Below are 288358 nucleotides of genomic sequence, written 5' to 3'. Positions count from 1 at the left end.
AAAAGATATGGATACATTGAAGCAAACAAGAGAAGACCTTTCCTCGAGTTCTGCGAGCAAAACTGAAGGGAAGCCGCCATCTAAAATTCGTTTTCATAACTATGTCTCCAGAAGATTGAAAATTGCTTAACAGCATGAGCGAGTAAATTGTTTTTATCTATTGCCTGGGCTACTGGGGGAGGTTGAGGCCTTAATAAAAACAGGAATGGATTACAGTAATAAAATGATGGAAGAAATACGATCAGAAAATAAGATATTGAAAACTACCGTGGACTCCCTAAATGACACTACAGAGAGGCTACGGTATGTGTCACGCCCTGACATTAGAGAGCTTTTTATGTATCTATTTTGGTTTGGTCAGGGTGTGATTTGGGTGTCCATTCTATGTTCTTTTTTCTATGTTTTTGTATTTCTTTGTTTTGTGCGGGTATGGTTCTCAATCAGGGACAGCTGTCTATCGTTGTCTCTGATTGGGAACCATACTTAGGTAGCTGTTTCCCACATATGTTTTGTGGGTAGTTGTTTTTCGTTTATTCACTTTGTCATTTTTGTTTCAGTGTTCTGTTTAATAAAAAGTCATGAACACTTACCACGCTGCGCTTTGGTCCGATTCCTCCTCTTCAGAAGACGACTCCCGTGACAGTATGATAATAAAACAATGAAATCCGAACTACTTGATCTAAAGTGCAGAAGTATGAAAAATAATGTGGTTATAATGGGAATAAAGGAGGATGATAATGATCAGTCAACGGAGGAAAATGTCAAGGTGTTCATGAAATGTAATCTCAAAATGACGGACGAACAGGTGAAAACAATTGATTTTCAAAGGGCTCACCGTTTTGGTGGCAGAGCAGAGGGAAGGCTCCGTCCGATCGTAGCTATGCTAACACACTACAAAATGAAAATTGCCTTGTTACAACAGGGTAGGGAATTGAAGAACACCCCATTCTCTATTAATGGACAATTTCCTCATGAAATAGTGGAGTGATGATGTGCCCTGTACCTCACTTTCAAAAGGATCCAAGCAGAGAAGTAGAATCTTCATCTAGTGGTTGATAAATTATATGTAAACAACCAAATGTTCAATGACTCGAAGATTACAACGTGGCTTTGAGTGATAGCTACCCCCTGTTGAAGTCGTCCCCAATACATATTTACATTGCATTACACAGTACAAATATGGATTCATTTGTTTTTTTACAAAAACTTTTTTTACGATTAACAACTTTTTTTTATTCATGCAGTATGGAACAGTGGACAATGTGGACCTAAAAAAGGTTGGACTTATGATAATGCAGAATGGGTATGATGAACTTATTTTTCTATTTAGGCAATATGGAACTTCGGACTATATGGACATAATATCAGGTTTTGATTTAGGGGAAGGTGAAGATGGGTAAGGCTGCCCTTTCTTCTTTAAGATTTTTATTTATTTAATTTGAATATTGTACATTATTCAAAAGGCACTCGCACATCTGAGCAATCTTATTTGCAGATGCATGGCAACAACTGAACAAGATGGAGGAAAAAGGAAACCGCACACTGCTCTTGATAGTATCACCCATATTTAATAAGCTTACGTATCGACCACAAGGCCTTCGTCAGAGCTTTTGTGATTTAAAAAATTTGCACCCTTGTGTAGACCTGGCCCCACCCACATCCATTCTACACATCGAAGGGGGTTGGAGGCAAAGGAAAAACAAAAAAGTGCTACCAAATATAACAATATGCATTTCATAAATATTACAAAAGTGTATAAATAAGGCGTATTGAACACGCCTGTAAAATCTCAATAAGGACATAGTAAGTTTTCATTAGTCACTGGGTACATTGTTTGAAAAACGTCAGAATAATCTACAAGAGACACATACTTCATGTTCAAATTCACAACATAACATATATAGGCATCTTTGGTTATAAAACCTGCAGACAAGGGGGGTGCTGTAGTTGTTTTAGACTATGAAAAATATAAAGAAGAAATTCAGAGACAACTCAGCAATGAACGTTTCTACAGAAAACTGAGTGTTGATCCCACACAGGTGTTCCTAAGGGAAATATGCTCTATTCTGGAGCAGGCCCTATTAAACAACCTTATCTCAAAACCTGAATATGAATATCTTTGTTGCAAATGTGCCATATGTCCATGCTTATATATTTGGCACATTTATTTTGAGTTTCCCATGATGTCAAGCAAAGAGGCACTAAGTTTGAAGGTGGGCCTTGAAATACATCCACAGGTACACCTCCAATTGACTCAAATGATGTCAATTAGCCTATCAGAAGCTTATAAAGCCATGACATGATTTTCTGGAATTTTCCAAGCTGTTTAAAGGCACAGTCAACTTAGTGTATGTAAACTTCTGACCCACTGGAATTGTGATACAGTAAATTATATGTGAAATAATCTGTCTGTAAACAATATATAGTTGGAAAAAGGACTCGTGTCATGCACAAAGTAGATGTCTTAACCAACTTGCTTAACAAAACAATTGTGGAGTGGTTGAAAAATAAGTTTTAATGACTCCAACTTAAGTGTATGTAAACTTCCGACTTCAACTGTAGATGGCAATGGAAACTGTGCTATAGAGGCACAAAATAGGTTAGAAGAAAAACAAAAAGAAATGAGGGTACTTATTCAAGAAAGATCAAGCAAACGAAGCAAATTGAATGGAAAATGGTCAAATGCACAACATTTTTCTTGAATCTTCAACATAGAAATTCTACCAAGAAGAATTTACAGAAACTCCTTACAAATTCACCAAATTATATTTTGAAAGAGGAAGCTAAATATTTTAACCTCTTACATCTATGGGGGCGCTATTTCATTTTTGGATGAAAAACGTTCCCGTTTTAAACAAGATATTTTGTCACAAAAAGATGCTCGACTATGCATATAATTGATAGCTTTCGAAAGAAAACACTCTGACGTGTCCAGAAATACCAAGATATTCTCTGTGCGTGCCCTAGAACGTGAGCTTCAGGCAAAACCAAGATGAGATGGCATCCAGGAAATGACAAGGATTTTTGAGGCTCTGTTTTCCATTGTCTCCTTATATGGCTGTGAATGCGAGAGGAATGAGCCTGCCCTTTCTGTCGTTTCCCCAAGGTGTCTGCAGCATTGTGACGTATTTGTAGGCAGATCATTGGAAGATTGACCATAAGAGACCACATTTACCAGGTGTCCGCCCGGTGTCCTGCGCCGAAATTGGTGCGCAAAAAGTCACCTGCCAGTATTTTTCCATGCGATACAGAGAGGAAAGCAAGCTTCCACGAACTGCATATCAATGAAGAGATATGTGAAAAAACACCTTGAGGATTGATTCCAAACAACGTTTGCCATGTTTCGGTCGATATTATGTAGTTAATCCGGAAAAAGTTTTACGTTGTAGGTGACTGAATTTTCGGTTCGTTTCGGTAGCCAGACGCAATGTAGAAAACGGAACGATTTCTCCTACACACAGACGCTTTCAGGAAAAACTGCGCATTTGGTATGTAACTGAGAGTCTCCTCATTGAAAACATCAGAAGCTCTTCAAAGGTAAATGATTTTATTTATTTGGTTATCTGGTTTTTGTGAAAATGTTGCGTGCTAAATGCTACTCAAAATGCTATGCTAGCTTTGCATACTCTTACACAAATTAGTCAATTTCTATGGTTCAAAAGCATATTTTAAAATCTGAGATGACAGTGTTGTTAAGAAAAGGCTAAGCTTGAGAGCAGACGCATTATTTTCATTTTATTTGCGATTTTCAGAAATCGTTAACGTTGCGTTATGCTAATGAGCCTTAGGCTTTAGTCACAAACCCGGATCCGGGATGGGGAGTTTCAAGAAGTTAAGCATATGTTTTATTTTCAGTCTCCTCCTGTCACGACCTGACCTTAGTTTCTTTTTTATGTCTCTATTTTGGTTTGGTCAGGGCATGAGTTGGGTGGGCATTCTATGTTTTTCATTCTATGTTTTGTTCTGTGTGTTGTATTTCTATGTTTGGCCTGGCATGGTTCCCAATCAGAAGCAGCTGTCAATCATTGTCTCTGATTGAGAAACATACTTATGTAGCCTGTTCCCATCTGTGTTTGTGGGTAGTTGTTTTCTGTTATTGTATTCTGTACCAGACAAAACTGTTTCGGTCATTCTCTTTTGTTGTTTTTCCATTCAGTGTTCAATTCATAATAGAAGATGAACACCTACCACGCTTCAACTTGGTCCTCACCTTCTTCAACCCACAACAACCGTTACACCTCCATTTCCACTGAATTATGTTAACTGTAAGGATTTCTTTCCTAATAATAATAATGTTAAATTAAAAAATTTACAGAAAGACCTGTGTGAAGGCCAATTTACAGAAGAGGAACTTTTTGAGACAATAAAAACTTTTCAGTCTGGAAAAACACCAGGGCTTAATAGCATACCAGTAGAGGTATATCAGACTTTTTTTTAATTGCTCAAAGATCCATTATTAGCATGTTTTAATTACTCTTATACAAATGGTAGACTTTCAGGTACTTAACAAGGTCTGATTTCATTACTACTTAAACAGGACACAGGTGGTAAGTATAAAGATCCAGTCCATTTAAAAAACTGGAGGCCTCTAACAGTTCAATGTTGTGATGCAAAAATCCTGACGAAATGCATTGCAAATAGAATAAAAAAGGTTTTACCAGATATTGTTCATCCCGATCAAACCCATTTTTTTACATGGACGATATATTGGAGATAATATACGACAATTACTTGAAACAATTGAACATTATGAAACATCGAAGATATCAGGCCTGGTCTTCATAGCAGATTTTGAAAAGGCTTTGATAAAGTATTACTAGAATTTATATATAAATGCCTGGATTACTTTAATGTTGTTCAATCTCTTATACAATGGGTTAAAGTTATGTACAGCAACCCCAGATGTTAAATAGTAAATAATGGTTACTTCTCAGAAGGTATTGAGCTTTTAAGAGTAAAACAAGGCTGTCCGTTGTCTCCATATCTATTTATTATGGCCATTGAAATGCTAGCTATTAAAATTAGATCCAACAAGAACAGTAAGGGGTTAGAAACCCTGGGGATAAAAAAGTGTCAATGTATGCCCATTTCAGTAAGTCCGCAATCTGGATCCCTGCACAGTATCATTGAAGAGAGCCTCTCTGGATTATGACAAGTGTCCACTTAAAATGGGCAGATGGTGAAGGAGACATACTGTATTTGGTATTCAAATCTCAAACAATATAAATTAACTTACCATAATTAATTTCAATAGAAAGTTATCAAAAATAGATAAGATTCTGCAACCATGAAGAGGTAAATACTTGTAAATTTACGAAAAAATCCCATTGATTAACTATTTGGTCCTATCACAGTTTACTTACTGACTAATGGCACTGCCTACTCCAGATGACTCGTTTTTTTAAATATATGAGCAAAAAATATTTATTTTGGAATGCTAAAGCAGACAAAATTAAACGTGCCTATTTAAATAATTAATATGAGTTTGGGGGGGCTAAAATTATTCAATATTAAAGATTTAAAACTCTCACTAAAAGCTTCACTCATACATAAGTTATTGTCATGGCTGTCCAAGGTGCAGCGGGTTTTAAGTTCCACATATTTAATACAAAGAGAAACTTAAACAAAATAAAAAATATCAATAAACGAACAACTAATCGTGACTATGTGGTGCACATTCACAAACAATATCCCACAAACACAGGTGGGAAAAATAGCTACTTAAATATGATCCCCAATTAGAGAAAACGATTACCATCTGCCTCTTATTGGGAATCATGCAAAACACCAACATAGAAAATATAAACTACAACACAACATAAACTAGAATAGCCCCTAGTCACGCCCTGACCTACTACACCATAGAGAAAAAAGGGCTCTCTATGGTCAGGGCATGACAGTACCCCCCCAAACGTGCGGACTCCGGCCGCAAAACCTGAAACAAAATGGGGGGTTAGGGGGGTGACTGGTGTCGGTGGCGGCTCTGGTGCGGGTCATAGCCCTCCCCCAGACCCCGGATCCGACCATGGAGCTGGGCTGAACACCGTGCCTAGACTGGGCACCGGCACAGAGGACGTCCCCGGCCCTGGAACTGGGTTGGACGCCGTGCCTGTACTGGGCGTTGGCACAGAAGAAGGCTCCAGCCATGGAGCTGGGCTGGACGCCTTTCCTGGAAGCTCAGGACTGTTGACCCTCCCTGGACGTACCGGACTGGGAAGGCGCACTGGAGTCCAGATGTGTGGAGCCGGTACAGGTTTCACCAGACTGCTAACCGGATCCTCTGGTCGAACGTTGAGCAGAACACACTTGCACAACATCTCTCTACTCTCTCTTCCAACTTCTCCATCGCCTCCTTGATGGTCTCTGGCTCTTCAGGGAGAGTGTGGGGAGCTGGCACAGGATGTACTGGACTGGGGACATGCACTTCAGGACGAGTGTGCTGCAGCATTCTCATCGCTACCACCTCTCTCCGGAATCTTTCATCGAATTCCTCCTCCGACTCCCACACAGGCTCTGGCACTCTCCACTGCTCGACCGCCAGCTCCATGTCCCCCCCACCCAAAAAATAATCTTCGGGTTTCTTTGGCAGCGGACTGACGACTCGCTCCTCATTGGCGAGTGCGAGGAACCGGCACAGGACATACCAGGCTGAGGAGGCGCACTGGAGATCTGGTGCGTGAAGCCGTCACATATGGCACAGGACTGATGACACGCTCTTCAGCACGCTTGCGCTGCCGCATACTCCTAGCCAACTCCATTCTCCGGTATCCTTCCTCACACTGTTCCATCGACTCCCATGCAGGCTCTGGCACTCTCCTTGGGCCGACCGACCACTTCTCTATCGCCTGCTCCATGTGCTCTGGCTCTTCCCGCGACTCAGCCGGCTACCCCTTGTGCCCCTACCCCAAAACAAATCTTGGGGTTGTCCTTGGGCTTTCTGTTGCCACAAACCCTGGCGTCGTCGCTGTCCTCCATTATTACCTCCCGTCTGCCGCCAAGGAAGGGTCTCGCATCCACCCATCACTTCTTCCCATGTCCAAAACTCCTTTACCTCGTGGATACCCTGCTTGGTCCTCTTTTGGTGGGATATTCTGTCACTGTTGTTGTAAGAACGGGACCAAGGCACAGAGGATGTTGAGTTCCACATATTTAATACAAAGAGAAACTTAAACAAAACAAAAAATGTATCAATAAACATACAACTAAACATGACTATGTGGTGCACATGCACAAACACAAAACAATATCCCACAAACACAGGTGGGAAAAATAACTACTGTAAAAAAAATAGCTACTGTCTCGCCTCTTGTCTGAAGAGGAGAGGCGAGACGGATCGGAGGACCAATATGCGGCGTGTGAAGTGTCCATGGTTCTTTTAATAGGAAATACTTAACATGAACACAACTGAATACAAAAACAATAAACGTGGAACGAACGAAACCCAAAACAGTACCGTGTGGTGAAAAACACAGACACGGAAACAAACACCCACCAACAAACAATGAAACCCAGGCTACCTGCCTCTGATTGAGAACCATACTAGGAAACATAGAAATCCCCAAATCATAGAAAAACAAACGTAGACTGCCCACCCCAACTCACACCCTGACCATACTAAATAATGACAAAACAATGGAAATAAAGGTCAGAACGTGACAGCTACTTATATGTGATCCCCAATTAGAGACAACGATTACCAGCTGCCTCTAATTGGGACTCATACAAAACACCAACATAGAAAATATAAACTAGAACACAACAGAACATTTTAAACTAGAATTCCCCCTAGTCATGCCCTGACCTACTACACCATAGAGAAACAAGGGCTCTCTAAGGTCAGGGCGTGACAGTTATACTTAAACCCAAAATGGTTCTCCAGCAGATTATTAAGAAAGACTCATCCTTCATACAGATTATAGTTTCTCCTTTTCGACTAATTGAAAATACAATTTTGCTTAAAATATCACCCTTTCTTAAACAAGCCATACAAAGCTGGTTACAATTTCAGTTCTATCCTCCGGAAAAGATAGAACAAATATTACAACAAATGTTATGGTTAAACTCAAATATACTGATTAATAAAATAACATTATATATGGAAAAAAATGTTTTTTTATATTTGTTAATGATATTATGAATAGAAACAGAGTTATATCACATATGCAGTTATGGAAAATATATGGGAATATTTGCTCAATCCAAATTTACAACCAACTGATTGCAGCATTACCACAAAAATGGAGGAGGCGAGTGGAAAAGGGAGATGGTAGGGAACTTGTTTGCCTGCCATATATTAAAGATATAAATTGGTTGAAAGGAACTGGCATAAATAGAAAAATATACCAGTTTCATTTGAGGACAAAAATGTTGACAGCTGCATCATACAGATTGCAAAATAAATAGGAATAGATTTTTGATGTACCAATTCAATGGCACATGGTTTATGAACAAAAAACTACACTTGATTCAACACTTAGAGTGTTTCAATTTAAATTATTATATAAAATTACCAACAGAATGCTACATGTATGGGACATACAACAATCTTAGCTCTGTAGATTTTGCCGCGAGGAAACAGAATCAATGCATAATTTGTTCTGGTATTGCTCCTATATAGCTTGTTTCTAGTCACAGGTTCAGGAATGGTTAATAAAATCACAACATGCATTTAAAATTAACCTTACAAATAGTCGTGTTGGGCGATTTGGAAAGCCATAGTCAGTCAATAAATAATATAATAATACTCATAGGAAACATTTTAATCTTTAGCTCACAATCTGTGGATACTATATGATTAGAAAGGTAAAAAAATTCTGCAAAACATCACAGCACAATTGAAAAATATATGGCACATGGAAACCAAACGAGGGTGGTCTATGGTGGGATGGGCTGAGAGTGTCATGTTCGTTATAAGGATCGGACCAAGGCGCAGCGTGGTATGCGTACATTCTTATTTATTTAAAGAATGAAACGCTGAACAAACTAACAAAATAACAAAATGAAACGTGAAGCTATACAAACGAGTGCTGACAGGCAAATACACATAGATAAGATCACACAACAGAAAGTGGGAAACAGGGCTGCCTAAATATGATCCCCAACCCAGAGACAACGATAAACAGCTGTCTCTGATTGGGAACCATATCAGGCTAACATAGAACAAACCCCCGAGACCTACAACAACCCTAAACATACAAAACCCTAGACATACAAAACCCTAGACATACAACACTAGAGTACCCACCCTAGTTACACCCTGACCTAACCAAAATATATAGTAAACAGAGATATCTAAGGTCAGGGCATGACAGAGAGTGGCTGAGGGTTGGGATTAAAGAGCTTATGTTTGGTAAAGTATTATGTTATGTGACAGCTTTATATAAATGTACCATGTATGTAAAATGTGTATGCAAAAGGTGCATTAAAAGGTGCATGCAAAATGCATATGTAAAATGTATATTTAAAATGTATGTATGTATGTATGTCTTCCGAGGGGGGTGGTGGAGGGGTTAATAATAAAAAAACAAATAATACATTTTGTTAAACCACTACAGCTGTTAATGTCTTACTCTGAGTAAGTGTAACAGTGTCAGCACTAATGGAAGTGAGTCCGGTTTACTCTAAATCAAGTGTTTCATTGAGGTGATGAGCTATACAAACACCACAATCAAGTCCCTTTGGATATGGAATTCCAATTAAATGTGTCCATTGTGTCCACATTGTGTCAGGATACCCTTTCTCCACACTATATTCAAATGCCAGTATGTGTTCTGGCAAAACATGATAATAACACAACAACAACTTGATTATTGTAGCTAGCTTGTAGCTAACTAGCAAGCTAGCTAGCAGAGCTAAAGGGATTGCTAATGGTTAGCATAACTCCAGCAAAACAAACGTTTGTTTTTCTAAATGTTAGCAAGCTGGCTAGTATTTATGAGACCAGCAAATACTTCCTCACACGCTAGGAACGTATTTCCTACAAAGTTATAATGAAAAGGTGCCTCTTGCTCCCAAAACACATGTTTTCTGAAGACTTGTGGGTGGAGTACTGATGACGTCGCTCACTGTATGCACTTTTGGTAGCATAATTGCTTCCAGACTGAGGAGCAATCCGCACACAATGCATCCCGAGCCAGCCCTTGAAGTGGTCAGCCAGATCTGAACACAATCAGACCACAATGCAACTTTTGTGCATCTAGACCTGTCTTTTAAATGTGATCATCATATTTATGTTTCAGAAGTCGCATGTAAGTGTCAAGTGTGGACATGCCCTTACAAGTGTAGAAGGACCTGAACTGTGAACCCATTTAAGAAATAATTTTCCTGTCCTCTAAAATAATTGACAGGTGTGGCAGCCTTATGGCATCAAGAATTTAACTAAATATTATTTTGAAAGAATATCTGTGAAATCATTTGCATACTGGGAGAGACCAGAAAATGGTCACAAAATGTGGACACAGTGAACAGATAAGAGACACATTTCAATACCATGTGTAGACACGCGTCTGAAAATGTGGGGAAAATACGAAAGTGGACAAGATCTGGACACAGGATCAGGCACCAGGTTAGCGCCAGGTATAAACGAGAGAGAGAAGCATCGACACCTAGAAAGCGAGAGATAGAGAATGAAAGAATAAAAGAGAAAATAATTTAGAACTGTCTCAAACCCAGAGAACAAAGGTGAGAGAATCAAATGAACATACCCTAGGAGAAGAAAAATAGAAAGATTAAAAGAACAAGAGAGTTGAAGCGATTCCTGACAGAAACCATTCCATCCCGCCTATTCCCATATCTAGAGCTAACAATATCCTTAAGATAGCTTTAACCCCTCTCCTCCTCCCCCTTCTCTCCTCTCTTCACTCATCTCTTGTTAAAAGCTAATTAATAAAACTGCCCTTCGCGGTTAATTACCTCCTCTTTATAGGCCCACGTAAAGCACACAGGGAATCCAGCAAGAAAGAGAGGAGTAATGGGAGAGAAGTAGGGATATAATTGTGTTAAGACAAATCACATATGAACTTGATGGAACCTATTCTTATCCCATGGAGTCGGGGAGGGAGAAGGAGAGAGGATAGTGTGTGTGTGTGTCTTTTTTTAATATATATTTTTTATACATTTATTTAATTAGGCAAGTCAGTTAAGAACAAATTCTTATTTACAATGACGGCCTACCCCGACCAAACGACTCTGGGCCAATTGTGCGCTGCCCTAAGAGACTCCCAAACCCGGCCTGGGTGTGATACAGCCTGGATTCAAATCAGGGACTGTCGTCACACCTCTTGCACTGAGACGCAGTACCTTAGACCGCTGCGCCACTCGGGAGCGCCAGTCTGAGGTGAAAGGTTGGACCTTGTAGCCTTGTGGCCTCTACTGTGCGGTCAGTAGACGGCAATAGGTTGAACAGGAATAGAAAGAAACAGAAAAATATGGAGAGTGATTTCTAGTAGAGGAGGATATATGGAAGAAAAGGACAAGTGTGTAGGAGAAAGAGAGTGGTATAGGGAGATGAATGTCTGAAAAGATTAGATAGGGATCATCAGCAGGCATGAATGGAATGGCCACTCTGTAACATAATGCCATAGCTAGTCATAACCAGCCCATATATTTATCCTGTGTATAATGCATATCTATGCATATCTACTTCATCTACTTTATATCTACTCTCACAGGACAGTTTATTACGTACACCCTGTTCACAAAAATGTATTTATCACTTCAACAGACAGTGAGTCACTTGGCCATGGCTTGCTATGTAAAGCAGGGAGACAGGCATCGAGGCATTCAGTTACTGTTCGAATGAACGTTAGAATGGGCAACAATAGTGACCTAAGAAACTTTGAGCATAGTATGATAGTCGGTGCCATGCGCGCCAGATCCAGTATCTCAGAAACGGCCTCCCTCCTTGGCTTTTCACGCAAGACCTTGTCTAGAGTTTACCGAGAATGGTGCGACAAATAAAAAACATCCAGTCAGCGGGATTCCTGTAGGTGAAAACAGCTTGTTGATGAGAGAGGTAGAAGGAGAATAGTTAACAGCCGGGCCAAAAACAGACAAATAATGGCGCAGTACAACAGTGGTGTGCAGAACAACATCTCGGAACACACAACTCGTCGATCCTTGTCATAGATGGGCTATTGCAGCAGACGACCACACCGGGTTCCACTCCTATCAGATAAAAACAAGAAGAAGTGGCTCCAGTGGGCACGCAATCACCAACATTGCACAATTGAGGAGTGATAAAACATCTCCTGGAACATGACAACGAGTTCAGTTTACTTGAGTGGTAGCATAGTACCCAAACCGCAGCACAATAGATCATCTTTGGGATGAGATGGAACGGGCTGTTCGCAGCATGAATGTACCTCCGTTCAATCTGCAGCAACTGCGTGGTGCCATCGCATCAGCATGGATGAACATCCCTGTGCAATGCTTCCGACACCTTGTAGAATTCCTCAAATAATTCAAGATGTTCTGGATACAAAGGGGGGGTCACCTTACTGAAGAGCTCAGTGACTTTCAACATGGCACCATCATATGATGCCACTTTTCCAACAAGTCAGTTTGTAAAATTTCTGCCACAGGCAGAAGCTGCCCAGGTCAACTGTAAGGGCTGTTATTGTGAAGTGGAAACGTCGAGGAGCAACAGCGGCTCAGCGGCAAAGTGGTAGGCCACTCAAGCTCACAGAATGGGACCACTGAGTGCTGAAGCATTTAACACGTAAAAAACATCTGTCCTCGGATGCAACACTCACTACCCAGTTCCAAAAGGCCTCTGGAAGCAACATCAGCACAACAACTGTTTGGGAGCTTCATGAAATGGGTTTCAGCTGAGCAGCCGTGCACAAGCCTACGATCAACATGAGCAATGCCAAGAATCGGCTGGAGTGGTGTAAAGCTCGCCGCCATTCATCTTGCTGCCATTCGAAACGTATTCTCTGGAGTGATGAGTCACATTTCACCATCTGGAGGTCTGTAGACAAATCTGGGTTTGGCGGATGCCAGGACACAGTACCTGCCCGGATGCATAGTGCCAACTGTAAAGTTTGATGGAGCAGGAATAATGGTCAAGGGCTGTTGTCATGACTGTCCACGAGAATCCAAATAGGTCAGGTCAGGTTTGCAATGAATAACTTTAATCAGACCTCCTCTCACTCGTAGAGGGGGAATGAAAGAACATGTGGGGATTAACAAATCACGTCCTGTTGTAAATCAAGGGAGAGGATCCATGCCAGTGCTCTCAAAATTCACCCAAGAAATGTACTGTGTCTCAACAGACATTTTTTCCGCTGAAAATCTAACACTTTTAAAAGCGAATACTGGAACAGTATTTCAAACATAGAACGTGGGGAATGGTCAGAGGCGATCTATAAAACATTAATATCATATTGTTTGTTATTTTGTGATGTCATTAAACATGTCATAAAGGAAATACTGTAACTTGGAACATACACACTACATAGCTGTAGTTTCATACTATGGGTTGTGCATGTAATATGATAAATTATAAGCGTTTTTGTTAATAGAGGGATGTGATTTGAGAAGCTATAAGAGATCATTGTTTTCCATAACTTTGCACAGTGAGTAGTCACCACCCCGAAGTGAGGTCAGAGAGTGTGTCAGCCTGCCGGAACCGCCCCTTTCGAGCAAAAGGTATAAATGAAAAAAAAAACACTAAACCATAAAAAGCGTGAAGCGGAAGCTACACATTTAAAATGGTTTGAACTTCGAATCTCAACATGAGGTGGAGAAGATAAACTCACCTCCCGGACAATCAGTAGTACGGCTGATTATCTTCGAAAGCGAATTTAAGTAAGACCATCCTGTTACTCAGCTCAAACCATCGTATTATGCTAAGCTTATCTTCAAAGAAGCATCTTCAAGAGCGAATGGAAGGAAAATCCACTCTGTAGTTCTTTTCAGGACTGCACAATAAGTCACCAGATACCAGAGCCTTACAAGCGTGCCACGGAAATGATTTGGTTTTGACCTTTTTGCCTGTCCATGACCATTCTCTTGCCTACCCCTTTGGATTACAGTTTTTTCCAAATGCTTTCACACAAAATCTTTTCATGTCACACAATTTTTGAAACCTCTCACTCAAAATGCAAAACTACACACCAAATATCCAAAACCATAAGCTATTTCTCAGCCTTTGACTCAGTTGTCAATTGCATAAAACACTTTTTTCAAAACACTACACACAATTCTCTACCTAAAACACAAAAATCTAACAGGAAGTGCCTTTCTTTCCTTTTCCAAACACAACCAATCAAAATTCTACACTTATTCACAATGGTCACACACACACTCCTCACATGTGTAAACACTAATAGCTTAAGTTAACTGATCACTAACCAATCATTGCTTTACTGTAGTATAGGCCTATAAATAGGTCAAAGGTCAGATTACATGTTTTGAACAATGGATGCCAATAATGGACAAGAGGAGTAGGAGGGAGAGGAAGAGGAAGAAGAGGACGAGGGCAAAGAAGAGAAGGAAGGAGAGCCATCTCTGATGAGATTAGGGCAACACTTGTTGATCATGTGATCAACCACGGTTTGACCATGAGAGAGGCTGGACTGCCCAACTTGAGTTGATTTACAGTAGCATCCATAATTCGAACCTTCAGAAATGAGAACAGGTATGCAACTATCTCATGACTATTTTAGCATTACAGTAATGTACTGTAAAAAACGTATGACTGCATAGTATTGCATAAACATTTGTAAATCTAATCCATCCATGTACTGCACTGCATTGAATGAATGAGGTTGGTTATCATGCTGTACTACATTTGTTTGTACATTGTTTACAGTTCCTATGCTGAACACATACTATTTGAATTCTGTACAGAGTGGAAAGGCAAAGACATCATGGAGGACGAGGACGCTTGTTTACAGATGTACAGGAGACTGCAATTATAAATATGGTTTTGGCCAATAATGCAATTAGAATTCATATTTAACAACATCAATGCTGTAAGCCTGTCGACCATACAACGCATCCTCCAACGGCACCGAGTGACAATGAAACAACTTTACAAGGTGCCATTTGAGAGGAACTCTGACAGAGTCAAGAATATGCAACATGACTTTGTAGAGGTATGTATGCAACACTACTTCCAGTACTTCAGACATAAACTATTTACTCATCTGTATATCCTTTTGTCTGTCACAGAGAGTATTGGGAGCTGGATGCCCATGTAATTCGCAATGAATTTATTTATGTGGATGAGGTTGGCTTCAACCTCACCAAAACCAGGCACCGCGGAAGAAATGTAATAGGACAGAGGGCAATTACCAATGTCCCTGGACAGCGTGGGGGTAATATAACTGTTATGTGTGCTGCCATCACTCAAAACGGAGTCCTCCATCACAATGCCACACTGGGTCCGTACAACACCGGCAATATGCTCCCTTTTCTGGATGCAATTTACACAATGCTTGTCCCTGATCCAGATCAGGAGCCTGCTAGATCAGGAGCCTGCTAGACTTTTATGGGACAATGTTAGTTTTCACCGGGCTGTTCTGGTCCAAAACTGATTTGCCACCCATCCACAATTAGTAGTTTTGTAACTACCCCCATATTCACCTTTTCTAAATCCCATAGATGAATTCTTCTCAGCCTGGCGCTGGAAAGTGTATGATCGCCAACCCTATGCCCGCATGCCGCTTCTCCAGGCAATGGAGGACGCATGTGGGGACATAGAGGTTGCCTCTGTCCAAGGTTGGATACGCCATGCTACGAGATACTTCCCCCAATGTTTGGCAAGAGAAAACGTATCTTGTGATGTGGACGAAGTATTGTGGCCAGACCCAGGCCGGGGGAAGAGATGAAGCATAGCTTAGCACTGGTGACTGCCCCTCCCTACCAATTCCTGGACTGCCCCCCCCCCCCCCCCGGGACCCCACACACACAATTGTGTTCTTTACTGTATTCTTAAGAATATACTTTTGGTTTACATATGTTTGTGTTTTTGTTGTATGCTACTGTATAAGACAGTAATGTTTGGCCTAATAAATATTTTCTGTTTCTACATTGCATTGGTGTTTACAGTGGACTTGTTACCCCTCTCAGCAGATTACTTTCACTGTAGAACATTGTATTGAAATGTAGATATAAGCCTATGAAAGACCAAACAGCTTTAGATTTAGAACAACAGTGTTTACATGGTATATCCAAAAATGTACAATTATGAAAGCAGTGCTGGCCATTTGATGCAAATGCTTCATTCTGACATGTGTTTATGGCATTTTGAATGCAGTGTTACATTTTGAAGGAGATGTGAGGCATTTTGCATTTTGTGTGTGCAGTTTTGGGATTGTGTGTAGAGTTTTGAAAAAAGGAGACAGTTTTGAAAAACGTGTGTAAGCAGTTGGAAAAAACTGTAATAAACATTGTAAGACTCCAACCATCTGCCTCCTGTGTCTCCATCTGGGTCTCGCCTTGTGCATTGATAACGTAAATACATTAATACTTTTTTTCTCAAAGCGTACGTGGTTTGTGTGCAAAGTATATGGTTACTTGAGATGAGAGTAGTTTCTGAATGTGGCAATGTTATTAAGTGTCTCTGTCCCTCTCTCTCCCTCTCCATATCTTCTTTAACTTGTTATGGCTGGGGGCAGTATTGAGAAGCTTGGATGAATAAGGTGCCCAGAGTAAACTGTCTGCTACTCAGGCCAAGTTGCTAAGATATGCATATTATTAGTAGATTTGGATATAAAACACTCTGAAGTTTCTAAAACTGTTTGAATGATGCCTGTACAACAGAACTTGGGGCGGCAGGGTAGCCTAGTGGTTAGAGCGTTGGACTAGTAACCGAAAGGTTGCAAGTTCAAATCCCCGAGCTGACAAGGTACAAATCTGTTGTTCTGAACAGGCAGTTAACCCACTGTTCCTAGGCTGTCATTGAAAATAAAAATGTGTTCTTAACTGACTTGCCTAGTAAAATTTTAAAAATTACTCATGGCAGGCAGAAACCTGAGAAAAAATCCAACCCGGAAGGTGGAAATCTGAGGTTTGTAGGTTTTCAACTCATTCCTTATTGAATGCAATGGCACTTTCCTAAGGCTTCCACTAGATGTCAACAGTCTTTAGAACCTTGTTTGATGCTTCTACTGTGAAGTGGGGGCGAATGAGAGGGGTCAGAGGTCTGCCAAAGAGCTGGCCACGCTCGTTCACGTGAGAGAGTTCCATTGCATTTCTGAAGATAAAGGAATTCTCCGGTTGGAAGATTTATGATAAAAACATCCTAAAGATTGATTCTATACATCTTTTAACATGTTTCTACGGACTGTAACAGAACGTTTTGACATTTCGTCTGTACCTAGTGATCGCGCGTCACGAATTTGGATTACTGGGCTAAACGCGCAAACAAAAAGGAGGTGATGGACATTATGGACATTATCGAACAAAACAAACATTTATTGTGGAACACGGATTCCTGGGAGTGCATTATGATGAAGATCATCAAAGGTAAGTAAATATTTATAATGCTATTTCTGACTTCTGTTGACTACACAACATGGCAGATATCTGTTTGGGTTGTTTTGGACTCTGAGCGCCGTATTCAGATTATTGCATGGTGTGCTTTTTCGGCAAAGCTTTTTGAAATCTGACACAGCGGTTGCATTAAGGAGAAGTGTATCTATAATTATGTGCATAACAGTTGTATCTTTTATAAATGTTTATTATGAGTATTTCTGTAAATTGATGTGGCTCTCTGCAAAATCACCGGATGTTTTGGAACTACTGAACGTAACGCGCCAATGTAAACTGAGATTGTTTTATATAAATATGAACTTTATCGAACAAAACATACATGTATTGTGTAACATGAAGTCTTATGAATGTCATCTGATGAAGATCATCAAAGGTTAGTGATTAATTTATCTCTATCTCTTCTTTTTGTGACTGCTCTCTTTGGCTGGAAAAATGGCTGTGTTTTTCTGTGACTTGGCTCTGACCTAACATGATCTTTTGGTTTGCTTTCGTCGTTAAGCCTTTTTGAAATCGGAACCTGTGGTGGGATTAACAAGAAGTAAATCTTTAAAATGGTGTAAATACTTGTATGTTTGAGGAATTTTAATTATGGGATTTCTTCCACATCCGTTAGTATATACACAGTGCCTTCGGAAAGTATTCAGACCCTTTGTATTTTTCCACATTTTGTTAAGTTACAGCCTTATTTTAAAATTGATTTTTTTAATCCCTCATCAATCTACACACAATACCCCATAATGACAAAGCAAAAACAGGATTTTAGACATTTTTGCTAATTTATATAAAAAAATGTAAACTGAAATATCACATTTACATAAGTATTCAGACCATTTACTCAGTACTTTGTTGAAGTACCTATGGCAGCGATTATAGCCTAGAGTCTTCTTGGGAATGACGCTACAAGCTTGGCACACCTGTATTTGTGTCACGTTCTGACCTTTATTTCCTTTGTTTTGTCATTATTTAGTATGGTCAGGGCGTGAGTTGGGGTGGGCAGTCTATGTTTGTTTTTCTATGATTTGGGTATTTCTATGTTCCGGCCTAGTATGGTTCTCAATCAGAGGCAGGTGTCATTAGTTGTCTCTGATTGAGAATCATACTTAGGTAGCCTGAGTTTCACTGTGTGTTTGTGGGTGATTGTTCCTGTCTCTGTGTTTGCACCAGATAGGGCTGTTTTTGGTTTTCCACGTTTATTGTTTTTGTAGTGTTCGTGTTTATCTTTTTTTATTAAACATGAATCAATATAATCACGCTGCGTTTTGGTCCGCCTCTCCTTCACCACAAGAAAACCGTTACAATTTGGGGAGTTTCTCCCATTCTTCTCTGCAGATCCTCTCAAGCTCTGTCAATTTGGATGGGGAGCATTGCTGCACAGCTATTTTCAGGTCTCTCCAAAGATGTTCGATCGGGTTCAAGTCCGGGCTCTAGCTGGGCCATTCAAGGACATTCAAGAGACTTGTCCTGAAACCACTCCTGCATTGTCTTGGCTGTGTGCTTAGGTTCATTGTCCTGTTGGAAGGTGAACCTTCGCCCAGTCTGAGGTCCTGAGCTCTCTGGCGCAGGTTTTCATCATCTTTACCTCGAATCCTGACTAGTCTCCCAGTCCCTGCCGATGACATCCCCACAGCATAATGCTGCCACCACCATGCTTCACCGTAGGGACGGTGCCAGGTTTCCTCCAGACGTGATGCTTGGCATTCAAGCCAAAGAGTTCAATCTTGGTTTCATCAGACCAGAGAATCTTGTTTCTCATGGTCTGAGAGTCTTTGGGTGCCTTTGGCAAACTCCACACATGCTGTCATGTGCCTTTTACTGAGGAGTGGAGCCCGGACTCCACCAAACCACAATAAGCACAGCCATTTTCCAGTGAAATATAGCATTCCCAAAAACCAGAAATTAAGATAAAATTAATCACTAACCTTGAATTATCTTCATCAGATGACACTCATAGTACTTCATGTTAAACATACATGCATGTTTTGTTTGATAAAGTTCATATTTATATAAAAAAAATCTGAGTTTACATTGGCTATTTAGATTCACTAGTTCCAAAAACAGTGTGATTTTGCATAGCCACATCGTTTCAACAGAAATAATCATCATAAATGTAGATGATAATACAAGTTATACACATTATAGATATACCTCTCCTTAATGCAACCGCTGTGTAAGCAACACATGCAATAATCTGAGACGGCGCTCAGAACAGAAGCCAAATTAGCCGCCATGTTGGAGTCAACAGAAACCAGAAAATACATGACAAATGTTTCCTTACCGTTGATGAACTTCATCAGAATGCAGTCCTAGGAATCCCAGGTAAACAATAAATGCTTGATTTGTTCGAAAATGTCCGTTATTTATGTCCAATTAGCTACTTTACCCGTTTTCTGTTTTCTGCCCCTTCCCAAAAGATATAATTTGTAGATAATTGGCCCTCATTCTGGGACTCACCCACAAACAGGACCAAGCCTGGCCTGATGAGGAGTGACGGACTAGTGACGGACTTTCATCTTATCTATGAGCATGGACAGGGCTCTAACTCCTCTAGCTCCACAATGAGAGGGTGCAGGCCAGGCAGGATGCTGTTAGCCATCCTGGCAGCTTAGTGATGTCTGCAACTAGCACAGTCAGTGTAGTCAGCTCAGTTGTCTCCATTGAGACTGGAAGGTAAACCTTCACCCCAGTCTGAGGTCCTGAGCTCTCTGGAGCAGGTTTTCATCAAGGATCTCTCTTTACTTTGCTCCATTCATCTTTGCCTCGAATCCTGACTAGTCTCCCAGTCCCTGCCGCTCCATTCATCTGTGTTTCAGTATGATATGTTGGATAAAGGAATAAAGACAGATACCAATTTCAAGATCAATAGCCTGGTTCATGCATTATACAAATCCCTACACACGGAGTCCGGGGAACACGTGCCCAGCCTCCAGTCCTGTGTTGTCTCGCGGCAGCTGTTTCATCCTTATCGTTTCACCCACCTCCAGCTGTGGTAGGTCTTGAGCAGTCCGGTCGTGGAAGCACTTAGCGAGCTGATTTCTTTGATGCAGTTTGTCCGTGACGCCAACCATGAGGCAGGGCTCAAGTAGCTTGTTAGCTACGGGGATGGTAGTCTTCAGACGTCTGGACAGAAGGCGTTGTGCTGGGCTGCTGTCCATGTTTTCGGTGGGTGTGTTCCTCCACTGTAACCTCCACTTGTTGAGCAGGTCACGTGGTCAAACTCCCATTCTGAGGCGAAACGCTTGAACTGTGAAGTGAATTGTGGACCATTGTTTGTGATTACCATGTCAGGCTGACCTTGCCTTGCAAACTGTGCCTTGCAGCGCTTTATGACCGTCTCTGCAGACAAGTCAGGGAGCAGTTCAATTTCCCAAAAGTCAGAGTAGTGATCAACGATGAGAAGATAGTCCTTTTGTCTGTGGCTGAATAAGTCCATGCTGATGATTTGCCAGGCCCTTATGGGCAGTTTGTGTGACATCATGATTTCCTTTTGCTGTTCATGAGCGTGCTCGTTGCATGTGGTACAGTTGCTGACAAAGTCTTTAATTTCTGCTTGCATGTTTGGCCAGTATAATGTTTCACGAGCCTGGCGATAGCATGCGTCACCTCCAACGTGACTGGAGTGTATGCGGGTAAGCATCTCTGGACGTAGTGATTTGGGAATAATGAACTTCTGACCTCTGAACAAGATGCCATTTTGCACGCTGATCTCATCTTGAAAGGTCCAGTATTCTCTCACTGTGAAAGGTGTCTCCTCTTTCAGGTGTGGCCAACCTGCGAGAGCCATGGACTTCAGTGACTGTAGGTGTTCGTCCTTGTCAGTGTGTTGCCTGATCTGGGCTAGGAGGTGATCTGTGACGTTTAAGTAGTTTGCCTGATTGATCTGTTGAACATCTTGTTGTTCCTGCTGTAGCGACCAGATGGCTTTCCGCTGATAGGCAGTGCCTCTGCCTGTACATTGTGCTGTTGCCCTGCTCAATGTGTCGCTGATGTACATCTCTGGTCCTGGCTTGTAAATGACCTTCAGGCTGTAGTTTTGCAGAGTCAGGAGCATGCTTTGAAGCCTCTTGGGCGCATTGAGGAGAGGTTTACTGAATATGGCAATGAGTGGTTTGTGGTCAGTTTCAGAGGTGACCAGCTCTTGACCATATAAGTAGTGATGGAATCGCTGGCAGGAGAAGACGATGCTGAGGCACTCTTTCTCAATATGTGCATAGTTTTGTTTGGTGGGGGTGAGCGCTCTCGAGGCAAACGCAACGGGCTGGCCTTCCTGCATAAGGCTGCATCCAAGTCCCCTTTGGCTGGAGTTGCTCTGGATTGTGACAGGCTTTGTGATGTCGTAGTAGCGCAACACTGGCATGGATGAAGCCAGAGATTTCATCTCCTGCACTGCTTGGGTAGCCAGTGCCATGGTGTGTCTTTGTCCAGCAACCGGCGCAGAGGCTCACAGACTGCTGATAGGTGTGGCATGAACTTTGCAATATAGTTTGCAAAACCGATGAGACGCTGTATTCCTTTTGCATCAGACGGGTTTGGCATGTCGAGGATCGCTCGGACCTTGTGTGGGTCCGGCTTCAAGCCTTTTGCTGAGAGAATGTGGCCATGGAAGTGGATGTCTTTCACCTTGAACTGCAGCTTCTTCAGACCAAGACGAAGCTTAACTGATCGGCAGCGCTCCATCAGTGCCAGGAACTTCACATCGTGGTCTCGTTCTGCTTCTTCATCTGTGTCACCACAGCCTACAATCAGGACATCATCGGCGATTGGTTCAATGCCCTTGAGCCCAGCCAGTAACTTGTGATGCTTGCGTTGGTATATCTCAGGCGCCACTGAGACACCAAACGGGAGCTTGAGCCAGCGTTTCCGACCCCAAGGGGTCCAGAAGGTATTCATGAAGCTGCTTTCTTCATCCAGCTTGCATTGAAGGAATGCATCTCGGGCATCCACCAAGGTGAAAATACTTGCCTTGGGAAGCTTATAGAGGACATCCTCTAGTGTCGGCATGATGTAGTGGGATCGTTTCAGTGCTTGGTTCAGATGTTTTGGGTCGATGCAGACCCTCAGCTTCTCTGTTTATTTCACCATGACCATATTGCTGATCCAGTCAGTTGGTTCAGTCACAGATGTCATGTGGCCATCGGCCTCATACTTGTCCAGCTGGGCCTTCACAGCCACTTTCATTGCAATGGGCACATTGTGAGGAGCACACTGGACTGGAGTGATGCTCTCATCCACTTCAAAGTGTACCTCACCAGGCACTGATTCAATGGGCATGTTGAATACATTGTCATATCTGCTGAGTAGTTGTTCTTTGGACAGGGGTCCATGCTGGACATGATCCACATTGTGCAGGCCATTTGGTACAGTGAACTGCATCAGTCCCAGGCGTTCGCATGTAGAGCCTGAGAGGACAGGATGTTGACTGGTTTTCACAATCTCAAACTCCAGCTTGTGTTTGCGTCCCCGAATAACACATTCGGTCTCAAAGGTGCCCATAGAGCTCATTAGCTTTCCTGAGTACATCTTTAGTCTAGTATCGCTGGGCAATAGATGTGTGTCAGGTTGCAGATTGATTTTGTCTTTGTAGCTCAGTACGTTGCATGTAACACCGGAATCCAGTTTACATTGTTGTTGCTTGTTGTGCAATCGTAGTGTCACAAAGCATATCTTCCCTCTTGAGTGTACAGCCCCAATGGATTCATGCATGTAAATGTCACTTTCACTGTTCAGCTCTGAACGTATCCTCATTTGCAATTCCCAGTACTATTTGGTCATGAATCAATTCATCTGACTACTGACTCACCCTCTTCCTGTTTGCAGCTTTCCCGAAAACGAACTGCTTGTAAATGACGTTTCTGGCGGGTTTGAAGTAATTATCCAATGCATCCAATATAGCCTTTGCATCACACTGTTATCGTGCTGTGAGGGGGAGATTGTGCTGGTAGATATGCCTGCATTCGCTGCCCATTAAACTTCTCAAAGTTGCCGCTTGTACCTCGTTGAGTTTCTCATGTAGACCAATCGCCAGGGCATAGTCCTCAAATTCATCCCTGAAGTTGTCCCAATTAGTATTCCAGTCCCCTGTGAGAACCATGGGATTTAGTGGCAGAATGTTCACTGCCATAGCGATGGAATAGGATATTTCTTTGCCTTCAGTCATCGAGGTAGGTAGTGGTGCTAGCTAGCCAGCTAACAACGAGTTGATCAGTGTTGTGACTAGTAGTAGGAAATGGTGTTCGCATATGGAAAATAACTGCGCCTATACTTTACTTAGCTACAAAAATAACAAACGTGTGTTTTTCGAGCCACTTCTGATACCATGTTTCAGTATGATATGTTGGATAAAGAAATAAAGACAGACACCAATGTCAAGTTCAATAGCCTTTTCATGCATTGTACAAATCCCTACACGCGGAGTCCAGGGAACAGTCCGGCTAGTCGATTACCTATCCACTAGACTCCGTAACAATCTGTGCCTTGATCTAGGTTGGGCAAAATTTAACATGGCGGTGTTCGCTTTAGCAATCTCACTGGAATAAAGACCTCCATTCCTGGCATTATTGAAAGAGGATTGTGATATCTCACATCTCAAAATAGGGCCACTTAATGTTAGATCCCTCACTTCCAAGGCAGTTATAGTCAATTAACTAATCACTGATCATAATCTTGATGTGATTGGCCTGACTGAAACATGGCTTAAGCCTGATAAATTTACTGTGTTAAGTGAGTCCTCTCCTGGTTACACAAGTGACCGTATCCTCTGCGCATCCCTCAAAGGCGGAGGAGTTGCTATCATTTACGATACCGAATTTCAATTTCCAAAAAACAAATAACTGCGTTTTAGTCTTTTGAGAATCCAGTCATGAAATCTATGCAGCCTACTCAATCACTTTTTAGAGTTACTGTTTACAGGCCTCCTGGGCCGTATACAGCATTCCTCACTGAGTTCCCTGAATTCCTATCGGACCTTGTAGTCATGGCAGATAATATTCTAATTTCTGGTGACTTTAATATTCACATGGAAAAGTCCACAGACCCACTACAAAAGGCTTTCGGAACCATCATCGACTCAGTGGGTTTTGTCCAAAAATGTCTCCGGACCTACTCACTGCCACAGTCATACTCGGGACCTAGTTTTGTCCCGTGGAATAAATATTGTGGATCTTAAGGTTTTTCTCACAATCCTGGACTATCGGACCACCATAATATTACATTTAATTTATTACATTTAGAATAATCTTCTCAGACCCCAACCAAGGACCATCAAAAGCCATGCTAAAAATTCTCGGACAACCCAAAGATTCCTAGATGCCCTTCCAGACTCCCTCCACCTACCCAAGGACGTCAGAGTACAGAAATGTAACCTAAATTGCGTAATACCCTAGATACAGTCACACCCCTAAAAAAAAGGGGCATAAGAAACTAGCTCCCTGGTATACAGAATATACCCGAGCCCTGAAGCAAGCATCCATGAAATTGGAACCGAAATGGCTTGGAAAGACAGTACTGTGCAGTATCGAAGAGCCCTCACTGCTGCTCGATCATCATATTTTTCCAACTTAATTGAGGAGAATTAGAACAATCCAAATTGTATTATTGATACTGTTGCAAAGCTAACTAAAAAGCAGTATTCCCCAAGAGAGGATGGCTTTCACTTCAGCAGTGATAAATTCATGAACTTCTTTGATGAAAAGATCATGATCATTAGAAAGCAAATGACGGACTCCTCTTTAATCTGCGTCTTTCTCCAAAGTTCAGTTGTTCTGAGTCTGCACAACACTACCAGGACCTAGGATCAAGGGAAACCCTCAAGTTGTTTAATACTATATCTCTTGACACATTGATTAAAATAATCATGGCCTCTAAACCTTCAAGCTGCATACTGGACCCTATTCCAACTAAATTACTGAAAGAGCTGCTTCCTATGCTTGTCCCTCTTATTTTGAACATAATAAACAGCTCATTATCCAAAGGCTGATTTAAAGGTTTTACTGCTAACCTACAAAGCATTACATGGGCTTGCTCCTATCTATCTTTCCGATTTGGTCTTGCCGTACATACCTACATGTATGCTGCGGTCATAAGATACAGGCCTTATTGTCCCTAGAATTTCTAAGCAAACAGCTGGAGGCAGGGCTTTCTCCTATAGAGCTCCATTTTTAAGGAATGGTCTGCCTATCCATATGAGAGATGCAGACTCAGTCTCGACATTTAAGTCTTTATTGAAGACTCATCTCTTCAGTAGGTCCTATGATTGAGTGTAATCTGGCCCAGGGGTGTGAAGGTGAATGGAAAGGCACTGGAGCAACGAACCGCCCTTGCTGTCTCTGCCTGGCCGGTTCCCCTTTCTCCACTGGGATTCTCTGCCTCTAACCCTATTACGGGGGCTGCGTCACTGGCTTGCTGGTGCTCTTCCATGCCGTCCCTAGGAGGGGTGAGTCACTTGAGTGGGTTGAGTCACTGGCGTGATCTTCCTGTCTGGTTTTGAGGCCATGGGGGAGATCTTCGAGAGGCTGAACTCGGCCTTGTCTCAGGGTAGTAAGTTGGTGGTTTGAAGATATCCCTCTAGTGGTGTGGGGTCTGTTCTTTGGCAAGGTGGGTGGGATTATATCCTGCCTGGTTGGCCCTGTCCGGGGGTATAGTCGGACGGGGCCACAGTGTCTCCCAAACCCTCCTGTCTCAGCCTCCAGTATTTATGTTGCAGAGGGGATCTTCGACAGAGGGGATCAAGCTTATTCTATAACAATTTACATGAAGGAAGGCTGCCACAAGAATTCGCTAGAGCGCGATGAGCCATGTAAAGTCCTCCCGGCCAAACCCTCCCCTAACCTGGATGATGCTGGGCCAATTGTGCCTATTGGACTCCCAATCATGGCCGGTTGTGATACAGCCCGGGATCGAACCCGGGTCTGTAGTGACACCTCTAGCACTGTGATGAAGTACCTTAGATCATTGCGCCACTCAGGAGGCCCACAAATGGCATTTTAACAAAATAGGAGAATGGTTAAATTGGCATTGTTTAGAGCATTTAGGGGGCGCTCATGTCTCATGCACCCCCCAAAAAAACAGCCAGATATAACCAAATCAGCCTTTATTAAGGACATTGTGAGCCTGTTACAATACATTAATCATGATGGATTTGACGAATATCCATTTTGTTAGTTCAGATTTGTGTGCCAACCCGGCATCTTTCTTCTTGCCCCCACAGTAAGCGTTCCAGAGGAGAGTGGTTTATACAGCTAGTATAATATACATATTATAATTTTTTATTTTTTTTATTTTACTAGGCAAGTCAGTTAAGAACAAATTCTTATTTTCAATGACGGCCTAGGAACAGTGGGTTAACTGCCTGTTCAGGGGCAGAACGACAGATTTTGTACCTTGTCAGCTCGGGGATTTGAACTTGCAACCTTCCAGTTACGAGTCCAATGCTCCAAACACTAGGCTACCCTGCTACTTTGCATAATATAATAAGCTTCCCACCCACTCAGCTTGTCTTTTCAAACTTCCTGGTAGTTAGCAATGAGAGAAATGTACTTTTCAGAATGGCTGTTCAGGACCTAAAAAGTTTCAAAAGAATCAGAGTTCAACCTTAACCTCTTGAAACTCCCCATCCCGGATCCGGGATTGTGACTAAGCCTCAGGCTCATTAGCATAACGCAACGTTAACGATTTCTGAAAATCGCAAATAAAATTAAAATAATGTGTTTGCTCTCAAGCTTAGCCTTTTCTTAACAACACTGTCATCTCAGATTTTCAAAATATGCTTTTGAACCATAGAAATTGACTAATTTGTGTAAGAGTATGCAAAGCTAGCATAGCATTTTGTGTAGCATGTAGCACGCAACATTTTCACAAAAGCCAGATAACCAAATAAATAAAATCATTTACCTTTGAAGAGCTTCTGATGTTTTCAATGAGGAGACTCCCAGCCACATACCAAATGCGCAGTGTTTCCTGAAAGCGTCTGTGTGTAGGAGAAATCGTTCCGTTTTCTACATTGCGCCTGGCTACCGAAACGAACCGAAAATGCAGTCACCTACAACGTGAAACTTTTTCCGGATTAACTACATAATATCGACCGAAACATGGCAAACGTTGTTTGGAATCAATCCTCAAGGTGTTTTTTCACATATCTCTTCATTGACATGCAGTTCGTGGAAGCTTGCTTCTCTCTCTGTGCCCCATGGAAAAATACTGGCTTTTGCGCACCAATTTCGGCGCAGGACACCGGGCGGACACGTGGTAAATGTGGTCTCTTATGGTCAATCTTCCAACGATCTGCCTACAAATACGTCACAATGCTGCAGACACCTTGGGGAAACGACAGAAAGGGCAGACTCATTCCTCTTGCGTTCACAGCCATATAAGGAGATCATGAAAGACAGAGCCTCAAAAATCCTTGTCATTTCCTGGATGCCAAGTCATCTTGGTTTTGCCTGAAGCTCACGTTAAAGGGCACGCACAGAGAAGATATTTGTATTTCTGGACACGTCAGAGTGTTTTCTTTCGAACAGTAGCAATTATATGCATAGTCGAGCATCTTTTTGTGACAAAATATCTTGTTTAAAACGGGAACGTTTTTCTTCCAAAAATGAAATAGCGCCACCATAAGTGTAAGAGGTTAACATGTGATATCAACGCAAGAGAACAGATAGACCAGAATTACATTTAGTCTCACGGGTGGCCAAAAATATCTGAACGCCAGCATTTTTTTGAGTGCAGGGCAAATAACACTTGCATCAATAAATCAGTTGCCAGTAAAAGTTCCCCACAGTAAAATTAAATCATCCCACTAACCTCTTCATTTTAAAATGTATTTGCATGATAGATGGAGGCCTGGTCTTATACATTGTAGAAGAAAATATAACGACTCTTCTTTCCTATGAAGAATTTAATGGGCATCTCCATGAGAAAATGCATTAATTAATTTGTCCATTCATTCATTATTTCCTCCATTGATTATTTATTCATTCATTCATTCACTCATTCATTGCTTAACTAATAATTCACTAATCTGTTATTCATTCATATTTGACTATGTGTCCCCTCCCCCGCAGATGTGGCAAACCTGGTTGATGATACACCTGGTGTCTTCAGTTTGGAGAGGCAGAGCATCATTTCATCTTTAAATACAGTGACATGGATCATGCAGTCAGTGACTCTAAGGCAATGAAGGTTGTGGAATGGTTATAGAACTCATTCTCATACAGCTATTAAATCACCCAACTAAGGATCACTACATTGGTGTCAGAGCTACCCAGAGACCATTTGGATGTAAACAGTTATTGAAGAAAGGTAATAGTGTAGCATCCTTAGTGCAATATCGTATACTTTATAAGTCAATAAAAAATGTGGAGGGACTACTAGCATTCCATATGGGAAACCCCAAATTACTGAGGGGAACCATGATTGCACCTGTCGGAAGACGTTAGTCCGGAGTGGGAAAACGCAATAAAAGTTGAATAATAAATATGATACCAATTGGGAAATCATGGGAACATGATTGAATTTTATTTTATATGGACTGCCAAAAACCTTTAATTAATGCGCAGCCTGATATTCAAATACACATTTCATATTCAAATATTCAAATAAAGGATTGGATTTGGGCAAGTCACATGCAAAACAAATACAGGTAGCTACTGTTTATTAGTGTAACTATTAAATAAGTTTTTATTTTTATTGTCTGTGTCTTGTTTGACACTTAGGCCTATGTACCCTGCAGATAAATGATGTTCTGTCAGCTTAGTCTGTAAATCTCTGACTTGCTTATCTGAATGACCTCTCTCTTTCTTTCTCTCTGCTACCTTTCTCTCTGAATGTGATGCTGAGCGCACATCATTCCTAATATATTTCTTACTTCTATGTATTAACCTCCTCATTTGCCCCAACATGCCAGATGGAAGAGAGGAGAGAGAGAGAGAGAGAGAGAGAGAGGAGAGAGAGTGAGAGAGAGAGAGAGAGAGAGAGAGAGAGAGAGAGAGAGAGAGAAGAGAGAGAGAGAGAGAGAGAGAGAGAGAGAGAGAGAGAGAGATAGATAGAGAGAGAGAGAGAGAGAGAGAGAGAGAGAGAGAGAGAGAGAGAGAGACGCATGTTCATCTAACCCTCTCTGCTCTGGTTTACCCTCACATCTCTTCTCTTCCCTCTTGCTCCCTCCATCTCTCTCTCTGTCTCTCTTCTTCCGCCTGACATGTTGCCGGAGGGAGGAATGAGGGGGAGAAGAGTGAAAGAGCGAGAGAGCAGGTGGGTGGAAGAGAAAAAGGCAGAAAGGAGGGAGGGACTCCAGTGGATTTTGAGGGTAATTTGTGAGATGATGCCAAAATAACCTTTAACCTACTCAGCATTTATCTCTCCCTGACACACACACACATACATACAGTCAGTATTTACAGTATATTGCTTTTTTTCTCATAATTCACTCCATGCCACTGTTCAGCTCTGATCTGTTTCTCTCTAGCTCCAGACTGAAGGAGCCCCGAAGCACAAATATTGGACCAGCTTAGCCTGCTCCCATTATAACATTAACAATGAGAAACACGAATGCCTAAACTGATCTCAGCTCAGCCTTCATAGCCTTTTCCCTACAACTCCCAGAAATATGTTGTGTCTCTTGGGACTCAGTGGTCATGCATAACTGGTGGAGATCGATAAATCAATCAGTCCACTACAGTCCTCTTCAAACCCTGCATGCCTGTTTATTGGGCCTTTGATAAATAGTTACAAAAACGCTGGGACGGTTGACTCCAAAGTGGGGTCATGGTCCTTGTATAAATTAGATCGCACTTGGTGTCATCTGGCAAAAACACACATGTAGTTGTCTTTCTGAAACACACACACTCACATACCAGCATGGTCCGGCACGGTTTTAGACCAGCATGGTCCGGTTCCCCCAGTAGACCTGGTTCTCTGTCAGGTACATTTTGGGGATCTCCATGATATCTTTGAGTAGCCCTCTCTTAGCTCCTTGAGCCCCAGTCCATGCCCCAGCTTCAGTCCCGGCTTGTCCCCAGTCTGGGATGGCAGCAGGTGAGGGCCCAGAGGGAGCAGGGTGAGGAGCGGGCAAACGGAAGCTGTCCCTGTACAAGCTGTTTCCCTCCATAGGGTAAGGGCACGGAGGGGCGGGGCAGCCGAGGGTGGCAGGGCATGGTGGGAGGGGCTTTGTGGCCTGGCAGGTGGTTGTGGGTGGAGCTCTTGTTCAGGCTAAGGTAGGAGGGAGAGGCTTCCAGACCAGAGGAAGGGGCAATCTCTGACCTGAGGAGAGAGAGGTGAGAGGTAGGGAAGAGAGGGATAGGACACACACACACTACCCTCTAGTGGTGAAATAAAGGAAACACACACGTAAACTGACCTTGTGGTGAAGCCACAAACACACACACACCCACATTCACGCACTCACACACCAGAGGAGGCTGGTGGGAGGAGCCGTAGGAGGACGGACTCATTGTAATGGCTGGAATGGAATCAATGGAACGGAGTCAACATGTGATTTATATGTGCTTGATGTGTTTGATACCGATCCATGTATTCCATTCCAGCCATTACAATGAGGCTGTCAGCCTGTAGCTCCTCCCACCAGCCTCCACTGCCACACACACACACACACACACACACACACACACACACGCACGCACGCACGCAGACACACACACACACACACACACACACACACACACACACACACACACACACACACACACACACTCCTCTTTTGTAGGGGTACCTGCCAAAGCACCTGTAGTTTGCATGAGCTGTGCTGACACAAGGATCTGCAGTCGGGGCCTGGATCAAGCTGTCCATAAATTGCCTGTGAGAAGATATACAGATATACAGACCCCTCCACATTCAACTGGCTCCATTGTTTACTTTTGAGAGGAAGATTTATTCACAACTTCCATTTCACAAATACACTATTCAGACTTGAGAGAAGTTAACATTGTTCGACTGAAGTCCATTTTACAAGTTAACTTAAATCCATGTTTATTGACTTAAGCTTAAATCCATGCTAAGTCTACTTATCTGAATGGGGCCCTATGTCAGCATGTCAGAACATGAAATGTTGCCCAATATTATTTCCAGATTGTCTGCCAGTTTGTTTGCTTTACCAGCAGGGTACTGTAGTGGTCCACCAGGGGCCACTGTGGAACAGCCTGGCCCCTGTAGCTGTCCTGCTAACATTGAATGAAAACACACACACATGGGCTGAGGAAAGGAGAGTATGGGGACAGGTATAGGGTCACAAATCGGGGTTGGACCCGAAACTGATCTCGACAGAGGTGCAACATTCATAGGGGGGCAGAGAAATTCCCAATTCAGGGTAACGTTAAGCAGTTAATTTCTATTACTTTTACTGTTAGATAACTGGAAGGATGTACAATCCTTTAAAACCTCTTAAGGCTAACCCCCACCCCCACCCCCCTCTTCTCAATTTCCACCTGAAGACATACCCAAATCTAACTGCCTGTAGCTCAGGCCCAGAAGCAAGGATATGCATATTCTTGGTATCATTTGAAAGAAAACTCTCAGAATATAACACAATAGATCTGGTTTAGATTATACAAGGAAAAAAACATATGTTTTTTATTTTTATTGTTGTTTAAAATGAACAAGACAAAACAAACATTCAGATAGGATGATGGGGACAATTTCAGTGAAAAACATAAGAGGGCAACAGTACTTGTGCAAAGTTTCAGAATGATAACTTCCGGGATGAGTGTCCTACATGACATTTAGCATGAAGTCACCCAGGTGTCCCACACAAGTTGCCCAAATGTACCCAAGTGGCCGAATTGGTGAAGTTATACATTTTGAAGCAAATAACTTCATACAAAATACTAACATGGTATTCTAACAAACTCACTAAAAGTGGCAGTAATAAAGCCTCTCTTGAAAAAGCCAAACCTTGACCCAGAAAATATAAAAAAACTATCAGCCTATATCGAATCTTCCATTCCTCTCAAAATATTTAGAAAAGGCTGTTGCGCAGCAACTCACTGCCTTTCCTGAAGACAAACAATGTATACGAAATGCTTCAGTCTGGTTTTAGACCCCATCATAGCACTGAGACTGCACTTGTGAAGGTGGTAAATTACCTTTTAATGGCATCAGACCGAGGCTTTGCATCTGTCCTTGTGCTCCTAGACCTTAGTGCTGCTTTTGATAGCATCGATCACTACATTCTTTTGGAGAGATTGGAAACCTAAATTGGTCTACACAGACAAGTTCTGGCCTGGTTTAGATCTTATCTGTAGGAAAGATATCAGTTTGTCTCTGTGAATGGTTTGTCCTCTGACAAATCAACTGTACATTTCAGTGTTCCTCAAGGTTCCGTTTTAGGACCACTATTGTTTTCACTATATATTTTACCTCTTGGTGATGTCATTCGAAAACATAATGTTAACTTTCACTGCTATGCGGATGACACACAGCTGTACATTTCAATGAATCATGGTGAAGCCCCAAAATTGCCCTCGCTAGAAGCCTGTGTTTCAGACATAAGGAAGTGCAAACGTTCTACTTTTAAACTCGGACAAAACAGAGATACTTGTTCTAGGTCCTGAGAAACAAAGAGATCTTCTGTTGAATCTGACAATTAATCTTAGTGGTTGTACAGTCGTCTCAAATAAAACTGTGAAGGACTTCTGCGTTACTCAGGACCCCAATCTCTCTTTTGACGAACATATCAAGACTGTTTCAAGGACAGCTTTTTTCCATCGACGTAACATTGCAAAATCAGAAACTTTCTGTCCAAAAATGATGCAGAAAAATGAATCCATGCTTTTGATACTTCTAGGTTAGACTCCTGCAATGCTCTACTTTACGGCTACCCGGATAAAGTACTAAATAAACTATAGTTAGTGCTAAATACTGATACTAGAATCCTGACTAGAACCCCAAAAATGAATCATATTACTCCAGTGCTAGCCTCCCTACACTGGCTTCCTGTCAAGGCAAGGGCTGATTTCAAGGTTTTTAATGCTAACCTACAAATCATTATATGGGCTTGCTCCTACCTATCTCTCTGATTTGGTCCTGCCGTACATACCTACACGTAAGCTACGGTCACAAGACGCAGGCCTCCTAATTGTCCCTAGAATTTCTAAGCAAACAGCTGGAGGCAGGGCTTTCTCCTATAGAGCTCCATTTTTATGGAATGGTCTGCCTACCCATGTCAGAGACGCAAACTCGGTCTCAACCTTTAAGTCTTTACTGAAGACTCATCTCTTCAGTGGGTCATATGATTGAGTGTAGTCTGGCCCAGGAGTGGGAAGGTGAATGGAATGGCTCTGGAGCAACGAACCGCCCTTGCTGTCTCTGCCTGGCCGATTCCCCTCTTTCCACTGGGATTCTCTGCCTCTAACCTTATTACAGGGGCGGAGTCACTGGCTTACTGGTGCTCTTTCATGCCGTCCCCAGGAGGGGAGCGTCACTTGAGTGGGTTGAGTCACTGATGTGATCTTCCTTTCTGGGTTGGCGCCCCCCCTTGGGTTGTGCCGTGGCGGAGATCTTTGTGGGCTATACTCAGCCTTGTCTCAGGATGGTAAGTTGGTGGTTGAAAATATCCCTCTAGTGGTGTGGGGGCTGTGCTTTGGCAAAGTGGGTGGGGTTATATCCTTCCTGTTTGGCCCTGTCCGGGGGTATCACCGGATGGGGCCACAGTGTCTCCTGACCCCTCCTGTCTCAGCCTCCAGTATTTATGCTGCAGCAGTTTATGTGTCGGGGGGCTAGGGTCAGTTTGTTATATCTGGAGTACTTCTCCTGTCTTATCCGGTGTCCTGTGTGAATTTAAGTATGCTCTTTCTAATTCTCTCTTTCTCTATTTCTTTTCTCTCTCGGAGGACCTGAGCCCTAGGACAATGCCTCAGGACTACCTGCCATGATGACTCCTTGCTGTCCCCAGTCCACCTGGCCATGCTGCTGCTCCAGTTTCAACGGTTCTGCCTGTGATTATTATTATTTGACCATACTGGTCATCTATGAACATTTGAATATCTTGGCCATGTTCTGTTATAATCTCCATCTGGCACATCCAGAAGAGGACTGGCCACGCCTCATAGCCTGGTTCCTCTCTAGGTTTCTTCCTAGGTTTTGGCCTTTCTATGGAATTGTTCATCGCCACAGTGCTTCTACACCTGCATTGCTTGTTGTTTGGGGTTTTAGGCAGGGTTTATATACAGCACTTTGAGATATCAACTGATGTACGAAGGGCTATATAAATACATTTGAACATTGTTGTGTTTGGAGGAAAAAGGGGAATGCTTGCAAGCCGAAGAACACCATCCCAACCGTGAAGCACAGGGGTGGCAGCATCATGTTGTGGGGGTGCTTTGCTGCAGGAGGGACTGGTGCACTTCACAAAATAGATGGCATCACGAGGAACGAAAATTATGTGGATATATTGAAGCAACATCTCAAGACATCAGTCAGGAACTTAAAGCTTGGTTGCAAATGGGTCTTCCAAATGGACAATGACCCCAAGCATACTTCCAAAGTTGTGGCAAAATGGCTTAAGGACAACAATGTCAAGCTATTGTAGGGGCCATCACAAAGCCCTGACCTCAATCCTATAGAAAATTTGTGGGCAGAACTGAAAAAGCGTGTGTGAGCAAGGAGGCCTACAAACCTGACTCAGTTACACCAGCTCTGTCAGGAGGAATGGGCCAAAGTTCACCCAACTTATTGTGGGACGCTTGTGGAAGGCTAGCCGAAACATTTGACCCAAGTTAAACAATTTAAAAGCAATGATACCAAATACTAATTTGGTGTATGTAAACTTCTGACCCATTCGGAATGTGAATAAATAAATAAAAGCTGAAATAAATCATTCTCCCTGCTATTATTCTGACATTTCACATTCTTAAAATAAAGTGGTGATGCTAACTGACCTAAGACAGAAAATGTTTACTAGGTTTAAATGTCAGGAGTTTAAATGTATTTGGCTAAGGTGTAAGTAAACTTCCAACTTCAACTGTAGATGGGAAATTTACACACACGTCATTCAGTTCATATGCATTGACTGTAAAACCTCTGCTGTGCAACAACAGCTTTCTTCCTGGTCTGTCAGCATGCTCCTTTCTAATGATATTACTCCCTCTCCACCTGAAATGCAATAACAATAAAAACATGAACTTGAGCTAACTAATGAAAAACTAATGTGTACATATACATGCCTATTCTTGATTAGCCAAATTGCACTAAAGCAGCCTCTTTGCTACTTTTTCAGCTACCAATTCATCAATAAACAGCCAGAACAAACATGTTTTTAACAAAAAGTGTTTAATAGTCAGTAGAAAGTATTTTAAATACATCTAGTAAATACAGTATTTTGTTTATTTTCTAAAACCATTAGCTAGCTACATTGATGATGGTGGAAGTTAGCTCTTCCCAAGTAGTTTCAATTTAGCTCATCCAACAGGGTTAAGCTGCAGTGAAACAGAGACAATACTCATGTAAATCTTGGTAGGATAAACTCCAAAAGCATTTATTAGAAGCTTGCCAGCAAAGCCATTACCTCCATCCCTGTGCCTTCCTGTTCCATCGTCTCAACTCCGCTGAGAGAAACTACGACATAGGTAACCGGGTACTTCTGGCGGTCAAGATGGCGCTGGAGGAGTGGAGGCACTGGCTGGAAGGAGCGGAAGTTCCATTTTTGATTTGGACCGACCATAAGAATTTAGAATATCTCCGCACAGCCAATAGCCTTAATTTTAGGCAGGCCCGTAGGGCTCTGTTATTCACCAGGTTCCGCTGCCACTCCCACTCCCTCTGACTCTGAGACCATCCTCCCATCCCCATGCCTTGCGGCTTCAGACCCTGGTCTGCAAGGCACAAAGGTCCCAGCCGAACCCTAGAGGGGACCCGGATGAACGTCCCTGATTCGGCCAGGGCCCAGGTCCTGGAATGGGCTCATTTCCTGGCTCCCGTTGAACCCTGGCCTTCGCTCCGACAAGGCTTCTGGTGGTCCACTATGTTTCATGATGCCCCTGCCTTCGTCAGCGCATGCACGGTATGTGCCCAGTATTTGACTCCGCGGCAAACTCCGTCGGGACTCCTTCACCCACTGCCCGTTCCTCATCGCACCTAGTCCCATATTTCCCTGGATTTTGCCACTGGGCTTCCTCCGTCGGATGGAAACACCTTCATCCTGACGGTAGTGGATTGGTTTTCCAAAGCCGCCCATTTAATTCCTCTCCTCAAACTACCCTCTAACAAAGAGACGGCCCAGCTCATGGTCTCAAGACCAATTCCAGGTATTGTCGACAAGCGGACCACTGCCGGACTCCGGATCCCCGCTATCATCTTGGGTGTGTATGGCTATCAACACGGGACTCCCGTAAACTTTCCCCCCATTTCATTGGTCCCTTCCCCATCTCCAGAGTCCTTAGTTCAACTGCTGTTTGCCTTCTGTTACCATGTACCCTCCGTATACACCCTACTTTCTCACATCCCTTTGTCTTCTGTTTCCAGCCCCCCTCCCCTCCCTGTGTCATCAATGGTCATTCTGCGTACACGGTGAGATGCCTCCTGAGTGTTTGATCGTGGGTCAGGGGTTTCCAGTACCTGGTTGACTGGTAGGGTTACGGCCCGTTGGAGAGGTGCTGGGTCCCCGCTAAGGACATCCTGGACCCGGCTCTCATCGCTGGCACCCCGGTCAACCGGGTACACGCACATATTGAATGGGGGGTCCTGTCACACCCTGATCTGTTTCACTTGGTGTCCCCCAGCTTCCCTATTACCCTCAGTGTATTTATACCTGAGTTCTCTGTTTGCTTGTTGCCAGTTAGTCTTGTCTTGCCAAGTCAACCAGAATTTTTCCAAGCACCTGTTTTTCCTAGTATCTCTTTTCTAGTCCTCCCGGTTCTGACCATTTGCCTCCCCTGACACTGAGCCCGTCTGCCTGACATTCTGCCTGCCCCTGACCTCGAGCCTGCCTGCAGCCCTGTACCGTTTGGACTCTGACCTGGTTATGAACTCTTGCAGGTCCTTGACCTGCCTCCTGCCTGTCCCCCGTTGTTCAATAAATATCAGAGACTCTAACCATCTGCCTCCTTTGTCTGCATCTGGGTCTCACATTGTGTCATTATACTTTAAATACAAGACAGATACATATGCCATATACTTACCAATCAACTTACCAACTTCATAGCCAATGTCTGCAAGAAATGTAAAACAATATTACAACAGGTTATTTACAATAGCATGCAATGTAGTAAAACACCAACCATCTTGAGGTGGGGAGCCGGTCAAGCAGTGAAAACAAGGGAGGGGAAAACAGACAAAACAGATAACAGACGACGGACACGATGGACAGACAAATTCACGCACATTGACGACATGACACAAACAAGACACATGAAAATGCTTGCCGCATCTCCTGCACCAGGCGACATCCTTACAGTACCTTCTCTCACATATTTGTGACAGGATACCCGGGCCAGGTTGATTAGAAAGGCCTGCTCGCTGAAGTGTTTTAGGGAGCGTTTGGCAGTGATGAGGGGTGGCCATTTGACCGCGGACCCAGTACTCACGCAGGCAATGAGGCAGTGATCGCTGAGATCCTGGTTGAAGACAACAGAGGTGTATTTAGAGGGCAGGTTGGTCCGGATGATATCTAAGAGGGTGCAATTGGTAACGGATTTAGGGTTGTACCTGGTAGGTTCCTTGATGATTTGTGTGAGATTGAGGGCATCTAGCTTAGATTGTGGGATGGCCGGGGTGCTAAGCATGTCCCAGTTTAGGTCACCTAACAGTACAAACTCTGAAGGTAGTACAAACTCTGGGGTGGCAGGGTAGCCTAGTGGTTAGAGTGTTGGACTAGTAACTGGAAGGTTGCAAGTTAAAATCCCCAAGCTGACAAGGTAAAAATCTGTCATTCTGCCCCTGAACAGGCAGTTAACCCACTGTTCCTTGTCATTGAAAATAAGAATTTGTTCTTAACTGACTTGCCTAGTTAAATAAAGATAAAATAAAAAAGATGGGGGGTGATCAATTCACATATAGTGTCCTGAACAGCAACAGTTAGATACTTGTTTCTGGAAAGGTGGATTTTTAAAAGTAGAAGCTTGAATTGTTTGGGCACAGACCTGGATAGAATTACAGAACTTTGCAGGCTATCTCTGTAGTAGATTGCAACTCCGGCCCCTTTGGCAGTTCTATCTTGTCGGAAAAAGTTGTAGTTGGGGATGGAAATTTCATGATTTTTGGTGGCCTAAAGCAGTGAATAAAACAAACTTAGGGAGGAGGCTTCTAATGTTAATATGCATGAAACCAAATCTTTTATGGTTACAGAAGTTAACAAATGAGAGCGCCTGGGGAATGGGAGTGATGCTGTGGGCTGCAGGGCCTGGGTTAACCTCTACATCACCAGAGGAAAAAAGGAGGAGCAGGACGAGTACGGCTAAAGGCTAAAATAACTGGTCTTCTAGTGCGTTCGGAACAGAGCGTAAAAGGAGCAGGTTTCTGGGCGCGGAAGAATAGATTCAAGGCATAATGTACAGACAAGGGTATGGTAGGATGTGAGTACAGTGGAGGTAAGCATGGCCTCTGGGACATCACAACGGGAGACTCTGTTAAACCCCCTTGGACGATTAAGTCAGCAGACCAGTCGTGTTGGATCGGCGGGGCTCCGTGTCGGCAGCAAAGGGTCCAGGCCAATTGGCGGAAGAGGTATAGAAATCAGGAAATTATCCGATGGAATTCTTTGGCTAGCCAAGAGAAAGGCATAGCTCCAGGCTAGCTCCAGGCTAACTGGTGATTGCTTTGGGACAGAAACCCCCTCGGACAGTTACTTCTCGTTCCATCCACACCAGTAAAGAATCCCAGCTGGGGCGAATTCCTTTCGATCGCACTTGACAAGTCATTGTGGATTATAGAAACTTTTTGCCTGAACACACATCTGAACAACGAGTCACTAGTGTCCCCCCACTGGCTCTTACTACAAAAACCATTGAAAACCGGAACTTTCGTGAATAGACATGATTGGCCTTTCTTGATACCAGATAACGTTACTTGAGCCACTATCGCCTGCCTCCATTTATGTTGGTTTAAATGAATGCAGGGCCTGGCAGATTACCAGGATTTGTAATCACAGCATTCACTGACCAACTGGCAAGTGTCTTCACTGACATGCTCAACCTCTTCCTGACCGAGTCTGTAATACCCACATGTTTCAAGCAGACCACTATCATCCCATGTACTGAAGAATGCCAAGGTAACCTGCCTAAATGACTAACGCCCTGTAGCACTCTCATCTGTAGCCATGAAGTGCTTTGAAAGGATGGTCATGGCTCACATCAACACCATCATCCCGGAAACCCCAAAACCACTCCAATTTGCATACAGCCCCAACAGATCCACACAATCTCAATTGTACTCCACACTGCCCTTTCCCACCTGGACAAAAGGAACAACTTTGTGAGAATACTGTTAATTGACAAAACCATAAAAACCATAATGTCCACAAAGCTAATCACTTATCTAAGGACTCTGGGACTAAACACCTCCCTCTGCACTCTGCAACTGGATCCTAGACTTCCTGACGGACACAGCTGTGGAAGGCCTGATCACCAACAACAATGAAACAGCCTATAGGGAGCAGGTCAGGGACCTGGCAGTGTGGTGCCAGGACAACAACCTCTCCCTCAATGTGAGCAAGACAAAGGAGCTGATAGTGGACTACAGGAAAAGGAGGGCCTAACATGCCCCAATTCACATTGATGGGGCTGTAGTGGAGCGGGTCGAGAGCTTCAGGTTCCTTGGTGTCCACATCACCATCAAACTATCATGGTCCAAACACACCAAGATGTTCATGAAGGGGGCACGACAATGCCTATTCCCTCTCAGGAATAGGCGTTGGCATGGATCCCCAGATCCAGATCCTCAAAGTTCTACAACTGCACCATGGAGAGCATCCTGACCGGTTCATCACCACCTGGTATGGCAACTGCTCGGCATCCAACCGTAAGGCGCTACAGAGGGTTTTACCCCTACCCACATGTACAGTGCCTTCGGAAAGTATTCAGACCCATTGACTCTTTGCACATTTTGTTATGTTACAGCCCTGTTCTAAAGTTGATTACATTTAAAACAATGCTCAGCAATCTACACACAATACCCCATAATGACAAAGAAAAAACAGGTTTTAGTAAATGTTTGCTAATTTATACAAATTGTAAGTATTCAGACCCATTGCTATTAAACTCTAAATTGAGCTCAGGTGCATCCTGTTTCCATTGATCGTCCTTGATGCGGTAAATTAAATTGATTGGACAGGATTTGGAAATGCACACACGTCTATATAAGGTCCCACAGTTGACAGTGCATGTCAGAGCAAAAACCAAGCCATGAGGTCAAAGGAATTGTCTTGAGAGCTCGAGACAGGATTGTGTCAAGGCATAGATCTGGGAAAGGTTACCAAAACATTTCTGCATCATTGAAGGTACCCAATAACACAGTGGCCTCCATCATTATTAAATGGAAGACGTTTGGAACCACCAAGACTCTTCCTAGAGCTGGCCGCCCGGCCAAACTGAGCAATTGGGTGAGACGGGCCTTGGTCAGGGAGGTGACCAAGAACCCGATGACAGTGCTCTAGAGATCCTCTGTGGAGATGGGATAACCTTCCAGAAGGAAAACCATCTCTGCAGTACTCCACCATCAGGTCTTTATAGTAGAGTGGCCAGACGGAAGCCACTCCTCAGTAAAAGGCACATGACAGCCCGCTTGGAGTTTGCCAAAAGGCACATAAAGGACTCTCAGATCATGAGAATGAGGCAAAGTACAGAGAGATCCTTGATGAAAACCTGACAGGTGTGCCAAGTTTTTAGCATCATACCCAAGAAGACTCGACACTGTAATTAATCACTGCTAAAGATGCTTCAACAAAGTACTGAGTCAAGCGTATGTAAACTTATGTAAATGTGATATTTCCATATTTTTGGAAAAATAAATTACCAACAAATTCTAAAAACCTTGTTTTTGCTTTGTTTTTATGGGGTACTGTGTGTAGATTGATGAAAAAAACAAACAATTTAATACATTTTAGCATTAACAAAAAAATGTTAAAAGTCATGGGCTCTGAATCAAGGATGATCAATGGAAACAGGATACACCTGAGCTCAATTTCAAGTCTCAAAGCAAAGGTCTGAATACTGAAAATAAGGTATTTTTGTTTTTATTTTTTTATAAACTAGCAAAAGAAATTAAAAACCTGTTTTCACTTTTTTATTATGGGGTATTGTGTGTAGATTGCTGAGTTGTTTAAATATTTGTATCAATTTTAGAATAAGGCTGTAAGTTAACAATGTGGAAAAAGTCAAGGGTTCTGAATACTTTCCGTAGGCATTGTATATTTACACTAGAAGACTGACTGACTGACGACGACGGGTGGGGGGGACTGTTTTGAAGCCACCTGTCTTGGAACTCCCCCATTATTGTGAAAAATGCTTTGGAAGCTATAGAAATGCATTTATGTCTACATTTTGTCTTTGCAAAGTTTATTCTATTAGACACGTTAGTGCATACTTTTAAATTATATGAGCTATAACTAAGTCATAAGAAAATATAGAAAAACATTTTCCTTTAAGTATAATTTGGTACTACTGTTAATATCCCAAATACAACAAAGAAATATGCCCTATGCGCTATGGGTAGAAAGTGCAGGGGCATTAGTCACCTCACCCTGCAAGGTATCTGTTGGGAGAGGCATGCAAATGGGGAGGAGAGGGAATTGGAGTGAGAACAGTTAGGCTAAGCTATGTGACCCTAAGTATAAGAATGGGGGAAGGAGTTGGGAATGGAAGTGGGGGCTCCTGTCTCTCTGGTGTTTGAGGCCAATCTGTGGTGGGCCTGGTGTCCCTACTTGCGTATATTCACAGATGGATCAAAGGATCAACACCATAGTACTATCCACACCATTGTACCATCCAAGCTCATCATTAAGCTGGAGGCCCTGGGTCTCAACCCCACCCTGTGCAATTAGGTCCTGAACTTTCTGACGGGCCGCCCCCAGGTGGTGAAGGTAGGAAACAACATCTCCACTTCGCTGACCCTCAACACTGGGGCCCCATAAGGGTGCCTCCTGTACTCCCTATTCACCCATGACTGCGTGGCCATGCACGCCTCCAACTCAATCATCATGTTTGCAGACGACACAACAGTAATGGGCTTGATTACCAAAAACGACGAGACAGCCTACAGGGAGGAGGTGAGGACACTCGGAGTGTGGTGTAAGGAAAACCACCTCTCACTCAACGTCAAGAAAACAATGGAGATGATCGTGGACTTCAGGAAACAGCAGTCCCTCTGCACCATCCCCTATCCACATCGAAGGAACAGTAGTGGAGAAGGTGGAAAGTTTTAATTTCCTCGTGTACACATCACAAACAAACTGAAATGGTCCACCCACACAGACAGTGTGGTGAAGAAGACGCAACAGCGCCTCTTCAACCTCAGGAGGCTGAAGAAATTTGTCTTGTCACCTAAAACCGACAAACTTTTACAGATGCACAATCGAGAGCATCCTCTCGGACTGTATTACCACCTGGTACGACAACTGCACCGCCCTCAACCGCAAGGCTCTCCAGAGGGTGGTGCGGTACAGACAACGCATCACCGAGAGCAAACTACCTGCCCTCCAGGACACCTACAGCACCCGATGTCACAGGAAGGCCAAAAATATCATCAAGGACAACAACCACCTGAGCCACTGCCTGTTCACCCCACTACCATCCAGAAGGTGAAGTCAGTACAGGTGCATCAAAACTAAGACCAAGAGACTGAAAAACAGCTTCTATCTCAAGGCCATCAGACTGTTAAACAGCCATTAGTAACTCAGAGACTGCTGCCTACATAGAGAATCACTAGTCACTTTAAACAATGCCACTTTAATAATGTTTACATATCTTACATTACTAATCTCATATGTATTTACTGTATCTTATACCATCTATTGCATCTTATCCCATCTACTGCACCTTGCCTACGCTGCTCGGCCATCGCTCATCCATATGTACATATTCTTATTCCATCCCTTTAGATGTGTGTGTATTAGGTAGTTGTTGGGGAATTGTTAAATTACTTGTTAGATATTACTGCACTGTCGGAACTAGAAACTACAGGACTGTTTTGCTAGCATAGACTGGAATATGTTCCCGAGATTCCTCCAATGGCATTGAAGAGTACACTACATCTGTCATTGGCTTCATCAATAAGTGCATTGTTGACATCGTCCCCACAATGACCGTACGCACATTCCTCAACCATAAACCATGGATTACAGGCAGCATCCGCACTGAGCTAAAGGCTAGAGCTGCCGCTTTCAAGGAGCGGAACTCTAACCCGGAAGCTTATAAGAAATCCCGCTATGCCCTCCGACGAACCATCAAATAGGCAAAGCGTCAATAAAGGACTAAGATCGAGTCGTACTACACCGGCTCTGACGCTCGTTGGATGTGGCAGAGCCTGCAAACCATTACAGACTACAAAGGGAAGCACAGCCGAGAGCTGCCCAGTGACACGAGCCTACCGGACAAGCTAAACTTCTTCTATGCTTGCTTCGAGGCAAATAACACTGAAACATGTATGAGAGCACCAGCTGAACCAGAAGACTGTGTGATCACGCTCCGCAGCCGATGTGAGTAAGATCTTTAGACAGGACAACATTCACAAGGCAGCAGGGCCAGACGGATTACATGGACATGTACTGCGAGCATGCACTGCCCAACTCCCTGTCCGCGTCTGTAATACCAACATGTTTTAAGCAGACCACCATAGTGCCTGTGCCAAAGAACACTAAGGTAACCTGCTTAAATGACTACTGACCCGTAGCACTCACGTCTGTAGCCATGAAGTGCTTTGAAAGGCTGGTCATGGCTCACATCAACACCATCATCCCAGAAACCCTAGACCACTCAATGTGCATACCGCCCCAACAGATCCACAGATGATGCAGACTCTATTGCACTCCACACTGTCCTTTCCCACCTGGACAAAGGGAACACCTATGTGAGAATGCTATTCATTGACTACAGCTCAGCGTTCAACACCATAGTGCCCTCAAAGCTCATCAATAAGCTAAGGACCCTGGGACTAAACACCTCCCTCTGCAACTGGATCCTGGACTTCCTGACGGGCCACCCCCAGGTAATAAGGGTAGGTAACAACCCATCCGCCACGCTCAACACAGAGGCCCCTCAGGGGTGCGAGCTCAGCCCTCTCCTGTACTCTCCGTTCACTCATAATTTCACAGCCAGACACGACTCCAACACCATCATTACATTTGCCGATGACACATCAGCCTGATCATCGACAACAACGAGACAGCGTATAGGGAGTAGGTCAGAAACCTGGCCGTGTGGTGCCAGGATAATAACCTCTCCCTCAACGTGATCAAGACAGAGGAGATGAATGTGGACTACAGGAAAAAGAGGACTGAACTGGTTGGTATCACTGCCTGGTATGGCAACTGCTCGGCCTCCGACCGCAAGGCACTACAGAAGGTAATGCGAACATTGGGGGCAAGCTTCTTGTCATTCAGGACCTCTATACCAGGCGGTGTCAGATGAAGGTCCTGAAAATTGTCAAAGACTCCAGCCACCCAAGTCATAGACTGTTCTCTCAGCTACCACACGGCAAGTGGTACCGGAGCACCAAGTCTAGGTCCAAGAGGCTTCTATCCCCAAGCCATAAGACTCCTGAACATCTAGTCAAATGGCTACCCAGACTATTCACATTGCCCCCCCCCTTCTCCACACCACTGCCACTCTGTTGTCATCTATGCATAGTCACTAATTTACTCTACCTACATGTACATACTACCTCAACTAACCGGCACTCCCCTGTAAATATTGTTATTTTTTACTGTTCCTCTTTAATTTCTTGTTACTTTTATCTCTTATTCTTATCTGTATTTTTTAAAACTGCGCTGTTGATTAGGGTCTCGTAAGTAAACATTTCACTGTAACCTGTTGTATTCGGTGCGTGTGACTAATACATTTGATTTGATTTGATTAGAAGCACAAGCATTTCGCCACACACATTAACATCTGCTAACCATGTGTATGTGACCAATAACATTTGATTTGATTTGAAAGGATCCAGGCAGTGGGACAGCAGGGTTTGGGATGCATGTTCTCCGGTTTCAGATACACCAGTGGAGGCGGCTGTCTGACGGGGCGTCATTCTTCTCTGCTGAGATACAAGCAGTAGAGTGGTCATTGGGATGGGTGGAAGAAGTGGGGTCTAAAAGGGTAATTTTGTGTTGAAACTCTGCTGCTAGTCTGGTTGCGCTGAGAGAAGGGAAGTTAAATGCACACCCAGGCCTGATAATATAGCTGTTGATGGCTCCTAATTAGGTGGGGCAGAAAGGGTGTATGGTAGGTTTTCTGTTGGTCCCAGCTCATGGTGACGAAGGCTGCTTTGAAGAGTGAGGAGGTATATGTGATGGTCCCGTTAGGGGGGATGGGAATGTAGGAGCATCATATCAGAGCGGTTGACCCAGGAGTGGCAATGTGAGTGGAAGAGAGACGAGGGGGTAGGCAGCTTTCCTCTATCCAGAACTATGTGAGGTAGTATGTATCTTGGGAGGGAAAGAAGGAATGGTGTTATTTTGACAAGGCTGGGGCATTGTGGATTGCTCGTGGGGAAAACCCCAGATGGAAAGTGTAAGGAATGTGGGGAGGTAGAGACTGTGAAGCATGCTGTGTTATATTGCAAACAGTATGCTGAGGATAGGAGGATATTTTTTGGTGAGCTGACTGAGTTGGGTGTAATGTGTAACCACATTTTTCCTTGTAGCTATTTTGTGCACAAATGACAGACAGAGTGCAATAGCAAGTTGTTGGGGTTTCTTTCGTCCACCTGTCTGCACCTACGGGTGTATATTTCACTCTCCAGCCTGAGAAAGGCAGCAATACGCATTACAGCGTCTAGTGCGCAGGAAACGGACACGAATAAGAAGAAGCCACCCACACAGATAGAACAATGAGATTTAGTTATACAAATATTTGACAACCATGCGCCTTACTTCCGGTTTCCGCTCCCGACCCTCTCACAGCCATCTTGGTTTTTTTTCTGAACAAAAAAAGGGGGTGAGACAGAAAAACACTGACGGGGAGAAGCATATTAGACATTGTAGAGACTTGAAGGAAAGACGGATGTAGTGATACCATACGATATGAAAGGAAAGGGAGCAGGTGAGGTGGAAGAAGACCAGCCGCACCCCGTATACAGCTAACGTTAGCTGGTAGTTAGCCAGCTAAGCTAACTGGCTAACCAGTTAGGTACGGATTAAGTAGCTAGTCAGACAGCTAGCTAGGCGAGTTTATGCTCAATCCTACCGATTGCCAGCCTAGGACACTGAGAACAAATCAAATTAATCATCGGATGTATATGAGAAGGAAATCGATGACAATGCATTGTACGTCGATTTGAGATGCTCCATTGAAGAGACCACCACTAACGTTACTAGTATTGGATAATTATTTTTTTTCGTAGCTAGAGCGGGATCATAACAAGCCGTGGTAAGTGTTGCAATTTATTGTCAACAATGATGGCTAGCTCGTTAGCGCTATTTAGCCAGTTTGTGATTCTGGCCTTCGCGTGTATTTAGCATCGGAATAGGTTACTTATCAATTGACTGGCCAGCTAGCTAGCTTACCAGCTAACGTTAACTGTCTTTGCTGGCAAGGCACAGCTAACTAGCTTGCTAAACTAACGACTGTATGGTGTTTGCAGACATCCATCGATAGCTAATTAGCCATCATGCTAAACTTAAGTCGGCTGACAGTGACATGCTTGAGCCCCAAAATGTATTGAAACGACCCTGGGTTTATAAGCGCGGATATCGACCCTGCCGCTTGAGCATGCTTTTGGGGCACAGTCGATTGAGCGCTGGACTTCCGGCTAGAAGGCCGATGGTTCGAGACCTGCACCCTGCCAGTTTCTTTACAGTACCATCCTAACTATGACATTGTCTAATATGGATAACTGGCTAGATAGTTATCTAAATGACCACACTTATTTGAGCATAGACTGACTTGTACACGTGTAGTTTAACAAAGTTGAAAGTGAGTGAGACGCATTGTATATTATAATTTATTCTTAACTGACTTGCCTAGTTAAATAAAAATACAAATTAAATGCATTGCCAAGCCAAGGTCCTAGTTGAAAATATATCCCATCTTCAACCTAGGGCGAGACCCGGGTTTGAACCCCATCTGTCACTCAAGACCCATTACATGCCATGACACCATAGAAATAAGTGAACGACACATTATGGTTTTATTGTAGCCAAGCATTCCATGACCCAATTCCTATATTCCAGAATTAGTTCCTCTAGCTACATGGCTAGAGCAGATTTCAATGCACGGTCCCCCATGTTCATTTACCCACCGTTTAGCTACTAGCTTCCTACTTTACTATGATTCACATCACGCTGTAAAAACGGTGAATACATACTAGAACAAAATGGGGGAAAATAGGGAATGGAAATTAGTGTAACATTGAAGAATTGGATCAATTTCAAACCAAAATTATAGGCCATGAATTCACAACAGCTCAATATCTCCCGAGTGTTTATTACTTGACAACACCTATCGGTGATATGCTCAGTGCAGCCACTGATTACATCGCAGTTAACTAGATCAAGATGTAGTTCTTCTGTGCTAACATGAGTCTCGAATTGAGCACCAATAGACTGTTATTGTGTAACAGAGCATAGCATATTGAGTATTTTACTTTAAAGCGGTGGGTTTGGTTCACTGGATTTCTATAAAGACCATACAGTCCATATAATGTACAGACATGGCATGTCCTTTCCACACACACCCCACCCCTTTACACACACACACACTCTTGCACACTCACAAACACTTGTCTCACACAAATTATTTTAAAGGTTTGCTTTAAAGAGAGCATCCCAAGCCCAGTGGGGGCCCAGGGGCGATGTCTTGATGCATTCACTCCAGACTGAATCACTGGAGCTGGTTACGTTAGCTCTGCTCTTTTCTCTCCAGCGGTCACACTCAAAACCAACCGAGACTTAGGCATCAAACTTTCTTTATTCCTTGAAATAGGCTAATCACTGATCTCACGTGTCATGTAGGTGGAAGGCCATGCTCTCACCTATACAACCATGTGAGATCAATTATTATTTTGAGGGAGGGAGGGAGGGAGGAAGGAGGTGGCATTTGAAGAGTGTTTGAATAGGAAAATAGGGACTTGGCTGTTTAACGGGATAGTTCATCATCAAAATCTCAATTTGTCTGCTATCTGCAGGTCAGATATCAATCTTGAATGAATGGGAAATATAGGTCCTGGGTAAATCCATTTGAATTCAATCACTTTTTGACAGCATCCCCTTTGATTCAAACTTAACTTTCTATACATGTTTGCCCGTGGAAGATTTGGTCAGAAAGTTACTTTTTGGACCTGAATGCCAAAACATTCAGGAGATAAAGGTGCTCAAAGTTGACCCATTTTGCATACTCCACCATACCATGAGACATCCATGTCTTCATCACTGGACAAGATGAACAGCTGAGTTTTCTGTCATTTTAAAAGCTTACAAACATGGTTGTAAAACTATTGTAATATTTGTTTAAAAATTATACAGTACCAGTCAAGTTTACACCTCATTCAATGATTTGTATTTTTACTGTGTTCTACATTGTATAATAATAGTGAAGACATCAAAACTATGAAATAACACATGGAATCATGTAGTAACCAAAAAAGTGTTAAACAAATCAAAATATATTTTAGATTCTTCAAGTAGTCACCCTTTGCCTTGATGACAGCTTCATACACTCTTGGCATTCTCTCAACCAGCTTCACCTGGAATGCTTTTCCAGCAGTCTTGGAGGAGTTCCCACAAATAATGAGGACTTGTTGGCTGGTTTTCCTTCACTCTGCGGTCCAACTCAACCCAGACCATCTCAATTGGGTGGAGGCCGGGTGATCTGATGCAGTACTCCATCATTCTCCATGGTCAAATCGCCCTTACACAGCCTGGAGGTGTGTTGGGTCATTGTCCTGTTGAGAAACAAATGATTGTCCCAGAAGGGATGGCTTATCGCTGCAGATTTCTAAGTAAATCACTGTCACCAGCGGTTGGAACCAAAAATCTCAGATGTCAACTGATTAGGATTTTTTTAACACAGATACCAATTATTGGAGGACCAAAAAAAGTTGATGCTGATTTATAATGACAACTACAACAATACTGAATGAACACTTTTATTTTAACTTAATATAATACATAAAATCTATTTAGTCTCAAATAAATAATGCGACCTGTTCAATTTGGTTTAAATAATGCAAAAACACAGTGTTGGAGAAGAAAGTAAAAGTGCAATATGTGCCATGTAAAAAAAGCTCATGTTTAAGTTCCTTGCTCAGAACATGAGAACATATGAAAGCTGGTGGTTCAATATTCCCAGTTCTTCAATATTCCCAGTTAAGGAGTTTTAGGTTGTAGTTATTATAGGAATTATGACGCGTTGACTATTTCTTTCTATAACATTTGTATTTTTATATACTTTTGACTATTGGATGTTCTTATAGGCACTTAGTCTTGCCAGCCTAATTTAGGGAGATGATAGGCTTGAAGTCATAAACAGCGCTGTGCTGTTAAATATTGCCTGCTAACATGAATTTCTTTTAACTAAATATGCAGGTTTAAAAAATATATATACCTCTGTGTATTGATTTAAAGAAAGGCATTGATGTTTATGGTTAGGTACATTTGTGCAAAGATTGTGCTTTTTTCGGCAAAGCACATTTGTTAAATCATCACCCGTTTGGCGAAGTTGAAGTAGACTGTGGTTTGATGATAAATTAATAGGCAACGCATTGATTATATGCAAAGCAGGACAAGCTAGTTAACTACATGTGGTTGATGATATTACTAGATTAACTAGTGATTATGTGAAGATTGATTGCTTTTTATAAGTTTAATGCTAGCTAGCAATTTACCTTGGCTCCTTGCAGCCACAAGGTCCTTTTGACGCTGCACTCGCGTAACAGGTGGTCAGCCTGCCACAGTTTCCTCGTGGATTGCAATGTAATCGCCCGTAATTGGCATCCAAACAGGCAGATTACTGATTTGTTGTGTGAACTTGAAATCGGCCCTAATTAATCGGCCATACCGATTATGGGTCAACCTCTAGTTTGGACTCATCAGACCAAAGGACAGATTTCCACCGGTCTAATGTCCATTGCTCGTATTTCTTGGCCCAAGCAAGACTTTTCTTATTATTGGTGTCCTTTAGTAGTGGTTCTTTGCAGCAATTTGAACATGAAGAATGATTCACGTAGTCTCCTCTGAACAGTTGATGTTGAGATACCCTTTGTCTATATTTCTGTGTTTTCAATATGTTTCCTATGGAGGATTGACTGTATCATTTAAAATGACAGATTACCTTTCAAGTCAAAATTCTCTGTGAACCTCCAACCATCTTTGTGGTACCATTTTTGAAAGTTGAAATTTCAATTATATTCACATTTTAGTACATTTTTCAGTCATAACATTACACCCACCTTGTATTCAAGAGCACAGTGTGTCTACCAATTGTGGGCACATAACAAAATTCAGATGATTTAAAATAGGGTCTAAGCTACAACATGCGAATATGAAAATCTGAGTTGACACATTTTTTAGATAATTGAAGGTTTAACACGGATGGGGGAATGATGTAATTTTTATAAAATAAAAATCAAGAAATTATACCAAACAATTTAAACACAATAGACAACCATTTCAAAGATTTTACAGTTACAGTTCATATAAGATCTTCAGTCTATTTAAAATAAATTAGGCCCTCATCTATGGATTTCACGTGACTGGGCAGTGGTGCAGCGGTGGGGGGCCTGGAAGGGTATAGGCCCACCCACTTGGGAGCCAGGCCCAGCCAATCAGAATGAGTTTTCCCCCACAAGGGCTTTATTACAGACATAAATATTCCTCAGTTTCATCTGCTGTCCAGGTTCCTGACCTCAGATGATCCCGCAGGTGAAGAATCCGGATGTGGAGGTAGGCTGGTGGGGTTACACATGGTCTGCGGTTGTGAGGCCGGTTAGACGTAGGGATGTTATGGTTACCGTATTACCGACTCACCGGCGGTCATGAAGGCAGTCAAATACCATGTGACCGTTTAGTCGCGGTAATTAGGCTTCTACTAGCTCTGATCCTGCGGCTGGTCATTAGTAGCCTACCAAACTTGCTAACTGCCTGTCACGCAGCACTCTATTGTCCATCTAATCACTCTGACGTCAATGCAACTGTATTCAGAAATCTAATCAAATATTTCATTAGAGCTCATGTTGCTCAACAGTTCTAACGGCTATGAAATTGCGCGAGAAAAGAGTGATGGTCTCGCTAAAAAAACGGATCCCATCAGCTTTCTATAGGCTAGGCATACTATATTTGTTTCTGAACTTTCCTAATATTAAGCACATTGCTTATCTTTACAACAGGAGTCTAGCCTACCTGGCTGGCATGAAAATGCCCCTGTTTAGAGACAGGTGCATGACAATGGTCCATTCTAAATCCAAACAAATTTCACACACACATACATACAGTTGAAGTCAGAAGTTTACATACACTTCAGCCAAATACATTTATACTCAGTTTTTCACAATTCCTGACATTTAATTCTGGTAAACATTCCCTGTTTTAGGTCAGTTAGGATCACCATTTTATTTTAAGAATGTGAAATGTCAGAATAATAGTAGAGAGAATGATTTATTTCAACTTTTATTTCTTTCATCACATTCCCAGTGGGTCAGAAGTTTACATACTCAATTAGTATTTGGTAGCATTGCCTTTTAAATGGTTTAACTTGGGTCAAACATTTTGGGTAGCCTTCCACAAGCTTCCCACAATAAGTTTGGCGAATTCTGGCCCATTCCTCCTGACAGAGCTGGTGCAACTGAGTCAGGTTTGTAGGCCTCCTTGCTCACACACGCTTTTTCAGTTCTGCCCACACATTTTCTATAGGATTGAGGTCAGGGTTTGTAATGGCCACTCCAATACCTTGACTTTGTTGTCGTTAAGCCATTTTGTCACAACTTTGGAAGTATGCATGGGTCATTGTCCATTTGGAAGACCCATTTGCGACCAAGCTTTAACTTCCTGACTGATGTCTTGAGATGTTGCTTCAATATATCCACATTATTTTCCATCCACATGAAGCCATCTATTTTGTGACCAAAACAGTTTTGTTTCATTAGACCAGAGGACATTTCAGAGGACATTTATCCAAAAAGTACTGCATGTCCCCATGTGCAGTTGCAAACTATAGTCTGGCTTTGTTATGGCAGTTTTGGAGCAGTGGCTTCTTCCTTGCTGAGCGGCCTTTCAGGTTATGTCGATATAGGACTTGTTTTACTGTGGATATAGATACTTTTGTACCTGTTTCTTCCATAATCTGCACAAGGTCCTTTTGCTGTTGTTCTGGGATTGATTTGCGCTTTTCGCACAAGTACGTTCATCTCTAAGAGACAGAACGCGTCTCCTTCCTGAGCGGTATGACGGCTGCGTAGTCCCATGGTGTTTATACTTGCTTACTATTGTTTGTACAGGTGAATGTGATACCTTCAGGCGTTTGGAAATGGCTCCCAAGGATGAGCTGCACTTGTGGATGTCTACAATTTTTTTTGTTGGTTTCTTTTGATTTTTCCCATGATGTCAAGCAAAGAGGCACTGAGTTTGAAGGTAGGCCTTGAGATATATCCATAGGTATATCCAATTGACTCAAATGATGTCAATTAGCCTATCAGAAGCTTCTAAAGCTTCTACATTTTCTGTAATTTCCCAAGCCGTTTAATGGCACGGTCAACTTAATGTGTGTAAACTTTTGACTGGAATTGTTATACAGTGAATTATAAGTGAAATCTGCCTGGAAACAATTGTTGGAAAAATGACATGTCATGCATGAAGTAGATGTCCTAACCGACTTGCCAAAACTACAGTTTGTTAACCAGAAATTTGTGGAGTGGTTGAAAAACGAGTTTTATTGACTCCAACCTAAGTGTATGTAAACTTCTGACTGCAACTATTTATTTTTTATTATTATTTAGTATATGTAAAGACATTATTAAATCGACAATAGTCTGATGGGCGACAATATTAGCCTATCACTTTTAAATTATGTATAAAAGCCTTTTTTTGTGCGACTTTTTCGAATCATAGTCGCACCCATAGACCTATATTTTGCTAAGTGTTGTGTCACAACTGAAGTGGCCAATAACTTCTTTAAATTAAGCACAATCTCCTTTACAAGGGGTGTAGGGCCTAACTGGCATAAGCAGAGTGTGAGTTTCAAGTTTGGGGTAGATCATTTTCACCTAAAAAATGCACCTTTTATAATAAAAGCATTACATGCATAATCGCATTTGTGGTCACTTTTGATTATGTGGTTTTCCAGCTAATAGAACATTTGTGCTTATTGCTTATTTTTGATGCTAGTGGTTAGGGTTCCACATTTTGGACTATTCAGAATGGTAACTTTCTGTCGGAATTAACAGGAATATATGGGAATTAATGGAAAAATGTGCAAAGTAATATTAATGCCATTTAAATGTAATGTTTTTTTGCATTGGACAAGTTTACCATATCATATTGGGACAAACACAACCCTTTTATCTTATAAGTAGACATATTTGCAAATGATTAAATCCTTCAAATAGGAAAAAACAAACAATTTAGCAACCAGTTGGTAGCAGAACTTTAATTAAATGAGTTGACTCTTCACATGGGATGATTTCACTGAACAACAAAAGGGAATATTGAATGATCCCCAGTGATCCCATCGCATCTCCCAAATACATTTTCAACATCTGTAAAATGGTAGTCTAGAAACTAAGGCTTTGGTTGTCTTCCTCTCAGGCTTCAATGTTTTCTCCCTTGACCTCCTCAATGTCCACCTCTGGAACATCAGACTCTGAGGCCTCATCTTCAGTGTCACCCCAACCTTGTTGAGGATGGCTCGTTGTCAGGCCCAAAAAGTCTCAAATTTGCCCAGATGGCCACCAATTTTTCAACCCTTGTATTGGTCAGCCTGTTGCGTGCTGTGTGTGTTCCCAAAAAAGGACCAGTTGCGCTCTGAGGCGGCTGATGTTGGTGGGATTTGGAGGGGGAAAGAGCCTCAGATCCACAAAGTCCTTTCCACCAGGTGGCTGATGAGATATGTTGGCACAATTGCCATATTGCATCTCGATCCCAAAGCCCTTGCTTGGAAGTGTACTTCGCCAGACTGCCAAGAACCTTGCCCTCATCCAGGCCAAGGTGGCGAGACACGGTAGTGATGACCATAGGCCTTCTATGCACCAGACATGATGCTCTTGCCAGCATCCACGAGGTCCAACATGTACACTGCAGTGTGTAGGGCTTCAGGCAGAAGTCTTCACTCTTTTTGATGTATTTCAGAACTGCAGTTTGCTCTGCTTGGAGCAGTAGTAAAGTGGGCAGGGCAGTACGGATTTCTTCTCTTACATCTGCAAGCAGAGTCTGAACTAGAGGTCGACCGATTAATCGGAATGTCCGATTAATTAGGGCCGATTTCAAGTTTTCATAACAATCGGAAATCGGTATTTTTGGGCACCGATATTTTTATTGTAATTTTTTTTTTTTCACCTTTATTTAGTCTTTATTTAACTAGGCAAGTCCGTTAAGAACACATTCTTATTTTCAATGACGGCCTAGGAACGAGGCAGAACAACAGATATTTGTAAGTTGCGAGCTAGCATTAAAGTTATCTTACAAAAAACAATCAATCAAGGACTGTCGTTGCACCAATGTGTACTTTACCGTAAACATCAATGCCTTTCTTAAAATCAATAGACAAGTTTATATTTTTTTCAACCTGCATATTTAGCTAAAATAAATCCAGGTTAGCAGGCAATATTAACCAGGTGAAATTGTGTCACTTCTCTTGCGTTCATTGCATGCAGAGTCAGGGTATATGCAACAGTTTGGCCACCTTGCTCTTTGCAAACTAATTTGCCAGATTTTTACCTAATTATGACATAACATTGAAGGTTGTGCAATGTAACAGGAATATTTAGACTCATGGATGCCATGAAATACTGAACGGAATAAACGTTTTGTTTTCGAGGTGATAGTTTCTGGATTTGACCTAAGGCTCATTTCTGTGTGTTTTATTATAGTTAAGTCTATGATTTGATATTTGATAGAGCAGTCTGACTGAGAGGTGGTAGGCAGCAGCAGGCTCGTAATAGTCAAAGGAATATGGTTTAGAGGGAGAGTCGACGCGTTATAATTCCTGTAATAACTTGCGGCTGAACTTGAAAGGGGTTCCTTCTTTATTTTACCGTTCATGTCTTCCATACAGAATGTCTTGATCTACTTCAAATAAGGTCTGTGTTTCGTGTAGGCTTAAACCGCCTCGGCGTTTTGATACCCGTGTAAATCTCACTAGGATAAGGTAAGGTTTGTCAAAATAATGATCTTCGCTTATATTTAGCCAATATTGATTAGAGTTACCTTGTCCTATGGATATCTACACAGTTATAAAATTGGTAAGGTGGTGTAAGCCTTCACGAAACACAGACCTTATTTTAAGTGAATCTAAAAATATCCTATGGAATAAATGATTGAAGGAACCGCTTTTCAGATTCTGCTAGGTGTCATGGGAATCATGACTCGCACTTTGGTAGTCAATTCTTACCATGTCCATTATTAAAATAGGATTTCCTGCATATAGAAATTGCAGTTTTTGTTTTCAACATTCATCACAGGTAACTTAAACTCTATTTTTATTCAAACAGTTGAGAGTATTTGACTCCTAAGCAGACTGTTCAGTATCATTGTCTCTTCAGAGCTGTGTGTGTTTACAGATGGTAGAGAAAAGCAGAGCACCAGTGTGGGACTATTACATGGAATTGGCACCAGGGAAAGCAAGGTGTCTTATTTGTGATAAAGATGTAAGCATGGGGTCAGCAACGGCTAAATCAAAAAATACCACCAACCTGTGGAATCACCTTAAGGACACCCATCCAAAAGCCCATATGTATTATATTAAGTTAAAATAAGTGTTCATTGTTCATTCAATGTTGTTGCAATTGTCATTATTACAAAAATGTGTGTGTGTATATATATGTATATATATATGTGTGTGTGTATATATATATGTGTGTGTGTATATATATGTGTGTGTATGTGTTATATATTCATTCAAAAAATCGGTATCGCCTTTTTTGTCCTCCAATAATCGGTATCGCCGTTGAAAAATCATAATCGGTCGACCTCTAGTCTGAACATCAAACAGGATGGCATTGTTTCCCTCAATCTGGGAAATGGCTACTGCTATAGGTTTCAGGAGTTTCAGGCTGCTTACCACTCTCCCAAAATACATCATCCAGGCGGATCCTCTTGATGTGGCTGTCCATATTGGCAGACTGTGATATGGCCAACACTCCAACGGGTGTTGCTGGGCAGCTTCAATGTTGTGCTCTTATTCTTCTCACTTTGCTTGGTGAGGTGGATTGCTGCTATAACTTGATGACCCTTCACATACCTAAACATTTCCCTGGCTCTCTTGTAGTGTATCCATGGGTTTCAGTGCCATGATGTCCTTGAGGAGCAGATTCAATGCATTAGCATCACAGCCAATGGGTGTAATGTGAGGTTAGGAATACTCCACTTTAGACCAAGCAAGCATCATGTTCGGCAGCATTGTCTGTCCCCAGTGCAAATACCTTCTGTGGTTTAATGTCATTGACTGCCTTGAGCTCATCTGCAATGTAAAGACCGGTGTGTCTGCCCCTTGTGTCTGTGCTCTTGTTGAATACTGATTGAGGGGTGGAGATGATGTAGTTAGTTATTCCTTGCCCACGAACATTTAACCACCCGTCAGAGATGATTGCAATAGTCTGCTTTCTCTATGATTTGCTTGACCTTCACTTGAACTCTGTTGAACTCTGCATCCAGCAAATGAGTAGATAAAGCATGTCTGGTTGGAGGGGTGTATGCTGGGCGAAGAGCATTCAGAAATCTCTTCCAATACACATTCCCTGTGAGCATCAGAGGTGAACCAGTTGCATACACAGCTCGAGCAAGACCTTCATCAGCATTTCTCTGACTACCTCCATAGAGTAAAAAAAAACTAATGATCACAGGAGGACCATGAGCTGTTGCTATCGATAAGGTGTCATTTTCATCATTTCCACCTCGTAGAAGTAGATGGTAATTTCCACCGTTTTGTCAGAGGTTGCTTGTTGTGAGCGCTGAGGGAACTTTATGCACTTGACCAGATGATTCTGCATCTTTTTTGAATTCTTCACATATGATTTGGCACAGTATTTGCACATGTACACAGCTTTTTCTTCTACATTAGCTGCAGTGAAATGTCTCCACACATCAGATAGTGCCTGTGGCATTTTCCTGTAAAGATTAGAAAAAGAATGAGTTAAAAAAAATACAATTCCATGTACAGATAATTGGTTAAGCAGATTAAACAACTGCTTTGTAAGATAAATGTTTAAAATGAAACCTGTATGGAAACAGTTTAATTAACACTCCTCAGTTTGCAGGCTCAAGCAAGCTAAAACCCCACATGGTAGCAAAAACTAACTAGCAGAAATTGTTAACTTGTTATAAATGATTTAAACACACTTTTCTATAGGATATTATTTACTAGTTAACACAAAATCATGTATGTCATATAACATATATTCACCCCGCCCAGTATTGTAGTCAAAACTTACCAGAAAGCATGTAGTCCTTGTCTGACTAGTAGTGTGGGCTCAATAGCATCTCATTAGTGTGCAAGATCTTGAGAATCAGCTGCACATGTGGTGGAAGAATGCACTGTGCATGCAGAGGTTTGCAATTCCATTGAATTGGTTGTAGTTTAAACAAAATGACCAGGTGGCGAATCGCATCTCTGCATGTCTGGCAGACATATCAGCGTGGATGACGGATCACCACCTCAAGCTGAACCTCGGCAAGACGGAGCTGCTCTTCCTCCCGGGGAAGGACTGCCCGTTCCATGATCTCGCCATCACGGTTGACAACTCCATTGTGTCCTCCTCCCAGAGCGCTAAGAACCTTGGCGTGATCCTGGACAACACCCTGTCGTTCTCAACCAACATCATGGCGGTGGCCTGTTCCTGTAGGTTCATGCTCTACAACATCCGCAGAGTACGACCCTGCCTCACACAGGAAGCGGCGCAGGTCCTAATCCAGGCACTTGTCATCTCCCGTCTGGATTACTGCAACTCGCTGTTGGCTGGGCTCCCTGCCTGTGCCATTAAACCCCTACAACTCATCCAGAACGCCGCAGCCCGTCTGGTGTTCAACCTTCCCAAGTTCTCTCACGTCACCCCCTCCTCCGCTCTCCCACTGGCTTCCAGTTGAAGCTTGCATCCGCTACAAGACCATGGTGCTTGCCTACGGAGCTGTGAGGGGAACGGCACCGCAGTACCTCCAGGCTCTGATCAGGCCCTACACCCAAACAAGGGCACTGCGTTCATCCACCTCTGGCCTGCTCGCCTCCCTACCACTGAGGAAGTACAGTTCCCGCTCAGCCCAGTCAAAACTGTTCGCTGCTCTGGCCCCCCAATGGTGGAACAAACTCCCTCACGACGCCAGGACAGCGGAGTCAATCACCACCTTCCGGAGACACCTGAAACCCCACCTCTTCAAGGAATACCTAGGATAGGATAAGTAATCCTTCTCACCCCCCCTCCCCTTAAATGATTTAGATGCACTATTGTAAAGTGGCTGTTCCACTGGATGTCAGAAGGTGAATTCACCAATTTGTAAGTCGCTCTGGATAAGAGCGTCTGCTAAATGACTTAAATGTAATGTAAATGTAAAATATGCCACAAGATCTAGAATTGCCTTGTGTATCCCACAAAAAAGGTTGAATTTAACCTTTCTAGGGTATGTGGGACACACCTGGCCAACATCCAGTGAGATTGCAGAGCGACAAATTCAAATACAGAAATACTCATTATAAAAATTCAGAGAAGATACAACTATTTTACATTGGTTTAAAGATTAACTTCTTGTGAATCCAACCACAGTGTCAGATTTCAAAAATGCTTTACGGCGAAAGCATACCTTAAAATTATTTAAGAACATAGCTCAGCAGACAAATCATTACAAACAGTAACCAGCCAAGTAGAAGAGTTACACAAGTCAGAAATGGAGAAAATTAATCACTTACCTTTGATCTTCATATGTTTGCACTCAGAAGACATTCATTTATTCAATAAATGTTCCTTTTGTTCGATAAAGTCTCTCTTTATATCCGAAAACCTCAGTTTTGTTCGAGTTTTCTTCAGTAATCCACAGACTCAAACGCAGTCGCAACAGGCAGACATAAAAATCCAAATTGTATCCGTAAAGTTCATTAAAAACATGTCAAACGATGTTTATATTCAATCCTCAGGTTGTTTTTAGCCTAAATGATCGATAATATTTCAACCGGACAATAACGTCATCAAAAGGTAAACAACAAAGGCACTCTCTTGGTCGCGCGCATTAAAAGCTCTGTGACACGGCAGGGTCCACTCATTCCGACTGCTCTTACTCCCTCATTTTTCAGAATACAAGCCTGAAACGATTTTAAAGACTGTTAACATCTAGTGGAAGGCAATTTGAGTCCTCAGTCAATGGATACTGTAATGGCATTGGATAGAGAACTACAAAACCAAAAAAGAAACTACTTCCTGAATGGATTTTTCTCAGGTTTTTGCCAAATCAGTTCTGTTTAAAATGCTGCCCCCTATCCTAAAGAAGTATTAAGCAACATTCCCAAAATTGGGAATTGGGCATCCCACAACTGTACAAGACTATTTGGAATATTTTATTTCTTGCACAGCAAGGGGATAGTAGATTGGCATAGTCTAGTGCTTTTGCTGTTCATTAGGCCTTCTCATCTTGTTGGTTGATGAAAAGTAAATGTGGACAGTTCTTCCAATATCTTCAATATGCACCTCGGAATTAAATAAGGACACGCTCAGTTGCATATTCAATGGGTCTGTCTTCACTTGTAGCCTATGAGAAAGACCCCATCATGTGATGGAGAGCAATGTGAGTGAGAGGTGCTTCGGAGCGCACAGCATTCCAGGCGAAGGGCACAACGCAGCACTCCAGGCCAAGGGCACAATGGCCACTGGCCACAAAAGGCATGGTTTGTCTTAGGGTGCAATGCTGCCAGGAAATTTGAAGCATGATCAAGTTCTTGTCAAATTGTGAATGAGACTGAAGTGTGTGTGGGTGTGTAGCCTGCGCAAAAAAAAAAAAGCAGAGCTCATGCCTTTCAAGCAACTTTTTTCAAATCATCGTTAGTCGCATCATGCAGCCGTACCATGTATTAAAAATCAAAACGTATAGCCCAACGTTTGTAGAGCAACTTAAGTTAACACATTAATAAATCTAAATTAAGCATATAGGTGTGCTTATTTATTTGTTTAACTGACGTGTATACCTATATAACGACGATACATGACGTAATGACGCTACGTACATTTTGTGCTGCACTTGCAATACAGCATTCCTAAACTACCCCACAATGTCTGTGGATCGACCAGTCAACAGGTCAAGCAGTCATTTGAAAGAGTAACAAAATTTCAGCGAGACAACTCAAAGGTGAAATCCATTAACGCCAAGATAATGGAATTCATTGCCCTTGACAATCAACCGTTCTCTGTCGTGGGTGATGTTGGCTTTCGGCGACTGGTCGAGCACCTTACAGTTAACTAGTCCAACGCAATAACGACCTGCCTCTCTCTCGTTGCACTCCACAAGGAGACTGCCTGTTACGCAAATGCAGTAAGCCAAGGTAAGTTGCTAGCTAGCATTAAACTTATCTTATAAAAAAACAATCAATCATAATCACTAGTTAACTACACATGGTTGATGATATTGCTAGATATTATCTAGCGTATCCTGTGTTGCATATAATCTGACTGAGCGGTGGTAGGCAGAAGCAGGTGCGTAAACATTCATTCAAACAGCACTTGCGTTTTGCCAGCAGCTCTTCGTTGTGCGTCAAGCATTGCGCTGTTTATGACTTCAAACCTATCAACTCCCGAGATGAGGCTGGTGTAACCGAAGTGAAATGGCTGACTAGTTAGCGCGCTAATAGCGTTTCAAACTTCACTCTCTCTGAGCCTTGGGGTGGTTGTTTACCTTGCTCTGCATGGGTAACGCTGCTTCGATGTGGTGGCTGTTGTCGTTGTGTTGCTGGTTCGAGCCCAGGGAGGAGCGAGGAGAGGGACGGAAGCTATACTGTTACACTGGCAATACTAAAGTGCCTATAAGAACAACCAATAGTCAAAGGTTAATGAAATACAAATGGTATAGAGGGAAATAGTCCTATACTAACTACAACCTAAAACTTCTTACATGGGAATATTGAAGACTCATGTTAAAAGGAACCACCAGCTTTCATATGTTCTCATGTTCTGAGCAAGGAAATGAAACATTAGCTTTCTTACATAGCACATATTGCACTTTTACGTTCCTCTCCAACACTTTGTTTTTGCATTATTTAAACCAAATAGAACATGTTTCATTATATACTTGAGGCTAAATTGATTTTATTGATGTATTATATTAAGTTAAAATAAGTGTTCATTCAGTATTTAATCAGTTTAATCAGCTTCATGATATGCCACACCTGTCAGGTGGAAGTTCAGCTATGTTTCATTGAAAAGGATCAGTCCGTGTTGATAGGTAGCAAACACAGGATTTTATTGTAATTTCAGAATTTCCATAATATATCTGCAGTAATTGTGTAATGCTTCACAGTATTACTTACCTGTCAGTGTTGTGATTGGCTGTTGATTTCTCACGCCTTAGCGGCATCTGTTCTGACTATGTGGCTGTGTTTTCTGGGTTTGAGCCTTTTACTTTCGGTGTTGGTCCACCAGCTTCAAACAGCTGTAAAAACAATATTTTTTGCTTTTGGAAATGTTTCTAGCGATTTAGGTGGTACAATGATTCCCTACACTATTCATTGCTTGTTTTCTCACAGAAATTGAATTTGAGCAAGCAGTGTATAATTTTAGCAACAAGGAAATGAGTGCGATTTCCACTAGATAACGCAGCCACAAAGTCAAAACAGCTTTCCCAGTTTAACAGTGGGAGAAATCAATAGGCGAATATCACTGCCAATCAAAACACTGGCGTGCAAGTAATACTGTGAAACACTATCATTCCACAATCCCTGCAGATATATTATGGCCATTTTATGAAATTACAATGTAAAAATAAAATCCTATGTGTAGCACCTTAAGTTATGAGTAAACCATGTCTCTGCTCTCACAGCACTTTGATTTACAGTTACAGAGGGACTGTTATGTGTGTGTGCGCACATGCCATGCGGGCTGTAGTAAAAGTTTGTGTATCCCTCACCATAATATGTACGCAAGCACTCTGCCGAGGGTTGAGACGAGTTATACATTTTCAATATGGGTTTGTTATTAAGTGCACTTTGTGAGAACTAACCTCCCTCTCTTTCGGTTTCTCTCCTCTCTCCGCACTTGTCCTCTGCCTTTCTATCTCTATACCCTTCTTTACTCCTTTTCCTCTCTCTACCTCTTCCTCTCTTCCCCTACCCTTCTTCTCTCTCGACATTGTCTTTTGCATTTTCTCTTCCACTCTCTGTTCTGTCCTTCTCACTTTCTTTTCCCACCATATCCACATTCCCCCCCCCCTCTTTTTTAAAATGTTTTTTCCCTCATAATTTTCTCTTTCTGTCCACCAGGCCCTGGCTATGCCCTCGAGTGTGCGGGCGGGCAATCTAAAGGACCCGGATGTGGCTGAGCTCTTCTACAGAGATGACCCCGAGAAGCTTTTCGCTGACCTCCGAGAGATCGGCCATGGCAGTTTCGGGGCCGTCTACTTCGTAAGGAGAACTTATATTAGGGGGAGGGGAGAGTTTTGATTAAGAAAGTGTGTGCGTTTGCTCTCCTTTATCAAAGTGTGTAACCAGGTGTTTTGAGAGTTTGTATGAAGCGTGTCTGTCCTTCTCGATGCTGTGTCCGACAGGCCCGAGATGTGCGCAACAACGAGGTGGTGGCCATCAAGAAGATGTCCTACACCGGCAAGCAGTCCAACGAGGTGAGCCAACGCGCGCACACACTTAAGTTTAGGAATAGAAACAGATGTGTTAGCGCTTGGCTGGAACAAAAGCCTGCACACTCAGGACCCTTACATTGGCTTAGAATTGTCCCTAAACATCCTTGAAAAGCCAATCTACTTTTTTGTCTATTTTCCATGATTCCCTGTAACATGATGTTTGGTATTAACCCCTGCTCGCTCTCTCATTCTCCTCAGAAATGGCAGGATATCATCAAGGAGGTGAAGTTCCTCCAGAAGCTCCGTCATCCCAACACCATTGAGTACAGAGGATGCTACCTCAGAGAACACACAGCATGGGTTGGTATTAGCAGAGTGTGTGCTCCCAGTACACTATTTGAGTGTCTACTAATAATCTGCCCCCCTCTCTCCCTCAGCTGGTGATGGAGTACTGTTTAGGCTCCGCCTCCGATCTTCTAGAAGGTTAGTACACCAGAGACCAACTGCAGGGATTATTTTGAGTCATGTTTAAGGGTGTTTAGCATGTTTTTGAAGCTTTGTATATAACTAGACTCTCTCTCCCTCTTTCTTACTGTCTCTGTCTGTCTCTGTGTGTGTCTGTAGTTCACAAGAAGCCATTACAGGAGGTGGAAATAGCTGCTATTACCCATGGTGCACTATTGGGCTTGGCCTATCTTCACTCCCACAACATGATCCATAGGTAATATTATATCAATATATGCCATTTTAGCAGATGCTTTTATCCAAAGCGACTTAGTCAAACAACTACAACAACCTCTTGGTCCATGCTACTGTGTTGTCCATATGCTGTCACGGTGCAGTGTCTTAGAGCAATTCTGGCCGTTCGATTCCAGTTCTGTTTTCAATGCTATGTCTTTCAGTCGAGTCTGTCATCAGGGATTTCAATAATCATTCCGTTGTGGCCTTAATAGCCTGGGCTCATTTTCCCGATAGCGATGGAACTTAAGCTTACAAGGGTTTTAACTATGGATATTTCCAACAACGGCCGAAGATGTAACATGAGTTTTTCCAAAACACCACTACAAGTGCGTCGTTGGAACATGTGTCGTCACTAATAGGATCGAAAGAAAAGGAGCGTTGCTCTCGGAACAGCTTTCTCCATTCAAATATTTCCTTAACTTTCAAATTATTTCACAATACTGACGCAGAGAAAGAGAGATTACCACCTACGGCTGCAAATATTGAGGCAGTTTACTCCAATGCTTACCCAATAAAAATGCAAAAAATCACAGATTTGGCACATAATATATTGAGACAAGTTATACACTGTAGCCTACAAGTAGCAAACTAAAACTCAATTGATTGAACATGAAATGTATTTTGATATGATTGAAATAGGCCTATAGCTTACTGTTTATATTTTTGAGCATTCAACTCTGTTTTCATTCTAAGCATATTTTTATACATTGCTTTTTTGTATTAATTGCAAAGACATTGGCAACGTATTTGTAGTCAACTTTGTTCGGAAGTTTTCGCAGTCACAGAGATGCGGATAAACTACGTGATTCTGTTTTAGCTGAGATCTGTGTATGAAGTGATTCGGGAGGGCAAAGAAAGCATGTAATGACACAATTAGCTGTTCTACAAGTGGTCTGAGGTAGGCATTAGATTACGAGCATTTTCAAGTACAACGTTAATAACAATTGCTTGGCGATTTAACCATTTCCCTATGAAGGTTCTAACGATGAACTTAACCTTAAGATGCTTTTGGGAAACTGGGCCCTGTCTTCTTCTGTACCATATACAGTGGGGCAAAAAAAGTATTTAGTCAGCCACCAATTGTGCAAGTTCTCCCACTTAAAAAGATTAGGGGCCTGTAATTTTCATTATAGGTACACTTCAACTATGACAGACAAAATGAGAGAGAAAAAAATCCTGAAAATCACATTGTAGGTTTTTTATTGAATTTATTTGCAAATTATGGTGGAAAATAAGTATTTGGTCACCTACAAACATGCAAGATTTCTGGCTCTCACAGACCTGTAACTTCTTCTTTAAGAGGCTTCTCTGTCCTCCACTCGTTACCTGTATTAATGGCACCTGTTTGAACTTGTTATCAGTATAAAAGACACCTGTCCACAACCTCAAACAGTCACACTCCAAACTCCACTATGGCCAAGACCAAAGAGCTGTCAACGGACACCAGAAACAAAATTGTAAACCTGCACCAGGCTGGGAAGACTGAATCTGCAATAGGTAAGCAGCTTGGTTTGAAGAAATCAACTGTGGGAGCAATTATTAGGAAATGGAAGACATACAAGACCACTGATAATCTCCCTCGATCTGGGGCTCCACACAAGATCTCACCCTGTGGGGTCAAAATGACCACAAGAACGATGAGCAAAAATCCCAGAACCACATGGGAGGACCTAGTAAATGACCTGCAGAGAGCTGGGACCAAAGTAACAAAGCCTACCATCTGTAACACACTACGCCGCCAGGGACTCAAATCCTGCAGTGCCAGACGTGTCCCCCTGCTTGAAATGTGGCTGGGTCTTTCAGCATGACAATGATCCCAAACACCGCCCGGGCAACGAAGGAGTGGCTTCGTAAGAAGCATTTCAAGGTCCTGGAGTGGCCTAGCCAGTCTCCAGATCTCAACCCCATAGAAAATCTTTGGAGGGAGTTGAAAGTCCGTGTTGCCCAGCAACAGCCCCAAAACAGCACTGCTCTAGAGGAGATCTGCATGGAGGAATGGGCCAAAATACCAGCAACAGTGCTGTGCTGTGCAGTGAAAACCTTGTGAAGACTTACAGAAAACATTTGACCTCTGTCATTGCCAACAAAGGGTATATAACAAGGTATTGAGATCAACTTCTGTTATTGCCAAAAATACTTATTTTCGACCATAATTTGCAAATAAATTCATTAAAAATCCTACAATGTGATTTTCTGGGAAAAAAATTCTCATTTTGTCTGTCATAGTTGAAGTGTACATATGATGAAAATTACAGGCCTCATCTTTTTAAGTGGGAGAACTTGCACAATTGGTGGCTGACTAAATACTTTTTTGCTCCACTGTATGCTATATAGGGTATGTCACTATTGCAAAAGTGGTTTCTAGCCTTAAAACCTTTCTAGGGCAGGCGTTCCACTAGCGGAACCCCTCGACAACATTCAGCTGAAAAAACAGTGCGCTAAATTAAAAAATATATTTTATGTAACTTTCACACATTAACACGTCCAATACAGCAAATGAAAGAAAATTCTTGTTAATCTACCCATCTTGTCCGATTTCAAAAATGCTTTACAGCGAAAGCACAACATATGATTATGTTATATCACCACCATGTCAAGAAAACACAGCCATTTTTCCAGCCAAAGATAGGAGTCACAAAAAGCAGAAATATAGATCAAATTAATCACTAACCTTTGATGATCATCAGATGACACTCATAGGACATCATGTTACACAATACATGTATGTTTTGTTCAATAATGTGCATATTTATATCCAAAAATCTCAGTTTACATTGGCGCGTTACATGCAGTAATGTTTTGATTCCAAAACATCTGGTGATTTTGCAGAAATACTCATAATAAACATTGATAAAAGATACAACTGTTATTCACAGAATTAAAGATAGACTTCTCCTTAATGCAACCGCTGTATCAGATTTCAAAAAAACTTTACAGAAAAAGCATAATCTGAGAACGGCGCTCAGAGCCCAATCCAGCCAGAGAAATATCAGCCATTTTGGAGTCAACAGAAGTTAGAAATAACACCATAAATATTCACTTACCTTTGATGATCTTCATCAGAAGTCACTCCCAGGAATCCCAGTTTGACAATAAATGACTGATTTGTTCCATAAAGTCCATCATTTATGTCTAAATAGCCACTTGTTGTTAGCGTGTTCAGCCCAGTAATCCATCTTCATGAGGCGCAGGCACTTTGTCCAGACAAAAACTCAAAGTTCCATTACAGGTCGTAGAAACAAATCAAACGATGTATAGAATCAATCTTTAGGATGTTTTTAACATAAAACATCAATAATGTTCCACCCGGAGAATTCCTATGTCTGAAGAAAAGCACTGGAATGAGAGGTAACTCTGTCAGGAGCGTGCGTCACGAGCCTGAGACACTCTTCCAGACCACTGACTCAAACAGGTCTCATGAGCCCCTCCTTTATAGTAGAATCCTCATTCAAGTTTCTAAAGACGGTTGACATCTAGTGGAAGCCATAGGAAGTGCAACTTTATCCATATCCCACTGTGTATTCTGTACGCCAAGCTTTGAAAACTACAAACCTCAGATTTCCCACTTCCTGGTTGGATTTTTCTCAGGTCTTCGCCTGCCATATGAGTTCTGTTATACACAGACATCATTCAAACAGTTTTAGAAACTTCAGAGTGTTTTCTATCCAATAGTAATAATAATATGCATATATAAGCATCTGGGACAGAGTAGGAGGCAGTTCACTCTGGGCATGCTATTCATCCAAAAGTGAAAATGCTGACCCCTATCCCAAAATAGTTTTAAGTGTCTTTCCAGGTTAAGGGTTATATCAGGGGTGTATATATGTTGTTGTTTTTTTATTTTTAGGGGGTGGAAATTTTTAGGGGGTGGAAATGGTTAAGGGAACACTCTAGGCCGCTCTTGAGTGTCTGCAATTGTATAGAAAGTATGCAGAAATTATAATGGACCTATATACTGTGGACTATATATACATTATTTATTTATTTTCAAATAACTGCCCTTTTTCTGTCATGCAAATTAATTTTAACAAACAAATCGGTCCTTTTAAAATCTGTGTGGCCACCAATTTTGCCCACCCCTGGTTTAAATGAATATGTTCAACGTTGTTATCTCTGCGCTGTGTCAACATTGCTTTTGTCACATTGTGTTAACAGTGCTCCTCTCCTCTCAGGGATGTGAAGGCAGGGAACATCCTCCTGACAGAGCCTGGCCAGGTGAAGCTGGGAGACTTTGGCTCTGCCTCCATTGTTGCCCCCGCCAACTCCTTTGTAGGAACCCCCTACTGGTGAGGAGCTCGAACTGCAAACTGTGGACTATTCAATTCCTTGTGGGCCAAATTGCTGCTGGTTTTCTCCTGTGAATCTCCAAATCCTCCCCCACCCCCTGCCCTACACACAAGGGATGGTACACTCTTTTTAACCAGTGGCTGATTTATAAAGGGATGGTTCACTCTTTTTCCAGGATGGCTCCTGAGGTGATCCTAGCGATGGACGAGGGTCAGTACGACGGGAAGGTGGATGTCTGGTCTCTGGGCATCACCTGTATAGAGCTGGGTAGGCATCGCCAGGGCAAGAAACCACTCTAGGATCTTCATGGCAACAAACTATTCACAATCTCTATGGTACTGTAGAGAGGGAATGCCGCCCTTGGACACCACATCAAGAAAGAGATCTAACAATGTAGTATTATATAGGAAATATGAAGATGTCTTGGCAAATGGCTCCACAGTGAACTTTGACCCCAGGCCCTCAGTGTGACCCCTGTCTGAGTGTTCTGACCAAATCCCTAACCCCTGGGAGTTGGTAATAGTCTATGTTGTGTATGTTTGTCCCAGCATTGTTACTGGGATTTAAGAGACTCAGCGCTAAGCTCCTTTGGCTCTTAGCTAACATGTCCTCTCTCTCCCTCCTCTCTATCACTTGTTACTTTCTCTCGATCTCCCTTTCCTTCTCTCGATTGATCTCTCTTCTTTTTATACCCTCTCTCTCCCTCTCTTCCTCCCTCCCTTGTCTCACTTTTAGCGGAGAGGAAGCCTCCTCTGTTCAATATGAATGCTATGAGTGCCTTATACCACATCGCCCAGAACGAGAGCCCCATCCTAGCGTCCAATCACTGGTGAGCGTCACTCTCCCTCATGTACATGTCTCCACTCACTTATCGGTCTGTCATTCACCTAACTGCCTCTCTCTTGCTTAATCCTTTTTTTCTTGATCTCTCTTTTACATCACTGTCTCGTTGTCTCCTTTACATCACTGTCTCGTTGTCTCCTTTACATCACTGTCTCGTTGTCTCTTAACGCTCTTTTGCTCACTCACCAGCTCTCTCACGCATCAGCTCTCTTTCTGTCTTCTCTCTGACTGAACTCTGTTCTCTCTCGTGCCGTAGGTCTGATTATTTCCGGAACTTTGTGGACTCCTGTCTACAGAAGATTCCACAAGACAGGCCTATCTCCGATGTGTTGCTGAATGTAAGAGTGCAGCACACACACCTTTTTCTTGTTCCTCCTCTCTTCCTCAATTTCTCTCTCTAACTCTTTGCACTCCCCCCTCCCCCCCTGTCTGTAGCACCGGTTTCTGTGTCGTGAGCGTCCCCTAACGGCGGTGATGGACCTTATAGCGAGGACCAAGGACGCAGTGCGGGAGCTGGACAACCTTCAGTACAGGAAGATGAAGAAGATCCTCTTCCATGAAGCCCACAACGGACCCACCCCAGAGGGAGGCGAGGAGGAGGAGGTAGACTTATTCCACGTTTTGTTGTTTCAACCTAAATTCAAAATATATTTTTTTCTCCACTATCTACACACAATAGCCCATAATGACAAAGTGAAAACATGTTTTTATAAATCTTAGCTGATTTATTGAAAATAAAATACAGATATCTAATTTACATAAGTATTCACACCCCTGAGTTGATTCATGTTAGAATCACCTTTGGCAGCGATTACAACTGTGAGTCTTTCTGGGTAAGTCTCTTAAGAGCTTTGCACACCTGGATTACTTATGTGTACGTTTATTATTTAAACAAATAATTAAAGCTCTGTCAAGTTGGTTGTTGATCATTACTAGACAGCAATTTTCAAGTCTTGCCATAGATTTTCAGGCCTATTTATGTCAGCTAACTAGGCCGCTCAGGAACATTTACTGTTGTCTTGGTAAGCAAGTCCAGTGTGTATTTGGCCTTGTTTGAAGTTATTGTCCTGCTGAAAGGTCAATTTGTCTCCCAGTGTCTGTTGGAATACAGACTGAACAAGGCATTCCTCTAGGATTATGCCTGTGCTTAGCTCTATGTTTCTTTGTATCATAAAAAACTCCTTATTCTTTGCCAATGACAAGCATACCCATGACACGATGCAGCCACCACCATGCTTGAAAATATGAAGTGAACTTGGAATTTGCCCCAAACATAACACTTTGTATTCAGGACGAAGTTATGTTTCTTTGCCACATTTTTTTGCAGTTTTACTTTAGTGCCTTATTGCAAACAGGATGTATGTCTTTCAATATTTTATTCTGTACAGGCTTCCTTCTTTTCACTCTGTCATTTAGGTTAGTGTTGTGGATTAACAACAATGTTGATCCATCCTCCGTTTTCTCCTGTCACAGCCATGTAACTCAAACTGTTTTAATGTTACCATTGGCCTCATGGTGAAATCCCTGAGCGGTTTTCTTCCTCTCTTGCAACTGTATCTTTGTAGTGACTGGGTGTATTGATACATCCAAAGTGTAATTAATAACTTCAGCATGCTCAAAGGGATATTCAATGTCTTTTTTTATTTTTGCCCATCTACCAATTTGTTCCCTATTTGCAAGGCATTGGAAAATCGCCATGGTCTTTGTGCTTGAATCTGTGTTTGAAATTCACTGCTTGGCTGAGGGGCCTTCAGTAATTCTGTGTGTACAGAGATGAGGTAGTCATTCAAAAATAATGTGAAACACTATTATCGCGTATAGTGAATCCATGCAACGTATGACTTGTTAAGCACATTTGTTCTCCTGAACTTATTTAGGCTTGCCGTAAGAGGTTGAATACTTATTGACTCAAGACTTTTGATATTTTCATTTTTAATTTGTAAAAATGTCTAAACAAATCCACTTTGACACTATTGGGTATTGTGTGTAGGCCAGTGAGACAATCTCAACGTAATCCATTTTAAATGCAGACTGTAACACAACATTTGGGGAAAGTCTAGGGGTGTGAATATTTTCTGAAGGCACTGTATCTTATGTTAACTTTCTGCCTCTGCCTGCCTGTGTCTGTCTCTGCATGTTTCTGACTGTCTGTATCTGCCTGCCTGTCTGTCTATAACGTCTCTCTATCCCCCCCCTCACCCAGGAGGTGGAGCAGTACCTGCTGCGTACGGGCACCGTGGGCAGCATGGAGAGTTCCCAGTCTGTGCCCAGTATGTCCATCTCCGCCAGCTCCCAGAGCTCCTCTGTCAACAGCCTGGCGGACGGCTCCGACGACAGCAACGAGATGGCTATGATGACCGAGGGAGAGCACACGGTCACCTCCAACTCCTCCATTATACACCGCCCTACCGTAAGTCTGAGAGCGGTGTGTGTGAATGAGGTTTGGGTGAGGCGGGGGTGTGTCTGCGGTGGGGGGAGATGGCAATGATGACTGAGGGAGAGAAGTCTCCTCCATTATACACCGCCCTACTGTAAGTCTGAGAGAGGTGTGGTGTGCGTGCTAGAGGGAGAGAATATTGTGGTGTGTGTATGTGGTAAATATGTCAGGTGTGTGCAATTGTTTGTGGACATTAATTAAACATCCCTCTCCTGAATTCTCTTTCTCTCGCCTTGTCCCCCTCCCCCAGGGTCAGGATAATATCTATGATGACCCATACCAGCCAGAGATGGACCAGCAGCAGCCCTCGTCAGCCGCCCGCCGCAGGGCCTACTACCGCAACCGGGACCACTTCGCCACCATCCGCACGGCCTCCCTGGTGAGCACATCCCCAAACCCCTCTCTCTGACCCAACCACTAACCACTCTCTCTGACATGACCGCAAACGCTAACCCCTAAATCTCTCTTTCTCTGATACAACTGCTAACACAACCCCCTGACCCCTCTCTCATACTACTATGAACGCTTGTTTGTTTTCTTACCACTACTTTGCCTAAGCTTGATTGAGTTTGCCTGTGATCCAATGGAACAGTCCCAGAACTGGAAACCCCACCCACCTGTCTCTCCAAGCAGAGTCAATAGAAAACTCAAAGATGTCAGATACTTTTTATTTTACCTTTATTTTACTAGGCAAGTCGGTTAAGAACAAATTCTTATTTTCAATGACGGCCTAGGAACAGTGGGTTAACTGCCTGTTCAGGGGCAGAACGACAGATTTGTACCTCGTCAGCTCAGGGATTTGAACTTGCAACCTTCCAGTTACTAGTCCAACGCTCTAACCACTAGGCTACCCTACTAGTGAAACACATTCCCTCTAACCTTCCCTTTCTCTCTCTCTTTTCCTCCCTTTCTATTTCTCTACTCTCTCCAGGTCACTCGTCAGATCCAGGAGCACGAGCAGGGCTCAGCGCTGAGGGAGCAGATGTCTGGCTATAAGAGGATGAGGAGGCAGCACCAGAAACAGTTGATGGGCCTGGAGAACAAGCTGAAGGCTGAGATGGATGAGCACCAGCTGAGACTAGACAAAGAGCTGGAGAACCAGAGGAACAGCTTCGGAGGAGAGGGCGACAAACTGGGCAAGAAACACCAGGCCATCCTGGAGAAGGAGGTGAGGGATGGCAGGACTGGAGGAAAGGAGGGGTGGAGAACCAGCGCTTTGGAGGAGAGGGGGTCAAACCGGGCAAGAAATCCCAAAATTGGGGCTATATCCAGGAAGGCCAAAGTTCCAGAAGCTGGGCCTAAAATATTGTATTAGAGATCATGCAAAAGATTTTGCTGTGAGACTTGTGAGCATGAAAAAAATATATATTTGTTGGTCTTATGTGATCCAGACGCTGCATTTATGAAATTGCTTCTTCCAATTATTGATAAACTTGGACCTGTTAAGAAACTGACTTAGAACTTTTTTATACCCCTTTTTTTCTCCCCAATTTTGTGGTATCCAATTGGTAGTAGTTAGTCTTGTCTCATAGCTGCAACTCCCGTACGGATTTGGGAGCGGCGACGGTCGAGAGCCATGTGTCCTCCGAAACACAACCCAACCAAGCCCCACTGCTTCTTGACCCAACGCACATCCAACCCGGAAGCCAGCCGCACCAATGTGTACACCTGGCGACCTGGTCAGCATGCACTGCGCCCGGCCCGCCACAGGAGTCGCTAGTGCGCGAGGATATCCCTGCCTGCCAAACCCTCCCTAAACCGGTCACGGCCGGCTGCGACAGAGCCTGGGCTCGAACCCAGAGTCACAAACGCCATTCTTAAACATGCAATACGGCTTTCCTCAGTACGACATCCTCATCGACCCACTGTGCTGTCAGACTCTGCATGCTCATGAGGCTGACATCGCTGGTCCAAATGACAGTTGTGAAGCTAGTAGCAGTGACGTCCATAGCAAGTAGCTCATGGTTGTGCGTTTCAACAATACTGTGTAATTCCGGTAGGGCAACAGCTGAAGAATAGCACCTACTTGGTAGTGTGTACCGGGGCTCGAGGTGCTCGACCAGTCGGCAAAAGCCAACATCATCCACGACAGAGAACGGTTGATTATCAAGGGCAATGAACTCCATTATCTTGCCGTTAATGGATTTCGCCTTTGCATGTCTCGCTGATATTTTCTTACTCTTTCAAATGACTGTTTGACTTGGAACTTATTTAGTTGTTGAAAGTGTGCCCTTAGTTGCATATGACCATTTTGTTATCTTCCTTTGAAACTTCTAAATAGATCCACACGACAGACATCGTGGACTAGGTTCGGAATGCTGTGTTGCAAGTGTAGTGCTGTATTTTTTTCTGTGGCGTCATTACGTCATGTACCTACGTTATATAGGTATGCACGTCAGCTTTGACATCGGTTTTGCACATCGGCGTTAAACTAGACATCGAACCGATGTTGGCATCTTTAGCCGATATCGTCCGATTCCGATATGCTTAACGATATATCCTGCATCCCTAGTCAAAATATATAGATTCAATGGTTGTAATGATGGGGAGCGTAATAAAGAGATGCTCTGCTTTTTTGACACCACATTCCAAAAAGCAAGTCCTGCAGGCTCTATTTTAGTGTTATATTGACTATTGTCCAGTCTTGTGGTGAAGTGCTGCAAGGAAAGACCGAGTTAAGCTGCAGCTGGCTCAGAACAGAGCGGGACATCTTGTTCTTCATTATAATCAGAGGGCTGATATAAGTGCTATACATGCCAGTCTCTTGGCTAAGAGTTGAGGAGAGACTGATTGCATCACTTATTTTTATAAGAAAGTTGTTAAATCCCAAATTGTTTGCATAGGCAACTTACACACAGCTCTGACCTCACCAGGGGTCTTTTGATTCCCCAAATCCAGAACAAAATCAAGAAAGCGTACAGTATTTATTATATAGAGCCAATTTTTTTTCATGTAACTACGTTCCATCTCATTTCTCAAGTGAACAGCAAACTTGGTTTCTTCCCTATTTGACCTAGATAATTTGTATATGTATTGATATGTAAGCTTTTAAAAAAAGCTGCTGTTCTGTATTATGTTTTGTGAGGACCCCGGGAAGAGTAGCTGCTGCTTTTGCAACAGTTAATGGGGATCCTAATAAAATACCAAATGCCTCTCTCTCTCCAGACCAAGGCAGCCCTAGCTGAGGAGAAGAAGTTCCAGCAGCATATCCTGAGCCAGCAGAAAAAGGAGCTGACCAGTCTACTGGAGTCTCAGAAACGCCAGTACCGCCAGCGCAAGGACCAGCTCAAAGAGGTACAACCTTATTCCATCCACATGTTCCAACCACACGACTACCTTATTACAACCATACAGGACAACCATACAATTGTGGTCACGTGGGGCTGACCCAGGAGTGGCTGGTGTCACCCTCTAACCCTTCCCAGAGTGTTGTTTTGATTGGCTGGTGTCACATTCTAACCTAGGGTTCCCCAACTGGTGGCGCACAGGCCAAATTTTATTTGGGCCCCCTACTTTTTCTAAGCAAAATATAAAACAAATGTATTTTTACTTGTTTCACATAAGACTGTAAAAACACCCAGGAAATCAGCTCCAGGTTTGACATTTTTTGTAAATTTAGAAATCTTTTCCCAAGTTTTCCAACGCATAATAGAGAAACAAATCGTTTTAACCAAACATTGTATCTGTTTGGGCTTCTCGCGGTTAATTTGCAGTCTACAATTGATTTGTAATTATGTGTCCCCCCCAACCATCCGTTCAAGAAATGATCGGCCCGTGGCTGACTCTAGTTGATGTTCTCTACTCTAACCCATCCCCATGTGTTGTTTTTACTAGCGACTGAATGAGAACCAGTAGCAAGGGTGGCTGATGTCAGTCTTTAACTTGGGGAGTGGTCGTCTAAATGAAATTGGGATCCTTAATGTTAAGAAAAAAATCCTAAGGGGATAAACCTTTTTGTTCCCCCCCACAAATGTTTAATCACAGTGCAGCTGACTCGTCTGCTCTTTTGTCTTCACTAATGATGCAAGTGTCTGTTCGGTCTGTTCCCCTAGCCTATTCATTGGTAGGTCCTGCTTTACTGAAGTTGATTTAGTGCAAAAACATTGCGAGATACAGCTTTTGATTGCGGATAGATAGGGATAGTGCACGGTTCTGACTCCGTCTGTCTGGTGGCCGACCTGCCTATACTGTGCCCCTCCCCTCTCCCTCCGATCCTTGCTAGCTTGCTATGAAGGTGCAGGCAGCTTGAGATCATTTGATTGACTGTTCCGATCACCCAAGTGATGGACGTTAGTTTCTGCTTCAATAGCAGCATTCCTTTACAGGCAAGTAAAATGCCTGTTCAGTGGCCCCTCGAAACGATCTCCAGAGAAGGTTTTACATCTGCATTTTTAAAAAGCCTCAGTGTACCCTTACAGACAAACAAACATGCAATAGCCGTGGCACTTTCAAGGGTATATGACTGCGGTACATGTAACTTAATTGCCCGGCCCTAGTGTTCATACATGCGTATTAGGACTATTACTCTGCATTGTGAATTGATGTGGAATTTTGAGCCATTTGTCACGTCCCTACCGTTTTAACCCTTCCCACCTGTGTTGTAATGAGTCAATGGTGTCACACTCCAACCCTTCCCCCTGTGTTTCAACTAGGAACTGAATGAGAACCAGTCGACCCCTAAGCGGGAGAAGCAGGAATGGCTGGTGCGTCAGAAGGAGTGTCTGCAGCAGCTGCAGGCAGAGGAGGAGGCGGGGCTGCTGAGGAGACAGAGGCAGTACTACGAGCTGCAGTGTCGCCAGTACAAGAGGAAGATGCTGCTGGCCCGACACAACCTGGAACAAGACCTACTCAGAGAGGTATAGCAGGCCTATTGTAGTAGGTATATTACTGGGGGAGATTGACCTGCTCAGATGTCTCGTCCACCAGCCGGCTCTCTCTCTCGCTCTCTCTCTCTCTCTGTCAAACCATCTGGTTTCACAGCGCCTCAGAACCGAACTTAAATCTAGTTGACTGGACGCTTATGGCAGGAGCGGCGAAAACAGCCGCCGGTATTAATTGGCAGGTCTGTCCATCACCATATAGCATATCCCTTAGAATCTCCCCCCAACATTATCAACTTCAAGCATAAGTTACTTAAACATAGTGACTTCGGGAAAATCTGAAAGTTTGCATCTTAAAAATGTTTTTTCATTGACTTTATATGCCTCAAATCAGAATCAATTGGGCTTCCCAAAACTAATATGGCTAATGTGATAACATTTATTTTGATAGGCAATTTGCCATTTTTCAAAGTCACATCTAATTCAACTGTTGCCTCAATTTAGAGCCACACGTCATTGTCGTGTGATTCGCTCAGAATATGAATTGATTAGCATTCGGTTTGGGCGGTATATATATTTTCATATTGTCATTCCATCCTTCTCTCATCCCAGGATTTACGGTATTACTGCCTAAGTACACAAGTGGGTGCCAAAAAAACAAAGCCCATTGGGTGTCTATTACTAGAATGGTAACAAAATTTGTACAAGTAATAGCACATTTCCATAGAGGCTGCTTGCTAAATATGTTAACGAGCGCAAATGTTAATAAATTAATTTCAAGATGGGGAAATCCAGGTCATAAAGTTATACATGAATAGGTATGAGCTACCGAATGCCATTTTTGGTGAGGTTGGACATTTTACAAGAGAATATGAATGATAAACATTAGAAATAGGATGGCCATTATCGGTCTTGCAAAAATTACCTTTTTCATTGTAAGCTCATTTACTTCTATGGCTGCTACAGATGATAATTAAGCTATTTTCTGCATAATGTGTTGCACTAATGTATTTTCTGTAAAGGAAAACTATTGTTGAATTTGAGACATCTGTGGCTTTATTGTCCCCAGCACAAGGTGCACCTGTTCAATCAGCTTCTTGATATGCCACACCTGTCAGGCAGATAGATTATCTTGGCAAAGGAGGAACGCTCACTTAACAGGGATGTTAACAAGTTTGTGCACAAAATTGTAGAGAAATAAGCGTTTTGTGCGTCTGGAAAATTTCTGGGATCCTTTATTTCATCATGAAACGTGGAACCAACACTTTACATGTTGCGTTCATATGTTTTTTCAGTGTAGCTACAAATACAGAAAAAATGTATTGAAATAGTTACGTTTAGACAGCCACAGGATGGTTTTTCCAGTACTCTCTCAAATACCCCGATATACTGTATACCGCCCAAGCCTAATTAGCATGTCATTCAGTAAATCCACACCCCCTGAATTCCAAACAGTCCCACACTCTTACCAAATCAAATTTATTTATATAGCCCTTCTTACAGCAGCTGATATCTCAAAGTGCTGTACAGAAACCCAGCCTAAAACCCCAAACAGCAAGCAATGCAGGTGTAGAAGCACGGTGGCTAGGAAAAACTCCCTAGAAAGGCCGAAACCTAGAGAGGATTATGAGGGGTGGCCAGTCCTCTTCTGGCTGTGCCGGATGGAGATATATATATTTTTAAACAAAGCAATTATTATTCATTAAGAATGTATATGAAATCTCCTTGGATATTCTCACAGATGCATTATTAACCCTGTTATTAGCAGGACAATATATACTGGTCATGGCTCCCGAGTGGCACACCTTGGGATTGCGTTGCAGTTCTGCAGCTGTATCCACTGAAAGCGCGTAAGGTTCAAGGCACGAAGGCAGGGGATGGGCCGCAGAGCTGTGCACAGAAGACTGACCTAGCACATGGGGGGGGTGGACCGCCACACTGGGTAGCACAGAGCAACACTTTAAGGGGGTGTTGCACTAATACTGGTGCTGACTAGGGAAATGTTCCCGCTGTCGCCCCCCCGCAGCTACTCGCCCAAGCCTCTTCAGGTTCTCCTTTACCCAAATCCAGATAGCAGATGTTCTGAAAGAGCTGCAAAACCTGGACCCCTATTACCAGCCTGTTCAACCTCTCTTTCATATCGTCTGAGATCCCCAAGGATTGGAAAGCTGCCGCAGACACCCTGGACCCAAACTGTTACAGACCTATATCCATCCTGCCCCTATATCCATCCTGCCCCTGCCTAAGGTCTTCGAAAGCCAAGTCAACAAACAGGTCACTGACCATCTCGAATCACACCGTACCTTCTCCGCTGTGCAATCTGGTTTCCGAGCCGGTCACGGGTGCACCTCAGCCACGCTCAAGGTACTAAACGATATCATAACGGCCATCGATAAAAGACAGTACTGTGCAGCCGTCTTCATCAACCTTGCCAAGGCTTTCGACTCTGTCAATCACCATATTCTTATCGGCAGACTCAGTAGCCTTGGTCTTTCTGATGACTGCCTTGCCTGGTTCACCAACTACTTTGCAGACAGAGTTCAGTGTGTCAAATCGGAGGGCATACTGTCCGGTCCTCTTGCAGTCTCTATGGGGGTGCCACAGGGTTCAATTCTCGGGCCGACTCTTTTCTCTGTATATATCAATGATGTTGCTCTTGCTGCAGGCGATTCACTGATCCACCTCTACGCAGACGACACCATTCTATATACTTCCGGCCCGTCCTTGGACACTGTGCTATCTAACCTCCAAACAAGCTTCAATGCCATGCAACACTCCTTCCGTGGCCTCCAACTGGTAGGCTAGTTGAGAACAACTTCTCATTTGCAACTGCGACCTGGCCAAGATAAAGCACAGTAGTGTGAACAGACAACAACACAGAGTTTCACATGGAGTAAACAATTAACAAGTCAATAACACACTAGAAAAAAAGTCTATAAACATTGTGTGCAAAAGGCATGAGGACGTAGGTGAATAATTACAATTTTGCTGATTAACACTGGAGTGATAAATGATCAGATGGTCATGTACAGGTAGAGATACTGGTGTGCAAAAGAGCAGAAAAGTAAATAAATATAAACAGTATGGGGATGAGGTAGGTAAAATTGGGTGGGCTATTTACCGATAGACTATGTACAGCTGCAGCGATCGGTTAGCTGCTCAGATAGCAGATGTTTGAAGTTGGGGAGGGAGATAAAAGTCTCCAACTTCAGCGATTTCTGCAATTCGTTCCAGTCACAGGCAGCAGAGAACTGGAACGAAAGGCAGCCAAATGAGGTGTTGGCTTTAGGGATGATCAGTGAGATACACCTGCTGGAGCGCGTGCTACGGGTGGGTGTTGCCATCGTGACCAGTGAACTGAGATAAGGTGGAGCTTTACCTAGCATGGACTTGTAGATGACCTGGAGCCAGTGGGTCTGGCGACGAATATGTTGCGAGTGCCAGCCGACTAGAGCATACAGGTCGCAGTGATGAGTGGTATAAGGTGCTTTAGTAACAAAACGGATGGCACTGTGATAAACTGCATCCAGTTTGAGTGTTGGTGTAGAGTGTTGGAAGCTATTTTGTAGATGACATCGCCGAAGTCGAGGATCGGTAGGATAGTCAGTTTTACTAGGGTAAGTTTGGCGGCATGAGTGAAGGAGGCTTTGTTGCGGAATAGAAAGCCGACTCTAGATTTGATTTTAGATTGGAGGTGTTTGATATGAGTCTGGAAGGAGAGTTTACGGTCTAGCCAGACACCTAGGTACTTATAGATGTCCACATATTCTAGGTCGGAACCATCGAGGGTGGTGATTCTCGTCGGGCGTGCGGGTGCAGGCAGCGAACGGTTGAAAAGCATGCATTTGGTTTTACTAGCGTGTAAGAGCAGTTGGAGGCCACGGAAGGAGTGTTGTATGGCATTGAAGCTCGTTTGGAGGTTAGATAGCACAGTGTCCAAGGACGGGCCGGAAGTATATAGAATGGTGTCGTCTGCGTAGAGGTGGATCAGGGAATCGCCCGCAGCAAGAGCAACATCATTGATATATACAGAGAAAAGAGACGGCCCGAGAATTGAACCCTGTGGCACCCCCATAGAGACTGCCAGAGGACCGGACAGCATGCCCTCCGATTTGACACACTGAACGCTGTCTGCAAAGTAGTTGGTACCACTAATAGTACCAGTGGTTGCCATAGAATTCTGTGGCACCACGCAAGCTGTTCTGCAGTACGCTGCAACTTTTAAAGGATGAACCACTGTACACAATCTGTCTCAACTGTCTCAAGGCAATTGTCTAAATACGTATCTACGTGCATGCACACCACACACACACACACACACACACACACACACACACACACACACACACACACACACACACACACACACTAAGGTTCAAATGTTTGGGGTCACTTAGAAATGTCCTTGTTTTTGAAAGAAAAGCAAAAAAAGCGTCCATTTTAAAATAACATCAAATTGATCAGAAATACAGTGTAGACATTGTTAATGTTGTAAATGACTATTGTAGCTGGAAACGGCAGATTTTTTAAATGGAATATCTACATAGGCATACAGAGGCCCATTATCAGCAACCATCACTACTGTGTTCCAATGGCACATAGTCTTAGCTAATCCAAGTTTATTATTTTAAAAGGCTAATTGATCATTAGAAACCATTTTGCAATTATGTTAGCACAGGTGAAAACTGTTGTTCTAATTAAATAAGCAATTCAACTGGCCCTCTTTAGAATAGTTGAGTGACTGGATTTTTCAGCATTTTTTGGTTCGATTACAGGCTCAAAATGGCCAGAAACAAGTAACTTCTGAAACTCGTCAGTTTCTTGGCAATTTCTAGCATGGAAGTCTTTATTTCTCAGAACAAGAATAGACTGAAGATCTCGTACAACACTGTGTACAACTCCTTTCACAGAACTGCGCAAACTGTCTCTAACCAGAATAGAAAGAGGAGTGAGAGACCCCGGTGCACAACTGAGCAAGTACATTTGAGTGTCTAGTTTGAGAAACCAATGCCTCACAAGTCCTCAACTGGCAGCTAACTTAAATAGTACCAGCAAAACACCAGTCTCAACGTCAACAGTGAAGAGGCGTCTCCGGGATGCTGGCCTTCGAGGCAGTGTTGCAAAGAAAAGCCATATCTCAGACTGGCCAATAAAAAGAAAAGATTAAGATGGACAAAAAAACAGACACTGGACAGAGGAACTCTGCCTAGAAGGCCAGCATCCCGGAGTCGCCTCTTCACGGTTGCTGTCGAGACTTGTGTCATTGGAACACAGGAGTGATGGTTGCTTATAATGGAATTAATTTGTGGAATTCCTTTCCTTAATGCATTTGAGCCAATCCCTATTTGGTAAAATACCAAGTCCATATTATGCAAAGACAAAGTACAGTCATTACTTTAATCAATCCGGAAAATGTCAAGAACTTTGATCGTTTTTTCAAGTGCAGTCGCAAAAACCATCAAGCGCCATGATGAAACCAGCTCTCATGAGGACCGCCACAGGAAAGGAAGAACCAGAGTTACCTCTGCTGCAGAGGATAAGTTAGTGTTACCACCCTAAGAAATTGCATCCCAAATAAATGCTTCAGAGTTCAAGTAGCAGATCCATCTCAACATCAACTGTTCAGAGGAGACTACGTGAATCAGGCCTTCATGGTGCAAAGAAACAACTACTAAAGGATACGAATAAGACTTGCTTTTGCCAAGAAACACGAGCAATGGATATTAGACCGGTGGAAATCTGTCCTTTTGGTCTGATGAGTCCAAATTTGAGATTTTTGGTTCCAACCGCTGTGTCTTTGTGAGACGCAAAGTCGGTGAACAGATCTCCGCAATTGTGGTTCCCACCGTTAAGCATGGATAAGGAGGTGGGGTGTGCTTTGCTGGTGACAGTCAGTGATTTATTTAGAATTCAAGGCACACTTAACCAGCATGGCTGCAGCAATACACCATCTCATCTGGTTTTGGCTTAGACCCACTATCATTTGTTTCTCAACAGGACAATGAATCAACACATCTCCCGGCTGTGTAAGTCCCATCTGACCAAGAAGGAGAGTGATGGAGTGCTGCATCTGATGACCTGGCCTCCACAATCACCCAACCTCAACCCAATTGAGATGGTTTGGGATGAGTTGGACCGCAGAGTAAAGGAAAAGCAGTCAACAAGTGCTCAACTTATGTGGGAACTCCTTCAAGATTGTTGGCAAAGCATTCCAGGTGAAGCTGGTTGAGAGAATGCCAAGTGTGCTAAAACACTTTTGGTCACTACATGATTCCATGTGTTCATAATTTTGATGTCTTCACTATTATTCTACAATGTAGAAAATAGTAAAAATGAAGAAAATAACTTGAATGAGTAGGTGTCAACTTTTTTGACGTGTGGGTTTGTTACACAGACAAGCTACTTAATTGTATTGTGATCACTTATTTGACACATTTCCCACCTTCTCTCACTCCCTCTCCATCTTTCTTCCTATACCTGTTTTTTCCCCTCCAGGACCTGAACAAGAAGCAGACCCAGAGGGACCTGGAGTGTGCCATGCTGCTGAGGCACCACGAGTCCACCCAGGAGCTGGAGTTTCGTCAGCTGGGTGCGGTGCAGCGTACGCGGGCCGACCTGATCCGCACGCAGCACCAGACGGAGCTCACCAACCAGATGGAGTACAACAAGCGGAGAGAGCAGGAGCTCCGGCAGAAACACACCGTGGAGGTCCGCCAGCAGCCCAAGAGCCTCAAGGTAAGGCTCTTCTTCCCTCACTCCCCTGTCTCTCCTTTCTTCCCTCACTCCCCCCTCTCTCCTTTCTTCCCTCACTCCTCTCACTTCTTCCCAGTCCAAGGAGCTCCAGATCAAGCGTCAGTTCCAGGACACTTGTAAGATCCAGACACGTCAGTACAAGGCCCTGAGGAACCACCTGTTGGAGAGCACTCCCAAGGCCGACCACAAGGCGGTGCTCAAGAGGCTGAAGGAGGAGCAGACCAGGAAACTGGCCATCCTGGCCGAGCAGTACGACCACTCCATCAACGACATGCTGTCCACACAGGCTGTGAGTAAGGCAAGGACCCTACCGTGCACCTCTCCTACACCTGACAACTATACTACAGAACAACTACACACACACGCGGCGAGACAACCCTCACAAAGACACACTGCAGATCACACCCACTATAAACTGCACACCTACATATTAAACTAGCTACACCAAAAATGTATACCAACATGTTTCAGTTCAACAAACACCTACTATGTCCATGCTAAGTTCTAGAACTACTAAAATTACAAATCAGGACTACGAATACCACATTTGGAGTGGTAGACCTCCCCAAACTGTCCATTTAGACCAGGGTGTGCTCTACTGACGTCCAGCCCTCTCCCTCTTCCTCCTCTAGTTGCGATTGGACGAGACCCAGGAAGCAGAGTACCAGGTGCTGCGGATGCAGCTGCAGCAGGAATTGGAGCTGCTGAACGCTTACCAGAGCAAGATCAAGATCCACACAGACTCCCAGCACGAGAGAGAGGCCAATGACCTGGAGCAAAGGGTGTCTATTCGCAGGGCCCTGCTGGAACAGCGGGTGAGAGTGAGACGGAGAGTTGGGTGGAGGGGTGTCTGAAGGGAATGTGTATGTTGGGGGGGGGGGTTGCGTGTGCGCAAGAGAATATGTACAATATACATGACACCGAAAAGGATAGGCCACTTAAAAGATTATTGGGACACAACCAGTTTATAATCTTATTGCATTCCCCCTCTCTTAGATTGAGGAAGAGATGCTGTCTCTGCAGAACGAGCGTTCAGAGCGTATCCGTACTCTACTGGAGCGCCAGGCCCGGGAGATCGAGGCTTTTGACTCGGAGAGCATGCGTCTTGGCTTCAGCAACATGGCTCTGACTGGCATCCCCGCCGAGGCCTTCAACCAGGGCTACCCCAACCCCAGCCCCTCCTCTGGCCCCGGGGGCTGGCCCTCCCGCCCTGTCCCTCGCTCCGGGAGCCACTGGAGCCACGGTGTGCAGAACTCGGTGGCGCCCCCTTCGTGGCGTAGCCAGAATAGCTGCAGCGGTGGAGGGTTCAGCCGTGCTGAGTCGATCACGTCGTCTCACGGCCTGGGGAGGGATAGTGAGATGAACATGAGTGGTAGAGGCCACTCCTCCAACTCCTCCTCATCCTCCCACCATCATCACCATCACCAGAAGCAGCAACAACACTACCTCCCCCAGCACCACCACCACCAGAGCACGCCACACCTGTACCGAGAGAGCCGCGAGCGCGAGGACCGTGAGAGGGACAGGGAGAGAGAGTGGGGAGGTGGGGGGGGACACCACCACCACCACGGAGGAGGAGGAGTTCATCACCACCACCTCTCCCAACACGCCTCAGCCCAGTCCCTGGCTCTCCTGCCACCTCCGCCTCCCCCACCACCCATCTCCCTCTACTCTTCCTCCCCGCCCTCCTCCTCCTCCTCCTCGTCTTCCCAGGGAGGGGGATACGGGGGTCTGGTGGCCAGGGGCCCCAGCCTGATGGCCCTAAGGAACAGCCCCCAGCCCCTGAGGAGGACGGCCTCAGGGGGGCCCAGCGGGGCAGGGGGGGGCGAGGGGGGTCTGAGCCGGAGCACCTCGGTCACCTCACACATCTCCAACGGCTCCCACCTTTCCTACTCTTAAAGGGGAAGGGTAACTATATGCTCCACCCCACAGTCTTAAAGGGGCGCGGTAAGAGAACAAACCAAGCCTGCCCCTTCTTTGAGGCTGCGTCTGAAACGACATCCTAACCCTCGTATGAGGAATAGGGTGTAGTTTGAGATATGCCATGTAGTGTGGGGGTGTCCCTGCTCTCTCTTCTGCAAGAGTGTTTGTTCATGGAGGGGGTGGTGCTAACAGGTTTACCACCACAAAGGGTGGAGCCAAAGCAAGTCCACCGTTCCTATTGTTCAAGGGGATTCTTTTTATTGGAAGAGGTCAACTCTCACAAATTCAGGGGAAGGGTTTAGATGGGGGGGGGGGCTATTAACAATAAGGTCAGACTGGCCTGGCCACCAGTAGGGGTCAGTTGAGCAGACTAGCTGCTTTCGAGTAGACAGACACCATAGAGTATTATGTCTGCACAGACAGACTGAAGGGATACAAGTGGGAGAAAAGGGGAGTTTTAACAGCAATAGGTTTCTCTGCTGACATCAAACTGAGAGAAATTAATGGATGTGTCGATACTGCTCTATTTGAGAGGGTGCTTTAAAATACAATGTAAACTATGTAAATAACGCAGAAACTAACACGTGAAGCGTACTAGTTAATGATGGGTCATATACTGTCCATTTGTGGTGAAGCAAGGAGCTGAACCTCGAGAGGCCACTACAGAAACAGTTTTTTTTTGGTAATAGGATTTTCAAATTGATGACAAATGTAACACTGCCATCCGGTGGCTCGGCTGACCCAAGACGACTCTGCCACTGCCGAGCAATAATTTCCCTGTGAACATTCTGAAAGTGGGGTGTGTGTACAGCGCGGAATGCTGGCTTAGTTTTTTTCACGCTTGACCCATTCCTGGACACACAGCCTGGTAGGTGTGTGTAATGTACATGTGCATAAAACAGTTATTACAGTTCAATGCATGAAAGTGCTGTACAGAAAGCATTTGTATTCATACATGTTTATAGAAATACATATAAGTATATAATACCTGTCAGAAGTTTGACAGTAAAATTGAAGATTGTTCACTGTTCAACATCTTTGTCCTACATTGTACTTAGTGTACATAAAAGCACTAACTGAAACGCTGGTAGAGTAATGATAATTTTGCCATGTGAATAGAAATTGGAAAATAGTTTTGAGGGAAGATAGATATGTTTGCTATTATTATTGTTGTTATTATTATTATTACTACAAGAGCAGTTGTAATGTTTGTTGTACACACTAACTTTGTTAAAAGATTTTTTTTTTTTTTATGTTTTAATTGCCAATTTTGACCACTAGGTGGGGAGTAAGAGCAATGTTACTGTAATTGAGCGTTATGGGGGGGGGGTCATTGTTTTTATTATTTTTTAAAGAGAAGGAAAAAACACTACCTTTCCCCAAGCATTCCCTCTGGTCTCAGGGTCGGAGTCTACTGGGCGGTGTATTACCACAAAGGTTGTAGTGTTATAGAACCAGAATTAAATGTGAACGGGGCCGTTCATGTTGTTAGCTGTATGTGTCAATATATTGAATTCTAGATCTACCATACAGTGAAGTCAGCCTCTGTAATCCAGCACGTTTTGTGCCATATTGTACCTCTCTTCTTGTGGTTCATGTTGATACGGACCAGCCAAGCTTGTTGATTTGTACACTACTACACCCCACCAAAAATACTCTGAATTTGTTGGTTTAATTTATTTGGTCTTTTAAAAATATATAAACAGCCAAAAACAAGAAAGTGCATACATTATAAATAACTTGGAATATTAATATTTGCGTTTCTTAACTCCCGCCTTCCTTTCTGGAAGTTATTTCTGGATAGAACAGCCACTGTTATGCTTTCACCTTAACACTCATCAGTCGTCAAGTAAAAGAAAGGAATGAGCCATTTTAAAGTATTCTAACCGAGCCCATGTGTAGAGAATCATCTACCGTTGGCTCCTAAACTCACACTGCCAACTCTGAACAGCACCAACATTACAACAAAATGGTGGGGTGGTAAACATTGGTTCTCCAGTGGTGCATTTCAATACTCTAACCTCTAAGTTACCTCGACACGTCTGGGGTCGTTTACTTCAGTTTACACATTGTTCACGACGGAACATGCTGGATTCGTTTTCAGAGGCTGTGATTTTTAGACTAGGGCATGGAGACCGAGCTGCTGGTACAGAGAATGTGTGATGTCGCTGTCCATATGTAGTGCTGATTTACGCTTTGGGGTGGGTCTCAATAGTCAAAAGTAGTTCATTTTCCTTGTTTCATCCCCTTTTCCGGCATATAGAAAACACAGCACAGGTGAAAGGACTTTGGTGAAAATTCACTTTAACCTGTCCTTTCACATCATTGCAAACGGAGAGATGAGGGAGGGACTCATACGACTATTGAGATACAACTCAGTTGGTGGGGCAGGGATGAGCGAGAATCTGATAGAAAGAGGAGTGGATGTGTGTGGTGGGATATAGAACTGTTGTACAGAGAGGCCAAGTTACGTTCAGGTTCAATGCAAAGTGGAGCGGAGGTCTGCTACAGAATTTGTTGTGTTTCTGTACAAGTCATTTTGAAAAATAAAAAAAGGAAAAGTGACTTCCTGATGCTGTCTTCATTTGAACCTACTTGGTTGGATTGTGTGTCAGTTCAAAAGAATGCCCACAAACTACATTAGTTGGTGGAACTAACCATGAAAGATGTAAGGTAAAGATTACATTTTGTGCATCCTTTTAAAAGGAAATTCCCTTAGGAAAACCACTCCAGGGCCCGTAGGGGTGCTGGTCTAGAATCAAGTCCTCCCTGTCCATGTAATCTTATTTGTTATGATCTAAGAGGTGTAACTGATCTTAGATCAGCACTCCTATAAGATATTTGAGAGTTGATAGTGGAGTTTGTTTGCAGGGATTGATGTTTGTACTCATTTGCGTGCTAGGCTAATTACACTAAACAAAAATATAAACGCAACATGTAAAGTGTTGGTTTCATGAGCTGAAATAAAAAAATCCCAGAAATGTTCCAGATGCACAAAAAAAAAGCTTTTCTGTCATTTTATGCACAAATTTGTTTACATCCCTATTAGTGAGCATTTCTCCTTTGCTAAGATAATCCATCCACCTGACCGGTATGACATATCAAGAAGCTGATTAAACATGGATCACTACACAGGTGCACCTTGTGCTGTGGACAATAAAATGCCACTTTAAAATGTGCAGTTTTGCCACAACACAATGCCACAGATGTCTCAAGTTTTGAGGGAACATGCAATTGGCATGTTGACTGCAGGAATGTCCACCAGAGCTGTTGCCAGAGATTTTAATGTTAATTTCTCTACCATAAGCTGCCTCCAACGTCGTTTTAGGGAATTTGGCAGTACGTCCAACCGGCCTCAACCATGCCAGCCCAGGACCTCCACATCCGGCTTCTTCACCTGTGGGATCATCTGAGGGTGAGCGCTGAGGAATATTTCTGTCTATAATAAGGCACTTTTATGGGGAGAAACTCATTCTGATTGGCAGTGTGTGGGATTATGCCCATCCATGGCTGCACCCCTGCCCACTCGTGAAATCCAAAGATTCGGGCCTAATGAATTTATTTAAATTGACTGATTTCCTTATATGAACTGTAACTCAGTAAAATCTTTGAAATTGATGCATTTATATTTTTGTTCAGTATAATTGTTAGCATGGCCTGCTAAATGTTTGTAGCCCACCGCTAATGATAATGCTATGGCTACGCATAGGTTAAAAGTAGTAGTAGTAACCAAAAAAGTGTTAAACAAATCAAAATACATTTTATATTTATGCTGCCTTGACAGCTTTGCACACTCTTGGCATTCTCTCAACCAGCTTCACCTGGAATGCTTTTCCAACAGTCTTGAAGGAGTTCCCACATGTGCTGAGCACTCATTGGCTGCTTTTCCTTCACTCTACGGTCCAACTCATCCCAGAGCATCTAAATTCAGTTGAAGTTGGGTGATTGTGGAAGCCAGGTCATCTGATGCAGCACTCTCTTTCTTGGTCAAATAGCCCTTACATAGCCTGGAGGTGTGTTGATTCATTGTCCTGTTGAAAAATAATTGAGTTCCACTAAGCGCAAACCAGATGGGATGGTGAAGTCATGCTGGTTAAGTGTTCCTTGAATTTTCAATAAATCATTGACAGTGTCACCAGCAAAGCACCATCACACCTCATCCATGCTTCACGGTGAGAACTACATATGTGGAGATAATCTGTTCACCTACTCTGTGTCTCAAAAAGACAGCAGTTGGAACCAAAAATCTCAAATTTGGACTCATCAGACCAAAGGACAGATTTACACTGGTCTAATGTCCATTGCTCATGTTTCTTGGCCCAAGAAATTCTACTCCTTATTGGTGTCCTTTTAGTAGTTGTTTCTTTGCAGCAATTTGACCATGAAGGCCTGATTCACGCAGTCTCCTCTGAACAGTTGATGTTGAGATGTGTGAACTTATCCTATGCCGCAGAGGCAACTCTGGATCTTCCAATCCTGTGGCCGCCCTCATGAGAACCAGATTCATAGTAGCACTTAATGGTTTTTGTGACTGCATTTGAAGAAACATTCAAAGTTCTTGAAATGTTCTGGATTGACTGACCTTCATGTCTTAAAGTAAAGGACTGTCATTTCTTTTTGCTTATTTCAGCTGTTCTTGCCATAATATGGACTTAGCCCTATTTGGTAAAATACCATCTTCTGTATACCACCCCTAACTTGTCATAACAGAACTGATTGTCTCAAACGCATTAAGAAGGAAAGAAATTCCACATCTTAACTTTTAACAAGGCACACATGTTAATTGAAATGCATTCCAGGTGACTAACTCATGAAGCTGGTTGAGAGAATGCCAACAGTGTGCAGCGCTTTCAAGGCAAAGGGTGGCTACTTTGAAGAATCTCAAATATAAAATAGATTTGAACACAATTTTGGTTAATAAATTGCACATTTATAAAGAAACAGAAATACCTTATTCATACTCTTTGCTATGAGACTCAAACTGAGCTCAGGTGCATCCTGTTTCCATTGATTGTCCTTTAACTTGATTGGAGTCCACCTATAGTCAATTGATTGGACATGATTTGGAAAGGCACAAACATATAAGGTCCCACAATTGTCCGTAGAGCTTCGAGACAGGATTGTGTCGAGGCACAGATCTGGGAAAGGGTTCCAAAACATTTCTGCAGCATTTAAGGTCCCCAAGAACACCGTGGCCTCCATCATTCTTAAATGGAGCAATCGATGGAGAAGGGCCTTGGTCAGGAAGGTGAGCAAGAACCCGATGGTCATTCTGACAGAGCTCCAGAGTTCCTCTGTGGAGATGGGAAAACCTTCCAGAAAGACAACCATCTCTGTTGCACTCCACCAATCAGGCCTTTATGGTAGATTGACCAGACGGAAGCCACTCCTCAGTAAAAGGCACATGACAGCCGCCTTGGAGTTTGCCAAAAGGCAGCTAAAGGACTCTGACCATGAGAAACAAGATTTAACTATTTGGCTTGAATGCCAAGCGTCACATCTGGAGGAAACCTGGCACCATCCCTACGGTGAAGAATGGTGGTGGCAGCGTCATGCTGTGGAGACGGGGACTGGGAGACTAGTCAGGATCTAGGGAAAAATTCATGTAGCAAAGTACAGAAAGGTCCGTGATGAAAACCTGCTCCAGAGCACTCAGGACCTCAGACTTGGGGGACGAAGGTTCACCTTCCAACAGGACAACGACCCTAAACACACAGCCAAGACAACGCAGGGGTGGCCTCGGGACAAGTCTCTGAATGTCCTTGAGTGGCCCAGCCAGAGCACAGACTTGAACCCAATTGAACATCTCTGGAGATAACTGAAAATAGCTGTGCAGCGACGCTCCCCATCCAACCTGACAGAGCTTGATAAGATCTGCAGAGAATAATGGGTGAAACTCCCCTAATACAGGTGTGCCAAGCTTAGTGTCATACCCAACAAGACTCAAGGCTGTAATCGCTGCCAAAGGTGCTAAAACAAAAAGTGCTGAGTAAAGGGTCGGTTAAAATTGTGAAAAAAATTGTAACCTGTTTTTGCTTTGTCTTTATGGGTATTTTGTGTGGATTTATGGGGGGGAAACAATTTCATTTTAGAATAAAGCTGTAATGTAATAAATTGTGGAAAACGTTGAGTTGGCTGAATACTTTCATAATACACTGGGGGGTGGGGGTTTCAAAGATGGCATAGCAGCCGGACGTGTGTTTTGTCTTGTCCCGTGTAAATATTGTTTCTTCTTTCACATTCCCATCTACAGACTGAATATACTCTCCTGAAACCCGCCTCACCCAATGTGGTACGGATCTGCTATTTTTATACTTTAGAACCGGAACCCCCATCAGCAGCGAGCTAGAAGTCAGTAAGCCACTGCTAGCGGTCTTCACCGTTAACTCGGACACCAGCAAGCCTCAGCTCAGTCAATATCTGCCAGTCTGCACAGCACGATATCAACCCAGAGCATATCGGACTGCTTTTTCTCTTCCACGTCTCCAGATTCCTACCGCAAGCTCTGAACCTTGACACAGGATCATCGCAGCTAGCTAGCTGCAATCCGAGTGGCTACTCCTGGCTAATGTCTCTGTCCCAAAGCAAGCACCAGTTAGCCTTGAGCTAGCCTCAAGCTAGGCCCATCTCCTGGCTAGCTGAAGAATTCCACCAGCCATTTCTTCGGCTACAATACCTCTTTTGTCAATTAGCCTGGACCCTTTACTGCCGACAAGAAGCCCCGCCGAAACCATCACGACTGGTCTGCCGACGTAATCATCTGAGGTGGTTTCAACAGGCTCTACCGTTGCGACGTCGCCAGAGGGCCATCTCCTAGCCCCGGCCCGCTAGCTGTCTGAATCGCCGTGTCTCCAGCTCACCTAGCGTAGTAGCGACTACTGAATCGGCTCCCTGACTCATCTATTGCTACTCATTGGACCCTATGATCACTCAGCTACACATGCCTCTCCCTAATGTCAATATGTCTTGTCTATTGCTGTTTTGGTTAGTGATTGTCTTATTTCGCTGTAGAGCCCCCAGTCCTGCCCAATATGCCTTAGACAGCCCTTTTGTTCCACCCCCCACACATGCGATGACCTCACCTGTCTTAACTGGTGCCTCCAGAGACAACCTCTCATAGTCACGCAATGCCTAGGTTTCCCTCCACTGTGCTCACATCCTACCATACCCTTGTCTGTACAATATGCCTTGAATCTATTCTTCCACGCCCAGAAATCTGCTCCTTTTACTCTCTGTTCTGAATGCACAAGACGACCAGTTCTTATAGCCTTTAGCCGTACCCTTATCCTACTCCTCCTCTGGTCCTCTGGTGATGTAGAGATTAACCCAGGCCCTGCAGCCCCCAGCACTACTCCCATTCCTCAGGCGCTCTCATTTGTTGACTTCTGTAATTGTAAAAGCCTTGGTTTCATGCATGTTAACATTAGAAGCCTCCTCCCTAAGTTTGTTTTATTCACTGCTTTAGCACACTCCACCAACCCGGATGTCCTAGTCGTGTCTGAATCCTGACTTAGGACGGCCACCAAAAATTCTGAAATTTCCATCCCCAGCTACAACATTTTCCGACAAGATAGAACTGCCAAAGGGGGGGAATTGCAATCTACTGCAGAGAGAGCCTGCAAGTTCTGTCATACTATCCAGGTCTGTGCCCAAACAATTCGAGCTTCTACTGTTAAAAATCCACCTTTCCAGAAACAAGTCTCTCACCGTTGCCGCTTGTTATAGACCCCCCGTCGGCCCCCAGCTGTGCCCTGGATACCATATGTGAATTGATTGCCCCCCATCAATCTTCAGAGTTCGTACTGTTAGGTGACCTAAACTGGGATATACTTAACACCCTTGCCGTCCTACAATCTAAGCTAGATGCCCTCAATCTCACACAAATTATCAAGGAACCTACCAGGTACAACACAAAATCCATAATCATGGACACCCTCTTAGATATCATCCTGACCAACTTGCCCTCTAAATACTCCTCTGTTGTCTACAACCAGGATCTCAGCGATCACTGCCTTATTGCCTGCATGTGTACTGGGTCCGCGGTCAAATGGCCACCCCTCATCACTGTCAAACACTCCCTAAAACACTTCAGCAAGCAGGCCTTTCTAATCGACCTGGCCCGGGTATCCTGGAAGGATATTGACCTCATCCCGTCAGTAGAGGATGCCTGGTTGCTCTTTTAAAAGTGCTTTCCTCACCATCTTAAATAAACATGCCCCATTCAAAAAAATTGTAGAACTAAGAACAAATATAGCCCTTGGTTCAACCCTGACTTAACTTCCCTTGACCAGCACCAAAACATCCTGTGGCGTTGTGCACTAGCCTCGAATAGCCCCTGCGATATGCAACTTTTCAGGGACGTCAGGAACCAATATACACCGTCAGTTAGGAAAAGTAAGGCTAGCTTTTTCAAACAGAAATTTGCATCCTGTAGCACTAATTCCAAAAAGTTTTGGGACATTGTAAAGTCCATGGAGAAAAAGAGCACCTCCTCCCAGCTTCCCACTGCACTGAGGCTAGGAAACACTGTCACCACCTATGATAATCTATGATAATCGATTTTCAATAAGCATTTTTCTAAGGCTGGCCATGCTTCCACCTGGCTACCCCTACCCCAGCCAACAGCTCTCTCTCAACTTTCCAAGAGCTTCAAAATCTGGATCCCTACAAATCAGCTTGGCTAGACAATCTGGACCCTCTTTCTAAAATTATCTGGCAAAATTGTTGCAACTCCTGTTACTAGCCTGTTCAACCTCTCTTTTGTATTGTCTGAGATCCCCAAAGATTGGAAAGACCCAAACTTTTATAGACCTATATCCATCCTGCCCTGCCTTTCTAAAATCTTTGAAAGCCAAGTTAATTAACAGATCACCGACCATTTCGAATCCCACGTACCTTCTCCACTATGCAATCTGGTTTCCGAGCTGGTCATAGGTGCACCTCAGCCATGCTCAAGATCCTAAACGATATCATAACCGCCAACAATAAAAGACCGTACTGTGCAGCCATTTTCATCGACCTGGCCAAGGCTTTTGACTCGGTCAATCACCGCATTCCCATCGGCAGACTCAATAGCCTTGGTTTCTCAAATGACTTCTCAGATAGAGTTCATTATGTCAAATCAGAGGGCCTGTTGTCCGGACCTCTGGCAGCCACAGGGTTAATTTCTCAGGCCAACTCTTTTCTCTGACATATCAATGATGTCGCTCTTGCTGCTGGTGATTCTCTGATCCACCTCTACGCAGATGACACCATTCTGTATACATCTGGCCCCACTTTGGACACTGTGCTAACAAACCTTCAAACGAGCTTCAACGCCATACCACACTCCTTCCGTGGCCTCCAACTGCTTTTAAATGCTAGTAAAACTAAATGCATGCTTTTCAAACGATTGCTGCCCGCCCGACTAGCATCACTACTCTGGACGGTTCTGACTTAGAATATGTGGACAACTACAAATACCTAGGTGTCTGGTTAGACTGAACTCACATTAAGCATCTCCAGTCCAAAATTATATCTAGAATCGGCATCCTATTTTGCAACAAAGCCTCCTTCACTCATGCTGCCAAACATACACTCATAAAACTGACTATCCTATCGATCCTTGACTTCAGTGATGTCATTTACAAAATAGCCCCCAACACTCTACTCAGCAAACTGGATGTGGTCTATCACAGTGCCATCCGTTATGTCACCAAGCCCCATATACTACCCACCACTGCAACCTGTATGCTCTCATCGGCTGGCCCTCGCTACGTATTTGTCGACAAACCCACTGGCTCCAGGTCATCCATAAGTCTTTGCTAGGTAAAGCCCCGCCTTATCTCAGCTCACTGGTCACTACAGCAACACCCATCCTTGTAGCACACGCTCCAGCAGGTATATTTCACTGGTCATCCCCAAAGCCAACACTTCCTTTGGCCACTTTCCTTCCAGTTCTCTGCTACCAATGACTGAAACGAATTGGAAAAATCACTGAAGCTGGAGACTCATATCTCCCTCCTTAACTTTAAGCATCAGCTGTCAGAGTAGCTTTCCGATCAATGCACGTGTACACAGCCCGTCTGTAAATAGCACACCCAACTTACCTCAACCCCATATTATTTAACTTCTTGCTCTTTTGCACCCCTGTATCTCTACTTGCACATCGATCACTCCAGTGTTAATGCTAAATTGTAATTATTTCACCTCTATGGCCTATTTATTGCCTTACCTTCTGACTCTTCTACATTTGCACACACTGTACATAGATTTTTTTCTATTGTGTTATTGACTGTACTTTTGTTTGTAACTCGGGTTGTTTTTGTCTCACTGCTTTGCTTTATATTGGCCAGGTCGCAGTTGTAAATGAGAACTTGTTCTCAACTGGCCTACCTGGTTAAATAAAGGTGAAATAAAATAAATTGTTCTAAGTCAATAACTATGCTTAAACCACATCAGGAGACCACTTTTGAGGTCAAATCAAATCAAATTTTATTTGTCACATACACATGGTTAGCAGATGTTAATGCGAGTGTAGCGAAATGCTTGTGCTTCCAGTTCCGACAATGCAGTAATAACCAACAAGTAATCTAACTAACAATTCCAAAACTAATTTCTTATACACAGTGTAAGGGGATAAAGAATATGTACATAAAGATATGAATGAGTGATGGTGCAGAGCAGCATAGGCAAGATACAGTAGATGGTATTGAGTACAGTATATACATATGAGATGAGTATGTAAACAAAGTGGCATAGTTAAAGAGGCTAGTGATATATGTATTACATAAGGATGCAGTAGATGATAGAGTACAGTATATACGTATACATATGAGATGAATAATGTAGGGTATGTAAACATTATATTAGGTAGCATTGTTTAAAGTAGCTAGTGATATATTTTACATCCTTTCCCATCAATTCCCATTATTGAAGTGGCTGGAGTGAGTCAGTGTGTTGGCAGCAGCCACTCAATGTTAATGTTAGTTGCTGTTTAACAGTCTGATGGCCTTGAGATATAAGCTGTTTTTCAGTCTCTCGGTCCCAGCTTTGATGCACCTGTACTGACCTCGCCTTCTGGATGATAGCGAGGTGAACAGGCAGTGGCTCGGGTGGTTGTTGTCCTTGATGATCTTTGTGGCCTTCCTGTAACATCGGGTGGTGTAGGTGTCCTGGAGGGCAGGTAGTTTGCCCCCGGTGATACGTTGTGCAGACCTCGCTACCCTCTGGAGAGCCTTACGGTTGTGGGCGGAGCAGTTGCCGTACCAGGCGGTGATACAGCCCGCCAGGATGCTCTCGATTGTGCATCTGTAGAAGTTTGTGATTTCTTTTGATGACAAGCCAAATTTTTTCAGCCTCCTGAGGTTGAAGAGGCGCTGCTGCTCCTTCTTCACGATGCTGTCTGTGTGAGTGGACCAATTCAGTTTGTCTGTGATGTGTATGCCGAGGAACTTAAAACTTACTACCCTCTCCACTACTATTCCATCGATGTGGATAGGGGGGTGTTCCCTCTGCTGTTTCCTGAAGTCCACAATCATCTCCTTAGTTTTGTTGACGTTGAGTGTGAGGTTATTGTCCTGACACCACACTCCGAGGGCCCTCACCTCCTCCCTGTAGGACGTCTCATCGTTGTTGGTAATCAAGCCTACCACTGTTGTGTCGTCCGCAAACTTGATGATTGAGTTGGAGGCGTGCGTTGCCGCACAGTTGTGGGTGAACAGGGAGTACAGGAGAGGGCTCAGAACGCACCCTTGTGGGGCCCCAGTGTTAAGGATCAGCGCGGTGGAGATGTTGTTGCCTACCCTCACCACCTGGGGGCGGCACGTCAGGAAGTCCAGTACCCAGTTGCACAGGGCAGGGTCGAGATCCAGGGTCTCGAGCTTGATGACGAGCTTGGAGGGTACTATGGTGTTAAATGCCGAGCTGTAGTTGATGAACAGCATTCTCACATAGGTATTCCTCTTGTCCAGATGGGTTAGGGCAGTGTGCAGTGTGGTTGAGATTGCGTCGTCTGTGGACCTATTTGGGCGGTAAGCAAATTGGAGTGGGTCTAGGGTGTCAGGTAAGGTGGAGGTGATATGGTCCTTGACTAGTCTCTCAAAGCACTTCATGATGACGGAAGTGAGTGCTACGGGGCGGTAGTCGTTTAGCTCAGTTGCGCATGCTCTGAGGGCGGGCTGGGAATGTTGTCTGGGCCTGCAGCCTTGCGAGGGTTAACACATTTAAATGTTTTACTCACCTCGGCTGCAGTGAAGGAGAGACCGCATGTTTCCGTTGCAGGCCGTGTCAGTGGCACTGTATTGTCCTCAAAGCGGGCAAAAAAGTTATTTAGTCTGCCTGAGAGCAAGACATCCTGGTCCGTGACTGAGCTGGATTTATTCTTATAGTCCGTGATTGACTGTAGACCCTGCCACATACCTCTTGTGTCTGAGCCGTTGAATTGAGATTCTACTTTGTCTCTATACTGACGCTTAGCTTGTTTGACAGCCTTACGGAGGGAATAGCTGCACTGTTTGTATTCAGTCATATTACCAGTCACCTTGCCCTGATTAAAAGCAGTGGTTCGCGCTTTCAGTTTCACGCGAATGCTGCCATCAATCCACAGTTTCTGGTTAGGGAATGTTTTAATCGTTGCTATGGGAATGACATCTTCAACGCACGTTCTAATGAACTCGCACACCGAATCAGCGTATTCATCAATGTTGTTGTCTGACGCAATACGAAACATGTCCCAGTCCACGTGATGGAAGCAGTCTTGGAGTGTGGAATCAGCTTGGTCGGACCAGCGTTGGACAGACCTCAGCGTGGGAGCTTCTTGTTTCAGTTTCTGTCTGTAGGCAGGGATCAGCAAAATGGAGTCGTGGTCAGCTTTTCCGAAAGGGGGGCGGGGCAGGGCCTTATATGCGTCGCGGAAGTTAGAATAACAGTGATCCAAGGTTTTGCCAGCCCTGGTGGCGCAATCGATATGCTGATAAATTTTAGGGAGTCTTGTTTTCAGATTAGCCTTGTTAAAATCCCCAGCTACAATGAATGCAGCCTCAGGATGTATGGATTCCAGTTTGCAAAGAGTCAAATAAAGTTTGTTCAGAGCCATCGATGTGTCTGCTTGGGGGGGAATATATACGGCTGTGATTATAATCGAAGAGAATTCTCTTGGTAGATAATGCGGTCTGCATTTGATTGTGAGGAATTCTAAATCAGGTGAACAGAAGGATTTGAGTTCCTGTATGTTTCTGTGATCACACCACGTCTCGTTAGCCATAAGGCATACGCCCCCGCCCCTCTTCTTATCAGAAAGGTGTTTGTTTCTGTCGGCACGATGCGCGGAGAAACCCGCTGGCTGCACCGCCACCGAGAACGTCTCTCCAGTGAGCCATGTTTCCGTGAAGCAAAGAACGTTACAGTCTCTGATGTCCCTCTGGAATGCTACCCTTGCTCGGATTTCATCAACCTTGTTGTCAAGAGACTGGACATTGGCGAGAAGAATGCTAGGAAGTGGGGCACGATGTGCCCGTCTACGTAGTCTGACCAGAAGACCGCCTCGTTTCCCACTTAATACGAAGTCGTTTTTTTGGGTCGCCGGCTGGGATACATTCCGTTGTCCTGGTTGAAAGGCAGAACACAGGATCCGCTTCGCGAAAGTCATATTCTTGGTCGTACTGATGGTGAGTTGACGCTGATCTTATATTTAGTAGTTCTTCTCGACTGTATGTAATGAAACCTAAGATGACCTGGGGTACTAATGTAAGAAATAACACGTAAAAAACAAAAAACTGCATAGTTTCCTAGGAACGCGAAGCGAGGCGGCCATCTCTGGGAAAAATCTAATAAATTTTGTGCAGGCACTATTGTTTGATTAGAGATGTTTCTGTAGCACATGAGATTGAGTTTACAAAATAAATGGCCATTGGATTGACGCCTATAATCATGATATCAGTACTTTGTAGCTAGTTAACATTTAATTTAGAAAGTTTTTTTCTTTTCATCTCCCAGAAGACTTATCATTAGCATCGGTATATTTTTTCTGTTCCTTAATTGTTTGAAACTTGGACGTTTTACTTCATATTATGAAGCATATCTTACCTTGCTTTAAAGCAGCCTATAGCCAAAATCCCACTTTAGAAACATGGAGTCAATTATTTTTATATAGACTTATTCATATGCGTTCTCCTGTTCTATTTGTTATCTTTCAACTTGATTTAATTGTCGAGCAGCCAAAGGCATTAACCAAAGGCATATTAACAACCCAAGAAATGGTTACGTATTTCAATCCCCCCTATTTCTAACAAATATTTCCATATCATGAAACCACTTGCCTGTGCGGTGCGCATTTTAGATTGATGTTTTCCGGCAAATTGCGTTTTGGAACATTCACGGGTAACACGGAACCCAAACCGGCTGCACGCATGCGCCATCGCGCATACATTTATTTTGCCCCCCCCCCCCCCCCCCCACCAAACGTGATCACGACACGCAGGTTAAAATATCAAAACAAACTCTGAACCAATTACATTAATTTGTGGACAGGTCGGAAAGCATTAAATATTTATGGCAATTTAGCTAGCTAGCTTGCACTTGCTAGCTAATTCATCCTATTTAGCTAGCTTGCTGTTGCTAGCTAATTTGTCCTGGGATATAAACATTGAGTTGTTGTTTTTCCTGAAATGCACAAGGTCCTCTACTCCGACAATTAATCCACACATAAAACCGAATTGTTTCTGTCATCTCTCCTCCTCCTAGGCTTTTTCTTCTCTTGACTTTATATTGCGATTGGTAACTATCATAAATTAGGGTCATTACCGCCACTGACCTCGTTTGTCTTTCAGTCACCCACGTGGGTATAACCAATGAGGAGATGGCACGTGGGTACCTGCTTCTATAAACCAATGAGATGTGGGAGAGGCAGGACTTGCAGCGTGTGTGTCAGAAATAGAACTGACTTCTATTTTAGCCCTTGGCAACGCAGAGGCTTGTTGGCGCATGTGCAATAATTGAATAATATAGATTTCTACATTTATTTTTGCAACGCCCGCGCGCACGACGCGAGCGGTGTGGTAGGCCTGTAAGCCTACTGCCATGTGTATATTGCGGTGCCTGAATTGTGAAGAAATTATAATTTATATACACTTGAAAATAAACACACCGATCTGTTCCAGGCATATTAATTGATATGGCATATACCTCCACTACAGTACCTCCACTACACCACTGGGAGTGTGTTTTGGTGGCGACAAAACACCTTTGCCTTGACATCCTTTGGCTTTGTTCTTGCCAGACGTCCCTGTGGTCCTTCACACGTCCCCGAGTCAGTACATCGTGTTTAGCAGAGGTCATCCAGATCCTTTCAGGTTTTATAACTAGTACAGTAATTGATTTCAGGCACAAGTGTACAGGCCACTGACAGACCAGTCGTATTCTAGGCCAAGGGTATACGGCCACACTTTGTAGAGATTTACAATAATAAACAAATAGCCAAGAGTGTTAATTTTCTTAGTGATTTTGACTGAGAACATGGTCATTGCCAGGTGTTATTTGCAGTGCAAATTGAGTTTGCAGTCATTTACCGTATGTACATGGATCATTCATACAGTAACAGCAAGTAGGACACTCATGCATGCATGCGATGTGCCCTCATAAGCCAAAAAATAGCTTGATTTCTGCCCTTGATGGAGATTGAAAATATACCCCAAATGGCACCTTATTCCGTATTTAGTGCACTACTTTTGACCAAGGTCTATAGGGCTCTGGTCAAATGTAGTGCACTACACAGGGGATTAGGGTGCCATTTGGGACGACAAGAATGACAAGAGGAGGTGCCTAGTTGTGCGTCTCATCGGAAGTCTGACATCGCACAGTATTCTGTCAGAAGTGTGTCAGCAGTTCCTGCAAGAGGAAGGCATTGATGCTATGGACTGGCCTGTCCGTTCCCCCAGCCGTGAATCCAATTGAGCACATCTGGGACATCATGTCTCGCTCCATCCACCAACGCTGCGTTGCACCACAGACTGTCCAGGAGTTGGCGGATGCTTTTGTCCAGGTCTGGGAGGAGATCCCTCAGGAGACCATCCGCCACCTCATCAGGAGCGTGCCCAGGCGCTGTAGGGAGGTCATACGTGCACGTGGAGGCCACACACACTACTGAGCCTCATTTTGACTTGTTTTAAGGACATTACATCAAAGTTGGATCAGCCTGTAGTGTGGTTTTCCACTTTAATTTTGAGTGTGACTCCAAATCCAGACTTCCATGGGTTGATAAATTTGATTTCCATTGATCATTTTTGTGATTTTGTTGTCAGCACATGCAACTATGTAAATAAAAAAGTATTTAATAAGAATATTTCATTAATTCAGATCTAGGATGTGTTATTTTAGTGTTCCCTTTATTTTTTTGAGCAGTGTATAATACCATTTAAGCTTGATACTGAAGCACAGGTAAGCCTGATGTCACTGAATGACTACAAAACACAAAGTGAAGAGCAAAACACCCAGTGAAAATTAAGGTTACTAGTTATACTGGGGAGCACGTACCAGTCAAAGGAAGCTGCATAGTAACTTTACAGCACAAATGAAAACAGTTCAAAGCACAGCTGCTGATCATAGAAAAGTGTACAGCCTATTCTAGGAATTAATGCATGTGAAAAGCTCAATTTGTTGAAAAGAGTATGTCGTGGCATCACAGACTGTAAATGACCAAGAATCACTACTGGCTGAGTATGAGGATTTGTTTGAGGGTCTTGGACGTTTACCAGGAGAACGCAAAATATGTACGGATGACAAAATTACTCCAGTTATGCATGTATGCAGAAAAATTCAATTTGCACTGAGGAAAAAGCTCAAAGAGGAACTTGGAAGCATAGAAAAGATGGACGTCATCACAAAAATGGATGAACCTAGACTGGGTAAAATTCACTGGTCATTGTGGTGAAAAAGAACGGCGATCTCAGAATATGTCTAGACCCGAGAGATCTCAACAAAGCAATCAAGAGAGAGCATTAAGTTGCCAACCAGAGAAGAGAGCATGTCGCAGTTTGCTGGCACAACGTGGTTCAGTAAGCTTGATGCCTCATCAGGATTCTGGCAAATGAAGCTAGATGATGCAAGCTCAAGGCTATGCACATCCAACACACCTGAAGGCAGGTACAGATTTCTTTGTCTACTATATGGGATTCTCTCAGCGCCAGAGGTCTACCACAAGACAATCCACATGGTCTTTGAGCACATTCCAGGAGTGGAGACCATGATGGATGACATCATCGGCTGGGGGTCCACTAAGGAGAACGCGACGCGAGAGTGAGACAAGTGCTTGATCTGACATGGAAAGTCAACCTAAAACTAAACAAGGATAAATGCGAGTTTGGTGTGTAAACACTTACCTTCGTGGGAGACGTACTTTCAGAGGATGGAGTCAAACCAGACCCGAGGAAAACATCAGCCATCAACAACATGGAGCGCCGGAAGAACAAGGAGGATGTGAGACTCTTCATGTGCATGATCACCTACCTTGCAAAGTTCATAACTCAACTGTCAGCACAAGCCGCTCCACTCAGATGTCTTCTGGAACAGAAAACTGAATGGGAAGGGTCCCATGAACAGGAAAACTGCTTCAAAAACCTAAAGAAGACAATCACAGAAGAGCCAGTGCTCAGGTTCTATGATCCAGAGAAAAGCACAAGGATTTCTGCAGACGCGTCAAAGTTTTTGGCCTGGGAGCAGTTCTTCTGCAACAGCATGACGACACATGGCAACCCGTCGCTTATGCGTCCAGAGCCTTTACAGGTGCAGAGTCTAGTTATGCACAAATAGCGAGAACTACTGGCGAGCACACACGCTTGCGAAAGGTTTCACCAATACGTCTACGGACGAGACCTCGAAGTAGAAACCGACCTCAAACCATTGGTGTCAATCATGTCTAAGTCACTGAATGATTGTCCAATGAGAATCCAGAGAATGTTGATCAGACTGCAAAAGTATTATGTGAAGATGATCTATATACCCTGGGAAAGTTCCTGTTTGCCGCCAACACTCTTTCTCACGCAGTTGACAAGAGCTTTGACACTCAGAAAAACACTGAGATTCAGGCCTACGGCGAGATGCTCGTAGCATCGCTTCCAGTGTCTTCTGAGAGAATGGAGCAGATCAAAAGAGACCACAGCTGACCAAACAATGACACAGTTGAAAGAAACAACACTGATAGGATGGCCCGCACAGAAAAACAACTGTCCAAGGAGAATACAGGATTACTGGATGTGCAGAGCAGAGCTCACCGTTGTGCATGACAGTGTTCAAAGGCAACAAGATTGTCATTCCCATGACACTACGCAAAGAAATGCTACAGAAAATACACACGAGGGCCACTTGGGTGAGGAAAAATGCAAATGACGAGCCAAGAATGAACCAGGAAATCAGCCAGACCACTGATTCATGTGAACTGTGTTTGACCTGCAGGCCAAAGCAGCAAGCAGAGCTGCTAATGCCTCATCCAGTACCCAACAGATTCTACCACAAAGTTGGAGATTACCTTTTTGACTGCAATGGCAAAAGTCACGTTGTTACCGACTACTACTCAAACTACCCTGAAGTAGCAACACTGCCAACTACCTCCAGCAAAGCTGTAATCACCTACCTGAAATCAGTATTTGGAAGACATGGGGTTGTGTCTGAACTGTACTCAGAAAATGGCCCGCAGTTCTCAAGTTCCGAATTCCGATCGTTCGCTAATGACTGGGGATTCCAACACAACACCTCCAGCCCCAACTACCCAAGGTCCAATGGCTTGGCAGAGAGTTCAGTCAAAATTGTCAAAGGTCTGATGAAAAAGGCACACGATGGAAAGGAGGATTTCCTAAAAAATCTGATCTACCACAGCGCACCGCTGCAGAACGGACTTCAACCTGCACAAATGTTGATGGGACGTCGCATCAGAACCAACCTACACATCCACGAGGACTTGCTAACACCCAGAGGTGCTCACAAAGTCAAACTCCCGAAGGAAAAACAGAAAGACAAACAAAAACAGCGACACGACAAAAGTCCAAGACACTTACCTGAACTGAAACCTGGAGATCATGTACGACTCCGAGACATCACTACAGGAACCTGGATGCAGCAAGGGTGTGTGCAGAAAGAAGTTGCACCGCGATCCTATGGGATCCAAACGGAGCATGGATCACAACTGAGACGAAACAGAGTGGATCTAAGGCTTCAGCCATTCCGTCAAGGGACTGAGGATCATCAGGAGGATACTGCTGAAGCTTCAAATGCCTTTAAGCAATTGAAAATTCAGTCAGAACACCCTGACTAACAACCAACGCTGTCCAACCGTTTCAGGAAGCACTTCAGCAGAACGACCAAAAAGGACTGTCGGAGCCCCTGAAAGGCTTATTGAGAATTGCTTTAAAAAATTAAAAAAGGTGCACCTGGACTGAATGTTTTTATGTGAAAAGAAATAGAGCCACAATAGAGTATTGATGGACAGACTGTATTTAGTTGGGGAAAAAAAGAATACATCAGAATATGTTTATTGCCTCTTAAGTGATGAGAGCAATGTAAAAATTGGGGGGGAAAAATGTGTGTTATTGAAAATTGCGTGGTATGCAGGTTGAGTAAACAAATGTGATGTGACGTGTAGTTTTATTTTAAAGGAAGGAAGATGTGTTGTGTTAATAACATTTCGACTACATTACCCAGCAGGCTATGCGGGTGGGGGGGGGGGGGGGGGGGTTGGATGGAGAGCATTTGTGAACAGCAGTTTTCAGTTCTTTCCACAGATTCTCGATTGGATTCAGGTCTAGACTTTGACTTGGCCATTCTAACACCTGGATATGTTTATTTTTGAACCATTCCTTGTAGATTTTGCTTTATGTTTTGGATCATTGTCTTGTTGGAAGACAAATCTCCGTCCCAGTCTCAGGTCCTTCTCCGTCCCAGTCTCAGGTCTTCCTCCTTTTGCAGACTCCATTCTTCCAGAATGGTCCTGTATTTGGCTCCATCCATCTTCCCATCAATTTTAACCATCTTCCCTGTCCCTGCTGAAGAAAAGCAGGCCCAAACCATGATGCTGCCACCACCATGTTTGACAGTGGGGATGGTGTGTTCAGCGTGATGAGCTGTGTTGCTTTTACACCAAACATAACGTTTTGCATTGTTGCCAAAACGTTCAATTTTGGTGTCATCTGACCAGAGCACCTTCTTCCACATGTTTGGTGTGTCTCCCAAGTGGCTTGTAGCAAACTTTAAACAACACTTTTTATGATTATCTTTAAGAAATGGCTTTCTTCTTGCCACTCTTCCATAAAGGCCAGATTTGTACAATATATGACTGATTGTTGTCCTATGGACAGAGTCTCCCACCTCAGCTGTAGATCTCTGCAGTTCATCCAGAGTGATCATGGGCCTCTTGGCTGCATCTCTGATCAGTCTTCTCCTTGTATGAGCTGAAAGTTTAGAGGGACGGCCAGGTCTTGGTAGATTTGCAGTGGTCTGATACTCCTTCCATTTCAATATTATCGCTTGCACAGTGCTCCTTGGGATGTTTAAAGCTTGGTAAATCTTTTTGTATCCAAATCCGGCTTTAAACTTCTTCACAACAGTATCTTGGACCTGCCTGGTGTGTTCCTTGTTCTTCATGATGCTCTCTGCTTCTTTTAACGGACCCCTGAGACTATCACAGTGCAGGTGCATTTATACGGAGACTTGATTACACACAGGTGGATTGTATTTATCATCATTAGTCATTTAGGTCAACATTGGATCATTCAGAGATCCTCACTGAACTTCTGGAGAGAGTTTGCTGCACTGAAAGTAAAGGGGCTGAATAATTTTGCACGCCCAATTTTTCAGTTTTTGATTTGTTAAAAAAGTTTGAAATATTCAATAAACGTCGTTCCACTTCATGATTGTGTCCCACTTGTTGTTGATTCTTCACAAAAAAAATGCAGTTTTATATCTTTATGCTTGAAGCCTGAAATGTGGCAAAAGGTCGCAAAGTTCAAGGTGGCCGAATACTTTCGCAAGGCACTGTATATGTTCATTAGAAAATTAGTTATACCTATGCCCTGGTTTGTCATTATATAAGTAACAAACATAACAGTCAGGTCTAGGGCTTCTGATGTGTGGCTTCTTATGACTCACTCTGAGTTCTGATGCTGCTTTCAAGACAACTCGTGGCATTAGCAACGTCGTCATTGTCCTCCACGATGAAATCTGGGAGGGGACTGTATCTATTCCGAGCTTACATACTATGTCACACGTGATATCTGACCCCACTGGCCTGATTTTGACGACTTTGGTGAATGAGGTGGCACACCATAGAGATCCGGCATTTACAAAATTTGCCAGATGGTGGCGCTATAACAAGCAATTTGAAACTATGAAAGGTCCCGCCCTTTGAATCTAAAGTCATGAAATTCGGTACATAGGTCCCTCACATGGAACAAATTTGCCTCAGGGACCCATAAGGTCATTCAAGAAGGATTTTCTGCTATTTGGGATTTTGTGAATAACTCTGAAACGCTACTCTTCCGGCACCGAATGACCAATCTGCACGAAACTTGATATGTGGTATCTAGTAACTAAGGTCTCTCAAATGTTTAGACACTTGGGTGTGGTCTGGCACATAAATCCGTTAAGGATATTTGTAATTGTAACAAAGTTTGGTACACGTTGAAAACACTGTCAATACTCCACATATGCAAGAAAAATCATATTGACCACAAGGTGGTGCTAAAACAGGCACATGTTTATATCTGTTTGACTCAGAGTGATACAATTTGGAAGACATTCTCAGGTATATCAGTCTAGCTAACCCATGCGATATCTGATATCACTGGCCCAATTTTGATGTGGCATTTACTAAATTAAACTTTGGCCCAAGGAGCCTATAGTAATCAACTTTACGTACGTTAGTCACACGGAAGAGGTGACTCTTTCGGTCAAAAACAATATTTGGATCATTTTTGAGTTGCTTGTCAATTTTTATTTAGTTTTTTGTAAGTACATACCGGGCATAGCGGCAGTATGTGACTAGTTGCAGGCATATTTGGTGAGTAAAGAAACTTATTTTGACAGAGCTGGTGAATGGTAACGTAAATGGTAGCTTTCATAATATCATAAAAATAATTATACTACCGTTCAAAAATTTGGGGTCTCTTAGAAATTCACATTTTTTTGTCCATTAAAATAACATCAAATTGATCAGAAATACAGTGTAAACATTGTTATTAATGTTGAAAATGACTACTATAGCTGGAAACGATTTTTCTTTTTGGAATATCTACATAGTCATACAGAGGCCCATTATCATCAACCATCACTCCTGTGTTCCAATGGCACATTGTGTTAGCTAATCCAAGTTTATTATTTTAAAAGGCTAATTGATCATTAGAAAACTCTTTTGAAATTATGTGAGCACAGGTGAAAACTGTTGTTCTGATTAAAGAAGCAATAAAACTGTCCTTCTTTAGACTAGTTGAGTATCTGGAGCATCATCATTTTGGGGTTTGATTACAGGCTCAAAATGGCCAGAAACAAAGACTTTCTTCTGAAACTTGTCAGTCTGTTCTTGTTTTGAGAAATGAAGGCTATTCAATGTGAGAAATTGGCAAAAAACTGAAGAGCTCGTACAATGCTGTGTACTACTCCCTTCACAGAACAGAGCAAAACTGGCTCTAACCAGAATAGAAAGAGTGGGAGGCCCCGGTGCACAACTGAAAAAGAGGACAAGTACATTAGAGTGTCTAGTTTGAGAAACAGACGCCTCACAAGGCCTCATCTGGCAGCTTCATGAAATAGTACCAGCAAAACACCAGTCTCAACGTCAAGAGCAAAGAAGCGACTCCGGGATGCTGGCTTTCTAGGCAGAGTTCCTCTGTCCAGTGTCTGTGTTCTTTTGCCCATCTTAATCTTTTTTTATATAGGCCAATCTAAGATATGGATTTTTCTTTACAACTCTTCAACCTCTTCACTGTTGACGTTGAGACTGGTGTCAACTCCCCAAATGCAGGTGTGCCAAGCTTGTTGCTTCATACCCAAGAAGACTCTAGGCTGTAATCACTGCTAATTGTGTTTCAACAAAGTACTGAGTAAAGGGTCTGAATACTTACGTAAATGTGATTTTTCTGTTCTTTATTTTTAATACACTTGCAAACATTTCTAAAAACCTGTTTTTGCTTTGTCATTGTGTGTAGATTAATGAGGGGGAAAATAAAGCTGTAACAAAATGTGGAAAAAGTCAAGGGGTCTGAATACTTTCCAAATGCACTGTCTCCAACGTAATTTTGGAGAATTTGGTAGTACATCCAACCAGTCTTGCAACCGCAGACCAAGTGTAACCACGCCAGCCCAGGACCTCCACCTCCTCCTTATTGGCTTGGCCTGGCTGCCAAGTGGGTGGGCCTATGCCCTCCAAGACCCACCCAAGGCTGCACCCCTGCCCAGTCATGTGAAATCCATACATTAGGGCCTAATGGATTTATTTAAATTGACTGATATCCTTATATGAACTGTAACTCAGTAAAATCTTTGAAATGGTTGCATGTTGTGTTTATTATTTTATTCAGTAGCATCAAAAACTTTAATGTAGCCAAGGAGTGTTGAATATAAAATTACATCAAGTTAGGTCCCTATTCAGTTTGAAATGTCAAGCAGGCAAAATGTTTACTAAACTAAACAAACTTCACCGAAATGTTGGTATCCAGCAGTGGAGACTGCTGAGGGGAGGAATGCTCATAATAATGGCCAGAATGGAATGGTATCAAAAAACAACAAGGGGGGTTCATGTGTTGGATATCATTCCATTCACTCCATTCCTGCCATTATACTCCATTTCAGCCATTATTATGAGCCGTCCTCCTCTCAGCAGCCTCCACTGGTATCCACTTTAATGTATTAATCACTTCAACTAGGCTGGATGTGTTTATTCATAAAGTATTATCACAAGTTATACCAATAATTCCAGTAAATGCGTTATAATTGTGTTATATACCTTTATAATTTCCTCTTTGGTCTCTGTCTAGACATGGCTTCCTGCAGCAGTCTGCTGTCTGAAGAGCAGTTCCAGTGCTCTATCTATCTGGATGTGTTCACTGAGCCAGTCACCACAACTTCTGCAAGACCTGCATCAGAAAGTATTGGGATAGCAATTACATGTGCCAGTGTCCACTGTGTAAAATTACTTTTGATAGGAGTGTTGTGTTTCAGGGAAAGCTACCAGCAGCCCAGTCCAGCACCCTATTAAGTCTGGAGAAGTGGCCTGTGATGTCTGCACTGGGACAAAGCGCAAGGCACTTCTTTCTTTCCTGGTGTGTCTAACCTCTTTCTGTGCGACTCAACTGCAGTCTCAGCCCTGAAGAGACACATGCTGATTTACCCCATGGAGAGCCTGGAAGACAGGATGTGTAAGAAGCATGACAGACTCCTGGAGATGTTCTGTAGGCATATGTGTGTCAGTTCTGCACTGAGACACACTACAAGGCTCAACACACCGTCCCTCTAGGGAAAGTACGGAGAAAGGAGGGCTCAGCTTGAAGCACAGGTGCAGAAGATGACCCAGGAGCGACAGCTGAAGGTTGAGGAGCTCAAACACTCTGTAGAGCTCAGCAGCAGAGACACAGAACTATAATGGTGCCGGAGAGGATGGCTGCCATTTTATAGGCTCTTAACCAACTGTGCTATTTTGTTAGTTTTTTCGCATTGTTTGTAACTTATTTTGTATATAATGTTGCTGCTACCGTCTCTTGACCGAAAGGAGCTTCTGGACATCAGAACAGCGATTACTCACCTTGAATTGGACAAATAATTTTTATTTAATGAGTCGGACGAGAGGGATTTATTCCAGACACCTGAACAGGCCCTCATCCCCGTCATTCGCAGGAGAAAGAGACGGCGATTTAGCGGAAGGATATCGGGGTGCCTTGTGAGGATCAGGCGACAAGTGGCTAATCTGCCTTTGCCATCCGTACTATTAGCCAACGTACAATCGCTGGAAAATAAATTGGACGAACTACAAGCAGGTATATCCTACCAACGGGACATTAAAAATGTAATATCTTATATTTATATGGCTTATATGGCTGAACGACGACATGAATAACATACAGCTGGTGGGTTACACTCTCTATCGGGAGGACAGAACAGCATGTCACAAGGATCTGTACACAATTCCTGGAAGCTGAAATCGTCTGTTCTTTCACGGCCTGCATACTCACCAGACATGTAACCAATTGAGCATGTTTGGGATGCTCTGGGTCGATGTGCACGACAGCATGTTCCAGTTCCCGCCAATATCCAGCAAATTCGCACAGCAGACCAGCCTCAATTCGTCGGGGCATGGACTCTACAAAGTGACGAAAGCGTTCCCCAGGGATGCTGGTCCATGTTGACTCCACTGTTGTGTCAAGTTGGCTGGATGTCTTTTGGATGGTGGGCTCTTCTTTTTTCACATTGGAAACTGTTGAGCGTGAAAAACCTAGCAGGGTTGCAGGTTTTGACACAAACCGGTGCACCTGGCACCCCGTTCAAAGGAACTTATTTTTCTTTTGCCCATTATTCACCCTCTGAATGGCACGCATACACAATCCATGTCTCAAGGCTGAAAACTCTTTTGGGATAGGGTGCAGCATTTTCACTTTTGGATGAATAGCGTGCCCAGAGTGAACTGCCTCCTACTCTGTCCCAGGTGCTAATATATGCATATTAGTAGTCTTGGATAGAAAACACTCTGACGTTTCTAAAACTGTTTGAATGATGTCTGTGAGTATAACAGAACTCATATGGCAGGTGAAAACCTACGAAAAATCCAACCAGGAAGTGGGAAATCTGAGGTTTGTAGTTTTTCAAAGCTTGGCCTACGGAATACACAGTGGGATATGAATAATGTTGCACTTCCTACGGCTTCCACTAGATGTCAATCATCTTTAGAAACTTGAATGAGGATTCTACTATAAAGGAGGGGCTCATGAGACCTCTGAGTGAGTGGTCTTGCAGAGTGTCTTGGTCTCATGACGTGCGCTCCCGACAGAGTTACCTCTCGTTCCAGTGCTTTTTCTCAGACATAGGAATTCTTCGGTTGGAACAATATTGATGTTTTATGTTAAAAACATCCTAAAGATTGATTCAATACATTGTTTGACATGTTTCTAAAGGACTGTAATGGAACTTTTCATGTTTTTGTCTGGATGAAGTGCCTACGCCTCATGAAGATGGATTACTGGGCTGAAAACACTAACAACAAGTGGCTATTTGTACATAAATGATGGACTTTATGGAACAAATCAGTCATTTATTGTCAAACTGGGATTCCTGGGAGTGCCTTCTGATGAAGATCATCAAAGGTAAGTTAATATTTATGGTGTTATTTCTAACTTCTGTTGACTCCAGATATTTCTCTGGCTGGATTGGGCTCTGAGCGCTGTTCTCAGATTATGCTTTTTCTGTAAAGTTTAAAAAAAATCTGATACAGCGGTTGCATTAAGGAGAAGTCTATCTTTAATTCTGTGAATAACAGTTGTATCTTTTATCAATGTTTATTATGAGTATTTCTGCAAAATCGCCGGATGTTTTGGAATCAAAATGTTACCGCACGTAAGGCGCCAATGTAAACTGTAAACTGGAAAAATGGCTGTTTTTTTTTACTTGGCTTTGACCTAACATAATCATATGTTGTGCTTTTGCTGTAAAGCATTTTTGAAATCAGACACGATAGGTAGATTAACAAAATGTTTATCTTTCATTTGCTGTATTGGACTTGTTAATGTGTGAAAGTAACATATTTCAAAAAAATATTTTTGTATTTCACACGCTTCCTTTTCAGAGGAATGTTGTCGAGGGGTCCCGCTAGCGGAACGCCTGCCCTAGAAAGGTTAAAAATCCCTATATAACCTGCCTCCTGCCCTTCCTCTACACTGATTGAACTGGATTTAACAAGTGACATCTATAAGGTATCATAGCTTTCACCTGGATTCACCTGGTCATGTCATGGAAAGAACATTGTTCCTATTGTTTTGTACACTCATTGGATTTATCACAGCACCACCAAGAAATGAAGAGTGACACCAAGGCTGTCTTTTGGGGCTTTTATGTAACTCTGCAATGATATTATGAAAAGACAGAACAGGAGCACATCAGTCTCCAATGCACAAGTTGTTCTTTCTCGCTCAGTGTTTTCAGGGACTGAGAAGAAAGGGGGCTACGAGTAGTACCATGGTGCTAGCAGGTGATGTAAGCACCCAGATTAAATCAAATACATTCAATGAGATAAAAACAGAAGATGGTATCTTCCATCTACTGTAGCTGCCTCCTAAACATCAATAGGCAGTATTAGTAGCGCAACAAATGAAAATATAAACTGAAAATTACGTTTCTGGAGATCATAGCGATCTGATTCCACCTTCTGTCTGAACTGGTCTTGGGCCACTGACCATTAACCTGGATGTGTTCTGTTCTTCCTTGTGTACTGTTCCAGTAATTTAACGTTTAATGGAATAACCATTGTAACTCTCCTACAATAGTCAAATTCGAAGCAGCATTCTATTACAGACAGAGATGCAGAGAGGAGTAAGAAATCTATCTCTGGAGCATTAGCCAACCTCTGTGGTTTATTCTAGCCTTAACAATCTATTGAAAACAAAAACATTTTTGTTATTTTGATGTACAGTTGAAGTCAGAAGTTTATATACACTTAGGTTGGAGTCATTAACTAGTTTTTCAACCACTCCACAAATTTCTTTCTAGTTTTGGCAAGTCGGTTACCACATCTACTGTGTGCATGACACAAGTCATTTTTCCAAAAATTGTTTACAGATAGTGAATTATAAGTGAAATAATCACAATTCCAGTGGGTCAGAACTTTTAAATACACTAAATTGACTGTGCCTTTAAACAACTTGGAAAACTCCAGAAAATTATGTAATGGCTTTAGAAGCTTCTGATACGCTAATTGACATCATTTGAGTCAATTGGAGGAGTACCTGTGGATGTATTTCAAGGCCTACCTTCAAACTCAGTGCCTCTTTGCTTGACATCAAGGGAAAATCAAATGAAATCAGCCAAGACCTCGGGAAAAAAATTGTAGACCTCCACAAGTCTGGTTCATCCTTGGGAGCAATTTCTAAACGCCTGAAGGTACCATGTTCATCTGTACAAAAAAATATAGGCAAGTATAAACACCATGGGACCACGTAGCCGTTATACCGCTCAGGAAGGAGACGCGTTCTGTCTTCTAGAGATGAACGTACTTTGGTGTGAAAAGTCCAAATCAATCCCAGAACAACAGCAAAGGATCTTGTGAAGATGCTGGAGGAAACAGGTACAAAATGATCTATATCCACAGTAAAAACGAGTCCTATATCGACATAACCTGAAAGGCCGCTCAGCAAGGAAGAAGCCACTGCTCCAAAACTGCCATAAAAAAGCCAGACTATGGTTTGCAGCTGCACATGGGGACAAAGATTGTACTTTTTGGAGAAATGTCCTCTGGTCTGACGAAACAAAAATATAATTGTTTGGCCATAATGTTTGGAGGAAAAAGGGGGAGGCTTGCAAGGCCAAGAACACCATCCCAACCGTGAAGCACGGGGGTGGCAGCATCATGTTGTGGGGGTGCTTTGCTGCAGGAGGGACTGGTGCACTTCACAAAATAGATGGCATCATGAGGTAGGACAATTGTGGATATATTGAAGCAACATCTCAAGACATCAGTCAGGAAGTTGAAGCTTGGTCTCGAATGGGTCTTCCAAATAGACAATGACCCCAAGCATACTTCCAAAGTTGTGGCAAAATGGCTTAAGGACAAAACAGTCAAGGTATTGGAGTGGCCATCACAAAGCCCTGACCTTAATCCTATAGAACATTTATTGGGAGAACTGAAAAAGTGTGTGCGAGCATGGAGGCCTACACACCTGACTCAGTTACACCAGCTCTATCAGAAGGAATGGACCAAAATTTCCCCCAATTTATTGTGGGACGCTTGTGGAAGGCTACCCGAAACGTTTGACTCAAGTTAAACAATTTAAAGGCAATGCTACCAAATACTAATTGAGAGTGTATGTAAACTTCTGACCCACTGGGAATGTGATGAAAGAAATAAAAGTTGAAATAAATAATTCTCTCTACTATTATTCTGACATTTCACATTCTTAAAATACAGTGGTGATCCTAACTGACCGAAGACGGGTAATTTTTACTAGGATTAAATGTCAGGAATTGTGAAAGACTGAGTGTAAATGTATTTGGCTAAAGGTGTATGTAAAACTTCCGACTTCAACTGTATATATTCCTATTGCTATGAAGCTGTTGCACCTGCAGCGTGTATATTTACCTTTAAGATGCGTGTGATCTTGTTTTATTGCGCTCATGCGTTTCTCTTGATGTCAGCTAGTTGAGTATTCTCAATATTATCTCACTATAAGGATGTTGTGATATGTAAGTTTGGAGCTGGGCAATTCTATTGCATTACTAGCTGTTGATAAAATAGGTATTTCTGTCGGCCGAAATGACGGAGGCAAGAAGGCGGATGCACGGGTCTGTTGAAAACAGCTTACGCCACGGAGGAGACGAGAACAGAGAGGAGGGTGCATAGGCTACACAAAATACTTTCCCTTTAAACAGGGGACACGGCGGCGGGGGATAGATAGAGAGGGGAGAGGGAAGATATTTAAAAAAATAAATAAAAGGAAGAAAGACAGCGAGGGTGGGAGGGAGAGAGAAATAGAAAAAAAGAAAGATGTCATCCTCTCGTTTGAAAAGCCGAGGCGAAGCTTGGATTGCGGCCGATCAGGGACTCTCTAGCTAGGGACACGATTTTACGCAACACCGAGGCTTTGGAATCCACCACCGCTTTGGCCTCTCGGAGCTATCGAAATAAATGACTCTTCCTCCACGCATTTACAAACAACTGCGGACTTATTATTACTTTTGATATATTTTTTCCTTATTTTCAATAACCTAATTTATGCATCGATTTGAGAATATAATTTTTCCTTGGGCTATAATATAAATATACAATGTAAATTGCATTGTAAATGCATCATTAAAAGCATGCATCAACCATTTTGTCGCATTTTAGTCATGTTGCATCCTTTCGTCCCCACACCATATAACAACATATTAGTCTAACATCATTACTGTCATATAATATTGGCATATAACTGACAGCCTTTCAAAATTGATCATTCATCTTCAATAATAATTTATTTTGTTGAATGCACCGCGATTTAAACTTCCACACAGAGATATTCACCTTTTGATATTTAAAACTGCAGAGAGAAACTAGGTAGGCTATTACAGCAGGTGGAGTGATTCATCAGTTGGCCCCAGCCTATGGTTGGTTGGCCCTGAGTCTCAGGGGGATAATAATTTCTAGTTTTGACACCTGGAATAAAAGTATCTGACATCATCTTGCTTCAAAATGGATTCTTCTTGGAGTAATTTTCTGTTTCAGGTAAGTTTGTTTGTGTGTGTGTCTGAGAAATAGATACACTTTCTGTTTAGTGTCTCTCTCATCAGAGTGCTATGGCTGCAGAAGTGAATGCACTTGGCATCCTGGGATCATACACATGCTTATTATGTTTGTGATGTCATATAAGTTTTAAACTGACAGTTTGTCAACTGTGCCCCTTACAGATTACAGATTTGTTGTAGTACTGCTTATGAGGGCAAGAGTAAGAGCTTGTGTGTGTGGTGACTGGGGTCAAAGGTGGCATGATCCCCCATTGATGTGTATTTCAGGTAGCCTAGTGGTTAGCGCATTGGGCCAGTAACCGAAAGGTTGCTGGATCGAATCCCAGAGCTGACAAGGTAAAACTCTGTTGTTCTGCCCCTGAGCAAGGCAGTTAACCCACTGTTCCCTGGGCGTGGAAGATGTGGGGGTTAAATTCAGAAGACACATTTCATTTGAATGCATTTGGTTGTACAACTGACTAGGTATTCCACTTGCAAGTTCTCAGCAGCTAATTATTGCTCTCATTTCCCCAGACTCCTCTCTCACAGACCCAGTCTGAGACAGCCCTCCAATCAGAGCTGCTTCCGGACATGTCTGGCTCTGCCCAGAGCCCCCCTACAGAGCATATAGCCCCTCCCCCATCCACAGTGGACACAGCCGCCCTGAATGAAGAACCATTACCTGGTGAGAATGCAGGTCTTGTGTCCCAAAAGGCACAATAATTATATAGTACACTACTAAAGCGGTGCACTGTGTTTGGAATAGGGTGGGGGGTGCCATTTGAGACACAGCCAGGATCAGGTACAATTTACTCAATTGATCAATTCTACACAGTCTAATAATAATATTAGAATAATAATATATGCCATTTATGAGACACTTTTAACCAAAGCGACAAACATACATTTTGTGTCTGCGTCGTCCCAGCGGAAATCGAATCCTGGCATTGCAAGCTACATGCTCTACTGACTGAGCCACAGAGGACCACTATGTTTATTCAATATTATTCCAATTCAATAAACACATGGAATCCCCAATAAACAACGAGATAGGAGAGGGGTGGAGGGGCAGAGAGTGGTTTTCTTGTTGTCAAGAGTCACAGCTGCTGCAGACTCAGTGGATGCACCTTGTTGTCCTCTTTTTACATATCAAAGCTGAAAACACACACAATCCGATATCTCTTCAGCCCCACCCTGAACCATGGGATTTCTTACCTCAGGAAACAATGTCCTTTTCACACTCCCTGTGTCTGTTGCATATGTTTGTGACAGACAGAGAGGGGTGGAGAGAGAGAGAGAAGGACTAAAGAGAGAAGTTGTGAGAGAGATAAAAAAGTTAAAGAAATGTAATTTTAAAAATGAGTGGATCGTCTACATCTGTGATGGTGAGAGCAGTACAACAATGGTAGATTCTAGTTTCTGCCCAGCACGCACATAATGTTCTAAGCACCATATATTTTTTGTCCTGTGGTTCTTTTGCATGTAACCTTCCCACAGCTTTCTGGGAATGGTGCAGGATAGTTGCATGGCTTTGGAACATTATTAGCACATTTAAGGAACTTGACAATTTTCTTGGTATTTCATTACTTTAACCAGGGGCACAACTTTGGTTTTAGAAGTGGGGGGGGGGGGGGGCAAAACCCGGCGGGGGGGTCTGGGGGTCATCCCCCATATTTTTCGGGGGCATCTAAAGCTAATTTCCTGAATCTCTACACAATCCAATATGACCCATTCATTATTGGTTTTGGGTGTGTTATGCCAAGCCCAGAGTGGCAACCCACTGGACGGTCGACCCCCAGGGCCAGGACTGAGCCGTCCAGCAGCTAAAAATTGCCTAAATAGGTATCTCCCCTGATGTGGGCATGTTTTCAATAGTCTTGTTTTGTCATACTGTATTCCATATACGTCATGCAGACCTTATGAAAGTTGCCCAGTATACCATTAATATTGGAATACATCTAGTGAAACATAACTTGACATTTCTGCCATCCATTGTGACATTGTGGATAACCAACCTTCCAATGAATAGCAATGACGTGCAGGTGTTTGTACACATGCATATGAACACACTCTCATTCAAATGCACACATGGACACACACATATAAATAGATAATTAAATAAATAGTGTCATACATGCACTCAAACATATTCAGTTGGCTTTGCTGTTATGATTTTTGTTGTCCTTCATTTCTTTTGTTTTTTACATTGATACTTTCTGTTTTCCTTTGTCTTTTGTTCATTTTGTTGGCTGTAGGTGCATTGGGGGGGGGGTCTTGGGGGTGGGGAGTGTTGTTGTTATTATTATTATTATTATACTTTTTTCTCTGGGGACTGTTGGGGGGGGGGGGTCTCGGATGGTTGAGGGGCAGCTCTTGGGGAACTGAGGGGGGGAGGGGGGGGGGGGTCTTAGAGGGCTGGTGGACTGGCAATTGGGAGCTTTGGCCGGTTACTGATGGATCACTGGTTGGGATTCCCGTTTTTGACCTTGTGGGAGATCTGTCGACGTGCCCTTGAGCAGGACGTTGACCCTGGTTGCTTCTGTGTGTCGCTCTGGATGGTAGTCTGTTAGATTACTAATGTGATGTAGTTGTTGAGCGGCTTCACTGCATGTTTTAAATATTCAATAAAGAAACATTTTAATAACTTTATTAATGGCATTAATGGTATTTCTTAGATGCTTAGTTACACAGTTTCATTTGATAACAGTCTCCAGTATCAACATTTCCAAGCAAACAAAAACAGAGAGAAGGGAGAATCTGTAGACATGCTGACATAAAATACATACTCTGCTGGAATTCAGCCAGCCTTCACAAGACCATAACATATGCAAATATGTCCCCTTTTGTGTTTTACACATCCTGCAGAGGAAGGACATTTCTGAGTGTATGTTATTCAGTTACACTGGCATCTAGTATGTTCTATGGATGGTCTTAAACTGCAATAATTTATGTCTAAGATGATATGAACATGACTGGGCATTCAAACATATCTGTATCCATTCATCATCATCAATATCTTCTACCAGGTCTTTCTCACATTTTTGTTTTACATGCTTTGTGTCATCAGGGAAAGCCTCAATCAACCCTTGTTACAGTTTGGAAATCAACTTTGGAGGTTTGTCAGACTGCCTTAAAACAGGTTTGATCTTTGAAGCTTCTGGCTTGTCCAGGGTTTGCTGCACAGAGAGAATCAAGTGTTGTATCTGCTAAAATTCACCTCAGCTCCGTCACACACTGGTCTTCCCTGGCTGCCTGACCCCGCTGAGACCTGTCACCATCTGATCCTCCTAAGATGAGGCATGACATTGAATTACCTTGGTGTACATTTATACATTATATTATCCAAGAATAGAATCAATGATTCAATAAGTGAAATGACAATTATTCCCAGATCCCAGACTGTAACCTTAATCTTAAAATGCTGCCCTGTAGCTCCTGTAGGTCTACCCATCAACTCAAGATGGAACTTTGTATCATTCACTGATGTTGTTAATATACTGCAAAATTCACCTGAGCTCTGTAGACTGGTCTTTCCTGGCGGTCTGACCCTACTGGGACAGCTATCACCATCTGATCCTGCTAAGACATGATGATCATAGTGTTCTGTACTGACGGTGCACCATGACAGTGAAGCCTGTAGAGCTGTTTATTACGGTGTCAGTTTTAAAAGTAGGGAATTAGCTAGGGAAACTGACAAATCAACATTACATTGCTATACTGACTCTAATAAAAACTCACATTCTACAAAAAAAATCAGCATTATGAGTCTTCAATCATTTGGCTGCTGGTTTCAAAGTTCGATTCAGGTCTAATATGAATGAGGCAAAAATAATACCTATTTTTGGCAAGCTAGCTCTCTGATGGTACATCAACTGGCGAAAGCTAGCTACGTTCATTTACTTCTGTTGAAATGGGACAAAACATTTCAAATCAAATTTTATTTGTCACATGCGCTGAATGTAGACCATACAGTGAAATGCTTATTTACAAGCCCTTAACCAACAATGCAGTTTTAAGTAAAATACAAAAAAATAAAATAATAATAATTAAAGAGCAGCAGTAAAATATCAATAGAGAGGCTATATACAGGGGGTACCAGTACAGAGTTAATGTAATATGTACATGTAGGTAGAGTTATAAGTGGCTATGCATAGATAATAACAGAGAGCAGCAGCAGTGTAAAAAAGATGGGGGGGGGGGATGTTCAGGAGTCTTATGGCTTGGGGGTAGAAGCTGTTTAGAGGCCTCTTAGAGGAGCCCAATAGCTTACTTATTCAGTATGTGGGGCCCATGTAGGAATCCAACCCACAAACTCTACCCTTAGTTCCCTTTCAGGAGTTACCTTCTCTCACACTTCTGTCTTCCCTCTTTCTCTTTCACCTCTCTCTTTCTCTCTCTCTCTTCCCTCTCTCCTTTAGAGAAGGCCGTCTCCAAGCCTGGCCGGCCGACACACATCTGCAACACATGTAACAAGCAGTTTAAAAACAACTACAACCTCCGGCGCCATCAGTCGGTGCACACTGGCATCAAAATGAAGGACAGAGCAGCCAGAGAGAGGGAGGATGAGAGCAAGGGAGGAGGAGGACGGCAAACAATCCCTCTCTCCCTCCTCCACCTTTCTCTGCCCTCTCATCCTCCTCCCGCAGAATCCCTCCCCCAACCCTCCCCACTTGGAAACCAGGAGAGCCAACCTGTTGCGGTGTCCATTGCCCCAGCTACCGTCACTATGGCTGCGCCCCAGGTGCTCCAAGCTGCAGTTGTGGTTGCCGGGACAATGGTACAGGTTGGTTGGTGCCAGTTTTGTCATAATTATTGAAGAATAATTTGTTGCTCCCTTTGCCTTTCTCTCTTTCCTCATCTACTTTATTGTGCAATGTAACAAAGTAGCTACACTGACCCCACAGCCAGCACTAGCCAACTGTTCCTTTCTTCTCATCAAACCTAGAACCAGAACCTGGGGCCTCAACCCAACCCTAGCCCCAACCAGGTAAGGAAGAACCATGCGTGTGAGGCCTGTGGGAAGGCCTTCCGAGACGTGTACCACCTGAACCGCCACCGGCTTTCCCACTCGGACGAAAAGCCCTACCACTGCCCCATCTGCCAGCAGCGCTTCAAGAGGAAAGACCGCATGAGCTACCATGTACGCTCACACCAAGGAGGGGTGGAGAAACCTTATGTCTGCCCCCACTGCGCCAAGGGATTCTCACGGTGAGAAGGGGTATGACTGGGTGGGGGGGGGGGGGGGGTTCAATTGTGAGACAAGTATGCACACATGCACATACAGTTCCAGTCAAAAGTTTGGACACACCTACTCATTCCAGGGTTTTTCTTTATTTTTACTATTTTCTACATTGTAGAATAATAGTGAAGACATCAAAACTATGAAGTGACACATATGGAATCATGTAGTAAGCAAAAAAGTGTTAAACAAATCTAAATATATTTGAGATTCTTCAAAGTAGCACCCCTTGCATTGTTGACAGCTTTGCACACTTGGCATTCTCTCAACCAGCTTCCTGCACATTGGCTAACCGGCTATCTGCATTGTGTCCCACCGCCTGCCAACCCCTCTTTTTACGCTTCTGCTACTCTCTGTTCATCATATATGCATAGTCACTTTAACGATACCTACATGTACATACTACCTCAATAAGCCTGACGAACATGTATTTTTACTGTTTTATTTCTTTACTTACCTACCTACACACACACACAGACACGCACACACGCACACACATACCTTTTTTGTCTCACCATTGGTTAGAGCCTGTAAGTAAGCATTTCACTGTAAGGTCTACTACACCTGTTGTATTTGGCGCACGTGACAAATAAACCTTGATTTGATTCATGAGGTAGTCACCTGGAATGCATCTCAATTAACAAGTGTGCCTTGTTAAAAGTTAATTTGTGGAATTTCTTTCCTCAATGTGTTTGAGACAGTCAATTCTTTTGTTACAAGGTAGGGGTGTATAACAGAAGATGGCCCTATTTGGTAAAAGACAAAGTCCATATTATGGCAAGAAATGACAATCCATCATTACTTTAAGACATGAAGGTCAGTCAATCTGGAAAATTTAAAGAACTTTGAAAGTTTCTTCAAGTGCAGTCGCGAAAACCATCAAGTGCTATTATGAAACTGGCTCTCATGAAGACCGCCACAGGAAAGGAAGAACCAGAGTTACCTCTGCTGCAGAGGATAAGTTCATTAAATTTACCATCCTCAGAAATTGCAGCCCAAATAAATGCTTCACAGAGTTCAAGTAACAGACACATCTCAACATCAACTGTTCAGAGACGACTGCATGAATCAGGCTTTCGTGGTCAAATTGCTGCAAAGAAACCACTACTAAAGGACACCAATAAGAATAAGAGACTTGCTTGGGCCAAGAAACATGAGCAATGGACATTAGACCAGTGAAATCTGTCCTTTGATCTGATGAGTCCACATTTGAGATTTTTGGTTCCAACCACCGTGTCTTTGTGAGACGCAGAGTAGGTGAACGGCTGATCTCCGCAATGTGTGGTTCCCACTGTGAAGTATGGAGGAGGTGTGATGGTGTGGGGATGCTTTGCTGGTGACACTGTGATTTATTTGAATTCAAGGCAGACTTGACCAGCATGGCTACCACAGCATTCTGCAGCGATACGCCATCCCATCTGGTTTGTGCTTAGTAGCACTATCATTTGTTTTTCAACAGGACAATGACCCAACACACCTCCAGGCTGTGCAAGGGTTATTTGACCAAGAAGGAGAGTGATGGAGTGCTGCATCAGATGACCTCAATGGTTTGGGATGACTTGGACCGCAGAGTCAAGGAAAAACAGCCAAACAATGCTCAGCATATGTGGGAACTTCTTCAAGACTGTTGGAAAGGCATTCCAGGTGAAGCTGGTTGAGAGAATGCCAAGAGTGTACAAAGCTGTCATCAAGGCAAAGGGTGGCTACTTTGAAGAATCTAAAATCTAAAATATACATAGATGTGTTGAACACTTTTTTTGGTTACTACATGATTCCATGTGTTCATAGTTTTGTCTTCACTATTATTCTACAATGTAGAAAACAGTAAAAAAAAAAAAAAAAAAACTTTCAATTAGTAGGTGTGTCCAAACTTTTGACTGGTACTGTACATGTACATTTTTGTGGAACTAGTCTGGAGTTCTAATAGAATTCAGTTCTAACTGACGTCTGTAGTGCATGGGTAGCTCTTTCGCCGAGAAATTACTGATAAAACACAAATAAAGACACACGTGGGGTCTTAATCCCTTCTCCTGTCTGTTCCAGACCTGACCACCTCAACAGTCACGTCAGACAGGTGCACTCCACTGAGAGACCCTTCAAGTGCCCGGTATAATCCTCTTTTTTCTAACTCACTTTAACTCTAGCACTCTCTCTTTTTCTACTCTCTGCATGAATTTTTGACCCCCACGATGAATCTCTCTCGGTCCATTTGTCTGTTAGTTAGTAAGTCACACACGATATCTCAGATGGGTCTTGCCATAAAGATCCGTAATTTACAAAATTACACTGAATGGTCAGATGGTGGCACTATAACCAGTTAGCTTTGAAAGGTCACGCACCTCAACCCGTTTGACCTAAAGTCATGAAATTCGGTACATAGGTCCCTCCTCACAAGTATCAAATTTTACTCAGGGACCCATAAGGTCCGCCATGATGGATTTTACACTATTTTGTGAAAAACTTAACTCCTCTGGCACCGAATGACCTATCTGCGCGAAACTGCATAATTCGTGGGGACGACATTTTAACTCTTGCCTTGTTCTTTCTCCCTATTTTCAACCTTGTTTCCTGTTGTATGTCCCTTGCTTCTCTATATACACTGTATGAATTGTTTTTTGGCCATTTAATGACATTGATCTGACTAACTTCTAAAATATAATGGCAAAGCAACATTTCCAAATGCCCAAGATACACCAATGGTTTTGTGTGTGTGTGTGTGTGTGTGTGTGCGGGCGCGCACGCACTACACAGACCTGCACGTCTGCCTTCGCCACGAGGGACCGTCTCCGTGCCCACCTGATTCGCCATGAGGAGAAGGTGCCGTGCCACATCTGTGGCAAGCTCCTCTCTGCTGCCTACATCACCGATCACATGAGGGTCCACAACCAATCACAGCACCATGCCTGCCACCTCTGCAACCGCAGTGAGTGGACTTCCATGTTATTTTTTAAATGTGTGAAAGGAGAGTAAAATACCTGTGTAACGGAGGTGGTTACACAGTTATCCCTCTCTCATTCCTCATGTCCTTATCTCTGTTATCCCTCTCTCATTCCTCAACTTTTCTTATTTCTCAATGGTCTCCCTCCCTCTCTCTTCCTCCCTCTCATCTCCCTCCAGGCTTCACCACCCTCACCTACCTGCGTGTCCACGCTCAGAAACACCACGGCCAGGAGTGGAAGGAGAGCGGCGGGACACGGGGCATGTTCGGCGGGGCCGGTGCCGGCGGGGTGCTGCTGTGCCAACTGTGTGGGGTGCAGTGCAAGACACCCACCCAGCTCCAGGGCCACATGGGCACCCACGCCGTCACCCAGGTCCAGGGCGAGCCCAGCAGTACCCTCGCGGGGACCGGTACCATGGCTGTGGCCGTGTCTCTGTCAGGCAGCTCAACCGTGGGCCTGCTGGTCACTGACTGCTCCAGCATCGCCCCCCATTCTCTCAGCTAGCAGCCAGGCCCATTGGAGGGAAGGGGGAGAGGGGATGGAGGTAGAGGGGTTTTGTGGAGACTGCAGTCAGGAGAGAGGAGTGGATGTGGCTCTGGGGTGAAGTTTCCCCTAAGTACAGATGTAGGATCAGCTTCCCCTCCCCCAATCCTAACCTTAACCATTAGTGGGAAAACTGAACCAGGATCAGCATATAGGGGCATTTACCCTCCAGTGGATGTCTATGTATGTTATGAAGGCCAAAATATGCTGCAAACCAGGTCCCCTTTGTATTTGATCCTATTTAAAATGTTGCTGTTGTTTATGCAACAGTCACTTTCTCAACTGCCATTGGTGGACACGAGAAAGGGGAGGAAAGGAGAGACCATGGAATCCCCATTTTTTTTCTTTCAATTAAATTCTACTGAACGAAATATAAAGTTTTCCGGTGCAAAATGCCACTTTTCCATTCACACAGAACACAAACTCCCATAACAATGTTTGGGATTTTACAAATACATCGCCATGTATTTTCCATGGAAATATTGATTATACAATATATGATCACCCAGACGCAGTATGAGCTGTGGTCCTACATTGGCTTTTAGCTTTTTCAAATGAACTGTCTCCAACATTTACATTTACATTTAAGTCATTTAGCAGACGCTCTTATCCAGAGCGACTTACAAATTGGTGAATTCACCAATTCCAAGAAAGGACTGTTGCCTTTTCATCAGAAATATGTCATCACCATGTAACTTTACCCTATAACTGATAGACAGGTGGCATCAAATGGGTATTTATTTGTATATTTGGCCACTGAATGCTCATCTTTCTTTGCTTTTATGATCTTGTTATTACTCTGGATGCTCTGATTTTTTTATTCTTTCAAAAATGCATTGATCTGGAAAGTATTTGTACTTTTGTGACACGTTTTTGTGAGACTGTATTCTTGACTGTTCATTTGTTGGTGTAGAATCTCCTCTGTTATTAACGTCACTGTATTAAAGCCGTAGTATGTATAACCTATATGCACTTCATCTGTGAACGTGTACAGCGTCTGATATCAGAGATGCAGTAGAATAGAAAATGAGTATTTCTCTGAATGGAGAAAAATGTAATTATTATTAACTATTAATATTTATTTTATGATCATTTGAATAGTGATTACATGAGCCGTTGATCTATTGTCCATGGCATTGTTTACACCAGTCTAACAGGTCTAACCCTCCCCCACCTGTTCTCATCCTTTGCCATCCATCCCCCAACTCACTCACTATCCCACTCTTTGAAACAGCTGATTTCCAAGAAAGAAAGGGATCATTCAGAAGACAAGTTTAGCAGATGATATAGAGAAGAGCGATGGAATCTATCACATAAGCAGCTCGTTTAATCTCTCTTGGCACTTTTAGCTTTGGGTATGGTATGGCTAGCTTGTTAGCAATTTAGCTAGCTGACAACCCCGGCTAACGCAGCTAGCGATGCAAACCTGACTTTCGTTGTGTAAAATCAAATAGGATTTCCTCGCGCTGCGAACAACGTTTGCGGGCTTGTTTTTTCGTTCATTTTCCTGGAATCGTTTCGTCTACTGAGAGTGTTTTTGCTCAAAGCAAATATATAGGGTCACGATAGTCTTATTAGCTAAATACCGGCTATCTATAAGGGGCATGGAACAGCTGGTTAGCAATCGGGCTGATGCCAGCTAGCTAACGTTCTACGACTCTTAATTTCATTGACCGACATCTGAAGTGGATGGAATGGGCGTTTGCTACCTCTATTTAGCTACCTCCGCAACACAGTGCAACTGGTTAGCTATATAATAAGCTAGTGTAATTACTCGGCTAACTATATGCAAACACAGATGTGTCTACTTTTAAGGTTTAGCTAGCTAGTTCGTTAGTTAACTTCAACCAGACAAAGGTAGCTAGGTAATGTAACATAGCATTGTTAGCTAAGGGGAGACTTCTTTCTCGTTGTAAAATTAGGCCACAAAACAAAGTACAAATGTATTGACCGTGACAGGCATTGTTCCCCCCAACCAGACTTGATGGCATTGGCATTGATTGTGTGATCACTGGCCAATTAGATAGCGTTTGTGTCTATATGACGTTAGCTCAGGAACACTCATAGCTAATTATATATATTTTTTGTCGTGACCTACCTACCTCACTGAAACCAATACTGGTGATTCCACGACGAGTCTAATAGCAAGCTAAACAGCACTGCTCCTGTTATTACATATCTTGCAAGATAGCTGCCAACCATATCAGACATTGTTTACATTCTCCGTTGCATGTTCTACACGCAAGAAACATAGTCAATCATGCCTGCATAGAACATTGAAGTGAAACTCTCGGATCATGTATATGTAATGTATGCAACGCTCAAAGTGAGTACAGTATTAGACATAGCTCCCAAATGAATTCTTCTGATAGGGGTTTGGAATAGAATGGCATTCCATGGTACAGGCCGGCAGCAGACAGTATGTGGTAACCTGTTCCCCGGATCTGAGTTAGGCCATAAGTATTTTTGCGTCAACACCTCAACTGGAGCCACTTCCACGGGCCTCACTGCAACTCCGAGTCTAACTGGACCCACTGCCCCGGCGGGGACGCCACGACATCCAACATCTCTCGGGGGAAGCACCGGCGGCGGGGCCGCTGTACCACAGCCTCATAGTAGTCCTGCCAGTGAAGTACCAAGCCCTGTTGAGATGGAGCCTGATCGACCTATCGGTTATGGCGCATTTGGTGTGGTCTGGTAAGTTGTGCAATTTCAAATAAGAATTGACTGATTTCCAAGTGAGTTTTTGCATGTTGTTTTTCCTTTCCAAAAAAAAGGGTGTGTATCTGACAAGGGAATGAGATAGACATGCTGTGCACGTGCCCTCCCCATTGGTGACCAGTGCTAACAGATGCCTCTCTTAATATTGCTCCTGCAGGTCAGTGACAGACCCTCGTGACGGGCGTAAGGTAGCCCTGAAGAAGATGCCCAATGTCTTCCAGAACCTAGTCTCCTGTAAGAGGGTCTTCAGAGAGCTGAGGATGCTCTGCTTCTTCAAACACGACAACGTAAGAATGGATAGCAATACATCTATTCACAGGACTGCACAACCCGCATAGGCCTGCATCCTAAATGGCACCCTATTTCCTATACTCTGGTAAAAAAAAAAATGTGTACTTACTATAGGAAAAAGGTGCCATTTGTGACATTTTCATACAGTATTGCATCCATAACATAAGACATAGCGATGCATCTTCACACTGCTCATTGATATGTTTCCATACAGAGGCTTGCTTTACAAATATCACTGTGAAGTTAGAGGTTTGTTATAGTTTAGACACTTAAGGACAAGAATTGCCATAACAAATGTTGGCTGTGAACGGTAGATCACTTGCTGAGTGTTGATGCATGGTGGCGATATACAATTGTCAGAAAATGAACACTAAATGACGGCCAATGTTCTGTGATCAGAGGCAATAGGATGGCCACTCACTGCTTTTAACTGTTCGTCTGTCTGTTTTGTCCTTTAGATCGCTAATCATTAAAACAACGAGAAGGGTGATGATGATGATGTGTGTTTACAGGTGTTGTCAGCGCTGGACATTCTGCAGCCTCCACAGATCGACTGCTTTGAGGAAATGTATCCTTCACACGCACATTCATGTGCACACATGACTGTTATGTGTCAGCCATTGTTCACTCCTGCACTTTCTCTCTCCATTATCATGCCCTCCTCCTTTCAAAACAGTCTGAATCTACATAGTACAATCTAAATCAAGATAAACCTAAACAGAGATGATACCATTTAGTGATAGTCTTGTGTTATGATAGATAGATACATGGAGTATTACGCTTTATTCTATGTGGTCCATCCACATCCTATAGTTGTCTGTTGTTTCCTTGACCGTGGGGCCATGCCTGACTGTAGCTACGTGATCACTGAGCTGATGCAGAGTGACCTCCACAAAGTCATTGTTTCTCCCCAGCCCCTCACCACCGACCACATCAAGGTGTTCCTCTACCAGATCCTCAGAGGTGAGTGAGACGGAGGGAGGAGTAGGGAAAGGGGCAAAGTTGAAAAGGAAGTCAAAGTTAAAGGTTGACTCCTGAGTCCAAAAACAACCCATTTGTGAGTTTGCCCCCTAGCCTTTCTGGGTTTGTAGGTTTAAAGGAGCCAGCTTGTTTCATGGGATGGAGCCATATTGATAGATGCATGTTGTCATTGACTGCAAACACTGAAGGAGAATTGGCTACGGGCTATATTTGAACCATTATGAGTAACAGTGATTCTCTTTCTCTCAGGGCTGAAGTACCTGCATTCTGCTGGTATCCTGCACAGGGACATCAAACCTGGGAACCTGTTAGTCAACAGTAACTGCCTGCTCAAGGTAACGGTGTGTGTGTACACGTTTGTTTTGGCGTGTGTCCTCGTGTGAATCTGTGTGTGAACTTCCTCAAAAGACATACAAGGAAAGCATTATGCTAGTCAAGAAAAAAATAACTCAGTGGAGGTCAATATGGCTGAAGAATTTCGTCTATACACCTTTTGACCAACATACATGTGTATTATGCTGTAATTACACTGGTCAACCTACACTGATTATACCAAACATTACAAACACTTTCCTGATATTGGGTTCTACCCCCGCACACCTTTTGCCCCCAGAACAGCCTCAATTCGTTGGGGCATGGACTCTACAACGTGTCAAAAGCATTCCACAGGGATGCTGGACCATGTTGACTCCAATGCTTCCCACAGTTGTGTCAAGTTGGCTGGATGTCCTTAGGGTGGTCGGCCATTGTTGATACACATGGGAAACTGTTGTTAGGTTCTATTCTTATTAAAACTCTATTCTTATTAAAACTCATGGACGATTAGTAAAGCTTAGATCAAGTTTATTCACCTATTGGGTCATACAGCTGCATAAGACAAAAACATATTTCCACCAGTGGTAGTATATATACCCTAATTTGGATGGAGTCTCCTCCTTCTCTAAACATTACATCTTTATTGCTAGGCAGGAAGTTAAATGATATGGGCAATAAACTGTTCCTTCTCCCTTAATGTGACCTGACCTCGACCCTCTTCCTCACTAATCCACGGCTCTCCACCCATTCTTTCCTCCAGTCAGTACATTCCAAGCTTAATTGCATCCACCATATACATTCCTCCTACAGATAACCCTTAACTTCTAGTGTAGACCCTGGACTATGGCACCCCTCATGTCTCTAGTATAACTGATGATTAACAATATTTAAAGTTTAGAAATCCGATCCCATCACTGTTGAGCGTGAAAACCCCAGCATCTTTGCAGTTCTTGACACAGTGAAACTGGTGCACCTGGCCCCTACTACCATACTCTGTTCAAAGGCACTTAAATATTTTGTCTTGCCCATTTTTCAGCCTCTGAATGGCACACATACACAATCCATGTCACAACTGTCTCAAGGCTTAAAAATGCCCTCCATCTTCACTGATTGAAGTGAATTTAACAAGTGACATCAAAAAGGTAGCTTTCACCTGGTCAGTCTGTCATGGAAAGAGCAGGTGTTATTAATGTTTTGTATACTAAGTGTTATTATCATGTAACTAAATTCCCCCTCTTCCACTCACTTCTTTCTCTCTCTTCCCTCTCCTCTCTCTTTCTCAGATCTGTGACTTTGGGCTTGCTCGTGTGGAGGAGCCGGACCCATCTCGTCACATGACCCAGGAGGTGGTGACTCAGTACTACCGGGCTCCTGAGGTGCTGATGGGCAGCCGCCATTACGGCTCTGCCATAGACGTCTGGTCGGTGGGCTGCATCTTCGCTGAACTACTGGGTCGACGCATCCTGTTCCAGGCCCAGAGCCCCATACAACAGGTAGAGGGTAGGGCTGTTGCGGTGACCGTATTACCATCACACCGGTGTTCACAAGTCATGAAGGCAGTCAAATTCCACAGTCATGTTAATTCTCCATGCTTCTCCATGCTCTGATGCTGCTGATGATCATTAGTAGCCTACCAAACTTGCTAACTGCCTGGTACTCAATTGTCCCTCTAATCACTCTGACGTCAATGCAAATGTAATCAAAAATCAAATTTAACATTTCATGAGCTCATGTTGCGAAGCATTTCTATAGGCTTATGCAATTGTGCAATAAAACAGGGTCATGGTCTCTTTAAAAGAGGAGGATCCCATCAGCTTTCTATAGGCTAGGCCTACTATATTTATTTCTCAACTTTCCTAATATTAAGCACATTGGTTATCTTTGCAACTGGAATGAAAATGAACAACGGGAAAAGCGTCCTCCATTTGCTATTTAAGTGCATAGATGACATGTATTTTTTCCCCCTGCCCCTGTTTCGATACAGGTTCATGATAACGATCCATCCTAAATCAAAACAAATTTCACACATACAGTACCAGTCAACAGGTTGCACACACCTACTGTGATTGAACATTTTCATATTCACCTGATTTGTTTGATATTAATAGATAATGATTATATACATAACTAATAGTAAGACATTTCTCTCTTCATTCTGAGTGAACTGAGAGGAGACTTTTGAAGCTTGGTCTGGCAACTGATTAAGCGATGGCTAGGTAAAAACCTACAGCTGGCATTCCATAGATAAGATGTGGTGGGTGTAACAGAGATAAACGGAGCCTGTAGGAATGGAACAAAACCCTCATTGTCTCATCATCCCGGCATCTGGGAAACTTAGCCTGGAGGGATAGAACAACTACCATGGAGATGACCATGGGATGAACCCAAAGTAGCTTATGGTGCCCCCACTCTGCATGGGAGAGGTTGGAACCAGCCTGACTAAGCATTTTTAGGTCCATATAAGATCTGTTTTTTTTTTCATTATCAGTTAAGCACTCGGCAACACACTTCGGAGTGTGGGGTCGTCGGATTCATTATTGCAATAATTATTTGATATTAAATAAAGATGGTTGTTTGGAGAAATGACCAGGTCTATCTCAGTACTGAATTTCCACAACATTTTTGGCGATGAGGATGGGATCTGCATCTTCACCTGTTGACCACTGCTACTCATTCAAGGTTTAAAAAAAATATATAACTTTTTTAAAACTATTTTCTACATTGTAGAGTAATAGTGAAGACATCAACTATGAAATAACACATGGAATCATGTAGTAACCCAAAAAGTGTTAAACAAATCAAAATATATTTTCTATTTTAGATTCTTCAAAGTAGCCACCCTTTGCCTTGATGACAGCTTTGCACACTCTTGGCATTCTCTCAACCAGCTTCGTGAGGAATGCTTTTCCAACAGTCTTGAAGGAGTTCCCACATATGCTGAGCACTTGTTAGCTGCTTTTCCTTCACTCTGCGGTCTAACTCATCCCAAACCATCTCAAAACAGATACAGCCCTTGGTTCACTCCAGACCTGACTGCCCTCGACCAGCACAAAAACATCCTGTGGCGGACTGCAATAGCATCGAATAGTCCCCGCGATATGCAACTGTTCAGGGAAGTCAGGAACCAATACACGCAGTCAGTCAGGAAAGCTAAGGCCAGCTTCTTCAGGCAGAAGTTTGCATCCTGTAGCTCCAACTCCAAAAAGTTCTGGGACACTGTGAAGTCCATGGAGAACAAGAGCACCTCCTCCCAGCTGCCCACTGCACTGAGGCTAGGTAACACGGTTACCACCGATAAATCCATGATTATCGAAAACTTCAACAAGCATTTCTCAACGGCTGGCCATGCCTTCCGCCTGGCTACTCCAACATCGGCCAACAGCTCCGCCCCCACCGCAGCTTCTCGCCCAAGCCCTTCCAGGTTCTCCTTTACCCAAATCCAGATAGCAGATGTTCTGAAAGAGCTGCAAAACCTGGACCCGTACAAATCAGCTGGGCTTGACAATCTGGACTCTCTATTTCTGAAACTATCCGCCGCCATTGTCGCAACCCCTATTACCAGCCTGTTCAACCTCTCTCTCATATCGTCTGAGATCCCCAAGGATTGGAAAGCTGCCGCAGTCATCCCCCTCTTCAAAGGGGGAGACACCCTGGACCCAAACTGTTACAGACCTATATCCATCCTGCCCTGCCTATCTAAGGTCTTCGAAAGCCAAGTCAACAAACAGGTCACTGACCATCTCGAATCCCACCGTACCTTCTCCGCTGTGCAATCTGGTTTCCGAGCCGGTCACGGGTGCACCTCAGCCACACTCAAGGTACTAAACGACATCATAACCGCCATCGATAAAAGACAGTACTGTGCAGCCGTCTTCATCGACCTTGCCAAGGCTTTCGACTCTGTCAATCACCATATTCTTATCGGCAGACTCAGTAGCCTCGGTTTTTCGGATGACTGCATTGCCTGGTTCACCAATTACTTTGCAGACAGAGTTCAGTGTGTAAAATCGGAGGGCATGCTGTCCGGTCCTCTTGCAGTCTCTATGGGGGTGCCACAGGGTTCAATTCTCGGGCCGACTCTTTTCTCTGTATATATCAATGATGTTGCTCTTGCTGCGGGCGATTCCCTGATCCACCTCTACGCAGACGACACCATTCTATATACTTCCGGCCCGTCCTTGGACACTGTGCTATCTAACCTCCAAACGAGCTTCAATGCCATACAACACTCCTTCCGTGGCCTCCAACTGCTCTTAAACGCTAGTAAAACCAAATGCATGCTTTTCAACCGATCGCTGCCTGCACCCGCATGCCCGACGAGCATCACCACCCTGGATGGTTCCGACCTTGAATATGTGGACACCTATAAGTACCTAGGTGTCTGGCTAGACTGTAAACTCTCCTTCCAGACTCATATCAAACATCTCCAATCGAAAATCAAATCAAGAGTCGGCTTTCTATTCCGCAACAAAGCCTCCTTCACTCACGCCGCCAAACTTACCCTAGTAAAACTGACTATCCTACCGATCCTCGACTTCGGCGATGTCATCTACAAAATTGCCTCCAACACTCTACTCAGCAAACTGGATGCAGTTTATCACAGTGCCTCCGTTTTGTCACTAAAGCACCTTATACCACCCACCACTGCGACTTGTATGCTCTAGTCGGCTGGCCCTCGCTACATATTCGTCGCCAGACCCACTGGCTCCAGGTCATCTACAAGTCCATGCTAGGTAAAGCTCCGCCTTATCTCAGTTCACTGGTCACGATGGCAACACCCATCCGTAGCACGCGCTCCAGCAGGTGTATCTCACTGATCATCCCTAAAGCCAACACCTCATTTGGCTGCCTTTCGTTCCAGTTCTCTGCTGCCTGTGACTGGAACGAATTGCAAAAATCGCTGAAGTTGGAGACTTTTATCTCCCTCACCAACTTCAAACATGTGCTATCTGAGCAGCTAACCGATCGCTGCAGCTGTACATAGTCTATTGGTAAATAACCCACCCATTTTCACCTACCTCATCCCCACACTGTTTTTATTTATTTACTTTTCTGCTCTTTTGCACACCAGTATCTCTACCTGTACATGACCATCTGATCACTTATCACTCCAGTGCTAATCTGCAAGGTTGTAATTATTCGCCTACCTCCTCATGCCTTTTGCACACAATGTATATAGACTCGCCTTTTTTGTACTGTGTTATTGACTTGTTAATTGTTTACTCCATGTGTAACTCTGTGTTGTCTGCTCACACTGCTAAGTTTTATCTTGGCCGGTTCGTAGATGCAAATGAGAACTTGTTCTCAACTAGCCTACCTGGTTAAATAAAGGTGAAATAAAAAAATAAATAAAAAATAATTAAAAAATACAAATTTGGTTGAGGTCGGGTGATTGTGGAGGCCAGGTCATCTGATGCAGCATCATCACTCTCCCTGGTCAAATAGCCCTTATACAGCCTGGAGGTGTGTCTTGGGTCATTGTCCTGTTGAAAAACAAATGATAGTCCCACTAAGAGCAAACCAGATGGGATTGCAGCAGAATGCTGTGGTAGCCATGCTGGTTAAGTGTGCCTTGAATTCTAAATAAATCACTGACAGTGTCACCAGAAAAGCAGGGCGGTTGGAAGCAAAAATCAGACCAAAGGACAGATTTCCACCGGTCCATTGCTCATATTTCTTGGCCCAAGCAAGTCTCTTCTTCTTATTGGTGTCCTTCAGTAGTGGTTTCTTTGTAGCAATTTGACCATGAAGGCCTGATTCACACAGTCTCCTCTGAACAGTTGATGTTGAGATGTCTGTTACTTGAACTCTGAAGCATTTATTGGTGCTGCTTCTTATTGGTGTCCTTCAGTAGTGGTTTCTTTGTAGCAATTTGACCATGAAGGCCTGATTCACACAGTCTCCTCTGAACAGTTGATGTTGAGATGTCTGTTACTTGAACTCTGAAGCATTTATTTGTGCTGCAATCTGTGGTCCAGTTAACTCTAATGAACTTATCCTCTGCCGCAGAGCTAACTCTGGGTCTTCCTTTCCTGTTGCGGTCCTCATGATAATCCAGTTTCATCATAGTGCTTGATGGTTTTTGCAACTGCACTTGAAGAAACTTCAGAAGTTCCTGACATGTTCTGGATTGACTGACCTTCATGTCTTAAAGTAATGACTACTGTACCTCCAGGAAGTTGGTTGAGAGAATGCCAAGAGTGTGCAAAGCTGTAATCAAGGTTGCTTTGAAGAATTTTATACATAAAATATATTTTCATATAACAGTTTTTTGGTTACTACATGATTCCATATGTGTTCATAGTTTTTTTTGTTTTTTACCCCTTTTTCTCCCCAATTTCGTGGTATCCAAATGTTTTAGCAGCTACTATCTTGTCTCATCGCTACAACTCCCATATGGGTTCGGGAGAGACGAAGGTTGAAAGTCATGCATCCTCCGATACACATCCCAACCAAGCCGCACTGCTTCTTAACACAGCGTGCATCCAACCCGGAAGCCAGCCGCACCAATGTGTCGGAGGAAACACCGTGCACCTGGCAACCTTGGTTAGCGCGCACTGCGCCCGGCCCTCAACAGGAGTCGCTGGTGCACGATGAGACAAGGACATCCCTACCGGCCAAGCCGTCCCTAACCCGGACGAGGCTAGGGCAATGGTGGGTCGCCCCACGGACCTCCCGGTCGCGGCCGGTTACGAAAGAGCCTGGGCGCGAACCCAGAGTCTCTGACTCAGCGGCCTTAACCAATGCGCCACCCGGGAGGCTTGTGTTCATAGTTTTGATGTCTTCACTATTATTCTACAATGTAGAAAATAGTCAAAATAAAGAAAAACCCTGGAGTGAGTAGGTGTTCTAACTTTTGATTGGTACTGTATATTATTTAGTATATGTAAAGATCAGATTAAATCAGGAATAGTCTGATGGGTGACAATATTAGCCTATCACTTGATATATATATTATCACTGATGCCCAGCATAAGGCAAGAAATAAAGCCTTTTTAGGGGGCATTTTTTACGAATAATAGTCGCACACCTCCATATTTTTGTATATTTTATTTCACCTTTATTTAACCAGGTAGGCTAGTTGAGAACAAGTTCTCATTTACACCTGCCACCTGGCCAAGATAAAGCATAGCAGTGTGAACAGACAACAACACAGAGTTACACATGGAGTAAACAATAAACAAGTCAATAACACAGTAGAAAAAAGATTGTGTGCAAAACGCATGAGGAGGTAGGCAAATAATTACAATTTGGCAGATTAACAATGGAGTGATTAATGATCAGATGGTCATGTGCAGGTAGAGATACTGGTGTGCAAAAGAGCAGAAATGTAAATAAATAAAAACAGTATGGGGATGAGCTAGGTAAATTGGGTGGGCTATTTACCGATGGACTATGTACAGCTTGCAGCGATCAGTTAGCTGCTCAGATAGCAGATGTTTAAAGTTGGTGAGGGAGATAAAGGTCTTCAACTTCAGCGATTTTTGCTGATATATATATATATAGCCTAGCCCATAGGCCTTCATGTTCTGAGGTTTGCATCACAACTAAAGTGGCCAAATAACTTCTTACTAGGTGTGAAGAGCCTAACTGGTATACATAAAAGCATTACATGCATAATTGCATTTGCGGTCACTTGATAATGGTGTTCAAATCAAATGTATTTGTCACATACACGTGTTTAGCAGATGTTATTGCGGGTGTAGCGAAATGCTTGTGCTTCTAGTTCCAACAGTGCAGCAATAACTAACAAGTAATATATAACAATTTCACAACAAATACCTAATACACACAAATCTAATTAAAGGAATGGAATTAAGAATATATAAATGTATGGATGAGCAATGTCAGCGGCATAGACTAAGATACAGTAGATAGTATAGAATACAGTATATACATATGAGTTGAATAATGCAAGATATATAAACATTATTAAAATGACTAGTGTTCCATTTATTGAAGTGACCAATGATTTAAATTCTGTGTATGTAGGCAGCAGCCTCTCAGCTGGTGATGGCTATTTAACAGTCTGATGGCCTTGAGATAGAAGCTGTTTTTTAGTCTCTCGTTTTCCCGCTAATGGAACATTCGCTCTTATAGCCTACTGCTGTGTGTGTATTGCTGCGCTTATAATGTGAAGAAATAACCAAATAGTTTATCAACATTTTAAGCTGAACGTTCTGCTCTGTTGCGTCAGCCACATTACGTAAAACATTTTTTGGGGGGATATGTATTTCCCGCATAGAATAAGTGCTTTTTCTGTTCGTAAGGCCTACTCATCTTGTTGGCTGAATAAGTAAATCTGGACAGTTCTTCCAATATCCTTAATATGCACCTCGGAATTGGATAAGGGCTTGCGCAGTTGCGTCCCGAATATGTCTGTCTTCACTTGTAGCATGTGATGGAGAGCCATGTGTGTGAGAGTTGCTTCTGAGGAAGCAGCACTCAGGGAGAAGGGCACATCGCAGCACTTAGGGCCAAGGGCACAACGGCCACTGGCTGCAAAAGGCATGGATTTTTTTAGGGTGCATTACGGCCACACAAAGGGGATGCCGCTTTGAAATTCGAGGCATTATTAAGTGCTTGTCAAATTGTCAAATTGTGATGAAGTGTTTATAGCTTGCGCAAATAGCTTGCCTTTCAAGTTACTTTAAAAAAATCACCATTGGTTGCATTATGCAGCCTTATAATGTATTAAAAATCTAAATATATAGTCCAATGTTTGTAGAACAACTAAAGTTGCGTTAATATCTCACCTCATTTGCTCACATCGTATATAGACTTGTTTATACTGTATTATTGACTGTATGTTTGTTTTACTCCATGTGTAACTCCATGTGTAACTCTGTGTCGTTGTATGTGTCGAACTGCTTTGCTTTATCCTGGCCAGGTCGCAATTGTAAATGAGAACTTGTTCTCAACTTGCCTACCTGGTTAAATAAAGGTGAAATAAATAAAAAAAAACAATAAAAAAAAACAAACTAAATTAAACATATAGGAGTACTTATTTATTTGTTAACCGCTCAACGCAGAATAGCCGCATGTGCACACTCCCTCAAATCGTTTGGAGAAAATATCCTTTCTATTTTATTCAGCTTTGTTCAATTGTATTCTTCATAATATAAAATAATGCCATGAAATTCTAAGTAAATATTGTCTGCTAAATGAACTAGTGTAGCACACTTCCATTTGGGATAGCCAGATCAGGACCCAACATAAGGACAACTCAGAGTATGCTATTCTGTTCTTCGGAAATAGACTACATTTTCTTCATATCATGTTTCTTTAGACCTGTCTAAAATAAATAACAGATTTATTGTCAAGGTGTAGGCTATATTACATGGATTTATTATACTTTTTAAAATGTATATGTTCCAAAGGTCGCCATCAGTGGCTTGTAGGCTATGTGTGGAAGCCAGGAGATGCTAAATGTGTTTGTTAATTAATGGTCAATTACCGTGAGACCGACAGTTATTTGCTTGACAATCTCGTACTGACGAAATGTTGTGCCTGCCACAGCTCTAGTAGAGGGGTGGAAGGCACAGAACCATATACAACAGGTTGTTAGGGAGGAAAGAGGGAAAACAAAGGAAAGAGGGGAAGGTGTAATCTGTCTGGGCAATAATTGTAACTTTTGTCTAATAATCAAATTATCGAATTTTTGGCACTTGTGGATGGTCATTTTTTATATTTAGGTTTGTTGTCGAATTAAATCTCTCTCTCTCCCACCCTCACTCTCTATATTTTCTCTCTCTCTCTCTCTCTCTCTCTCTCTATTTTCTCTCTCTCTCCCTCTCTCCCTCCCTCAGTTGGATCTGATCACTGATCTGCTGGGTACCCCTCCTCTCTCGGCCATGGCATCTGCCTGTGAGGGGGCCAGAGCTCACATCCTGAGAGGACCTCACAAACCGGTACATCCTCCTCACTGAACTACTCACTAACTGATCTGACATTCCTTTGTATTACTATGAGACACTTGTGGTCAAATATTGTCCCCCATGCACTTTACAAATGTAAATACCTTACTTCAAACTAGGGTTATTACAGTGACCGTTTTACCACCACACCTGCGGTCACGAGTCATGACCGCAATCAAATTCCATGTGACGGTTTAGTCACGGTAACTAGACTTCTCCAAAACTGCGCTCTGATGCCACTGATGGTCATTAGTATCCTGTCAAACATGCTAACTGCCAGTCGCTAATGGTCTGGTACTTATTGTCCCTCTAATCACTCTGACATCAATGCAAATGTAATCGAAAATCAAATTGAACACTTCGTGAGAGCCCATGAACATTTCTATAGGCTATGCATTTGTGTGAGAAAATAGAGTTTTGAAGGTCTTTATTGAAACGAGGAGGGAGGATCCCATCCGATTTCTGTAGGCTAGGCCTACTATTTATTTCTCAACTCTCCTAATATTAAGCACATTGCTTCAATTTACAACAGGAGTAGCCTACCTGGCTGGTATGAAGATGAACCGCAGGAAAAGTGTCCTCCATTTGCTATTTGTATATATGAGGACATGTATTATTGATTTTTTTCTGCCCCTGTTCCGACAGATGCATGATAATCATAGTCACACACTATGTAGGTTAGTCCATAGGCCTATATTTTTTTAATAAGATTTTATCACAATTAAAATGGCCAAATCATTCCAAACGTAGCCTAGGCATAGGACCCCTGGAACACGGTTGGAGAGCACATAGTTTACAGAGCCGAGTGAAACGTGTTCTTAAAAGCCCAGCCATTGCGCCATCGTGTCATCGCGTGTGCAAACAGAGTTTTGACTGGCCACTGTTTGAAAGAGGATCCCAGCTTTCTTGTGCTGCTATATTTCTTGCTCACTTCTTAAAATGAAGCACATTAATCCGCTTTACAAGCAGTGTAGCCTACCTGGCATACATCGACAGCGCGTGAGTTGTTTTGGGGAAGATAATTTCCCCCATAAAAATGCACCTTTTATAATAAAAACATTACATGCATAATCACATTTTCTGACTTATATAAGAACCTACTATTCGTAGTGTGATGAATAGGTTGGATAGTCATAATATAACTCGATCAGTGTTAGCAAAAAAGAACATTCAATGCATGGTTGAGTGAGTATAACCTAGAGTAGGTCTAGTCTATAAGCTATATCAGATATGTTTCTTCTTTCTTTGCCTTTTTTCCCCGCGTTGTATTTTTAAATTGCGATATGCCTGGCTTGGTCTCCCCACTTTTCACAGGCCGTCGCAACTCGACAATGAATCTGCCCAAATTGCGCACGTTGCCTTTCCTTCCGACTGTAGGCAATGTGATTTTAAAACCATCCACAACTTATTTTTTTAAAAGAAGCTAATGATCTTCCATGGCTAAATCATTCTTTAGTATTCTATTTTGAATGATTTTATTTATTTCTCTATATAATTTTGGCAATTTAATTAAATTTAATTTCAGGAAAGCTTCTCCTAGCCTAATGGACGTGCCGTATATGTTTGCATATTAAAAAACGTAACCTCCATTTGCTATTCGAGTGCAGGCTACGGATTACATGTATTTTTTTTGTGAGCCATTCTAAATAAAAAATAATTCCACAGATACACTATATATGCAAAAGTATGTGGACACCCTTTCAAATTAGTGGATTTGACTATTTCAGCCACCTGTTGCTGATAGGTGTCTAAAATCAAGCACACAGCCATGCAATCTCCATAGACAAACATCAGGAATAGAATGGCCTTACTAAAGTGTTCAGTGTCTTTCAACGTGGCACCTTCCGGATGCCACCTTTCCAACTCGTCAGTTCGTAAAATGTCTGCCCTACTAGAGCTGCCTCAGTCAACTGTAAATGTTGTTATTGTAAAGTGGAAATGTCTAGGAGCAACAACGCCTCAGCCGCGAAGTGGTTGGCTACACAAGCTCACAGAACGGGGCTGCCTAGTGTTGAAGCGTGTAAAAATCATCTGTCCTCGGTTGCAACACTCAATACCAAGTTCCAAACTCTGGAAGCAACGTCAGCACAAGAACTGTTCTTCGGGAGCTTAATGACATGGGTTTCCATGGCCAAGCAGCCGCACACAAGCCTAAAATCACCAATGCCAAGCGTCGGCTGGAGTGACTTCCATTTCGACTCTGGAACAGTGGAAATGCGTACTCTGGAGTGATGAATCACGCTCCACCATCTGGCAGTTGGACGGACGAATCTAACGCAACAGCGTACAATGAAATTCTTGACGATTCTGTGCTTCCAACTTTGTGGCAACAGTTTGGGGGAAGGCCCTTTCCTGTTTCAGCCACAATGCCACAAAGCGAGGTCCATACAGAAATGGTTTGTCGAGATCAGTGTGGAAGAACTTCAACCCCATCGAACACCTTTGGGATGAATTGGAATGCCGACTGCGAGCCAGGCCTAATCATCCAACATCCGTGCCCGACCTCACTAATGCTCTTGTGACTGAATGGAAGCAAGTCCCCCCAGCAATGTTCCAACATCTAGTGGAATGCCTTCCCAGAAGAGTGGAGGCTGTTATAGCAGCAAAGGGGGGACCAACTCATTCTTAATGCCCATGGTTTTGGAATGAGATGTTCGACGAACAGGTGTCCACATATTTTTGGTTTTGTAGTGTATATTGCCATATGTAAAGACAAGATTTAAATTAAGATTAGTCTGATGGGTCAGAATATTACTTCCGGAACCGACAGAGATGGCCGCCTTGCTTCGCGTTCTAAAGAAACTATGCAGTATTTTTTTTTTTTTTTTATGTGTTATTTCTTACATTGTTACCCCAGGAAATCTTAGGTTTTATTACATACATTCGGGAGAAAATATTGGATATAAGAGCAACGTCAACTCACCAACATTACGACCAGGAATACGACTTTGGTCCACCACCCAGGACAATGGATTGGATCCCAGTCGGCGACCCAGAAAACGGCGCCGCAGAAGGGGCAGACGGAGTGGTCTTCTGGTCATGCGCCGTAGATGGGCACATCGCGCACCTCTCCCGAGCATACTACTCGCCAATGTCCAGTCTCTTGAAAACAAGGTAGACGAAATCCAAGCAAGGGTTGCCTTCCAGAGAAACATCAGAGATTGTAACGTTCTTTGTTTCACGGAAACATGGCTCCCTCTGGATACGTCATCAGAGTCGGTACAGCCACCTGTCTTCTTCACGCATTATGAATAACGAGACGTGGTGTGATCATAACAACATACAAGTCCTTTTGTTCACCTGACCAAGAATTCCTTGCAATCAAATGCCGACCACATTATCTACCAAGAGAATTCTCTTTGATCACAATCAGTCTTGTAATATCCCCCCCCCAAGCAGACACATCGACTGCCCTGAAAGAGCTTAATTTTACTCTATGTTAACTGAAAAACCACATATCCTGAGGCTGCATTTATTGTAGCTGGGGATTTTAACAAGGCTTATCTGAAAACAAGGCTCCCTAAATTTTATCAGCATATCGAATGCGCGACCCGGGCGGGCAAAACCCTGGATCATTGTTATTCTAACTTCGACACATATAAAGCCTTCCCTGCCCTCCTTTCGGAAAATCTGACCACGACTCCATTTTTTTGCTCCCAGCCTATAGACTGAAACTAACACAGGAAACACCCGTGCTCAGGTTTGTTCAACGCTGGTCCGACCAATCGGATACCACGCTTCAAGATTGCTTCGATCACGTGGACTGGGATATGTTCCGCATAGCGTCAGACAATAACATTGATGAATACGCTGATTGGGTGAGTGAGTTTATTAGCAAGTGTATTGTTGATGTTGTACCCACAGCAACTATTAAAACCTTCCCCAACCAGAAACCGTGGATTGATGGCAGCATTTGTGCAAAACCGAAGGCGCGAACCACTGCTTTTAATCAGGGCATGGTGACCGGAAACATGACCAAATACAAACAGTGTAGCTATTCCCTTCACAAGGCAATCAAACAAGCTCAGCGTCAGTATAGAGACAGAGTAGAGTCGCAATTCAACGGCTCAGACACGAGAGGTATGTGGCAGGGTCTACAGTCAATCACGGACTACAAAAGGAAAACCAGCCCCGTCGCGGACCACGATGTCTTGCTCCCAGACAAACTAAACAACTTCTTTGCTCGCTTTGAGGACAATACAGTGCCACTGACATGGCCCTCTACCAAAACCTGCAGGCTCTCCTTCACTGCAGCCAACGTGAGTAAAACATTTAAACGTGTTAACCCTCGCAAGGCTGCAGGCCCAGACGGCATCCCCAGCCACGTACTCAGAGCATGCGCAGACCAGCTCCATGGTGTGTTTACGGACATTCAATCAATTCTTATCCCAGTCTGCTGTTCCCACATGCTTCAAGAGGGCCACCATTGTTCCTGTTCCCAAGAAAGCGAAGGTAACTGAGCTAAATGACTACCGCCCCGTAGCACTCACTTCCATCATCATGAAGTGCTTTGAGAGACTAGTCAAGGACCATATCACCTCCACCCTACCTGACTCCCTAGACCCACTCCAATTTGCTTACCCTGGGTCTCTACCCCGACCTGTGCAACTGGGTCCTGGACTTCCTGATGGGCCGCCCCCAGGTGGTGAGGGTAGGTAGCAACATCTCCATCCCGCTGATCCTCAACACTGGGGCCCCACAAGGTTGCGTTCTCAGCCCTCTCCTGTACTCCCTGTTCACCCATGACTGCGTGGCCATGCATGCCTCCAACTCAATCATCAAGTTTGCAGACAACACTACAGTGGTAGGCTTGATTACCAACAACGACTAAACAGACTACAGGGAGAAGGTGAGGGCCCTCGGAGTATGGTGTCAGGAAAATAACCTCACTCTCAATGTCAACAAAACACAGGAGATGATTGTGGACTTCAGGAAACAGCAGAGGGAGCAGCCCCCTATCCACATCGACGGGACAGTAGTGGAGAAGGTGGAAAGTTTTAAGTTCCTCGGCGTACACATCACGGACAAACTGAAATGACCACCCACACAGACAGCGTGGTAAAGAAGGTGCAGCAGTGCCTCTTCATCCTCAGGAGGCTGAAGAAATTTGGATTGTCACCAAAAGCACTCACAAACTTTTACAGATGCACAATCGAGAGCATCCTGTCGGGCAGTATCACCGCCTGGTACGGCAACTGCTCTGCCCACAACCGTAAGGCTCTCCGGAGGGTATTGAGGTCTGCACAACGCATCACCGGGGGCAAACTACCTGCCCTCCAAGACACCTACACCAACCAATGTCACAGGAAGACCAAAAGGATCATCAAGGACAACAACCACCTGAGCCACTGCCTGTTCATCCCGCTATCATCCAGAAGGCGAGGTCGGTACAGGGGCATCAAAGCTGGGACCGAGAGACTGGAAAAACAGCTTCTATCTCAAGGCCATCAGACTGTTAACCTCTTACACTTATGGTGGCGCTATTTCATTTTTGGAAGAAAAACGTTCCCGTTTTAAACAAGATATTTTGTCACAAAAAGATGCTCGACTATGCATATAATTGCTACTGTTCGAAAGAAAACACTGACGTGTCCAGAAATACAAATATCTTCTCTGTGCGTGCCCTTTAACGTGAGCTTCAGGCAAAACCAAGATGACTTGGCATCCAGGAAATGACAAGGATTTTGAGGCTCTGTCTTTCATGATCTCCTTATATGGCTGTGAACGCAAGAGGAATGAGTCTGCCCTTTCTGTCGTTTCCCCAAGGTGTCTGCAGCATTGTGACGTATTTGTAGGCAGATCGTTGGAAGATTGACCATAAGAGACCACATTTACCACGTGTCCGCCCGGTGTCCTGCGCCGAAATTGGTGCGCAAAAGTCACCTGCCAGTATTTTTCCATGGGGCACAGAGAGAGAAGCAAGCTTCCACGAACTGCATGTCAATGAAGAGATATGTGAAAAAACACCTTGAGGATTGATTCCAAACAACGTTTGCCATGTTTCGGTCGATATTATGTAGTTAATCCGGAAAAAGTTTCACGTTGTAGGTGACTGCATTTTCGGTTCGTTTCGGTAGCCAGGCGCAATGTAGAAAACGGAACGATTTCTCCTACACACAGACGCTTTCAGGAAACACTGCGCATTTGGTATGTGGCTGGGAGTCTCCTCATTGAAAACATCAGAAGCTCTTCAAAGGTAAATGATTTTATTTATTTGGTTATCTGGCTTTTGTGAAAATGTTGCGTGCTACATGCTACACAAAATGCTATGCTAGCTTTCCATACTCTTACACAAATTAGTCAATTTCTATGGTTCAAAAGCATATTTTGAAAATCTGAGATGACAGTGTTGTTAAGAAAAGGCTAAGCTTGAGAGCAAACGCATTGTTTTAATTTTATTTGCGATTTTCAGAAATCGTTAACGTTGCGTTATGCTAATGAGCCTGAGGCTTAGTCACAATCCCGGATCCGGGATGGGGAGTTTCAAGATTAAACAGCCATCACTAATATTGAGTGGCTGCTGCCAACATACTGACTCATCTCTAGCCACTTTAATAATGATAAAAATGTATGTAATAAATGTATCACTAGCCACTTTAAACAATGTCATTTTATATAATGTTTACATACCCTACATTACTCATCTCATATGTACAGTGGGGCAAAAAAGTATTTAGTCAACCACCAATTGTGCAAGTTCTCCCACTTAAAAAAATGAGAGAGGCCTGTAATTTTCATCATTGGTACACTTCAACTATGACAGACAAAATGAGAAAAAAAATCCAGAAAATCACATTGTAGGATTTTTTTATGAATTTATTTGCAAATTATGGTGGAAAATAAGTATTTGGTCACCTACAAACAAGCAAGATTTCTGGCTCTCTCATACCTGTAACTTCTTCTTTAAGAGGCTCCTCTTGTCCTCCACTCATTACCTGTATTAATGGCACCTGTTTGAACTTGTTATCAGTATAAAAGACACCTGCCCACAACCTCAAACAGTCACACTCAAAATGATTACAAGAACGATGAGCAAAAATCCCAGAACCACACTGAGGGACCTAGTGAATGACCTGCAGAGAGCTGGGACCAAAGTAACAAAGCCTACCATCAGTAACACACTACGCCGCCAGGGACTCAAATCCTGCAGTGCAAGATGTGTCGCCCTGCTTAAGCCAGTACATGTCCAGGCACGTCTGAAGTTTGCTAGAGAGCATCTGGATGATCCAGAAGAAGATTGGGAGAATGTCAAATGGTCAGATGAAACCAAAATATAACTTTTTGGTAAAAACTCAACTTGTCGTGTCTGGAGGACAAAGAATGCTGAGTTGCATCCAAAGAAAACCATACCTACTGTAAAGCATGGGGGTGGAAACATCATGCTTTGGGGCTGTTTTTCTGCAAAGGGACCAGGACGACTGATCCATGTAAAGGAAAGAATGAATGGGGCCATGTATCGTGAGATTTTGAGTGAAAACCTCCTTCCATCAGCAAGGGCATTGAAGATGAAACATGGCTGGGTCTTTCTGCATGACAATGATCCCAAACACACCGCCCAGGCAACGAAGGAGTGGCTTCGTAAGAAGCATTTCAAGGTCCTGGAGTGGCCTATCCAGTCTCCAGATCTCAACCCCATAGAAAATCTTTGGAGGGAGTTGAAAGTCCGTGTTACCCACCAACAGCCCCAAAACATCACTGCTCTAGAGGAGATCTGTATGGAGGAATGGGCCAAAATACCAGCAACAGTGTGTGAAAACCTTGTGAAGACTTACAGAAAACGTTTGACCTCTGTCATTGCCAACAAAGGGTATATAACAAAGTATTGAGAAACTTTTGTTATTGACCAAATGCTTATTTTCCACCATAATTTGCAAATAAATTCATAAAAAATCCTACAATGTGATTTTCTGGAATTTTTTTTCTTCTCATTTTGTCTGTCATAGTTGAAGTGTACCTATGATGAAATTTACAGGCCTGTCTCATATTTTTAAGTGGGAGAACTTGCACAATTGGGGGCTGACTAAATACTTTTTTGCCCCACTGTATATACTGTACTCTATACCATCTACTGCATCTTGTCTATGCCGTTTGGCCATCGCTCATATATTTTTATGTTCATATTCTTATTAATTCCTTTACACTTGTGTGTATAAGGTAGTTGTTGTGAAATTGTTAGATTACTTGTTAGATATTACTGCATGGTTGGAACTCGAAGCACAAGCATTTCGCTACTTTCGCATTAACATCTGCTAGCCATGTGTATCTGACAAATCAATTTTGATTTGATTTGCTTGTCAAATTGTGAATGAGAGAATGATGAAGTATGTGGAGCCTGCACAAGGAGAAGAGCTCATGTCTTTCATGTGACTTTTTTCAAATAATTTGTCACATGCAGTCTTAGGCTATATGTTTTGATTTTTAATACAATTCTAAGTTTGTATCACAACTAACATTGTATAAATAACTCCAAATTAAATATATTGGAGCCCCTGTTTCTTTGTTAATAACCGCTCAACACTGAATAGCTGCATGTGTCGAAATCGTTTGGCGGAAAATATGCTTTCTATTTTATTCAGCTATGTTCAATTCTATTCTTCATACTATAAAAGAATGCCACGTAATTCTAAGCAAATCTTGGTTGTAAATGAATTAGAACACAGACATATGGCATAGCCAGATCAGGGCCTAACATAAGGACAACTCAGAATATGCTATTCTGTTTTTATGAAATAGGCTACATTTTCTTCATTATGTTTCTTTCGACCTGTCTAAAATAATTTATGGATTTATTGTGATGGTGTATGCTATATAAAATTAATTTCTTTTACTTTTTATACTTGGATTGTAGGCTATACATGGAAAATGGACACAGTATTTTGGCACCCTTGCACGATTCTCTATTTCTTTAAAAAAAGGGGGGGGGGGTGTTAACATAAACACAAACAAACACGTTTGTCATCTCCTGCCACATGTGTGTGTGTTTATGTTAAACCCCCCCCCCGAAATATTTTTGAAGAAATAGAGAATCGTGCAAGGTTGCCAAAATATTACTGCTCTTGGCCCAGTTTCCCAAAAGCTTCTTGGAAGACTAAGTTAATTGGTGAATTTAGCCTTAAGATGCTTTTGGGAAACCGGGCCCAGATATTATCTAATCTATACCCCACACACAATCCTTATCTAAAACCAGGTGCAGCAGTTCATGATGTAAAATCTCTCGCCCCCCCCTTCCCCCTCAGCCGTCGCTCTCTGTGTTATATATGCTGTCGGACGGGGCGACCCACGAGGCCGTGCACCTGTTGTGTCGTATGCTGGTGTTTGATCCGGTGAGTGCAGACAGGAGTCTATTGTCACACAATTGGCTACCTCTTTATAGGGAAGTTTAAGCAACAAGAGCTGAAAATGTAGCTAGCTTCCTCTAGGAAGGAAAATGCATAGCTAGCTACAGTAAGGGAGAAAATACAAGATTAGAGAGGGACCAACTTTCTCTCCATGTGTGTGACTCAGGCCAAACGGATCTCGGGCAGCGACGCCCTCTCCCACCCCTACCTGGACGAGGGCCGTCTGCGCTACCACACGTGCATGTGTCAGTGCTGCTACTCCGTGCCCAGCGGGCGTGTGTACACGCGTGACTTTGAACCGCCCGCCGACCGGAACTTCAGCCACAGCTACGATAACAGCCTGCTCTCTGTCTGGCAGGGCAAAGGTATGAGCTATCGGGTGCTCTTCCCTCTACTCCTCTTTCTCTTCAATTCTCTTCTCTTTGACTTTTTTCCAACCCCGCTTATTGAAATTGATGGCCTGTTGCGATCTCCTTCTCGCAATCTCTCCTCTCTCTCGCTCTATCAGAGCTCATCCATCGCTTCATAACAGAGCACCAGCAGGGGAAACGAGTGCCGCTGTGCATCAACCCCCAGAGTGCCGCCTTCAAGACCTTCATCAGGTGAGGAACACCAAGGGAGGGATGAACACAACTAATATACATGCAGCTTAAAATAAAACATTTTCCATGCACTATCTTCATCTCACTTTCTTTGTCTATCTTTCTTGATCTCTCAGGTCTACTGCGTGGCATTCCTCCAAAGTCTCCAGGAAGGAGGAGAGATGAAGGGGAGTATCGTTCAAGTACAAGAAGAATCATGGGAAATTCAGTTTGATAAAAAGAACAAGACTTGCTTTGGTCAATATAATAGAGATAGGTTTGGGTTTCTCTGGATGGAGGGGAGGTGTGAATGAAACAGTACGCCAGCCTCTCAGAGAGAAGAACCGTGTCTGTTTGAGGAAATGCTCACTTTTACTAAAGACTACATTTCCCTTCAATGACAACTACCGTTCCCAACTATGAAAACTACTATTGACACTGGTGAAGACTTGACTACACCAAGGCTACAGGCATTTCCCCAATGCTGAAAACTAAAATGTGCTGCTGAATTTTTTTTAAAGGAATAAAGAGGAAAAGTGGTAGAGGGAAATTATTGGAAACATTTATTACTAGAAGAGTTGAAGTTGGTTGTGTTGTGCTCCAATCTGGTTTAAGGTGGAGACAAAGGAATAGCTGTTTAATTAATTTATGTTGAATAATTGTTCTGCTCTGTTAATTTTTAAGTCATTCCAGCCTCGTGCAATATGATGAAAAGCGTCTAAGCAACGTGCTCCTGGCGATACCATACTCTCTTACCTGTGCTTTCAGTGACTTAGTCATGTTAATGTCACATTGATGACCCTACCTTTATCATTGATTCCATTGATTTGGTTTGATAGTTTCACTGGGCCCATTCTCAATATCTTGGGTAAACTGGTTTTAGATCTGCGCTACAATGCAACCTCTGGCCTTGAGGTTCACTCCGTGCTACTTGTGAATCTTCCCTCCCAATCTGCCCTCGTCCATAAGATCAAACCATTTCCATGACAACAAATTGACCTGGTTCTTTGATAGGGTGGGGCCACGGCTTCTGAGGCAGATGGAGCCTCGCCCATGTTTTTAAAATCATATTATTTTATATTTTAATTTGTGTTTATTTTTAGCTTCTCTGTGAGTGGCGGTTCGAGCTTGAGCACGTGTTGTGCCCATGTACTGAGTAGTCAGCCCTTTCAGTATGTGTGTGTGTGTGCACGTGCTCACATGTGTCTGTGTGTAGAATTTAAGGGAAAGTGCAGTTTTCTGCTTCAATGATTTCATTACCTCAAAAACAGTTGGAGTCAAAAAGGGAACCCAGAGAGAGTCTACTGGGTGAAGTGTACATAGACCCAACTCAACTGCTACGCACTGTAACGTGATGTCATTCCTTTGTACTAAATCGCTGTCCTTAACCTCTGTCGCTCCCTCTTGGAGAGAGGGATGGAAGATGAGGGACAGATGGCAGGAAGAACAGTTTGTTGAAATGTGTTGGTGAAATGCTGCTGTGTTTTGTTTTTCCTTTATTGGTTGTTGGTTTATTTCCAGTTGAGTTCACGGCTCAGGTGTTCCGTTGCAAAGACTGTGGACCCGACCACACAAATACACACAGATATTATTCACCAATAACAGTGTGCCTCAACTTTCTTTTTTTTCTCCACAAAGAGGAACCGCAAAGCTCTGTGCGCTGAAGCTCTTGACTGGAGCTAGTACTAACTAAAATGAGGCTCCTGAAGACGCTGCACTGTGCTAGTTGGCATTGCCGTCATGGCAGTGGTCAGGCCCTTGTCCCACCACCTGATGGTGCTATTGGAAGTGTAGGCTAAGTGGTTGACGGGGATTGCCAGAATGTTTCACTTAAACCTGCATGTCTGTATTTATGATATAAAAAGATTTTAAAAAAGGAAGAGGCTTTTGGATTTGAATGCAGTGCAATGGGAGTTGTCGCCGTGGACACACCTACCTTGTGGTGATGTTAATGAATTAGATTTTAGGAAATACGATTCATATTTTTATGTTTTGTGATGTGATCCATTTAAGAGTTATTTTTTGGTTTCACAACTTTGCTATTGTCTTTAGTAGAGAGCCCAAGCAGGCTGAGTTTTAGAAGAGCTCACCAGGGTACGTCGCTTACCCTCACACCATCCTTTCTTCTCTCTATCCCCCACACACTGTCCTCTCATCTCTGTTAGCCTTTTATAGCAGAGTCTTATTCATTAGGCACCAAAAAAGTCAAACAGACTAAAACTGGGAGGGACTGCTTGAACTTGTTCAATAAGAAACTTGTTGCGAAATGTTTTCCTACAGTGTGCACTAAGGAGTATGACTCAGCTATGCTTAATGTAGAAGCAAATAAGGACATCCCTTTCCTCACTGGAGGAGCCTCCTCTGGCAGTTCAGTAGCTTAAAGCAGCTTCTTATCCTCCCCTTCTTTTGTTCATTGGTGCTGATAGGAGAAGAGAAGACTGGTCAAACCCCTAACGGAGAGAAGCACTGTTAGGGATTTGCTTTCAGATGTCCAGTTCTCTTCAGATCTATGATCCATCCCAAATGACACCCTATTCCCTTTGTAGTGCACTACTATTGAGGGTCTGGTCAAAGGTAGTGCACTATATAGGGAATGGGGTGCCATTTGGGACACTTATACTGAAGGAAAAGGAAGCGAGTCTATATCCTTTGTTCATGAGCTCAATAGGCACTGGAGAGAAGACTACACCTGGGGATGTTGATGTTAGAAATGTTTCTGATGACAAGAAGAAAAAAAAGTGATACTTGTGTTTTTTATTTTTATTATTCTGAATATGAAACTGATGTTGAATACTGCTGTTTTAAAAATGTTAAAATTCTGTTGGTTGGTTTGTTTTTTTTGTCATGTTTTAGGAAACGTTTTGGACTTGTGCTCCCAACAAATACTTGAATTTCTTAAGAAAACGACTAGAGTACAGTAGTGAATGAATAAATGGATAGTCACTGGATAATATTCCTGTGTGGTGTCTGTCCGCTTATCAATGGGAAACGTTACATTATACTGTGTCAGGTTATTGACTTAAGGGCTTCTCCCTCAAATAGCAAGTTATTTTTTGGTTGTATACTTTTTCTTGTGTTCAGAAAGTTTTGTTTTGTTCTCTTTCTCTATGGCGATAACTCTGGTTATTATGCCAATTGCATTATATATGTTACTGAGATATAATCAGTTTATACATTTGACAAGTGTCTATCTTTCAGTAAAGTGTTACCCAATTTATCACATTATTGTACAGGTTGACCTGCAGAGGTTGTGCACATTAGATTGCTTCTATATGTTCTATCCATGTGCTAAACATCTTAATTTCCAAGATCCAAAATGTTTAGAGCTGTAGGCCTACAGACCAATTTAACCACCGTAGGCTGGGTAGTTTAGCGGACCCCATTGTTTGTTGAACTTTTACAGTCTTATCTAACTTTGAGCATAGATGCGTTCATTCTTAAAATAGTCAAATGAATAATTCAACCAACGGTTTGATGTCTTGTCAAACGAAGGAGTTTTTCCTAGACAGCTTTATCTGAAAATTACTTCTGGTAGGCTATTAAAGTCCGTTGCCATTGAAAAAAAAAAAAAAAGACTTTATCCAGTTACAGCAGTAGGCTGTCACAGCACGGCGAGTCATAGCTTACCATACCCGGGAGCAAGGGGGAGGTGACAGCGAACTGGCTATGTAACCGGCTTAATGGCTACACTTGATCCACAGCGGGACTGCATCATGCATACACTAGGATTTTTTTTCTAGACTAATGTTTGCTGAAATTAGTTCTACGTCCACGGATCCAGTGCGACAGGTCATACAATAATAAACAGCTGAAGACTTCACAGTGAATGTGTCGGGCAAGCAATAAGGTCGGTCGATATGGCATGATGTTCAGATGTCAGTAGGCTCGTACGGCTGCCAAACGGGAGAAGAGCTGTGCCCTCGCAATATAAATCAAAACACTCAAGAGAGCCATCGACTTCAGAATAATTTTGCCGCTCAGAAATACAATTACTTAAGCAACGATCCGAAGGCAAGCACGTCGGAGAGGGAGTCATTCTGATTCGGACCAAGACGGGAACCACAAGGCAGAAGTGGGGAGGACACACATCAATTTGTCTTGCATGACGCACGTTCTGATTTCTTGCAGATATCCAGAACACGGAATAAGGCAACAAAACACAATAATAATGTGGAACAATTCTCGACGTGTGGGCTACAACCAGGACCAAACACACTGATCTCCCCTTGATCCGACCGACCGGGCCGCAGAACGGGACGCCGCACCACCCAAATGTAAATTTAGCCTATCCATCTTTTTTTTTACTCTCCCTTTATTACCCCAACACCCAACTCTTCTTCGTTCTCACCATCCTGCTCCGAGGTTAGGCAAGAAACTCAATATGTCTGTAATAAATGTGTCGCAAACAGTTACGCGTTAGTTTATACAGGCCTGGGTAATCTGCCACCCTTAGCAAGCATGCATGCATTGTCTGTAAAAACTGAAAGCAGGCTAGACAATGTATCCCTTGCGTGTGTGTTCATACTAGGCAAACCGCGTGCACACACTACCTGTTACAAGCTTCAATCACTCTTGTGCATGAAACGGCTCAAGGTACAAATGTATTGACTGCAAATATAAACGAGCTCGCAGTCACACTCAAATAGTTACATTGATTTGTCCAGTTTGTAGTCTACACTGGATTACAGTAGACAAGTGGCTAGCAGTCAAACATATGACAAAGGTTAGCCCATGCAGATTTGGAGCCGTTCCAAGACAGGCACAAGTCTGCCATTTTCAAAATAATGTGTTGAGTTGACTTAATGGGTCCTGATAACTGCTATTTAGTGCAACAGACTTGTCCCGTTTATTTTTGTACTAGAGGAGGACGGTGTTTACTTAGGTTACTTACTCGCATTGCGTATTTTGATAATTGAGTCTGAGCCACGTTGTTGCACGGGCTTGGTTTTGAGTGAAATGAGCCTGTGTTTTCTACCAAGTTAGCGATATAGCAACGTCAAGATATGCTTAGGATATGCTTAGGGTGACGGGGTTATAGAGGGGACTATTTTTTAAAATTATTATTATCCCACCCTGAAAATTGCTGATAGGCTACACCTCCGGACTGTAGGCTATGTACTGCTGTGCTGACCAAAAAAAATCAGCTAGCCAAGATAAATCTGAATGTATTTATATTATGTCCAGATAGGCCTTTATCCCGTCAATCAAAACCACATGTATGTGTTTGTTGGTTATGGGATGAACCTGTTGTTTTAGTGTGATGGTGCATCACCTCACCGCTATTGTCCAACGTACACTAGGATGGAACAATAGGCCCCGCCCCAACAACATCCTCCTCCACCATACCCCTCATCATATCCCATCTGTACTGTAGGTACTCCTCTTTGTCAACTGTCATCCCATCTCCCCCTCTCTCTCTCTCTCTCTCTCTCACTAATTCCCTCTCCCAGCTGTACTCTGTCTAAATCTCCTGCTTTTCTAATCCCTTTCTAAATCTATTTTCAGCCACCTTTCTCTCTCCACCTATTCATCCTGTCTCTCCGGTCCCACTGAGTACATGCATTTACCTAGAGAGTAATGACAGTGGAAAACCTCGAATTAATTCATTCCCCACCGGAGTCATGTAGCACAAGTGGTACAGCCAGCGATACATGACGCCTACAGTGTAGTCAATGGATTTGTCAGCATTTGTGAGATTAGAGTGTAGTGTAGGGGCTTGTCTACACACAAGGTAAATGCTTGAGTGGATACGATTTTGATCATGTTTTAAAAGGCTGCATGATGACACTGAATAAATGTGACATTCGTTGAAACTATATGATGACAGTTGAACAGTTTTGCGTACATATAACTATTTTATTGTACATTTACTGAACTCTTAATCAAGGTGTGTGAAATATATTTTATATATTTTGTTTTCTCTTTGTCCCCCCCCCCCCCATCTTCTGTTTGTTGTCTGTCTTTGTGTGTAGACACAGAAGCCACCAGGCCTCTGCTGGTTATGAGCAGGGGGTTGGGAGGGAGGTGTGGGGAGTTAACAAACATACCACCCACAGCTTTATCGTAGCCCTCTCTTTCCTGATGATTTCCTGATCTATTTCATTAACAGTGACCGTAACCACTAGCAAGTCCATTTTCATTCCCCAAATAGCCCCAAAACTAGCCTACTCATAACAAATACAACATTTGACTACATACTGCATTAGCATAACACTAGCATAGCGTTACCACGAGCATAACATAACTAGGATAACATTACTAAAATTCCGTAATAGTGTTCTATTGACAGTACTTACATGCTGCCACGCATTCTAATGATATACCTATCAATACCTTCAAACATCCAGCAGCAAATGATAATCGGAAACTGCTACCATAGCTTTGAGAGTACACTGCATAGATCAGTCATTCAACCTTTCCCACTTGTCAAGTGGTTTGAAGGCAGTGGTGAAGTACCTGTTGAGACACACACACATTCATTGACACACACACACACTCGGGGACCATGCTGAGCATCCTGGCTGCTGGCTCCATCTTCTTCCCGGGCCTGTTCCTGCTGTCTAAGAGATGCCTGAAACACACCCCAGGCCTGGCTCTGAGCGAGGGAGATGCCACCATCGTGTCTGCCAGGTACACACACACACACTTACAAGTCAGACACACACACTTACAAGTCAGACACACACACACAAGTCAGATGAGTCAATGTGAGGACTATGCAGACCTATCGTACATTTATCTTATGCTATTCTGCTTTGCTTGACATTTTATACTATTCTGCTATGGTTTACATTGTTGAATGTCAATGCTTTTTTTCTGTGGAGTTATGGGTATAAATATGTCAATTGAAACCCCACTCTCTGCCCTCTCTCTCCCCACTAGGCTGGTGTCATCCATCCAAGCCATCATGGCTTCCTTAGCTGGCTACATCATCGCATCCTCCTGTGAGGACATCATCGAGGATCAGTAAGTACAGAGTAATGATAATGCAGTAGTAGTTGCTGTAAAGTTTTGTGTTCCCGGTGTATGTGTGTGTGTTTGCAGGCACCTGCACAGATAGGCTCTATATGTGCAGAGCACATGCCTCTGTTTTTCCAGCCTCTAAAGTGCTCTTTGTTTTGGGTATACAGTTTTTGTCATTGTTGTTCTGAACCCACAGCCTGCAAGTCGTCGTTAAATATGTGAAATGTAATTAGCCATTAAGACGTGGCCATCTATTGCTTTTATGTAACTAAATAATCAGTCATAATTGCTCAACAAGTCATTAACCGCAGTTACAAATGTTTTTTTGTTTGAGCACATGCCCCTCAAGTCGTGTGTGTGTGTGAGTGTGTGTCGAAAGTGGTGTGACGTCTAAAAATGGGTCCTTAACTACACAGTACATTTTCCAGCGTTAAATCAACACTCGCTAGGTTTCCATCTAATTGGCGACAGATTTTTATGCGCATATTCTAAAATCTGCATATTAATCTGCATATTTTCCCACCAGCGGTGGGTTCCCACTAAATGGCCTCGTTGAAGATAAAAGTCTGTGTGTGATGACATAGTGCACACAATGTGCTTTTTCACTACATTTTTCATGTAGTGAATAAAATTCTAAAGTTCAATGTTTTTCCATTGCATTTTAAACTCTACGGATAGTTTTGTCACAAACTACTCTGGTCTTGGCATGTGCCCTCTAGCCAACAGCTTGCTGATACAGTGTGGGTAGGCTAGTCTACATGATGAGATTATTATTGATAATAAGTATAATAAGTATTTTTATTTGTCAAACGGTGTCATGTCACCAGAATAAGACCCAGGATATTTATTGGAAAGGAGCATCAAAATCATCATGCACTTTCACCACCCTGTGAAATGAATCATTAATTTATTTAATCTGAAGCTTAATTAACTGCATGGTTTCCCCGAGTCATAGTGGGAGGACCGCACATCATATCATCTCGTGACTCCAAGTTTACTATGCTATGATGGTTATTATATAAATATTTGCGAATAAATGTCGTTTCCACCACTATTTCTCTCACAATTAATTTTACCAACACAAAGAAATCACACCATGTCCAACGAACAAATTATCTGTTGGCATTTATAAAATTGTACCTAAACTACCTATTTCCATCATGATTTATTTTATATGGTATGAATTAACTCGCCAAAAACAACTAATTGAAAGCCACGCCCCCACTAAGCCACTCCTCCAATATAATTTCCCAGTGTGTCTTGCTTTTTCGAGTAAATTGTAGAGTTACCACCCATGACTGTATTTGTTGGTGACAGAGACATGGTTGTTGAATTCGTTCATTTTCAGCCCTGTGGACTTCACCAAATGACTTCCTACTGTAGACAAATGTTATCATTAAAATTAATCTCTTTAGGGCAATACATTTAATATATCATAAGGCCTTAGTTTGATGGCCAAGTTTTACCTGACCACAGTGGTGTTAGAAACCTCCTAGTTTACAGGCCACATCAGGCCTGCAAGTCACATTCTGCTGGCTTGTAAAGTGATGTAGGATTCTTATTGGAATTCAGCCAGTTAGGACATCCAACAGTTGGAATTTTTATTCACCCGCATCTGCATTCAGTATGAAAATTCCCAAACTTTTTTGGTCCGTGACCCCATTTTGTTATAAAAAATGTTTCGTAACCCCACCATGTAAAAAAAGTGACGTAATCAACGAACAATGTTTTTTCTTTTTTAATTGGTTCTATGACAGCATGTCAAACATAGTATTACAAATCAGTCTAAAACAATTTCAGTCAGAAGTATGGTTTGAAATACATCAAAGGATTTGGGACGTTCAGGATTTAGGAAAACAACAGGCAATAATTGTGTATGTTTTTCTGTGTAGAAAAGAACCACAGTTGATCATGTTATTTTTTTCACCAGTCTGATTTACTGCCTGGTCCTGTCCACTCTGTTCTGAGGGAAGAAGACACGTGTGTTTCTGAAAGTCTTAATGTTTTCATTAATATTTTGTGGCTTCTAATGTTTAGAAGTTAGAGCAACATTTCTTGGAAGAAAACGGAAACTTACAGCCGCATTTAGTGGCTACCGGAGGTCACTCACGTAACCCCTGTTCTATGAACCAAGCGCATATTTTGTCCCCCCCAGAGTTTCTTTCGTGACCTAAACCATTTTCAACTGGAACAACCACTTCAGTAAATGGTGCAATAAATCTAATTGGGTTAGTTTAGAAGAATGTATGTTATTTATCTTTGTGTGCATGAGATTAATCAGTCAATGTAGATGCAAAAATACAGATATTAAAAAACAACCCTAAAAAGGTTTACCTGGTAGTAGAGCATGCTGGGAAATCTGATAATGATGGTTGTGGTTTTGATGGGAATATTTTACTCTCCACAGAGTAAAACTGACACAATCACACTCTCACAATCAACACTTGTTATTAACCCCCACATTGGGGCTATTTTACGCCACTGAGTGTTAATTTCACTCTTACAGAGTTAATTTAACTCCTTAATCAACACTAGAAATGTGACATTGAGAAATCAACACAAGTTAACACTGGCCAATTTGCTGTGTATGTTTAACTTTCGAACCAAATAAAGTATTCAAGTGTGTGCGTAATAATCTGTCATTCTCTCCCTGCTCACCTTGTTCCTGTTAACCTAATTAGTATTTCAACCTAATTAACCTCTAATTGTCCCAAAGTCGGCAGCACTATTTTAGTATCTGTAATGCAGTCACACAGAAGCCAGAAACCTAGACTGCAGCATGCTGCTGTGGAACTGTAGGATTAGCTACTCAAACATGTCTCCACTGGTTTTACAACTGCAACTTTGTTAACAGTGGACTACATAAAACTATATAAAATACACACTGAAAGTGGAAGGTTTGTTTTTGGTTGAAGGAAGAGAGGAGGAGAGGAAGAATGGAAGATTCTTTAGACTCGTGAGATGCTGTGAGTCAGACACTGGTGTCCTAAGATAACTCGCAATGTGACCCAGCTGCACCTTCCCCCTCGTCTTTCCATCAATTAGGAGGAGAGGAAAAAAGGAGAGGGGGGAGAGATACTGCCAGTCACCGACTCCCTCCCTCTACCTTGCCCTCATTTGTCAGTCAAAGTAGGGAGGCGCTCACGTGAGTGCCGGCTCATTTGGATACCAAATCACGTACCTGTCCAAATCACGCACGTGCCCCAGAGCAGTGGATCTTGGCCTGTCACTTAACCCCCTGACGTCTAGGCTAGAGCCTCACATACAGGATGCATCGCACTGAAACAGGCAATAGCTAGTCACATAGGCAACAACAGTGTACACGTTGGCACACATTGTTACATAGAACTTAAACTATTACACCTTCTCTTTCTCTCTCTCTCTCGCTCTCTCCTTTCTCACTTTCTGTCCCCCACCCCCTCACCCCACCTCTTCTTGCGCCACACCTCTTCAGACACTGGCTTACCAGTACCTACATCCTGTTTGCGGTGCCCTACTTTGCGTACGACATCTACGCCATGTTCCTGTGCTACTGGCACAAGCTGCAGGTCAAAGGGCACGAGGAAGAGGAGAGCGGCAGGCCAAAGCCAATGGGCTCGGAAGTGGCCAGCTACCTGCGCAGAGAGTTCCTCATGGTGCTGCACCACGTCGTCATGGTGACCATCTGCTTCCCCGTCTCCGTGGTAACTATCGCTGTAACTAGGGTGGCTCAAGCGGACTATTTTATTAGTCTACCATGCCACGGTCTGTCTTATGTCTAAAGGGTGGGGGGAGCTAATGATAAATGATAAACATGTACACACACACTAACCCTTTAAGCCTTGTCAGAAAGAGATGATCTGATGGTGATTTGGTTTCTGATCCCTAAAATTGTTCCTAACCGGCTGCCATCTGCAGACTAGACTCTCCTGCTCCAACCCCCATCTGCCTCCTGTTGCTACTGGCAGCCAATGTTAACATCCCTTCTATGGACATGTGCTTTTAAGGGGAGATGAGGTGTGCGTGTTTGAGCTTTTCTTTCAATAGTGTCTGTCTACATACTTTATCAGCCATATCATGGCCCTCCATCTCATCTCTCTCTCCTCTCTCTCAGTTCTGGAGGCAGGGAAAGGGCGATTACTTCCAGGGTGTCATGTTTATGGCTGAACTCAGCACTCCGTCCGTCTGCTTGGGGAAAATCCTCATCCGGGTAATACTCACTCCTCTCCTCCTCTTTTAACTCCTCTTCTCCCTCTTTTTGTCATTTTGCTCTTGTTCTCGATCTCTCTCTCTCTCTCCTCCTGCTTTCTCTCTCTCTCCTCTTCTTCCTTCCTACCTTCCTTCCTCAGTCTCTTACTCTCCATGCAGCAGTCTAAGAACTCAAGTCTTTCTGATTCTGAAGTGCTCACTTACTAGCGTTCATGTTAACATTCTTGTCTCCTGTGATTTTTGGGTTAACATTTACCCAAGCTCTCTTTCTCGGGTCCTTCACCCTGCTCTCGTTTTCCCCCTTCCCCTGGCTCCTGCCCTCTCTCTATCTCTCTTTGTCCCCCTCAGTACAAGAAGCAGCACACTCTTCTTCATAAAGTGAATGGCGCTCTCATGCTGGTCACTTTCTTCGTCTGTCGAGTTCTGCTCTTCCCCTACCTCTACTACGCCTACAGCAGGTAACATACTGACCACTGTCTGCCTGTCTCTCTCTCTTTCTGCCTGCCTGTCTCTCTTTCTGCCTGTCTGTCTGTCTTTGTCTAGCTGTGTCTTTCTGTGTGTGCGCTTGTCTGTCTGTTCCCAACTTCATCTATGCGTATTTTTTTTATCTCGCGTTCTTAAGATCTACGATGGTAGGTTACAAGTTTAAGTTTGTAGGCTTCTGACCTAGCTACTTAGCTAGCAGATAATATCATTCATATATATAAGCAATATCTTTCTCATTGTCTGATTGAAAATATCTTGCTTGCTTGTATGTAGCTATCTATCCACCTAAGCACCATGTCACCATTTTGTTTTGTTATCTAATTCTATCAACCTTGATTTCACATGTGGAAAATCACACGTGAGAACATGTAAAAACATGTGTTTTTGGGGCATGATTCGTTATATTTCACACAGTGCTTTTAACATAGTGTTTACAACTTACAAAGTTGACACTTTGACATACTCGTGTTCAAAATATTAGGAACACCTTTCTAATATTAAGTTGCCCCCCTTTTTGTCCTCAGAACAGACTAAATTTGTTGGGGCATGGACTCTACAAGGTGTCAAGCGTTCTACAGGGATGCTGCTCCATGTTGACTCCAATGCTTCCCACTGTTGTCAAGTTGGCTGGATGTCCTTTGGGTGGTGGATCATTCTTGATACACACGGAAAAATGTTATGCGTGAAAAATCCAGCAGCATTGCAGTTCTTGACACACTCAAACCGGTGTACTTGGTACCTAATATCATACCTCGTTCAAAGGCACTTAAATATTTTTTCTTGCCCGTTCACCCTCTGAATGGCAGACACACACAGTGGCGTCGGACGGGCCAGTTCTATGTCTCAATTGTCTCAAGGCTTAAAAATCCTTCTTTAACCTGTCTCCTCCCCTTCATCTACAGTAAGTGAAGTGGATCTAACAAGTGACATCAATAAGAGATCATAGCTTTCACCTGGATTCCCCCTGGTCAGTCTGTCATGGAAAGAGCAGGTGTTCCTTCTGTTTTGTACACCCGGTGTACAGGACTACATTGTGTATGTTTATTGATACAGTAATTATTATTCAACGTGTCCTAACCTGGGATTTGAACTCACAACCTCTTGGTTCACAACATTCGATCTTTCTGCTACGTCATTACGCCGGTGTCAATAACTGATTTCACCTGTATTTCTACACTTGGGACATCAAAGTGAATCTCGGATTTGCAAAAAAAATACACTAAAGAAAAGCTATTATTTATCATTGTTATTCAGGAATAACATTAAAACTGAATAATATTCCCCACCAACATTAGACAACTATACTGAAAATCCTCAAATTACTGATATAAGTAAATGAAATCAATTATGAGAGAATAGCCAGATTAAATGATAACTAAAATAGCAGTGCAGATGGCACTCTAGCTAAGTGCAGAGATGTTGTCACGTTGGCATGAAGGATCGAGAGACAGACGCGGGAATGCGCAGTAGGGTTTTTTTATTGACCACAAATTACGGATGGGCCTTTTGCCACTGCCGAAGTTGCGGCGGACGGACAATTCCCACTGTCTCCCTTAATGGTAGATTATTCTGTCACGTTGGTATGAAGAGATTTGGGAGACAGGCGCAGGATTGCGTAATAAGGTTTTTTATTAAGCCCAAATTACTGTGTGCCGTGTAAAGGCACAGGGATGAAGACCAAACAAACACGTAACAAAACACAGGGTAAAAACCCCAAACAAAAGAGCGAGGAGTACCTAGAATAAATTACACACTCGCACAATGATTAACACATGGGACGAGACCCGTAATCATCTGCGCAATCCACAAGGGCACGAAAGCCCAAAACACACAACACAGGTACTCACACACACCAACGGACATTGTAACAATAATCGACTGCCCAATGGAACCAAAGGGCACACATATATAAATACAATCAGAGGGAATAGGGGCCAGGTGTGCGTAATGAAAGTTCCGGAGGGATCCGTGATGGTTTGGGACAATCTGGGACCATCACATGAAGTCGTGACAACTGGTAAAACAAATGCCTTATAAACACCTTAACATGGTCCCTTACGGAAAAACAACTTGAATTTCACGTGATCTTATGTGAAGTTAATGTGATATGTGACAACATGTAAAAGAACGTGATAACATTAAATTATGTATTTTACAACACGTGGGCACTTGAAAACATGATCTTGTGAAATAAATGTGACACATGGGCATACAAATATGAAACTACACGTGACAACATGTCAGCACATGTGAAATCATGATCTCATGTGAAATGTTCCAAAAACATGTTTGCAAATGATTTCACATGTGAATTGATCCAAAAACTCGTTTTGACATGTGAAATGTTATCATGTGTAGTTGCATGTTATCACAACTTACCATAAAAGGACGTGATCACAATGTGAAATTCTTGTTTATTTCCATAAGGGAAGCATTCTTCCATGATTATTTGTATTAAATCAGATTGTTCAGTTTAAAGTCATTAGCCATAAACCAAAATCCTTGACAATAGCTAGCTTGAGACAAGGTGTCTTGTTTCAGAACTTGTTCAAATGAACATGTTTGCTCTAAGTAAGTTTTAAAAATCTGGGTAAGCTTGTTAGCAAGCAACATTAAGCAAACATTAACCCTCATTTCCCCCCTACGCCTCACATCCTCCTCCTCATGTTGCAGGTATGCCTCCATCCCCCTCTACACAGTGCCCCTTGTGGCTCCCTGGCAGTGCAACGTGGGGGCCTTCTGCCTGATGGCCCCACAGGTCTACTGGTTCACCCTCATCTGCAGGGGTGCCTTCCGCCTCTTCACCGGGGCCTCACGCTCCCGGCCCCCGGCCACCCTCAACAAGCCTGATAGGGGATGCTGCCCTGGCCAGGGAGCCCCATTACCTCCCCCGGCCAACGGCTACAGTCCCGTCCCCCACAAGGCAGACAGAGAGACCGACACACACTGAGAAAGAAAAGAAAGAGGGAGGGAAAGATGGAGAGGAAGAAGGATCACTGTGGGGACGGGGCCAGCCAGACCAGGCCCGGGAAGACTGAGGTCTGTCAAGGGAATCTATTGTACTGTATTGCAATGACACCTAGGAGAGAGAAGAGAGGGAGAGAGAATTTGTTTCTCATCCTCTACCACTCTCTCCCTCCCTCCTTCTATTTCTCCTTTAGTTACATGGACCTCTGGAAGAAGAGAGAGGCAGATTGAAAGGGGAGAGGGTAAAAAAAGAAAGAAACGAATAAGGGAGAAAGATAGAAGTATAGACAGGAGAAAGACTTGGCAAGTATTTAAATATTACGTGTCTGTACACACTGATTTCAAACTGAATGGGGATAAATGAATGGATTGAAAAGCAAAAGGATGATCGGGTGAGAACACATTGAAGAGCAATAGTGATAGAGGGAAGCAGAGACGAATAGCCTAAGCATGAGCTGAGTTTGACTGAGTTAAAGGGATAGATAAAAAAAGTATTCTTCTCTTGAAAGAGAAATGCAACTGCTGTTCTAGATTAGGGAAGGATACAAATTAATATATCATAATGTATGGAAATTATGTAGTAAATTATGATTTGGTGACCAGTTGATTTTGGTGACTGCAAAAAGAGGGATGAAGACAATACCAATATTTCAACTTGTGATCCTGGTACTGTATTAGTTGTCCATCAAGATGATGAGTGGGTCTTGTCTTGGGAAAGGACAGAGGAACACGCACCGGCGCCTCTGGTAATTGCTTCGTTCTGCCTTCTCTCCACTCTGAAATTCTCTCTCGCTCCCTTTTCTCCTGTTAGAAAACTAATGTGGGAGGAGAGGAAGGGGATTTACCCCAAAATGTGACAAGTTTATACTAGTAGACGAGTAGATGTCATTTTAGGTTTTTATATTGCTCTCATTCAAAGCATTTATTTATTTATTAATGTTGATTTTGATGTATTGTGACTTAGTATTGGTAGCACATTGTTATTACTCCTGCCATCTGTTGTACTCACTCCCCACTTCAATCAAAAGAGGAGAGAAAGAGAGACGGAATGTTGGCGAGATTAATAGAGGGAGAGAGAGAAGGGGGGGGGGGGGGAGTAGTATACTCAAATGGGACAATGATGCAGCTGTGCTGTCCCAGTCACCCACCCAAGTTGAGTAATGCTGGCAGGCAGTCTTCAGTACACGACTGGGTGGGTCTGTGCAGTTTACCAGCGCTTTACCATGCCTGGAGAGGTGTTTAATGTCTCAGAAACCCCATCAACATGATATAATGATCAGGAACACTGCTATCATCGCCATGGTTCTGTTATGTTAGGGAAGGCTGTCCTGCAGGCTAAACGGGGCAACCACATTTTAGAACCTACAGGCGTTCTAGAGTCTGCGGATGTAAGGGATTCCTAGATGATCTAAAGCAGGATTATGAAGGATTTAGATAGAGTAAGTTGTTGCAGTGTGTTCGTCCGTATGGGTGGAATTTGAAATAGATTGCACTGGCAACTGTGGTACTCCCTTTTATGCATTGAGGAATTTGTGCGATAGGGCCGAAGAAGGAACATATTGATAATGCACTGAGAGAAGGAACTGGTGAGGTTGGATTGGGGGGGGGGTAGTAATTTTCTAATTTTTCAACCACTATTTCAACCACTTTTGTTGAGTTTTTTGTGTGTTTGTTTTACTTGTGATTTTAATTATGTTTTGGTGCCGTTTACTCATGTTGACACTGTGCAATGGCACCAATGTAGGTGTCTACTGTATCTAAGTTTGCGTCATTACTGCCATTTGGGATGAAGCCCAAGTCAAGAGGGTTGAAATGTGGTCCTTGAAACTCAATCCCAAGGTGAGCGGACCTTGAACACTTGACCACTGCCTTTGGGTTGTAACTCTACTAGCCTGGTCTCAGATCTCTCTTCCGGTTCATCGACGAAAAGTGAATACATAGAGGGACTACTGTATAATATGCTGGACTATACTTATTGCATCAGACCGTTTTTCTGCTGAATAGCTGCATGATAGGAATGAGAGAATGGCTTTTTGACAATTGGCCGATATTAACCTGGGAACACTGTAACACTTAGAGTTACTATTTACAATGGTCAGTTATGGTACTGTTTAAAATGGCTTATTGAGGACTTGTTAATCTCCGCACCCAGAACCGAATCAGCTACTCTATTTTTAACATTTTGAAACGTTTTGTTATGATAGATGTTTGTTTATTTTCATTCATTGCTTTATAACTGATTTAAAGGCACTGATTTAAAGGTACATTGATTGGGGAAATTGTATGACCTTATTTTCAATGCCAAAAAGTAAACCTAAGCGTCCGACAAGGGATATAAACTGTAGAGTTGATCGTACAAATTTAAACGTCATTCCCAAAAAATGAATTATGTTCACAAATGTCGGTTCAAATCTAATTGTATTTGTCACATGCGCCCAATACAACAGGTGTAGATCTTACAGTGAAATGCTTACTTACGAGCCCTTAAACAACAATGCAGTTTTAAGAAAAATACAGAAAGAAAAATAAGAAAGAAATGTAACATCATTAAAGAGCAGCAGTAAAATAGCGAGGCTATATACAGGCGGTACCGGTATAGTATCAATGTGCGGGGGGCACCGGTTAGTCAAGGGAATTGAGGAAATATAGACATCTAGGTAGATGTAAGATTAGGGGGTCTATTCAATCCGCATCACGGAAATTCAGATTTTCAGCGTGATTGAAATTTAAAGGCAATGTTCCCGCTTTATTCGAGGCTGCATGTGTCGACTCAATCGGAAATTGCCTACACATTTCTGTAGCGGAATCTGTAACGCTTCAGTTTTACAGATTGAATAGAGCCCTATGATTTATTTTTATGCGTATTCCACACCAGAGCAATTTTTTTCTGTTCCTCATCTGACAGAGGTCACTGAAACTGCCACTAAATATAATTTGCACTCGATTACAAAGTTTAGTTCGAGAAGATACGCTTTGAGAGAGAGAGGTGTTGGAGTTAAGACATTAAGACAAGTTAGTGATGATTTAAGACAAAAATGTGATATCTTCTAGTGTTTACTTTTGCAATTGAATCCTCTAGTCCATTATAAATGATGCCTTCGTGTTAAACCCTATGAGCAAAAAAAGATGTCTTTCGACCAATTTTGCTCACGAGGTAGCGTTACCTCCCAAAAGAAAACGTCTGTCATGGAAAGTATTACAAAAAAATCGACTGCATCTTCCATATTGTTTGTTTGTTTTATACATTTATTTTAATATATCTCTGTTATTTATTGAAATGGTTTGAATGTACATACGAATACATATATAAATGATATATTTCCTGTACATATGGGCTTGTGTTCTGTCTGTCTGTCTGTTGACTGCTGCCTGACTAATCGTGGGCTCTGTATCTGAAATGGCACCCTGTTCCCTACATAGTGCTCTACTTTTGATCAGGGTCTGATTAAAGTAGTACACTACAGTATGTAGGGAACACTGGGGTGCCGTTTCGGATGCAGACCTGTTCTGTTGGCTGACATACTCTGCTCTCGTCTTCTGCTCTGACGACCAACATGACATCATGGTTCTAGCACCACTGCACTGCTTTTCAAAATAAGCACCGTGAACTTTGAGTGAAGTTTTGCTTTACATGCAACAGATTGACCAATAAAGTCCTCCCCTTTGTTTGTGCATAAAGAAGATTCCTGGTTGAGTCCATTTATTTCATTCAAGAATCACTAGACAATTCTGTTTCTGAAGGGTCAAAGTAGGACTACTGCTGGTTGTAAAATACTGCCAATACTGTCTGAAATGCATGTCATGTCTGTACCTCAATTTAGAAAAGAATGATTTCATTTTTAAACTTGAGTGGGATTCTATAAATGAAAAACATATATACTGTATTATATTTATAATATATATTTTAGTTGACATAGACTAATTCCTTTTAGCTGTGATAACACATTAGTTTGTAGAGAATTGTTTACGGTGCCAATAGAAAGTCTCCACCCCCTTGAACTTATTTCACATTTTGCTGCCTTAAAATCCAATCTAAAAGGGATTCAATTATATTTTCTTCCACACAACCTACACATTTTCAAAGGGAAAGAAAGTTCTAGACATTTTCCAAATTAAGAAAAAATATATAATTGGATCAGTCTCCATCCCCCTGAGTTAATACTTGGTGGAAGCACCTTTGGCAGCCATTACAGCTGTGACTAATTTTCATGAAGATTTGACCAACTTTCCACAACTCTTTTTCAGAAGACGGGGGCAGTTTTCCTCTAACGTTTTACCTCCTTTCATATTTATTTTGATCCTGACAGTTGTAAGTAACAACAAACTTTCCAGGACATAGGTATGTCTTATATGTTCAGAAAGCTTAAATTCTTGTTAATATAACTGCACTGTCCACTTTACAGTAGCTATTACAGTAAAAAATGCCATGCTTTTGTTTGAGGAGAGTGACAACAAAAAACATCACAGAAACTGGTTTGATACAGTCACCTGTGAAGGTAAATAATGTACTTACATTCAGTAATCTTGCTCTGATTTGTCATCCTGAGGGTCCCAGAGATAAAATGTAGCATAGTTTTGTTTGTTTAAATCCATTTTTATATTCAAATGTAGGAACTGGGTTCTATAGTTTTAACCCCTGCTTTCTCTGGCTCCACACCCACCCTGTCCGTCCATCTAGATGTGTGAAAGTTAGGGTATACGCTAATGATCCATTATGTATGACATTCCATGGAGTGTGTAAACTTACATTTTATATTACCATATCATTTTGTATGTTCTTTATAGTTATGTACTTGTTAATATATTCGGCACATTTGGGCAGACTTGATACAAAATATTGTCCGGTATTGCAAGGCATCACTGGATCAATCTGAAACTTTGCACACACACTGCTGCCATCTAGAGGCCAAAATCTAAATTACGCCTAAACTAATATTATATTATGGCCTTCCTCTTGCATTTCAAGGATGATGAAAAAAATGTAATAGAAAACGCAGGTTTTTTGTTTGTATTATCTTTTACCAGATCTAATATGTTATATTCTCCTACATTAATTTCACATTTCCACAAGCTTTCCTCTCAAATGGTATCAAGAATATGCATATCCTTTGCTTCAGGTCCTGAGCTACAGGCATTTAGATTTGGATATGTCATTTTAGGCGAAAATTTAAAAAAAGGTACGATCCTCAAGTGATAATGCCCTCAAAGCCGGTGTTTGTTGGATATATTGGCACGGGTGTTGTTAGGCCCCAGACGAAGTCGAGGGCCGGCAAACCGTGCCAATATATCCAGCAAACACCGGCTTCAAGGGTATTATCACTTTTATACAACAGGTTACCAACATGTTCAAATAATGATCGACATTTCAATTAAAAACGTTATTTTGATTAATGTATTTGTACTATTTCATCCTTCCATAATATATAGTCCCGGCACACATCTAGGGTTGCTAGAGACGTGACCCCGTTGTTCGTTCTTTTTGTTCTGTATCTATAGACGCGACCCAGTCGTTCATTCGAACTGTTCCATTTACATACTGACCGTTCTTATCCCTTACTTGCTAGTTATCCAAATAACAGCAAAGTAGCTGAATTTGTTAAGCTGTTTTCAAGTGACATTTATTTGGATACATTCATAACAATGAGCTAATAAGCCACAATTTCACCTGGAATCGAAAATGTGCTCTCTCGTTAGGACACTATTGTTCAGAGGAGCTAGCCAACAACACAGCTAACACAATAACTTCGAACTGACGCTGGAAAGCAGTGGTGGAAAAAGTAACCAACTGTCATAGTTGAGTAAAAGTAAAGATACCTGAATAGAAAATGATTCAAGTAAAAGTCACACAGTAAAATTCTACTTGAGTAAGTCTAAAATATACTTAAGTATCAAAGTAAATGTATAAATCATTTCAAATTCCTTATATTAAGAAAACCAGATGGCACCATTTTCTTTTTACCTTTTATAGGCAAGTTGGGTAAGAACAAATTCTTATTTACAATGATGGCCTACACCTGCCAAACCCAGAAGACACTGGACTAATTTTAGACCACCCTCCCAATCACAGGAGTCCCATAGCCTAAATTCGAACCAGGGTGTCTGTAGTGACGCCTCTAGCACTGAGATGCAGTGCCTTAGACCGTTGCGCCACCAGAGAGCCCCAAAGAAAGCCACGAGCACACTCCAACATTGACATCATTTACAAACGAAGCATATGCATTTAGTGAGTCTACCAGAACAGAGACAGTAGGGATGACCAGGGATGTTCGGCTGATAAGTGTGTGAATTGGACTATTTTCCTGTCTTGCTAAGCATTCAAAATGTAAAGAGTACTTTTGGGTGTCAAGGGAAATGTATGGAGTAAAAAGTACAATATTTTCTTAAGGAATGTGGTGAAGTAGAAGTAGTCAAACATATGTATAGTAAAGTACAGATACTGCAAAAAACTACTTAAGTGGTACTTTAAAGTATTTTTTACTTAAATACTTCACACCACTGCTGGAAAGACTGCAAACTAAACTCAGCCAAAGAAGAAACGTCCTCTCACTGTGAACTGTGTTTATTTTCAGCAAACTTAACGTGTAAATATTTGTATGAGCATAACAAGATTCAACAACTGAGACATAAACTGAACAAGTTCCACAGACATGTGACTAACAAATGGAATGTTTCCCTGAACAAAGGGGGGGTCAAAATCAAAAGTAACAGTCAGTATCTGGTGTGGCCAACAGCTGCATTAAGTACTGCAGTGCATCTCCTCCTCATGGACTGCACCAGATTTGCCAGTTCTTGTTGTGAAATGTTACCCACTCTTCCACCAAGGCACCTGCAAGTTCCCAGACATTTCTCTGAGAAATGGCCCAAACCCTCACCCTCTGATCCAACAGGTCCCAGACGTGCTCAATGGGATTGAGATCCGGGCTCTTCGTTAGCCATGGCAGAACACTGACTGTCTGGCAGGAAATCACGCACAGAACAAGCAGTATGGCTGGTGGCATTGTCATGCTGGAGGGTCATGTCAGGATGAGCCTGCAGAAAGGGTACCACATGAGGGAGAAGGATGTCTTCCTTGTTACACACAGCGGTGAGATTGCCTGCAATGACAACAAGCTCAATCCGATGATGTTGTCACACACTGCCCCAGACCATGACGGACCCTCCACCTCCAAATCGATCCCGCTCCAGAGTACAGGCCTCGGTGTAACGCTCATTCTTTTGACAATAAACGCGAATCCGACCATCACCCCTGGTGAGACAAAACCACGACTCGTCAGTGAAGAGCACTTTTTGCTAGTCCTGTCTGGTCCAGAGACGGTGGGTTTGTGCCCATAGGCGATGTTGTTGCCGGTGATGTCTGGTGAGGAGCTGCCTACAAGCCCTCAGTCCAGCCTATCTCAGCCTATTGCAGACAGTCTGAGCACTGATGGAGGGATTGTGCGTCCCTGGTGTAACTCGGGCAGATGTTATTGCCATCCTGTACCTGTCCCGCAGGTGTGATGTTCGGATGTACCGATCCTGTGCAGGTGTTGTTACACGTGGTCTGCCACTGCGAGGACAATCAGCTGTCCGTCCTGTCTCCCTGTAGCGCTATCTTAGGTGTCTCACAGTACGGACATTGCAATTTATTGCCCTGGCCACATCTGCACATCTGAATGCCTAAGGCACATTCACGCAGATGAGTTTTTCAGAGTCAGTAGAAAGGCCTCTTTAGGGTCCTACGTTTTCATAACTGTGACCTTAATTGTCTACCATCTGTAAGCTGTTAGTGTCTTAACAACCGTTCCACAGGTGCATGTTCATTAATTGTATTTGGTTCATTGAACAAGCATGGAAAACAGTGTTTAAACCCTTTACAATGAAGATCTGTGAAGTTATTTGGATTTTTACAAATGATCTTTTAAAGACAGGGTCCTAAAAAAGGGACGTTTCTTTTTTTGCTGAGTTTAGCTGCACTTCTTTTTGTTTTACCTTTTTTCAATTGCCATTTATTTGTACAGTATATATCCATACAATGTATGCCAGCTTATTCATGATTTCGACTGGCTGAGAAACGCTGCCTACCTCTCTTATCCCAACCCTTACATGTTCATTACTATGGGACAATTGGAGATCGAATTTGAATATTGAAACAAATGAGTTAGTCTAAAAGAAGTGTGAGATAATGTCAAGATGTTTTTTATGATGAAGATCAAATGTATAACTTCCCTGTCTGGGCTGATGAGGCAGTCAGATGGAAAAGAGTAAATAGGACATTTTAATGTCATAGATTTAGCAGGTGGTCATTTGTGGAATAGACACCATCATCACACAATTATATACAGTGCTGTGGTGTGACCTTAAAAAGGTGGTTCATGCTCGAAAACCCTCCAATGTGGCTGAATTAAAACAATTCTGCAAAGAAGAGTGGGCCAAATTCCTCCACAGCGATGTGAAAGACTCATTGCCAGTTATCGCAAACTCTTGATTGCAGTTGTTGCTGCTGAGGGTGCTACAACCAGTTATTTATTAGGTTACATTTAAGTGTGACAAATGTGCAAAAAAATAAGAAATCAGGAAGGGGCAAATACTTTTCCATAGCATTGTAGTTGCCATGGTGCCTTCGTTGCAGCCGAAGCAGAGAGCTCATGTAAATGTGTAGCTACAAATGTAGTTATTTTTTAGGCGTTTTCAATTATTGTTTTTAAGCAGCTATTTTGTTTTTGATAGCATTTAGATTGTATTGCATATATCTGTTGTTTATAGGCCACATATTTGCAGATTGACTGGAAAGTTATTAAGACGTTTTGAGAAATAGAAAAAAACGAATAGCCTAAATCAAACAAAACAAACCATTGCAGCAAATTGTTGACTGTGATGCATTTTAAATTGAGTGCATTGGTGGCGCGTTAGAGGAAATCCTCCACGGATGACGTCAGAAAGAAACTGCAGTAGTACCACAGGGTTATGCTGCGTTCATGTACCAGTCGGAACTTAGAATTTCGGATATTTCAGATTTGTCAACAGTTTCTAGTTATACACGTGCCGCGACATTTCTGACTTTCCTGGTTCCGACTACCACTTGAACGCGGTTTATATATAATTTAAAAAAGAATGGCAGTACTGCGTCAATAAGCTCCGAGAGAAAAGGAACTAAACACTACGATGGTCAAGTGTATCTAGTACATGCATGACTGGGGCGGCAGGTAGCCTAGTGGTTAGAACGTTGGCCCAGAAATTAAAAGGTTGCTGGATCGAATCTCCGAGCTGACAAGGTAAGAATATGGCCACATAACCCACTGTTCCCCGGTAGATCGTCGTTGTTATTAAGAATTTGTTCTTAACTGACTTGCCTAGTTTAATAAAGATCAAACAACAGCTCTTGTCCAGTAAACCACCTCACTTGTAATCGTTCTTCCGGGATTGCTTCCGCATGGTTTCCATTAGATAGCCCAGACACAAAGTCAAACTGTCATAACATTATTTTTGGCTTGCCTACGGCATAACCGTATGAACTTGAAGGTTAGTGTTGGGCATACTATTAGCAGTTAGGTTAAAATCACATTTTAATGAAGAGAAATTGTAGAAATGGGCGGGGTTTATGACTTTGCGGCTGTGGTAACTAATGACGGCACGCCCACCAACCACACAGAAGCGTATTAAAAGCAAAATAAAAGAGAAGCGCATTGACCATTTGATTCTGCCAAGCTAGGAGAGGAATCTGCCCAATTATTCAACAAAGGTAAGACATTATCATAGCTACTAACTCTAGATTAGTTGGTTGCCATTCTAAAGTGCATTGAATAGTGGCAATAAAGTAGACCTAATAAATGCAGATTGCCTTAAAGCTCCGATAGTGGATAAGTAAACTTCTGCTTTAAGAAATGACAACGCTGATTTGTATGGCGGTTGGTTGTGGATGTGAAAAAGATTGCTCACAGATTGCTCTTTCAATTTAAAAAAACATTTACACCTCAACTTGGTCGATGGTTTACATTTACATTCTAGAGGAAATCTGCTCCAAGACATTTCAAAAGTTGCTAATAAAATGCATAGTCACAGCAATACGAGGAAACACAGGGCCCGGTTTCACAAAAACATCTTAAGGCTATGTTCATCGATACATTTAGCCTTAAGATGATTTTGGGAAACCGGGCCTGGATCAGTGAGGACTGAATAATGTACTGTTAAAGTATTGGAACTAGCCTTTACTAGAATGTTTTGTGTTCTATTTCCTAATTCTATATGGAAACACCCAAATCACCTGGTACTGAACTCACTGCAAAACGGATGCACTTTGCCCCCTCAAATAAACTTTATTATGTCCATATCTCATACACCACTGATAGTAAAGGCTATATCTATTTGGTTCCTCCCTGCCTCTAAGCAACAGAGATGAACGTTATGCTCTGTGACTCTTTCTGGAACCTTATACACTGGTGTTCAATGTAGGACAGGGAAGGCTAACTTTTCTGTGTTCTGGAAGTTGAATGTCTGGCTTAGATTTTACCTAAGTTTAAAAGGGAGATTTATTTTGTAGACACGCACACTTATTTCTGCCTCTCAAACACGGCATTATCAATGCCAGACATGTTGCTGTGGAGACAGCAAACTTCACATGGCAGACGAGTTTTGGAGCATAAGCAATAATTGCTTTTTTTGTCACACCTTTTCTAGATTTTTTTTTGTTTTTTTTTGTTAAAGCCACTTCAACAGGAAGCACTCTCTTACGCTCAAGAATGCACAAACATAACCACACCCCCCTACAGTCCAATAACTAGGACATATTTATTTTAGCTATTTTTATTTTATTTAACTAGGCAAGTCAGTTAAGAACACTTTCTTATTTACAATTACGGCCGACCCCGGCCAAACCCAGATGATGCTGGGCCAATTGTGTGCTGCCTTATGGGACTCCCAATCACAGCTGTTTGTGATACAGCCTGGAATTGAACCAGGGTCTGTGGCAACACCTCTAGCAGTGCCTTAGACTGCTGCGCCACTCGGGAGCACCAAGGTCTCATTGGGATCCAAAGAATCCCTTTAACAAGAAAGACCTGGCCAAAAAAAGCAGCACACAGTTTGACACACCGTCCTACAGTATGTCAAATCAAATTTATTTGTCACATACACATGGTTAGCAGATGTTAATGCGAGTGTAGCGAAATGCTTGTGCTTCCAGTTCCGACAATGCAGTAATAACCAACAAGTAATCTAACTAACAATTCCAAAACTAATATCTTATACACAGTGTAAGGGGATAAAGAATATGTACATAAAGATATGAATGATTGATGGTGCAGAGCAGCATAGGCAAGATACAGTAGATGGTATTGAGTACAGTATATACATATGAGATGAGTATGTAAACAAAGTGGCATAGTTAAAGTGGCTAGTGATACATGTATTACATAAGGATACAGTAGATGGTATTGAGTACAGTATATACATATGAGATGAGTATGTAAACAAAGAGGCATAGTTAAAGTGGCTAGTGATACATGTATTACATAAGGATGCAGTAGATGATAGAGTACAGTATATACGTATACATATGAGATGAATAATGTAGGGTATGTAAACATTATATTAGGTAGCATTGTTTAAAGTGGCTAGTGATATATTTTACATCCTTTCCCATCAATTCCCATTATTGAAGTGGCTGGAGTGAGTCAGTGTGTTGGCAGCAGCCACTCAATGTTAGTGGTTGCTGTTTACCAGTCTGATGGCCTTGAGATAGAAGCTGTTTTTCAGTCTCTCGGTCCCAGCTTTGATGTACCTGTACTGACCTTGCCTTCTGGATGATAGCGGGGTGGACAGGCAGTGGCTCGGGTGGGTGTTGTCCTTGATGATCTTTATGGCCTTCCTGTAACATCGGGTGGTGTAGGTGTCCTGGAGGGCAGGTAGTTTGCCCCTGGTGATACGTTGTGCAGACCTCGCTACCCTCTGGAGAGCCTTACGGTTGTGGGCGGAGCAGTTGCCGTACCAGGTGATGATACAGCCCGCCAGGATGCTCTCGATTGTGCATCTGTAGAAGTTTGTGTGTTTTTGGTGACAAGCTGAATTTCTTCAGCCTCCTGAGGTTGAAGAGGCGCTGCTGCGCCTTCTTCACGATGCTGTCTGTGTGAGTGGACCAATTTAGTTTGTCTGTGATGTGTATGCCGAGGAACTTAAAACTTACTACCCTCTCCACTACTGTTCCATCGATGTGGATAGGGGGGTGTTCCCTCTGCTGTTTCCTGAAGTCCACAATCATCTCCTTAGTTTTGTTGACGTTGAGTGTGAGGTTATTGTCCTGACACCACACTCCGAGGGCCCTCACCTCCTCCCTGTAGGCCGTCTCGTCGTTGTTGGTAATCAAGCCTACCACTGCTGTGTCGTCCGCAAACTTGATGATTGAGTTGGAGGCGTGCGTTGCCGCGCAGTCGTGGGTGAACAGGGAGTACAGGAGAGGGCTCAGAACGCACCCTTGTGGGGCCCCAGTGTTGAGGATCAGCAGGGTGGAGATGTTGTTGCCTACCCTCACCACCTGGGGGCGGCCCGTCAGGAAGTCCAGTACCCAGTTGCACAGGGCAGGGTCGAGACCCAGGGTCTCGAGCTTGATGACGAGCTTGGAGGGTACTATGGTGTTAAATGCCGAGCTGTAGTCGATGAACAGCATTCTCACGTAGGTATTCCTCTTGTCCAGATGGGTTAGGGCAGTGTGATTGAGATTGCGTCGTCTGTGGACCTATTTGGGCGGTAAGCAAATTGGAGTGGGTCTAGGGTGTCAGGTAGGGTGGAGGTGATATGGTCCTTGACTAGTCTCTCAAAGCACTTCATGATGACGGAAGTGAGTGCTACGGGGCGGTAGTCGTTTAGCTCAGTTACCTTAGCTTTCTTGGGAACAGGAACAATGGTGGCCCTCTTGAAGCATGTGGGAACAGCAGACTGGTATAGGGATTGATTGAATATGTCCGTAAACACACCAGCCAGCTGGTCTGCGCATGCTCTGAGGGCGCGGCTGGGGATGCCGTCTGGGCCTGCAGCCTTGCGAGGGTTAACACGTTTAAATGTTTTACTCACCTCGGCTGCAGTGAAGGAGAGACCGCATGTTTCCGTTGCAGGCCGTGTCAGTGGCACTGTATTGTCCTCAAAGCGGGCAAAAAAGTTATTTAGTCTGCCTGGGAGCAAGACATCCTGGTCCGTGACTGAGCTGGATTTCATCTTGTAGTCCGTGATTGACTGTAGACCCTGCCACATACCTCTTGTGTCTGAGCCGTTGAATTGAGATTCTACTTTGTCTCTATACTGACGCTTAGCTTGTTTGATAGCCTTACGGAGGGAATAGCTGCACTGTTTGTATTCGGTCATGTTACCAGTCACCTTGCCCTGATTAAAAGCAGTGGTTCGCGCTTTCAGTTTCACGCGAATGCTGCCATCAATCCACGGTTTCTGGTTAGGGAATGTTTTAATCGTTTCTATGGGAACAACATCTTCAACGCACGTTCTAATGAACTCGCACACCGAATCAGCGTATTCGTCAATGTTGTTGCCTGACGCAATACGAAACATGTCCCAGTCCACGTGATGGAAGCAGTCTTGGAGTGTGGAATCAGCTTGGTCGGACCAGCGTTGGACAGACCTCAGCGTGGGAGCTTCTTGTTTCTGTCTGTAGGCAGGGATCAACAAAATGGAGTCGTGGTCAGCTTTTCTGAAAGGGGGGCGGGGCAGGGCCTTATATGCGTCGCGGAAGTTAGAATAACAGTGATCCAAGGTTTTGCCAGCCCTGGTGGCACAATCGATATGCTGATACATTTTAGGGAGTCTTGTTTTCAGATTTGCCTTGTTAAAATCCCCAGCAACAATGAATGCAGCCTCAGGATGTATGGATTCCAGTTTGCAAAGAGTCAAATAAAGTTCGTTCAGAGCCATTGATGTGTCTGCTTGGGGGGGAATATATACAGCTGTGATTATAATCAAAGAGAATTCTCTTGGTAGATAATGCGGTCTACATTTGATTGTGAGGAATTCTAAATCAGGTGAACAGAAGGATTTGCGTTCCTGTATGTTTCTGTGATCACACCACGTCTCGTTAGCCATAAGGCATACGCCCCCGCCCCTCTTCTTACCAGAAAGGTGTTTGTTTCTGTCGGCACGATGTGTGGAGAAACCCTCTGGCTGCACCGCATCCGAGAGCGTCTCTCCAGTGAGCCATGTTTCCGTGAAGCAAAGAAAGTTAGTCTCTGATGTCCCTCTGGAATGCTACCCTTGCTCGGATTTCATCAACCTTGTTGTCAAGAGACTGGACATTGGCGAGAAGAATGCTAGGAAGTGGGGCACGATGTGCCCGTCTCCGTAGTCTGACCAGAAGACCGCCTCGTTTCCCTCTTTTATGAAGTCGTTTTTTTGGGTCGCCAGCTGGGATCCATTCCGTTGTCCTGGTTGAAAGGCAGAACACAGGATCCGCTACGCGAAAGTCATATTCTTGGTCGTACTGATGGTGAGTTGACGCTGATCTTATATTCAGTAGTTCTTCTCGACTGTATGTAATGAAACCTAAGATGACCTGGGGTACTAATGTAAGAAATAACACGTAAAAAAAAAACTGCATAGTTTCCTAGGAACGCGAAGCGAGGCGGCCATCTCTGTCGGCGCCGGAAGTGCACAAGCTTGCGTATGTGCCTAGTCAGAGTTGCATATAGAATCCCGATTAGTTCAATAGGATCTCTGTGGGCCTAGTCGTAAAGATTTGTCATTTAACTTTTCAAATGTATTACCTTTAACTGTGACACAAACACAACCAGTCATGATGTTGTCATCCGATTGTCAATCACGTCAATGAGCTCCTTTACTACACGCACACATTTGTCCACTCAACATATTTCCAGCCTCCAAACAGTGGTGAATGGAAAGAGACATGCGTTACACAACAACAAAAAAGTGTAATGACATTTAGCCATTGTCATTAGGCCAGAATTTATGTGTCCACTGCCACTAACTTTCCTGAACCAACACTTACACTTGACATTTTGTGTACCATATGTGCTTTTGGATGGGATTGGATGGATGGGATTGTTGCTGTGAGATGGTGTGGGTGACGATGGTTGCTGTACTGTACCTTCACACCTTACCTTCACACTTAGTACAGTACACAGCGCACACCTTATAATTACTTGAACTCAATGTACACGTTATAATACATTAGCTCCAGTGGGACAAAAATATTTAGTCAGCCACCAATTGTGCAAGTTTTCCCACTTAAGATGAGAGGCCTGTAATTTATCATAGGTACACTTCAACTGTGACAGACAAAATGAGAGAAAATCACTTTGTAGGATTTGTAATGAATTTATTTGCAAAATATGGTGGAAAATAAGTATTTGGTCAATAGTTTCTCAATATTTTGTTATATACCCTTTGTTGGCAATGACTGAGGTCAAAAATTTTCTGTAAGTCTTCAAGGTTTTCACACACTGTTGCTGGTATTTTGGCCCATTCCTCCTTGCAGATCTCCTCTAGAGCAGAGTTGTTTTGGGGCTGTTGCTGGGCAACACGGACATTCAACTCCCTCCAAAGATTTTCTATGGGGTTGAGATCTGGAGGCTGGCTAGGCCACTCCAGGACTTTGAAATGCTTCTTACGAAGCCACTCCTTCGTTGCCTGGGCAGTGTGTTTGGGATCATTGTCATGCTGAACGACCCAGCCACATTTCATCTTGGAGGTTTTCACTCAAAATCTCACGATACATGGCCCCATTCATTCTTTCCTTTACACGGATCAGTCGTCCTGGTCCCTTTGCATAAAAACAGCCCCAAAGCATTTCCACCCCCATGCTTCAAAGTAGGTATGGTGTTCTTTGGATGCAACTCAGCATTCTTTGTCCTCCAAATATGGTGAGTTTAGTTACCAAAAAGTTATATTTTGGTTTCATCTGACCATATGACATTCTCCCAATCTTCTTCTGGATCATCCAAATGCTCTCTAGCAAACTTCAGACGGGCCTGGACATGTACTGGCTTAAGCAGGGGGACACGTCTGGCACTGCAGGATTTGAGTCCCTGGCGGCGTAGTGTGTTACTGATGGTAGGCTTTGTTACTTTGGTCCCAGCTCTCTTCAGGTAATTCACTAGGTCCCCCCATGTGGTTCTGGGATTTTTGCTCACCGTTCTTGTGATCATTTTGACCCCACGGCGTGAGATCTTGCATGGAGCCCCAGATCGAGATTATCAGTGGTCTTGTATGTCTTCCATTTCCTAATAATTGCTCCCACAGTTGATTTCTTCAAACCAAGCTGCTTACCTATTGCAGATTCAGTCTTCCCAGCCTGGTGCAGGTCTACAATTTTGTTTCTGGTGTCCTTTGACAGCTCTTTGGTCTTGGCCATAGTGGAGTTTGGAGTGTGACTGTTTGAGGTTGTGGACAGGTGTCTTTTACACTGATAACAAGTTCAAACAGGTGCCATTAATACAGGTAACGAGTGGAGGACAGAGGAGCCTCTTAAAGAAGAAGTTACAGGTCTGTGAGAGCCAGAAATCTTGCATGTTTGTAGGTGACCAAATACTTATTTTCCACCATAATTTGCAAATTCATTAAAAATCCTACAGTGTGACTTTCTGGATTTTTTTTCTTCTCATTTTGTCTGTCATAGTTTAAGTGGTACCTATGATGACAATTACAGGCCTCATCTTTTTAAGTGGGAGAACTTGCACAATTGGTGGCTGACTAAATACTTTTTTGCCCCACTGTATGTGTACTGTCCCCCTTGCTTGATTGTTCTTGAGTGGGTGGAGGCACTGGAATGTATAGTGAAATAGCAATAGTATTGGGCGTGCCGGTTTGAAAGGTGTGCCTGTATGACAGATTTGTCATTGATCAGATTTGTGTAAATGACAGGTGTGTGTGTACATGGTGGGAGTGTCCATAGTTTTGTCATATAAAAAAGACGTAGTACTTTAGTTTTTGTTCTCTTTAGCCACCATTGTGTACCTGGTCTGGCCAGTTTGCGTCAGTCGTTATGTTGCGTCATTGTCAGGTGTTTGCTCTCACCATTCAGGAGCGCTCCCACATGTCTGAGTTTGTCAAAGGACACTGTCTAATGGGACTCCTTTCTCTTGTAGTTATAGCATACACTCTAGGACAGTATACAGAATGGTTCCCTGAATGCAGACAGTGGTGGGAAAAGTACCCCAATTGTCATACTTGTGTAAAAAATAGATGCCTTCATAGAGATTACTCAAGTAAAAGTGAAAGTTACCCAGTATAATACCACTTGAGTAAAAATATTTGGGTTTTAAATATACTTAAGTATCAAATGTAATTGCTGAAGTATACTTAAGTGTAAATGATTTCAAATTCCGTATATTAAGCAAATCAGATGGCACTATTTTTTTTTGTCTCCAGGGGGACACTCCAACACTCGGACATCATTTACAAATGAAGCATGTGTGTTTAGTGAGTCTGCCAGATCAGAGGCAGTAGGGATGACCAGGGATGTTCTCTTGATAAGTGCGTGAATTGGACAATGTTCCTCTCATGCTAAGCATTCAAAATGCACTTTTGGGTGACAGGGAATATGTATGGTGTAAGAAGTATATTATTTTCTTTAAGAATGTAAGTGAAGTAGAAGTACACTGCTCAAAAAATAAAGTGAACACTTAAACAACACAATGTAACTCCAAGTCAATCACACTTCTGTGAAATCAAACTGTCCACTTAGGAAGCAACACTGACAATACATTTCACATGCTGTTGTGCAAATGGAATAGACAACAGGTGGAAATTATAGGCTATTAGCAAGACACCCCCAATAAAGGAGTGGTTCTGCAGGTGGTGACCACAGACCACTTCTCAGTTCCTATGCTTCCTGGCTGATGTTTTGGTCACTTTTGAATGCTGGCGGTGCTTTCACTCTAGTGGTAGCATGAGACAGTCTACAACCCACACAAGTGGCTCAGGTAGTGCAGCTCATCCAGGATGGCATCAATGCGAGCTGTGGCAAGAAGGTTTGCTGTGTCTGTCAGCGTAGTGTCCAGAGCATGGAGGCGCTACCAGGAGACAGGTCAGTACATCAGGAGACGTGGAGGAGGCCGTAGGAGGGCAACAACCCAGCAGCAGGACCACTACCTCCGCCTTCGTGCAAGGAGGAGCACTGCCAGAGCCCTGCAAAATGAACTCCAGCAGGCCACAAATGTGCATGTCTGCTCAAACGGTCAGAAACACTCAATGAGGGTGGTATGAGGGCCCGACGTCCACAGGTGGGGGTTGTGCTTACAGCCCAACACCGTGCAGGACGTTTGGCGTTTGCCAGAGAACAAGATTGGCAAATTCGCCACTGGCGCCTTGTGTTCTTCACAGATGAAAGCAGGTTCACACTGAGCACATGTGACAGACGTGACAGTCTGGAGACGCCGTGGAGAACGTTCTGCTGCCTGCAACATCCTCCAGCATGACCGGTTTGGCGGTGGGTCAGTCATGGTGTGGGGTGGCATTTCTTTGGGGGGCCGCACAGCCCTCCATGTGTTCGCCAGAGTGCCATTAGGTACCGAGATGAGATCCTCAGACCCCTTGTGAGACCATATGCTGGTGCGGTTGGCCCTGGGTTCCTCCTAATGCAAGACAATACTCGACCTCATGTGGCTGGAGTGTGTCAGCAGTTCCTGCAAGAGGAAGGCATTGATGCTATGGACTGGCCCGCCCGTTCCCCAGACCTGAATCCAATTGAGCACATCTGGGACATCATGTCTCGCTCCATCCACCAACGCCACGTTGCACCACAGACTGTCCAGGATTTGGCAGATGCTTTAGTCCAGGTCTGGGAGGAGATCCCTCAGGAGACCATCCACCACCTCATCAGGAGCATGCCCAGGCGTTGTAGGGAGGTCATACAGGCACGTGGAGGCCACACACACTACTGAGCCTCATTTTGACTTGTTTTAAGGACATTACATCAAAGTTGGATCAGCCTGTAGTGTGGTTTTCCACTTCAATTTTGTGTGACTCCAAATCCAGACCTCCATGGGTTGATCAATTTGATTTCCATTGATCATTTTTGTGTGATTTTTGTTGTCAGCACATTCAACTATGCAAAGAAAAAAGTATTTAATATTTCTTTCATTCAGATCTAGGATGTGTTATTTTAGTGTTCCCTTTATTTTTTTGAGCAGTATATTATAAAAACATAATACAGATATCCCCCCAAAAATGTCTTAAGTAGTACTTTTTTAAAGTATTTTTACTTAAGTACTTTACACCTTTGAGCACAGGTGACAGCAAGCCTTGTCCTGGACTGAAAGGCACTTCTCTATTGGACATATTTTTAGTCCAGAAGTAGGCTTGGAGCCAATCAAATTCTTGGCACATGTTCTTACACAAGTGTTTCAAAATAGCAGAGAGAGAAGCTGCTTGAGAGCTAGATAATGGATGGGGGATCAGCTTTCACCTGGTCATCTCCTTCAGATCAGAATCACTGAAAGAAAAGAGGCAAGAAAGGGAGAAACATTTGACATTTTGGGCATTTAACAGACTCATCCAGAGGAACTTGCAGTCAGTGCATTCCACTTACGGTAAGATGGCTACAGTCGGAGGGGGAGATTGAGATCCACCCAATGAGTCAGGTGGGTCGAAACGGACTGACATACAAATAAACTTACATCATAATTAACTGCTCAATATTATTTGTCGGTCAGTCCGTCACAATTGACCAATTGTCACGGTTTTGATGCTCTCGAACATGGCCAGCGTCGCCTTTAGGCAGTAGGGCAGGCTACTTCAGGGGCCTGTTCTGGAGGACATAACATTACAGAACTTTTCAGATAGACAAGTATCGTGTAGAACAGATAATCATTTATCTGTCAGAGCTGGTACGATTTCCTATTCTATTAATAATATTTCTGAACGTTTCACATCACTGAATATACGCATTAACCCTCTCCACTCCGGCCATTCCAGATGATATCCATGAATGGCGGGAGCTCAGGCGGGATGAAATTTGAGGGGCTGGTAGATGCGTCAATCATCCGTGTCCCGCCCCACCACTACATCCATGTCCTGGACCAAAATACCAATATCGCCCGTGTGGAGATTGGACCGCTCACCTACATCAGACAGGACAATGAGAGGTGAGGAGTGTGTGTGTTGGTGCGTTTTATCTATCATTTATCTGATAAGGTCTGCGTGTAATTACCTAATTACAAGTGCGTTTGGTTTCTAAGCCTACTGACGCCAAACAAGCTGTGGTTACAGCGTCACGCAATGTTTGACAGCACACTTTGAATGTTGCCAAATATCATGTTTATAATGGCATCTTTTACCCAGATTAAATCCGCGTGTGCTCATCTGTGGCTGGTTTAAACATATGATTACTCACACAGGTGCATAGAGGTTGATTACATTGCTAGAGTGGAAATAGGTGGTGCATTCTAGATGTTTCTTTACAGGTTTAGGTTAGTCAACATATGCCATGTACAAACACGTTTACACTCAGTATGTACAGTATCTGTGTAGACTAGTATTTCAGTCAATAGGTGACTTTATTGTGTCCTCCTTCCCAGAGTACTGTTCTCCCCTGTGCGAATGACCATGGTCCCTCCTCGCCACTACTGCGTGGTTCTCAACCCCGTTGCTCGCGACGACCACGGACAGGTGCTTTTCGACCAATCAGGACAGGCCAAGCTTCGCCATGCCGACCTGGAGATCCGGCTCACCCAGGACCCCTTCCCCCTCTACCCTGGAGAGGAGATCCAGCAGGTACGGTCTGTTTGTTAGACGTCAGCGCTAAAGCCTAAGTGTTAGCAGTGCAGGGAGCTAATGCAAGTCTTCAGGTCTCGGTGCAGAGATTGCTCAGCACACAGGTGTGGTTCACTGAACCACCTCCATTACAATCCCATTGTGCTAAAGTGTAGGCATTCACTTTGAAAGATAATATAACTGTCTGGGACCTGGGTGCTAACCTGGTTCTCCTGCATGCTACACTGTGTTAGCCTGCAGAGTGAAAGCCTAGGCATTAGAAGTTTGGAGAGTTGAAGCAATTCTTATTACATGGGTGTTAATCTCTTTTTTTATATATATTATATTATAATATATATACATACATACATACATACATACATACATACATACATACATACATACATACATACAGTTGAATTCGGAAGTTTACATACACCTTAGCCGAATGCATTTAAACTCAGTTTTTCACAATTCCTGACATTTAATCCTAGTAAAAATCCCGTTTTAGGTCAGTTAGGATCACCGCTTTCTTTCAAGAATGTGAAATGTCAGAATAATTGTAGAGAATGATTTATTTCAGCTTTCATTTCTTTCATCACATTCCCAGTGGGTCAGAAGTTTACATTCTCAATTAGTATTTGGTAGCATTTCCTTTAAATTGTTTAACTTGGGCCTTCCACAAGCTTCCCACAATAAGTTGGGTGAATTTTGGCCCATTCCTCCTGACAGAGCTGGAGTATCTGAGTCAGGTGTGTAGGCCTTTTTGCTCGCACATGCTTTTTCAGTTCTGCCCACATTTTTTTTTATAGGTTTGAGGTCAGGGCTTTGAGATGGCCACTCCAATAACTTGACTTTGTTGTCCTTAAGTCATTTTGCCACAACTTTGGAAGTATGCTTGGGGTCATTGTTCATTTGGAAGACCAAGTTTTAACTTTCTGACTGTCTTGATGTTGCTTCAATATATCCACATAATTTTCATTCCTCATGATGCCATCTATTTTGTGAAGTGCACCAGTCCCTCCTGCATCAAAGCAACCCCACAACATGATGCTGCCACTCCCGTGTTTCACGGTTGGGAGGGTGTTCTTTGGCTTGCAAGTCTCCCCCTTTTTTCCTCCAAACGTAACAATGGTCATTATGGCCAAACCGTTCTATTTTTGTGTCATCAGAACAGAGGATATTTCTCCAAAAGGTACGATCTTTGTCCCCATGTGCAGTTGCAAACCGTAGTCTGGCTTTTTTATGGCGGTTTTGGAGCAGTGGCTTCTTCCTTGTTGAGGTGGCCTTTCAGGTTATGCAATTGCTCCCAAAGATGAACCAGACTTGTGAAGGTCTACAATTTTTTTTTCTGAGGTCTTGGCTGATTTCTTTTGATTTTCCCATGATGTCAAGCAAAGAGGCACTGAGTTTGTAGGCCTTGAAATGCATCCACAGGTACACCTCCAATTGACTCGAATGATGTCAATTAGCCTGTCGGTAGCTTCTAAAGCCATGACATCATTTTCTGGAATTTTCCAAGCTGTTTAAAGGAACAGTCAACTTAGTGTATGTAAACTTCTGACCCAACCATTGTGATACAGTGAATTATAAGTGAAATAATCTGTCTGTTAACAATTGTTGGAAAAATGACTTGTGTCATGCACAAAGTACATGTCCTAACGGACTTGCCAAAACTATAGTTTGTTATTAACAAGAAATTTGTGGAGTGGTTGAATAACAGGTTTTAATGACTTCAAGCAAAGTGTATGCAAACCTCTGACTTCAAGTATGTATGTATGTATAATCTATATATCTCCCAGCATGTGACAGTGCTGCAGATCGTCTACCCAGACACCGCCCTGCGCCTTCAGGCTCTGCTGGACTTTGAGGAGGTGGGAGGAGAGAAGAGGGTGGCTGGAGACGAGTGGCTGTTCGAAGGGCCAGGTGAGTTCTCTGGGTACCACTCCTAACACATCATTACAATTTACTTCGGTCCTTACAGGGGTCATATTGATAAAAAAAAAATTTTTTTTTTTTTTTAACCAAATCGGAGCATTGATTTAACAAGAACTAGTGCTCTTTCAATTTTTCTAATTTGACTTAAGTCAAATCCAATTTGATTCATCACGTACACAGGTTACAGCAGGTATAAAAGGTGCAGTGAAATACTTTCTTGCAAGCTCCCTCAACAATGCAGTACAAATATCAATAAAAAATAACAAGTAGTAGAAGAAAGTAGTATGCAAGAAACGTAGTACATTCCACCCTAGTCATAGACTGTTCGCGCCAAGTCTAGGTCCAAGAGGCTTCTAAACAGCTTTTACCCCCAAGCCAGACTCCTGAACATCTAATCAAATGGCTACCCAGACTATTTGCATTGCTTGTGCTACTCTATGCATCGTCACATTAATAACTCTACCTACATGTACACATTACCTCGACTAACCGGTGCCCCCGCACATTGCCTCTGTACCGGTAACCCCGGTATATACTGCTGCTCATTAATTATTTGTTACTTTTATTTCTTATCCTTTTTAAAAAAAATAATTTTTTCTTAACTGCATTGCTGGTTAAAGACATTTCACCTGTTGTATTTGGCGCATGTGACAAATATACATTTTTTTTTTTACATTACAAACAGTATATAGTACCTGATTCCAAACACAGCCTGATTGCCTAATAATGCTTCTCTAACCCCTAACCTCTACCCTCCCCATAGGGACGTACATCCCCAGGAAGGAGGTGGCAGTGCTGGAGACCATCAAGGCCATGGTGATCAAAGAGAACCAGGCCATCCGCCTCCGAGCGCGCAAGGAGGGCGTGGACAGGAGCGGCGTCCGCAGGGTCACTGGTGAGACACATATACTGTATTTTTTTATTGTGCATATAATGTATGTACACAAAAGTAGCAGATGTCGTATCGCTATCACACACACCTAGCTAGCTGAGTGATTCCCTGTGTGTTTTGTCCAGGTGAGGAGTGGCAGGTGAGAAAGGTGGGGGCGTATCTACCAGGGGCTCAAGAGGAGGTCCTCGACATTGTCAACGCTTTCATCCTCACTGACAAGGTAACAATGCCCTCCTCTCTCGCCCTCACTTTATCTATCACTCCCCTCCCTCCTTCACTCTCTCCCTCTTTACCAATCATTCCTCTCTCTCTACCATTTACTCCCCCTCCCTCCTTTCTCTCCCTCTCTTTACTTTTCCCTCCTCTCTCCTGCCCTTTATTTAATTTTTTTTATTCATCCACCATCTCTTGTTCTCCCCCTCCCTCTTGATTGGCGATCTCCAATAGTTGAACTGTTGGATTATTCCTAACCAAAAGCCTGTTATTTCACTGACTGATAATAAATCAATGTGATTTTGTTTCACTGAATTTCCATCTGTATAGGCTATTTGTTTAATTGTTTTTCTGGCTGGGCAAATAAGTGGAGGTGGTATATCATATATATATTTTTTGCATGCAATGTAGCCTAAATCAAGATTAGGCCTATTATTTTGCTTGCGTATTAGTAACTCCAAAAACCCACGGAGGTTGTGAAATATGAATATGAGACTTGCGTGTTTTTGAAAATGGGATTGGATATTATTTTCTATCTGTATCATGATGAAGATAAGATCCTACGCCTGCTTCTAACGAGGTGGAGTGAGGTTAGGAAAGGGATGAAACGTTGATTTAAAAAAAAAATGCATGTTTCAAAATGTAACTTTTTTGTTTTGTTTTTTGATAGTGGTTCCACACATCCCCGTGGGAAAAATATTATTTGTATTTTATTCTGTTATATTCCATTATATTCTTACTATAAAATATGTCTGACTGTGATCGGATAGGTGTGTCTTGTCTGTTTTTAAATAAGCAAAATAACAAACTATTGATTTCATTTGAATGGCGCAGCCAGGGCTGCACTGACCCGTAACATAGGCCTAATTAAACTCCATATGCTCTTCTATTCATTAGAAAATACATGTTATTAGTCTTGTGATGTTTTGTAGGACCTGCCTAAACAAATTCAGGTTTTTCTTTTCACTCTCAGAAAGCACTGCACGTGCGAGCAATACGGCCATTCCGTGACGCCGGGGGGCGGGACCGGCGCACTGGGGAAGAGTGGCTCGTTACCATGGCGGAACGGGAGGCACACATCCCGTCTGTTGCTGAGGAAGTGGTGGGAGTGGTCAACGTGACCACGCTGAGCAGCCGTCAGTACTGTGTGATCCTGGACCCGGTGGGACCAGACGGTAAACCACAGCTGGGTCAGAAGAGGGTGTGCAAGGTGAGACTGTGAAAGAGAGCGCTGTCTTACACTCCTTTGTTTGGTCAAATGTTTGTTTAGTCACTCATTGCTGTTTTACACACTGGTGAGGAAAGTTCAGTGACTTAATTTGTTTTATTAATTTGCCTTTTGTAGATTTTAGTCACTTCCCCAATTAGCTTTAATTTAACACTGCTCTCTCTTCCTCCCCAGGGGGAGCGTTCGTTCTTCCTGCAACCAGGGGAGCACTTAGAGGAGGGCACCCAGGATGTTTACATTCTCTCTGAGGAGGAGGGCCTGGTGCTGAGGGCCGTAGAGGCCTTCAAAGATACACAGGAGGTGAGGAAAGAGGGGGGAGGGAGGGGGAATGGTGGAAGAATTTAAATGCAGATGGGAGGGGAAACAAATACAACAACGATCCTTAACAGGACTGACTGGTTTGGCCAGTACACAATCCATTCAATATACACTTTCTTTCTCTCCTCATTCTCTCTCTCCCTCTTCTCTATGCCAGGAGGAGGAGGAGGAAGAAGAGGAGGAGGAGAGGGCCAAGCTCTCCCGGAGGGGTGGAGTCCAACGTCGCCCCGGTGACCGCTGGATGCTACGTGGACCAATTGAGTACGTCCCCCCAGCTGCCGTAGAGGTGATGCTACGGCGACAGGCCATCCCATTGGACGAGAACGAAGGGATCTATGTCCGAGACATCAAGACAGGAAAGGTGAGTTTTTACCCAGCTGAATGTTTGAAGACTGGCTATGTCCCAAATGGCAACTTGACCGTTAACTTTAGGCAGTCATTTTGACTGATAAGGTTAGGGCTAGGTGAAACAGAACTTGACAGTACATTTTTGGTATTAATTACAACTGGTTAAGGTTTGAGATGGGCTGTTAAAACAGAAAAAAATGTAAACAAGTGCCTAGCACTGGGATCGAACCCACCATCTTAAGAGCCGTAGCTCACGGTTGAACTAGATGGTAATAGGCGCTCACATTCCTCCCAGTGGACAGTATCTCTCCACGTCTTGGGGACCAGGGGCCTCCATTTATAAACTGTGCTTATGTACAAAATATACCCCAACGTGTGTGCTCCAGTTTTCACACAAAAGTTGGCATTTATATTAAAACAATTTTGATGTGAGAATGTGCTCACCTCTCTGGAAACTTTAGACCATGTGCATGCACATCTGCTAGTGGTTGAAATATTGTACTGAAAGCTGGCAAGTAAGTCAAAATGGGTGGAAATTATGAAAATTAAAATCAGGAAAGCATAAACAAGAATTCAGCCATTTTCTGTTAGTGAGAAGAGCAAAAATATTTTAAACATGTTTTTAATCTAAAATAATTAAGACATAGGAAGATTCCTATTTATTTTATTTTCATAACCATTGCAGAATAAATTCCTCACCTTTTCTGGTTTGTGATGAGTTCATATTCCTGGAGTAGCCATATAACACATTACCATGTGCATCACTCGCTTAATTGGACCTAGTAAATAGATAAAGCCTATACAGTGCCTTGCGAACGTATTCGGCCCCCTTGAACTTTGCGACCTTTTGCCACATTTCAGGCTTCAAACATAAAGATATAAAACTGTATTTTGGGACACAATCATGAAGTGGAACGACATTTATTGGATATTTCAAACTTTTTTAACAAATCAAAAACTGAAAAATTGGACGTGCAAAATTATTCAGCCCCCTTAAGTTAATACTTTGTAGCGCCACCTTTTGCTGCGATTACAGCTGTAAGTCGCTTGCGGTATGTCTCTATCAGTTTTGCACATCAAGAGACTGAAATTTTTTCCCATTCCTCCTTGCAAAACAGCTCGAGCTCAGTGAGGTTGGATGGAGAGCATTTATGAACAGCAGTTTTCAGTTCTTTCCACAGATTCTCGATTGGATTCAGGTCTGGACTTTGACTTGGCCATTTGAACACCTGGATATGTTTATTTTTGAACCATTCCATTGTAGATTTTGCTTTTTTTTGGATCATTGTCTTGTTGGAAGACAAATCTCCGTCCCAGTCTCAGGTCTTTTGTAGACTCCATCAGGTTTTCTTCCAGAATGGTCCTGTATTTGGCTCCATCCATCTTCCCATCAATTTTAACCATCTTCCCTGTCCCTGCTGAAGAAAAGCAGGCCCAAACCATGATGCTGCCACCACCATGTTTGACAGTGGGGATGGTGTGTTGTGGTTGATGAGCTGTTGCTTTTACGCCAAACATAACGTTTTGCATTGTTGCCAAAAAGTTCCATTTTGGTTTCATCTGACCAGAGCACCTTCTTCCACATGTTTGGTGTGTCTCCCATGTGGCTTGTGGCAAACTTTAAACGACACCTTTTATGGATATCTTTAAGAAATGGCTTTCTACTTGCCCTCTTCCATAAAGGCCAGATTTGTGCAATATACGACTGATTGTTTTCCTATGGACAGAGTCTCCCACCTCAGCTGTAGATCTCTGCAGTTCATCCAGAGTGATCATGGGCCTCTTGGCTGCATCTCTGATCAGTCTTCTCCTTGTATGAGCTGAAAGTTTAGAGGGACGGCCAGGTCTTGGTAGATTTGCAGTGGTCTGATACTCCTTCCATTTCAATATTATCGCTTGGACAGTGCTCCTTGGGATGTTTAAAGCTTGAAATCTTTTTGTATCCAAATCCGGCTTTAAACTTCTTCACAACAGTATCTCGGACCTGCCTGGTGTGTTCCTTGTTCTTCATGATGCTCTCTGCGCTTTTAACGGACCTCTGAGACTATCACAGTGCAGGTGCATTTATACGGAGACTTGATTACACACAGGTGGATTGTATTTATCATCATTATTCATTTAGGTCAACATTGGATCATTCAGAGATCCTCACTGAACTTCTGGAGAGAGTTTTTGCTGCACTGAAAGTAAAGGGGCTGAATAATTTTGCACGCCCAATTTTTAAGTTTTTGATTTGTTAAAAAAGTTTGAAATATCCAATAAATGTCGTTCCACTTCATGATTGTGTCCCACTTGTTGTTGATTCTTCACAAAAAAAATACAGTTTTATATCTTTATGTTTGAAGCCTGAAATGTGGCAAAAGGTCGCAAAGTTCAAGGGGGCCGAATACTTTCGGAATGGCACTGTATGTCAAGTTTTGCAATCCCATAGGCACTGCGGTTTATAATATACAGTCAAATTTAACAGGTGAACAGTTAATCTTTTGCATTGAAGTAGGCCTACTGTACGCTTCTGTTAATTGCATAATTTTTTTGTAGCCAGCCATAGACGATGTTTCAGATTTTGCGGGCAGTCCATGTTTAGGTTGGGGGAAAGTCAATGCAAAACATTGTTGAATTGAAACGTTCTGCTGACAGCTCCGCAACCATTTTGACACGGTCCTTTGCCAGATTCCGCATAAATTACACAGGTTGACATTTTTGTAATGAGTCTGGCCCTGGAAGCAGAACTGAGTTGTTTCCGCTAGATGGGTCAGCTGCATAGTCAAAATGGACTATTATCGTTCAAATTCATTAGAACAAAAATGTGCTTTTTAGTCTTATTTTAAGGTGTTGGGGTTAGCAGTGTGGTTAAGGTTAGAGTTAGGTTTATAATCTGATTTCATGACTTTGTGGCTTTGCCAGCTATTGACCATTCTGCAGAGCTGCTTCCATTACATGAGCCATCTCAATAAATGCCAATCCGAAATAAATTACTGCAAAAGATTAAAACAACCAGCTGCACTGGCTTCCAGGTTATAACAGCAAAGTGGCTACGCTCTGCATGCATATGGGGCTCAGTCAGGACTGTTACTTTTTTAACTGAATGAAAACATTTTAACCGATTTTTAATGTGGGAAAAATATGATGCAAATCCAGAATGTGATTACTCACAAACTCCCAATTAGTCCTGGCTGGAGCACCCTTCGAGACCTGACACGTTCAGCAGATGGAGCCATCGCCTCTGTTATACACTCTGTCACCAGGCCTCGACGAGTCTCCCCCTGGTGGCTGACCTGCTGTACGACACAATACATTTTATTATTTTAAACACCAGTGGTGCAACTAGTGTTTTCTAACTGCACTGAACCAAAACAGTGGCATGCGGGAGGGAAGCAAAACTTTCATCTCGAGACGACGGGGGAGGGTGTGCAATATGTAGATATCGCTCCACCGTTTCCTGGTTGCTAAAATTTTAATAGTTTGCCTAATTTTTGTTGGTACAATAATGCTTATTTATTACAATCTAAACCACTGTGAAATATGTATTTTCAGTAACCAAAAATATTATTTTTTTCTGTTTGAAGCTGTTGTACAAAATCGAAAGTCAAAGACTCAAACAAAACTTAACAGGAAGTGTAGAAATAGTGCACATGGAACAGATCTACCCCTTAGATCTGTCATTCTCACTGAAAGCAAGTCTATCTGTAACTCACTTCTATGTGAATTTGGTCGGGTCGCCCAAAAAGTTACATATTGCAGCTTTAATATATAACATCGGCATATGTATTTTAATATAGAATAGCTCAAAACATTACTAATCATTGAAAATGACATTCCCAATTGATAATTTTCTGGTAAAAAAAAGAAAAGTGGGATTGCACCTGCTCCATTGCTCGGGTACCTATGATTTTGTGCACAATTGACCAGGGCCCACAGGACTCTGGTCAAAACTAGTGCACCATGTACTGTAGGGGGGCCATTTGGGATGTACACTAAAACACCTGATTCGAGTGATCCAGGGTATCATTTCATTGGTTTATTTTTCAGCCTTAAATCCCCACCCACCTCTCACCATCCCTCTCCCCCATTGGCTACCTGGCTCTAGGTCCGTGCTGTGATTGGCCACACCTACATGCTGACGCAGGACGAGGAGCTGTGGGCGAAGAATCTGCCTCAGAATGTTGAGACCCTCCTGGCCTCCACAAAGGACCCCCTGGCTGACCGCTCAGACCGCAGCAAGGAAGTGGAGATGAAGGACCGGGACAAGACCAAGGTGGTGTCCTACAGGGTGCCCCACAACGCTGCCGTGCAGGTCTACGACTACAGGGAGAAGAAGGCCAGGTAAACATAGTTGACAGAGAGCCGGATGTGGAGACACTGGCCCTGTCCAGAAACAACCCATATACTAGCCCAGGGCCGTATTCCAAATGGTACCCTATTCCCTATATAGTGCACTACTTTTGACCAGAGCAACATTGGGCCTCTAGTGTTAACTTTTCCCTTTCGCCCTCCCTCTCTCTCCCCACCCCCTCTCCTGTCTTGTCCTCCCTCACTCCTTTTCTGCTTCCCCTCTCTCAGGGTGGTGTTTGGGCCAGAGATGGTAATGTTGGGTCCTGATGAGCAGTTCACCGTGCTGTCCCTGTCAGGGGACAAGCCCAAGAGGGCCAACGTCATCAAGGCCGTGTGTCTGCTGCTGGGGCCGGACTTCTTCACTGACATCATCACCATAGAGACGGCCGACCACGCACGCCTGCAGCTGCAGCTCAGCTACAACTGGTAGGGTTTGTGGGTGGGGGACGACGGCGTGTGTTTTTGATGATCCTCTGCGATTTGGTGTCCTTAGTCTAGTCTGTAGGCCAGATGATGTATTTAATATCTCTACCTCCTCTCTTTCTCTCACTCACTCAGGCACTTTGACCTGAAGTCTCCCGCGGACCCGTCCCAGGCTGCGGCTCTGTTCTCGGTGCCTGACTTTGTGGGCGATGCCTGTAAAGCCATCGCCTCCCGCGTCAGAGGAGCCGTCGCCTCCGTGCAGTTTGACGACTTTCACAAGGTCCGTCCACACTTCAATCGTCTAAATCTGCACTTTTCTGGCTTTTTAATACACTTTTTAATTCTACATGGCCTCCAGCCCTTGGCTATCGTAGTTAGGTTGGCCTATACGCCGCTTTGGGAAACGTGTGCCAATTGATTCAAAGACAACAATAACACCCCCACGCTTGAACCTCTTCTTTAACCCCCTCCACTCTACAGAACTCCAACCGGATCATCTGCTCCTCTGTGTTTGGCTTTGATGACAAGCTGGCAGTGCGTCCCAGCCTGCGCTTCCACCAGAACAGTCTGGTCATCAGCAGTGTGGACATCCAGTCAGTGGAGCCGGTGGACCAGAGGACCAGAGACGCCCTGCAGAAGAGTGTCCAGCTGGCCATCGAGATCACCACCAACTCCCAGGAGGCTGCTGCACGGTAGGACACATGACACACACGCGCACCAGGGGAGAACGAATGCCACCTCTGAAGCCATCGATGTTCAAGGCCAACTGTGGTACTGCAGGCATTGTAAGCATAAAACAGGATCTCCCGCATTTCTAGAGTATGGAAAAATGTCAATCTTTGAATTTGTTTTTAATCACTTGAAGACAATCATGGTACCAATAATTGCTTCTAATACCACAGATATAAATCTCATTACAGAAGAGGTTAAAATAATAATTTATTTGCTAATGGCAGCCTACAGTACCACTGTCTGCCTTCAATTTGAGTTATTTCATGGGATTGGGCAGCACTGAGCTAGCCTGCAACTCACTTCCTGGAGTAGCGCAAGCTGCAAATGAGATGCTATCTTAAACCTTTTGTGACTCCCAAACCCGCATGTGGGAGCATAATCATCGCCTGAAACTAATTAGCATAACGCAACGGACATAAATATCCCTAGAAACTATTCCTATTCATGAAAATCACAAATTAAATCTATTGAGACACTGCTCAGCCTGTTAATCACCCTGTCATCTCAGATTTTCAAAATATGCTTTACAGCTAAAGCTAGACAAGCATTTGTGTAAGTTTATCGATAGCCTAGCATAGCATTATGCCTTGCTAGCAGCAGGCAACCTTGTCACGGAAATCAGAAAAGCTGTCAAATTAAATTGTTTACCTTTGAACTTCGGATGTTTTCACTCACGAGACTCCCAGGTAGATAGCCAAATTTCATTTTTTTCCCAAAATATTATTTTTGTAGGCAAAATAGCTCCGTTTGTTCTTCACGTTTGGCTGAGATATTTGCCAGGAAATTGCGGTCACCACAACACCGAAAAATATTTCAAATTAGTTCCATAATAATGACAAACATGGCAAACGTTGTTAATAATCAATCCTCGGGGTGTTTTTCTAATATCTATTCGATAATATATCCGTCGGGACAATTAGTTTTTCAGTAGGACCGATTGGAGTAATGGCTACCTCTGTATTTTACACGAATCTCTCTCGGAGCCACCATGTGACCACTTACGCAATGTGGCCGCCTACGGCTATTCTTCAACAGAAATGCGTAAAACTACGTCACAATGCTGTAGACAACTTGGGGAATACGTAGAAAGCGTAAGCTCGTTGATGGCACATTCAGAGCTGAATAGGGACTCATTGGAACGCAGCGCTTTCAAAACCTGGTGCACTTCTGGATTGGATTTTTCTCAGGCTTTCGCCTGCAACATCAGTTCTGTTATACTCACAGACAATATCTTTAAAGTTTTGGAAACGTTAGTGTTTTCTATCCAAAGCTGTCAATTATATGCATATTCTAGCATCTTGTCCTGACAAAATATCCCATTTTAAAACGGGAATGTTTTTTTTCTCCAAAAATGAAAATACTGCCCCCTCGTACCAACAAGTTTTAAGACTTAATTTGGCTTCAATGCGCTATTGAGTCTTCACATAGGAATGAATGGTGTCACGTGATCGATGGCTTATATATATTATGTGTATATATATATTATATGTATATATTTATATATTATACGTATGCACACTTACAGCAGCAATTAGGGTTAGGTGCCTTGCTCAAGGGCACATTGACAGATTTTTCACCGAGTTCGGCTCAGGGATTTGAACTTGTGACCTTTCAGTTACTGGCCCAACACTCTCAATTGCTATCTGCCACCAGACAGACACACACACCGAGGTGTTTTTGCCTGTTTGGTAAGCGTTAACCCCCCCTCCCCTTTGAATTTCTCTCTCCCCTCCCTGCAGCCATGAGGCAGAGCGTCTCGAGCAGGAGGCACGTGGTCGTCTGGAGAGGCAGAGGATCACAGACCAGGCGGAGGCAGAGAGGACCAGGAAAGAGCTGTTGGAGTTGGAGGCCCTCAGGTGACCGTTGATGCTATGCTGTTAAAACTAATGCACGTTAGCATCGCTTTTGGGAACAATAATGGCAGAGGGATATCATTAGCATAACGCTAACCCATTAGCTTTGTCAATGGAAAAATGTTATGGCAAGGAGCTAGAATTGGCATGGCTAGCGTTAGTATCATGCTGTTCTTAGTAGTGTGAATGCGAAGCTGTACCGAGTAACATTTAGATCAGAGTTCCTAACATAATGTAGCTATTGTGATTTGTGTGAATGCAGAGGTTAGATCTGTGGCGCTGTGGTGAAGTGCCCTAGGTACAGATCTAGGATCTGTTTTCCCTCCCCCCGCTTCATGTGTGTTTGTCCAAATATTGGTGGATTCAACTAATAAAAGAATGGACAACCTGACCAGAGAGGTCCAGGACCTGAAGAACATTTTGCCGTTTTCCCAGGGTCAGCTCGATGAGTTGAAACAGGAGAAAGGCAAGATGACAGCAATCTGTAAGTCATTGAGAGACTACATCAGTTCTGTGTGTGAATCCATGATAACAATGATTGATAAGGGAGGGACAATCAAGGTGGAATAACATGGTTCGGGACGGAATTTACAAATCTCCATATGAGACCTGGATTGAGTCTGAGGACAAAGTGAGGGAAATGATCTCTGAGAAATTGAAGATCAACCACAGGAAGATTAGGGTGGAGCTGCGGCCACAAGACATCTCCCTTCAATAACCACTCCCCTCACCTTTCCCTTCTGTTTGCCACGCCACCCCCCAGTTCTGACCGGGAGGGAGGGGTGGTCCAGCGCCCACTTGATCGCTTGACATTCTTTCTCCACAGTGGAATATCTTTGTTCCCGCGGCAACAGCTTCCAGCTAATGTACAGTGACTTGCGAAAGTATTCGGCGACCTTTTGCCACATTTCAGGCTTCAAACAAAGATATAAAACTGTATTTTTTTGTGAAGAATCAACAAGTGGGACACAATCATGAAGTGGAACGACATTTATTGGATATTTCAAACTTTTTTTAACAAATCATCAACTGAAAAATTGGGCGTGCAAAATTATTCAGCCCCCTTAAGTTAATACTTTGTAGCGCCACCTTTTGCTGTGATTACAGCTGTAAGTCGCTTGGGGTATGTCTCTATCAGTTTTGCACATCAAGAGACTGAAATTTTTTCCCATTCCTCCTTGCAAAACAGCTTGAGCTCAGTGAGGTTGGATGGAGAGCATTTGTGAACAGCAGTTTTCAGTTCTTTCCACAGATTCTCGACTGGATTCAGGTCTGGACTTTGACTTGGCCATTCTAACACCTGGATAGGTTTATTTTTGAACCATTCCATTGTAGATTTTGCTTTATGTTTTGGATCATTCTTGTTGGAAGACAAATCTCCGTCCCAGTCTCAGGTCTTTTGCAGACTCCATCAGGTTTTCTTCCAGAATGGTCCTGTATTTGGCTCCATCCACCTTCCCATCAATTTTAACCATCTTCCCTGTCCTTGCTGAAGAAAAGCAGGCCCAAACCATGATGCTGCCACCACCATGTTTGACAGTGGGTATGGTGTGTTCAGGGTGATGCGCTGTTGCTTTTACGCCAAACAACATTTTGCATTGTTGCCAAAAAGTTCAATTTTGGTTTCATCTGACCAGAGCACCTTCTTCCACATGTTTGGTGTGTCTCCCAGGTGGCTTGTGGCAAACTTTTTAAACGACACTTTTTATGGATATCTTTAAGAAATGGCTTTCTTCTTGCCACTCTTCCATAAAGGCCAGATTTGTGCAATATACGACTGATTGTTGTCCTATGGACAGAGTCTCCCACCTCAGCTGTAGAACTCTGCAGTTCATCCAGAGTGATCATGGGCCTCTTGGCTGCATCTCTGATCAGTCTTCTCCTTGTATGAGCTGAAAGTTTAGAGGGACGGCCAGGTCTTGGTAGATTTGCAGCGGTCTGATACTCCTTCCATTTCAATATTATCGCTTGCACAGTGCTCCTTGGGATGTTTAAAGCTTGGGAAATCTTTTTGTATCCAAATCCGGCTTTAAACTTCTTCACAACAGTATCTGGGACCTGCCTGGTGTGTTCCTTGTTCTTCATGATGCTCTCTGCGCTTTTAACGGACCTCTGAGACTATCACAGTGCAGGTGCATTTATACGGAGACTTGATTACACACAGGTGGATTGTATTTATCATTAGTCATTTAGGTCAACATTGGATCATTCAGAGATCCTCACTGAACTTCTGGAGAGAGTTTGCTGCACTGAAAGTAAAGGGGCTGAATAATTTTGCACGCCCAATTTTTCAGTTTTTGATTTGTTAAAAAAGTTTGAAATATCCAATAAATGTCGTTCCACTTCATGATTGTGTCCCACTTGTTGATTCTTCACAAAAAAATACAGTTTTATATCTTTATGTTTGAAGCCTGAAATGTGGCAAAAGGTCGCAAAGTTCAAGGGGGCCGAATACTTTCGCACGGCACTGTACATGACTGGGTGTTCCTCACCTTCCTGTAGCTGTGATAGGACGGCACCCACCCCTGTTTCGGACACATCAGTCTGGTTTGGAGAAGTCCGGGGTCACCAGCACGGGTCCAGAACACAGTGCTCCCTTTAGGTTCTGGAAGGCTTTCTCTGTCCACGTCATCAGGGCGGGCTGACGGCCCCTGGTCAGATCGGTCAGGCTGGCTAAGGAGACAAAGTGAGGAATAAATCTCCACAAACGTGTGGATCTCTTCTTGGCGAGGGGGAGGGGCTAGTCCTGAATTGCCTCCATTTTCTTCACCTGGCATTTGACACATCCCCTCCCGGTTGTGTACCCCAGGTTACTCTTTCTCTAGCAGGCCGAGCCAACATTTCTTTGGGTTTGCTGTTAGCCCCGCCTCCCGTAAGGCCTGCAGTACCACACTCACCTGGTTTAGATGTGTCTTCCACTCGCTCCCATGGATCACAATATCATCGATGTAGGCCACCGCGTATTCACGATGGGGATGGAGAATTCGGTCCATCAACCTCTGGAAGGTGGCCGGGGCCCCATGCAACTCAAAGGGCAGCTTCTTGTAATGGAACAGCCCGCCAGGGGCCTCGGGAGCCAAGGGCACATACCAATAACCCTTTGTCAGGTTGAGCGTCCTGATAAATCGGGCGGTCCTAAGCCGTTCTATTAATTCATCAGTTCGGGGCATGTGGTAGGCGTCGAACTTCGAGATTTCGTTTACCTGTCTAAAATCATTACAGAAGCAAATGGTGCCATCTGGTTTTGGCACCAACGCTATGGGGCTGCACCACTCACTATTCGACTCCTTGATTATATCAGCTTTCAACATCGTTTTTACCTCTGTCCTGACAGCTGCTCTCCTTGCTTCCGGTATGCGGTAGGGTCTCAACTTCACCTTTTTTCCGGGTTCGGTGATGATGCTGTGCTGTGCTGTGCTGTACCAGATCGGTGTGTCCTGGTTCACTGGAGAACACTTCCTGGTTCCGGCCGACCAACTCTCTCAGCTGCTACCCCAGTGACAACTCCGCTGGCTTGGTCTCTGTGGTTTGCCTTCTTCGGGGAAGTCGGGTAGAGTACATTTGTGTTCCATTTCTTTAGAAAATACACAAGGTAAATCTGGGTCAGATGCTTACGTCCCGGCTGTCTGACCCTTATAGTTAACTTCAGCCACTCTCTCAAGGACTTCGTATGGCCCATTCCATCGGGCCAAAAACGTACATTCTGAGGTGGGGACCAACACCAACACACATTGGAAGAGTGTAGAAATTGATCTATGACCACTTTCTTAGTCTTAACAATTGTTGGAAAAATGACTTGTGTCATGCACAAAGTAGATGTCCTAACCAACTTGCCAAAACTATAGTTTGTTAACAAGAAATTTGTGGAGTGGTTGAAAAACAAGTTTTAATGACTCCATCCTAAGTGTTTGTAAACTTCTGACTTCAAGTGTGTGTGTGTGTATATTTAACTAGGCAAGTCAGTTAAGAACAAAGTCTTATTTATAATGACGGCCTTCTCCTATGTCAAGTGTTGTGGTGGTTGCAGGTTCACTTGGCACATCTTAAGCCTTTTCTTTTGGGGTGTTGCTACAGGCCACCAAGTGCTAACAGTCAGTATCTAAATGATGTGTGTGAAATGCTCCTATGTGTTGTAAACCGAGAGGTCTACCTTCTTTGTGACCTGAATATTGACTGGTTTTCGTCAAGATGTCTGCTCAAGAAGAAGCTTCTCACTGTAACCAATGCCTGTAATCTGGTTCAGGTTATTAATCAACCTACCTGGGTATTTACAAACACTACAGGAACAAGATCATACACATGTATCAATCACATTTTTTTTTTACTAATACTGTAGAACTTTGTTCTAAAGCTGTAAACCCATCAAATGAGGTGATCACAATATCGTGGCTTTATCCAGGAAAGCCAAAGTTCCAACAGCTGGGCCTAAAATAGTGTATAAGAGATCATGCAAAAGATTTTGCTGTGACTCTTATGTTGATGATGTTAAAAATATTTGTTGTCTGATTGTGATTGAGGAGCATCCGGACACTGCACTTGATGAAATTGCTTCTTCCAATTATTGTTAAAAATGCACCTGTTAAGAAACTGACTGTAGAACTTTTAAGGCTCTATGGATTGCTGGAATTGAAAAACTGTATGGTTGAAAGCTAGTGGCTATAGAGTTATCTGTCATCTTTAATCTGAGTTTAGAGGAATGTCTTTGTCCTCAGGGCTGGAGGGAAGCCAAAGTCCCAAGGGTGGTACAGCGGCCTTTACTGTTTCTGACATCCGACCTATAAGCTTGCTGCCAGCTCTTAGCAAACTGTTCGACCAAATGCAATGCTGTTTCTCTATAAACAAATTACCAACAGACTTTCAGGATGCTTATAGAGATGGGCACTCAAACATCTACTGCACTGACACAAATGACTGATTGGTTGAAAGAAATTGATAATAAGAAGATTGTGGTAGCTGTACTGTTAGATTTAAGTGTAGCCTTTGATATTATTGACCATGACCTGTTAAACTTGTGAATGGCTTTTCAATCCATATAATGGATTCAGAGCTATAGAGGGTTTTCTTTAATGGAAGCTTCTCTAATGTCAAACATGTGTTGTGTACCGCAGGGCAGCTCTCTAGGCCCTCTTTTCAATTTATTTTTTTACCAATGACCTGCCACTAGCATTAAACAAAGCATGTGTGTCCATGTATGCTGATTCAACCATATATGCATCAGCAACCACAGCTAATGAAGTCACTGAAACCTTTAACAAAGAGTTGCAGTCTGTTTTGGAATGGGTGGCCATCTCTAAAACTAAGAGCATTGTATTTGGTACAAATCATTCCCTAAGTTCTAGACCTCAGCTGAATCTGGTAATGACTGGTCTGGCTGTTGAACAAGTTGAGGAGACTAAATTACTTGGCGTTACCTTAGCTTGTAAATGGTCATGGTCAAAACGCATAGATTCAATGGTTGTAAAGATGGGGAGAGGTCTGTCAGTAATAGTTTCTCTGCTTTTTTGATACCACACTCCAAAAAGCAAGTCCTGTAGGCTCTAGTTTTGTCTTCTCTTGATTATTGTCCAGTCGAGTGCTGCAAGGAAAGACGTGGTTAAGCTGCAGCTGGCCAAGAACAGAGCATCACATTTTACTATTCATTGTAATCAGAGGGCTAATATAAATACTATGCATGCCAGTCTCTCTTGCCTACACGTTGAGGAGAGACTGCCTGCATCACTACTTATTTTTATAGGAAATGTTAATGTCGGAAATCCCAAGTTGTTTGCATAGTCAACTTACATACATACATACATACATACATACATACAGCTCTGACATCCACACTTACCCCACCAGACATGCCACCAGGGGTCTTTTCACTGTCCCCAAATTCAAGAACTCATACAGTATTATATTGAGCCATTTTTGCATGGATCTCCGTTCCATCTCATATTGCGCAAGTGAAAAGCAAACCTGGTTTTTAAAAAACGGATAAAGCAACACCTCACGGCACAACGCCTCTCCCCTATTTGACTTGGTTTGTGTGTATTGATATGTAGGCTGTGTGCCTTTTTTGTAATTTTATTTTTTATTTTTTTTATTTTTTATGTAGTTCTGTCCTTAAGCTGTTGTCTATTAATGCTCTGTTATGTCATGTTTTGTGTGGAGCCTAGGAAGAGTAGATGCTGCTTTTGCAACAGCTAATGGGGATCCTGACAAAATACCAAATCTAAAGGTGTGTCGTTGTGTTGCAGTGCGGCGGTGGAGAGTACAGGGGCAGCCAAGGCAGAGGCCCAGTCCAGAGCAGAGGCAGCCCGTATCCAGGGAGAGGCGGCAGTCAACGAGGCTAAACTAAAGGCTGAGGCCCAGCGGATTGAGGCTGTACGTATCCTCTCAGTATGCTGTGTGTGCTGCGTGTGTATGGTCGAAAGTGTTGTACTTTGTATAATTCTTAAAGGTACACAACCAGTAGTTCACGTGTGTGTGTGTGGTCTGTGTTTGATAAATGTTTGAAGGTGTTCTACATAGTATGTGAACCTTTCAGCATTATACAATGTGTAGCTGACCTGTACTTCTGTGTGCAGGAGGGCGAGCTGGACCGTCTGTCCAAGGCGAGGGAGCAGGAGCTAAACTATAAGTCAGCAATGGATTGTTTGGAAGTGGAGAAACAGCAGAAGCTGGCTGAGATAGAGAGCAACCGCTTTAAAAAGCTGGTGGACAGTATCGGCGCCGACACCCTGAAGGAGATGGCCAGAGCCGGCCCCGAGCTACAGGTACATAATTCCTTACCATAATACCGTCATATTTGTGCTACACAATACATATGTCTGAATACAAATGGCACCTGGATAATCCTTAAGCTCAGGTCAGAATCGATCTGTAATGTTTTATTTTACTGTAACGTTTTACTGAGCAGGTCTGACTTTCTCCCACCCAAAATCAATTAAATTAGCTATATTGGCGTGACAAGACATTATAAAATACCATTTAGGATACTGGAACACAAGATCTTATTCAATCAGTTATAACGTAAAGGAGAAATTATCATATTACCTCAAGCTCTCTGTTTCTGTCCCTCGCTCCCCTCTTTTCCCCACTCCCTCACTTTCTCCCAGGTCAAGCTGCTCCAGTCTCTGGGTTTGAAGTCAACCCTGATCACAGACGGCTCTTCTCCCATCAACCTCTTCAGCACGGCCAACGGCCTTCTGGGAGCTCTTTCTCAGAGCCAGGGCCAGTGAGCGGGGGAAGAGAAAAGGAGAACGTTGACAATAAGAGAATAATGTCCAGTCTGATAACATCCCTTACAGATGTTGTTTTTTGTCTGATGTAGTAACTGACAATTAGGGATATGATCTGTATGAGTGTACGGTGGCGATTATTCTGATGTGAGTGTGTGTGTGTACATAGATGGGTGTCTGACTATAGACGTCCAAGTGAACATTCCCCTTGGTTTACATGGCTTTTTTTACTCATCTGTTTGGTGCCGTCAATGCCCTATAAGGTGCTGCCCACTCCATGTGTTGCATGTCTATACTAACCATAATCGGGGACAATAAGGAATCTTTCCTTGTTTTGCTTCTGAGGTTTATGCAAATTTATTGAATTCATTTGTTGATCCATTTATCAAAGAAATTAGAGCATGGCTTTTCCCCGAAACCTTAAATGTCAAGGCTTCAGTTTGTATCCATGGTCTGTCTGTATACACACACACACTGGATGAAGTGTCTCAATCCATTTGAACACACCATATTTTTGCAATAACCACCACTCTTCATCTACCTCTTATGTCTGTAGCTCATGCAGTAGTGACTAATAAAAACAACATTAAGCTACATGCTCTGGTCTGACTTATTTATTACACAATCATCTATTGGCTTCTCAGCCAAATGGCAGCCAAGCCACTTGGTTTGCTATAAAGCTGAGGGATGGCCAGAGCTTGAGAAATGTGAGTTATCATATCAATGTATATCATAAATTGAAATGACCATTGGAGAGCATTACAAATATTACTGATTGCACCTTTAATCAATGATTTTATAGTGATTACATTTTATTAGAAGACCACTGGATATTTTGGCACAGATTTTTACTCCATTTGGTCTATTCCCGTCCATCCCAATGCGTATTTGGCAATGTATAATACGTAGAACAAAATGTGGTTTCGTTGCAGGTAGCTGATAACGTGATCAAATGTTTTGTTTGTCCAAAGAGCAACAAGACCCACTATAACTTGGCCTACATACAGGAGAGAGGTAATTTTACTCTTATTTTCTGTTTGTTAGGTGCGTGTGTGTGTACAATTTCTGTCCATAGGACGTCGCTAGCGTGCAACACTTCGTTAAAGTATCCCTCATGACTCGACCTGACTGGTACTGTATAACTCCACTTCAGGTGCGATGAACAAAGTTTGGCCAGAAATGACCAAATAATAACCAAGCATGCACTGTATTTTCAATTGCTGGTGAATACTGTCAACAATATTGACCCTATGACTGTTGGTTCACATGACCCCTAGGAATAAACATAGACCTACATAAATTGGTCAGTGAACCAGCGACAAAGGAATGCTTGAGGCAGTATGCATAGCTAAATTGATATGTGAACGGCGCAAGTGGCGCGTTGGTCTACTATTTTCCCATCAGCAAAATAGACCCTGAGAGAAAAAAAGTAAGGGTACGCGGGGTGAGAGAGAAAAGCGAGCGAAAGCATCCTATTGCATGTGCTGCGCCGACTTCTCCCTCTCTCCCCTCCTTTCTACCCGCCTCCGGGCATAGGAGTTTCCTGTCTCCCCCTCCCTCTCCTCAATCTTGCAGCGCCGTTGAACAAAAGGGAGAGAGAGCGAGATGAGGTAGCAACATAGCAAGCACAAGAGCGCAATTCGACATCCCCCGGCGTGGTCTGTAGCCTAATTTGACCGTTACCTTTTACCATAGCCTGTATCAAAAGAAAAATAAAATTCGACGAATTCTGGGTGGAGATTTTAATCGTAGCCTACTGAGTTGTCATATTTTCTCTTTTTTACTACACGTTGCATTTACAGTAATATTTGGAATGGTGATCAAGAAAAGCAAAATGTTAAGGATAATGTTTCATGTCACTCAATAAGATCAGGTAGGCCTAGGTTTATAGCATGCGGTTTCTGTGATTTAGTTCATATTTTGCTCTCTGTGGTGTACAATAACCTATCTGTAGTGTACAGTATGCACTGCATGTGTGGTTTGAAGTGGGTGTGTCATCATTGTGTGTGCATGCAGACAATAGCGCGCGCGCATGTGTCTGTGTGTGAGAGAGAATGCACCAGTAATTTGTTCATTTTGTATTTTACTCCTGTACATGAAAGACCAAGCGAGGCCAGGGAGAGGGTGCATGTGTATTTATCTCTCTCTCTCTCTCTGTGTGTGTGTGTGTGTGTAAGGCAGCCATGCATGCATGTATGTCTGTAGGCATCTTTATTATGCATTCAGTTGTTTTCCAAACAGATCTAGGTTAGTCTGCATAAGTCACGTAGCATTGTAATACATAATTTATCATCTTTACATAGAATTTGCTGGAATTTAGTGTTCCTGCTTTTTTTGTTGAATTAAATGTGCAATTCACCGCAAGTCCTTCTCCATATTCCACTCCATCCCTCTCGCGCACACACACACACACTCTCACACACAGGTCTAGGTGTGCCAAGATCACCTTTTCCGTGATGTGCTCATCCCCCTTTCCTCCCCTCCATTTTCTCCTCCATCCCCTCTTCATTCTAACCACATCTCCTCTACTATGTCAGTCTCACTCCCTGCATGAATGGCAGATCATTATATTTAAATGTCATCATAATGTACAATATTTATTATAATACCCATTACATTTCCCATAGAAGTTCATATTTTCACAACATTCATCTTTGTAAAGTGGGTTGGGTGGTACTTAGATTAGATTTGATGACTCAACAACTCCTTTTAGCGAGGCCGAACCCTTTTTACAAATGACATGTACATCCTTGATTAGTTTTAAGCCAAGCTGCAGACCAGCCATTTGTTTTTTTGATAAAGCTGAGGGATGGAGCTGGAGAAATGTAACAGCTGTCAGATTTTTATTTACCTTTATTTAACTAGGCAAGTCAGTTAGGAACAAATTCTTAGATGGAGCTATGTTGAGCCCAAATGGATACACACAGTATACTCTAACAACCAGTGGCGGTTCCTGGGCACACCCCCCACTTCAAACCCCTTGTGCCATTCTGCACTAACTGTAATTTTTATTCAGACATTTGGAACAACACAAATAAATAATTATAACATTTAAAACTATAAAAATATACAGAAATAAGACTCAAATATCAAAATCAGTAACCAAAGACAAATAGAAACAAAATTGTGTTGATTTGGCACTCTAGCTTCAATACATTACCCATCCCCCAACACTGTCAACAAAGAGTCGAGACTAAACCAATTCACCTTGGTGGTGTGCAGACTGGTTTAATATTATTCTTAACGATTTCGTACAAACCAAACAAAATGTAACAGTATGTCTATGAAACTGTATATTCGCAGTATTATCAATGAATTATGGTTTATTTGGTATAATTTCGTAGTGTGACTGATTTTACTAATTGCATTAGTACTGTACAAAGTGGACTATTTGATAGATTCCCCGCTCCCCCTACCTTGGGCTTCCAGTGGGGAGACCTGAGGTCAACCTATCCCCTCCCCATCTCCTATTTTTGAGTGGGAGACCTTCCCAGCCAGTAGCCTGCCTAGCTCACAAACTAGAATCAGGGCGCCTACTCCGATAAGGTTAATTGACCCACACGGTGACATGATATCATTGACGTGACTTGCAAACGAGCGATAGAAAACCGGCAAGATGACGCCCTGGGCTGCTGCCCATGTGGCCTATACCTAAATCTGCCACTGCTAACAACCCAGTAAATTAAATGAAAGTATTTACAAGATAATGACTATTCAGATGTCAAGGTGTAGAAGTATGCCCGGGAGTCAAAAGTACCTTGTCGACAAGCGCACTGCACTTAACTTTTAAACGTAATTGACGCTAGATAGCTTCATTCCCCTTTTGTTGGGCTTGCGAGATCAAGTGTGCCTAATATGTGTTGTCTCAATTAAATAGCCTGTAGGCTATATGCATGGGCGGATAAACCCTGGCAGTTGTCTTTTCAAGGAAATAAACTTTCGAAGTATGACAGGCTATAGTTTAGGCTTCTACTTTGTCTGGATATGAAGTATTTGTAACATTTATTTGTCTCTGCCTGCTAAATGTTATGTAACACGTAGTTCAAGTGAAGTGCAAGTGTCCAGTCTCCTATTCTATTTCACCCCAACTCTGTCTCTCTTTCAAACTATGTCTAGCCTATCGGCTGATATAGCCCAATAATACTGGTAGCCTAAGCCTAATATAATGGACCACGTCACGTAGTGCCGAGCAATTAACTGAAATTTCGTTTTTTTCTCAGATTATTAAACAACTAATTGACCAACGTCGGTTCAATTACATAGTTCCTTTTTTTGTGAGCTTAATGTGCTGTTTCTCTAGAGATAAATCATATCAAGCACGAGATATCAAATCAAAAACACTGCAGGGAATTTAGTTTTCAATAGGCAAATATTAAACCTAGTTCAGCGCAGAAAATGTGGAAATTAACTACAATGACCAGAATCCATTGCGCATATTCTTTCTGGCAGACCCTGGCAGGGGAGAGGAATGTAGTCAACACTGCAATGAGAGGGATAGAGAAGTTCGGGGGGCATAGTTATACTACCCTGATTGATAGTTGTAGCAGTCTTGAAAGTATGCCATACCTACTTCGATGAACTACTAAAATAGTGATTTTATCAGCTCTACAGATGTACAACAAAATGATCACGGGGAACTTGGCTTGTTTGGGAGCTTGTTACACCATGCTCAAACCGCGCATGCGCAATTATATTTTGTCCCCCCCGCCAAACGCGATCATTGCACGCAGGTTGAAATATCAAAACAAACTCTGAACCAACTATATTAATCTGGGGACAGGCCGAAAAACATTAAATATGTATGACAATTTAGCTAGCTAGATTGCAGTCGCTAGCTACCCTGTCCTATTTAGCTAGCTAGTTTGCTGTTGCTAGCTAATTTGTCCTGGAATTTAAACGTGGCTATTTTACCTGAAATGCACAGGGTCCTCTACTCCGACAATTAATCCACACATAAAACGGTCAACCGAATGAATCGTTTCTAGTCATCTCTCCTTCCAGGCTTTTTCTTCTTTGGACTTTCATAATAAGGTGTATTACCACAATCGATGTTACGTGGGTATATGCTTCTAAAAGCCTATGAGGAGATGGGAGAGGCAGGACTTGCATCAAGTTCAGCGTCACAAATAGAAGCAACTTCTATTTTAGCTCCTAGTAACGCAGACACTCAATGCTCACTAATAGGGATGTTAACAAATTTGTGCACAAAATATGAGAGAAATAAGCTTTTTGTGCATATGGAACATTTCTGGGATCTTTTTTTTCAGCTAATGAAACTTGGGACCAACGCTTTACATGTATATTTTTGTTTGATCTATGACTTTTCAAATCACCCAGCAATGCTATCTAAAGAGTTAGCTCCAAGTAAATGTTGCAATTCTTCAGCCATTCCGAAACCTGCGACCAAAAAACGAAACAGGTGATCCAATGATTCTGTCTCTATGGCGGGTTTGAATGAATCCCAGCCTTTGTCTGTTCGATACGGACTGATCCTTATTACGTCTAATCCTCACTCATTCAGAACGACGAGAGGGTTGACAGAATTGTCTTATGTCAGATTTGGTCAGTCAAGGGACTGTGATATGTGGTTGTCTAACTTAGCTAACTTAGGTTGTGTAACTTATGTAAGGGAATAGGGCTACGTAGGCGTGATGTCACCTGTCGGAAGACTTTGGTTGCATTCCAGGCTGACTACATTGCAGAAGTTGCGTTATACCAATCAATGGCTGCGTGCCACGTCATCTACTGGGCATTCAGGCATTAGATTGTTCTATTATATGATGTGGTTAGCAGATATTTAAAACACCTATCAAGGCGTTGTGAAGTTAGCCTGGAAACAAAGGCTGAGAGAGGTATGCAGATAGGAGGGGTGTAGCATAAAGGTTCGAGGGGTGGGGCTTGGTGGGTGTGGCTTATCTTAAGGAGGAGTCAGATACTTCATGACATCCTACAAGGGAGCTCATATTTTTACAATTCCTGTCATGGTCAACACCTAGATATTGTGGCATTATAACCAGGGGTTGGAACCACATAGATCGGATTTTCTTTTTACCCTGTTTTTTCAACCCATCCAGTTGGCAGCGGCAATACACCTTTTGGGGTGGCATTTACAGCTGGCAGGCACATGCTGGAATATGTTTCTAAGCGACAGAGTGAGGGCTTTTCATAGGCAGTTTGTTGCGATTTTTGTGGGACTGGAAACAAAAATCCCAGAGCTTAATAGAACGTTATTAACCATTTACCATGCATTTAAAATAATGGTTCTGTTACGGAACAGTATATATCACTTTCGTTTTTGGTTTGGGTTTTGTTCCTCTAATTTCCTTATTTTTCGGTTTTCTGTTATAACATTGTGGGTCTTCAGTCATAGCCAACTCCTTGCTGTGTTATTGCTTTATTGTATTGCATAGTTGTAACAAACATGTTCTCTTCAAAAAATGTCCTCTCTTTGTAGAACATCTATCACATTCCCAGAGGCTATCATACCTATGTGGAAAGATATTCTCATCTGTCAGTCAGTTGGTTGCTACCGGCGACAGTGTATTATTAACAGAGCAGGTACAATGTTTATTGGCAGTAGTCTCTATGGACATACTGGTTACATCCCAAAAGGTACCCTATTCCCTACAGTATATGCCTTCAGAAAGTATTCATACCCCATGACATTTTACACATTTTGTTGTGTTACAGCCTGAATTCAAAAGGGATTAAATACATTTTTTCTCAGCCATCAACACACAATAACCAATAATGACAAATTGAAAACATGTTTTTAGAAATGTTTGCTAATTTAAGTATTCACACCCTTTGTTAGAAGCACCTTTGACAGTGATTACAGCTGTGAGTCTTTCTGGGTAAGTCTCTTAAGAGCTTTCCACACCTGGATTTTGCACCATTTGCCCATAATTTCTTTCAGAATTCTTCAAGCTCTGGTTGTTCATCATTGCTAGACCACCATTTTCAGGCTTGCCATAGATTTTCAAGTATATTTAAGTCAAAACTGTAACTCAGCCACTCAGGAACATCCACTGTCTTCTTGGTAAATAACTCCAGTGTATATTTGCCTTGTGTTTTAGGTTATTGTCCCACTGACATGTGAATCTCCCAGTGTCTGGTGGAAAGCAGACTGAACCAGGTTTTCCTCTAGGATTTTGCATGTGCTTAGCTCCATTCCGTACATTTGTTTATCCTGAAAAACTCCCTAGTCCTTGACAATTACAAGCATACCCATAACATGATGCAGCCACCACTGTGCTTGAAAATATGGAGATTGGTACTCAGCAATGTGTTATATTGGATTTGCACCAAACATAACACTTTGTCTACAGTACAAAAAGTGAATTGCTTTGCCACATTTTTGTAGTATTACTTTAATGTCTTGTTGCAAACAGGATGCATTTAAAAATATATATTTGTATTCTTTACAGGCTTCTGACTTTTCACACTGTCAATTAGGTTAGTGTTGTGGAGTAACTACAATGTTAATGTAGCCTCAGTTTTCCCTTATCACAGCCAATAAACTGTTTTAAAGCCACCATTGGCTGAGCAGTTTCCTGAGCAGTTTCCTTCCAATATGGTCCCTGGATGTTGCTGACCCGCCCCTCAGATGATTAGCTGATTACGATTTAGTAAAATGTCAAGTTTGATCTAAGCAGTCCCCCAATGAAGAAAGCCATAGCTTCCTGGCTGGTTCCTGGTATACCTGTATAAAATGTTTATAAACAATAGACTATAATATATGGTATGGTTGATCAGAACATTGCAGGAGCTGTAAGACTTCCATGTTAACAAACTGGTAATTTGATAACACCACAATGCAAGTAACAGTAAAATGTATTATGTTCCCTATTTCCCCCCCCTTCATTTCAGTTGAAGAAAATCAAAAATCCAATCAAGACCAATAATCATAAAGGCCCAAACTACCAGTGAAACAACATTGTCCGCATTCCCGCCATGTCTTCCAACACCAGTGCTGCCCCCAGTGGAGCGGAGGGAGAACAGCAGCCGGAGCAGACCATCACCTCCCAGCCAACCAGCGCTGAGCACCAAGAGACAGCCCCTGACTCCAGCCAATTGGAATCCAAAGACCACTTGGCAGTAATCAGCGAGAAGATGGAGACCAGTAAATAAATATTCGACAACCTCCCCCATATCCTCCACCCTTCCACCCTCTCCTTCTTCTCAACCCTATCCATCCCAACTTACAATTAACACCCCTCTCAACACTTTCAGCTCATCTCTGTTGTTGTGATCTACAACTCTACAAATGTTTGTGTTCCAGAGCTGTCCCCTCACTTCCCCTTCTCATTTCCCTGAGTGTCTGGCCCTGTCTGTCTAGGAATCACTTAAGACAGATGCATGATTTACAGATAGCTGCCTTCTCTTCAGCACCCTTTATTTTTTCAATGGCTCAATCCCCACCTCCCTTCTCTAGTCTTTCAATTACACCCTCTCCCAAACTAAAAGTCAATTTTGGTTATTGGCTTGACCAGACAATACGTCAATCCCTTGTGCCCTTAGAAAAAAGAAAGTGCAGTAACTGCAATCAACTGTGGTACTTTGGATGCAGTATTTGCAATTATACTGCACTCTGACTGCAGTATGGTTTTGTAAGGGGTTTCAGAGCCTTTTGAGAATTGTACAAATATATTGATTAATTACTGTTGTTGTCAGGTTGTGCAGCATAATTCAACAAGTGTGTCAATAACGGGATACCTTCAGATTAAAAATCAACACGCTCTAGAACAGTTTTGAACTAATTAATTTCTTCCAAAATGAAAGAGAAGCAAGAGAGAGAGCTCTAGATTACACCTATCTATACATCAATGGCGGTCAGTGTCATCATGAGCATGGCCTTATTTCTATTACATTCTATTGTCATTCATATTCCATTCACCCAGTTCAATGTAACAGCGATAGGTTAAGGCTACTACATGATACTCTCATTTTTCCAATACCCATCATGAGGTTGCTACAACCTAGTCTATGAATGAAAGTTTACAGTGTAGGTGCACACAGGTTGAGAGAAACGTTTGAGGAGACAGACCGTATCACATGGACAGACAGTGAACCATTCAATACCGCCTTTCACACTCTTGCCTGCATCTAGCTGATATAGGGTGTAATCATTAGTCCAACAGTTGCAAACCATAGTTTGTTTATCCCAACTTTGTTCCGTTTAAGAAACGTTTTCTAACAGTATTTGCAAAATGAATTACACCCCTGATCACGCGTAAACACAGTTCACTTTCATAACAGCCACGGATTATTCCTTCTCGCATCTATTCGCTCTCCTCCTCTGACCTTTTCCCTTCGCCTTACCAGGCGAAAAAAACTTTCCAAGCCAAACCATACTATAAACGCTACAGACAGCCTACATCATTGTCACCATATTAGCTAAAGTAACATCATAGTCAACATAGCTAATATAACTAACGCATTAGTAAACCAGCTACAATTATGCAGTAACGTTATAGTGTACAGTCAGTAGTAATATGAAAGCAATCAATCCAGCGAGATTTAAATGACAAGTAGATTTTGCACCACTCAAAACATAGGGAATAGATGAAAAAGACAGATCCTCAGGTGAGCGGGGCATGTACGTTGCTAATGGCAGCTTCTTGGCACTGTTGCTAGTTATCTGACCGTTCAGAATCATAACAACACACACCTTCCAGCCAACCCATCTATAAATGTTGAATAATGTCAGGATTCCCGATTTTGTTGACGAAACAATGAGGACATTCTCTCGTTCCTTCTTCCTCCCTCCTTCCCTCTCCTTGCCTCCCTCTACCCACCCTACTACAGGTAATGGAATGTGTGCTGCCGACTCCTCGCCCACATCTTCCATCTCGTCCCCAAAGCGACTGCAACACGCCAAACCAACCAACGGCCGGGCGCGGAAAGGAAGCCGCTCTGGGTCCCTGCTGGGTCATGGGGCAGGGTCTCCCAGGCCTTCCATCAGCCGTCAGCCCAGCACCGTGACAGAGGAGGACGACGGCAAGCCCCCTAGAGACTACCTAATATTGGCCATCCTGTCCTGCTTCTGCCCCTTGTGGCCAATCAACATCGTGGCTCTCGTCTTCTCTGTTATGGCGAGTGGAACTTTTAAGTATTTGACCTGTGGTTTGTAAGTGTTGTCTGTGAACGAATGTGTGTGTGCGTGTGATATCTAAGAAACACCACAAAGAAGAACAGCTAAAAACAGTGGTTGGCCGCTTGTGTGTTAGTGATCACCTGCTGGGAAATGAACAGAAAATGATGGCCAATGTTCTGGTCAGAAGAGATGGGACTGCCACCCACTGCTTTTAACCTTTTGTCTTCACAGTGTGTTTAACCAGCATTTTGTAACCTAATCAATAACATTTCACCCTATTCTCCAGTCGAGGAACAGCCTGCAGCTGGGGAACGTAGACGGGGCGCGGCGTCTGGGCCGGAACGCAATGGTGCTGTCCATCGTTGCACTAGTTGGCGGGGTCATCATTATCATCGCAACAATCGTCTTAAACTGGGGAAGTGAGTGGCTAAAGTGGCTGAGCTCTCAAGTTCTTGTTGTGGTGCTGTTTTGTGTCTGTCATTACTTGCAGCTTTTGTCTGTTTGTTTGTGTGTGTTCTGTCTTGCTTTTGGTCATGTTTGTGCTTGATTTTTGGTGGTTGGTTAGGTTAGTGCCCATTGTTGTACCTTTGTTTAGTTTTTTTTCCCACATATTGGCCGGGATTCAATCTGATTGTGTCAACAACGCTCCATTTAAAGGTAATTTCCTATTGAGTCGACATATGCCGAGTTTACCGTTAATGCGATCGATGGATCATTGCTTTTAAAAGCTGCATTGTCTACAAATGCGATCGGATTCGATCTCAGATTTTATTTTTGTGCAGGTTGAAATTTATTGGGAGGAATCTTGTCCCGGAGGCAGAGCTGAGCGGTTTCCACTAGATGGGCCAGCCGAAAAGTCAAAATGGCTATATCATAAAAAAGCTATGAAAAAATGTAAGGTTAGTCTTAGGCATGAGGTTAAGGTTAGGGCAGTGCCAGTTTACAGAATGGGAACACAGGGCACGTGCCCCTGGGCCCACGACCTCTAAGGGGCCCCCAACCAAATTAATATTATTTCTTATTTTATTTTGGGTTTGGGGGACAAAAAGATCATTGGGAGGGGTGGGGGGCCCCAGGAGGTCGGTGCCTGTGTGTGGGTTTAAAATCTGAGTTTATGACTTTGTGGCTTGGCCAGCTAGTGACCACCCTGCAGAGCTGCCTCCAGGACAAGATTCATCCCAATAAATGCCAACCTGCGTTTGATGTGTCTGGTACTTAATTTGCGTCCATCTGTGGCTGGTTTGAGTTAGACCGTTTTCAGTGTCCGTATTATATAACATTATTGATGACATTTTTGCAAACACCCTTGTGCTTTCTCTTTATTATTAGGTATAATAAAATCCTGAGGGTCACCATGGAAACCAGGAGCAAGATCGCAAGACAGCACACCAACAACCATCCCAACCAGACTTTTCCCCTCTCCTACAATCAAAACACTATTCTACAAAAGCGCCTGCAACCTACAGCATACCCCTTGGACCCTTTTTTGCGCTGCACTATCATGTATGGCCTGTAATATGTTCTCTGAAACAGATAGACAAGTCCGTCACCTCTACCTCCTACACCTCCTACACCTGCCACCAGTGGTGTAGTGCAGGGTAAATGTCGTTTACACACATTTTCCTCCTGTGTTTATCCACCTTTTGCAGACAAATGCATTGAAAGTATAGGGGGCATTACTTTATTGACCGTCAACGGTGATCAGGAGTTACAGTACCCACCTATTTTTTGACCACTCGTCACTGGCTGCTACCATCACTCGAAGGTCGAAGGCGTCATGTAGAACAACACTGAGGTAGGATAGACAGTGACAAACAGACTGGTTCCTCTGAATGAGAGAGATGCGTCTAACGAGTCTAACTCTGGTTAACGATGTCATGATCTCCTGGTTGCCTGAGTCTCAGAATGTATTTAAAGTCTCTGCATGATTTTCCGGGATCAGGCTGCTCCTCCCAGGCTGTTCCAATGTGACAAAACACAAAGTGTCTCTATTGTTGCCGGAAAGGACATCTGGTTTTATCTGTAATGTTATTATTTCCTTCCACTGAATCATTCATCTCCAGTCAGTCCACACCTCTGTAACACAACCAAGGGATCCTTTTAACTGTGACGCCAAAACCAGCCCACCCTATAGGATCATGTTAAAGATGGCAAAGGAAGAGTTAGGGAGGGAGAGAGATTGGACTTGATCAATGTGATGATGTTGATGGGGGGGGCTTTTTAGTTCTGAATTTGTTCCAGATTGTTATTTTCTGTGAAGGGAGGGAGGAGGAGGAGTTAGAGACAGATGGGACCATCTGTACTTTAATTTAGGGACAAACCTGGGGTCTCCATCTCTTTGCTTCATCGTCTTCGTTTAAAAATAACTGGAATCTGGGGAGAATGAGCCACTCTGGGTTTGGGATTGAGGCTGGGCTGGTAACTCATATGCACTCTCAAACACACTATCTTACACCCCCCCTCCCCCTCCCCACACGAGCACATGCACACACATGGACACACACACTATCATCCATACACATAGTGTCAGAATGACTGATTCTCATTGGCTGAGAGAAAGAGGGAGATAAAGAACAGGAGAGGAGAAGAGGGAGGGAGAGAGGGAGGGGAGGATTGGGGATAGCTGCATGGGCTGCAGTCCTTTGTTTGGCACAGATGGCGGCAAAGAGAGAGTGTGTGTGTGTGTGTGTGTGTGTGTGTGTGTGTGTGTGTGTGTGAGAGAGCGAGAGAGAGAGAGAGAGAGAGATGGTGTGGTGCTTGTTACTGATGCTGGATAAAAAAAGTCTGAGGATACTAGACTGGAAAAATGAACGGAGCAGAGCTGGTTACAGAATAAATACAAAAGACAGGCGGTAATTTTAATGTTGTTGCTTACTCTTCATTTCCCCCTCTTCTGTCCAGTATCTACCACCATATTATCTACCATTTATTGGTAACGTTATTTATTAATTTTACCTTTATTTTAACAGGGTGTCCTATTGAGACCAAGGTCTCTTTTGCAAGGGAGCCATGTATCTTACAACAATGTTATGACAGCCTGCTTGTATTTACACAGTTCTAAACATAGTCTACCATCTCTGGTCAGTTGGAATCCATTCCTTTCCCTTCAGTATTGCAAATATATTGCCCACTTTACCTTTCACCTCTCTAATATGTAGTCATTTTCTTTGATGGTTGCCTATTTTGTTAAAATTCTATGCAAATACCTTGCTGGGGTATTTGGTCAGTTGGTCCTCCTTCTCCACCGTGGTCAGTATCAGCTCCTATGTGCTTAGTGTTTGCCCTTGTCTGGTTGTTATTCACAAAGCAGAATGACCTCTTCTCCCTTTGGAAGTCAGTCAGTGTGTCACTGTGCCAAAGCCTGGAATGTGAGCCAAGCCACGTACAGTAGGGGCCAGGCAGTCTTTGGCTTGACTCCGGCTAAGTGCTCTGTCGGTGTGTGTGAGAGAGAGAGAGAGCGAAAGAGTGCGAGAGAGAAATGCAGTGTGTGTATGTATGTATGTATGTATGTATGTATGTGTGTGTGTGTGTGTGTGTGTGTGTGTGTGTGTGTGTGTGTGTGTGTGTGTGTGTGTGTGTGTGTGTGTGTGTGTGTGTGTGTGTGTGTGTGTGTGTGTAAGATAGTCTTTAAGAGTGTGCGTGTGTGTCTGCCCCTGGATGCTGTTTTTAGGGAGAAGCAGGTGAGTCAGTCCCCTCCCACTCAGTTTAAAGGTATCATATTCTACTTGGCACACACATTCCCTTCACTTACCGAGCCCAGTCCCCTGTGCATGTTTACATTATCGTTTACAGTGTGTTATACTTAGGAGTTTAATGGAGGACGGGTTAACTCTAATGCTTTTACACCAAGGACATCTTTATGTAGCTGAGAGACTCGTTGACTTGTGCAGCGCATTGTAAATAAATAATATGCATATTTATTTGCCATGATGACACATGATATTCACATCCAAAGTTGACTTTTTCACTTAGATTTGTTTGAGTAGTCAAGAATAATCCATGTCAATTTGTTATTTTGAGATTCTGCTCCACCCGACCGTTTTGAAGCACTTCCTCCGAACCACCCTTGAAGGCTAGACTAGCTACCATAGAAAGGCAACAATAAGGTTGAAAACCAAAGAAGGTTTCCCATTGGGAATGACGAGTGAGGATGTTCCACTCTGACAGTGCCAGGGTTTGAGGTTTGGAGGGTTAGTGAGGGGGTGTGTCCCAATAATATTGCCGTTCTACTGAAGTGTACACTCGTTCACAACTTCCCAAAAATCTAAATAAAAGCATTGGATTAGTGGAGGCATGCAGGTTGGGAAATAAAGCTTTTGGTACACCAGCCACAGAAAACACGCGCGCGCGCACACACACACACACACACACACACAAAGTCTTGTACAGCTAACCACACAATTCAGTCCCATTCAAAATCCTATTTTCCCTAACTTCTAAACCTAACCCTAACCTGTACTCTTACACTAACCCTAAAACTAACCCTTGCTCCTAACCCTAACCTTAACATTAAACCCCCTAGAAATAGCATTTGACCTCATTGGGACTAACAAAATGTCCCCAGTTTTTGTTTGTTTACTATTCTTGTGGGGACCAGAAGTCCCCACAAGAATAGATAAACAAACACACACACACAATTTCAAAATAATTTTTTACATGTGCGCTTTGTTGAACAAAAACAAAACTTCTCCCAAATGCTCTGTGTGATCAGCCACCAATGTGGCTGGTAACAATAGACATTCTACCAGCCAATGCCAAAATCCGGTGGCTGTTTTTTTTCCCCACCCTGAAGGCTAGAGGCAGTTTCTACAGTATTTATTGTACCAGTTATTTATTTTCAAATCAGTGAAGGGAAGTTAACAAGTGCACACTTTGGGAGGAAGGAGAGTCTCCTGTAACCCCATTCACGCCAAAAGTGTAGCATGTCTGTTTGTACTAACCACATATGCAAAAATGTTTTCAGCTGAAAGTGAATGCTGACTTTTGGCTTATTTAATTTCCATTTCTCAATGGTTGTGCACAACTATGGATATTTAACCTGCTTGCACTATATTGTAGATGTATTTATATATTTATTTATATACCTGGTTATGCCTTTGGTTTGATATGGACTGTTATTGAGCTATTAGTGCTATTATTTGTATTATTCCGTTATTATCATCACTAGTGTTACTATTGTCATTGTTATGGCTACTATTTCTATTTTCACTGTTATTTCTACTAGTGTCGTTGTTCTCTTGATGACATTACACTAGAACAACAGGAAACAATGTTCGATAATGGCCTTCGCTGTTATTCAACCGGTTGATTGTGAGCTTCCTTGACAAGAAAACTGCTCAAAAAAAAAAGCATGTTTACAGTTAGCTAGTTACACAATTCATATGTTTCGACGGTAGATACCTTGTGTGATTGCAACGATCATGACCAACCAGTTCATAAGATAATTTATATGCAGACATAAATAGTTTTTCAAGCCACCAGGTGAGTAATCTTCACCTTTTCTTCATGTCTTCTTAGTAATTTCCTATTCATCTCTCAGGTCTTTCTTTCTCCTACTAATTCATTAATTCAGAATTATTCCCAAACAATTAATGTTCTTCTTCACCTTTTATTTTCTATAGGTTTATTATTATATTGTTATATTCTATTTAGCAGACGTTTTTATTTAAAGCGATTTACAGCCATGCGTGCATAAATTTCTATATATGGTTGGGAATTGAACCCACATTCCTGGCATTGCAAGCGTCATGCTCTACCAACTGAGCCATACAGGATCACTGTACAATTATCTATTTGCTCCCGTTTCACGTTTGTTATGTGCTACTTCCTGTCCAATATAATCTATATCCTGTTTGATATGTTATCTCTTTGAAGGAGGGATCTTGGGTAACTCCCAAATGGCACCCTACTCCCAGGGCTCTAGTCAAAAGTAGTGCACTATATAGGGAATATGGTGCCATTTGGGAGGTATCCACAGACTGCAGCACCGGTGGTTCCAGACCATTGGCCCACTTAGTTAATCAGTGTTGTTCTTCTTATTGTCGTTGGTTACGGATCTATACTATAATCCTGAATCAGACATCTGTGCCGACTTGCCTGACTGTGCATGCCTTAATTGACTGCTTTATAAACATACAGTATGAATATGTATGTAACCTACTATGTTAATCCAAGATATTGATAAAGAACTCTGTATTGATCTTGATCATATTCTGATTTTGTATGATTAATGATGAAGTTTGAAAGGAACCTTGTGAATCAATCAATCAAATGTATTTATAAAGCCCATTTTACATCAACCGATGTCACAAAGTGCCTAACAGAAACCCAGCCTAAAACCCTAAACAGCAAGCAATGCAGATGTAGAAGCACGGTGGCTAGGAAAAACTCCCTAGAAAGTCAGAAACCTAGGAAGAAACCTAGAGAGAAACCAGGCTCTGAGGGGTGGCCAGTCCTCTTCTGGCTGTGTTGGGTGGAGATTATAACAGTACATGGCCAAGATGTTCAAACGTTCATAGATGACCAGCAGGGTCAAATAATAATCGAAAACAGCAGGTCCGGGACAAGGTAGCACGTCTGGTGAATAGGTCAGGGTTCCATAGCCGCAGGCAGAACAGATGACACTGGAGCAGCAGCACGACAAGGTGGACTGGGGACAGCAAGGAGTCACCAGGCCAGGTAGTCCTGAGGCATGGTCCTACAGCCTCAGAGAGAAGAGAAAGGGAGAGAGAATTAGAGGGCGCATACTTAAATTCACACAGGACACAGGAGAAATACTTCAGATATAACAGACTGACCCTAGCCCCCGACACAGACTATTGCAGCATAATTACTGGAGGCTGAGAAAGGAGGTGTCGGGAGTCACTGTGGCCATGTCCGACTATACCCCCAGACAGGGCCAACCAGGCAGGATATAACCCCACCCACTTTGCCAAAGCACAGCCCCCACACCAGTAGAGGGATATCTTCAACCACCAACATACTATCCTGAGACATGGCTGAGTATAGCCCACGAAGATCTCCCCCACGGCACGAACCCAAGGGGGGTGCCAACCCAGACAGGAAGATCACATCAGAGACTCAAACCACTCAGGTGACACACCCCTCCTAGTGACTGCATGGAAGAGCACCAGTAATCCAGTGACTCAGCCCACGTAATAGGGTTAGAGGCAGAGAATCCCAGTGGAGAGAGAGGAACCGGCCAGGCAGAGACAGCAAGGGTGGTTTGTTGCTCCAGTGCCTTTCTGTTCACCTTCACACCTTGGGGCGGTGGGTCTTGATCTGTCGTTCTGCCCCTGAACAAGGCAGTTCACCCACTATTCTTAGGCTGTCATTGAAAATAAGAATTTGTTCTTAACTGACTTGCCTTATTAAATAAAGGTAAAATAAAAATAAATAAAACACCCCTGGGCCAGACTACACTCAAACATAGGACCTACTGAAGAGATGAGTCTTCAATAAAGACTTAAAGGTTGAGACCAAGTCTGCATCTCTCACATGGATAGGCAGACCATTGCATAAAAATTGAGAAAGCTCTGCCTCCAGCTGTTTGCTTAGAAATTCTAGGGACAATTAGGAGGCCTGCATCTTGTGACCGTAGCGTACGTGTAGGTATGTACGGCTGGACCAAATCGGAAAGATAGATAGGAGCAAGCCCATGTAATGCTTTGTAGGTTAGCAGTAAAACCTTGAAATAAGCCCTAGCCTTAAGAGCAGGCCAGTGTAGAGATGCTAGCACTGGAGTAATATGATCACATTTTTGGGTTCTAGCAGCTGTGTTTAGCACTAACTGAAGTGTATTTAGTGCTTTATCCGGGTAGCTGGAAAGTAGAGCATTGCAGTAGTCTAATCTAGAAGTGACAAAAGCAAAGATACATTTTTCTGCATCCTTTTTGGACAGAAAGTTTCACATATTTGTGACATAGATGGAAAAAAGCTGTCCTTGAAAGAATCTTAATATGTTCGTCAAAAGAGAGGTCAGGGTCCGGAATAACGCCGAGTTCCTTTACAGTTTTATTTGAGACGACTGTACAACCATCAATATTATTTGTCAGATCCAACAGAAGATCTCTTTGTTTCTTGAGACCTAGAACTAGCATCTCTGTTTTGTCCGAGTTTAAAAGTAAAACATTTGCCGTCATCCACTTCCTTATGACTGTCTGAAACACAGGCTTCCAGGGAGAGCAATTTTGGGGCTTCACCATGTTTCATCGAAATGTACAGCTGCGTATCGTCCGCATATTTTTTTGTTTTTAGGAGTGCGACTGCATCTAGGGTATTACGCAAGGTTAAATTAAGTTCCTCAGTTAGGTGGTTAACCAATTGTTGTACTCTGACGTCCTTGGGTAGGTGGAGGGAGTCTGGAAGGGCATCTAGGAATCTTTTGGGTTGTCCGAGAATTTATAGCTCGACTTTTGATGATCCTTGGTTGGGGTCTGAGCAGATTATTTGTTGCGATTGCAAACGCAATAAAATGGTGGTCCGATAGTTCAGGATTATGAGGAAAAACATTAAGATCCACAATATTTATTCCACGGGACAAAACTAGGTCCCGAGTATGAATGTGGCAGTGAGTAGGTCCGGAGACATATTGGACAAAACCCGCTGAGGCGATGATGGCTCCGAAAGCCTTTTGGAGTGGGTCTGTGGACTTTTCCATGTGAATATTAAAGTCACCAACAGAATATTATCTGCCTTGACGACAAGATCCGATAGGAATTCAGGGAACTCAGTGAGGAACGCCTTATACGGCCCAGGAGGCCTGTAAACAGTAGCTACAGTATAGCAAGTGATTGAGTAGGCTGCATAGATTTCATGATTAGAAGCTCAATAGACGAAAATAGCTTCAGACGCAATCCTCACCATAAGGTGATTGTTCTCCTGTATATTATGAGTACAGCGACTGCAATTAGAAGGCATCATGTTAATGTTACTACTTAGCTTCGGCTGGTGGAGGTCCTGTAGAACCATGTCCAGATAAAGCGTCCGGGGTGAAAAAGTTGAAGGAAAAAAGTTGAGCAAAGGAAAAAATAAAACTATAACACGGTTATTATAAAGTAAAAACCGTAAAGTTGGCAGGTAGCAAGTATCGCTAGCCACAAAACGCAAAGCAGCACGTAAACAACAATAAACCCTAGTTGAGTACGAGCTCTGTTTCACATGGTACATTGCTACACCAAACAACAATTTAAACGCAACAATTTCTAAGATTTTACAGTTCATATAAGGAAATCAGTCAATTTAAATAAATTCATTAGGCCCTAATCTATGGACTTCGCATGACTTCGTCACAGATACCTTAAAAAAGGCAGGTATCTTAAAAAAAGGCATGGATCAGAAAACCTGTCATGCAGTATTTATTATCCTGCTGAAACATGAGGTGATGGCAGCATATGAATGGCACGACAATGGGCCTCAGGATCTCGTCCCAGTATCTCTGTGAATTCAAATTATCACCGATAAAACACAATTGTGTTCGCTGTCTGTAGCTTATGCCTGCCCATACCATAACCCCACCGCCACCATGGGGCATTCTGTTTACATTCTGAAACTGGGATACATCTGTGAAGAGCACACTTCTCCAGCATGCCAGTGGCAATCGAAGGTGAGCATTTTCTCACTGAAGTTGGTTACGATGCCGAACTGCAGTCAGGTAAAAACCCTGGTGAGGACAACGAGCACGCAGATAAGCTTCCCTGAGACGGTTTCTGACAGTTTGTGCAGAAATTCCTTGGTTGTACAAACCCACAGTGTCATCAGCTGTCCAGGTGGCTGGTCTCAGACAATCCCCAGGTGAAGAAACCGGATGTGGAGGTCTAGGCTTGCGTGGTCACACGTGGTCTGCGGTTGTGAGGCCGGTTGGACGTACTGCCAAATAATTCTCTAAAACGACATTGGAGGTGGATTATGGTAGAGAAAGGAACATTCAATTCTTTGGCAAAAGCTCTGGTAGACATTCCTGCAGTCAGCATGCCAACTGCACGCTCCCTCAAAACTAGAGACATCTGTAGCATTGTCTTGTGTGACAAAACAGCACATTTTAGAGTGGCCTTTTATTGCTCCCAGCACAAGGTGCACCTGTGTAATGATCATGCTGTTTAATCAGCTTCTTCATATGCCACAACTGTCAGGTGCATGGATTATCTTGGCAAAGGCAAAATTCTCACTAACTGGTAAACAAATCTGTGCACAGAATTTGAGAGAAATAAGTTATTTGTGTGTATAGAATATTTCTGGGACCTTTTATTTCATCTCATGAAACATGGGACCAACACTTTAAATATTGCGTTTATATTTATGTTCAGTAATACATCTCGCTACATGTTTTTCCTGAACTGCGTCAGACTCGCTCTCCATCCATCGTTTTCCCTACCTCAAGAATGTGCTTGAGATAGGGTATCTCTCTTGTCTTGTGTGTGTGTGAATTTCTGTTATGGGATGTTGTGGTTGTCAAGGCAACGGTTGGCAGGGAGGGAGAGAAACCAGAGAAGCGGGGATAGAGCAGGGTGGGAGTGAGGTCTGACTTCTCAGTATTACTAGAATTTACATTTTAAATCCATATGAATTATTAAAAGCTTCTGCCACTGTGGCTGGAAAATAGGAGAGAGAAAAAATGACGGGGTGAAAGAGGGGGGCTGCAGAGAAAGAGGGATAGATAGATAGATAGATAGATAGATAGATAGATAGATAAGAGAAAGAGCGGTGTAAGGAGAAGAGAGAAAAAGGAAGGGAGAGAGGGGTAGAGGGGGGAGCACGACGAGTTGGGGAGGATGGCTACTGGAGATGGCAGTAGGAAGGAAGAAAAGGTGATGGAGGTCCACAAAAATAAATGGGTAGCTACAAATCCCTGACAAGTGGAAAAAACATGGCATTATCAGACAGATAATGAGATGGATAGACTTGTTCTGTTTGTAAGGTGTGGTGGGGGCGGGGAGGCAGAGAGCAGAGTGGGAGTACGGATGGCGAGAGAGAGAAAGGGAGATAAAAAATATAAAAAATACATAGGACGACACAAAAGCAGAAAAGGAAGGAACTTGAGAGACAGATAGAGGTAAAGATAAAGGTAGGACATATCGAGCAAGGGAGAGAAAGAAGAAAAAATCTTCCAGACTAACATAATGCAGTTAAACGCAGATAGGAAAGGGGGAGAGGGAGGGGTCTGAATCAAAGGTAAAAAGGAGAGCTGTAATAGAGGGAGAGAGAACGAGAGAAACAAAACGATAAATAGTGTACTGTATGTGCTGTGCTGTTGATGTTCCGAACCAAGAGCCACGAAACAAATACACACACACGTCTCGGCAGAGTTCAAAGGAGTGTGTGTGTGTGTGTGTGTGTGTGTGTGTGTGTGTGTGTGTGTGTGTGTGTGTGTGTGTGTGTGTGTGTGTGTGTGTGTGTGTGTGTGTGTGTGTGTGTGTGTGTGTGTGTGTGTGTGTGTGTGTGTGTGTGTGTGTGTGTGGCAAAGGATCCGAGCATCAGTAAGAAGGGATTGGTGTGTCTACAGACTTAACTCTGTGAGAAGATACATTCTGACTTGCCGGTTTTAGCAGACTGGGAGAAAGAATGCAGTGTGCTGCAGAGGACAGGGGAAAGGAAGGGAGAGGAGATCTCTTGGGAGATAGCATTTGGGACTTAAAGTGAGGGAGGGAATGACACCGACTGCTTACACTCCATATTCTGTAAGAATATTTCATTCCATTGAATACAACGCTTTATCGAAATCCTCCCCCCTTGAATGTAACACAGACCATCCCTGTACAGCAGACCCGGGCTTCCATCCCACGTCAACAACACCAGTGCTCCAGAAGCTAGCATGCTAACCTCACAATGCACATTGTTAAATGGTCCAAATGATTCCAGGTAAATAACTATTTCAAAATTGTTCTGAAATGGCTGATTCAAAGCATCTTTCAGTTCAGGCTGATGATGCAGTATGTAGCCTTTTAACCTCTTAGCAGAATCAGAATTCAATTCATTGCAGATAGTGGCCTTCCAGATAGTCAGGTATTTCTGATTTTAAAAGTGTGCTTGATTTGTACAGCAGCTTGTCGTGGATGGAGGGAGTCAATTCAATTTGAATCCATTCAATTCAAAACACTTGATTTATCCAACAGGGGCCAATAATGTTGGCAGTAGTGTAGATATGTAAAACCCACATAACATTGACATACGCCATGATCACAGTAACAACAACACCACCAATATGACATGGAAAGGGGCAGACCTGGGGTGGCGTGACCTGTTCAGCTCTGATGACCACCATAACTATAACCTTTCTATACAGGGTGTCAACTCTCTTCGTCACCCAGGACACACTTGCACTTGTGTGTCCTGGGTGAAATGCACTCCTGAGAGCGCCATAGATCCGGAAATCCACGAGTAATATGACTCCTGGTGTGGTATTGTTTTTTACTCCCCATCATTTTTTTCATTTTCTACTGATCGCGTTCCTTACATTAACATGCTTGTGCAATATTGCTTACAAATGTAATGAAAAGACAATAAACATTTTGCATCTTTATTTCACAGTTTCCTACTTGGTGTGTGTGTGGGGGGGGGGGGGGGTTTCACAGTGGCTATACATGATACCACAATGGCCCCAGAAACCAAAAAGTCAAGACAGTCGAAAACGTTCAACTCAGGCCAAAATCATATTATCCAATATGTCAGGCATAGGTGTATAGGTGGCAGGGAAGTCAGGCGCAGGAGAGTCAAACGGAGTGTAAAATGGAGTCTTTTAATAAAGTCCACGTAACATGCTCCATAACACTAAAAGGTACATACATAAACAAACATGGGTACGAGGACCCGACGCGCACCTATACAACATAAAACTACACTGACAATAAAACAATCTCTGACAAAGACATGAGGGGAAACAGAGGGTTAAATACACAACAGGGATTGAATGGGATTGAAAACAGGTGTGTGGGAAGACAAGACAAAGCCAATGGAAAATGAAAAATGGATCAATGATGGCTAGAAGACCGGTGACGTCGAACGCCGAGCACCGCCCGAACAAGGAGAGGCAACGACTTCGGCAGAAGTCGTGACACAATAGTTCTCAACTCTACAGCTAAACACTTAATTACTCACCTGCAAACATTCTAACTCAACCTTTAACCTTAAGATTTATTCTGTACAAGATAATATATATATAAGATAATAATATATTTCTACTCCTTTTCCAACAATAAGAGAAAGAAAAAGAGGAAGTGAGAGAGACTGGGAATATCTCAGTTGCATACTCTTCTCTCGTCTCCTTCTCAAAACCAACTGGATGAGAAAGCAAAAGGTCCCGCCCCTCTGACCTTCTCCTCCAATGGGGTTTGAGAAGGAGACGAGGACAGAGGACACAAGGAGTAATGTAATTGAGATCTTCCAAAAGAGAAGGAGCGAGAGAGAGGGAGAGAGACAAAGAAAGGAGACATTTAGAGAGGGTTACAGTTAACCTTCAGGGATTTCATTTTCTTCTCTGGCTGAATTATCTCATCGTTAAATCTGACTGAGTTATCGAATCAATAAATCCGATTCAGGGACTGCAGCCTCTCCCACACAATCGGCATCTCCTCTCTTGCATGGAAGACGGCAGTGGGCAGTCCAGTCCAGAGGGTCACGCACCTCTTCGTCTCCCGACAAAGCCCTGATGTTGATACCACCGGAAGATAAGCGGCAGACCTGGTATGCGTCTCAAATGGCCACCCTATTCCCTATATAGTGCCCTTGAGCCCTGGTCAAAAGCAGTGAATATGGAATAGGGTGCCATTTGGGATGTACTGTAAAGCCAGACGACCAATCGGTGGAGGACCTAGGCTGGCAGTGGCTCACTCTGTCCAGTTACCAGATTCTCTTGGGTATCTTTCTTAAAATGTAGCTACTGTTATTAACCTTTCTTAGACACTCAGGTGACACGAGACACTTTCTTTTGCACTTACCTGCATTTTCCCAGGAGAGCCACCGCCTGCATTGACCAGGGGGGAGAGTTGCAGAGGAGTAGAGAGTTGATGTTAATATAGTTAATATAGTATAGAGTTATACTTGAAGAAAGGAAAAACCCGCACTCACTGGAATATTCTTTACGTTTTAATGTCTTATATTTTAGCAGCAGTGATCAAAGCAAACGGATGCGCTTCTTTCTTCCAGGATGAGCCTTTTGAACCCAGCACCCAAATCATCTTTTAGACTACAAAACATTTGAGCTGAGCACACCAATTTCTCTTTCAAAGATAAAGGGAACCCATCTTTAATCACCTTGAGCTGTGATTCAATTGAGTTTCGTTAAATATGCATACTACACTTGTGTAATGAGTAACCTTGCTTGAGACCTGAAGACTTGCCTTACTTACAAGCCCTTAACCAACAATGCAGTTTTAAGAAAATAGAGTTAGTAAAATATTGACTATATAAACTAAAGTAAAAGATGTAAACAAAAGTAACACAATAACAATAGTCAAGGTAATTTGTACATGTAGGTATGGTAGGGGTAAATGTAGGTAGGGGTAAAGTGACTATGCATAGATAATAAACCGCGAGTAGCAGCAGTGTAAAAACAAAGGTGGGGGGGGGGGTTAATGCAAATATTCCAGGTGGCAGTTTGATTAATTGTTCAGCAGTCTTTTGGCTTAGGGGTAGAAGCTGTTTCGACCTAGACTTGGCGCTCCGGTACCATTTGCCGTGCGTTAGCAGAGAGAACAGTCTATGACTTGGTTGACTGGAGTCTTTGACAATTTTTTGGGCCTTCCTCTGACACCGCCTGGTATAGAGGTCCTGGATGGCAGGAAGCTTGGCCCCAGTGATGTACTGGGCAGTACGCACTACCCTCTGTAGTGCCGTACGGCCGGATGCCGAGCAGTTGCCATACCAGTCGGTGATACAACTGGTCAGGATGCTCTTGATGGCGCAGCTGTAGAACTTTTTGAGGATCTGGGGAATCATGCCAAATCTTTTCAGTCTCCTGAGGGGAAAAAGTTGTTGTCGTGCCCTCTTCACGACTGTCTTGGTGTGTTTTGACCATAATAGTTTGTTGGTGATGTGGACACCGGGGAACTACAGCCCAGTCGATGTGAATGGGGGAGATTGAGATTGCATCATCTTCGGATCTGTTGAGGTGGTATGCAAATTGGAGTGGGACTAGGGTTTCCGGGATGATGGTGTTGATGTGAGTCATGACCAGCCTTTCAAAGAACTGCATGGCTACTGACGTGAGTCCTACAGGGTGGTAGTCATTTAGGCAGGTTACCTTCGCTTTATTTGGCACAGGGACTATGGTGGTCTGCTTGAAACATGTAGGTATTACAGACTCGGTCAGGGAAAGTTTGAAAATGTCAGTGAAGACATTTGCCAGTTGCTCTGCACATGCTCTGAGTACGCACCCTGCTAATCCATCTGGCCCTACGGCCTTGTGAATGTTGACCTGTTTAAAGGTCTTGCTCAAATCAGCTACGGAGAGAGTGATCACACAGTTGTCCGGAACAGCTGGTGCTCTCATGCATTCTTCAGTGTTGCTTCCCTTGAAGCGAGCATAAAAGACATTTAGCCCGTCTGGTAGGCTAACGTCACTGGGCAGCTCACAGCTTTGTTTCCCTTTGTAGTCCATAATAGTTTGCAAACCCTGCCACATCCGACGAGCGTCAGAGCCGGTGTAGTAGGATTCAATCTTAGTCCTGTGTTGATGCTTAACCTGTTTGTTGGTTAGTCCGGATTGGTGTCCTGCTCCTTGAATGTGGCAGCTCTAGCCTTAAGCTCGGAGTGGATGTTGCCTGTAATCCATGGCTTCTGGTTGGGATATGTACGTATGGTAGATGTGGGGATGATGAGGTTGATGGACTTATTGATGAAGCAGGTGACTGCGGTGGTATACTCCTCAATGCCATTGGATGAATCCCAGAACATATTCCAGTCTGTGCTAACAAAACAGTCCTGTAGCATATCTGCTGACTTCACTAGGTCTGTCTGTTTAGTCTTTTTGTGTTTGGTCTTCTGTTCATAGGCCTACCTCTTTGATTAAGGGCTGAATGGTAAATTAGTTGAGTAGTTGAATCAGATGTTGTTGGGATGGACCAGGATTGAGGGTTCATGTTATAAACATTCCGCGTCGCTCCACAGGTAGTATCACATTTTCATTTCACTTCATTACAGTACAACGGTTTGATTTGTTTGATCGTAGCTAGCCAGCTACATAGCCGTCTTTGTATCTAAGACAATTGTGTAGTCTAGAGCGATTTTCTAGGTTAGCTGGCCAGCTATTGTCGTTCTTTTAACGTAGCTAGCCAGCTAGCCCCCGAATAGCAGCACTGTAGAAACTATTACAGTACAACGGTTTGATTTGTTTGATCGTAGCTAGCTAGCTACATAGCCGTCTTTGTATCTAAGACAATTGTGTAGTCTGGAGCGATTTTCTAGGTTAGCTAGCCAGCTATTGTCGTTCTTTTAACGTAACGTTACGTAATCAACACTGCTAGCTAGCCAGCTAGCCCCCGAATAGCAGCACTGTAGAAACTATTACACTCGACGGAACGACTTGATTAGTGTTGTGTCAACAACGTAGCCACTGCCAGCTAGCCTACTCCAGCAGTACTGTATCATTTCAATCATTTTAGTCAATAAGATTCTTGCTACGTAAGCTTAACATTCTGAACATTCGATAAGTGTAGTCCACTTGTCATTCCAATCTCCTTTGCATTAGCGTAGCCTCTTCTGTAGCCTGTCAACTATGTGTCTATCTATCCCTGTTCTCTCCTCTCTGCACAGACCATGCAAACGCTCCACACCGCGTGGCCGCGGCCACCCTAATCTGGTGGTCCCAGCGCGCACGACCCACGTGGAGTTCCAGGTCTCCGGTAGCCTCTGGAACCGCTTCTGGTCATCTCAGCCTATGGGTCCCTCGACTTCTTAGCACTGACGGAAACATGGATCACCACAGACAACACTGCTACTCCTACTGCTCTCTCTTCGTCCGCCCACGTGCTCTCGCACACCCGAGAGCTTCTGGTCAGCGGGGTGGTGGCACCGGGATCCTCATCTCTCCCAAGTGGTCATTCTCTCTTTCTCCCCTTACCCATCTGTCTATCGCCTCCTTTGAATTCCATGCTGTCACAGTTACCAGCCCTTTCAAGCTTAACATCCTTATTATTTATCGCCCTCCAGGTTCCCTCGGGGAGTTCATCAATGAGCTTGATGCCTTGATAAGCTCCTTTCCTGAGGACGGCTCACCTCTCACAGTCCTGGGCGACTTTAACCTCCCCACGTCTACCTTTGACTCATTCCTCTCTGCCTCCTTCTTTCCACTCCTCTCCTCTTTTGACCTCACCCTCTCACCTTCCCCCTACTCACAAGGCAGGCAATACGCTCGACCTCATCTTTACTAGATGCTGTTCTTCCACTAACCTCATTGCAACTCCCCTCCAAGTCTCCGACCACTACCTTGTATCCTTTTCCCTCTCGCTCTCATCCAACACTTCCCACACTGCCCCTACTCGGATGGTATCGCGCCGTCCCAACCTTCGCTCTCTCCCCCCGCTACTCTCTCCTCTTCCATCCTATCATCTCTTCCCTCTGCTCATACATTCTCCAACCTATCTCCTGATTCTGCCTCCTCAACCCTCCTCTCTTCCCTTTCTGCATCCTTTGACTCTCTATGTCCCCTATCCTCCAGGCCGGCTCGGTCCTCCCCTCCCGCTCCGTGGCTCGACGACTCATTGCGAGCTCACAGAACAGTGCTCCGGGCAGCCGAGCGGAAATGAAGGAAAACTCGCCTCCCTGCGGACCTGGCATCCTTTCACTCCCTCCTCTCTACATTTTCCTCCTCTGTCTCTGCTGCTAAAGCCACTTTCTTCCACTCTAAATTCCAAGCATCTGCCTCTAACCCTAGGAAGCTCTTTGCCACCTTCTCCTCCCTCCTGAATCCTCCTCCCCCTCCCCCCCCTCCTCCCTCTCTGCAGATGACTTCGTCAACCATTTTGAAAAGAAGGTCGACGACATCCGATCCTCGTTTGCTAAGTCAAACGACACCGCTGGTTCTGCTCACACTGCCCTACCCTGTGCTCTGACCTCTTTCTCCCCTCTCTCTCCAGATGAAATCTCGCTTCTTGTGACGGCCGGCCGCCCAACAACCTGCCCGCTTGACCCTATCCCCTCCTCTCTTCTCCAGACCATTTCCGGAGACCTTCTCCCTTACCTCACCTCGCTCATCAACTCATCCCTGACCGCTGGCTATGTCCCTTCCGTCTTCAAGAGAGCGAGAGTTGCACCCCTTCTGAAAAAACCTACACTCGATCCCTCCGATGTCAACAACTACAGACCAGTATCCCTTCTTTCTTTTCTCTCCAAAACTCTTGAACGTGCCGTCCTTGGCCAGCTCTCCCGCTATCTCTCTCAGAATGACCTTCTTGATCCAAATCAGTCAGGTTTCAAGACTAGTCATTCAACTGAGACTGCTCTTCTCTGTATCACGGAGGCGCTCCGCACTGCTAAAGCTAACTCTCTCTCCTCTGCTCTCATCCTTCTAGACCTATCGGCTGCCTTCGATACTGTGAACCATCAGATCCTCCTCTCCACCCTCTCCGAGTTGGGCATCTCCGGCGCGGCCCACGCTTGGATTGCGTCCTACCTGACAGGTCGCTCCTACCAGGTGGCGTGGCGAGAATCTGTCTCCTCGCCACGCGCTCTCACCACTGGTGTCCCCCAGGGCTCTGTTCTAGGCCCTCTCCTATTCTCGCTATACACCAAGTCACTTGGCTCTGTCATAACCTCACATGGTCTCTCCTATCATTGCTATGCAGACGACACACAATTAATCTTCTCCTTTCCCCCTTCTGATGACCAGGTGGCGAATCGCATCTCTGCATGTCTGGCAGACATATCAGTGTGGATGACGGATCACCACCTCAAGCTGAACCTCGGCAAGACGGAGCTGCTCTTCCTCCCGGGGAAGGACTGCCCGTTCCATGATCTCGCCATCACGGTTGACAACTCCATTGTGTCCTCCTCCCAGAGCGCTAAGAACCTTGGCGTGATCCTGGACAACACCCTGTCGTTCTCAACCAACATCATGGCGGTGGCCCGTTCCTGTAGGTTCATGCTCTACAACATCCGCAGAGTACGACCCTGCCTCACACAGGAAGCGGCGCAGGTCCTAATCCAGGCACTTGTCATCTCCCGTCTGGATTACTGCAACTCGCTGTTGGCTGGGCTCCCTGCCTGTGCCATTAAACCCCTACAACTCATCCAGAACGCCGCAGCCCGTCTGGTGTTCAACCTTCCCAAGTTCTCTCACGTCACCCCGCTCCTCCGCTCTCTCCACTGGCTTCCAGTTGAAGCTCGCATCCGCTACAAGACCATGGTGCTTGCCTACGGAGCTGTGAGGGGAACGGCACCGCAGTACCTCCAGGCTCTGATCAGGCCCTACACCCAAGCAAGGGCACTGCGTTCATCCACCTCTGGCCTGCTCGCCTCCCTACCATTGAGGAAGTACAGTTCCCGCTCAGCCCAGTCAAAACTGTTCGCTGCTCTGGCCCCCCAATGGTGGAACAAACTCCCTCACGACGCCAGGACAGCGGAGTCAATCACCACCTTCCGGAGACACCTGAAACCCCACCTCTTCAAGGAATACCTAGGATAGGATAAGTAATCCTTCTCACCCCTCCCCCCTTAATGATTTAGATGCACTATTGTAAAGTGGCTGTTCCACTGGATGTCAGAAGGTGAATTCACCAATTTGTAAGTCGCTCTGGATAAGAGCGTCTGCTAAATGACTTAAATGTAAATGTAAATGTAATAAAACTACTGATGCAGAGGAAATTATACAGGGTTGCACTGCCCCCTTGTGGCTCAACATAAACAAGACAGCAATTTCACCTCCCAAACAGCAGGTGACGATAAAACAACATACACACTTCCGATTAACCCAACTACCAACAAACGAAGAGTAAAATCACAACATCAGCTGAGAGAGAGGCGGAACATTATCCTGCAGTATTTTATGTCTTTAAAATGACCAAACTTCAACTATTGAATGCCTACCTGACAGAACGTTTAACGGTAGTGGTGCGGGAGATTCTGGACGTGGTCGGGGACACAGTGGCCGAGTACCGAGAAGAGACGGCTAGGACGAAGAGAGAGAATGAAAGCGCCAAGAGAGAAAATGAAAGCCTTCGGCGACAGCTCCGGGACATCTTACTCTTGGCGGAGACGGACTGGCGTAAGAACATTTAGTCGGATTTGTTGGATTATGCTAATTTAATGATCATGCAGAAATTAGTTGGCAAACTGTCAACGAGCTAGCTACATTGGGTGACGTCTGACTGTTGACAGCAACGTTACGTTGGCTCGCGAGAAGTGCCCGAATTCCCGAATATCCCTAGCAGCAAACATGAACAACTAATAGTAGTACATGATTAATTACAATGTCATACATATTTACTAAATTTCTTACTTATTTAGTGACAGCACTTTGTCTTTGCACCCTCTTTCTAAGCAGGATCCACCAGCCTTTCTCTGTCTGGGCAGCAGCAGCAGCTTTGTGAGCAAGAGTGGAGCTCCAGGCAGGAACAGGACCCAGAGCCCCTGCAGCAGAGCCAGGTCAACAGACGAGGGCTACAGACACAGAGCCAGGTAGCGTTAGGTAAGGATGGGGGTCTCACAGGACCAAACCAGGGACACACTGAAATGGTCCGAGTAGAAGAGAAGTCCAGTCCAGTTCCAAAGACAGAGCACAACTCAGACCCAGAAGCCAAGGGTTTTGGAAACACCTCGTCCTTGGCACCATCTTTGTTCTCCTCCAATGCCCACTGTGCCACAACAACTGGTGCAGCCAACGCTGAAGTGCCAGTCCTTAGGACAGAGAGAAAGAGGTCCTCTCCCATCGACCCAATCCAGGGACGGATCAAAATGGAACCCAAGGAATGCGACGTCACAGTGAACCTTACCAACCATGAACCTCAATCCAGTTCAGGCTACACAGGTCTTCCTATAACACTACTACCCCACAACCATGAACTCTCAGGCAACGCTGGCTTCAAAGACCTTCCGGATATGGACATCTCAGAGCTCCATAACACACCTGTACATGACCAGCAAACATATGAAACAGATCCTGGGTCCAAGGAACAGGTGTTGCCATATAACGAGAGTAACAACTTCACCCCCACCGACTACCAGGAGGGGCGCCCACACCGCTGCACCCGATGTGGGGAGAGTTTCAGCCAGGCGGCCAGCCTCCACCTCCACCTCCAGTACAAGAAGCCCTACGCCTGTGACTGGTGCTGTAAGTCCTTCGCCCAGTCGGCTGACCTGCGGCGCCACCACCGCATCCACACGGGGGAGAGGCCCCACCGCTGCTCCTGGTGCTCCAAAAGCTTTACCCAGAGAGGCAACCTGAGACGACACCTGAGGTTGGCACACATTATTATATTGTATTATTATGCAGTGAGCTCCAAAAGTATTGGGACAGTGACACATTTAGTTATTTTTGGCCTCTGCACTGCAGCACGTTGGATTTGAAGTAATACAATAACTATGACATTCAACCGCAGACTGACAGCTTTATTTGAAGTGTATTTTCATTCATATTGGGTGAACTATTTAGAAATTACAGCACTTTTTGTACATAGTCCCCATTTTAAGTTGGGACAAATTCACTTATGTGTATTAAAGTAGACAAAAGTTTAGTATTTGGTCCCATATTCCTAGCACGCAATGTTTACATCAAGCTTGTTGGATGTATTTGCTGTTTTCATTTTTGTTTCAGATTATTTTATGCCAAATAGAATTGAATGGTAAATAATGCATTGTGTCATTTTGGAGTCAATGCATTTTTGGTCAACAAGAATAGAATAGGTTTCTAAACAGCCGTCTATCTTCACATTCGTACATTAGCTTAGTACTGACTCTGTGGCTGGGGCCTGGGTATTGGGCAGGTATGGCAGTATGGACTATATAGGTTGTTGGCCTATGACAACTTGTCCTCCATTGAATGTTGATTACCAGGTTTATCCCTATCACCTGGGTCGGCTCCAGGCATAAGCACCGCAGTTGCGGTCTCAACTTACTATTAAGAGTTAGAGTAGTAGAATACACAAGGTGCAAGTTCGAAATTTGGTTATGCATCAGCAATTTTTCTCTTGTTTTGTCATCACTGACAGTCACTCAATTAGCCATGTCAGATAACTATTTTTAGATTGGTAAGTTAGTCTAGCCAGCTATCTAAACTTCATGGCCAACTACCGACCGTGTACGCAGGGCACATGCCCAGGGGCCCTGAACTCCAGGTGGCCCCCATTGATTTTGTTAGTCACTCAGATATCATTAACATTGCATAAGTCATGGGAAATTGTGGATAATTACAGGAAATTTACTTTAAAACTGAAAACAATTATCTCCACCACATGGCAATAGGGGTAGAATTGAAGAAAATTAGCTGAAAACTGGAAACATTTTTGCCTTTGTCCCATGGCAAAAGGAAAGAATTAATGTGGATGCTACCATGATTACGAATAGTCCTGAATGAATCGTGAATGATGATGAGCGAGAAAGTTAGACGCACAAATATCATACCCCCGCAAAATGCTAACCTCCCCTGTTATTGTGATGTTGAGAGGTTAGCATGTCTTGGGGGTATAATATTTGTGCGTCTAACTTTCTCACTCAAAAATGCAAAAATGTCCAACTTTATTAGTCCTGAATGAATTGTGAATCGCTGTAATCATGGCAGCATCCACATTAATGTAGAAGTGTTTAGAAACATATTATATTCTTATTTACAATAAAAGTGACTCCAAAACGACAATTCATTACCATTCATTTCTATTCAGCACAAAATAATCTGAACAACCAAAACAAACAGCAAATGCATCCAACTGCTGTAATCATTCCGTGCTAGGAATATGGGTACAAAAACTAAACTTTTGACTACTTTAGTAGACATATAAGTAAATTTGTCCCAAAACTTTTGGTGGACTATGTACAAAAACTGCTGTAATTTCTGAACGGTTCACCCGATATGGATGAAAATACCCTCTAATTAAAAGCTGACAGTCTACACTTTAACCTCAGTCATTGTGTTGTCATTTTAAATCCCAAGTGCAGTACAGAGCCAAAACAACAAAACTACTAGTTTGGTAGCTCACTGTATATTGTAGGGAATTTAGGCGCTAGCCCTGACCAGTGACTGTCAATCCAACACCTTCACTGTTACACCCAAAAATCCAAACCTCTTGACAAGGCTGCTAGGGGTTGGGTTAAAGTCTCTCCACTACATTTATATATATATAATATTATTATTATTATATTATTATTATTATAATATACACTACAATTGAAAAGTTTGGGGTCACTTAGAAATGTGCTTGTTTTCCATGAAAACATACATGAAATGAGTTGCAAAATGAATAGGAAATATAGTCAAGATGTTGACAAGGTTATAAATAATGATTTTTAATTGAAATAAAAAAGTGTCCTTTGCTTTAGGCAAAGAATCCTCCATTTGCAGCAATTACAGCCTTTGCAGACCTTTGGCATTCTAAACTCAGCAAAAAAGGATAATTTGTAAAAATCCAAATAACTTCACAGATCTTCATTGTAAAGGGTTTAAACACTGTTTCCCATGCTTGTTCAATGAACCATAAACACCTGTGGAACGGTTGTTAACACACTAACAGCTTACAGATCGTAGGCAATTAAGGTCACAGTTATGAAAACGTAGGACACTAAACAGGACTTTCTACTGACTCTGAAAAACACCGAAAGACAGATGCCCTGTGTCCCTGCTCATCTGTGTGAACTTGCCTTAGGCATGCTGCAAGGAGGCATGAGGACTGCAGACGTGGCCAGGGCAATAAATTGCAATGTCCGTACTGTGAGACGCCTAAGACAGCACTACAGAGAGACAGGACGGACAGCTGATCGTCCTCGCAGGGGCAGACCGCGTGTAACAACACCTGCACAGGATCGGTACATCCGAACATCACACCTGCGGGACAGGTACAGGATGGCAACAACAACTGCCCAAGTTACACCAGGAACGCACAATCCATCCATCAGTGCTCAGACTGTCCGCAATAGGCTGAGAGAGGCTAGACTGGGGGCTTGTAAGGCAGGTTCTTACCAGACATCACCGGCAACAACGTCGCCTATGGGCACAAACCCACCGTCGCTGGACCAGACAGGACTGGAAAAAAGTGTTCTTCACTGACAAGTTGCGGTTTTGTCTCAGCAGGGGTGATGGTCGGATTCGCGTTTATCATTGAAGGAATGAGCGTTACACCGAGGCCTGTACTCTGGAGTGGGATCGATTTGGAGGTGGAGGGTCCGTTGTGGTCTAGGGCGGTGTGTCACAGCATCATCGGACTGAGCTTGTTGTCATTGCAGGCGATCTCAATGCTGTGCGTTATTACAGGGAAGACATCCTCCTCCCTCGTGGTAACCTTCCTGCAGGCTCATCCTGACATGAACCTCCTGCATGACAATGCCACCAGCCATACTGCTTTTTCTGTGCGTGATTTCATGCAAGACAGGAATGTCAGTGTTCTGCCATGGCCAGTGAAGAGCCTGGATCTCAATCCCATTGAGCACGCCTGGGACCTGTTGGATCGGAGGGTGAGGGCAAGGGCCATTCCCCCCCTGAGAAATGTCTGGGAACTTGCAGGTGCCTTGGTGGAAGAGTGAAGTAACATCTCACAGCAAGAACTGGCAAATCTGGTGCAGTCCATGAGGAGGAGATGCACTGCAGTACTTAATGCAGCTGGTGGCCACACCAGATACTGACTGTTACTTTTGATTTTGACCCCACCTTGTTCAGGGACACAATCAATTTCTGTTCATCACATGTGTGTGGAACTTCTTCAGTTTGTCTGTTGTTGAATCTTATGTTCATACAAATATTTACACATGTTAAGTTTGCTGAAAATAAACACAGTTGACAGTGAGACAATGTTTCTTTTTTTGCTGAGTGTAGTTAGTCAATTTGTGGAGGTAATCTGAAGAGAATTCCCCCCATGCTTCCTGAAGCACCTCCCACAAATTGGATTGGCTTGATGGGCCCTTCTCAGCTCAATAGGGTTGAGATCCGATGGCTGTGCTGGCCACTCCGTTATAGACAGAATACCAGCTGACTGCTTCTTCCATAAATAGTTCTTGCATAACTTGGAGCTGTGCTTTGGGTCATTGTCCTGTTTTAGGAGGACAACGTCTCCAATGTCTCCAATCAAGGAGAACCCACAGGGTTTTTATTTTTTATTTAACCTTTGTTTAACTAGGCATGTCAGTTATGAACAAATTATTTTTTACAATGATGGCCTACCAAAAGGCCTCCTGCGGGGACAGGGCCTGGGATAAAATCTATATATATTTATTTTTTAATACAATAATTATGGGACAAAACACACAAGGGAGACAACACAACACTACATAAAGAGAGACCTAAGACAACAACATAGCAAGGCAGCAACACGGCATAACAACATGGAAGCAGCACAAAACATGGTACAAACATTGGGCACAGACAACAGCAGAAAGGGCAAGAGGGAAGAGACAACAATACATCACACAAAGCAGCCACAACTGTCAGTAAGAGTGTCCATGATTGAGTCTTTGAATGAAGAGATTGAGATAAAACTGTCCAGTTTGAGTGTTTGTTGCAGCTCGTTTCAGTCGCGAGCTGCAGCGAACTGAAAAGAGGAACGACCCAGGGATGTGTGCTTTGGGGACCTTTAACAGAATGTGACTGGCAGAACAGGTGTTGTATGTCGAGGATGAGGGCTGCAGTAAATATCTCAGATTGGGGGGAGTGAGGCCTAAGAGGGTTTTATAAATAAGCATCAACCAGTGGCTCTTGCGACGGGTATACAGAGATGATCCGTTTACAGGAGTTATAGAGTGAGGTGATGTGTCCAACAAGGAGCATTGGTGGCAAATCGGATGGCCGAATGGTAAAGAACATCTAGCCGCTCGAGAGCACCCTTACCTGCAGATTTATAAATTACGTCTCCGTAATCTAGCATGGGTCATCTTAATCAGGGTTAGTTTGGCAGCTGGGGAGAAAGAGGAGTAATTACGATAGAGGAAACAAAGTCTAGATTTAACTTTAGACTGCAGCTTTGATATGTGCTAAGAGAAGGACAGTGCACCGTCTAGCTATACTCCCAAGTACTTGAATGAGGTGACTACCTCAAGCTCTAAATCTTCAGAGGTAGTAATAACACCTGTGGGAGGAGGGGCATTCTTACCAAACCACATGACCTTTGCTTTGGAGGTGTTCAGCACAAGGTAGAGAAAGTTTGTTGGACACTAAGAAAACATTGTAGAGCATTTAACATAAAATCCAGGGAGGGGCCAGCTGAGTATAAGACTATCATCTGCATATAAATGTATGAGAGAGCTTTCTACTGCCTGAGCTATGTTGCTGATGTAAATTTGAGAAGAGCATGGGTCCTAGGATCGAGCCTTAGTGTACTCCCTTGGTGACAGGCAGTGGCTGAGAAATATTTTATTACTTTATACACTGCACTCTTTAAGAGTGGTAGTTAGCAAACCAGGCCAAAGACCCCTCAGATACACCAATACTACTTAGTTGGCCCACAAGAATGGAATGGTCTACCGTATCAAAAGCTTTGGCCAAGTCAATAAAAATAACAGCACAACATTGTTTAGAATCAAGGGCAGTGGTGACATCATTGAGAACCTTTAAGGTTGCAATGACACATCCATAACCTGAGCGGAAACCAGCTTGCATACCCGAGAGAATACTATAGACATCAAGAAAGCCAGTCAGTTGATTATTGACAAGTTTTTCCAAAACTTTTGAGGAAAAGGGCAAATACAAATAGGCCTATAACAGTTAAGATCAGCTTGAGCTCCCCCTTTAAATAAAGGACAAACCGTGGCTGCCTTCCAAGCAATGGGAACCTCCCCAGAAAGGAGAGACGGGCTTTATGATGATAGGGGCATCAACCTTAAAGAAGAAAGGGTCTAAACCATCTGACCCAGATGTTTTTTTGGGGTCAAGTTTAAGGAGCTCCTTTAGCACCTCAGACTCAGTGACTGCCTGCAGGGGAAAAAGAGGCAAAAATAGCCAGCCAGCCTGAGTATACATGTGCTGAGCCTTTCGCCAAATGCAATTCTTGAGGTGGAGTAACTCTGCAAGATCATGGTCGAATCAGGGGCTGAACCTGTTTTTTAATTCTCATTTTCTTTATAGGGGTGTGTTTGTTAACAATATCACTGAAAATATCAAAAATGAATGTCCAGACGTCTTCGACAGAGGGGGACCAAGCTGATTCTATACCATTTTACAGAGGCCAGTTCATGAAGGAAGGCTTGCTTCATTAAAGTTTTTTAGCAAGGGTCTATGACAAATCAGGACAGGTTGTTTCACTGAGCAACCATTACAAACACAGGCTGTAAAACAGTGATCACTAAGGTCATTACAGAAAACACCAAACTGATACCTATCAGGATTATTTGTGAGGATAACATCAAGGAGAGTAGCCTTTTCTGGGTGTTTGGAGTCATACTTTGTGGGATTGGTAATAATCTGAGAAAGATTTAGGGAGTATGGTATGGCGTTGCAAAATGGAGTGATAGCCTTCCTTCTTCAAGATCCCTTCTACCCTGTACAAATCTCCCACTTTACCACCAAAGCACCCCCAGCCAATCACATTGCCTCCACCATGCTTGACAGATGGCGTCAAGCACTCCTCCAGCATCTTTTCATTTTTTCTGCGTCTCACGAATGAATCTTTGTGATCCGAACACCTCAAACTTAGATTTGTCTGTCCATAACACTTTTTTTCCATTCTTCCTCTGTCCAGTGTCTGTTCTTTTGCCCATCTTAATATTTTATTTTTATTGGCCAGTCTGAGATATGGCTTTTCCTTTGCAACTCTGCCTAGAAGGCCAGCATCCCGGAGTCACCTCTTCACTGTTGATGTTGAGACTGGTGTTTTGCTGGTACTATTTAATGAAGCTGCCAGTTGAGGACTTGTGAGGTGTCTGTTTCTCAAACTAGACACTCTAATGTACTTGTCCTCTTTTTCAGTTGTGCACCCACTGTTTCTATTCTGGTTAGAGCCAGAATGTGCTGTTCTGTGAAGGGAGTAGTACACAGCGTTGTACGAGATCTTCAGTTTCTTGCCAATTTCTCGCATGGAATAGCCTTAATTTCTCAGAACAAGAATAGACTGACGAGTTTCAGAAGAAAGGTCGTTGTTTCTGGCCATTTGGATCCTGTAATTGAACCTACAAATGCTGATGCTCCAGATACTCAACTAGTCTAAAGAAGGCCAGTTTTATTGCTTCTTTAATTAGAACAAAAGTTTTCATCTGTGCTGAAACATAATCGCAAAAGGGTTTTCTAATGATCAATTAGCCTTTTAAAATGATGAACTTGGATTAGCTAACACAAGGTGCCATTGGAACACAGGAGTGATGGTTGGTGATAATTGACCTCTACGCCTATGTATATATTCCATAAAAAAAAATCTGCTGTTTCCAGCTACAATAGTCATTTATAACAATATCTACACTGTATTTCTGACCAATTTGATGTTATTTTAATGGACAAAAAATTGCTTTTCTTTCAAAAACAAGGACATTTCTAGGTGACCCCAAACTTTTGAACAGTAGTATAGATATATTTATTTTATTTATTCTTATTATATATTATAGGATCCACACCGGTGAGAGACCCTACAGCTGCCCCTACTGCCACAGGACTTTCAGCGACGGAGACACCATGAAAAAGCACAAACGGACTCACTCTGGGGAGAAACCCTATCGCTGTGTCCAGTGTCCCAAGAGCTTCACTGTGGCCAGCGGCCTGCGGGTACACCTGAACACACACCTGACAGATGCAGGGCAGCTCATCACATGAGGTCAATGTGCTAGCTAATCAGCTACTGCTGAATCAGCTACACCTTTTCAAACACCGGAGGACATGAATGGATTGTGAAACGTTGAAGTGTTTTAGCCATAGGAATATTTCCGAAATATATTTATTGGAATTAATAAAAACAGTGCAGTAGAAAACAAATGGATAATGTCACCTTAGCTGATGTTTCCAGCTTGATTGAAGAGTGTGTGTTTGTGAACATTAATTAAATCAGTCTGTCATTTAAATATTAATATCACATGTCTGATTCTGTATTTATTTTGTATTAACATTGAACCATCTTTCAGGTTGTTTATTTCCAAAAGGAAGATGCCAGATGCTTGACTCACATCACCTTCACTCAAGATATGTATTAATATACTAGGTAATAAGGGTGCAAACCAAACAGTAGATTTTAAGTAGAAAGTCCCTTTTAAAAGTCTGCCTCCCCTTTTTCATGAATTACGGTAGTGTTTTTATCACATGACCATGGAGAGTTAAAGAAATAGGAAGTGAATGCTTTCACCGAGGTGTTTACAAAACGATCTAGCTTGGGTCGTTACTAGGAGGCTTTCAGTGGATTTTAACCAATATTTGGGGGAGGCTAATTTCTAGAAAATGGCCAAACTACAGCTTTTGAATGCTTACCTCACCGAGCGGTTAATGGTGGCTGTAGATGAGATACTGGAGGTTGTTGGGGGGACAGTGTCAGAATTCGAGGAGGAGACTGCCCGGACGAAGAGAGAGAATGAACTCCTAAAACGAAGGCTTCGAGAAGTTGGACTCGACACGGGAACGGAGTGTTCAGCAGGTGATGATGCAAATGGCTCTTTGTCTATTGTCTGAAAAAACGGACCTCTCCTCGTCTACTTTATTTGCACTCATCTGAGAGAAAAAAAGACCTCTGCTACCCATACTGTTTTCACCTGTCAATTCTTTCACTGAGTGTATATAAAGGGGAGGTGATGCAGGTTTTTCTAGAAGATTATGATATGGGGCATTTGGACAGTCTCAAGCCTTGTAGATCACCAGATTACACAAACAAGCTCATCCTACAGAATGCTCGAGAACTCGTGTCTGGGTCGTTGCTTCTGTAGTTGTTTAAACTTGATCAATCTGATTTGTTTCTCTTTTCTGTCTGTTTGTCGGTATGTCCGTCTGTCCATCCAGTCTCGACCAGGCCTGTTTCTCTCTCTGTGTCTGGGCAGCACCAGTGGAGCGCCGACCAGGGTCCAGACCCTGAGTCTACACACACCCAGAACCACATGGTAATGAGCCAGGATGAGATGCCTGCCACACATAGCCAGCTACCCACAGACTGCACTGAGTGGAGGAGTCTGTGTAACTCTCCATGTACCCTGTCCTCACAACAGACCGATACATCGGCTACCACCCCAGTAGTAGCTCCATTGACTTCAGAGTCCGTGAAAAGGGACTTGGATGAAGAAGACGACCAGCATCTCCTTCCCTCTGCAAATCCCTTCAGCAGCACATCATGCCCCGTGGACAGAGTGGTTTTACACTATAACTCCGAGGGCATCAAAACAGAGCCTAGTGATACTAGCCCTACTGACTTGAGGTCAGTATCTGCTCAGGTGGGGTATGGTGAACTAAACCCCAGTTCGGACCCTGGACCAGCCACTGTTGAAACCAGGTGCACTGTCTCAGACCTGAGCGCTGACCTGGAGTCAGTGGTTGCAGAGAGCAGCAGGTATGGTGCCTCCACTGCCTCGGGCGTCCCCACTGACCTGGTATCAGCTAGTGCTGCCATGATCCCAGACGGCTTTTTCCGTCAGATTGGCAGCGATGGTTGTGTAACAACAGGGCCAGAACAAGACTTTGGGGACGCCACCACCACCAGTACCGTAGGTCCCTTGACCTACCTGGGTCAAACCAGACGTCAACAACAAACAAATAGATCAACAAATAGGTGTCATCAACAAATTAACAGGTCCACAAACAACAGGGGTCAACAACAAACAAACAACAGGGGGGATCAGAGGTCCCACCCGTGCCCTCAGTGTGGTAAGATATTCAGTCACGTGTCACGCCTCAAGATCCACCTCCGCATTCACACAGGGGAGAAGCCGTACGTTTGTGCACTGTGTGGCAAGCGATTCAACAACGATGGCACACTGAGGAACCACCGGCGTGTTCACATGGAGCTGCGTCTGTACGGCTGCCCTGTCTGCGGCATGAGCTTCAAGGACGCCTACACGTGTAGGAAGCACCAGCGTGTTCATAATGGATTGCGGCCTGCCGAAGACTCGGCCCACACCTGCAGTTTGTGTGGCAAGGCTTTCAGTGAGGCGGCTAAGCTGACCAAACACATTAGGACTCATGCGTCAGTCATTGGATGAGGGTAGTACGACCTATAAAGGCTTTTTTATAGCAATCATAAAGGATTTATAAGCACTATATAAATGCTTCACATATAATCTATAAGCGTATGTTATACACTATAAATGGTGTATAAAGGGTGACATAACAATTCCCACTGTAGGGTTTATTGTAAATTAATAGACCATTTCTAGATTATGACTTACACTTATGATTTGTAAAGCCTTTAAGTAGTGCTATATAAAGCCTTTATTGTACTTTGCAACGGAGCTCCCAGGTGGCGTGTCCTGCTCAGGCACTTCACCTGACGTGCAGAGGGGCGTCACTACAGCCTGAGGTGACCGGGGAGTTCCAAGGGCGGTTCACAATTGGCCGAGCACTGTCCGGGTTAGGGGAGGGGAGGGTTGGCATGCAATTCCTTGTCTTAACTTGCTCTAGCGTCATCTTATGGCAGACTGGGCGCCTGCATGCTGACTTGGCCTGGCTGACTCCCGGGTGTGTATAAGAAGCAGCGTGTTGGTCCAATCCTCACTTCTCCCGAGCCCGTTGGGGAGTTGCCGCAATGAAACACAATTGGATACCACAAAAATGCTTTCATTTCTAAACGGTAAACAGCTATGTATGAAAATCTCAAATCCAAAATGCTGGAGTATAGAGACCCATTAAACAAAAAATTGCTTCACTGTCCAAATACACATGGAGGAGAGTGTATGACCATGGCTGCACCAGCTTCAACGGGACATGCCTTTGTGTGCTCTTGTCTGTGGCAGATAGTGAGCATCCTGCATCTGATTATACAGTCATCAGCGAACCCACAAGCAGTAGTTGAAGTCATCACCAAATGTGATGGACTACCTTAAGCAAGCAGCAAGTGTGTGTGTAGATTTTTTATTTTATTTGTACTGTGCGTGTGTTTTATTTTACTGTATGAGCGCAGTGCATGTTTGTTTGTGCACCGGCCCGTCCAAAGGGCAGCCTCAGTCTGTTACAGGGAGGTTATTGACTTTTGCTGTGTTGTAGTATTGATCCACTTCCTGCTTGTGACTCTGGGGGTGGAGCCTGCTGACCTTAGAGACTGCAGAGGATGAACCATGGGTTGAAGACATTGGTGTCAAACACAATTCCTGGAGAGCCGCAGTCGGGTCTTTTTTAAAGACCGCAAACAAGCAATGTTTTTAGGATCTAGACCTGCAAGAAAAGCCGGGGTCATGTTCACTTGAAACTATTTGAACTTGTCCAATAAGAGTCACTGATTCATTAAGTAGAAGGGAGGAACCAAACCCCACAGACACTGCGGAGCAGAATCTAAAGGACTGGAGTTTTACTCATGTGGTTTAGGAGTCCAAAAACACATTCCTTACCCCAGGATATGTCATAAGGTCACGATATAGGAACATTTCAGGAAAAGGAGCACCCCGTGTCTGCACCGATCTGAGAATTTTATTTTGGATAACACAAACCAGCTTAGGATGCCTCTATTAGTCTCACCATGTTCTCTGATAGCAAGTGCTCTCAGACTTCAAGACTCATTGTGGCGCTGATAGAGCCTAATGTACAGTAAATGGGATTATTTTTAAACGTGTGTTGTTGTAGTCATGTTTCCAGTTGCCTTTAATTTAAAAGTTTGTCACATAAAAAAACAGCAGCGTCTTATTGATTGTTGCTTGATACTTGTTCTGGGCAGTTGAAAATTGGTTAATGCTACCCGGAATCCTTGGGACGTCCCTAACTTTACCCTTACCTAATCGTAACCATTGTACATTTCAACTTCAATGAGTTAACGTTAGAGTTGGGATATCTGAAGGATGAAGGATAGCAAGGACCATTGAACATGGTCAGAGGGTTTGCTAAATTACTCAAATGTGAATTTGAACCACCAGGGGGTAGGAGTGAGCTATTTTACTGTTCAGTAGTACTGAGGGAGTACTGGATTTCCCTCAGCCAAGCCATTTCACAAAATAGAAACCAAGTCAGACTTACACAGTAGTGCATTCCAAATGTACTTTCATATTGTACACAAAACATCTGATATAAATGTAAGAACAACAATTGTTAAAAGCAGAACAAGATAATCGAAAACAGCCATTGAAACGTCAGTAAAAAAGCGACATTCACACATTCAGTCATGCATTAAGAGACAAAAACATGACATGAAATAACAATACAGGGAAAACACCTCAATAATATATAAAGTAATAATCTTTTTATCAAATACTTTTTTGGGGCAGGGGATAGTTACAGTGGGGCAAAAAAGTATTTAGTCAGCTACCAATTGTGCAAGTTCTCCCACTTAAAAAGATGAGAGAGGCCTGTAATTTTCATCATAGGTACACTTCAACTATGACAGACAAAATGAGAAAACAAAATCCAGAAAATCACATTGTAGGATTTTTTATGAATTTATTTGCAAATTATGGTGAAAAATAAGTATTTTGTCAATAACAAAAGTTTATCTTAATACTTTGTTATATACCATTTGTTGGCAATGACAGAGGTCAAACATTTTCTGTAAGTGTTCACAAGGTTTTTACACACTGTTGCTGGTATTTTGGCCCATTCCTCCATGCAGATCTCCTCTAGAGCAGTGATGTTTTGGGGCTGTTGCTGGGCAACACGGACTTTCAACTCCCTCCAATGATTTTCTATGGGGTTGAGATCTGGAGACTGGCTAGGCCACTCCAGGACCTTGAAATGCTTCTTACGAAGCCACTCCTTCGTTGCCCGGGCGGTGTGTTTGGGATCATTGTCATGCTGAAAGACCCAGCCACGTTTCATCTTCAATGCCCTTGCTGATGGAAGGAGGTTTTCACAAAAATCTCACGATACATGGCCCCATTCATTCTTTCCTTTACACGGATCAGCTGTCCTGGTCCCTTTGCAGAAAAACAGCCCCAAAGCATGATGTTTCCACCCCCATGCTTCACAGTAGGTATGGTGTTCTTTGGATGCAACTCAGCATTCTTTGTCCTCCAAACACGACGAGTTGAGTTTTTACCAAAAAGTTATATTTTGGTTTCATCTGACCATATGACATTCTCCCAATCTTCTTCTGGATCATCCAAATGCTCTCTAGCAAACTTCAGATGAGCCTGGACATGTACTGGCTTAAGCAGGGGACACGTCTGGCACTGCAGGATTTGAGTCCCTGGCGGCGTAGTGTGTTACAGATGGTAGGCTTTGTTACTTTGGTCCCAGCTCTCTGCAGGTCATTCACTAATCCTACAATGTGATTTTCTGGATTTTGTTTTCTCATTTTGTCTGTCATAGTTGAAGTGTACCTATGATGAAAATTACAGGCCTCTCTCATCTTTTTAAGTGGGAGAACTTGCACAATTGGTGGCTGACTAAATACTTTTTTGCCCCACTGTATATGATGTTAGATATTTGTGTGCTGGTATTCGTGTAGCATAGGCATATTATTACCAACATAGATATCAATTTGTTATTAAAATAACCATAAAAAATATGGAATTCAATCAAATCAGCTTGAACAAGAGAAGTTAAAGAGCCCGTAGACTAAAATGTGCAGATGAAATCATAAAAAATTGGAAGTATGACATTGAGTTGTGAACATTAGTGACAAGAGGCCGTAAGGCAACGTGAACCGCATTCCCCATCCCACTGACCAACATCTCCATCTAACTCAGCGTTTCACAAACTCCGTCCTCGGGACCCCAAGGGGTGCACATTTTGGTTTTTGCCCTAGAACTACTCAACTGATTCAAATAAACAAAGAAACTATAATCTAACTTGAAGGGATCATCTACACCACCACTAGTCTATTCCATAGCATCAAGGAGTTGTGCTTAACAACATCCAGGCCTTGTATTGTATATGACAACATCCAGGCCTTGTATTTTATTCAGCATGCATCATTTCCGTGGTGTGTTACGGTGTGTATGTTTGAATCACCTTTAAAGACATAGAAACATACTGGTAAGTGCATTCTATCCTGTGGCAAGTCATCCCCATTTATACCTGGTGCTAACATGTGTCCTTTGGCCTGATCATTTCCACATTTGGATTATGCCCACATTTTTAGACAGGTGTAGACGATTAAAAGACGCATTGCTATCTGATTGTGATCAGATCTTATAAGTGTAAACAGACAAGATAGGGAAAATATCAGGAAGATGGACGCACGTTAGAACCAGGTATAAACAGGGCTCAAGAGAGCTTAGAAATGCTTCATCTTTGCTGAGTTCCAAATCGACCCATAACCCCTACCACTTAGACACTACAGTAGATCTGAAAGGTTTCAATAGGATCCAAATCAATATGGTCATGGCTTCCCCCTTGCGTTCTGATAAGCTAGGTGGAATTTTCCCCATATTTTTGGTCTATCCAATCCTCTCAGATCTATAGGAATTCCTAGGTGGTAGGGGGCTAGAGGGATGATTTGATCTGTGTCTTGATTCTCCACACTTGCCTTGAAGGAGTTTCTACCGTTGATATATCCACGACTGGACGTGTGCAACTTTGGGAGAAGGGTGAAGAATTAGGACTCAGCCTTGTGTCTCAGTAGATGTGTGGCCTTATTCATGACTTACGGATCTTGGGAGCTCATTGGTCAGTATGTGCCAGCGCTCCACACTCTGACCCCTGTTCTTAAGGCAGTCCATCCAATTGCGGAGGGTGTCTCCCTGTGAGTGACAGCTCAGGCACACTCCACCTGTAAACATGATAAGCTGTGTCACCATGGGAACCTTTCAGGAGTTCAAAGTGCACAAAAGTTTGGCTTCTGTGGGTATAGGGATGTGTCAAGATGGGATTTGACTCTCTCGCTCCTGCTCTCTAGCCATCTCTCTCTAGCTCTGTGTGTGTGCATATGTGTGTATGTGTACGTGCATGTGTGCAAAGTGAAGAGTCTCACCTATGAAGTCATTGGATCATCCCAAGTCGTAGTCCCAGACAGTGACCTCCAGAGTCTTATTGGACAGCTCTGACATGGAGATCTCATAAAATAACTCCTATAGGGTGTGAGGGAACCACAGGAGAGCCCATTCAGTAAGAGTAGGAGGAGGTTGCTACTGGACACTGATCTATGGTCAGCTTTAGTGTTTCCCCCCCTAATTACTAAAGTTAGGATTTGTGAGGGGTAAGCTAATCCCAGATCGGTGTCTAAGGGCAACGTCTACTCGTAGCTGTGACATTACCTACTGTAAACAAAATGGGGGGGGGGGCGAAACCATACACACACAAAAGCGTCTCAGAGTAGCAGTGCTAACGCTATGAACAGACGGAATTTGATCCTAGATCGTCACTCCTACTCCAAGCACCTATACTCCAAGCAGCTTTATGAATACGGACCCTGATGTCACTTGTTATGCAAAATGCTTTCCACTGTTGATCCAACTACTCCTTGGCCACATGACAGGGAGATGTATTGGAGGTCATTGAGAACGAGGAGACATGCCACAACCATAGTTTTAGAAATAAGTGATCTGGAGACATACGATACAGTATATCCCATCTATTAATTAACAACCAGATATGAGCAGGAGCACTATCATCAGATGGGCCTGTAACTGAGCCTTATATTGTCTCCACAGACTAGCCACATCGCTGCATTTATATCAAGGCTCTGTGATAGGGAATAGAAATAAAAGGCTTGGCGTTATTACTTCGCAATGCCCACGCTGTAGGATGGGAGGGGAAGAGAGGGAGGGGTGACAGAAATATAGAGATGAGAGAGCCAACCAAAGGACCTTACTGACATGCTTACTTTAAGTCTTTGTCAACACATTGATGTGTCGGTGGTAAAAGTGTTCAGACGATTGCAAATTATTATCGATTGTTAAAATTCAATTCAGAGGAAAGGGATGTAGAGGATGAGGGAGAGAGAGATTTTCCTATGAAAAGGGAGAGGGTAGAAGAGGTGATGGATACTGTATACTAGAACTGAGAGAGAGATAGAGAGAAGATGACAGATGAGGAGAGTGTGGAATATTGGACTGGACATCTCATTAGCATTGACATTAAGATTGACCCTCAGAGAGAGCATTGCTAGAGCATATGCTACAACACACTACATGCCTGGCACTCATGGTGCCAGTCTCCCCTGGAGACCCAGCAGGGACATACCTCATTAAATTCAGGGTTAAGGGTCTTTTTAATCACAGACGTCTTGTGTTTGGATTTGTTCCGTGTGTCGGGCTTCAGGTATCTGAAAGAGTGAAAGATAGAGAGGGAGGGAGGGGAGTGAGAGAGGGGAGAAAGAGGTTTAGGAAAGTGAGAGAGGGGAAAATGAGAGTAGGAGAGACAGTATCATAGATTGACGCACAAACACTCAATCCCTCAAGTGTGTGTGTGTGTGTGTGTGTGTGTGTGTGTGTGTGTGTGTGTGTGTGTGTGTGTGTGTGTGTGTGTGTGTGTGTGTGTGTGTGTGTGTGTGTGACAGAGCCTGTGTGTGTGTGTGTGACAGAGCCTGTGGCAGTGTGTGTGGGGGGGGGGGCAGGCGATAGTGAACTAAGCTCTCGTCTGTTCCTGTGCCATTTTGCCTAGGGAGGAATTACATGCTTTGGAGCATTTTAAGAATGAACATTCTTAAACAGATGACACAAAGAAAACATTTAAGAGGAACATGGATGATGGAAAAAACAGACATGCTCTATGCCTTTCTCTTTATCACACGGATGCTCTCTTGCCACCCAGACCAATTGAATTGAGTGATGGTCTTCTTCGGCCCCATTCAATTTCAGGCTCAAATCAAATCAAACTTTATTTGTCACATGCAACGAATAAAACAGGTGTAGGTAGACCTTACTGTGAAATGCTTATTTACAAGCCCTTAACCAACAGTGCCGTTCAATAAAGAGTTAAGAAAATATTTACCAAATAAACTAAAGTAAAAAATGTAAAGTAAAACAATAAAATAACAATAACGAGCCTACAAACAACTTGTTATTTGTACATGTAGGTAGGGATGAAGTGACTATGCATAGATAATAAACTGTGAGTAGCAGCAGTGGGAGGGTAGGGTGTGTCAATGTAAATAATCTGTGTGGCCATTTGATTAATTGTTCAGCAGTCTTATGGCTTGGGGGTAGAAGCTGTCAAAGAGCCTTTTGGTCCTAGACTTGGTGCTCCGGTACCGCTTGCCTTGCCGTAGCAGAGAAAACAGTCTATGTGGTGCAGCTGTAGAACTTTTTGAGGATCTGAGGATTTGAGGATCCCATGCCAAATATTTTCAGTCTCCTGAGGGGGGAAAAGGTGCTGTCATGCTCTCTTCATGACTGTGTGTGTTTGGACCATGATAGTTTGTTGGTGATGTGGACACCAAGGAACTTGAAACTCTCAACTCTGTTGGGGCGGTATGCGAATTGGAGTGGGTCTAAGGTATCCGGGAGGATGCTGTTGATGTGAGCCCTGACCGTCTCCCCTGGTGCTTTCAAATCTGATAGAACTGGATAGTGGATTGGTCTAGATTCAAGTAACATGGTGATGCTGACAGCTAGCCTTCCAACAGGACAATAAAAGCTTCCATTGTATTGATTTCCCGACCGACCAATGCCAAAAAAGAAGGAGTTAGGAGAAGGTGAAAGGATCCTAATGGATCTAAGCCCAGGACATCTCTCCTACCCATATTCACTCCTCTCGCTTCTCTCTTTAACCTATTCCAACTCTCCTCTCCTTTCATCTGAAAACCCAGTAACCCCCCCTTCGTTCTCGTTCTCTCTATTTTTGATTTTCAATGCTGCCAGCCACACGGTTTGAACACTTTACTTTTGTCTGCATTTGTGCTCAATTACAGCTGGTAATTGATGTGTTCTTGACACTAAGACTTTGCTGCGTTTGATATATTATACTGTTTTAATTTGTCATTTATAACGTCCTCTCAATCTCCAGCTTCTTCAATTCCTGCTTGGCTTGAATAAGTATGCCTGAAGCTTAAGGAAAAATCTCCTCCTCTTCCTAGTCAGACATTGTTGAGTGCCAGAAGGAAGATATTATTATGGAAAGGAGAACGGATGTTTAAGAATTTTTAAAAAATCAATAAATTTACATATTACATTTACAATAAAGACAAGATCGGTCGTCAGTCACCTCTAGTGTGCTGTGTCTACACTTGTAAATCATTGTTTCGTGTTGACGTTTTGGCAGCGAGGGTTTTCTCAAGACTATAGGACTCTATTCAATCCGTAGTGCTGAAGATCCACTTCATAGTGTGATTGACAATTAAAGGCTATGTTCCCGACGACTGTGGTTCGTCGCCGGAGGAACCGGACTGTGGGTCGGCGCCGGAGGCTCCGAACTGGGAACCCCCACTGGAGGCTCTGGACTGCAGACCGTTGCTGGAGGCTCTGGACCGCAGAACGTCGCTGAGGTTCCGGACCGCAGACCGTCGCTTGGACGTTCCGGACCACGGACCGTCTCAGGAGGTTCCGGAAGCTCTGGACTGGGAACTGTCGCCGGAAGCTCTGGACTGGGAACTGTCGCCAGAAACTCTGGACTGGGAACTGTCGCCAGAAACTCTGGACTGGGAACTGTCGCCGGAAGCCTTGGACTGGGAACTGACACCGGAAGCTTGGTGCGTGGGGCCGGCACTAGTGGTACCGGGCTGGTGACACGCACCTCAGGGCGAGTGCGGGGAGGAGGTACAGGACGCACTGGCTGTGAAGGTGCGATATCCTGGACCGAGGAGGCGCACTGGAGACCAGGCGCCCTGCAAACAGGCAACTATACATAGTTAAGATCCCACAAAGCACAAAGGGGAAATGGCTGCCTAAATAGGATCCCCAATCAGAGACAACGACAAACAGCTGCCTCTGATTGGGAACCATACTTGGCCAACATAGAAATATGACCCTAGTCACACCCTGACCTAACCAACATAGAGAATAAAAAGCTCTCTATGGTCAGGGCATGACAGCTGGTGCTAATGAAACAAACAGGGAGTTACTTATCTCTTCAACTCATAAATAAGTCTCTATCGCTCAACTTACACAATATATTGTTTTGCTGTGCTTTGTTAGAGAAGGCAAGATACCATGTAGTCTGCCATCACTGTAACACAGCACAATTGAGAAGTGTTCACACATTCAAGCCTCTCTCTCTTTTTAATTGTTGTCTGTGAACTTCTGTAAAGCCTGCTAGTTCTCATTATAAAAATTCTCAGTGTTGTAACAGTAAACAACCTTGATCCATGTCTCAAACATACCTACCCTTCCCAGGCAGACTCAGATGTCTACCTCTGTGAACTGTTAGGTCACACCTGCCTTTGTGAGAACAAGATCAGGCGGAGAAGTTATAAAACCAAAGAGACTTTGAGTGACTGAAAGTAACGTGTATAAAAGTTTAAAGTAGTGGGGACAGTTCAACAGAAATATTTGTTAAATAACAGTGAAATGTTTACGTGATAAACTGAACTTTAGTAAAAAGCCAGACTGGGAACAGGTCTGTTTTACAAGGGCAGAATAACCCCTTATAACCTGCTGAGACAAAGGCAGGCTACCCTTGGTTCTCCAGAAAGGGAGATGTGGCGTAATGTTAATGTTGAGCAGTGACTTAGAGGGGGACTGGAATGTCAAAAGAAGAAGGAGGAAGCCTAGGTATGCTTTACATGCTGACTAGACCGGATTTAAACATTTGGCTGTTATTTCACCTGAAATGCACAAGGTCCTCTACTCCAACAATTAATCCACAGATAAAAGGGTAAACCTAGTTAGTTTATAGTAATCTCTCATCCTTCAGTCTTTTTCTTCTTCTTTGGACTTTGTATTGCAGTTGGCAACCAACTTTAAGGTGTATTACCACCAACAACTGGATTGGAGTGTGGACCTCATTTCATCTTTCAATCACACGCTGTTAAACTCAGCAAAAAAATAAACATCCTCTCACTGTCAACTGCATTTATTTTCAGCAAACTTAACATGTGTAAATATTTGCATGAACATAATAAGATTTAACAACTGAGACATGAACTGAACAAGTTCCACAGACATGTGACTAACAGAAATGGAATAATGTGTCCCTGAACAAAGAGGGGGTCAAAATCAAAAGTAACAGTCAGTATCTGGTGTGGTCCCCAGCTGCATTAAGTACTACAATGCATCTCCTCCCCATGAACTGCCCCAGATTTGCCAGTTCTTGCTGTGAGATGTTACCACACTCTTCCACCAAGGCACCTGCAAGTTCCCTGACATTTCTGGGGGGATGGCCCTAGCCCTCACCCTCTGATCCAACAGGTCCCTGACGTGCTCAATGGGATTGAGATCCGGGCTCTTCGCTGGCCATGGTAGAACACTGACATTCCTGTCTTGCAGGAAATCACTCACAGAACAAGCAGTATGGCTGGTGGCATTGTCATGCTGGAGGGTCATGTCAGAATGAGCGAGGAAGGGTACCACAAAGGAGGAGGATATCTTCCCTGTAACGCACAGCGTTGAGATTGCCTGCAATGATAACAAGCTCAGTCCGATGATGCTGTGACACACTGCCCCAGACCATGACAGACCCTCCACCTCCAAATCAATCCCGCTCCAGAGTACAGGCCTCAGTGTAACGCTCATTCCTTCGACGATAAACATGAATCCGACCATCACCCCCGGTGAGACAAAACCGCGACTCGTCAGTGAAGAGCACTTTTTGCCAGTCCTGTCTGGTCCAGCAACCCTGGGTTTGTGCCCATAGGCAACGTTGTAGCCAGTGATGTTGGGTGAGGACGTGCCTTACAACAGGCCTACAAGCCTTCGTCCAGCCTCTCTCAGCCTATTGCGGACATTCTGAGCACTGGAGGGAATGTGCATTCCTGGTGTAACTTGGGCAGTTGTTGTTGCCATCCTGTACCTGTCACGTAGGTGTGATGTTCGGAAGTACCGATCCTGTGCTGGTGTTGTTACAACTGGTCTGCCACTGCGAAGACAATCAGCTGTCCGTCCTGTATCCCTGTAGCTCTGTCTTAGCCATCTCACAGTACGGACATTGCAATTTATTGCCCTGGCCACATCTGCAGTCCTCATGCCTCCTTGCAGCATGCCTAAGGCACGTTCACACAGATGAGCAGGGACCCTGGGCATCTATCTATGGTGTTTTTCAGAGTCAGTAGAATGACCTCTTTTAGTGTCCTAAGTTTTCATAACTGTGACCTTAACTGCCTTCCGTCTGTAAGCTGTTAGTGTCTTAACGACCGTTCCACAGGTGCATGTTCATTAATTGTTTATAGTTCATTGAACAAGCATGGGAAACAGTGTTTAATCCCTTTACAATGAAGATCTGTGAAGTTATTTGAATTGTTACTAATTGTCTTTGAAAGACAGGGTTCTGAAAAAGGGCTATTTCTTGGTTGCTGAGTTTAGATTAGATGAGACTAACTAAATGGGAACAACCATCTCAGTAACGGGTGCAATAAGTCTACTAACACATTGGATTAGTTTAGAAAAATGTTATTTATGCAAAAATACCCAAACAAACAATTTTAAAAATCAACCTGCAATAGAACATGCTGGGAAATATAATAATGATGGGCATAGTTTTTCAGAGCATGATGATTGAATCTTTATGTTCAAAATATGTAACGTTATACTAGATTACCAGTGTCTGCACATGTACCCTAAAATGTACTGAACAGCACCATGTGAGATTATACATTGTCTACCTCTGAAGGTACATTATGTGTATTTAATTTAAATATTTTTGTACCCCTGGGAACAATACTGTACCCTAACCGTACCCTTTTTTTCTGAGAGTGTGATCCACGAATGCAGTCAATGCTAACCTGGTTCAACCGGGCATTAATCGAGTCCCCTCAATGAGAGAAGAATGATAACCATTGAGTGTTATACCTCATTACACCATATTATTCCTTGTAATTTCTGTCTTAGTATCTGGGTTCCTCTGTACCCTCCTCTTAGACATCAGTAAGGAGGGGGAACAGCTGCGGGAGGCGTTGCTGTTAGGGAGTGCCCGTGTGGAGGCAGAGTTAGAGACCAAGCGGTGGGTGGAGCAGGGCAGGATGCTGCAGAAGCTCAGACCCTGGAGATCACCCAGCTGAAACTGGACAGGCAGAACAACCAGGAGGCCATCAAAAGGTAGGAGGGGTGTGTGTGTGTGTGTGTGTGTGTGTGTGTGTGTGTGTGTGTGTGTGTGTGTGTGTGTGTGTGTGTGTGTGTGTGTGTGTGTGTGTGTGTGTGTGTGTGTGTGTGTGTGTGTGTGTGTGTGTGTGTGTGTGTGTGTGTGTGTTTATAACTGTTATGTGCACGAGGTTACAGCACGAGGTGAATGTCTTTGAGCAGGAGTGCTGCGCTGCATGCATTCTGGGATACAGTTACCATTGTTACCACATATTCTACCACATTTATTGGCACATAACTAAGTGTCCAAAATTGCACTCTATTTCCGCCTTTATATACTTTTGCCCAGAGCCTAAGTAGTAGTGCATTAAATAAGGAATAGGGCACCGTGCCATTTGAGATTTACCCCAACTCTAACACTGATTCTCCACTCTTCTTCTCCTCCTCACAGACCCTGCTCTCTCTCCCTCTGTCCGAGAGACTGAACTCTTCAGCCCAGCTTCCACTCTCTCCCCCACACTGGATCCCCAGGAGACGGACTCTTCTCTGGAGGGCCAAGCCCCAGACGGCTCTTTTCCAAACCGTAATGGCCGCCACGCTGTAGGGCACGTTGATGACTTCCATGCCCTACAGCAGCAGATGCTGGAGGGACACGTCCTCATCGGCAAGATGGAGGCTGCCCTCCAGGCCACTGCCAACCACGCCCTGCTGGAGAACATCCTGGATAAGGTGAGAGGTCAGAGGTCATTTGGAGGTTAGAGGAGCAGCAGACATTTTACAGAGGAGTTAATGATCCCAAGAGTAACTTTTAGATCCTTGGTTTAAATTCATTAAACTCATGCGTCATCTCAGTAGTACTGTATACGTTATAGCCAGTTGAACTGAAAATATGTCACACTTTTGTATTGTTATCCTGTGTTTTAGTTAGATTTGTTTAGTCAAACTGTCTGTGCATGTATCTTTCTCTGTGTGTCAGCCTGCAGACTCTGGCTAGCACTAAGATCCTGCGGCAGACGGAGGGCAGCCCTGCACAGTTGTGGGGGTACCCTCAGAGCACCAAGGTCAGAAACACATACTCCTTATAAAGCATTCATAAAGCATTCATAATGCCTTCATATGCATGACATACAGAGACAATGGGTCACTCTTTGTGTTTGTTTGTAAGAGTTACATTAAAGGGAATTGCTTTCGCTGTTAGCGTGTTATGTGTGTGAAGTTACTGATTATTGTTTAGAGTTTGTATGCTTTAGTGGTGACTTTGTTAATACATGTCACGTCACTCCAGATGGAATCAGTGTAACCTCACTGCTCTTTACAGGTGTGTGTAGATGTTTGAAATGTGACGGTGTTAATAAATTTGTCACGTCACTCCAGATGGAATCAGTGTAACCTCACTGCTCTTTACAGGTGTGTGTAGATGTTTGAAATGTGACGGTGTTAATAAATTTGTCACGTCACTCCAGGTGGAATCAGAGAGGGGTCACACTCAATGCTCTTTACAGATGTGTGTAGATGTTTGAAATGTGAAGGTGTATTTTTTGTGACTATCTGTGTGTGTCTAGGAGCTGTCTCTAAAGGCCTAGCACAAACCATGAAAAACAGCCCCAGACCATTATTCCTCCTCCGCCAAACTTTACAGTTGGCACTATGCATTGGGGCAGGTAGCGTTCTCCTGGCATCCGCCAAATCTAGATTCGTCCGTCCAACTGCCAGATGGTGAAGTGTGATTCACCACTCGAGAGAATGTGTTTCCACTGCACCACAGTCCACTGGGGGCGAGCTTTACATCATTCCAGTCGACACTTGGAATTGCGCACTGTGATCATAAGCTTGTGTGTGGCTGCTCGGCCATGGAAACCCATTTCATGAAGCTCCTGATGAACAGTTATTGTGCTGATGTAGCTTTCAGAGGCAGTTTGGAACTTGGTAGTGAGTGTTGCAACCGAGGACAGACTATTTTTACACGCTCCAGCACTCGGCGGTCCTGTTCTGTGAGCTTGTGTGGCCTACCACTTAGCGGCTGAGCCGTTGTTGCTCCTAGACGTTTCCATTTCACAATAACTGTCATGTCTTGTTATGTCTGTTCCTGTCCTTTCTCTTCACTCTGTCTCTCTCTGCTGGTCTTTTTAGGTTACCTTCTCTGTCTCTCATTCTTCAGCTGTTCTACATCTCCCCTAACTAGCTCATTCACTCTTTCCCACCTGTTCTCTCTTCCCCCTCTGATTAGGTCTCTATTTCTCTCTCTGTTCCTGCTACTTTCAGTGTCTGATTCTTGTTTGTGTTTTTCATGCCAAAAGCAAGCTGTCGTCTCGTTTGCTTCCACCTTGTCCTATCCTGTCGGAGTCTGCCTGGCAGGTGCATCCTGCATTATACTAACGTTCTTTTTGTTCCATTGACAACGTTGGAAGAGGATTTATGCCATTCCTGTTTTTTCATTAAAGAACTCTGTTTTCTGTTAAAACCGCTTTTGGGTCTTCACTCAAGTACATAACAGAAGAATCAGACCAAGAATGGACCCAGCGGCTCCGGACCCTTTTCACTCCGCCGTCGAGATCCAGGGAGCGATGCTAGGCAGACACGAGGAGGAATTGTCTGCTGCTCGACATGCCGTTGAGACCCTGGCCGTCCAAGTCTCCGACCTCACAAGACGGGTTCACCAACTCCACCTCGATCCACCGCCCACTTCCAGGGTTTCCGAGTCTCCGGAGCCCAGGATCAACAACCCGCCGTGTTACTCTGGGGAGCCCACTGAGTGCCGCTCATTCCTCACTCAGTGTGACGTGGTGTTCTCTCTCCAGCCCAACACTTACTCCAGGAGCGCAGCCCGCATCGCCTACGTCATTTCTCTCCTTACCGGACGGGCGCGTGAGTGGGGCACGGCAATCTGGGAGGCGAGGGCTGAGTGTATTAACCAGTATCAGGACTTTAAGGAGGAGATGATACGGGTTTTTGACCGTTCTGTTTTTGGGGAGGAGGCTTCCAGGGCCCTGTCTTCCCTATGTCAGGGGAATCGATCCATAACGGATTATTCTATTGAGTTTCGCACTCTCGCTGCCTCTAGTGACTGGAACGAGCCGGCTTTGCTCGCTCGTTTTCTGGAGGGTCTCCTCGTCGAGGTTAAGGATGAGATCCTCTCCCGGGAGGTTCCTTCCAGTCTGGACTCCTTAATAGCTCTCGCTATTCGCATAGAGCGACGGTTTGATCTTCGTCGCCGAGCACGTGGAAAGGAGTTCGCGTTCTCCGTTGCTCCCCTCTCCACATCACTGCCACCTGCCGCATCACTGCCACCCTCCTCCGCCGGCTCGGATGCTGAGCCTATGCAGCTGGGGGGTATCCGCATCTCGGCCAAGGAGAAGGAACGGAGAATCACCAATCGCCTCTGTCTCTCCTGCGGCTCCGCTGGTCATTTTGTCACCTCATGTCCAGTAAAAGCCAGAGCTCATCAGTAAGAGGAGGGCTACTGGTGAGCGCAACTACTCAGGCCTCTCCTTCTGGATCACGCACTACCTTTCCGGTCCATCTCCGCTGGCCCGGTTCATCTGCTTCCTGCAGTGCCTTGATAGACTCTGGGGCGGAGGGCTGTTTTATGGACGAGACCTGGGCTCGGGAACATGACATTCCTCTCAGACAGTTAGGGGAGCCCACGGCCTTGTTCGCTTTAGATGGTAGTTCTCTCCCCAAGATTCAGCGTGAGACGCTGCCTTTAACCCTCACTGTCTCTGGTAATCATAGCGAAACCATTTCTTTTTTAATTTTTCGTTCACCTTTTACACCTGTTGTTTTGGGTCATCCCTGGCTAGTGCGCCATAACCCTTCTATTAATTGGTCTAGTAATACTATCCTATCCTGGAATGTTTCTTGTCATGTGACCTGTTTAATGTCTGCTATCCCTCCTGTTTCCTCTGTCCCTTCTTCACAGGAGGAGCCTGGCGATTTGACAGGGGTGCCGGAGGAGTATCACGATCTGCGCACGGTGTTCAGTCGTTCCAAGGCCACTTCTCTCCCTCCACACCGGTCGTATGACTGTAGTATTGATCTCCTTCCGGGAACTACTCCCCCGGGGTAGATTATACTCTCTGTCGGCTCCCGAACGTAAGGCTCTCGAGGATTATTTGTCTGTTTCGCTCGACGCTGGTACCATAGTCTCCTCCTCCTCTCCCGCCGGAGCGGGGTTTTTTTTTGTTCAGAAGAAGGACGGGTCCCTGCGCCCATGCGTGGATTATCGAGGGCTGAATGACATAACAGTTAAGAATCGTTATCCGCTTCCTCTTATGTCTTCAGCCTTTGAGATCCTGCAGGGAGCCAGGTTTTTCACCAAATTGGACCTTCGTAACGCCTACCATCTCGTGCGCATCAGGGAGGGGGACGAGTGGAAGATGGCGTTTAACACTCCGTTAGGGCACTTTGAATACCGGGTTCTTCCTTTCGGCCTCGTTAACGCTCCAGCTGTCTTTCAGGCACTAGTTAACGACGTCCTGAGAGACATGCTGAACATTTTTGTTTTCGTTTACATGGACGATATCCTGATTTTTTCACCGTCTCTCCCGATTCATGTTCTGCACGTGCGACGCGTCCTCCAGCGCCTTTTGGAGAACTGTCTTTATGTGAAGGCTGAGAAGTGCACTTTTCATGCCGCCTCTGTCCCTTTTCTCGGTTCCGTTATTTCCGCTGAGGGCATTAAGATGGATCCCGCTAAGGTCCAGGCTGTCATTGATTGGCCCGTTCCTAAGTCACGCGTCGAGCTGCAGCGCTTTCTGGGCTTCGCTAATTTCTATCGTCGTTTCATCCGTAATTTCGGTCAGGTGGCAGCTCCCCTCACAGCCCTTACTTCTGTTAAGACGTGCTTTAAGTGGTCCGTTTCCGCCCAGGGAGCTTTTGATCTTCTTAAGAATCGTTTTACATCCGCACCTATTCTTGTTACACCTGACATCTCTAGACAGTTTGTTGTTGAGGTTGACGCGTCAGAGGTGGGCGTGGGAGCCATTCTTTCTCAGCGCTCTCTCTCTGACGGCAAGGTCCATCCTTGCGCGTTTTTCTCTCATCGCTTATCGCCGTCAGAACGTAACTATGATGTTGGTAATCGCGAACTGCTCGCCATCCGCTTAGCCCTAGGCGAATGGCGACAGTGGTTGGAGGGGGCGACCGTTCCTTTTGTCGTTTGGACTGACCATAGGAACCTTGAGTACATCCGTTCAGCCAAACGACTTAATGCGCGTCAGGCTCGTTGGGCTCTGTTTTTCGCTCGTTTCGAGTTTGTTATTTCTTATCGTCCGGGCTCAAAAAACACCAAGCCTGATGCTTTATCTCGTCTCTTCAGTTCTTCTGAGGTCTCCACCGACCCCGAGGGGATTCTCCCTGGGGGGCGTGTTGTCGGGTTGACTGCCTGGGGAATTGAGAGGCAGGTAAAGCAAGCACTCGCTCACACTCCGTCGCCGCGAGCTTGTCCTAGGAACCTTCTGTTCGTTCCCGTTCCTACTCGTCCGGCCGTTCTTCAGTGGGCCCACTCTGCCAAGTTAGCCGGCCACCCCGGCGTTCGGGGTACGCTCGCTTCCATTCGCCAGCGTTTCTGGTGGCCCACTCGGGAACGTGACGCGTCGATTTGTCGCCGCTTGTTCGGTCTGCGCGCAGACTAAATCTGGGAACTCTCCTCCTGCCGGCCGTCTCAGACCGCTTCCCATTCCCTCTCGACCGTGGTCTCACATCGCTTTAGATTTTATCACCGGACTGCCTTCATCAGCGGGGAAGACAGTTATTCTTACGGTTGTCGATAGATTCTCTAAGGCGGCTCATTTCATTCCTCTCGCTAAGCTCCCTTCTGCTAAGGAGACGGCTCAGATCATTATCGAGAATGTTTTCCGAATTCATGGCCTTCCGTCTGACGTCGTTTCCGACAGAGGCCCGCAGTTCACGTCTCAATTTTGGAGGGAGTTTTGCCGTTTGATTGGGGCTTCCGTCAGTCTCTCGTCCGGCTTTCATCCCCAGTCTAACGGTCAAGCCGAACGGGCCAATCAGACTGTTGGTCGCATTTTACGCAGTCTTTCTTTTCGTAACCCTGCGTCTTGGTCAGAACAGCTCCCCTGGGCAGAGTACGCCCACAACTCGCTTCCTTCGTCTGCTACCGGTCTATCTCCTTTTCAGAGTAGCCTCGGGTACCAGCCTCCGCTGTTCTCATCTCAGCTCGCCGAGTCCTGCGTCCCCTCCGCTCAGGCTTTTGTCCAGCGTTGCGAGCGCACCTGGAAGGGGGTCAGGTCGGCACTTTGCCGTAATAGGGCGCAGACTGTGAGGGCCGCTAATAAGCGTAGGACCAAGAGTCCTAGATATTGTTGCGGTCAGAGAGTATGGCTCTCCACTCAGAACCTTCCCCTTAAGACAGCTTCTCGCAAGTTGGCCCCGCGGTTCATTGGTCCGTTCCGTATTTCTCAGGTCATTAATCCTGTCGCAGTGCGACTTCTTCTCCCACGCTATCTTCGTCGCGTTCACCCGGTCTTCCATGTCTCCTGTGTTAAGCCCGTTCTTCGCGCCCCCGCTCGTCCCCCATCCTTGTCGAGGGCGCACCCATCTACAGGGTTCGTAAGATTTTGGACATGCGCCCTCGGGGCCGTGGTCATCAGTACCTAGTGGATTGGGAGGGGTACGGTCCTGAGGAGAGGAGTTGGGTTCCCTCTCGGGACGTGCTGGACCGTTCGCTGATCGATGATTTCCTCCGTTGCCGCCAGGTTTCCTCCTCGAGTGCGCCAGGAGGCGCTCGGTGAGTGGGGGGGGTACTGTCATGTCTTGTTATGTCTGTTCCTGTCCTTTCTCTTCACTCTGTCTCTCTCTGCTGGTCTTTTTAGGTTACCTTCTCTGTCTCTCATTCTTCAGCTGTTCTACATCTCCCCTAACTAGCTCATTCACTCTTTCCCACCTGTTCTCTCTTCCCCCTCTGATTAGGTCTCTATTTCTCTCTCTGTTCCTGCTACTTTCAGTGTCTGATTCTTGTTTGTGTTTTTCATGCCAGAAGCAAGCTGTCGTCTCGTTTGCTTCCACCTTGTCCTATCCTGTCGGAGTCTGCCTGGCAGGTGCATCCTGCATTATACTAACGTTCTTTTTGTTCCATTGACAACGTTGGAAGAGGATTTATGCCATTCCTGTTTTTTCATTAAAGAACTCTGTTTTCTGTTAAAACCGCTTTTGGGTCTTCACTCAAGTACATAACAATAACAGCACTTACAGTTGACAGCTCTAGCAGGGTAGAAATTTGACAAACTGACTTGTTAGAAAGGTGGCATTCTATGAAGGTGCCACGTTGAAAGTGAATGAGCTCTTCAGTAAGGCCATTCTACTGCCAATGTTTGTCTATGGAAACTGCATGACTGTTCGATTTTATACACCTGTTAGCATAAGGTGTGGCTGAAATAGCCGAATCCAGATAAGATAAGTTTTCAATCCCCTGAGTCAATACATGTTATAATCACCTTTGGCAGCGATTACAGCTTTCTGGTAAGTCTCTAAGCTTTGCACACCTGGATCTTACAATATTTGCAATATTTATTATTTTAAAAATCCTTCAAGCTCTGTCATGTTGGTTGTTGATCATTGCTAGGCAGCCATTTTCAAGTCTTGCCATAGATTTTCAAGCTGATTTAGGTCAAAACTGTAACTAGGTCACTTAGGAACCTTCAATGTTGTCTTGGCAAGCAACTCCAGTGTATATTTGGCCTTCTGTATTAGGTTATTGTCCTGCTGAAAGGTGAATTTGTCTGTTGGAAAGCAGACTAACCAGCTTTCCCTCTAGAATTGTGCTTGTGCTTAGCTCTATTCTATTTATTTTTATAATAAAATACTCCCTCGTCTTTGCCAATGACAAGCATACCCATAACATGCAGCCACCACCGTGCTGGAAAATATGAAGAGCTTGTGTGTTGTGTTCGATTTTCCCCAAACATAATGCTTTGTATTCAGGATATAAAGTAAATTTCTTTGCCATTTTTGTTGCAGTTTTACTTTAGTGCCTTATTGCAAACAGGATGCATGTTTTGAAATATTTTTATTCTGTACAGGCTTGTTTCTTTTCACTCTGTCATTTAGGTTAGTATTGTGGAGTAACTACAATGTTGTTGATCCATCTGTTTTAATGTCAACATTGGCCTCATGGCAACTGATTTAGGAAGGATGCCTGTGTCTTTGTAGTGACTGGGTGTTATGTTCCCACAAGACAAACTCAATATGTCGCTCACAACAATGAAAATCTCTTTGATAACCAAAACAAAACCGAAAGGGGTTCTGAAAGGCACCGTTTTCCACATTTTGTTACGTTACAGCCTTTTTCATCATCTAGCCAATACCATCCCTACGATGAAGCATGGTGGCGGCAGCATCATGCCATGGGGATGTTTTTCAGTTGCACGAAATGGGAGACGAGTCAGGATCGAGGGAAAGATGAACAGAGCAAAGTACAGAGAGATCCTTGATAAAAACCTGCTCCAGAGAGCTCAGGACCTCAGACAGGTGGCAAAGGTTCACCTTCCAACAGGACAAGGACCCTAAGCACACAGCCAAGACAACGCAGGAGTGGCTTTGGGACAAGTCTCTGAATGTCCTTTAGTGGCCCAGCCAGAGCCCGGAATTGAACTCGATCGAACAGCTCTGGAGAGACCTAAAAATAGCAGTGCAGCGACACTCCCCATCCAACCTGACAAAGCTTAAGAGGATCTGTAGGATAAGAATGGGAGAAACTCCCTAAATACAGGTATGCCAAGCTTGTAGCATCATACCCATGAAGACTTGAGGCTGTAATCGCTGCCGAAGGTGCTTCAACAAAATACAGAGTAAAGGGTCTGAATACTAAATGAGATATTTCAGGGGTTTTTTGCAAACATTTCTAAAACACTGTTTTTGCTTTATGGGGTATTGTGTTTAGATTGATGAGGGGGGGAAACAATTTAATCCATTTAGGAATAAGTCTAACGTAAAAAAGTGTGGAAAAAGTCAAGGGGTTCAAATACTTTCCGAATATACTGTAAGAATATACTGCACCAGTATATCCCCTTCCTCAAAGGAGGAAGGGGAGGACCATCCTCCTCAGTGAGTTTCATAAAAATAAAAATGTTCTAACATTTAAAAAGTAATAATTTTGATATAAAACTATACTAAATATTTACGTCACCAAATAATTGATTAGACTTACTTACACGGTAATTATGACAGCTTACGGTGGACATCCTCCAACCTATCAGAGCTCTTGAAGCATGACTCTTGAAGCATGGCTCTTGAAACTGACATGTTGTCCAACCAATCAAAGGATCAGATAATGTATCTAGTACTGAAAAACAATACACAATCTAACTGTCATGTAGGCTATATCTCCTTGAAATATATCTGTGAAACTAACCTAGTATAAAAACCCTGCCTAACATCAACTAATTTCAGCTCAAGGGTAGCCTACATTTTCAGACGCAAAGAGATGCAAAGCACCAGACTTAAGTTATTTTCTCATTGTTCATTTAGTTTAAGCAGTTGAATGAGCTGTCACATAAATTTCTATTATTTTACATGTTCCTTTCTTTGTCAAGAGTTCTTCAAATAGTCAATTTCAAGACAATAAACCTTAATTCTTTGGCACAAATGTATTTTCTAAACTCGAGCATTCCCAAAGAAAGGACTTTAACTTGACACAAATCGGTTACTGCCACCTATTGGCTTGTTTGAACATTGCAGCCCATGACACCTTCCATGAAGACAAATTCAGAATTAAAGATGTCCTCCAGTGATGTTGGAAAAGTAAAAAGTATAAAGACATTAAAGTACACACACCAAAAGGTAAAAATAGGTTTTAAGCAAAATAGGGTTTAGACAACTGCAAACTTCAAGGAATAGGGCATACAAGGAGTTGGTTGGATGGGAAGTTGTGATGTTACTAGAGGAAAGCCCACCCCCGTGCCATGTCATGATTTACCTGGACAACCTATTGAGATTAACCTTTTGTTAATAAGTAATTCAGGTGTTAAATGAGTTGAAAAGGAGACTGGAGTACCACAATAAACCTAGACTTAATACATTTTATGAAAGCATTTATTTTCAATACACTTTGTAAAATAAAATTGATTTAAGAACCTCTTTGCTTAAAAAAAAACATTAAGTGACAAATAGCATCAATTAAGACTTAAAAACAAAACCACATTGATACTGAAACATGATGCAGCCTGCAACCACTCCCATTACTCCCCACTTGTTTGGGAAGTTTGTCCAGAAGACCGCTTGCACGGTGGTCTACATCACCTTCAGTGGAGGTCTACCCATGACTGAGGTGAACAACCAATATGGGGGCCACTCCCACTCCATACCATCAGCTCTATGAAGGAGAGGACTGAAATCCCCCTTCACTGACGCTAGAGTCAAACTCATTGGCAGCCTGTGACCCATCCTCATATTCACCCCTCTCAACATTGGAGTTCACCGTCTGTCTGCCCATCTTGTTTTGTCACCAAGGCGGCCATGGTCGGTTGCCAGTGTTAGCCGTCCGATTTGCCCTGAAAGGAAAGACAAATTTCACTTTGGTTACGGTTCTGCCTAGTTGACCGTTTGCTACATGAGGGCACTTGAGGGTGGTAGGAACAGAGTACCAAGATAGAAACAAAACAATGCCTTAAAAATGGTATTTAGTAGGTCAATAAGCCTACAAAAAAGATATAATTCATTGTAGAGCAAATGTTGAATATTCACTTCCTCAAACTTCATATTGTGTCCCACACTTGTTTGAAATTGTGAAGTGCATACAAAGATTGGAGGGGGGGGGGGGCTTACCTCCATTTACTCACTCCTTGGCCTTCTTTTCAGTGTTCTGAAGTTTCTCTATGAGCTTGCGCTCGTGGCCTCCGGGGTTGGGTCGGTTGGTATTGTCGCTGGCTTCTTTCTTTGACCTCCCCTTGCGGCTAGCGCCACCTGGAAACAGTGCGAGTTCACAGTTCAGATTGTGAGACTTTGAAAACAATAACACACCCACTTGCCCCCAATGCAACATTGTAGCAGTCAACATGTGCCACTTGCAACACGTTGAGGAGTTTGGAAAATTGAGAGTTCTTCATAGATTGAACCTCACCGACCCATAGAAATTGAATGAATCTTCAAATTATTTGTGGCTACCATTATTTGATGGTCATAACTTGATAATTCATTGCACATACAAACATAAGAATTACTGATTCTTACTTGTGTATTTTTCTGAAAGGTTGTAGTATTCATATTCGTCGTAGTGTTGTTCTTCAAAGTGGGTTGGCTCAACATTCTTCACGTCTACGAAACTTGCCATAGCGACGCTTCTATTGAACAAATAAAAAGTAACTGAGAAATGACTTTTCGCTGGACAGCAACAAAACAACTTTAGAAAGCAGTTATTTTTCCACGGGTGTTTCTCTTTCTTTCAACTCTGGAAATGAGTGGTTTTCTGCACTTGTCCATGTGCTTAATAAAGCATGGTCGCTCCTCCCTTTCTCCTTGTTATGAGTCCTTGGCCCTTGCCTGAGTCAGTGAAAGTTGCATGAGTTTTTGGTAAATATTTGACGCCAACTGACTTCCAAGGTCACCCATGTTTGTTTTTTTATCAGGTGCCCTTTATTGATTTAATTTGCGATTCATCTTGTGTTACATGTTTTCTTTCTTTCTCTCTCTCTCTCTATTAGTAGCCTGTTTGTATTTCTGTAATCTATTCCATTGCACAATTATGCTTAATTTCTTTCTATTGGTCTTCTTCCAATAGTAATTTATTTTACATGGTCAATTAACACATTTCTTAATTCAAAATGCACCTAGTTTCCTTCACCGACTTGGTTTATCTGCCCTATCAACCCCTCCCTCCTCGGAGACAAAGATTAGATGAATAATGTTTTTCCTTCAGTCTTATCAACATCTATGGTTCAAAACTCACACTTCTCATGTTTTCTAACAGACCCCCTTTTCTTTGTTTGTCCTCCATTTGTCTGTCAGGGCTCCATCCAAAGGGTGCTTGAAGGTGAGGTGTGTGAATGTGAGCATGGGGAACCAACTTTTGGTGACAATGCAAAGCTGTTGATAGATTCTGGTTGTTCAGTAGGCATTGAACCCATTTTGATCGCCGTTCTATAGCACCCATGAAATCCCATTGTGTGTGTGTTCTCACGTGTGCATGTTCGTAGAGAGGAAATTAAATGTATGTGGTACTGTACTGTATGGGTATACATATTTATTTACATAAAGGAATATATATATAAAAAAAATATATATATATACAGTGGCTTGCGAAAGTATTCAACCCCCTTGGCAATTTTCCTATTTTGTTGCCTTACAACCTGGAATTAAAATAGATTTTCTTTGGGGGGGGTTGTATCATTTGACGTACACAACATGCCTACCACTTTGAAGATGCAAAATATTTTTTTTTGTAAAACTAACAATAAATAAGACAAAAAACAGAACTTGAGCGTACATAACTATTCACCCCCCCAAATTCAATACTTTGTAGAGACACCTTTTTCAGTAATTACAGCTGCAAGTCTCTTACAGCTTGCCTGTTCTTTAAGGCAAAACTGCTCCAGCTCCTTCAAGTTGGATGGGTTCCGCTGGTGTACAGCAATTTTTAAGTCATACCACAGATTCTCAATTGAATTCTCACTATTCCTTCAATTCTGACCAGTTCCTGCTGAAGAAAAACATACCCACAGCATGATGCTGCCACCACCATGATTCACTGTGGGGATGGTGTTCTTGAGGTGATGGGAGGTGTTGGGTTTGTGCCAGACATAGTGTTTCCTTGATGGCCAAAAAGCTAAATTTTAGTCCCACCTGACTAGAGTACCTTCTTCCTTATGTTTGGGGAGTCTCCCACATGCCCTTTGGCGAACACCAAATGTGTTTGGTTATTTTTTTCTTTAAGCAATGGCTTTTTTTCTGGCCACTCTTCCGTAAAGCCCAGCTCTGTGGAGTGTGCGGCTTAAAGTGGTCCTATGGACAGATACTACAATCTCTGCTGTGGAGCTTTGCAGCTCCTTCAGGGTTATCTTTAGTCTCTTTGTTGCCTCTGATTAATGCCCTCCTTGCCTAATCCGTAAGTTTTGGTGGGCAGCCCTCTCTTGTCAGGTTTGTTGTGGTGCCATATTCTTTCCATTTTTTAATAATGGATTTAATGGTGCTCTGTGGGATGTTCAACGTACTTCTTCTTCTTTTCTCTACTTCTCCACAACTTTGACCCTGACCTGTTTGGAGAGCTCCTTGGTCTTCATGGTGCTGCTTGCTTGGTGGTGTCCCTTGTCCCTTCAGAACAGGTGTATATATAGTGAGATCATGTGACAGATCATGTGACACTTAGATTGCACACAGGTGGACTTTATTTAACTAATTATGTGACTTCTGAAGGTAATTGGTTGCACCAGATCCTATTTAGGGGCTTCATAGCAAAGAGGGTGAATACATATGCACGCACCACTTTTCCATTGTTATTTTTTTTAAATTTTAAACAAGTTTTTGTTTTCATTTCAGTTCAACAATTTTCGACTATTTTGTGTAGGTCCATTGCATGAAATCCAAATAAAAATCCATTTACATGACAGGTTGTAATGCAACAAATTAGGAAAAACGACAAGGGGGATGAATAGTTTTGCAAGGCACTGTATGTACAGTTGAAGTCGGAAGTTTACATACACCTTAGCCAACTACATTTAAACTCAGTTTTTCACAATTCCTGACATTTAATCATAGTAAAAATTCCCTGTCTTAGGTCAGTTAGGATCACCGCTTTCTGTTAAGAATGTGACATGTCAGAATAAGAGTAGAGAGAATGATTTATTTCAGCTTTTAATTTCTTTCATCACATTCCCAGTGGGTCAGAAGTTTACATACACTCAATTAGTATTTGGTAGCATTAGCTTTAAATTGTTTAATTTGGGTATAATGTTTTGGGTAGCCTTCCACAAGCTTCCCACAATAAGTTGGGTGAATGTTGGCCCATTCCTCCTGACAGAGCTGGTGTAACTGAGTCAGGTTTGTAGGCATCCCTGCTCGCACACGCTTTTTCAGTTCTGCCCACACATTTTCTATAGGATTGAGCTCAGGGCTTTGTGATGGCCACTCCAATACCTTGACTTTGTTGTCCTTAAGCCATTTTGCCACAACTTTGGAAGTATGCTTGGGGTCATTGTCCATTTGGAAGACCCATTTGCAACCAAGATGTAACTTCCTGACTGATGTCTTGAAATGTTGCTTCAATATATCCACATCATTTTCCATCCTCATGATGCCATCTATTTTGTGAAGTGCACCAGTCCCTCCTGCAGCAAAGCCCCCCCATAACATGATGCTGCCACCCCCGTGCTTCACGGTTGGAATGGTGTTCTCCAGCTTGCAAGCCTCCCCCTTTTCCTATAAACATAACAATGGTCATTATGGCCAAACAGTTCTATTTTTGTTTCATCAGACCAGAGGATATTTCTCCAAAACGTAGTCCCCATGTGCAGTTTCAAACCATAGTCTGGCTTTTTTATGGCAGTTTTGGAGCAGTGGCTTCTTCCTTGCTGAGCGGCCTTTCAGGTTGTCGATATAGGACTCGTTTAACTGTGGATATAGATACTTTTGTACCTCTTTCCTCTAGCATCTTCACAAGGTCCTTTGCTGTTGTACTGGGATTGATTTGGACATTTTGCACCAAAGTATGTTCATCTCTATATGACAGAAGGCGTCTCCTTCTTGAGCAGTATGACGGCTGCGTGGTCCCATGGTGTTTATACTTGCAAATCTTTGTTTGTACAGATGAACATGGTACCTTCAGGCGTTTGGAAATTGCTCTCAAGGATGAACCAGACTTGTGGTCTACAATTTTCTTTCTGAGGTCTTGGCTGATTTCTTTTGATTTTCCAATGATGTCAAGCAAAGAGGCACTGAGTTTGAAGGTAGGCCTTGAAATACATCCACAGGTACACCTTCAATTGACTCAAATGATGTCAATTAGCCTATCAGAAGCTTCTAAAGCCATGACATCATTTTCTGGAATTTTCCACAGTCAACATAGTGTATGTAAACTTCTCACTCACTGGAATTGTGATACAGTGAATTATAAGTGAAATAATCTGTAAACAATTGTTGGACAAATTACTTGTGTCATGCACAAAGTAGATGTCCCAAACGACTATCCAAAACTATAGTTTGTTAACAAGACATTTGTGGAGTGGTTAAAAAACAAGTTTTAAATGGCTCCATCCTAAGTGTATGTAAACTTTCGACTTCAACTGTATATATCGTTGATAGAATGATTCAGACTGTAGTCATGACAAAGTACAACTGTCTGTATCTGTAACACGACTGTCTATATCTGTGAGAACGATGAGGAAGGACCCTTCCCTCACATAAATCTACTCCTGATCAGATGCCGTCGTATAAATTATAGGCCTTGAACCAGGAGATATGAGTAAAACCTCTCAAAGTAGCCTCTTCTCCTAAAGCCTCCATTGAATATTACACAAACCATTCCTTTTGGATATGACCTAATTGTTTTTGAGCAAGGAAGGGTTGACACAGGTTTGACACAGCCACAGAGTTCTTGGCATATTTTACTTCTCTCGCTGCCTTCATAAACAGTACTGTCCTGGCCATAAACCGGGGCGACATGTTTAAGCATCACTCTCTCTTTGTCCCATTCTCTCTTCTTTATCTATCTCTCTTTCACTCCCACTATTCATATTTCTTACATGTGCTGTTTTCCTTTCAACGGCAGTCTCTCAGTTATCTATCAACAGTCCTGTTCTTTCTTTCACTGTTTTTCTCCTTCTCCCCTTACTCTTTCTGTGACTCGTCCTTCCAAGGCTTTCTTAGCATCTCTCAGTCATGTGGGCACTCTGTTCAATAAATATTTGCTGAAATATGAGCTTACCATATGAGCTGTGACTAAGCCTGCTCTCAACAAAGACTCACACAGACAATTATAAACAGCACAGAGCGCCCCAGACAGTTTTGAAGCATGGCAGATAAGCCAACACTTATCTGTGTCTGTCTATGGTCAATTTTACGACCTTATTTTCTCCATGTCAGTGTTGAATATGAACTTTTCAGTATCTCCACCTCACCACCCTTTGTGCCTCCCTCCACACACACCCAACTAGTAATATCAAATAGGTATAATATATTGCTTTACATTAAGGCACGGTCTACCTAGCTTTACATTCATATTAGTACTCTATTAACTTTTGTTCTTAGTGATTGTTTTGCTGTTTCTGTGGCTGTTTTCTTCACCATAGTGTTTACAGATGGTGTTTGTTTCCAGAGGCCAAACCTCCTCCCGCCCCCTCGCAGAATTCTGTTGACGGAACATTTTACACAAACATTACAGTGCAATTGAATGTGTTTACAAGATCATGCCTGAAAGGAATTGTCTGTATGTTTCAATATGTAAACATTGAGGAGAGATGTTTGGAAAATATAATTTACTTCACCACTTACATTCCATGGGTTGTAAATATTAGCTAAACGAATTCAAACAACAATTATATTTACGTGTGATTATTATTATTATTTTACATTAGAACACCTATATGGTAGAGAGATGCCTTATTTCTTATACAGTCTATGGCCGAGATGCAATATTGAAAGACCCGTAAGACGTAAACGTTTGGGATAGTGCTGTTTGTCCTCGCTGCCAGTCCGTAGTAGGCCTTGAAACGAATGAAAGCTCACAAACTACCAAAGGTAGGGAGATAGTCTGAATGTATAGTTCTAAACATTTTGTATAACAATTTACGACTACTTACCAACATGTAACATTACTCCACAAAATAAACTGCGCTTGGTGGTTGATAAAAGAAAATATCACGTTTAAGGAGTCATAGAAGCTAGCTAGCTATTTAGCCAGCTAAGCTAGCTTGCAAACATTAGTTGGCTTGCTAAATTTTCTAATTTTAGCTGGCTAGTTTCCTACAATATGTTTGTTCTGACCACGTTAGCTAACTCTTGCAGACAACTTGCCAGTACAAAGTAGATGTGACATAAGTTGCGAACAATACAGCTAACCTTAATGTTAGCCAGAAGATTCTAACGTTGCGCTTGTCTACATTGAGCTGCACTGGGGTCAGAACGCAATTATGGTTAGATTAAAGGCCCATTGCAGTCAACGTTATTTTCCTGAGTTTTGTATATATATACCCACACTATGTAGTTGGAATAATATTGTGAAAAGAATCATGCCTTTGGTGTAAGAGCTCTTTGAAAAGATCCAGGCTGTATCACAACTGGCAGTGATTGGGAGTCCCAAAGGGCGTAACACAATTAGCCCAGAGCCGTCCGGGTTTGGCCGGTGTAGGCCGTAATTGTAAATAAGAATTTGTTCTCAACTGACTTGCCGAGTTAAACATTCAATTTTAAAAAGACCACCTGACATTTCAGCCTGTTTTGGTGGGATGTACCAAATACAACAGACCTTACAGTGAAATGCTTATTTACAAGGCCCAGCATTGCAGTTTCCCCCAAAAATAAGGATGAGAATAAGAGATAATTACAGAACAGCAGTAAAAAATAACAATATATACAGGGAGGGGTGCCGGTTAGTTGAGGTAGTATGTACATGTAGGTAGAGCTATTAAAGTGACTATGCATAGATGACAACAGAGAGTGGCAGTGATGTGGAGGGGGGCAATGCAAATAGTCTGGGTAGCCATTTGATTAGATGTTCAGGAGTCTTATGGTTTGGGGTAATAGCTGTTTAGAAGCCTCTTGGACCTAGACTTGGCGCTCCGGTACCGCTTGCTCTGCAGTAGCAGAGAGAACAGTCTATTACTAGGGTGGCTGGAGTCTTTGACAATTTTTAGGGCCTACCTCTGACACTGCCTGGTATAGAGGTCCTGAATGGCAGGAAGCTTGGCCACAGTGATGTACTGGGCCGTTTGCGCTTCCCTCTGTAGTGCCTTGCGGTCGGAGGCCGAGCAGTTGCCATACCAGGCAGTGATGCAACCAGCCAGGATGCTCTCGATGGTGCAGCTGTAGAACCTTTTGAGGATCTGAGGACCCGTGCCAAATCTTTTCAGTCTACTGAGGGGGAATACATTTTTGTCGTGCCCGCTTCATGACTGGCTTGGTGTCCTTGGACCATGTTAGTTTGTTGGTGATGTGGACACCAAGGAACTTGAAGCTCTCAACCTGCTACACTGCAGCCCCTTCGATGAAAATGGGTCCGTGCTCGGTCCTCCTTTTCCTATAGTCCACAATCATCTCCTTTGTCTTGATCACGTTGAAGGAGAGTTTGTTGTCCTGGCACCACACGGCCAAGTCTCTGACCTACTCCTTGTAGGCCATCCTCTTGTTGTCGGTGATCAGGCCTACCACTGTTGTGTCATCTGCAAATGTAATGATGGTGTTGGAGTCGTGCCTGGCCGTGCAGTCATGAGTGAACAGGGAGTACAGGAGGGGGCTGAGCATGCACCCTTGAGGGGCCCTTGTGTTGAGGATCAGTGTGGCGGATGTGTTGTTGGCTACCCATCAGGAAGTCCAGGATCCAGTTGCAGAGGGAGGTGTTTAGTCCCAGGGTCCTTAGCTTACTGATGAGCTTTGAAGGCACTAATGGTGTTGAATGCTGAGCTGTAGTCATTGAATAGCATTCTCACATAGGTGTTCCTTTTGTCCAGGTGGGAAAGGGCTGTGTGGAGTGAAATAGAGATTGCATCATCTGTGGACCTGTGGGGGTGGTATGCAAATTGGAGTGGGTCAAGGGTTTCTGGGATGGTGGTGTTGATGTGAGCCATGACCAGCCTTTCAAAGCACTTCATGGCTACAGACGTGAGTGCTACGAGTCGGTAGTCATTTAGGCAGGTTACCTTAATGTTCTTGGGCACAGGCACTATGGTGGTCTGCTTAAAACATGTTGGTATTACAGACTCGGACAAGGGAGAGGTTGAAAATATCAGTGAAGACACTTGCCAGTTGGTCAGAGCATGCTCGCAGTACACGTCCTTCTGGCCCTGCAGCCTTGTGAATGTTAACCTGTTTAAAGGTCTTACTCACATCAGCTGCAGAGAGCGTTATCACACAGTCTTCCGGTACAACTGGTGCTCTCATGCATGTTTCAGTGTTATTTTCCTCGAAGTGAGCATAGAAGTAGTTTAGCTCATCTGGTAGGCTTGTGTCACTGGGCAGCTTCCCTTTGTGGTCTGTAATGGTTAGCAAGCCCTACAACATCCAACGAGCGTCAAATCTGGTGTAGTATGACTCGATCTTTGTCATGTATTGATGCTTTGTCTGTTTGATGATTCGTCGGAGGGCATAGCTGGATTTCTTATAAGTCTCCGTCCGGGTTACAGTCCCGCTTCTTGAAAGCGGCAGCTCTAGCGTTTAGCTCAGTGCAGATGCTGCCTGTCATCCATGGCTTCTGGTTGGGGTATGTACGTAAGTCACTGTGTGGACAACGTCATCGATGCACTTATTTATGAAGCCAATGACAGATGTGGTGTACTCCTCAATGCCATTGGAGGAATCCCATAACATATTCAAGTCTGTGCTAGCAAAACAGTCCTGTAGCTTAGCATCTGCTTCATCTGACCACTTTTTTTATTGATCTAATCACTGGTGCTTCCTGCTTTAATTTTTGATTGTAAGCCGGAATCAGGAGGATGGAATTATGGTCAGATTTGCCAAATGGCGGGCAAAGGAGAGCTTTGTATGCATCTCTGTGTGTGGAGTAAAGGTGTCCAAGAGTTCTTTACCCTTTGGTTGCACATTTAACATGCTGATAGGAATTTGGTAAAACTGATTAAGTTTCCCTGCATTAAAGTACCCGGCTACTAGGAGCGCCCTGCCTCAGTGTGAGAGTTTTCTTGTTTTCTTATGGAGGAATACAGCTCATTCTATGCTATCTTAGTGCCAACCTCTGACTGAGGTGGTATTTTTTATTTTTTTTATTTGACCTTTATTTTACTCGGCAAGTCAGTTAAGAACAAATTCTTATTTTCAATGACGGCCTAGGAACAGTGGGTTAACTGCCTGTTCAGGGGCAGAACGACAGATTTTGTACCTTGTCAGCTCGGGGATTTGAACTTGCAACCTTTCGGTTACTAGTCCAATGCTCTAACCACTAGGCTACACTGCCGCCCCGTATGTAAACAGCTACGAAGAATACAGATGAGAACTCTCTCGGTAGGTAGTGTGGTCTACAGCTTATCATGATATACTCAACCCCAGGCGAGCAATAACTCGAGACTTCCTTTGATATAGTGCACCAGCTGTTATTTACAAAAATACATAGTCCGCCGGCCCTTGTCTAACCAGACACCACTGTTCTATCCTGCCGGTACATCGTATAACCAACCAGCTGTATGTTGTGGCTGAACGACGACAAACTCAACTCTGTGAAGTATAAGATGTTACAGTTTTTAATGTCCCGTTGGTAGTTTAATCTTTCCCGTAACTCGGCGATTTTATTGTCCAAAGATTGCATGTTTGCTAGCAGAATTAAGGGAAGTGGGGGGTTTATTCGATCGCCTCCGACTTCTCAGAAGGCAGCCCGCTCTCCAGCCTCTCTTTCTCCGCCTCCTCTTCATGCAGATCACGGGGGTCGGGACCTGTTCCCGAGGGAGCCGTATATCCTCCGTCTCGGGCTCGTCAGAGTCGTGAAAGAAGAAACAGGATTCTGCTAGTCCGTGGTGAGTAATCACAGTTCTGATGTCTAGAAGTTATTTTCGGTCGTATGAGACGGTAGCGGCAACATTATGTACAAAATGGGTTAAAATAATAAGTTACAAACCAGGCAGATAAATAAACAAAAAAAACACAATCGGTTGGGGGCACGTAAAACGTCTGCCTTCTGCTCCGGCTTCATCTTACATCCACCAGGTGGTAAATTAGTTAATCGACCAATGGGCGGTATTAGATTATGCTGAGCTGTGGGGCACTGGCCTATGGCCCGTGATGTGAATGGAAAAAGTGGTGAGGGAGGAGCACCTTTCTCAAATTGATCAATAATCTACACTGTGTGGTTGTGTCAACATGGCAGCATGGTACATCATCCAGTAACATACAACCTCTCGCGTTTTTATCAAAAGCAATCACTTTTGAATGTGAACACAGGCCAGATTAATCAATTCCCTTCAGTAAGCGAGTGAGTTCCAAACCTCTCTGCCAATAACACAAAGTTTTCCATTTTCCCCGCCCCGCATAGACCACTCCCAGACAGTCCTTACAAAATTCTTGCTTGAGAAATTGCTATTTGCTAAGAAGCTATTTTTGTTTCTTGTTGACCATTTCAATTGAAAACAGTCACAGTAAGGTTACCCAGAAGTTATTTGATATTGAGAGAAAAATGGCAACATTGGACCTTTAAGACACCGTGGAGCCAACACAAGATATGGATCGGAAAACCTACTTCAATGCAGGGATGGGACGTTACACTGTACTCTAAATTTGACCTACAGTTGAAGTTGGAAGTTTACATACACTTAGGTGGGAGTCATTAAAACTGATTTTTCAACCACTCCACAAATTTCTTGTTAACAAAACTATAGTTTTGGCAAGACTCTTAGGACATCTACTTTGTGCATGACACAAGTAATTTTTTCAACAATTGTTACAGAAAGATTATTTCACTGTATCACAATTCCAGTGGGTAAGAAGTTTACATACACTAAGTTGACTGTGCCTTTAAACAGCTTGGAAAATTCCATAAAATTATTTCATGGCTGTAAAAGCTTCTGATAGGCTAATTGACATCAGTTGAGTCAATTGAAGGTGTACCTGTGGATGTATTTCAAGGTGTACCTTCAAACTTAGTGCCTCTTTTGCTTGACATCATGGGAAAATCAAAAGAAATCAGCCAAGACCTCAGAAAGACAATTGTAGACCTCCACAAGTCTGGTTCATCTTTGGGAGCAATTTCCAAATGCCTGAAGGTACCATGTTCATCTGTACAAACAATAGTACGCAAGTATAAACACCATGGGACCACTCAGCCGTCATACCGCTCAGGAAGGAGACGCGTTCTGTCTCCTAGAGATGAACATACTTTGGTGCGAAAAGTGCAAATCATTCCCAGAACAACAGGAAAGGACCTTGTGAAGATGCTGGAGGAAACGGGTACAAAAGTATCTATATCCACAGTTAAACGAGTCCTATATCGACATAACCTGAAAGGCCGCTCAGCAAGGACAAAGCCACTGCGCCGAAACTGCCATAAAAAAATCCAGACTATGGTTTGCAACTGCACATGGGGACAAAGATTTAACTTTTTGGAGAAATATCCTCTGGTCTGATGAAACAAAAATAGAACAGTTTGGCTATAATGACCGTCGTTATGTTTGGAGGAAAAAGGGGGAGGCTTGCAAGCCAAAGAACACCATCCCAACCGTGAAGCACGGGGTGACAGCATCATGTTGCGGGGTGCTTTGCTGCAGGAGGGACTGGTGCACTTCACATAAAAAATAATGTGGATATATTGAAGCAACATCTCAAGACATCAGTCAGGAAGTTAAAACTTGGTCGCAAATGGGTCTTCCAAATGGACAATGACCCCAAGCATACTTCCAAAGTTGTGGCAAAATGGCTTAAGGACAACAAAGTCAAGGTATTGGAGTGGCCATCACAAAGCCCTGAGCTCAATCCCATAGAAAAATTAGGGGCAGAACTAAAAAAGTGTGTGCGAGCAAGGAGGCCTACAAACCTGACTCAGTTACACCAGCTCTGTCAGGAGGAATGGGCCAAAATTCACCCAATGTATTGTGGGAAGCTTGTGGAAGGCTACCTGAAATGTTTGACCCAAGTTAAACAATTTAAAGGCAATGCTACCAAATATGAATTGAGTGTATGTAAACTTCTGACCCACTGGGAATGTGATGAAAGAAATAAAAGCTGAAATAAATCATTCGCTCTACTATTCTTCTGACATGTCACATTCTTAAAAGAAAGCGGTGATCCTAACTGACCTAAGACAGGGATTTTTTACTATGATTAAATGTCAGGAATTGTGAAAAACTGAGTTTAAATGTAGTTGGCTAAGATGTATGTAAACTTCCTACTTCAACTGTATATCCAAACTGATACATCAAGAAGATTGAAATACTGCTAGTTTTCTGTAAAACTACCCTTTTTGACCGCATGCTAGCTAGCAGTAGCCACTGCCACCGTTTTGGAATAGCAGTGGCAGCCAATCAGCTCAATTGTTGTTTTTTGCAACATGTCATTCTATAATGGCTGCTGTGGCTCCTGCTGGATAGCATGAGGATGAAAATAAGCAGTCGTTCAATCTTCCCGGTGTAACAGTTGGGACAATTCGGAGTACAACACAATTTCTCATCCCCGGAGTCTAACCATGATGTCGTTCCGACCCCAGTGCAACTCATTGTAAACAACCATAACGGTAGGGTCGGAATCTGCTGGCAAGCTATCATGTGTGCAAGGCATGTCTGTCATGTTGCTGCTTAAACTAAAGTGAAACTAATTTGATGAATGCATTTTGAATATCTCGTTACCACAGGCAACATCATGTCGGCGGACACCAAAATCGCAGAGCTTTTAACAGAGCTCCATCAACTCATCAAGCAGACGCAGGTAAGTCTCAACCAATGGTTTCTACACCCAAGTGCTGTTGTCATCAGGAGCACTGACCTGTGATTCAGGTACCACAGTGGAGGAATAGCTACCTAGCTGGTTATATTTATATTCAATTGTGACTCCAATTACTCATATTTTTACATCATGCCATCATAGGGATTGAAGTCACATTTGGGAGTAGTGTAATAACTAGCAATACAGAATAGGAATGATATTCAGAGATTAAATTAAATCTCATTGCCAAACATCAATCACTGTAATACATTTACATTTTGTGTGCACATTGCATGTTATTCTTGCTGATATATTGCATCATTTTGCGCCTATGCAACAACCACATTGTAATATTAATCCCTTTCCTTCTCTTTTTCAGGAGGAGCGGTCGCGCAGTGAACACAACCTGCTCAACATCCAGAAAACACATGAGAGGATGCAGACTGAGAACAAGAGTTAGCCTCTACCTCTCCTCCCCACATTCCCCTTTGTCCATCCACACTGCAACACTGTTTTAAAACTCTTCATATTACTGTTACACACCGTTTCTATTTATGTATCATCTGGCTAAGCCAGACACACACAAGTTATGTTCTTCTATCCTCGTGGGGACCTAAAATTAATTTCCATTCAAAATCCTATTTTCTCTAACCCCTAAACCTAACCCTTACTTGTAACCCTAAACCTTACCACTAACTTCTTATCTGAATTGTAAGAAGATCAAAATATTACTATCCTTGTGGGGACTTTGGGGCTTTTAGATCCCCATAAGGACACACACACACACACACACACACACACACAGTGTAATAAGGTACACACACACACACACACACACACACACACACACACACACACACACACACACACACACAGTGTAATAAGGTGTTGTTCTTGTTTCTCCCTCCCCCAGCCTCCCCTTACTACCGGACTAAGCTGAGGGGACTCTACACCACAGCCAGAGCAGACGCTGAGGCAGAGTGCAGGTCGGTAGCCTACACTTGAAAAAGAAAAGGAGAGCCGCACACTCTAGGAGCTCAGATGCAATAATTTAATAACCTAATAACCAACGCTTCGACAGACAAGCTGTCTTCATCAGGGTAGCCTACACTGATATCCCTATGCCCCTTGCCCTATGGACCCTTGAAGTGTCCACTGATCTGATATGGTAGGTTTGGTGTAAACCATTTAATGTAATGTTTCCTTTCACCTATCCAACTGTGGTAGTTCAGTGATTGGATGTGTTTTCAGAAATCATCGCCACCATGTGGAGTACGTAAGTACAGCTTAATTCCAAAGAAATAAGTCAGGCGCCACTCTTTCTCTCCCACAGTATTCTTCGTCATGCTCTCGACAAAATTGCAGAGATCAAATCCTTATTGGAGGAGAGGCGAATAGGTAAGAATGGAAGGAAGGAGACGAGAATAAGCCACTGTTAACTATTGAGATGCAGCCCATGCCTCACTCTTTCTTCTCTCTCCTCTGCCCCAGCGGCTAAGATGGCAGGGGTGAACAGCGACAACGACCCCCCCAGGAAGACCATGCGGAGGGGGGTGCTGATGACACTGCTCCAACAGTCAGCCATGACGCTCCCACTGTGGATTGGCAAGCCAGGAGACAGGTAGGGTCTGATGATTCAGTCTCTCCTGAGCTCAGTATAGTAGTGCACAACATTTTACAACGGGAAACAAAAATCGGTGTTCTTTTTTTTTCACCCCAATTTTGTGGTATCCAATTGGTAGTAGTTACAGTTTTGTCTCCTCGCTGCAACTCCCGTACAGACTCGGGAGAGGCAAAGGTCGAGAGCCATGCATCCTCCGAAACACAACCCAACCAAGCTGCACTGCCTCTTGACACAATGCCCATCCAACCCGGAAGCCAGCCGCACCAATGTGTCGGAGGAAACACCGTACACCTGGCGACTGTGTCGGCGTGCACTGCGCGCGGCCCGCCACAGGAGTTGCTAGTGGGCGATGAGACAAGGATATTCCTGGCGGCCAAACCCACCCTAAGCTGGACGACGCTGGGCCAATTGTGCAGCGGCCAGCTGCGACAGAGCCTGGACTGAAACCCAGACTCTCTAGTGGCACAGCACAGTGCCTTACACCACTGCGCCACTCGGGAGGCCAAAATCTGTGTTCTTGTTGTGTACATTTCAAGTTCAGTACCCCTACCCATTTTTTTTCCACCTGCCCCTTTTTTTGTCCTCCATTACTATATTACTCCCTCAACCCTAAAACCCTCCATCCTTCCCTGTATCCCCCTCTCCTCCAGTCCTCCTCCCCTGTGTGGGGCAATGCCAGCCAACAGTGACTATGTGGCCAAGCAAGGGGACAAGGTGGCAGCGCGGGTCAAGGCCGTGGACGGAGACGAACAGTGGATCCTGGCCGAGGTGGTCAGCTACAGCCACTCCACCAACAAGTAACTATCAGCAAATCAGCTCCAGCCACATTTAGCCAATCAAGTACAGCCATGTACCACTGTTACCAATCAACTACAGCCTTTAACACTTTTAGCCAATCAGCTACAACACAGACTGTTTTGAGTTGTATTCTTTTGCTCTATCCTTCAGGTACGAAGTGGATGACATTGATGAGGAAGGAAAAGAGTAAGTCAATGTCTTCATTTTCTATATTTCTTTTCCTACTATTTTGTCTTGTAGTATATTATATTTAATGCCCTGAAAATCTCACCTTGGATATAATGACAATTATCTAATCTACTTCTTATCTCCCCCCCTCCCATCCTCCTACTCCAGGAGACACACCCTGAGCAGGCGGCGTATCATCCCCCTGCCCCAGTGGAAGGCCAATCCAGAGACGGACCCGGAGGCCCTGTTCAGTAAAGACCAGCTGGTGCTGGCCCTCTACCCCCAGACCACCTGCTTCTACAGAGCCCTCATCCACACACACCCACACCGGGTGAGACAAGGAAAGGGAGAGGAGCGGGGGGCTGATTGACGTCATTTTAATAGATTTTGTTTGATGACGAAACTGGTTCAGAGATCATGTTACTGTACACCAAACCCTACATCCAAGCAGGCCCCTCGCTTGGCAGCTTCCCCTCCATCAATCCTAACCTTAACCATTATTGGGGAAAATGCTAAACTGACCCCAAATCAGTGAACTCTGTTCTCTCCACTAACCACCATGCTCTCTCTGCTCTCTCAGCCCCAGGACGACTACTCAGTGCTGTTTGAGGACACGTCGTACGCAGACGGCTACTCCCCGCCCCTCAACGTAGCTCAGAGATACGTGGTGGCCTGCAAAGAGAACAAAAAGAAGTAAAGAAGAGACTGATGAAGAGGAGAAGAAAGAGAGGAGTCAGGAAAAATCAAGGGGACTGTGACTGAAGATACTGTATTTTGTCAGACTTGACAAGTACACTGTGTAGACAAGTGTTTCCAACCACCCCCCTCCCCAGAATAACAATGGATTCCATACCTTAACCACACGTATGGACACACTTGAGGGCGGGTTTCAAATAAAATAACATCAAATCAAACTTTACTTGTCACATGCGCCGAATACAAGTGTAGACCTTACTGTGAAATGCTTATTTACAAGCCCTTAACCAAAGGTGCAATTCAAGGAGAATTAATAAAATATTTACCAAATGAACTAAAGTAAAAAATAATAAAAAGTAACACAATAACGAGGCTATATACAGAGGGTACCGGGTACAGGTTAGAGGTCATTTGTACATTTAGGTAGGGTTGAAGTGACAATGCATAGATAATAAACCGCGAGTAGCAGCAGTGTACAAAACAAATGGACGGGGGGTTCAATGTAATAGTCTGTTGGCCATTTAATTAATTGCTCAGCAGTCTTATGGCTTGGGGGTAGAAGCTGCTAAGGAGCCTTTTGGTCCTAGACTTGGCGCTCAGGTACCGCTTGCAGTGCGGTAGCAGAGAAAATAGTCTATGACTTGGGTGACTGGAGTCTCTGACAATTTTATGGGCTTTCCTCTGACACCGCCTATTATATAGGTTCTGGATTGCAGGAAGCTTGGCCCCGGTGATGTACTGGGCCATACTCACTACCCTCTGTAGCGCCTTACGGTCAGATGCCGAGCAGTTGCCATACCAGGCGATGATGCGACCGGTCAGGATGCTCTCTATGGTGCAGCTGTAGAACTCTTGAGGATCTGGGGATCAATGCCAAATCTTTTCAGTCAGGTCGACCGATTATGATTTTTCAACGCCGATACCGATACCAATTATTGGAGGACCAAAATAAGCCGATACTGATTAATCGGCCGTTTTTAAAATTTATTTTATTTATTTGTAATAATGACAATTACAACAATACTGAATGAACACTTATTTTAACTTAATATAATACATCAAAAAAAGCAATTTAGCCTCAAATGTTGTTCAATTTAGTTTAAATGATGCAAAAAAAAACGTGTTGGAGAAGAAAGTAAAAGTGCAATATGTGCCATGTAAGAAAGCTAACGTTTAAGTTCCTTGCTCAGAACATGAGAACATATGAAAGCTGGTGGTTCCTTTTAACATGAGTCTTCAATATTCCCAGGTAAGAAGTTTTGGGTTGTAGTTATTATAGGAATTATAGGACTATTTCTCTCTATACCATTTGTATTTCATTAACCTTTGACTATTGGATGTTCTTATAGGCACTTTAGTATTGCCAGTGTAACAGTATAGCTTCCGTCCCTCTCCTCACTCCTCCCTGGGCTCGAACCAGGAACACAACGACAACAGCCACCCTCGAAGCAGCGTTACCCATGCAGAGCAAGGGGAACAACTACTCCAAGAACGAGTGACGTTTGAAACGCTATCAGCGCGCACCCACCTAACTTGCTAGACGTTTCACATCGGTTTCACATCAGCCTAATCTCGGGAGTTGATAGGCTTGAAGTCATAAACAGCGCAATGCTTGACTCACAACGAAGAGCTGCTGGCAAAACGCACGAAAGTGCTGTTTGAATCAATGCTTACGAGACTGCTGCTGCCTTCCACCTCTCAGTCAGACTGCTCTATCAAATCATAGACTTAATTATAACATAATAACACACAGAAAAACGAGCCTTCGGTCATTAATATGGTCGAATCCGGAAACTATCATTTCGAAAACAAGACGTTTATTATTTCAATGAAATACGGAACCGTTCCGTATTTTATCTAAGGGGTGGCATCCATTAGTCTAAATATTCCTGTTACATTGCACAACCTTCAATGTTATGTCATAATTACGTACAATTCTGGCAAATTAGGCGGCCCAAACTGTTGCATATACACTGACTCTGCTTGCAATGAAATCAAGAGAAGTGACACAATTTCACCTGGTTAATATTGCCTGCTAACCTGGATTTCATTTCGCTAAATATGCAGGTTTAAAAATATATACTTCTGTGTATTGATTTTAAGAAAGGCATTGATGTTCATGGTTAGGTACACATTGGAACAACGATTCGCACCGCATCAATTATATGCAACGCAGGACACGCTTATATAAACTAGTAATATCATCAACCATGTGTGGGTTAACTAGTGATTATGATTGATTGATCGACTATTTTTTAAGATAAGTTTAATGCTAGCTATCAACATACCTTGGCTTACTGCATTCGCGTAACAGGCAGTCTCCTTGTGGAGTGCAATGAGAGGCAGGTGGTTAGAGCGTTGGACTAGTTAACTGTAAAGTTGCAAGATTGAGCTGAGCTGCAAGATTGTGCTGAGCTGACAAGGTGAAAATCTTTCGTTCTGCCCCTGAACGAGGCAGTTAACCCACCGTTCCTAGGTTGTCATTGAAAATAAGAATGTGTTCTTAACTGACTTGCCTAGTTAAATAAAGATTAAATAAAGGTGTAAAAAAATGAAATCGGCAAAATCTGTGTCCAAAAATAACGATTTCCGTTTGTTATGAAAACTTGAAATCGGCCCTAATTAATCGGCCATTCCGATTAATCGCTTGATCTCTAGATAGGACCATGATAGATCATTGGTGATGTGGACACCAAGGAACTACAGCCCCTTGATGTTAATGGGGGCCTGTTCGGCCCTCCTTTTCCTGTAGTCCACGGTCAGCTCCTTAGTCTTGCTCAAATTGAGGGAGAGGTTGTCCTGACATCACACTGCCAGTTCTCTGACCTCCCTTCTCCCTGTCGTTGTTGGTGATCAGGCCTACCACTGCTGTGTCATCAGCAAACCTAATGATGATGTTGGAGTCTTGTTTGGCCACGCAGTCGTGGGTGAACAGGGAGTGCAGGAGGGGACTAAGTACACACCCCTGATGAGGGGCCCCAGTGTTGAGGATCAGCGTGGCAGACGTGTTATTGCCTACCCTTACCACCTGGGGGCGGCCCGTCAGGAAGTCCAGGATCCAGTTACAGAGGGAGGTGTTTAGTCCCATGGTCCTTAGCTTAGTGATGAGCTTTGGAGGGCCCTATGGTGATGAAAGCTGAGCTATCGTCAATCAACACCATTCTCACATAGGTGTTCCTTTTGTCCAGGTGTGAAAGGGCAGTGTGGAGTGCGATTGCATCATCTGGATCTGTTGGAGTGCTATGTGAATTGGAGTGGGTCTAGGGTATCCGGGAGGATGCTGTTGATGACCAGCCTTTCAAAGCACTTCATGGCTACCGAAGTGACATGTTGGTAAAAAAAATTGTTTTGGGACGCTATCCGTGAGGCTCAGTCAATCTTGGGAATTGTTTTGATATCCAACGGTGTGTTACGCTCATCTGTTTTGTCATTGTGAGACGTGCAGGATGTTCTCTGCTTTGTTCTGTCTGTATTGGCCTGGTAGTGACATGACTATGCTTCTTGTGGAATGAGCTATGCTGCATGTGTTTTAATTTTAATATATATTTTGTAGCAGGCTCAAGGGTGTGGGGTTGCCACATCACCAATTTCAATAACAAAACATGCATCAGTAGCACAAATAGAATGCAAATTGGAAGATTATTAGGGGTTTTGGTACACTGGGGAGGAGAGGGGACTTCACCAATCCCCACAATTCACAAGCCGTTTTCCAGGGGTAATTCTCACACTCGGGTCCTCAGCCAATCCGGTACACAAGGAGGGGGGGGTAGTCCAACAGTCCAGGTCACAACGGGTAATCTCACAGATAGTGTTCTCTTTTCCCACTCTTCATAACACTCTTGATTCTCTCCTACTCTGCCCCTTTGTGCAGGCTGCTTCCTCCTTTATCCCCAAGCACTCCCTGAATTAAAGAAACACAGCCTTTCCTCATTGGGGCAGGAAGTCCATATAAGGCCTGGGGGTGGAGCCAACAGGCTGCCATATCTCCCCTCAATAACCATGCCTCTCCCTGCCCTCTGCTGCAATGTTAACAAAAACCAATGTTTCTCATTTGTATGTCAACTAAGGACACTGACTTAGTAAGAATAAACTGTTTTTATATTCAGTACCAGTCAAGATTGGACACTGGTGGTTATTTCTGTATTATCAAATGAGAAGAGACAAATTTATCACAAGTCAGAGTTATACTTAATCAAAAATCTTTATTAACTCATACGGGAGTAAGGTCACTACATGCACACAGAGTGAATGTAGTGAGAGCTCAAATAATACAGACGCAAGGGGTTTATATAGAAACCTAAGAACTGCTTAGTCATGGTTGGTTCCACCCCTCTCCAGCAGATCAGGGCAATATAAGCTACCTTGTTTTCTTCTTGTGGCTATGTGTGTCGGGTCATAGCGCACCAACAAGTGATAACATTAGTTCCGTTACTCCTTTCTCTACCAAGCCAGCCTCCATTCCTCTTCCATCTCTCCACAGCTGTGCCCTTTGAAGATAGTAAAATAACAGGATTGGCTGAAGAACTGTGGTCACTTCTCAGAGGCTCTTTGTCTTATGCCGTGTGACCAGGTTACTCAGAAGCAAAGAGAAATTGAAACAATACAGGTCTATCTGTTCCTCAAGTATATCTCTAGCCCATGTCCTTGACTACACACCTAGACCAACTGGCTGGAGTTCATGTGGAAGAGATGAACCCCTATCCTAGGAATACCTAGGATAGGATAAAGTAATCCTTCTCACCCCCCCCCCCTTAAATGATTTAGATGCACTATTGTAAAGTGGCTGTTCCACTGGATGTCATAAGTTGAATTCACCAATTTGTAAGTCGCTCTGGAT

The 288358-nt window shown here is 43.4% G+C and overlaps 10 protein-coding genes across 17 annotated transcripts; 9 read left to right on the top strand and 1 right to left on the bottom strand.

Annotated features, from left to right (window-relative positions):
* The first annotated feature begins 46535 nt into the window (after window positions 1-46535).
* LOC135556105 (serine/threonine-protein kinase TAO2-like) lies at window positions 46536-87919 on the top strand. Of its 3 annotated transcripts, none has more exons than XM_064989027.1 (20): window positions 46536-46688; window positions 63237-63377; window positions 63521-63592; window positions 63809-63910; window positions 63988-64033; window positions 64175-64271; window positions 68464-68577; window positions 68754-68845; window positions 69314-69407; window positions 69678-69759; window positions 69857-70024; window positions 71625-71831; window positions 72109-72237; window positions 72790-73026; window positions 75024-75152; window positions 76511-76714; window positions 83174-83413; window positions 83508-83729; window positions 84064-84246; window positions 84428-87919. In XM_064989027.1, exons 2-20 carry the CDS (start codon window positions 63246-63248, stop codon window positions 85328-85330), a joined length of 3453 nt encoding a protein of 1150 aa, XP_064845099.1. In that variant the 5' UTR covers window positions 46536-46688; window positions 63237-63245; the 3' UTR covers window positions 85331-87919. The 3 variants fall into 3 exon arrangements, with proteins under 3 accessions (XP_064845099.1, XP_064845100.1, XP_064845098.1); XM_064989028.1 differs by having other exon boundaries at window positions 46536-47015; window positions 83508-83720; XM_064989026.1 differs by having other exon boundaries at window positions 46536-47015.
* Window positions 87920-114672: 26753 nt separating this feature from the next.
* LOC135556113 (myc-associated zinc finger protein-like) lies at window positions 114673-125455 on the top strand. The gene is made up of 7 exons (XM_064989040.1): window positions 114673-115769; window positions 116303-116453; window positions 120187-120551; window positions 120714-120976; window positions 123051-123114; window positions 123759-123930; window positions 124125-125455. Exons 1-7 carry the CDS (start codon window positions 115737-115739, stop codon window positions 124448-124450), a joined length of 1374 nt encoding a protein of 457 aa, XP_064845112.1. The 5' UTR covers window positions 114673-115736; the 3' UTR covers window positions 124451-125455.
* Window positions 125456-125661: 206 nt separating this feature from the next.
* LOC135556111 (serine/threonine-protein kinase NLK2-like) lies at window positions 125662-149175 on the top strand. The gene is made up of 11 exons (XM_064989038.1): window positions 125662-127186; window positions 127368-127497; window positions 128014-128069; window positions 128358-128464; window positions 128732-128817; window positions 130081-130290; window positions 138607-138708; window positions 147951-148037; window positions 148219-148417; window positions 148561-148654; window positions 148771-149175. The coding sequence occupies exons 1-11, from the start codon at window positions 126876-126878 to the stop codon at window positions 148817-148819; spliced, it is 1431 nt and encodes a 476-aa protein (XP_064845110.1). The 5' UTR covers window positions 125662-126875; the 3' UTR covers window positions 148820-149175.
* A 3106-nt stretch (window positions 149176-152281) lies between these two features.
* LOC135556117 (ceramide synthase-like) lies at window positions 152282-166918 on the top strand. Of its 2 annotated transcripts, XR_010457947.1 has the most exons (8): window positions 152282-152907; window positions 154606-155263; window positions 155516-155599; window positions 159051-159279; window positions 159690-159785; window positions 160133-160242; window positions 162944-163309; window positions 163432-166918. XR_010457947.1 is itself a non-coding variant. In XM_064989044.1 (7 exons), the coding sequence occupies exons 2-7, from the start codon at window positions 155139-155141 to the stop codon at window positions 163218-163220; spliced, it is 921 nt and encodes a 306-aa protein (XP_064845116.1). In that variant the 5' UTR covers window positions 152282-152907; window positions 154606-155138; the 3' UTR covers window positions 163221-166918. The 2 variants fall into 2 exon arrangements, 1 of the variants encoding a protein (XP_064845116.1); XM_064989044.1 differs by having other exon boundaries at window positions 162944-166918.
* A 5336-nt stretch (window positions 166919-172254) lies between these two features.
* On the top strand, window positions 172255-204010 carry LOC135556109 (major vault protein). Of its 3 annotated transcripts, none has more exons than XM_064989033.1 (17): window positions 172255-172488; window positions 183143-183312; window positions 183745-183940; window positions 185722-185845; window positions 186621-186752; window positions 186875-186969; window positions 187936-188172; window positions 188365-188490; window positions 188666-188869; window positions 192944-193179; window positions 193417-193614; window positions 193747-193891; window positions 194092-194303; window positions 196083-196199; window positions 202433-202559; window positions 202763-202951; window positions 203294-204010. In XM_064989033.1, exons 2-17 carry the CDS (start codon window positions 183143-183145, stop codon window positions 203414-203416), a joined length of 2631 nt encoding a protein of 876 aa, XP_064845105.1. In that variant the 5' UTR covers window positions 172255-172488; the 3' UTR covers window positions 203417-204010. The 3 variants fall into 3 exon arrangements, with proteins under 3 accessions (XP_064845105.1, XP_064845106.1, XP_064845104.1); XM_064989034.1 differs by lacking the exon at window positions 172255-172488 and adding an exon at window positions 172846-172955 and having other exon boundaries at window positions 188669-188869; XM_064989032.1 differs by lacking the exon at window positions 172255-172488 and adding an exon at window positions 172846-172955.
* Window positions 204011-204990: 980 nt separating this feature from the next.
* LOC135556120 (trafficking regulator of GLUT4 1-like) lies at window positions 204991-219711 on the top strand. Of its 2 annotated transcripts, none has more exons than XM_064989050.1 (5): window positions 204991-205026; window positions 211286-211538; window positions 213224-213510; window positions 213799-213931; window positions 214842-219711. In XM_064989050.1, the coding sequence occupies exons 2-5, from the start codon at window positions 211370-211372 to the stop codon at window positions 214856-214858; spliced, it is 606 nt and encodes a 201-aa protein (XP_064845122.1). In that variant the 5' UTR covers window positions 204991-205026; window positions 211286-211369; the 3' UTR covers window positions 214859-219711. The 2 variants fall into 2 exon arrangements, with proteins under 2 accessions (XP_064845122.1, XP_064845121.1); XM_064989049.1 differs by having other exon boundaries at window positions 204998-205289.
* Window positions 219712-233426: 13715 nt separating this feature from the next.
* Window positions 233427-242618, top strand: LOC135556114 (zinc finger protein 8-like). Its single transcript, XM_064989041.1, has 3 exons — window positions 233427-233706; window positions 233986-234898; window positions 242169-242618. Exons 1-3 carry the CDS (start codon window positions 233499-233501, stop codon window positions 242371-242373), a joined length of 1326 nt encoding a protein of 441 aa, XP_064845113.1. The 5' UTR covers window positions 233427-233498; the 3' UTR covers window positions 242374-242618.
* Window positions 242619-242883: 265 nt separating this feature from the next.
* Window positions 242884-246344, top strand: LOC135556112 (zinc finger protein 510-like). The gene is made up of 2 exons (XM_064989039.1): window positions 242884-243181; window positions 243541-246344. Exons 1-2 carry the CDS (start codon window positions 242989-242991, stop codon window positions 244728-244730), a joined length of 1383 nt encoding a protein of 460 aa, XP_064845111.1. The 5' UTR covers window positions 242884-242988; the 3' UTR covers window positions 244731-246344.
* Window positions 246345-266753: 20409 nt separating this feature from the next.
* On the bottom strand, window positions 266754-268197 carry LOC135556121 (nuclear protein 1-like). The gene is made up of 3 exons (XM_064989051.1): window positions 267909-268197; window positions 267504-267641; window positions 266754-267229 (listed from the first exon to the last, which is right to left on the bottom strand). Exons 1-2 carry the CDS (start codon window positions 268006-268008, stop codon window positions 267514-267516), a joined length of 228 nt encoding a protein of 75 aa, XP_064845123.1. The 5' UTR covers window positions 268009-268197; the 3' UTR covers window positions 266754-267229; window positions 267504-267513.
* A 5098-nt stretch (window positions 268198-273295) lies between these two features.
* LOC135556115 (SAGA-associated factor 29-like) lies at window positions 273296-283739 on the top strand. Of its 2 annotated transcripts, XM_064989042.1 has the most exons (12): window positions 273296-273404; window positions 277245-277342; window positions 280165-280238; window positions 280615-280690; window positions 281149-281221; window positions 281317-281403; window positions 281569-281633; window positions 281727-281856; window positions 282510-282656; window positions 282808-282843; window positions 282994-283156; window positions 283406-283739. In XM_064989042.1, exons 3-12 carry the CDS (start codon window positions 280173-280175, stop codon window positions 283520-283522), a joined length of 960 nt encoding a protein of 319 aa, XP_064845114.1. In that variant the 5' UTR covers window positions 273296-273404; window positions 277245-277342; window positions 280165-280172; the 3' UTR covers window positions 283523-283739. The 2 variants fall into 2 exon arrangements, with proteins under 2 accessions (XP_064845114.1, XP_064845115.1); XM_064989043.1 differs by lacking the exon at window positions 281317-281403.
* The last annotated feature ends 4619 nt before the right edge of the window (window positions 283740-288358 follow it).

The sequence above is a fragment of the Oncorhynchus masou genome, chromosome 15 (assembly GCF_036934945.1).
Source record: "Oncorhynchus masou masou isolate Uvic2021 chromosome 15, UVic_Omas_1.1, whole genome shotgun sequence".
Taxonomy (NCBI): Eukaryota; Metazoa; Chordata; class Actinopteri; order Salmoniformes; family Salmonidae; genus Oncorhynchus; species Oncorhynchus masou.
The sequence above is the reverse complement of the archived record's forward strand: the minus strand, read 5'-3'. Positions and strand labels throughout refer to the sequence as shown.

Coding starts and splice junctions, on each gene's coding strand:
- LOC135556105 (XM_064989027.1), top strand. CDS start 63,246: ATGCCCTCGAGTGTGCGGGCGGGCAATCTAAAGGACCCGGATGTGGCT. Junction 68,578..68,753: donor TTTGTAGGAACCCCCTACTG/GTGAGGAGCTCG, acceptor CTCTTTTTCCAG/GATGGCTCCTGAGGTGATCC. Junction 72,238..72,789: donor CCATCCGCACGGCCTCCCTG/GTGAGCACATCC, acceptor TACTCTCTCCAG/GTCACTCGTCAGATCCAGGA.
- LOC135556113 (XM_064989040.1), top strand. CDS start 115,737: ATGGATTCTTCTTGGAGTAATTTTCTGTTTCAG. Junction 120,552..120,713: donor TTGCCGGGACAATGGTACAG/GTTGGTTGGTGC, acceptor CATCAAACCTAG/AACCAGAACCTGGGGCCTCA. Junction 123,115..123,758: donor AGAGACCCTTCAAGTGCCCG/GTATAATCCTCT, acceptor CGCACTACACAG/ACCTGCACGTCTGCCTTCGC.
- LOC135556111 (XM_064989038.1), top strand. CDS start 126,876: ATGGCATTCCATGGTACAGGCCGGCAGCAGACAGTATGTGGTAACCTG. Junction 128,070..128,357: donor ATCGACTGCTTTGAGGAAAT/GTATCCTTCACA, acceptor GCCTGACTGTAG/CTACGTGATCACTGAGCTGA. Junction 128,465..128,731: donor CCTCTACCAGATCCTCAGAG/GTGAGTGAGACG, acceptor TCTTTCTCTCAG/GGCTGAAGTACCTGCATTCT.
- LOC135556117 (XM_064989044.1), top strand. CDS start 155,139: ATGCTGAGCATCCTGGCTGCTGGCTCCATCTTCTTCCCGGGCCTGTTC. Junction 159,786..160,132: donor TGGGGAAAATCCTCATCCGG/GTAATACTCACT, acceptor TGTCCCCCTCAG/TACAAGAAGCAGCACACTCT. Junction 160,243..162,943: donor CTCTACTACGCCTACAGCAG/GTAACATACTGA, acceptor CTCATGTTGCAG/GTATGCCTCCATCCCCCTCT.
- LOC135556109 (XM_064989033.1), top strand. CDS start 183,143: ATGATATCCATGAATGGCGGGAGCTCAGGCGGGATGAAATTTGAGGGG. Junction 193,892..194,091: donor AGTTTGACGACTTTCACAAG/GTCCGTCCACAC, acceptor TCCACTCTACAG/AACTCCAACCGGATCATCTG. Junction 202,952..203,293: donor GAGCCGGCCCCGAGCTACAG/GTACATAATTCC, acceptor ACTTTCTCCCAG/GTCAAGCTGCTCCAGTCTCT.
- LOC135556120 (XM_064989050.1), top strand. CDS start 211,370: ATGTCTTCCAACACCAGTGCTGCCCCCAGTGGAGCGGAGGGAGAACAG. Junction 211,539..213,223: donor CAGCGAGAAGATGGAGACCA/GTAAATAAATAT, acceptor ACCCTACTACAG/GTAATGGAATGTGTGCTGCC. Junction 213,511..213,798: donor CTCTCGTCTTCTCTGTTATG/GCGAGTGGAACT, acceptor CCTATTCTCCAG/TCGAGGAACAGCCTGCAGCT.
- LOC135556114 (XM_064989041.1), top strand. CDS start 233,499: ATGACCAAACTTCAACTATTGAATGCCTACCTGACAGAACGTTTAACG. Junction 233,707..233,985: donor CTTGGCGGAGACGGACTGGC/GTAAGAACATTT, acceptor CTTTCTAAGCAG/GATCCACCAGCCTTTCTCTG. Junction 234,899..242,168: donor AACCTGAGACGACACCTGAG/GTTGGCACACAT, acceptor TATATATTATAG/GATCCACACCGGTGAGAGAC.
- LOC135556112 (XM_064989039.1), top strand. CDS start 242,989: ATGGCCAAACTACAGCTTTTGAATGCTTACCTCACCGAGCGGTTAATG. Junction 243,182..243,540: donor GGGAACGGAGTGTTCAGCAG/GTGATGATGCAA, acceptor CTGTCCATCCAG/TCTCGACCAGGCCTGTTTCT.
- LOC135556121 (XM_064989051.1), bottom strand. CDS start 268,008: ATGGCAAGTTTCGTAGACGTGAAGAATGTTGAGCCAACCCACTTTGAA. Junction 267,642..267,908: donor CCTTTCAGAAAAATACACAA/GTAAGAATCAGT, acceptor CACTGTTTCCAG/GTGGCGCTAGCCGCAAGGGG.
- LOC135556115 (XM_064989042.1), top strand. CDS start 280,173: ATGTCGGCGGACACCAAAATCGCAGAGCTTTTAACAGAGCTCCATCAA. Junction 281,634..281,726: donor ATTGGAGGAGAGGCGAATAG/GTAAGAATGGAA, acceptor CCTCTGCCCCAG/CGGCTAAGATGGCAGGGGTG. Junction 281,857..282,509: donor ATTGGCAAGCCAGGAGACAG/GTAGGGTCTGAT, acceptor CCTCTCCTCCAG/TCCTCCTCCCCTGTGTGGGG.